The sequence below is a fragment of the Microcaecilia unicolor genome, chromosome 7, assembly GCF_901765095.1.
Source record: "Microcaecilia unicolor chromosome 7, aMicUni1.1, whole genome shotgun sequence".
NCBI classification, from domain to species: Eukaryota; Metazoa; Chordata; class Amphibia; order Gymnophiona; family Siphonopidae; genus Microcaecilia; species Microcaecilia unicolor.
The window spans coordinates 52,157,186-52,402,865 of NC_044037.1; the positions used below are offsets into that span (position 1 = coordinate 52,157,186).

Consider the following 245,680-nt stretch of genomic DNA (forward strand, 5'->3'; position numbering starts at 1 on the left):
AAGCTGAGCTAGCGGCTGCTGCACAACAACACCAACACATGCCATTCAAATTAAATGGGCTGTGTCAGCATTAGTGCACTACCAGCAGCTAGCATGGCTAAGTAAACAGGGGAGTAAGTCTGCGTTATCCAATTAGCACACACTAATCAGAATGCACTAGCTGGATGGCACAGGAATGCCCACTCACCACCCATGACATAGCCCCTCTACAAAAATATATTTTTGAAATATTATTATTAAGATTTTTTTTCAGTAGTAGCTCAAGGTGAGTTACATTCAGGTACTCTGGATAGTTAATGCACACTTACCCCCAGATTTTATATATGGTGCCCAAAGTTGCATGCACAAATTTGGATGGGCTTCTGAGATGCGTGTGCAAATAAAATGAAAAATGAACTCTAAACTACCGATAATTAGGTAGTAACAACCAATTATTGATGTTAATTGGCACTCATTAAAATTGTCATATGCACCTGGATGCAAGCTATTCTATAAGGTTCAGCAGGTAACTCCCATGGCACGTGTCTCAAAAGGGGGCGGGGGCTATGGGCATGTCAGGGCATTCTGAAAAGTTGGACGCAGAATTACAGAATACTGCCTCACTGTGCCTAATGGGCACTGGCATTTATACCAGGTTTTAGCAGGTGTAAATCCAGCACCCAAAAGTTAGGTGCGGGATCCACACTAAATGCTATTCTATATAAGATATGTGCCTTTTATAGAATAGCACTTAGCACTGAATTTTTTCAGTGCCTAAGATTCAGCATCATTTACTGTGGAAACAGGCAAAATACTGTTACCCTGCACTAACACAATGTTAAGGGCTTAGTACTCTTTAATAAAAGGACACCTAAATTAGGTCATATCTAATACTTGTACAGTAAACTGTTACAGGGGCATTCAAGATTTATGCGCTTAGTTTTTTACAAAGGCATGTAGGCACCTATGTGTCCTTATAAAATAGGTGCCTTCCTGCTCTGTTAATCTAGGAGCTTTTTATACAACGATCTCTAATTGAATAAAGTTTAAAAATAAAATTTTAAAAAGGCATATAACATATAAACACTTGAATTTACATCTATTTTTGTTTGTATTTACAGATTTTGACTTAACATACCATATTCTCTCTAATTGTCCTCCTTCCCTCCCCCCAACGCATTCAAATGAATCTGTCTGATCTGAGTTTCCGTCCTCTCTTTCTCTACTTATTTAACATAAATAATGAAAAAGCATGGCTAGAATATAATAAATAACAACAAGGTATTGTTTCATTCATTTATTTGAATAATGAAAAATTGTTGAAAACTTTAGACTATTGGCTGTCTTGTGTTGCCAATTCCAGGTTTCCTAAAAAAGTTGAAGTGCTTCCAATAATAGCACAGGCAATTATTAGAGAGAATACAGTATGCATTTATCCTCCAATTCTATAAATGGCACCCAAAGTTAGGCACACAGATAGACCCAGTGATGCACATAGCATAATTAACTAATTGGCACTAAATTGGAATATAAATGGTGATAAATTATTGGCATTTACAAGCACTAATTGATGCTAATTTGCAGTTGAGTACCTAACAGACTTACACCCTTCTATAATTTGCGCATCTATATTATCTTGCATGCCTCCCGGGGGGGGGGGGGGGCGGTGCCAGAGTTTTCTCTCTCCTGCTCCTGTCAGGATGCAATCACCAGGGTCCCATCAGGAGCAGGAGAGAGACAGAGACCCCGGCACTGGGCCCCCCCCCCCCCCTTGGAAACCAGGCCCAGGGAATTTCTCTCCCCCTTCTCGGCAGCCCTGATAACAGCACTTAACAAGCAATAATGAGTACTAATTGGCACTGATTAGAATTTAGGCACACAACTCACTAAGGCCCAGATGCATTAAAGACGTCGGTAATTCCCGTTCCCTACCGATTCCATAGCTCACTTGCATTCTCTATTCCTTCGGTACCTGAGTCGGAGAATCGGGACGTCCCTTTAGATTAGGCTCCTCTTCCTGGTCTCTTCAGCCAATCAAAGCGAGCTTAGCTGGCTGTTGTCAGCGAAACGCGCTCTGATTGGCTGAAGAGACCAGGAAGAGGAGCCTAATCTAAAGGGATGTCCTGATTCTCTGGCAACCTGGAAAATATAAAAGTTTTGCTGTGGAGGGGCGGCGAAGACAAAATAGAAGGGGGGAAAAAACACCAGCACCGGCAGAGCTAAAAAAAATGCTAAAAAAAAGACGTCTCTCAGAAGCGCAGGGAGAGTACGTCCTTAAAGGACGCCCCTCACATGCGCTCCCTGCTTTTTTTTTTCTTTTTTACCTTTTTTGGGGGCCCTTTTCCTTTCCGATTCCCTCACAGAAGCCCTAACGAGAGGTCAGACATCTCGTTAGGGTTCCTACGGTAAGGGAATCGGAAAAACGGTAGTGCACCTCATTATAATGGGCTGCAACGGTAGTGCAGCTCATTATAATAGCTTTTCAATCATTTGCATTCCGTTTTCATTGCCTGCTACCGTGGCAGGGAAAATGCCCTTAGTGCATGCCCGGGGTGAACTACTTGCGTTTTAAACTGGCTGGAACCAGTTTAAAACGCAAGTTGTGGGCTCGTTAGGTTTTGTGCATCTGGGCCATAATGTATTCTGTAATGATGTGCGTCAGACTTCTACGTATGCAGGCAAACAAGGGTGCGATTATGGGCAGGGAAATGGGCGTTCATGGGCATTCCAAAATATACGCAACTAGTTATAGAATATTGCCCAGTGCACCTAAATCTACACGCTGCCATGTTTTTGTTGGTGTAAATGGATGCACATAGATTTAGGCACTGAAATATCAACTAAGTGTATTCTATAATCAGTGCCTAGATTATAGAATACCCTTACTTGGCACTGATTTCAGTACCGATTTTTATGGGGGTGGGATTCTATATATGGTGCAAAGAACAGACAATCAAAAAACTCCAAACTGGCCAAAATACGACCACCAGACTCATATTTGGAAAAACTAAATATGAAAGTGCAAAACCCCTAAGAGAGAAACTTCACTGGCTCCCACTTAAGGAACGCATTGCGTTCAAGATCTGCACGATTGTACACAAAATCATTCACGCAGATGCCCCAATCTACATGCTAAACCTCATAGACCTACCTCCCAGAAACGCCAAAAGATCATCCCGCAAATTTCTCAACCTGCACTACCCCAGCTGCAAAGGACTTAAATACAAGCTGCAAAGGACTTAAATAAATGAGCAATCAGTTATGGAATGCATTACCTACAGACTTGAAAGCAATCAACGAAACAACTATCTTTCGAAAATCTCTGAAGACATTCTTCTTCAACAAGGCCTACAATGAGAACCTATAGCCTCACTAAGTCACCTCACCAACCCACTCAATTATGAACGCCCACCTTCTATAACTACCCTAATCAATCTCTTCCTTCTTCTTTCTTCCCTTCCTTAATCGTTACACATTACTAACTGTATTGGCTATCCTGAAATGACAATATTAACAAATCTATGTAAGCCACACTGAGCCTGCAAATAGGTGGGGGAATGTGGGATACAAATGCAATAAATAATAATAAAAATCCACATGGAAAACATTTCCTCCTAAGCGTATTTACAAGTGTCAACTAGATTTAGGCATGGCATATAGAATACGCTTAGTTGATATCCTAGCGCCTAAAACTATGCGCGTCCATTTACACCAACAAAAATATGGTTATAGAATATGGTCCAGTGTGCCTAAATCTACGCACTGGGATTTACACCATGTTTTCATTGGTGTAAATGGACAAACATAGGGATTATCAACTAAGCATATTCTACATACCGCACTTAAATCTAGGTAAAACTTATAGAATACACTTAGGTGGAAATGTTTTCCACGCAGATTTTTTAGGCACCATATATAGAATTCACCTCCCCAATACATGCATTTTTCTGTATAAACTCTACAGAAACATGGTCCATGTAGAATGGAAGCATTTGTGCATGGAATTGGTGGTGTCCCAGTGGAGGTGGCAGGGTGCAAAGTCAGTACCAGAATTCATAAAATTATGAAACAGGCACAAAGGTTAGTTTATGTTACAAAAGGTACCACTTCTGGCTGCATTTCCTACTAACAGTTGTTTTAAACTATGTAAATTGGAAGCCATATAGCTTTACGATGAATAAAGATAGCTGAAGAGGGAGAAAAACTGCTTTGTGCAGAAATCTGCTTTCTGGCTGAACTATTTAGAAATATTCAAGCCAAGACCAAAGGATGTTTTTTTCTTTGCTTTTTGGCTGAGATTGAGAACTTGTGTACTATGGCATGAAACAAAGAAAAATGACGGCTATAAAGACCATATGGCCTATCCAGTCTGCCCATCCACACCATCTATTCTCCCTTTCACTCCCTTAGAGGTCCTACGTACTTGTCCCAAGCTTTCTTGAATTCAGACACGATTTTTGTCTCCACCACCTCCACCAGGAGGCCATTCCAAGAATTCAACAACCCTTTCCATGAAGAAGTATTTCATCAGGTTACTCCTGAATCTGTCCTCTTTCACCTTCAACCTATGACCTGTTCCAGAGCCTCATTTCAATTGAAAGAGACTCTCCTCCTGTGCATTTATGCCATGGAGCGATTTAAACTTCTCTATCATATCTCCCCCTCCCATCTTTCCTCCAGAGTATACATATTGAAATCTTTAAGTCTGTCCCCATATGCTTTATGATGAAGACCATTGACCATTTTAGTACCAACCAGTGGAACTATCTTCCGCAAATCTCTGAAGACATTTCTCTTCAACAAAGCCTACAATGAGAACCTTTAGCCACACTAATCCACCTCACCAACCCAATCAGATAAGAAAGCCCACTTCGATAATCACCCTAATCACTCCCTCCCATCTTCTTTCTGCCCTTACTTAATCTCTGCACAAAACTAAATGTATCTGTTATCCTGTAATGACAATGTTACAAAACTATGTAAGCCACATTGAGCCTGCAAATAGGTGGGGGAATGTGGGATACAAATGCAATAAATAAATAAACTGACTCCATCCTGTTTATATATTTTTAAAGGCGCTGTCTCCAGAATTGTACACCACTAAAACCAACTGTGAATACTCCTACGTTTGGGCCTTGACCAGATCAGGAAGATTAAGGGCCCTGTTTATTAAGTCATGCTAAAGGAACATATGGGCAACTCTAGCATTTAGCACATGCTAATTTTAGCAAGTGCTAAAAACGCTAGTGCACCTTAGTAAACAGTGCCCTAAATCTTTGAGGGGGGGGGGGGGGAAGAGTTCCCTTTTGTTTGGGCACCAAGACTTGGTCAAATAAGTAAATGAACTCTTGGTAGTCATATATGGTAGACCTATTCAAACCATGTCAGACTGCCGCTACAGTCACAAAATAGGGTTGCTATGCTACCCCAGGTCAACTGAATAGGCTGAGCCTGTCCTGGTTTTGCCTAATTCATCTGTGGGTTTTTAGCTCTGATATTCTCCAGGAAAATTTCCCAGAAACCTCATGCATGCAACAGGCTAAAACCAGGCTAAGATCAGTCTACTTGGCTACAATGCTAATTATATACTGTAGAGGTGCCAACACACACAAATGACATAAAAGTTCATATTCGTAAAGCATGTTAAAAGTCTGTTTTACTTATATGGTATTTATAACAATAAGGGAACTGCAGAGTCCAAGATGGCCACCGAGGGAATTGGACGTGTGCGAGAGCTCCTGCAATTTGTTGCTAAAAATTTGTGATGCTGAGAAGATGCGGATGGGTCGCTGCACAGCCTCCCAGCAACAGAACCTACTGGTTCATTCCGGGCCAATTGAATCATTCCTGCCGCGAACTCCGGATCCTGAATTGTCGGTGAGCGGCCCGCTTGCTCAGTCTGGGGCAGTTGGAGGCCCCGGGCAGAACTATGGGCTGGAAGTTACCCTTAGCCCCGATGCTAGAGCCCCTCCCCCACAGCCGTATGAAAGCAGCTTCCCAATGGAGGCGTCCTCAGTCTTGGGAGTGGATCGAACCCCTGGTACAGAAAGATGGGAGGTGGATTATGATCAAGAGGGAGACTTGAGGAGTTTACAAACTCCTCTATCTACTGCGGAGACGGCATTTACAATGCCGGGAAAGTTTGGAGCCACGAATCGAGAAGGAGAAACTATAGTATAATATGCTGAGGTACCGACCACTCAAATCACTACCTTATTCACTAAACCTCCAGAGGTGACTCTGGACAATTTATGGTTGTTAATAGCCGACTTAGGGAAAGTATTGTGCCCTCAGGTACAAAAAATAAATCAAGATATGGTAGTATTACCAGGGAAGATAAAAGAAACAGAGGACGTTTTAAAATCTGTGAATCAACACATTTTAAAGCAAGAAAAAGACTTTCAGCAAATGCAATTATTGCAAAGTAATATGGTTAAAGACTTAACGAATCTCAGGAGGAAGATGGAAATTACTGAAAATTACTCCAGAAGTAATAACTTATGCTTTATAAATTTTCCTCAACGAATGACTGTCTCTCCCCGAGAAATGTTAAAAAACTATATTAAGGAAATTTGGGGGGTTGGGGATGAAAATATCCCCCGCCTTCTCTCAGGTTTATTATCTTCCCACCAAGGGTGATAAAAATCAACAAGCTCAGAACAATCAGGTATTAGATGTCTCTGCGTTGTTGGAAACATCAGACACAGAGCAAGTAACAGCAGCTACCTTAGTGGCTACAGTCGCTTTGATACCAGATAAAATTTGGATTTTGAGGATGTTTTTCAAAAATAAAGACAAAGCCATTAAGGGTTTAAAAATTCAAATTTATCCGGATGTTTCAAGGGAAACACAAAAAAGACGTCAGCAATTTCTTCAAATGAAACCAGCAGTGCTTCAGTTAGGGGCTACTTTTTTCCTTAAATATCCATGTAAATGTGTGATCAGATACCATTCAGAGAAATTTGCGTATTATGAACCTTCTCAACTCGCTGCTTTTGTAACATGTAAACGAAATGCTGGAGATTGAATTATCCAGCATTAGCTCTTGTTAAGAAATATAGGATTTGTGCACAGCTGAACAACTTAATCAGTAATTCCTTGATCTCCATGGTTTAGGGATTTTGGACTCGAAATGTGGACTTTAGTGAGGTTAATAGAATAATAATTACCTACATTATTTTTTTTTTTGTATTAATACTATAACTTAACTGAACTTTTCTGTACAAGTATATCTTTTTGCTTGTTTACTAATAGAAACCAATAAAAATAAACAAAAAAACAAGGGGAACCCATTGTCCTTTCACTTCTCCATTCAAATTTGAGCTACAACCACAGTCTTTCACAGACCTCTCAAATTCCTCAAGTAGACACAAGTATATCCACAAGACATTTTTTATTCAGGAAGACTTCCACCCACTATTGGCAATCCAGAGATGTACAGGATATGGCTTGGATTTGATTCATGTTTTATTTGGATCCCTCATATACTCTGTGGAGATAGCATTTATGTATATCAAAGGGTTTTTTGCCTATGACGGAAAACATACCCAACATTTACATACGCAAAAACTCCACCTTTGTTATTAACCTATAACTATTGGGTTGGAGGTTGGGCTTGAATCAGAGGCTTTTTCCCTTATCCTTTCAAATAATACGAATGCACCTAACAGAGTTATAGTTGTTGTGTTCTTTTGAGAGTTTTCTTTTGCCAATTACCTTGAGAGTTATATTTATATGACAGGATATGGCTTGTAAACACAAAACCACCTTTACTGCGCTCCATGCACTGTAGTGCTGATGATCAAAACTCCGGCACTGCATGGAACAGCATCAGAGTTTACTCCCATAGCAACATCCAAAACTAACTCCCTCATGATCAACACTACTAGTATGCAAATGATATGTGAATGCCCAGGACGCTGGCTGCCAAAGTCAGCCCTGCGGGTTCAGTAGACCCCTGGACCCCCCAATGGGTAAGGCTCCGGATGTCCACCGAACCCCTCACAAATGCAGACATCTGGTGGTCCAAAAGATTTTTGAAATTCAGTTCTACATTGATCTCCAGCCTATTGTCAGTATCAGTTTTATGGCTATACATTTAATTATACTAATAAAGTGAAAACGGCAGTCAAAACATGTATTGTTAGACCAATAAAAAGGTAAAATTTTGTTTATATATATTAACCTTTATTTCTGTGCACCAAAATGGTCTAACATTATCAGAGGAAAGCAATGTGTCAAATTATTATTCTCTGTATAGCACATACTGGATATATATACAGGCAGCCCTTGTTCCTCGGAGCTTACAATCTAGTTAAATAAATGTTAATGAACAGAGGGAGATTCTAATTCAGCTGGAAACCCAAAGGAGAAGAAAGAAAATTGCAGAGCCCAAAACAAAAGATTTAAAAAAAAAACCCTGGCTGCAAGATTTCCTCCTCGTCTTCATTCCCTTCTTACAGGATACCTAGCACTAGTACCTGTGTTTAGATGTGATGTGACTATAAGCAGGCAGCTACTCACACTATGATGTAAACTAAAGAATTGTCCTTTTCTTCCCAAGATGCTGTATTAAATACTAGGTACATAAAGAAAGTTTGTAGAGGTTTTAGAGCCATCTGGTGGTACACAATAAAAGTACAAGCATTTTCAAAGTATCAGAACTGTATTCACACCCTATTTGCAGGATCAACTAAACCACAGAGACTGAATCATTTGGTTTGAACAGAACTTCCTTCAAACATTCTACGGCAGGGGTGCCCGACCTCAGCCCTCTCCCTGTCAGGCTTTCCCCAATGAATATGCATGAGATCTATTTGCATACAATGGAGGCAGTACATGCAAACAGATCTCATGCATACTCACCGTGGAAATTCTGAACATCCAACTGGGTGGTAGCCCTCACTGATCAAGGATGGACTTATCCTTAATAAGCAATGACAACACAATGATGCAGTTCTACAAGACGACTGCAGTTCTACAAGACGACTATCTCCTCACTGTTTGGTTTCCCTGATCTTTTCCATGAAGTGTCGGTCCTTCTCATTTGACTTTTCATATATATGGGTGGGCCATGGATGTATCTCCCAGTTAGTACATAGTTTATAGAATGCTATAAATTACATGCATCACTTGGCACACTTGATAAACTTGGCGATACGCGCATGGCCTTGGGGGCACCTGAACTAGAACTGCCCAGAAAGACTGCAACCTCTATATACAAAGCGATAGTAGCCTGGCACTGAATCAAGCACCCCAGGTTTCTTAGATCTGAGGTGCAAGTCACCTACCAGAGAAGCAGCAGCCACTAATGGCCTGAGCTTCTGAAAAAAAAATTACTTTGGTGTCATACTCAAAAGCACAGTAGAAAGGAGGGCTCTGCCGCTGGTGGGTACGAGCTTCACCACTGAGATGCAGGAACCTTGTAGCAGGAACCTGCAGTCGCATGGCTTACTAACTGCAGTGCGATTCTTTTATTTGTTGTCTTTAAGCCAGCAGTGTTTCATAAAGTTGCTGGTGGGGCAGGAGTTTATACTGCTCAGGATGCCAAGGATTGCAGGTATTTGCTTTGAGAGGAACAATGGCTACAGAGAAGGAAGCACTCAAGCATGCCCAGAGAGCTTCTCGGCTCTACTGGGCTCTGAGAGAGCAAATCTGAACAGGTACCTTCAGGGATGATGTCACTCACGTGTGACTGATTATGACCTGCTTATCCAAGGAGAAACTAAGGAGTCATCTAAGGAAATATTCTTCATCAAAAAGGGTGATGAATATTTGGAACAGATTCCCAGTGGAGGTGGTTAGAGATGAGGCCAGTATTTAAATTCAAGACAGCAGGGGATAAGTACAGAGGAGCTATGAGGGAGTGAGGGATTCCAGAGCTCAGTAGTTGATGTAGATGGGCAGAACTAGATACGCTGTATGTCTTCATTAACCGTCATATTCTTTCTCTGTTTGTCGTCAGCTCAGTGAAAAGTTTACAAAACTGAAAGATCTGGAATCTGGAGCTCTTTCATTGATGAAAAGTACGTTAAATCTATGCCCATTAAGCAGAAGCCACAGTCTGATAAGCTTTACAAACATAATGTACAAATGCATCACCACAATTCTATCCAAAATGGAATGTCAACTACTTGAGTGCTTTGGCTTAGATCAGGAGTGGGCAATCAAGGGCCGCAACCGAGTCAGGTTTTCAGGATTTCCCTGATGAACAGGCATGAGATCTATTTGTATACAATGTAGGCAGTGCATGCAAATAGGTCTCGTGCATATTCCCTTAAGAAAATCCTAAAAACTCAACTGGGTTGTGGCCCTCGAGGACTGAGGATGCCCACCCCTAGCTTAGATGGAAATCACACTCTTAAGAATAGAAGAAATGCCATACTGAGTCTTTCCAACAATGGCCGATCAAAGACCAAAAGTACCCAGTAGGATCCATTCCTTGTTATTTATACCCAGGGATTCCTAAGACTACCTGGTGAGTAATAGTTAATTGACCCTTTCTCCAGGATCTTTTCTAGTCCCTTTTAAACTTTCACTAGTTGCTTTCACTGCATCCTGTGTGCTGAATGAAAACATACTTTCGCCAATTAGTTTTAAATACGCTACCTATTAGCTTCATTGAGTGTTGCTTAGTTTTAATACTATTTGAAAGGGTAAATAACTTTTTCTTATTTACCTGTTCCTCCGCACTCATGACTTAATTTCTTTTACTTAGCTGATCCCTTTTCATGTAGTAGTTCAAGGTGAGTTACGTTCAGGTACACTAGCTATTTTCCCATCCCTGGAGGGCTCACAGTCTAAGTTTGCACTTGAGGTAATGGAAGGTTACATGACTTGCCCAAGGTTAGAAAGAGCATCAGTGTTTTTTCAACCCTGGGCCCCTCAGCTTGCTACTCAAAACTCTAGGCTATTCATATCTCCTCTTAGCTATCCTTTCAGCAAGTGGAAGACCTCTGAGCTCTTTAGCTTGTCTCTACAGGAAAGCTGTTTCATCTCCTTTTTCATTTCATTTCAGTATTTATATACCACTTAGACCTATTTCTGCTACATCTTTTCTTGCAATGAAGCAACCAGAACTATGCAAGATACTATACTCAAGGTGAGGTAGCACCATGGATCTATTCAGGGATATCATGATTTTGTTTTAGATCTATTTTTAGTTTCTAAATGTAAAATTTTGGGAACAGTTTCAATATAATCAGAATATCCTAGTTGCTATCAAATTCCAAGCATTAACAAAATGTTTAACTTACTTTAAAAAAAAAAAAAAAAAACTACTATAAGAGAATCTGAAAAAAAGATGGAAAGTTAAAAAAAATGTGTTTAATTACAGCACAAATTTAATGCTGACAACAGCTTCAGTCATCAAGGTATACATAAATTAGATCTTGCTGTACATAATTTGACTTCTGTATCAATGAAGTAAAATTTTTTTAAAACAAAGAAAAAAGTCGTAGCACAGGTAAAAAAAAAAAAAAAAAATCCATGCAGCACCTTCTTCACAGCGTATCAAAAGCTGAATATTTACAGATTTTTTTTTTTTGTGAGGAAGATAAAAACACTCCCCATTCACCACCACTTTGTCCCAAAATCAGACTTTCAAAATTACAAAACAGCATCATAATCATCATCATCCTCATGCTTCCTCTTCAGTGGGTTGGATTCCATGGAAGAGTTCTGTGATGATACCATATTGGTTGTAATAAGAATGTTTTTTGATCCGATTAATGAAGGATTAATAAGGACATTTTGAACTGTGGGTGTAGATGGTGTTACTGAAAGATGAGAGAAAAAAATCATTAGGTGCCTATTTGGTAAAGACTGTATATTATTATGTTAATGCCTGCAAATTCCAATTAAGGGCTAGATGATTTATTGAAATACAGTACCATCTTAGCATGTGCTATTGCCATTAATAAGCATTTTTAGTAAATAGGTTCCATGCATAAACGGCACCAGCAGTAAACAACATACATTAAAGCACAATAGTAATTTAGGGCTAGATTTACTAAAGTGTACTAAATGCCATTTATTGAGTAAAATGAAACTTCATTTTTCATACAATCATTTTACAGAAATACAGATTCAAAATTCCAAGGAAAACAATTTAACCTTAAAGCACTCAGGGGTCCTTTTACTAAGCTATGGTAACAAATGGCCTTAGCAAGCTCTTATGCGGCCAATTTTTACCACAACCATAAAAATGCCTTTATTATATTTCCAAAAAGAATTTTCAGGTGGTTTAAACAGACCTCAGTTGTGCAACTCAAAACCAATGAGGAGTTTATATAGTTTCAAAAATCAAGCACAGCGTTTGTCATCGGTCTCTTTTTTCTTTTTTTAAGTTTTGAGTTTTGTGACCATTTCCCAAATAATGTCTTCTTAGACTTTAATTCAAACCTTATTAATTTTTAAGTGAAAAGACTTTGCTTTTGTTGACTCAGGGGCAAAACAGTCCAACATGGCACATGTTTTGCATAAGCTATTTCAAGGACACACCCCCATAGTTACTCTGCTCCTTAAACTTGCTAGTTCTGAGAGAGTCGGGGTTTAACATATTGCCATATTTATTGAAGTTTATTATATTTTTGCCATTAGTGCACAGTCATTTTTAAAAAGTACCACGGTAGCTAAATTACCTCGTGACACTGTAGTGCGTCCCATAGTACTCCATGTTTTGCTACATTAGGTGTGTGTTAGTGTCTAATGCAATTTAGTAAAAAGGCCCCTCAGATACTAAAATTCTCAGGCAATTACCTACAAGAATCTTCTATCAACTGGAAGTAATGCTTGCAGTATGGCATAAAAGATAGGTTGAAATTTTATTATAAGTTCATTTTTACTCTCAATCTGTTACTTGGTTCAGGCAAAATTTAATTAAGTCATTCACTGTATTGTATTTGTTAATGATTTTGTTAAAAAAAAAAAAAAAACAACCCTAATTGTCCATTTAACATATTCCTTAGGGCCCAATTCAAAACTCTTTCCAAGTTCTGCATGATTTTCATAAATGCTTTAATTCTACAAAGCAGCCCAAAACTGAATAAGCAATCCAGATCTTTGAATACAACTCTTCAATTTGAGGATGTATCACCCGGGCAAAGATCTAAGCATAGTCTTTATTATTAATCGTGTTTTGGGAGACAAAATCATTAGAACAAAAATGGCACCACACTTTGGAGCTAGTCTCAGGTAAAGTCACAGATTCTGACTAGTCATTTTTCATCAATTACTTTGGAAATCTTGGATTCTCTGCACATGGACACAGGTCACGAAAGTTGGGCCTAAGTGAAAACCAAGCTTTGAAAACCCCATTTTCTGTAAATATGCAGCAGTAAGCTAAGCTAACTTAAGCTCAGCACAACTCTGTTGCACAAAATTAACTGATATTCTCTACTCCTGACTTTCAAAAAGTAATACAGATAATTGAAGACTGTTCAAAGTGAATTTATGGAGGAGAATACAGGTTAAACATTTATTTCCTTTTTGTTCATGCCTAGAAATGAAATTCTAAGATGCAGTAAAAACAGGCGAGAGAAGGACTCAAAACCATAAATTCAGAAGTTTCTTTCCAATCAGCTTTCTCCAATACTAAATATAAAATGTTTATTTATTTCTGGTAAATTAATTTAAAAAAAATAAGGAAGGATGCTGGTAGTACAACTGATAATATATTTATGCTCCAAAACAAGAACTCACCTGACTTTACTGCTGTTGCCTGTGAGGATGGGATCTGTACTGTGAACCTCTGGCCAGTCAATGACACCGGCGTACCAACTTTTGTTGAAACAGACACTGTTTGTGATGGAGTTCCTATAAACAACACAAGAATTTAGTTTGCAAAAATTCACTTTTTATTTAAGGGTCATATTTTGATTTGTTCTTCAACATACTAGCTTGCTTTCTGTCTTAACCCAGAAAGTCTTCTCCCTAACTTTCCTGCCCTCTTTCCCTTTATTTTGGATACTGTTGAATGTCATCGCGTATCAGAAGCCTGCATCATTATTAAATATGACTACACTATGTACACACTGAGTAAAAGTCTTCTTCTTAACGTCATTTTGTAAGACAAAATAAATTTCATCCAAACACTTACATTGCCTAAGAAATCAAAATTGTAATAAGCAAAGAATTAAGGTGAAATTTACATTTTAATTTTCTTTCCTTGAATCCTGTCCAAATGCATGGATTATATTACCTTGACAGAATATGAAGAGACCCAAAACCTTTATAGTGACACCACCACTGTTATAAGAAGAAGTTTAGCTGCACAGTTTCTTAGCACATCAATGTTAATATGAAGGAAACAGAAAGCAAATATTGCTCACTTGTAACAGTGTTTTCCGTAGAGAACAGGACTGAAAAGGCACACTGGTGGGTGATGCCATCCGACAATACCAAAATGGAATTGCTCTCCCAGAGCTCAGACCGAAGTATTAAGTTCAGAACATGCACAGTACTTCCTACACGCAGCAGTCTTCTCAGCTACTCCAAGTTCCAAAGGTCAAAAAACCCAGGGAACTCTGCGAGAGGTGTGCCTTATTAATCCAGCTGCAACCTTGGGCACTAACTGTATGGTATGAGTATGGGGAGAGATGTCAAAGAGGCACTGAAAGAAACAGTAAAATGAAATACCACGTAAAGTGGCAGCTCCAGGAGGGCCAGCAGTAAAAATGCCAATGAACACCAGTATGACAACCAGGAAAAAATTAAAATTAGCACATTGATCCAGTGAAGCCACGTTTCAGCATCTGCCTGCATCAGGAGTAATAAATCTTACTGGACAAAAACCCAGTGCTCTGCTGAGAATCTTCTAAACATGCACTCCAGTCCACGTGGCCCGTAAGTATAAAATAGGACACACAGCATTTAGCACACGCTAATGTTCGTTAGCGCACTAAGCTTTACAGAAAGGGTCCGTAAATGACCCAACTATTAAGAATTTTTTCCCCAGAGGAGTATTAGAGAAATCTCTACATTTTAAAGCTTTTCTCATAGCTGTTTCCACCACTACTGAAAAGCATGATAGTTGGACCTTGTTAAAAACTCCAACCAGTTCCAGGATTTATTTAATATCCAACCTTTTAGAAACAGGATTAATGGAAAGTGGATTCTGCCACATAGAGAACTGTTGGTCATTAAGCGTACTATACACAGGTATGGCTACTTCAGACACCCATTGTCTTAAGAGACATCTATGTTCTTGAGAAAGCCAAAGACATCCGATCTTTGTTTTGTATCCTGTTGGAGAAAAAAAAAAACAACCCTGTAGCTATTTTGCTGATAAACTTTCAAGAGGAAATTGCCTCAGTGGTTGTGGTGGTGCAGGGTCAGATGGAATCACTGTGGAGCCTTCAATTTCATGCTGTGGAGAGGGAAGCTCTTCACAACATTAGATGAAAGTGCAGAGGATGGATAGAGTGAATGAGCAGGCTCATGCTCTGAGTCTGATGTAGACAGTAAGGAAACAATAGGATCTGAGCGTGTGGTTCTCTGAAGAGAGTGAGATGGGTTCTTTATGTCATGGTGGTGAGGAAACCTCAGATGGATTTTTTTTTATTATGCTTTATTCAAATTGCAAAGAAAATACAAACAATTGTACTGCAACAGCAAGTCATGCATTGACACAGAATTGCATCAGTGATTGGTATAGTAGCAATATAGGTAACAGCACAAACTTCCTCCCCCCCCCCCCCCCCCAACTTGCTCAATTAAGGTAAACCGAAGGTATTCAAACAATATAAAGTTCACCGCAGAACAGTACCTCTCCACTGCTGGTACAGCTTCCATATTGCATAAAAGTGACCCATCCGATCATGCTTCAATGCTGTTAGTTTGGACATCAGATATATATACAAGTCTAGTTTTTGCAACACTTGTTCCTTATTAGGAGGCTCTAGCTTCCGCCAGGCAGCCGCCACACCACCAAGCATCAGCAGTTGTCCTTTGGTATCTTCCCAATGTGCTAGATAGTCATTAAGCAGGAAATTTAGAATACTTGGCACACAGTAGTTATGTCATCCCATGAAACATCTGTGCAATCAGCAGCCAATAGGACTGAATTTTGGGACAGAGCCACCAATTGTGTTCAAAAGAGCCTTGAACAGAGCAGCCTCTCCAACAATCTTTCTTCCCCATGCCAAACATCTTATATAATCTGGCTGGGGTATAGTATCACTGGAATAACATTTTATATCCATGTTCAATATAATTAGATGCAATGGTGACTCTCGTTAAGCGCTTATAAATCCTAAGCCACTGTGCAGTTGATAAAGGAGCATTGAGCATTTTCTCCCATTTCTTTTCATATTGTTGGGATATAGGTTGACTAAATAGCAATGCTTGATATAATCTAGAAATCAATCCCGTTCCAACTCCCATATGGAAAATTCTTAACAAACCTTGATCTCCCCGATCCCAGTCAGGAAGTACCCTTCTCTTCATAAAGTCATATAACTGCCCAAAGAAAAAACAAACAATCACCCTCCTTTAATCCGTATCTGTCTTGAAGTACTGGAAAGGGGATCATTGTACCGCTAACCATTAAATTAATTAATTATTTATTTATTTATTGCACTTGTACCCCACATTTTCCCACCTCTTTGCAGGCTCAATGTGGCTTACATTACATTATGAATAGTGGAAATCTATAAGAAAATATACATTTAGTATTGTTTAAGGATCTTGAGTAACATGATAATAGTAATAGATAGTCTAAAGAAAATATACATTTAGTGTTGCTTAAGGATCTTGGGTAACATGATAATAGTTAAGCAGGATAGTAGAGTAACAAACTAATTTCGTGAGTCGAATTTCTAACACCTTACAACTCTGTTTTGCCCATCTGTGAAAGGCGTTAGTATGGGCTGGTGCATCAAATCCAGAAGCATATATTATTGGTGTTGCTAAAAAATATTGTTGTTGCCGGAAAAGCGCCATTCTAATAGAGTACCAAGTGTCTAGAGTGCCTGAAGCTCCAAATGGTGCTCGTGCCACTCTAGTTCTCAAATCTTGCAATGAGAGCCACGGTACGTACTGCAATGGCATTTCCTGAAACAGGTCTTGCTCTAATTGCACCCATCGTTTGTCCGGAAAGGCATGCCACTCAAAGATAGCGACAAGCTGGGCCGCTCTATAGTAAGTCAAAAAATCCGGGACCCCCATCCCTCCCTCTTCTCTAGGTATATGCATACATTGCCTGCACACTTAAGGTGGCCTCCGTTGCCAAATATATTGAAACACTTTCCTCTGCAATTTAATCAAATAAGCTTTAGGGCCAGGCAAGGGGAGGCTGGAAAAGTAGTATAAGAATCTTGGAAGCACACTCATCTTCACTGCAATGATCCTGCCCACCCAAGATAGGCCTAATCCCTCCCAGCGGTCTAATCTTCCATCACCTTATTTAATAATGACGGGTAGTTCAAAGAAAAAATGCAATCCAAGTCAGCTGGTATTAAAACTCCTAAATATTTAATACTGCGGTGTGCCAATCTAAATGAGAATTGGGAACAATCTCAGACTTGGTGGTATTGACAGCAAATCCTGACACCCGACCAAAATTACCCAGTGACTTCATAACTATAGGCAGAGATATATATGAGGGTCCAATAGTGTAAAAAGGATATCATCAGCGTACAATAATATCCTATGATCTTGCTCCCCTACTGGGATCCCTTGTATCCTGACGTTGTCCCTAATCACTTGCGCCAAAGGTTCCATAGCCAACGCAAATACTAATGGGGACAGCGGGCAGCCTTGTCTCGTACCTCGTGAGATTTGAAAGAATTGAGTATAGGCCCCGTTAACACGTAAATAAGCTACTGGGGAGTCGTATATGAGCTCTATCCATCGCATAAAATTCCCTGAGAAGCCAAACTACCGTAGGGTGGCAAACATGTATGCCCATGAAACCAGATCGAATGCTTTTTCAGCATCTATACTGAGGACCACTGCCGGAACCAATCTTTGCCGTGCTGTCCATATCAAATCTAGCAACCGCCGTATATTATCTTTAGGCTGTCACATTGCTATAAATCCAGATTGGTCGCCATGTAGTAGCTTTGGCAAGTAGCATTGCAATCTCGCCACCAGGACCAGAGTCAGTATTTTATAATCCACCCCTAGTAAGTAGATGGGACGATAAGAACTACACTCGACCGGGTCTTTCCCTAGTTTATGTAACAAGGCTACTCCTGCCTGCCTAAACGAAAGTGGTAATTGGGACTCTGTCAACAAAGAATTATAGCAATGAGTAAGTGGCTCTACCAGAATGTGTGCACATTTTTTATAAAAGAAGTTAGAAAAGCCATCTAATCCAGGGGCCTTATATGTTGGGAGGCGCGTTCAGGGGAAGGCAGATTCGGTCAGAGAAAGGGCCGACGAGAGTGAAGTGATAAGCTGAGAAACACAGTGCACAACGCAAGAACGTTAAGAGATAAGTTCATGTTTTGAGTTATTTATTAGTTTAAGCACTATAGTATTGGCTACAGCACACAAAAAAATTTAAGAATGGCCTGATGAAAGAAAGTGCTATACCACTTGGCAAAGAAATGTATTGCCTTGAAGAGTGGTTTTATACTGAGGGCACTCTTGTATAAATAGCAAAGGAAAATGAAAAAAGTATAGAGAAAGAAGCTTTATTATTATTCTTTATTTGGTTGGTAGCCTAATTTATATCACAGCATATTTAGTCTTGGTTCCAGTATTTCATTATAAAAGCTTAGGGCATGCTAATGGACGTTATCGTGCACTAAATGCCACATGGCCCACACTAAATGTGAAGCATTTCGTGCGTGTGCTAATGCCCGTTAGCATGGCCTGGGCCCCTATATTTGCCAAGCACTCTGGGAATAGTGGGATCAGATGGATTCTGAAGCACATGGGTGCCTTTTACTTGAAATGGCAACAGATAGCCCTGTTAAAGAAGAGCTAACCTAACTCTTGAGCTTATTATTGGGGCTCAGTCCATAAAGATTAGCAGAAATTTGCTGGGATGCCTCCAAATGATATAGATTTATATATTCATTATGGAATGCAATGTCAAAGTACATAAAATCAGGAAAAAAAGTCTATTTCAATGCTTCAACATAAAACTTTAGCTACACTATTGGATTTCATGCTTTTAATAGAGAAAAATATAGGTACATAAACTAGCAAATCACTTACCTAGTGTAGGAGTGCTTGGTCTGCTTGTTACAGCACCAACGCTTAAGCGGGGTACAGTTATTCTCCCTGCAGAAGATGAAATCTGAAGGAAGGGAATACACATGAATCTACTACCTCAGATTGCAGAGGTACTTAAACAGTCCTGAAACATATACATAACAATTCATTCTGTATATTCCTGCCCTAGTGTATGCTATGGATTGTCTCTAGCTGTAGATTGTTTGATAACAGCTTTTCCCTGCTAGTCTCATATAGAAAATTGAGTTTCTTGGTAACAGTATCACTCTGGCTGTTCCTGTCTCAGTTCCTTGTTTTAAAGAATAAGGCCAGTCCATTTGGTTCTTGGCCTCAGAAAAATTAAAAATGGATTAATGGTTTACATCTAGTTTAGTTTATATATAAGGCAAAATTGACCCTGATGTAGTGATGGAGACAATGGGTCTTATTCCTCAGAATTTCAATGTTGGTCAATAGCTGGAACAATATATTTTGTTCCATAACGGATGAAGTGGCCCAATTCCCCTCCCAGAAAATCTAGTCAATTCCTCCCTTTGGATCTCTGATGACAGTTTTAAAATGCCAAGGAAAACAATTTAGAGATGATCTGGCTAAGGAGTGAGCACACCGTGGTGGCTACAACCACTGTGAACACACGGAATGGTTTCTGTAAAATAATCAGGCAATTCTGAGTAACTACCACAATATTCATTCCACAAAATATTTTACCATTTCACATCTCTACTAAAAAAAAAGTTCTCCAAGAGCTGTGCTTCTTTATCTAAAGTGTAACTGAACTTAAGCACAAGAACTGAATGGTAATGAGTAACTTTAATGGGTGTCTGAAGTATAATTAATAATCTATGCTACAAATGTGATAACTAGAAATAACAATAGCATTAAATTATAATGTTTCTGTAAAATGTTTACACTTAGGTTACCAAAAATAAATAAAGATCTAGTGCACACAATGGACTCTATGATCCCAAACAGCTCTGCAGTTATTACTATGAGATAAAAGGCTAGAATTCAGCTCCTCTTGCAGGAGATGTGCACTCCCCCTTAACTCCTGACAGATGTCTGTGTCTGCCTGTAGGGGTAAGAGCTGCGGCCATAATGTATTCCATGTATTACAGAGCTTGATTAAAAGAACATAAGTTGCCGTACTGGGACAGACCAAAGGTCCATCAAGTCCAGTATCCTGTTTCCACAGTGGCCAATCCAGGTTACAAGTACCTGGCAAGGTACCAAAATAGAACAATACATTTTATGCTGCTTATCCTAGAAATAAGTAGAGGATTTTCCCCAAGTCCATCTTAATAATGGCTTGTGGACTTTTCTTTTAGAAAGCTATCCAAACCTTTTTTATAAATCCCACTAAGCTAACTGCTTTAACTACAGTGGTGGAAATAAGTATTTGATCCCTTGCTGATTTTGTAAGTTTGCCCACTGACAAAGACATGAGCAGCCCATAATTGAAGGGTAGGTTATTGGTAACAGTGAGAGATAGCACATCACAAATTAAATCCGGAAAATCACATTGTGGAAAGTATATGAATTTATTTGCATTCTGCAGAGGGAAATAAGTATTTAATCCCTCTGGCAAACAAGACCTAATACTTGGTGGCAAAACCCTTGTTGGCAAGCACAGCGGTCAGACGTCTTCTGTAGTTGATGATGAGGTTTGCACACATGTCAGGAGGAATTTTGGTCCACTCCTCTTTGCAGATCATCTCTAAATCATTAAGAGTTCTGGGCTGTCGCTTGGCAACTCGCAGCTTCAGCTCCCTCCATAAGTTTTCAATGGGATTAAGGTCTGGTGACTGGCTAGGCCACTCCATGACCCTAATGTGCTTCTTCCTGAGCCACTCCTTTGTTGCCTTGGCTGAATGTTTTGGGTCATTGTCGTGCTGGAAGACCCAGCCACGACCCATTTTTAAGGCCCTGGCGGAGGGAAGGAGGTTGTCACTCAGAATTGTACGGTACATGGCCCCATCCATTCTCCCATTGATGCGGTGAAGTAGTCCTGTGCCCTTAGCAGAGAAACACCCCCAAAACATAACATTTCCACCTCCATGCTTGACAGTGGGGACGGTGTTCTTTGGGTCATAGGCAGCATTTCTCTTCCTCCAAACACGGCGAGTTGAGTTCATGCCAAAGAGCTCAATTTTTGTCTCATCTGACCACAGCACCTTCTCCCAATCACTCTCGGCATCATCCAGGTGTTCACTGGCAAACTTCAGACGGGCCGTCACATGTGCCTTCCGGAGCAGGGGGACCTTGCGGGCACTGCAGGATTGCAATCCGTTATGTCGTAATGTGTTACCAATGGTTTTCGTGGTGACAGTGGTCCCAGCTGCCTTGAGATCATTGACAAGTTCCCCCCTTGTAGTTGTAGGCTGATTTCTAACCTTCCTCATGATCAAGGATACCCCACGAGGTGAGATTTTGCGTGGAGCCCCAGATCTTTGTCGATTGACAGTCATTTTGTACTTCTTCCATTTTCTTACTATGGCACCAACAGTTGTCTCCTTCTCGCCCAGCGTCTTACTGATGGTTTTGTAGCCCATTCCAGCCTTGTGCAGGTGTATGATCTTGTCCCTGACATCCTTAGACAGCTCCTTGCTCTTGGCCATTTTGTAGAGGTTAGAGTCTGACTGATTCACTGAGTCTGTGGACAGGTGTCTTTCATACAGGTGACCATTGCCGACAGCTGTCTGTCATGCAGGTAACGAGTTGATTTGGAGCATCTACCTGGTCTGTAGGGGCCAGATCTCTTACTGGTTGGTGGGGGATCAAATACTTATTTCCCTCTGCAGAATGCAAATAAATTCATATACTTTCCACAATGTGATTTTCCGGATTTAATTTGTGATGTGCTATCTCTCACTGTTACCAATAACCTACCCTTCAATTATGGGCTGCTCATGTCTTTGTCAGTGGGCAAACTTACAAAATCAGCAAGGGATCAAATACTTATTTCCACCACTGTACATTATCTGGTGATCCCTAGTCCTAGTATTTTGGAAAGAGTAAACAAACAATTCATGTCTACCCGTTTCACTCCACTCATTATTTTATAGACCTCTATCATTTCTCCTCTCAGCCATCTTTTTTCCAAGCTAAAGAGTCCTAACCGCTTTAGCCTTTCCTCACAGGGAAGTTGTTCCATCCCCTTTATCTTTTTCGTTGCCCTTCTCTGTACCTTTTCTAATTCCACTATATGTTTTTTTGAGATGCAGTGACCAGAATTGCACACAGTATTCAAGGTGCGGTCGCACCATGGAGCTCTATGCTCCACAGCCCAGGCATGCCTTTCTGCATAAAAGAGCCTGTGAACCTTTTAGCAATCCGGCTGATGCAGGGCAAAGAAATGTGGGGAATATGAAATAATTCTCAGTCATATCAACCCCAGCCTGCCTGGAGCCTGAATTTGAGGAAAATTCTCCAGAATAATATCAATAAATTCACGTGGTTTCTCAAGCAATAACATATAGGGCACACCTTTTGTGATGCTATCAAACCATCAGAGGAATTGTGCAAATCAAAATGATATAAAAAGGCATCTGTGTGGCAAGAGTTAGGCTATTCACTATCAACTTCTATGATTTCACTTCAGACTTCATCTGATAACTACCAGAACACCTCAGGGTGTCTGATATACCACAACAGTTGAAGGTTAAGTGAGCACTGCCTGTGACAAGACAAACACCTGCTGTTCCAGTCGTTCTCGAGAAGGAAGAGACTTAGATCACCTATGCAGGTTGTGTAAGTCAAGATTTTGTAAACACTATCCGATGGGGGAACAAACAGCAAACATTTTGGCCACAGGGAGTGTGTGTTTATTCCAACTGATATTTAATTTGTGTTTATTCTTGCATTTAAAGAACTTTTATTCGGTAACATTCTAAACATCTATACTTAACTTTTTCAATCTTAGTTATTCCTGTTTTTATATTTCATTCTTGTAAATAAGCCTTTCTTTGTTGTTATCATTAGTTACGTGTATTATATAGTTTATCAGTATATCTAGAGGGAGTTATGAATGAAGACCAGCTAAATAAAACATAATAATGTAAGAGCTGCCATACTGGGACAGACCGAAGATCCATCAAGTCCAGTATCCTGTTTCCAATAGTGTCCAATCCAGGTCACAAGTACCTGACAACATCCCAGAACAGTAAAACAGATTTTATGCTGCTTATCCTAGAAATACTGTCAAAATCTTAATGGCACTCTACTTATAGTGTATAAATAAACTCAACAAAACTCAAATAGTACAGATAAAGTCACTTAATCACTTCATGGATGTGATTAAGTGACTTTATCTCTACTATTTGAGTTTTGTTGCGTTTATTTATACATTATAAGTAGAGTGCCATTAAGATTTTGACAGTATTTCTAGGATAAGCAGCATAAAATCTGCGTTTATTTATCCTAGAAATAAGCAGTGGATTTTCCCAAGTCCATCTTAATAATGGCTTATGGACTTTTCTTTTAGGAAATTATACAAACCTTTTTTAAACCCTGCTAAGCTAACTGCTTTTACCACATTCTCCGGCAATGAATTCTGCTTAATCTTTTTTGAGATACAGTGACCAGAACTGCACACAGTATTTGAGGTGTGGTCGCATCATGCAGTGAGACAATTATAACATTCCTATTTTTGTTCTACGTTCCTTTCCTAATAATTCCTAACATTCTATTTGCTTTCTTGGACACCGCTGCACAGTGAGCAGAGGGTTTCAACATAGCATCAATGATGACACCTAGATCCTTTTCCTGGGCGGTGACTCCTAATGTTGAACCTTGCATCATGTAGATATAGTTTGGGTTCCTCTTTCCTACATGCATCACTTTGCACTTGCTCACATTAAATGTTATCTGTTATTTGGATGCCCAGGCATACTAATTATTCCAGAGTGCTATACAAAATGTTTTATTTGGAAGTCTTATCCTATACTGTCAAGCAGAAGTCAGTGCGATTACTGGTACCCTCAAATGCCCAAAATCGTCATGAGCTACAGAGAAAAAGCATACTAAACCAGAAGCTCCCCATTCTGTCTTGATGACTTACCAGATTGAGTCTTCAAAGGAAATCTGTCTGTCTATTCAGATTTATCTCATGCATATAAATTGTGAATAGATTGAAAATCTGTCTCATACATTTTCACTCTGGACATCTTAAAAACCCAATAGACTATGGGGCTGTTACCACTGCACTAACCAAATGTAGAAATTTAAGTTAGCTAAAGAACGCAAATATGGAAATTAAAAAAAATAAAAAACTGAATATAATTAGAGAAATTGAAATTAAAATATCTTTAGCTAAGATCTAAAATTTCTACCAATTCTCACCTTACTTCAGAGTGTTGCCGTGACATATACCTAGAGAAAGACCCTGCTGTTTTCCATACATACAAAACTGCAAAAAAAATCCAGTATTTCAGGGGAAGCAACACATCACAGCCTAGTACCATGCACATCTTTAAGGCTGTAAAAAATTAAATCATCTATAAAATGTATTCTCAACAAATGTAAAGCTGTTGTGCACGTTATGGCATGCAGAGCTCTGGTTTCTAATGTTCTTACCTTCTTTTGCATGGATCTCAATCTATAGTTTGGAGCTGTTAAACAGTATCTGTCAGGTGGCAACCTTGGACCAGAGTATGGCTTTATCAGAGGCAAGGGAGTTTGGTTTTTTTGTCTTGCAATATCCAACAAAAACTGGGGAAAAAAATTACAATTTCATGACAATCTAAATAGCATACTTTGAATGAAATGAGTTTCTGCACAAGCTTTACGTACGTCCCTTGGAGGAGGAGAGGTGAATGACTGGTCTGTTCGGCACTGGATTGCTAATCTCACATCATCTGCATCCACATTTGACTTCTTAGCATGGCTTGAATAAATTTTTGCATCTTCTAGTATAGTAGTCACATATCCTTTAATCAAAAACAAATACAATACCTTTAAAACAAAACTAGTCTCTTGGTACAGGTTGGCTTGAAATTATTCTATATCTATTTCATGCAACCAGTGTTTTCCAAACTACTATTCTGAAGCATAATACTAAAAAAGACATGTTGCAATGGATGGCAAACCAGCCATATTATTAACACGACAGATCTATCATGGACTAATATTCTAAGCTTCCAGCAGTTGCTTTCCGCATTCCCTGATTAGGCAATTTCAGTGTGTCTCACCTTGTTTTGTGGCTAATAGCGAATGCTACATACCTGTAGAAGGTATTCTCCGAGGACAGCAGGCTGATTGTTCTCACTGATGGGTGACGTCCACGGCAGCCCCTCCAATCGGAAACTTCTCTAGCAAAGTCCTTTGCTAGTCCTCGCGCGCCCGCGCGCACCGCGCATGCGCGGCCGTCTTCCCGCCCGAAACCGGCTCGAACCGGCCAGTCCAGTATGTAGCAAGACAATACAAGGGAAGACACAACTCCAAAGGGGAGGCGGGTGGGTTTGTGAGAACAATCAGCCTGCTGTCCTCGGAGAATACCTTCTACAGGTATGTAGCATTCGCTTTCTCCGAGGACAAGCAGGCTGCTTGTTCTCACTGATGGGGTATCCCTAGCCCCCAGGCTCACTCAAAACAACAACCATGGTCAATTGGGCCTCGCAACGGCGAGGACATAACTGAGACTGACCTAAAAAATTTACCAACTAACTGAGAGTGCAGCCTGGAACAGAACAAACAGGGCCCTCGGGGGGTGGAGTTGGATCCTAAAGCCCAAACAGGTTCTGAAGAACTGACTGCCCGAACCGACTGTCGCGTCGGGTATCCTGCTGCAGGCAGTAATGAGATGTGAATGTGTGGACAGATGACCACGTCGCAGCTTTGCAAATTTCTTCAATGGAGGCTGACTTCAAGTGGGCTACCGACGCAGCCATGGCTCTAACATTATGAGCCGTGATATGACCCTCAAGAGCCAGCCCCGCCTGGGCGTAAGTGAAGGAAATGCAATCTGCTAGCCAATTGGATATGGTGCGTTTCCCTACAGCCACTCCCCTCCTATTGGGATCAAAAGAAACAAACAATTGGGCGGACTGTCTGTGGGGCTGTGTCCGCTCCAGGTAGAAGGCCAATGCTCTCTTGCAGTCCAATGTGTGCAGCTGACGTTCAGCAGGGCAGGAATGAGGACGGGGAAAGAATGTTGGCAAGACAATTGACTGGTTCAGATGGAACTCCGACACGACCTTTGGCAAGAACTTAGGGTGAGTGCGGAGGACTACTCTGTTATGATGAAATTTGGTGTAAGGGGCCTGGGCTACCAGGGCCTGAAGCTCACTGACTCTACGAGCTGAAGTAACTGCCACCAAGAAAATGACCTTCCAGGTCAAGTACTTCAGATGGCAGGAATTCAGTGGCTCAAAAGGAGGTTTCATCAGCTGGGTGAGAACGACATTGAGATCCCATGACACTGTAGGAGGCTTGACAGGGGGCTTTGACAAAAGCAAACCTCTCATGAAGCGAACAACTAAAGGCTGTCCTGAGATCGGCTTACCTTCCACATGGTAATGGTATGCACTGATTGCGCTAAGGTGAACTCTTACAGAGTTGGTCTTAAGACCAGACTCAGACAAGTGCAGAAGGTATTCAAGCAGGGTCTGTGTAGGACAAGAGCGAGGAGCTAGGGCCTTGCTGTCACACCAGACGGCAAACCTCCTCCACAGAAAGAAGTAACTTCTCTTAGTGGAATCTTTCCTGGAAGCAAGCAAGACGCGGGAGACACCCTCTGACAGACCCAAAGAGGCAAAGTCTACGCTCTCAACATCCAGGCCGTGAGAGCCAGGGACCGGAGGCCGGGATGCAGAAGAGCCCCTTCGTTCTGCGTGATGAGAGTCGGAAAACACTCCATCTCCACGGTTCTTCGGAGGATAACTCCAGAAGAAGAGGGAACCAGATCTGACGCGGCCAAAAAGGAGCAATCAGAATCATGGTGCCTCGGTCTTGTTTGAGTTTCAACAAAGTCTTCCCCACCAGAGGAATGGGAGGATAAGCATACAGCAGGCCCTCCCCCCAATCCAGGAGGAAGGCATCCGATGCCAGTCTGCCGGGGGCCTGAAGCCTGGAACAGAACTGAGGGACTTTGTGGTTCACTCGAGATGCGAAGAGATCCACCAAGGGGGTGCCCCACGCTTGGAAGATCTGGCGCACCACTCTGGAGTTGAGCGACCACTCGTGAGGTTGCATAATCCGGCTCAGTCTGTCGGCCAGACTGTTGTTTACGCCTGCCAGATATGTGGCTTGGAGCACCATGCCGAGACGGCGAGCCCAGAGCCACATGCTGACGGCTTCCTGACACAGGGGGCGAGATCCGGTGCCCCCCTGCTTGTTGACATAGTACATGGCAACCTGGTTGTCTGTCTGAATTTGGATAATTTGATGGGACAGCCGATCTCTGAAAGCCTTCAGAGCGTTCCAGATCGCTCGCAACTCCAGGAGATTGATCTGTAGACCGCGTTCCTGGAGGGACCAGCTTCCTTGGGTGTGAAGCCCATCGACATGAGCTCCCCAGCCCAGGAGAGACGCATCCGTTGTCAGCACTTTTTGTGGCTGAGGAATTTGGAAAGGACGTCCCAGAGTCAAATTGGACCAGATTGTCCACCAATACAGGGATTCGAGAAAACTCGTGGACAGGTGGATCACGTCTTCTAGACCCCCAGCAGCCTGATACCACTGGGAGGCTAGGGTCCATTGAGCAGATCTCATGTGAAGACGGGCCATGGGAGTCACATGAACTGTGGAGGCCATGTGGCCCAGCAATCTCAACATCTGCCGAGCTGTGATCTGCTGGGACGCTCGCACCCGCGAGACGAGGGACAACAAGTTGTTGGCCCTCGCCTCTGGGAGATAGGCGCGAGCCGTCCGAGAATCCAGCAGAGCTCCTATGAATTCGAGTTTCTGCACTGGGAGAAGATGGGACTTTGGATAATTTATCACAAACCCCAGTAGCTCCAGGAGGCGAATAGTCATCTGCATGGACTGCAGGGCTCCTGCCTCGGATGTGTTCTTCACCAGCCAATCGTCGAGATATGGGAACACGTGCACCCCCAGCCTGCGAAGTGCCGCTGCTACCACAGCTAGGCACTTTGTGAACACCCTGGGCGCAGAGGCGAGCCCAAAGGGTAGCACACAGTACTGGAAGTGGCGTGTGCCCAACTGAAATCGCAGATACTGTCTGTGAGCTGGCAGTATCGGGATGTGTGTGTAGGCATCCTTCAAGTCCAGAGAGCATAGCCAATCGTTTTGCTGAATCATGGGGAGAAGGGTGCCCAGGGAAAGCATCCTGAACTTTTCTTTTACGAGATATTTGTTCAGGGCCCTTAGGTCTAGGATGGGACGCATCCCCCCTGTTTTCTTTTCCACAAGGAAGTACCTGGAATAGAATCCCAGCCCTTCTTGCCCGGATGGCACGGGCTCGACCGCATTGGCGCTGAGAAGGGCGGAGAGTTCCTCTGCAAGTACCTGCTTGTGCTGGAAGCTGTAAGACTGAGCTCCCGGTGGACAATTTGGAGGTTTTGAGGCCAAATTGAGGGTGTATCCTTGCCGGACTATTTGGAGAACCCACTGATCGGAGGTTATGAGAGGCCACCTTTGGTGAAAAGCTTTCAACCTCCCCCCGACTGGTAGGTCGCCCGGCACTGACACTTGGATGTCGGCTACGCTCTGCTGGAGCCAGTCAAAAGCTCGCCCCTTGCTTTTGCTGGGGAGCCGAGGGGCCTGGCTGAGGCGCACGCTGCTGACGAGAGCGAGCGCGCTGGGGCTTAGCCTGGGCCGCAGGCTGTCGAGAAGGAGGATTGTACCTACGCTTACCAGAAGAGTAGGGAACAGTCTTCCTTCCCCCGAAAAATCTTCTACCTGTAGAGGTAGATGCTGAAGGCTGCCGGCGGGAGAACTTGTCGAATGCGGTGTCCCGCTGGTGGAGAGACTCTACCACCTGTTCGACTTTCTCTCCAAAAATGTTGTCCGCACGGCAAGGCGAGTCCGCAATCCGCTGCTGGAGTCTATTCTCCAGGTCGGCGGCACGCAGCCATGAGAGCCTGCGCATCACCACACCTTGAGCAGCGGCCATGGACGCAACATCAAAGGTGTCATACACCCCTCTGGCCAGGAATTTTCTGCACGCCTTCAGCTGCCTGACCACCACCTGAAAAGGCTTGGCCTGCTCGGGGGGGGAGAGCATCAACCAAGCCCGCCAACTGCCGCACATTGTTCCGCATGTGTATGCTCGTGTAGAGCTGGTAAGACTGGATTTTGGCCACGAGCATAGAGGAATGGTAGGCCTTCCTCCCAAAGGAGTCTAAGGTTCTAGAGTCCTTGCCCGGGGGCGCCGAAGCATGCTCCCTAGAACTCTTAGCCTTCTTTAGGGCCAGATCCACAACTCCAGAATCATGAGGCAACTGGGTGCGCATCAGATCTGGGTCCCCATGGATCCGGTACTGGGACTCGATCTTCTTGGGGATTTTGGGATTAGTTAGAGGTTTTGTCCAGTTCGCAAGCAATGTCTTTTTTAGGACATGGTGCAAGGGAACAGTGGACGCTTCCTTAGGTGGAGAAGGGTAGTCCAGGAGCTCAAACATTTCAGCCCTGGGCTCGTCCTCCACAACCACCGGGAAGGGGATGGCCGTAGACATCTCCCGGACAAAGGAAGCGAAAGACAGACTCTCAGGAGGAGAAAGCTGTCTTTCAGGAGAGGGAGTGGGATCAGAAGGAAGACCCTCAGACTCCTCGTCAGAGAAATATCTGGGGTCTTCTTCTTCCTCCCACGAGGCCTCACCCTCGGTGTCAGACACAAGTTCACGAACCTGTGTCTGCAACCTCGCCCGGCTCGACTCAGTGGAGCCACGTCCACGATGGGGGCGTCGAGAGGTAGACTCCCTGGCCCGCATCGGCGAAGCTCCCTCCGCCGACGTAGTCGGGGAGCCCTCCTGGGAGGTGGCCGCAGCCGGCACCGCACGCGGTACCGACGTCGGGGACCTCACCCCGGGCGAAGGGCCAGCCGGCGCCACGCTCGACGGTACCGGAGGCGCAAGCACCGCCGGTACCGGAGGGGTAGGGCACAACAGCTCTCCCAGAATCTCTGGGAGAACGGCCCGGAGGCTCTCGTTCAGAGCGGCTGCAGAGAAAGGCAAAGAGGTCGATGCAGGCGTCGACGTCAGAACCTGCTTTGGGCGAGGAGGCTGTTCCGGGCTGTCCAGAGTGGAGCGCATCGACACCTCTTGAACAGAGGGTGAGTGGTCCTCTCGGTGCCGATGCCTGCTGGGTGCCGACTCCCTCGGCGACCCAGAGCTCTCGGTGCCGACGCGGGGAGGTGACCGGTGTCGATGCTTCTTCGATTTCTTCCGAAGCATGTCACCGGAGCTCCCCGGCACCGACGAGGACGTAGAATCCAGCCGTCGCTTCCTCGGGGCCGAGGCCGAAGGAGGTCGGTCTCGGGGGGGCTGTACCGCAGGAGCCCTCAGGGTAGGAGGAGACCCACCCGAAGGCTCACCGCCACCAGCAGGGGAATGGACAGCCCTCACCTGCACTCCTGACGATGCACCACCGTCCGACGACATCAGCAGACGAGGTCCCGGTACCACCGACGTCGATGCAGCTATCCGATGTCTCGGCGCCGATGCAGAGGCCCGATGCCTCGATGCACTCGATGCAGGGGCGGCCGAGGAAGATGGTCTGGACGCTGACGACGTCGATGCACTCGAAGATCCCGGTGCCGATGCCGACGAAGAGCCCGAGAACAACACGTTCCACTGGGCTAGTCTCGCTACCTGAGTCCGCCTTTGAAGCAGGGAACACAGACTGCAGTTCTGAGGGCGGTGCTCGGCCCCCAGACACTGAAGACACGACGAGTGTCGATCAGTGAGCGAGATAACCCGGGCGCACTGGGTGCACTTCTTGAAGCCGCTGAAAGGCTTCGATGTCATGGGCGGAAAAATCGCGCCGGCGAAATCAAAGTCCGAAATGACGGAAAAAGAGCACCAAAAAATTTGTAAGGGAGAAAATCTCGACCGAGGCCGAAAAGAGGCCTACCCCGACGACGAAAGAAAACTTATCGGGGCAAAAAGCTGGAAGTACGGGGAGGATTAACACGAAACCCGGGGGGGGGGGGTTTCCGGAGCACTTCCCGACACTTGAAAAGACTTTTCCGAAGAAAAAACACGTCAAAATAAATTTGGACGCGCGAGGTCGACTTTCCGGGGCTCGACACGGCGAAAACACGACCGTACCGAGTGCGTACAAAAGAAGACTGGCCGGCTCGAGCCGGTTTCGGGCGGGAAGACGGCCGCGCATGCGCGGTGCGCGCGGGCGCGCGAGGACTAGCAAAGGACTTTGCTAGAGAAGTTTCTGATTGGAGGGGCTGCCGTGGACGTCACCCATCAGTGAGAACAAGCAGCCTGCTTGTCCTCGGAGAAAAAAATGGTTTAATTTGGGGAATGGTTTTACATTATGGACTGAATTCTCTAAATGGTGCCTAACTTTGAGTGCCATATATAGAATGGTGCTTAGCACTGGAATCCAAGATGTACACCAACTGAACCCTGGTGTAAATCCCTGCTCTTTAATCAGGCACGGATTACTCAAATTCTATACCACTGCACACAAATTCTATAAACACCCCCGACTCGCCTATGTCCCTCCGATGGCCATGCCCCCTTTTCAGAGTGGTGCGGAAAACTTTGCACACATATCTTTATAGAATAGTGACTATAAAGATGTGTGTGTAAATCCCAATTAGCACTGATAATTGATTAGCAGCGATCAACTATTGATGCTACTTGGCTCATTAAGCAATTAAATTGCGCATCTAATTTGGGCATGCACAATTTTGAACTCTATATATAAAATTAGGGGGTATATGACCAATGACATTTAGTAGCACTATTTTCTAGTAAGGAGACACTCCAGTGCTTTACTCAAACAAGTGGAATTTGAAAAGACACATAGAGGCATATTTTCAAAGCACTTTGGGAGGCTAAGTTCCATAGGTTTCTATGGAACTTTGGGAGGCTAAGTGCTTTGAAAATATGCCTGATATTCTTGCACACTTTTTCATGCTAATTTCAGAGTGGAAAATTCTATTCCCTAATCCCTCCTGCAACTAAAATTTGACACCGTAAATCTGCCACCAGGCCAAGGAGAAGGATGCTGCTACAGCCCATAGAGACTGGGAGAAGATGATGGGTGGAAAAAGGGAGTTGGGTAGAGAGCAAACGGGAGGAAAAAGTCTTCCCAATGAATAAGCTAGAAAGAAGCACAAGCAGCCAGAAAGGCAACCCCTACTTCTCCAAAAGACCCCAAACTAAATACAGAGTAAACTGTAAGGAGGAAAATCTACTATTCCCTTACCTGTTACAAATTATGGTTGGAACAAATTTTCTAAATAATATTTCACTCAACATCTGTCCATTTATTGTTCCACATGACTGCATATTTATAAACTTTCACATATATGCTTTCACCTAACATCCGCTACGATCCCTGCTTTCATATTCATGGAGGGTGTTCTCCATGAAAATACACAGAACTGTAAACGTAAAACCTTTTCTTTCATTGATCATAGCACTCCTGTTTCGTTAACAAGCAAATAAATCTTTGATCTGTGATCTAAAACACATTTTCTATCCACTAAATAAGAGAATAGGAAATATTTAAGCAGCCGACAAAGCATCCTGGATGCTTTAATCTGCTTCCTTAGCAGTATTGTTGCTTCTTTACACCAAAAATCATTCTGAGTTGTGTAGGTTATACAATACCAGTTCCACGTGTCAAACCAAGTGGGCTTGTTTAACTAAGGCTCCCCCCCCCCCCCCCCCCCCCCAAATTCTGGCTCCACAATAACAAAACTCAGTAAATCAGTCTCTATTTATTATATATAAATCGAAGTATATATGGGTGCTAATTTTCAAAGCACGTAGGCTTACAAAGGTACATAGAAGTGTATTTTCCGAGTACTTAGACTTACAGAGTTACATAGTAACCAATGGAACTTTGTAAGTCTATGTGCTTTGAAATAGAGTGTTGCATGGGGACAGCAATCTAACCCGTCACCGCGGGAATCTAACCCGTCCCCACCGCAAGTAATCTCCTTCATCCCAGCTGCTGCTTGAAGTCTCGGTGGCCATTTTAACAAGCGGTGGCGATGAAAGGATCAGCGGCAGCAGGCAGGAAAGCGTGGGGACCTTTCCTGCCCCAAACAGGGTGATCTGAGATACGGAGGGAAAGCAAAGGACCTGGGTCCATCCCCGCAAGATCCCCGTGGAACTTGGTCCATCCACAAGGGATCTCCGCGGTCCTGGAGGGGATCCCCACAGGATTCCCACGGGTATCCCCGTTCCTGTGCAGCTCTCTACTTTGAAAGTGAGCCCCATGGTAATCGATGGAATTTTAAGTCTATGTGCACTGAAAATAAGCCTCATAGAATGCTACCTTCAAATGCCTTTTTCCCCCTATTGAACCCATTCTATAGGGCTCTTGGAAGTAAGAAATGCCCCTCAAAGTTCACACCCTACACAAGCATTCCATTTACTCAACTGTAGTTTATTTTTCATCAGTATTACTTTAGAAGACATATTTAGAGGAACAGCTCATAAATAATGCCAAATGCCCTCATGTCTCCCTTTTTAACCATTAAGAAACCTAGACAGATCTTTTAGTTATTATACTTCCATATGCCTATCAAAACCAAACCAAATTAGCAGAGTGACACATATACTACTAACAATTTTCCCAAAATAACATTAAGGGCTGGATTCTATATACAGCACCTGAAAAATCCATGCAGAACAAAATATGCCTAGGCATATTCTCTAAAGTACACCAACATTTTATAGAATAGGCTTAAATTTCTGTGCGGTATATATAATACACCAAGCATCTCTCCGCGTGACCAAGTTTGATTGCGGCCATTTACGCCATGTTTTACTTGGCACAAATCACGGTGCCTAAATTAGGCACACAGAAGGTGTATTCTATAACAATGCGCATAGATGTTAGAAACGCCCACACCCCCTTTTCAACTATGACTTAGAATTTACCTGTACCATGTTACAGAATACACTTGAGTTGTGTGTGTAAATCTTAATTAATGCCAATTAATGCTGATAACTGCTTAACATCCAATTGACAGCACTGATTAGCTAGTAAACCAATTAAGTTACAGGCATTGTTATAAAATACGTTTCAATTTCTGTGTGGAAATTAAGGTGCAATATATACAATCCCAGGATAAATGTGGTAAATCTTAAGCTTATGTTTTGATTACTTACTGTATGCAAATTCCAGCATCTGATTTATCACTCTAGGTTCATATTCAGTTATTCCCATATCCTTCAAAATTTGAGCCATGACCTAAGCAATTGTAAAGAGAAATGACATATTTGAACACACAAATTTTCTGTTTTAAAAATCACACATTAATGCGGTGTGAAGACACAGCAAAAGAAAGGGATTTGCTCAACTAGAGATGATAAATCGACTGAACTGTGTCTACACCAATATTAGCTTCCAAATAAACAACCCTGCCAATTTACTGAGTTATATAACAGCCAGTCTGTCCCTCCAATTACTACTGAAAATATCTACACTCAATTAGATTTTGTAAATGTCAAAAAACTATTCACTGTCCTTGATTTATCTTGCTTCCATTTTATCTCACTTAGGGACTTACTAACTGAGAGCATCACCCATTTCATGATCTATAATGCAAATTAAGGACCACAGCAGACACTATCAAGTCCAAAGAATTTTTATTAAAACGAACCCGACGTGGCCACATTTCGCCAAATAGGCTGCATCAGGAATAAAGACTAAAACAGATGACAAAAAAATACATATACAAACTGTTAGAAACACACAGCTCATAACATATACATAAAATCTAAATAAAAAATCTATAAGGAAGGGATTTCATAACAGATGTGTGTATGTATATATATATATATATAATTTAAAGGGGCTCCATAAGAAGCACACATATATACATTAAAGCTACATAAAATAAACTTAAAAACATATACATTCTTTAATGTGTTGCAAACCGTACGAGGAGAGACTTGCTGCTCACCTGAACATGTATACCTTAGAGGAAAGGAGAAACAGGGGTGACATGATACAGATGTTCAAATATTTGAAAGGTATTAATCCACAAATGAACCTTTTCCGGCGATGGGAAGGTGGTAGAACTAGAGGACATGAATTGAGGTTGAAGAGGGGCACACTCAGGAGTAATGTCAGGAAGTATTTTTTCACAGAGAGGGTGGTGGATAAGTGGAATGCCCTCCCACGGGAGGTGGTGGAGATGAAAACGGTAATGGAATTCAAACATGCGTGGGATAAACACAAAGGAATCCTGTTTAGAAGGAATGGTTCCATGGAATCTTAGCGGAGATTGGGTGGCGACACCGGTAACTGGGAAACAAAACGGGAGCTGGACAGACTTCTACGGTCTACGCCCTGATCGTGACTGAATAGATAGGGATGGGCTACAGTGTAAATTATAAGGGGCTTCGACGTTAGCTTCAGAACTTAGTACAAGAACAGTACTGGGCAGACTTCTACGGTTTGTGCCCTGAGAAAGGCAAGGGCAAATCAAACTCAGGTATACATATAAAGTATCACATACCATGTAAAATGAGTTTATCTTGTTAGGCAGACTGGATGGACCGTGCAGGTCTTTATCGGTCGTCATTTACTAAGTTAAATAAAATATTAATAGAAGCACAAAGCCTCATAAATCCATACGTATGTGGGAATCTTCCTAAAAGATATGTATACAAAGGGACTACATAAAAACATGTGGAGTGGAGGAGTGGCCTAGTGGTTAGGTTGGTGGACTTTGGTCCTGGGGAACTGAGGAACTGAGTTCAATTCCCACTTCAGGCACAGGCAGCTCCTTGTGACTCTGGGCAAGTCACTTAACCCTCCATTGCCCCATGTAAGCCGCATTGAGCCTGCCATGAGTGGGAAAGCGCGAGGTACAAATGTAACAAAAAAACGAATACATAAATATATAAATTATATTTCCTGAAAGGGCACCCTTCAGAGAACAAGAATTAGTAATTGTTTTTTGAATTCCATTTTTAATGAAAACGCCTATTTTTTTTAGCATTTTTTTTGTGATTTTTAATTTTTATGCTGCCACTATTTTTTAAGGGCATATGAACCCCTAGCACTTGCTTTATACACAAAATGAATATCTTTAGACCTGTTTTCCTCTTGGAGAGAAGGGCACTTCAGCACTGTATATAATGGGCAGGAAACAAGATGGAGGACTCCTACAAAGACAGAAGAAACAGCTTCTGTGCTATCTGCCATTGAGGAAGTACTGAAGTACGTTTATTCATCTTACTTTGTTTTTTTTTGTATGACAACCCTTTTTAAATACATTCTTATAACTTAACAACCATCCCATCTCATGTATACATTTTTTTACTTACCAGTTTTAATTAGTTTTACTGCCTTTTTATATTGTTTAGGAGCCATCAGCTCTGTTTTTTTACCCCTCTCACTTAAGCAATCTGCTTTAACTTTTGGTTTTATGCCACTTCCCCAGGGCATCTTGGATGCTCAGTTTTACCACTAGGGTAAAGCATAGTGTGTCCCTGGCTAGGTAGGCATTTTTGCTGTTTTTATTTATATGTTGGGTTAATGAGTTATAGTGTTTTGGAAATATTTATGTATTCTTATATTCACACATGCTTTTATGTAGTCCCTTTGTACACATATCTTAATAGAGCCATCAAAACAGTTTTGGTGCTGTAATTAGTCCTAAAACCAGATTCACGAGCATGTAAAACGTGTATCTTTTCAGCATAATCAGAGAGCTGTAGGAAGACGACTTTTTCAAGAACTTTGGACATAATCTGAGTTTAATAGCTAACACCTTTATTGCCAAGGGATCAAAATGAGTGATACACTGATGTCAGCATGAGTCTTTGTACAGTTAGCTTGTGTACAAAACTTGTTTGAATGCAAGGGAGAAAACTGTACACAGAAGCCATGCTATGTACAAAATCTATCATACTTTATTACATAGGCCCCTAAGTGGGTTACTGAGGCAATGTTAAGACAAGATCACAAGTACTGTCAGGGAAGAAGGTTACTGTGTTTTTTAGGCCATGCCTTCCTATGTGACAGCAAAGACACTTTATTATACCACTGGGCAACTGCTTAACTAATATTATTTGACAGGTAGTAGCATTAAGGCTTCTAGCTGAGAACTTACCAAATGAGTTGCAACCCCCAATTGGAGCTGTGAAATTCATATTTGGGAATTGCAAACTGGGTGGACACTATATAGAATATCCCTGTCCTGGCTCCAGCCAGCGAATGTGGTAACAGTAGTTAGCGTATCTGGGTTTTGATAAGTTTATGAAGGAAACGTCCATAGTCTGCTATTGAAACAAACATGGGGAAGCAACTGCTTGCCCTGGAATTTGTAGCATAGAATGCTGCCACAATTTGGGCTTCTGCCAGGTACTTGTGACCTGGCTTGGTCACTGTTGGAAACAGGATATTGGGCTAGAAGGACCATTGGTCTGACCCAGTATGGCTACTTTTGTGTTGTTATGTAAATGGAACTTAAAACTTGAAGAAAAGCTTAACAAGGATTTTGATGCATACATTCATATGGAGCAACATTCTTCTCATTAGCTCCCTTGAAACCATCCTCCCAAAGATAATCTGAAAATAGCAAAAGGCTTATTACTGAAACAATAGGAATAAAGAAGTAAGACTAGGAATGATGTACAGAAATCAGTAGTATGCTTTCCCATCCTTATCCGTGAAATCCAAATAAAGACTATTTCGCCTCCCAGTTCTGCACAGCCCAAATTTACTACTATCCTATCACTCTCTGGCGGCTCTAAGACTTTGCACACCGCAAGGACACCACACTCCTAACCCAGAATAAAAGCGCTTTTAGTGTCAAACACCGTTCTCACACTTTTAGTAGGCTAAAAACATCGGAGCTGCAACTAAAGAGCTTTCTTACTTGGGCATCTTTGGGAGCGCTCTTAGGAGACGCCATCTTAGCCTGTTCCATCACTTCCGTGGACTCAGGGAGGAGGGAGCCTCCCAGACTACTTCCGGTTTTCTGAATCGTTCTGTCTGTAGGAGTGTTGCCAATTACAAAGGTTTCGCATCTAACTGGTCAATCAATAAGGTTTTCAAACCTTAGTCTGGAGTTCCCAAATCCCAAGGAGGTTTGTGTTCCGGCTGCCTTTCTTACTGTATTTCAAGCCTCATTCTAATGCTCCAATAGTCTCGCTCGATACGTTCCAAGCCTCGTTCTGATGCTCCAATGGTGTCTTTCTAGGTGCGTTCCAAGCTTCATTCTGGAGTCACGATCTGGCCATTTCTTTACATGTCAGTAAAAGTTATTTTGATTGAGAACAGAGGAAGGCATGACGTCAAAGGTTTGAAGGCACTTAGGTTTGTCTATGTGTCCCCTTCCCGCGTATGGTGTGCAGCAGTCGTGTACTGTACAGTCAAAACAAAGCAAACAAACCTATGAGCTGCTGTAGTCATGTTGCCGTTCTTTATTGTTGGAAGCATTTTTATTTAATTTTACTTATATTTTCAAACATCCCAGCTTGTGCAACATACTGATATACACAGAGGAAGTATAATAACGGAATAACGTTTCATAGGTAGAGTAGTAACTTGTTATAGATCGTAATCAGTGTGTCATTTGAAGGGGCTGATTATAGGGACACCCTAGCATGTTTTATATTTGTGCAGAGATTTTTCTCTCTCTCATGGTAAAGGGCCACTAAAACAGACATCATGTTATGACAATCAGGTGCTCAACATTCAGAGTTTCTATTTATTTATTTATGGCAGTTATATCCCACATTAAACATGAATTAGGTTGAAACCTGGGAGCTTTTAAATATTTTTTTTCCTGTACGTAGATGGTTTGTGGGAATTTGCTCCTTTTGTTTTGTGCAATGCAGTGATGTATTATATAAAAAAAAAAGCTTAATATTGTTTATTACTACTATTTAAAAGAAAGATATTAAATGAGGGCAGAGCTAACTTCATGCAGAAGTCCAGCGTTAGTCCAAATATGCCAACATTTTCCATTTCTGTGATATATATTTATTTCTTCAAGTAAGTTTTTTTTTTTTCAACAGCATTTTCTCAGCATAACTAAATGGTCTCTTTATTAGTGCTGTTTCCACCAGCTACAATAATGCTGAAGCTGTTTTAGTGATATTCAGTTTTGATTTCATGATATTATATCTACATATGGGATGCTTTCAAATAAATTAAAAAGCTGTCAAATAAGTAAAATTTTTAAAGAATCATTTGTCCTCCACTTTTTAAGGCACTGTCTATCCAACTAGAACAACTTTTGACTTTTTACAGATGGACCATTCATAGCCACTCCTTTATTTCTAGGGGCCCTATTTACTAAGGTGCATTAGTGTTTTAGCACGCACGCACGCTAACCATGTAGGCGCCTATAGGGATATTGTAGGCATGTACATGGTTAACATGCGTTAAAAATGTTAACATGCCTATAACTCTGCTTAGTAAACAAGGCCCTAAGAATCTTTTGCTATTGTTTTGGGTGTACTTGTGACTCCGCCTGCTGGCTTGAACCCATATAATGGGCTAGATAGCCTCCTACCATCTGCTGTTCTCAATCCAACCTCCATGTGACAGCAGCCAGCCACCTCAGAGGCGGCATTTTGGTTGTAATTTTAAATTTTATATATAAAATACAATAAAGGATAATATTTAAAGTCAACATTAAGAAATGTAAATGTGCTCTGGAGTACAATTTCTTATGGTACAACATTAGCAGAATATAAGTACATTCAAAATAAGACCAGATAAATATTTTTTAATTTTGAAATTAAAAAAAAGATTTTTAATATTCCATATAATAATATTAAACCAAATCAATAAAGTTAACATTTTGTAGAATATGTTGACCACTCAGAAAATTGATTTTCTAATTTATCCAGAGCTATTATGGGAATAACATTTAAAGTTTACAGATACTGGATGGGAGGGCAGTTGCAATGAGAAAGGGAGAGATGGTGGATCTAGGGTAATGGGGAAGGGGGAGATATGCTGGATGGGGAGGTCATTCTTGAAGAAAGAGAAAGCTGGAACTGGGGATGGGAGAGAGGGAGAAATGTTGAGTCTGGGGGTGGAAGGGAAGATAAATGCTGAACAATGTGATGTAGGGAGGAAAGAGATGCTACAGCAAGAGGAGAGAGAAGAAGAACAGAAAAGAGAGGGAATAATGTTAGACCATGGGATGGGGGGGGGGGGGAGAGAGAAGAGATGGACCCATGGGGGGGGGCAGGAGGGAAAAGAGATGGGAGAGAAAGATGTTAGGGGATGGAGGGAAAGGGACAGGGCGATGTCAGGCAATGAGATTGGAGTGGGCTACAAGAGTGGAGAGGGGGAGAGGAGATTCTGGAAATGGCAGAACCATGTGGGAGAAATCAAAGGGGGGTGGCAAGAAGAGGAGTGAGAGGTGAATAGTCAGTACAGAGGTTGAAATGTTGTAATGGTGAGTAGATGGAAGGAAATAGAAGGCTGGGAAAGGAGTAAGATGGGAAATGGGAGAGATGGGGACTGAGAGGAGATGGAAAATTGATAGGTAGCTGAACATTAAAAAGGTGTGAGTGAAATTTGAGTGGAGAGAGGCAGGAAATAGCTGAAAGGGAAAACTCAATATGTTACAGACAGGTGTAGTGAGGGAATGGAACAAGAGAGGAGAAAATAAAAATGGACAGCAGACACTGGAAAGAGAATCAGCAGAAGACAGACAAGAAAGCAGAAAAAGAGAAACAGGAACCAAGATGATGGAAAAAACAAAATGTTCAGACAACAAAGGTGGAAAAAAGTGTTTTATTTTGAATTTATTATCCGGAATATGCTAGCTTTAGGATACGTGCATCACAGATGGTTTTTGTATTGAATTCTGTGGTATAGCCAGATGGCTGATTTGGGGGAGGAGCTAGATCCCAAAATGGGTGCGCACCAAATTTTCTCCCCACCTGAATGCAAAATATAAATACTTGAGCTGGCAGGGATCCCCCAATCACCACCAACTGAAGACCTCCTCCTCCAGTCTGGCAGCCAGAAATCTCCAAGTTCTGCAGCTGGAGACAGTATCCCAAAATTGCCACTGCCCCCCCCCCCCCCCCAACATGCATATTTAGATTTCATAATTATGTGAAAGACAAGAAGGTGGGGGGGGGGGGGGGGAGCAACAGCAGCAGCTCTGAAATAATGCTAGACAGAGCTTGGAAAGTTATGGTCACTGGAGGGGAAGGAGGTGGTCATCAGCTGGTGAGGCTTATGGAGCCCCACCAGCCACAGCAAGGGAGATGTTAATTTTTTTTTTTTTTTTTTGGGGGGGGGGTTCTAAATCCCCCCCTTTGTGGTTATGCCACTGATTGTGTTCAGTACAAAATTAAGTGCATTTCTATTTTTATTTCTCCAGTGTTGCAGTACTTACCGAGTTTAACTTCTTGCGGTTCCCAGTTCCATTTTGGTGTTCATATTTCTAATCTGTGAGCCCTTGTTCTGTATTTGGTGAAGGTCTGTATGTTTTGTGTGTGGAAAAAGTCATTTAAGGTTGTTTTAAGTGTGGTAGTAACGATGGGTGGGGAAATCGAGGGAGGGGGCAAAAAGAAAAGGGGATTGGGGGCCCCCTTAATTTCTACCCTGGGCCCCAGCTTGTCTAATACCAGCCTTGGACACATCTCCTCCTTCTTGGGGACACTGGTTGAGAACCACTGCTCTAGAATACAAGCATAGCTTTACTGAAAGACAATTGTTATGGTTGTTGTGTGGTTTGAAAGTTCAAGGCTTTAGAGCAAAGAAGATTGCTTTATATATTTACCCCCAGATTCTATATATGGCACCCATACTTGGGCGCCGCTCAAGATGTGCACCCAATTAAATTGGCTAAGGAGCCAATTAGTGCCAGTAATTTGGCACACAATTTGCTATACGCTTTTCTAGGGCTGGCGACAGCAGTAACTATTGAAGGTAGGAAGCAGAAATAAAGGACCATTTATAGGGAATTCAAGAACCTCTCAGGCTCTCTGCTCTCCCCAGCTTACAAACACATGGTTATTAAGGAAAGGTTATTGTTTCTATACCAATTTTTTTTGTGACTCGTTGGTTGAGAACCACTGGACTAAAAGCAAAAAGAAATAATAGTTAAGTTCTAATATGTTCTTGTGTGCCTGACTCAATCCTACTTCTTGTTGGTGGATTATGATGTCTGAAAACCTTTTTTTTTAAAAAACCCACACACACACTGACACATGGCTGTCAATGTAACAGTAAAATGTTCCATTATAAACATTAGTAAGCTATATTATTAATACTATGTAAGGTTTGAGTTTTCCAAACCCTCAAAACAGGAGAAAAATATTACATACTGTGGGCTTGGTAAGGGTTCAGAAGTTAAGATTATGTCATTGTGCATTGATATAGAAAATGATGAATTACTGATAAAATGTTTATTTTTCATGCTCCACAAGGGACAGTAAAGATAAAACTATCCCATATTCTTCACGGGAGTCGTGACAAATGTCAGAATTTTACACATGACTAATTATCTCCTATGGCACAAAGGGCACATTATCTTCATGTTCTAGCTGTTAATCGAAGGTTAAAAGATTGCAAATGATGCAGAAGTTCTCTCGTGTAATTAACATATGTATATCAGTTAGTGAAACCCTGGAAAATGATGGGGCCACATAAAATGGATTTTTTTGCTGCATTTAACACTTAGGAGCCTTTAAATACTGCATGTATCTGTGCCAAAAATCAATAAGCTGCTATCATTAATACCAGTTTTATTAACCTGTAAGCATCAGCACTGAAGTAAGAAATGTTTCTTGCAGAAGTTCATACAAAAACATTCTGAAGCAGGACAACGATGAAGTTTTAGACACAATGTTAGTGTTTATTACTGAAATACATTTTTTTTGGTCATTTGGTGTTTTTTTTTAAAGCAGTTTTTCTCCTGTCAGCTTTCGACACTGCCACAGTTAAATCGCTGTAGCCATTTAATGGCTGTAAACTCTGCTTGATGCATGGGACTTAAATCTCACAACTGCTTTCAATCAACAAACATGAAATCAATTGGAGTATTTATCATGTGACGAGAAATGGGTTCCTTTTTAAATTACAGTCAGACTGGAAATTATACAGACTATGAAGAGGATTTTCTCTTTACAAACACATCTTTATTTGACCTTCAAGTACTGATTCCTGTTACCATCATTTGTATTATTCTTTTCATCTTGGGCATCACCGGGAATTTCATAACCATCTTAATTTTTAAGAGACATAAAGAGATGAGAACTACGGTTAACATGTATTTATCCAGCATGGCATTATCAGATATATTTATTTTCCTCGGCCTCCCTGCTGACCTGTACAGAATTTGGAAATATAAGCCTTACATATTTGGAGATTTTCTTTGCAAATTTTTCTGTTACATGAGTGAAACCTATACTTACTGCACCATTCTACATATCACTACCTTGAGTGTTGAGCGCTATCTTGCTGTGTGCTTTCCTTTGAGAGCCAGAATAATTATCACAAAAGGGAGAGTGAAAGGGGTAATCATATTATTATGGCTATTTGCCCTGATTACTGCCATACCGACACTGTTTCTTTTTGGAGTTGAACACCGAGCAGGAAGTTCTCCAGAGGAAACAATGGAGTGCAAGTTTATGGAGCACTCTGCCCACACAGGTCTTCTCAAAATAATGATATGTGTTTCGACCATTTATTTTTTCCTACCAATGTTCTGCTTGGCACTCTTATATGGGCTTATATGTAGAAAGCTCTGGATGACCAGAAGTGGAATGAGAAAAACAACTACCTTAGCCAGAGAAAAGTATCACAAGCCAACCATTAAGATGCTAGGTAAGTTTTGGTACAAGTAATATTTTATTATGCATGAATTTCCCTATGACATTAAGTTTTATAGTTGAGGAGAATTAAACAAAAACACACAGGACCTGGAGAATGGAATGTTGACTGGTAATGGAAGAATGAAGGACAAAACCAGATGAGAAACTTGCATTTAAAAAGGCAGAAACACAAGGCAGTACATGAAGCTTGAGCTGTGAGTACTTAAGTATTGCCATACTGGGACAGACCAAAGGTCCATCAAACCCAGCATCCTGTTTCCAATAGTGGCCAATCCAGGTCACAAATACCTGGCAAAATCCCCAAAAGTACAAAAACATTTTATGCTGTTTATCCCAGAAATAAGCAGTGGAGTTTCCCCAAGCCCATTTTAATAATGGTCTATTGACTTTTCCTTTAGGAAACTATCCAAACCTTTTTTAAACCCTGTTAAGCTAACCACCTTTACCACATTCTCTGGCAACAAATTCCAGAGTTTAATTACATGCCTGAAGAAACATTTTCTGACTCATTTTAAATTTACTACTTTGTAGCTTCCTCGAATGCCCCCTAGTCCTAGTATTTTTGGAAAGAGTAAACAGACACTTCAGGTCTACCCTTTCCATTCATTATTTTATAGACCTCTATCATATCTCCCCTCAGCCATCTTTTCTTCAAGCTGAAGAGCCCTAGGCACTTTAGCCTTTCCTCATAAGAAAGTCGTCCCATCCCCTTTATCATTTTCATCGCCCTTCTCTGCACCTTTTCTAATTCCACTATGATATGCGGCGACAAGAATTGAACACAATATCTGAGGTGCGGTCGCACCATGGAGCGATACAAAGGCATTATAATGCCCTCATTTTTGTTTTCCATTCCTTTCCTAATAATACCTAACATTCTACTTGCTTTCTTAGCGGCCGCAGCACAATGAGCAGAAGGTTCCAACGTATCATCGACGACACCTAGATCCCTTTCTTGGCCGGTGACTCCTAAAGTGGAGCCTTGCATTACATAGCTATAATTCGGGTTCCTCTTTCCCACATGCATCACATTGCACTTGCTCACATTAAACTTCATCTGCCATTTAGACGCCCAGTCTCGTAAGGTCCTCTTGTAATTTTTCACAATCTTCTCGCGATTTAACAACTTTAATTACCTCACTAGTTACTCCTATCCCCAGCTTTCAGTTTCCTGTTCCAATCTAGCCCTTCCCCCCCTTTATTAAATTTTATTTAAACTCCTATATCCTGCATTAGAAGAACCACAACAGGTCCTACCTAAAGCCATATACAGAATATAAAACAATATAGAATATACAAATAAATGTAACAATGCAAGCAACACAAATATGACCATATTTTAAAACTATAATGTACAAATAGGATAAAAAAATAAAATAAAAATCAACTCGACCAAAAATATTCCCCAAAAAGAATGCTCTCCCTCATCTATACTACCCAATCAGCCCTTACATACGTCAACATACCTTCCAACCCCATGCTAACAAACCCTTCCAAACGTTTTTTCTACATGCCTTTGCATATAAACACCTCCACTAATTTAAATTTAACCCCAATAAAAAACCATTACAGTACAGCAATCATATTAATATACAGCCAGAATGGATTACAGTGATGAAAAAAGTAATGTCTTTATCTTTCTCTCAGAAAGCAGAAACCTATTCCAGCCTAATATTTTCTAAGAGGCAATTTTACAAAGTGGGAGCTACCACCATAAAAAAGCCTAAGCTTGTGCCAAAACATTTCCTACCTCCACAACCCACAGAATGAACATAACATCTTAGATTGTTTTTCAAAGATAGAGGTCTTAGCATTAAATGTAAGGGTCAAGACCTTAAATTTATTTTGTGCCTGAATTGGAAGCCAGCGTAAAGAATGGTGGCAAAGCTGAGGTACATCTAGGACACTTGGGGGAGGGGGAATTCTTCAAGGTGTGGCAAAGATCACCTTTTACCGCACCTTGATTCACTACTGAAATGAGCAACCTGTGGGATCTCAGTACTGTAGGATGCACAATCCTGTTTTAAAAGAATAACACTGCTGGCGAGTCACCTCACCAGCAGTGTTATTCTTTTGGCTTAGGTGCATCGGCTTGCAAAGCTGCAGACCGATGCTCCTGGGCTGACAGAGCAGGGTTCCCCCCACCCCACCCGGGATGAGGCCCTGTCCACCCCTCACCCCTGTCCAAGATTCTAGCCCCCCACACTCTCCCAGATGCTACCTTTGAAAGCACTGATAATTTTACAGGGATTCCTCTCAGACTAGCAAATTCCATGACAAGAGCCAGATTTTGTAAACTTTATCATGCTCACAAAATCACAGACCAGAATCTCTGCTTATCATCACGCATACATCAAATTTTATAGCCAAGGACACAGTGATTACCTCTTCCTGTGGTAATGTGGGCATGTGAAATTGGTGTACACTGGGCTTTTTTTTTTTTTAATGTGGCTGGGAAAAAAAGGCTTTTTTTTTTTTTTAAATGGGGGCAGTAAATGGCTGGGAAGAGAGAGTGTGTTTTAAGGCTGTGAAATGTATTTTCCTGCATTAATTATGTCCAGAAGTGTATTTCTACTACTTGGCCAGCAGGTGGTGTTTCTTTGATGTAAAGCTGTTACAGAGAAAATGAACGTGCATTTCTTTAATTTTAGCACACAAACAGGAAGCAAGCAGTATATTTTTGAAACTGTCTTGTTTTGGGCTCTGCTTGGCCCAGGAGCTCATTTTCATTTGAAATGTACTGGCTTTTGTTCCAGTCTTAGCCAGGAAGAAGAGAGAGACCGATCTCTTTGCTAAGGCCCTGTAAACAGTTACATTTTAGAAAGTAAACAGGTACGTTTTAGAAAGTAAACAAATGTTTAGTTAGTGTTATAATTGATCCATATTTCAGTTACCTGTTATTGTTTGCTGATTGCACATTTTTTTGTACACTGTTCAATTTTTAAAACAATATTTAGTTTATTGCATTTCTGTCTAGACCGATAAAGAATCCTGGTGATTTGCGTGTTGGATCTGTGAATACTTTCTGGGAACTTTAGGACCACTGGGGAGTGTGGCTCCAGTAACCTAGAAATCACTGGGGTAATTTGAGAGCGCGAGACTTGCCCAGAGGTGGTTGTGACCCAGTCAGTGGGAGGAGGGTGCTAGTGTAGAGCATGAGCAGCAGGTGCATGCAGACCTGAGCTGTGCTGGGAATAGACCCTCTAAGTGGCTGCGGGGTAATCCCAGGCGGGTGGCTAGGCGTTTCATGACAATGGCCATGCGCTAGAATTAAAAGTAGAACACGGCTATTTACTGCCTGCGCCCTTACCGCCACCCATTGACCTACTGGTAAGGGCTCACACGTGGTACTCATGCAACATGCAACAATGTGGCTGCGCTGCCGATTACCATCGGGAACACCCTTTGCAGTAGAAAACAGAAAAATATTTTCTATCACTGGAAAGTTATTGCCAGGTGGGCGCACTATCCGGGCAGTAGTGTCAATTTGGCGCACGGTAGCCCTACCGCCGCTTGGTAAAAGGGCCCCTGTAACATGTATTCATACATTCCCTATAAATATACTTCGTGAGATAGTGATCAGAAAAACTGGTGCATGGAGAGAGTCTCTGATGCATGTCTAGGACAGTGAGGCCAGCTGAAAAGTGAGAAGACACTGCCAAACACCCTTGGGGGCTGGTCAACTAGCGCTCCAAAGCTGCTGAAGTGTAAAGCAACAGCACAGCAAGTGAAAGGGCAATCTGACCTAATTCAAAGATTAATGAACTAAAATACTAAGAAATGCATTATGCCACGAGACGGATTTACATACAGTGAAAGCAGTGCATGCAAATCTCTCGCATGGATACTCATTATGGATATCGTGAAAACCTGACCTCCAGGACCAGGTTTGGGAACCACTGCGTAATAGCACTGGCGGCAAACACAGAAAATAGAGGTGCTATAATAAATGGATATAATTAACTTTCACCAAGTCATGTGAAAAACCAACATAATGTATGTGTCTGTGAGAAAGGGATGGGAAGGACATGAAGTATGCATGGAAGATTTCAAAAAATTATATTACTTGGATGCACAATTAGTATCAACACATCCATTTGCTGTCTTGCTAAACCTGGCAACCTGACATGCAATTCATTTATTTGTTCTCAGGTCTCTAGTGCTAAGATTTGGTACATCTAACAAAAGAATGATTTTTAGACTATTTGGGTTCCATACATCTCTTGAGTATCTTATATAGCAGCCACTCAATCCAGTTGTTATACTACATAGGAACAGATTTAAAGATGTACAATTTTCAAATAATATTTTTTTTCTTTTTAGCTGTTGTAGTTATGGCCTTTGTGTTCTGCTGGCTGCCTTTCCACATTGGCCGAATCTTGTTTGCTTGGACTGGAATAGGACAGCACACATTGTACCAGGTATCACAATACCTCAACCTCGTTTCAATGCTCCTTTTCTATCTCAGTGCATCTATTAACCCTATCCTTTATAACATCATGTCACAAAAGTACAGATCAGCAATGAGTAAGATCCTATACCATAGCCAAGCTCTCAAATCCAGAAATGTCACCAGAAGTGAGCCAAATTCTACAGAAGGAACAGATGTTATTTCTTCCATGTAAAGATACAAACAATGCCCACTAATTGTAATATTTTATCAGTAATTCAATATTCGTATGAAGTGCACAGCTTATATAATTACTGTATATTGTTTTTTCTATATATTATTTTTTTCTTCAGACAGTCAGAGGTAGACTCAAAGTCACTTGTAAATCACCATAATATTATTCTTCTATGGTGACAGAGTTCTAACCTTTTTCGTCATAGGTCTCAAATATTCAGATATTCAAAGTATTCATAATTTTCAAAATGTTTTTTATATTTTCCAGTCTTTCAAAGTCTTTAAGTATATATATCCACAAGGGAATGAAATAAATTTCTTTTACTTAGCTTTTAAAGATGCAAGGTGGGGCGACACGTGTTTCGCCAGCAAGGCTTTTTCAAGGTATGGCCCTTTATGTCTCAAAACACAAGTATCCACTGTTCAGAAGCCCCAACCAACAACAGCATTGAAGAATAATGTTATGGTGATTTACAAGTGACTTTCAGTCTACCTCTGACGGTCTGAAGAAAAAACAATATATAGAAAAAACAATATACAGTAATTTCTTCCATGCCGCAGTAGAAAATATTTTTCTATTTTCTACCACGAGGGGCATTCCCTGTGGTAATCGGCAGCGCAGCCACGTTGGCGCGTGCTGCATGGTTACCACACGGGCAGCACGTAAGCCCTTACCGCTAGGTCAATGGCTGGCGGTAAGAGATCAGGCTGTAAATAGGCGCGCACTAGTTTTAATTTTTGCGCACACCCATTTCCCAGCCCATTAAAAAGTGGCCTTTTCCTGGTAGCGATAAAAAGTGGCGCAGCACGCGCCCAAAAGACACGCCCACAATACCACAGGCCACTTTTTACAGTGGCTTTGTAAAAGGACACCAGAGGAAAAGAGGAAACTATAATTTGACCACAACACTTACTGGAGATGTACCCAAGTTTTATTGAACCAGGCTCTGTTCTGTGTCTGTCCTGCATAGTAAGTCAAGATCTTCAACTTCACAATTAAATATAACTGGAAAAAATTAAGAGATGTTGTAAAGCTGAATTACAAGAATACTTATTCATAGTGAACACGCATTAAGCTGAAATGTTTCTTGCTTGTCTGAAGTCTATATAAAGGCAATACTACCACCACAAAGGGCAAGGAGAGATGTAAACATAACATGTGGCAAAAGTCATGACTTCAATTTTAATAGCAGCAATAATAAAAACTGAACAGCAAGAAAGAAACAGGATCGGCTGAGAATAATGTGACTGCTTGACATTTTGAAAATGTATTTTGGGATTCTGTGAGCACAAAATAAAGTAGCATTATCTTGGAAAGTCACATTGACATGACTACTAGTAAAAATGTCATCTTGTTTTATGTTTATTTGGACTTTATATCACTGTCAATATCATCAAAGTTTACAATCATAAAAGAAAAATGAATTTACAACAATCAGTATGACAACAATTATTTACAAAAAGAAATAATCTGAATGACAACTATACCATAATATAATGACAAATAATATAACAAGTTAACTATTAAAATGGCACTTAAAACACAATAAACCATAAAAGAACTAAAGTTAAAGAAAAAAAAACCCACAAATAGAGAGAAAGGAACAAAGTCAAGGAATGAAAGAAAAGATCAGAGGGAGAAAAAAAAAAGAGGGATAAAGAAACCCAAAAAGAAACTAAATAAAGAAAAACTAAAAAAAAAAAAAAAAAGAAAAGGCAGCTCAAATCTTCATGAACTCTCTCAGATGGCTAATCTTCATACTGTATATGAATTATTTATTAGCCCCAAGAGACTCCGAGGTTGACATAGCAAAGCAGTTCTTTAATGAGAGACCTAACACAGGCCGTGTTTCGGCATAAACGCCTGCGTCAGGGGTCAATTATTAAAATCCACTCGGTCAATAAACACTATCCAATACACTGAAAGCTGATTAGTCAACAGGTCACCTCATTAACGTTGCTTCTCAGATGCCAACTCAGCAAACCCCTTCGCACAGTCAGCATGGTGGTTTAGAAGTTGGCATATACTAATTTGTGCATTAAGCCACAAATTCTATATATCGTGCCTTAATTTCTGCTCTGAAATTGAAGCGTATTTTACAACAATGTGCCTAACTTAATTGGTTAACTAGCTAATCGGCACTATTAATTTGATGTTAACAAGCAATTATCAGCACTAATTGGCATTAAGATTTATGCGCACAACTCACTGTGGGAGGATATGACGTATAAAAAATCCGGCCAGAAAACATTTTTGCCTAAGCATATAAGTGGCACCTAGATTTAGGTGTGGTATATAAAATGTGCTTAGTTGATATCCCAGCGCCTAAACCTATGCGCATCCATTCACTAATGAAAACATAGTGTAAATCTTTAGGCGCACTGGGCCATATTCTATAACTATGCGTGTAAATTTTGGAATGCCCACAAAATGCCCATTTCCCCGCCCATAACCATGCCCCTTTTGGCTGCATATCTTAGAAGTTAGGCGCATTGCGTTATAGAATACATTTAGCAAGTTGTGCATGTAAGTTCTAATTATTGGCAATTAGTGCTCATTATTGCTTGTTAAATACTGTTATCAATTTTGATTGGCTTGTCAATTAAGTTGCACTCATTGTTACAGAATGCGCTTGGATTTCAGCTTGGATCTCTAGGCATGCTATACAAAATTCAGTGGTAAGTGTATACTGTAACATGGTGTGCGTGAATTCCAAAGTCGCACAGTTGAAAAGTGGGCGTAGTGATGGGCGGGTCATAGGCATTTCTAAAATCTATGCATATTATAGAATACACCCGCTCTGGAGATTCTATATATGGTGCCTAAATAAATCATCGCTGAAATCAGTGGTAAGCGTATTCTATAATTGGCACCTAGATTTAGGCGCCGATTATAGAATACGCTTAGTTGATATTTCAGCGCCTAAAATTGCGCGCATCCATTTACACCAACTAAAACATGGCGTAAATCTCGGCACGTAGATTTAGGTGCACTGGGCCATTTTATATAACTAGGCGCTTAAATTTCGGAACGTCCATGAAACGCCCATTTTCCCATCCATAACCACTCCAATTTTTGCCTGTGTGCGTTAGAATTCTGGCGCACATTGTTACAGAATACACTTAGCAAGTTGTGCGCCTAAATTTTAATCAGTGCCAATTAGTGATCATGATTGCTTAAGTGCTGATATCAGCTTGATAAGCCAATTAAGTTACATGGAGTGTTATAGATCTAAGCGCATTATATAGAATCTGGGGGTCTGTGCCTAATTTAGGCATCGGGATTTACACCAAGTAAAACGTGGCCTACATGGATGCAAATTTGGTTGCGTGGAGAGACAGACGCTCAGCGCATTCTACATACTACGCGGAAATTTAAGCCTATTCTATTCAATTTAGGCATACTTTAGAGAATACGCCTAGTCATATTTTTTTACCATGCAGATTTTTCTGGCGCCATATAGAATCTGACTCTAAGTGCTTTTTGCGTTAGGGGAATGGAACTGGGGGGGAGGGGGGCACGGACACAAAATGGGCGTGAATAGCATATTGAAGTTGCACTTTTAGTGTAGGATCATTAAGGGCCTTTTTTACAAAGGTATGGCAAGCCCACTGTGGGCTTTCTGCATTCCAATTCACACCACCGCAGGACCCTGCCCCTCCACGCACCATTTCTGGCGCTCAAAAATAACTTCTTTCTTTTTTTTTTTTAGCGCTGGGTGCTTACCTAGTGGTAATCAGGAAGCACCACATGCCCCCTAAATAGGTGGCAGTTAAGGGCTCCCCTGAGAAATGGTTGCACAGCAAGTGGTTAACTTGCCGCATGGCCATTACCTTAAAAAAAAAAAAAAGGCCTTTTGCCCGCTGCGGTAAAAGAGGGCCTTAGCGCACGACAAACCAGCATGCCGACGCTATCACAGAGATCCTTTTACCACAGTTTGGTCAAGGACCCCTTAGTGCCTCCATAACAGAAGACACTAAATATCTGTACTAATTGTGAGCAATGTTAATGCAAGGTAATGTACATTCCAATGCGGTCATTGGAGAGGAAGTGTTGGGCACACCACCACCAATTAGCACATAGCTTTTGCACTTATAGCATGATAACCTTTGGTGTTAAGGCGTGTTAAATATAAAAACTTTGCACATTTTAGTAAAAAGGGCCTCTATATGTTATATACTACTGCTAAAATATTTTCTTAGTTATAGCATGTAACAATTTTTCTCCTAAAAGTGATAAATAATGCTCATAAGTGAATTTGGATATTTATGAACTTTTTATTGGTCATATTAAATATATTATCTATTTAATAGTTACAATTTAGTAATACATATGCATAGCAGTTTTAACATGTTTATGAAATACCTCAACAAAATAACAAGAAAGACAGGAAAATAAATTTCTAGTACATTACCACTTCTAAAGTACACCATTCTGGAATGTAAAAGACAATAATATCCTAGCGAACTACGATATCCAGTAAAATTCATGGTAAAATGTCAATTATTCTGTCATAACTACAAAAGCTATTTATCCAGGTTTTTGTTTTTTTAAGGAACAGTAATGATTGGATTAATATGCATTCAAAGACCCTAACTTATAGAACAGGGCATACTACTGCCAAATAAAACCATTTTGAATGTTTTTGTAGTATTTCTCTGATTTTTATTTTTTTTACTAAAAATGATACCCTTTGAAATCCTTTGCCAATGAAAATATTAGCCAATGACAATTCTTTGCTTTATAAAACAAACTAAAGCAAAATTATCTAAGAAAGAAAGTAGGGCGTAAACATTTCTGCGTATTAAAGACACTAATATCAGTATAAACAATTTTCGGCATTGGAAAAGGGTTTCACTATAACAATGGTTAAGTTCACCTACAAGTAGAACAAATACATTCAACATACAGTTTTCCAACTTGATCAAAATAAATACAATACAAAAAAAAGAGTACATTTTTGAAATGGTTAATCTTAGATTGCACCATGAACCTACTTTTAAGAAAGTTAAGTAATGCTATAACATAATTCAGAGAAATGTCTCCATTTACTGCAATACAATATATAATAATGGACCACGAAGAAACATTTGAATAAAGACACAGGAAAGAGGACTTAGTAAGGGGAGGCAAAAATCTGTGTTTATTCTGTCACTCTTGCTGTGACTTATCTCTTAACCTTGGTGGTAGGCAACTACCACTGAGTTATGAATTTCTCTCAGGAAATGTAAGCTGGTAGTTGAAATCTGTTTTCAACTTTGACTTCTATCAAATATATATAAAGTGGAAAATTCTAGAAACTTAAGGGAGCTCAGTGGAATACAAATAGCCAGTGGAAAGGGAATGTGGTTCTACTATCTACCAACTGACTTTCTTGTGGTATCTTTACCACTGAGAGTATATAATTAACTTAATTTTCAGCATAAAACAGCCATATTAGCAATTTCTTTAAATAAAAATATTGCTTTGTTTTACTGTTTGAAATACCTGAACTGTGTAGCTAAAGCAACGTATATTAATAGACATTCTCTAGAATGTGGAATTGTAATACCTTTGCTGAAAATGAATACTTAGTAAATAGTACAGCAATTATAATTTCTTTTTATTTGTAAAGCAACATTTTCTTACAAATAAAGCTCTGAACTTGCCATTTGATGCTATAAAAATACTTCAGATGAAGAAAACTTGTAAGGACTCTTATATTTGCAGGATATATTTGACAATCAACAGATACATGGTATGTTTGCATTAATTGGTTCCTCATATTAACCAATAAACTTGTGTTTCAACATTCATAACAAACTCTCAAACATAAAGTGAAGGAATGTAAATCTTTTTTTAATATATTTTCAATGATTCATTTAAAATAACATTTTTTAAATGTTACATAAAAATAAGTTCTCTCTTGTGCAATAGTGGCATTAGATATTACATTAACGGGGCATCTATAAAAAAACATACAGTTTTTATTTTTATTGTCACGGACTGTATAAAACATTTGCTCAGTTTGAGCCAAATAGTGATACATTTATAATAAATGCACTCTTTCTCTCCTTAAATACATACATCTGTACTTAGAAAGTGCTGCAAATGTTTTCTTTAGAACACAGAAAACTACTGCTGACACCAGTCACAGAGTGATTGTAGACTGGGCCATAACTGGTTACGAATTACAAAAAACAGTTATTAAATTTACAGTATGGAAGATGATGAGTCTTGCAGTGCTGCATATGCATCTCCATAAATTGTATAATTCTAAAAATGCTGATCTTTTCTACCATGATAATACCAGTATTACATACTGAGAGAATGGAATGCCAAATTATTTTTCAATGTTTTGTTTTGTTTTTTTACTCTTCTACAGTAAATACATTTCTCATCTGTGTGCCAGAAATTATTCTGCAGTACTTTATTGTTCTAGGTTCCCTTGAAGTATTGCTCCTGATTTCAGTTCTGTTTCATATATGTTAACTTTTTTTTTTTATATAGCCTTAGTTCTGAACTGGCCAAACAGCACAAGCTGGAGAGTTGAATGTGATATAAAGCAGTTTTAGAAGTTCTGATGTTTTATCCTGATGCAGAAGACGCAAGAATACTTCTATTTTGTTTTTGTTAAAGGCAGAGTTATTTTGTGTTAAGTTCTGAGAAGGATTTTTACTAACACAGCCTTACTGCAATCAGCACTTAAATTTGGAAACACGTGTATATTTTATACAATATTTCCAAATCTACTTGTAATTAAAATAATTATCCTCCATAAATAGTCAGAATAAATTCCTTAGAAAAAGGCTGCATATAAAATGTTTGTAAAAGGTTTACTTGATTACAAAGTACTGAATGATAAAGGCAAACAGAACACCTACTGCTGCAAATCCTACAAGAATTAAAAAAGCAAACTGTTCATCGGTTAGATTTTTCTTCCTGGCTTTTGCAATTTCTTTTGTGGGGTCATTACTTTGTACCATTAGTTCTTGCCTTTGAGATGTGAATAAAGTACTGGGACTATAAGGGCCAAAGAGTTCCTGCAGCCCAGCAGAATCTTGGTACTGACGACCAGCACAAACCCTGAACCGATATTCACAGTTTATTTGAAAGTTTGTAAAACGGAATGAAGTTTCTGGTCCTTTATATACCTAAACAAAAAAAGGGGGGGGGGGAGGGGAATTATTTACAGTGACCTGCAATGCCATTTACTTACAAGTAAAAGTAACATAAGAACAGTAGAAATAGCCTTAGCCATGCCATGAACTATAGTAAGCTAAAGGACTAAACCTAGACACTGAAATATCTCTTCAAAAACAAATCTGAACTTCAGATGTCATAGGCATACAATATTTATTTACTGAATCCATTTAGGACTTGATTTTATCAGAGGTTGAAAAAGGCGCCTATTTGAAGCCGGTTTTATAAAAGCAACTGGGGCTCAGTTTCAAAGCATTTAGCCTTCCAAAGTTCCATAGGTTTCTATGGAACTTTGAAAGGCTAAGTGCTTTGAAAATATGCCTCTATATATAGTCACCTATGTGCCTTTATAACAGGCTTCCAGATCTAGCCCAGTAGTGTGGAAATACGCACATTTATCAAAATTGTGTCCCTGCTCCACTCTACTTACGTCCCCAGGAATGTCTACATGTGGCACATATATAAGTATATGCCATCTTGTCGGTGCATATAATTATAAGAATACACATCACTATGGGGCCCTAAGCCGAGTAGGTGCCTATGCGCACACAATGCGCAGCAATTTGGAACTACCGCCTGGCTACTGCGTGGCACGGGTGGTAATTCCATTTTTTATGCGCATCGGACACATGGCACTAACCGGGTGGTAATCGGCAGTGTACGTGCATAGACGATTACCACTCGATTAACGTGTGAGCCTTTACCGCTAAGTGAATGGGTGGCAATAAGGTCTCAGAGCCAAAATGGATGCGCACCAATTTTTATTTTGCCACACGTCCATTTTCGGCCAAAAAAGAAAAAAAAAGGTATTTTTTTACAGGCGCGCTGAAAAATGGATCTGCACACGTCCAAAACACGTGCCTATACTAGCACAGGCCCGTTTTTCAGCACACCTTAGTAAAAGCACCCCTATATAATTTTATAAATAAATTACCCACTATTCCAGAAATCTTTAAAAGCCTTTTTATTCAAAATGTTCCTACACAGGTTGCAAATCAACTCTCTAAAAATGAAATAATCTTTATAACAATGTTTTTGCTACAAAATGTTCTAAATGAATTTAAATAACTGTTCACTTTTTTTCTATGTTTATTTGTAATGTAACTTCTCACATATATATAAGCCACATTGAACTGATACTACTTTTCAGCAAATGTGGGATATAAATACCAATAAATAAAAGGCCTTTTCTGTATATATAACAGACTTCCATGCATAAAAAAACCAACCAAAAAAAAAGCAAACATAAGTTACTTACCTGTAAGTTAGTTTCTCCATGGACAATAGGGTACAAGTCCTAACATCATGGGTAGCATCACTGACAAAGATCTTGCAGGAAGCTTCTCCATCTCAGAATACACCAGAAGCTTTTGAGTGGCTCTATCGTGCGTGCGCACCACCTCCCGCAACTCAGTGAACAGAATACAACTCCTTGGGGAGGTGGGCAAGTACATAAAGCCTTGTATCCTGCTGTCCACAGAGAACATCTACTACAGTTAAGTAACATGTTTTTCTCTGAGAACCACCAGCAGCACAGCAAGTCCTCACATCATGGGATTACCTAGCTACAGACTGCCTTCAACAGAAAAATGGAGAAACAAAAGGTGCTGCAACAGGTAGACACCAACGTATCTTTTGTGGGAAAGAGATATTTTTGTATTTGTCTTTTTTTTTTTTTTAATGCAGCCTGGAACAGAAAGAAAATGGGCTTAGAGAGGATAGAGTTTTATTTTAATCCACAAAGGCTAACTGGCCAAACCCAAAGCTGTATAGAAAGATTTTGTAGAAAACATATGTCCCTGAAAAAAACCCAGCAAAGTTGGTCCAGGAAGCAGCAACAACCAATGATGCATGTGTAATATTTTATTGAAGGAAGACCCACTTGGCTAATTTTGACAATAGTCTTCATCAGGCATGGTCCTGCTCCCTTTCTCATTAGGGGGCTAACATAAAAATTAGTGCATAGCTTCAAGTTTATTAAAAATTTACTATCCCACCCAACAGGACAACCACCTGAGCGGTGTACAGTCTAAAAAGAGAAAGAGGGAAAATACTAACTTATATAGCACCACATTAACAGCTAACAAGTAAATAGGCCCCAAAAGTAGTAAACTTAAAGCACATGTAGGGAAATGACAATCAAAGAAAAATATCAATATAAAATGCATAAAGTCATCAAGGCGGCACAAAGTGACCCAATATTATCTTGAATGGTTAACTTACCTGGTCTACCTCTTTCCCACTGATGAGCTGAAGAATGTAAACTATTGAATCTCCTTTCATTGGCTGTAAAGAATCCCATGTGACCTCACAAAGGTTAAGTCCAAGCTGATGCACTTTAGGTGCTGAAAAATGTCAAGGTTGTAAAATGTCTTAATGTAAACAGTTTGATTTTTTGCTGCCATAGCCTAGATCAATTACAGCAAAGATACATTAAATAAAATCCACTAGGAAAATAGATCTCCTACCTTGATGAACATCTGAACGGTTGAAAAATAACTTCTAAACTACAGCAGGGGTTCTCAAACCAGTCCTCGGGACGCACCTAGCCAGTCAGTTTTTCAGGCTACCCATAATGAATATGCATGGGATACATTTGCATCTACTAACTCCAATGTATGCTAATTTATCTCATGCGGCTTCATTGTGGGTATCCTGAATGATAACATACCCAGACTGGCTAGGTATGTTCCACGGACTGAGTTTAGAACCCCTCAACTATGAGTGTGCCTAATATTTAGAGGACCACAGTTATACCAGCCGTAGTGCTGGCATAAGTGTGGGTGCCTAAATGTGGCAAGGTCGCCCATGTGTATACCTCCCTTGCAAAGATGACCTGAAAGTTACACAGGTATTTGCAGAATATTACTTAGGCGCCCTGGTGGCACTTTTGCAGGTAAGTGCATTCTTGATATTTATGCACAAAGGGGACATAACTGTGGGTACCTAGGTTATTTAGGACCCATTATGGCAGGGTTCTGGAAGAAGTTAGGGTGCATGGACCTCCCCAGCACTACTCCTCACCTTCCTCCTAGGCCAAGACTGTTTCTTCAATGACTGGGCTAGGCGAGCTGTGAGAGACTATTCAATAGCTGAAAATTTCTCAAGTAGCTGTAAATGACAACTCATGGTACAGGATCCCAGATGCTGTTATTATTGAGCTGTTATTATTTAACTGGAAGCCCATAGAGGCAGAAAGAAATACCCTCCCCCCCCCCCCCACCCAAAAAAAAAAAAAGAAAATTATACCAGTTCTTTTTGCTTAAAATGTAAATATTATTGTAAGTTAGCTGAAACCATAGGAGCCAGCTTTTCAAAATTATTGGGGGTGCTAAGCCCAAGGGAAATAACCCCTTCCTGGACACATACAAGGAATTTTCTCAATATTGGGGGTGCTCAAGCACCCACAGCACCCACAGAGTCGGCTCCTATGGCTGAAACTAGTTATAAAATGTTTGTATTATAAAGCTATTATTGATTGCAGTCGACTCTGAAATCAATAAATAGCAGCATTTGCATCTTTGCAGTTTATTTCTTTCTGAGGAATAAATGAGCTTGCATGTCAATGAGAATGACACCAAACACTCACCTTTAAGAGATGCTGGAGGAGATTTGGTTGTAGCAAAAGTGTAAACGTCAGAAAATTGTCCTTCACCAGCATCATTGTAAGCTTGTATTTTAAAGTTGTACACAGAAGATTCATTTAATCTTTGCACCTTGTAGGTGTGACATGGTCCATTATAGATGGTAACAAATCTACAAAGTAAAATAATCAGATTTACTGATAGTCCTTCACTTCTCTACATGCCACTTCTACATATGAATGCAGAGACTATACATTTCACACAAATCATACTAAATTTTTTAAACTCCTTAAACTGAAAATTTGGGCAAAATTTAGGGTCATTTACTTATTTAAACAAACATTTGTAGGCCACATATCATGGCATCTGTGCGGCAACAACAATAAAAAAGGTAAAAGCGAATGCTACATACCTGTAGAAGGTATTCTCCGAGGACAGCAGGCTGATTGTTCTCACTGATGGGTGACGTCCACGGCAGCCCCTCCAATCGGAAACTTCTCTAGCAAAGTCCTTTGCTAGTCCTCGCGCGCCCATGCACACCGCGCATGCGCGGCCGTCTTCCCGCCCGAAACCGGCTCGAGCCGGCCAGTCCAGTATGTAGCAAGACAATACAAGGGAAGACACAACTCCAAAGGGGAGGCGGGCGGGTTTGTGAGAACAATCAGCCTGCTGTCCTCGGAGAATACCTTCTACAGGTATGTAGCATTCGCTTTCTCCGAGGACAAGCAGGCTGCTTGTTCTCACTGATGGGGTATCCCTAGCCCCCAGGCTCACTCAAAACAACAACCATGGTCAATTGGGCCTCGCAACGGCGAGGACATAACTGAGATTGACCTAAAAAATTTACCAACTAACTGAGAGTGCAGCCTGGAACAGAACAAACAGGGCCCTCGGGGGGTGGAGTTGGATCCTAAAGCCCAAACAGGTACTGAAGAACTGACTGCCCGAACCGACTGTCGCGTCGGGTATCCTGCTGCAGGCAGTAATGAGATGTGAATGTGTGGACAGATGACCACGTCGCAGCTTTGCAAATTTCTTCAATGGAGGCTGACTTCAAGTGGGCTACCGACGCAGCCATGGCTCTAACATTATGAGCCGTGACATGACCCTCAAGAGCCAGCCCCGCCTGGGCGTAAGTGAAGGAAATGCAATCTGCTAGCCAATTGGATATGGTGCGTATCCCTACAGCCACACCCCTCCTATTGGGATCAAAAGAAACAAACAATTGGGCGGACTGTCTGTGGGGCTGTGTCCGCTCCAGGTAGAAGGCCAATGCTCTCTTGCAGTCCAATGTGTGCAGCTGACGTTCAGCAGGGCAGGAATGAGGACGGGGAAAGAATGTTGGCAAGACAATTGACTGGTTCAGATGGAACTCCGACACGACCTTTGGCAAGAACTTAGGGTGAGTGCGGAGGACTACTCTGTTATGATGAAATTTGGTGTAAGGGGCCTGGGCTACCAGGGCCTGAAGCTCACTGACTCTATGAGCTGAAGTAACTGCCACCAAGAAAATGACCTTCCAGGTCAAGTACTTCAGATGGCAGGAATTCAGTGGCTCAAAAGGAGGTTTCATCAGCTGGGTGAGAACGACATTGAGATCCCATGACACTGTAGAAGGCTTGACAGGGGGCTTTGACAAAAGCAAACCTCTCATGAAGCGAACAACTAAAGGCTGTCCTGAGATCGGCTTACCTTCCACATGGTAATGGTATGCACTGATTGCGCTAAGGTGAACTCTTACAGAGTTGGTCTTGAGACCAGACTCAGACAAGTGCAGAAGGTATTCAAGCAGGGTCTGTGTAGGACAAGAGCGAGGAGCTAGGGCCTTGCTGTCACACCAGACGGCAAACCTCCTCCACAGAAAGAAGTAACTCCTCTTAGTGGAATCTTTCCTGGAAGCAAGCAAGACGCGGGAGACACCCTCTGACAGACCCAAAGAGGCAAAGTCTACGCTCTCAACATCCAGGCCGTGAGAGCCAGGGACCGGAGGCTGGGATGCAGAAGAGCCCCTTCGTCCTGCGTGATGAGGGTCGGAAAACACTCCAATCTCCACGGTTCTTCGGAGGATAACTCCAGAAGAAGAGGGAACCAGATCTGACGCGGCCAAAAAGGAGCAATCAGAATCATGGTGCCTCGGTCTTGTTTGAGTTTCAACAAAGTCTTCCCCACCAGAGGAATAGGAGGATAAGCATACAGCAGGCCCTCCCCCCAATCCAGGAGGAAGGCATCCGATGCCAGTCTGCCGGGGCCTGAAGCCTGGAACAGAACTGAGGGACTTTGTGGTTCACTCGAGATGCGAAGAGATCCACCAAGGGGGTGCCCCACTCTTGGAAGATCTGGCGCACCACTCTGGAGTTGAGCGACCACTCGTGAGGTTGCATAATCTGGCTCAGTCTGTCGGCCAGACTGTTGTTTACGCCTGCCAGATATGTGGCTTGGAGCACCATGCCGAGACGGCGAGCCCAGAGCCACATGCTGACGGCTTCCTGACACAGGGGGCGAGATCCGGTGCCCCCCTGCTTGTTGACATAGTACATGGCAACCTGGTTGCCTGTCTGAATTTGGATAATTTGATGGGACAGCCAATCTCTGAAAGCCTTCAGAGCGTTCCAGATCGCCCGCAACTCCAGGAGATTGATCTGTAGACCGCATTCCTGGAGGGACCAGCTTCCTTGGGTGTGAAGCCCATCGACATGAGCTCCCCATCCCAGGAGAGACGCATCCGTTGTCAGCACTTTTTGTGGCTGAGGAATTTGGAAAGGACGTCCCAGAGTCAAATTGGACCAGATTGTCCACCAATACAGGGATTCGAGAAAACTCGTGGACAGGTGGATCACGTCTTCTAGACCCCCAGCAGCCTGATACCACTGAGAGGCTAGGGTCCATTGAGCAGATCTCATGTGAAGACGGGCCATGGGAGTCACATGAACTGTGGAGGCCATGTGGCCCAGCAATCTCAACATCTGCCGAGCTGTGATCTGCTGGGACGCTCGCACCCGCGAGACGAGGGACAACAAGTTGTTGGCCCTCGTCTCTGGGAGATAGGCGCGAGCCGTCCGAGAATCAAGCAGGGCTCCTATGAATTCGAGTTTCTGTACTGGGAGAAGATGGGACTTTGGATAATTTATCACAAACCCCAGTAGCTCCAGGAGGCGAATAGTCATCTGCATGGACTGCAGGGCTCCTGCCTCGGATGTGTTCTTCACCAGCCAATCGTCGAGATATGGGAACACGTGCACCCCCAGCCTGCGAAGTGCCGCTGCTACTACAGCTAGGCACTTTGTGAACACCCTGGGCGCAGAGGCGAGCCCAAAGGGTAGCACACAGTACTGGAAGTGGCGTGTGCCCAACTGAAATCGCAGATACTGTCTGTGAGCTGGCAGTATCGGGATGTGTGTGTAGGCATCCTTCAAGTCCAGAGAGCATAGCCAATCGTTTTGCTGAATCATGGGGAGAAGGGTGCCCAGGGAAAGCATCCTGAACTTTTCTTTTACGAGATATTTGTTCAGGGCCCTTAGGTCTAGGATGGGATGCATCCCCCCTGTTTTCTTTTCCACAAGGAAGTACCTGGAATAGAATCCCAGCCCTTCTTGCCCGGATGGCACGGGCTCGACCGCATTGGCGCTGAGAAGGGCGGAGAGTTCCTCTGCAAGTACCTGCTTGTGCTGGAATCTGTAGGATTGAGCTCCCGGTGGACAATTTGGAGGTTTTGAGGTCAAATTGAGGGTGTATCCTTGCCGGACTATTTGCAGAACCCACTGATCGGAGGTTATGAGAGGCCACCTTTGGTGAAAAGCTTTCAACCTCCCCCCGACCGGCAGGTCGCCCGGCACTGACACTTGGATGTCGGCTATGCTCTGCTGGAGCCAGTCAAAAGCTCGCCCCTTGCTTTTGCTGGGGAGCCGCGGGGCCTTGCTGAGGCGCACGCTGCTGACGAGAGCGAGCGCGCTGGGGCTTAGCCTGGGCCGCAGGCTGTCGAGAAGGAGGGTTGTACCTACGCTTGCCAGAAGAGTAAGGAACAGTCCTCCTTCCCCAAAAAAATCTTCTACCTGTAGAGGTAGATGCTGAAGGCTGCCGGCGGGAGAACTTGTCGAATGCGGTATCCCGCTGGTGGAGATGCTCTACCACCTGCTCGACTTTCTCTCCAAAAATATTGTCCGCACGGCAAGGCGAGTCCGCAATCCGCTGCTGGAGTCTATTTTCCAGGTCGGAGGCACGCAGCCATGAGAGCGCCTGCGCATCACCACACCTTGAGCAGCGGCCCTGGACGCAACATCAAAGGTGTCATACACCCCTCTGGCCAGGAATTTTCTGCACGCCTTCAGCTGCCTGACCACCTCCTGAAAAGGCTTGGCTTGCTCATGGGGGAGAGCATCAACCAAGCCCGCCAACTGCCGCACATTGTTCCGCATGTGTATGCTCGTGTAGAGCTGGTAAGACTGGATTTTGGCCACGAGCATAGAGGAATGGTAGGCCTTCCTCCCAAAGGAGTCTAAGGTTCTAGAGTCTTTGCCCGGGGGCGCCGAAGCATGCTCCCTAGAACTCTTAGCCTTCTTTAGGGCCAGATCCACAACTCCAGAGTCGTGAGGCAACTGAGTGCGCATCAGCTCTGGGTCCCCATGGATCCGGTACTGGGACTCGATCTTCTTGGGGATGTGGGGATTACTTAGTGGCTTGGTCCAGTTCGCAAGCAATGTCTTTTTCAGGACATGGTGCAAGGGAACAGTGGACGCTTCCTTAGGTGGAGAAGGATAGTCCAGGAGCTCAAACATTTCATCCCTGGGCTCGTCCTCCACAACCACCGGGAAGGGGATGGCCGTAGACATCTCCCGGACAAAGGAAGCAAAAGACAGACTCTCGGGAGGAGAAAGCTGTCTTTCAGGAGAGGGAGTGGGATCGGAAGGAAGACCCTCAGACTCCTCGTCAGAGAAATATCTGGGGTCTTCTTCTTCTTCCCACGAGGCCTCACCCTCGGTGTCAGACACAAGTTCACGGACCTGTGTCTGCAACCTCGCCCGGCTCGACTCCGTGGATCCACGTCCACGATGGGGGCGTCGAGAGGTAGACTCCCTTGCCCGCATCGGCGAAGCTCCCTCCGCCGACGTAGTCGGGGAGCCCTCCTGGGAGGTGGCCGCAGTCGGCACCGCACGCGGTACCGACGTCGGGGACCTCACCCTGGGCGATGGGCCAGCCGGCGCCACGCTCGACGGTACCGGAGGCGCAAGCACCGCCGGTACCGGAGGGATAGGGCGCAACAGCTCTCCCAGAATCTCTGGGAGAACGGCCCGGAGGCTCTCGTTCAGAGCGGCTGCAGAGAAAGGCAGGGAGGTCGATGCAGGCGTCGACGTCAGAACCTGTTCCGGGCGTGGAGGCTGGTCCGGGCTGTCCAGAGTGGAGCGCATCGACACCTCCTGAACAGAGGGTGAGCGGTCCTCTCGGTGCCGATGCCTGCTGGGTGCCGACTCCCTCGGCGACCCAGAGCTCTCGGTGCCAACGCGGGGAGGAGACCGGTGTCGATGCTTCTTCGACTTCTTCCGAAGCATGTCACCGGAGCTCCCCGGCACCGACGAGGAGGACGTAGAATCCATCCGTCGCTTCCTCAGGGCCGAGGTCGAAGCAGGTCGATCCCGGGGGGGCTGTACCGCAGGAGCCCTCAGGGTAGGGGGAGACCCACCCGAAGGCTCACCGCCACCAGCAGGGGAATGGACAGCCCTCACCTGCACTCCACCCGATGCACCACCGTCCGACGACATCAGGAGACGAGGTCCCGGTACCACCGACGTCGATGCAGCTATCCGATGTCTCGGCGCCGATGCAGAGGGCCGATGCCTCGATGCACTCGATGCACTGGCGGCCAAGGATGAAGGTCTGGACGCTGATGACGTCGATGCACACGATGACCCCGGTGCCGATGCCGACGAAGAGCCCGAGAACAAAACGTTCCACTGGGCCAATCTTGCTACCTGAGTCCGCCTTTGTAACAGGGAACACAGACTACAGTTCTGAGGACGGTGCTCGGCCCCCAGACACTGAAGACACGAAGAGTGCCTATCAGTGAGCGAGATTACCCGGGCGCACTGGGTTCACTTCTTGAAGCCGCTGGAAGGCTTCGATGTCATGGGCGGAAAAATCACGCCGGCGAAATCAAAATCCGAAATGACGAATTTGGAGCACCAAAACTTTAAGGGAGAAAAATCTCGACCGAGGCCGAAAAGAGGCCTACCCCGACGACAAAAGAAAACTTACCGGGGCAAAAACTGGAAACACGGGAAGGGGCAAACGAAACCCAAGGGGGTTTCCGGAGCACTTCCCAAACAAATTTAGAACTTTTCCGAAGAAAAAAACACGTCTATTTTAAACGGACGCGCGAGGTCGACTCTCCGGGGCTCGACACGACAAAAACACAGCCGTACCGAGTGCGGACGAAAGAAGACTGGCCGGCTCGAGCCGGTTTCGGGCGGGAAGACGGCCGCGCATGTGCGGTGCGCATGGGCGCGCGAGGACTAGCAAAGGACTTTGCTAGAGAAGTTTCCGATTGGAGGGGCTGCCGTGGACGTCACCCATCAGTGAGAACAAGCAGCCTGCTTGTCCTCGGAGAACAACATTTAAAACACCAAGTAAAAAACATGGCTTTTAAAGTGCTTCTTAAAAGCCACCATGTCAGTCAAAACTCTCAAAGAAATAGGTAAGTTATTCCACTCTGACCACCAGCAAAAAAAAAAAACACAATTCCTTGTCTCCACTAAACGAATTTGTTGAGCCAGAGGAATCATCCGTGTATTCTCAAATCTGAGCATTCATGCCTCACCAGTTTTTTCTCTTTTGTGGTAAATATCTAGCAGGTGCAAAACACTCCTGTAGTTGATTTAATGAACACTAAATGCTTAACTAAGAGCTCTTTCTTTTTAGTTATCACAAATGCCTGCTTATATACTGCTAATTTCAACTGACAGGGCTCTGGGGCATCATTAGTCAGAGACTTCCTCCATGCCAACTCCACTTTAAGTAGGCCACATTTACCACCCTTATCCTGGTTTCTTGCTCACAATATACTCAGAAAATAGAGCAATCTTTTCAACAGCCTTAACTAAAAATGTATTCCAGAGGTCCAGAGCGCCCTGTAAATGAAGGGAAAGAAATACCAGCTAGCACAGGCAGCCAACTTTCTCCTAAAGCAGTTATGATTATATGGCCCTCCCTCTTCTTGGCAAGCTGCAAGGGCTCATCCATCACCACAATTACAGTAAAGCACAAGCTGTAATGGTAAGATCGTGGTACAGAATAAAGGAGTTATGCAGTTCTTTATAATAGCTGCAGAAAAAGCTCTGTGTTTAAATAAAATTATCATGAAGCATGAACACAAAAATCCAAACTATTTCATCGACAGGCTGCATCAAGGGTTATTGTTTGCATGTAACAAGGAAATCAAACTCTGTGTGGATCCAACCACGAGGTGACCCTCCTGCCTAAAGGTGACAACATGTAGAAAAGGTTGATTATTCCTGTGTCGATCCAGTGAAGACTATACGGTATTTATGATTGCTTGATGCATGTAAACAATAATCCTTGATGCAGCCTGTCGGTAAAACATGTCAGGTATTTGTGTTAATGCATCATGATAATAATTTCTATTTATACACAGAGCTCTGTTGGTTTTTCTTAACATATTTTTTGTTTGCTTGTTTTTATTTTTGTTTTTAAAGTTTTTGCTATTGTGTTCATTATTTCTTGGCTATTCTATTTGTGATACACTTGCCTCTGTTTTCACCTATTACCTTGATCATCAACACCTTCAAAGAACATATTGCGGCAAAGGACACTGTCAAAGAATTTTAAATGATTGCTTCTTTCCTAACCAGAAGAAACTGCAGTGTAGTGAAGCAAGGGAGTGCTGATAGATTTCTGTATCATCCCTGTCCACATACAATTTGTATAACACTCATGAGAACTCCCCAAAGGCATACACTAGCTCTCACAAAACCAAAATTGCAAACAGATGGAGGAAAATTTGTCCTTAAGATACGAGTTATAACCCAATAGATCAAAGTGTGGAAACAAGCTGACCTACATGCTCACACACCTTGATAGATTTTTAAAAAATTATTAAAAAAAAAAACAAAAACCCTGCAAGACACCTACAGACTGCTGCACCCATGGGCAAATAAGGGGGCATAGTGGTAGACAGCACACAATAAGCATTAGTAAAAGGGGCCCTTAATCAGTTTCTAGCTTCCTTATTGAAATTTACAAGACCGGGGGTGGGAGGGGAATCATCAAGATGAGGTTAAAGAGCCCTTTAACCGCACTCTGATGTACCACCAGATACAGCAACCTGTGGGATCCCAGTACCGCAGGATGCTTCTGGGCTAACACCCTCCCCCCACCCCACACATAAGCAACCTGCCCCCCTCAGCACAAGACCCACCTACCCCTCCACAAGTACAAGCCCCCCTCACCTCTAAGGTAGTCCTTATCCCCCAAAGGACTACCTTGCTTTAATTGGTCGCCTTGGGGAGGAGGGGGGGGGGGGGAGAAGGGGTCGAGGATTGCTAGAGGTTAAAATTTCATATAAAGAAATATTTCCTTATATGGACATACGACCCTAACGGTAGTCGCAAAGACTACAGCTAGCGTCATCATTTTGAAGCCAGATCTGGACTGGGCAAGAATGACTGGGCATCGCTCCTGCCATAAGACCCTCCCCTTCACCAATGACAACAAGGCAGCCCTTTGAGTGGCGAGGGCAACCTTACGGGTGGGAGGCTTGTACTTGTGATGGGTGGGTGGGTCTTATGCCAGGGGGCTTAAGTTGGGGTAGGGGAGGCAGAAGCCAGGGAGAACCCTGCTATGCCGGCCTGATGCTCCCGGACAGTGAAATTACCCTAGTAAAAAGTTGGGGTTATTTTACCATGATTTTTGGGCCCTAACGCAGCTTGCGGTGTACCACAGCAAGTTGTGTTAGGGCATTTGCATAGTAACGAGATGCAAAACATACAACCTAAGGCCCTAATGCTGCCTAATAAATTCTCCTTTAAAGTCAAGGCTGCTGGTGCAATATAGTATATTATCATGAGCATGACACCAGCTGTGTAGAAACTGAAATGCTGTTCTTAAATACACATCTTCACAAGATTAATTAGATGATTTTCAAATCCATTAACTAAACAAAAACAAATAGTATTAGATAAAAGGACATGACTGTTAAATATTAACAAATCATTTTAGGCTCTTAGGACTAATGTTTAAGTAATGTGTTAGAGTTCTCTCACCTGCCAAACTTATCTTCCATTTGCAAGTTGAACTGTGGATAGTTAGTGATTAAAGCTTTACTAGGACCTTCACCCCATTTCAGTTTAAGGCTCTGATGGCCAAAGACCACACATTCAAGGTGAGGGGGATCAGGAGGTAGTGGTTTGGTTTTGGCTTTAATGGAATGACTGAAAGGCCCAGCACCAAGCGAGTTGACTGCCTGTATTCTGATTCTAGAAGAAAAAACAGATACTTGAAGTAATTTAGGTTAGAAGACCCCATAGAACACCTAGAGGCCTATTTACTGAGCTGTGTTATCTGTTAATGTGGCAACTAACACACACTAAGTTAACATAGAAGTCCTTTTTCTAAGCAGCAGTAAAAAAGTGGCCTCGGCACGCCCTTGCATGGGCTTCTCCCACACGCTGAAGACATTTTTTTAACCACAATAGTAAAAAAGGCTTTTTTCTATTCTTTGTATTAATGACCATGCAATAATGTTGCCATTAGCAGGCAACCATTAAAACACGTGAGCAATTACCACTATCCACTTTGTAGGCAGTAAGGGCTCAAATGCTATTCCTTGTGCTAACCAGTTAGTGCTCGGTAATGTAGTTGTGCTGATTAGTGCAGGAATGCCCACTCTCTACCCCCCACATGCCCCCTCAACAAAATAATAAAAAATAGTTTTTAGCATGTGCTGATTTGGCAGTTACTGCAAGATACCTGAATGTGTCCCGTGGTATGCCATTTTAAGCGCACCTTTACAGTTTATTAAAACTTTATATAACGACTAGTAAAAAAGGCCCGTTTTTGACACAAATGAAACGGGCACTAGCAAGGTTTTCCTCGGCTCCCCTGCAGCCACCCATGTCCAGCGACCCTCCTCGCTCCCCTGCCCCCCCTCCAGCCACCCATGTCCAGCGACCCTCCTCTCTCCCCGCCCCCCTCCAGCGACCCTCCTCTGGACATGGATCAGCTGTGAGGCATGTTCCCCCCCCCCCCCCCCCCCCCCCCCCGGGTTCTGAAGTTGGCATCATAATGGCTACGGTGATGTCAGCCTGATCTACGGAGCCTAGCAGACCAACTCGGAATGAGCCACGGTCCCAGGCAGCAAGTCAGAACGTTGGAGGTGAGAATTTTATTATATAGTATAAGGGCAGTGTATAATACAAAAAAACCCAAACACATAGCAACATTTAAAATAGAGAAGAACTACATTATAGATAGGAAAGAGCTAATCAACCCCCCCCCCCCCCCCCCCCCCCATCAGTTACTATGATTCTGTCACCTAAACTCCTGTACTTTCAGGAAGATTAAATGCTTGGGAAAATAAATATGATTAACTGTTTCTTAAATTTAGACAAGAACTCTATTTCTCAAACACTAATAGGCAACTGATTCCATAAAGCGAGTGCCAACCAAAAGAAAGTGGATGTCCAATGTGCCTGGGAAACGGAGGAAATAACTAATCTGTTGTGATATCGACCTGAAAATTCTACTTGGGACATAGGCAATAGTTAAAGAACTCAAATAAGAAGGCATATTAGAGTTAAATGCTTTGGGCCCTGTTTACTAAGCAGCATTATAGGTGCTTTAACATTTTTACCCCGTGTTAACCATGCACGTGCCTACAATATACCTATAGGCAACTACATGGTTAGCGACCGCTAAGTGTAGGCATGCTAAAAACACTAATGCACCTTAGTAAACAGGGCCCTTTATGTGTTAACAAAGTTTTAAACTTATTACGATAAGGAATAGGTAACCAATGAAACTGTGTATATAACGTGATCAAATTTATGAGCATTCCCTAATAAATGCATTGCAATATTTTATACCGTTTACAGTTGTTTAAGGGTAGAAGCAAGTAACCCAGCACATAAGCTGTTTCTATAGTCTAGATGAGAAATTAAAAGAGCAAGAAGCAACGTATGTTGACTATTTACATCTAATACGTGTTTAATAGCTCTCAACTGTCATAACACTCAAAAAAACCCTTTCTAATGCAGGGCCGCTGGGGGGGGGGGGGGGGGGGACAAAATTCACCGGGCCTGGGCCTCCAAGGGGGGCCCGGCGCCGCAGTCCCCTCCACCCGCCCCCTTCCGTCCACCATCAGGCCGGGCCCCCCTGAATTCAAATCATAGCGCCTCACCTCGACCTCGCTCCGTGTGAAAGAAGAGCAGCAGCGGCAGTCTGCAGATCGCCTCTTTCACACGGAGCGAGGTCGAGGTGAGGCGCTATGATCTGAATTCAGGGGAGCCCGGCCCAGTGGTGGACCGGGGGGGGGGGGGGGGCCCGGGCTGCCCCAGGCCCGGCCCAGTCTCTTGGCGGTCCTGTTCTTCCATGCTCATTCTCCTTTCATGACATGCCCCCAGCCCAAAAAATGTTTTCTAATGGCAAAATTAGCGCATCTACTACTACTACTATTTAGCATTTCTATAGCACTACAAGGCGTACGCAGCGCTGCACAAACATAGAAGAAAGACAGTCCCTGCTCAAAGAGCTTACAATCTAATAGACAAAAAATAAAGTAAGCAAATCAAATCAATTAATGTGAACGGGAAGGAAGAGAGGAGGGTAGGTGGAGGCGAGTGGTTACAAGTGGTTACGAGTCAAAAGCAATGTTAAAGAGGTGGGCTTTCAGTCTAGATTTAAAGGTGGCCAAGGATGGGGCAAGACGTAGGGGCTCAGGAAGTTTATTCCAGGCGTAGGGTGCAGCGAGACAGAAGGCGCGAAGGGAACAGATAAGAAGGATTTATCCGTGGAACGGAGTGTACGGGAAGGGGTGTAGGGAAGGACGAGTGTGGAGAGATCCTACATCTGCCCATTTTTGTCACATGAAAGCTCGCATTAGTACTTAACGCAGCTTACTAAAAGGGCTCCTTAATGAACACTATTGTTTAACAGATTAAGGGCCCTGTTTACTAAGCAGCATTATAGGCACGTTAACATTTTTAACACGCGTTAATCATATATGGGCCTACAATATCCCTACAGGCACCTACATGGTTAGCACGCTAAAAACACTAACGCACCTTAGTAAAGAGGGCCCTAAGTCAAATATATAACCAGTTAACATTCACTTTCATAGTATAAACACAGATAATGATTCAAATACCTGTACAGAGTGTCAGGCTGAAGGTTTTCTAGAATACAGCTTGAAACATTATTCATAGACACAAGCTGCTTTTCTCCATATTCTATGTTATATCCAGTAATCTCTGATCCATGGCAGCAAGGTTCCTCCCACTGAATAGCAAGACATGATGATAAGGACATAAAATGACTATCCATAAGCTCTTCTTCAAGAACCTGTAGCACTGAAACTGCAGCTGGCACAGAGGCAGGAGTTGTTACTACGCTAGTATCGCCAAACAAACCAGCTCCAGTCACATTCACAGCCTGAAACAAAGAGAAAGTAGATCATTTTCATTAGATGCCATTTAATTCTTGTTTTTGGGTCTTTATAGTTGAGGAGCCTTTTACTAAACTGCGTAAGCGTCTACGTGCGTCAAAATGGAGTTACCGCCCAGCTACTGCATGGCTCTTGCGGTAATTTCATTTTTGGCTCGCATCCGATAAATCATTTTTATTTTTGGACTCGTGCATTTGACGCGACTAGGTCATTACTGCCCGGTTACCACGTGAGTCTTTATCGCTAGGTCAATGGCTGGCAGTAAGGTCTCAGACCCCAAAAAATGAACGTGCGGCAATTTTGATTTTGCCGCACGTCCATTTTCGGCAAAAATTTTAAAAAGGCGCGCTGAAAAATGGATCGGCATGCACCCAAAACCCGCGCCTACACTACCACAAGCCATTTTTCAGCGCACCTTAATAAAATGACCCCCAAGTTTTTCTTCCATTTATTGCCCACACTGGAAACCCTTGATATATAACATCACACCACTAGCTGCTTAAGAAACCTGCTGCTTGCATATATCTGGTATCTGATAAATGGGTGAAGTCTGTATAAAACCAAGAGTAAACAAAAATAAATTAAAGTGGCACTAAATATAGAACGAAAAAAATATTGCTAAGGAAGATTTATCGCAATGTAATATTTGTATGTACTACTGTTGGGGGTATAGCAATGCATTTTAGTTTACTTTTAGGCGCAGCTAGCTTCCTCCATTCCTAGGTATTCAGCCCAAGGAAATAGCAATGTCTTTACTTTCTGGCAAAAGATAATTGTTTTCCTGACGAATCATATTCTTACCATCCAGGGGCGTAGCCAGATTTCAGCGGGAGGGGGGTCCAGAGCCAGAGGTGAAGGGGCACATTTTAGCCCTCTACCACCACTTTTGACACCCCCCGGCACCGCCGCCAACCCTCCCCCACTACTACCAGGTACCTTTGTTAGCGGGGATCCCCAACCCCCGCAAGCCGAAGTCCCCTTCAGCGCCGGTCTCCAAGAATCCAGATCAGCAACGCGCCGGAGACCGGCGCTGAAGAGGACTTCGTCTGGCGGGGGTTGGGGACCCCTGCCAACAAAGGTACCTGATGGTGGCAGCGGGAGTCGAATGTGGCAGGGGAGGGTCGGCGGGGGGGGGGGGGGGGGGGTGAAAGCAGGGGGGCCACGCCTAAATCTGCAGGGGTCCATGCCTCCGTGGCCCCACCTAGCTACGCCCCTGTTACCATCAGAATAGTCGATGATATTTAATACTCTTCAAGAACTTTCTAAACCACATGATTGTTACCACAGATGTTGTGCGCAAGATTACTTTTTCCTGAGTCAGATTATTTCAGCTGCTGCCACCAGTCCTTTTAAATCTAAGCATTTGTTTTCCAAGTTGTTTTGTTTGATTCAAGAATAATAAATAAGGTGGCCCTTCCGATAAGGCAGTATAACAAATTCAGGGGGGTCTTTTACTTAGGAACGCTGGTGTTTTTAGCGCACATTAAAAATTGGCGCATGCTAAACGCTAATGACGCCCATAGGAACATGCAGAACATCAGGACTCAAGAAGACAGCAGCACAGATCAGCGAACACGCTGGAGACCGGCGCTGAAGGTGGCTTTTACTAAGGTGTGCTAGCATTTTTAGTTCATGAAAGGAATATATGGGCACCACTAACATTTAGCGCCCTAAATATTAGCGCGCACTAAAAACACTAGCACACATTAGTAAAAGAGGCCCAAAATAACTAAAATGAGGGTCATTTTATAACGAAGCACCCAAGAAAAGTAATATTTCAAGCACTTATTTTAAGCCCATTCTATAAAGACAAGTGTCTACTTTTCTTTCTAAAATACTAGTGCAAGTGGCCGATAACATGCCTTAATTTAATGTGCAATCAACGCATGCACTTGCTCACACTACCCATGTTCTGCCCACTTGCATGCCCATAATAAAAGTACGGCCCATAAAAACAATGTGCATTTACACTGGCTGGTATTTTATGAAGACACTTCTGCATATAAATGACAGAAATACCACCATTTATGTGGATTTTTGGCACCTAAAAACCAGGGAGCTTCTTATAAAATTACCCCCTATACGCTATAGATACAAAAAAAACAATAAAAACAGAATACATCCATTTTGTATACCTGTACTCTGCAATAGTAAGTGGTTGCTGGTGTAAGTCCTTTCACTTCATAGCTCAAGCATGGACCAATGTATATTATATGCATAGATCCTTCCATTCTCCCCCATTCCAGTCTATATTCAGTAATTTCAGCACCATTGCACAATGGACTCTAACAAATAGAATTCAGAATTAAAATGTTAGATGGCTCATGATTTATATTTAAATAATAAGTAGAAGTTTTGAAGTTAAGAGGTACAGTGGTTAAACCACAGGGTTGAAGACTTATTCTAACGGGATCCGATCACTTTGAAATGATTTTTCTAGTTTACAGCTGACACCTGACTACGTTACAAAGTTAGCAAACAGACTGGCATAACTTTGGGGTTTAATGCATAAAAGATTAGTTATCACAATTTGGGGTTACTTGCCACATGACTATTAGCCAGACATTTCAATGCCCAGCCAAAAACAAGTTACACCTTTAAAAGCAGGAATGTGTTTTAGGGGTGAGATCAAAAGTTATCCAGATCTATTTAAGTAGGATTGCAAAAATAGCTGTCCAAACTTAAAATAACATACCGTTTACCTCAGTGCTTCCCAACCCAGTCCTCAGGGCACACCTAGCCGGTCAGCTTTTCAGGGCACCCACAATGAATAATCATAAGATAACTTTGATTACCAAGGAAGTAGTGAATGTAAATCTCTCATATGCATAGGAAATAAGCTTACAGATAACCTAATAACTTATCCTGATATCTTTAGGTGGTGGCTGTCCCTCTCAGATATATTCTGTGTCGAAAAGCAGGATATAATCAGCCACAGCTCAGAGTGAGTGTAAAGTTCTGAGCATGCATGGCCTCTTCTGCTCATAGCAGCCCCATAGTCTCTTCAGTTTTGTTTATTTATTTATTATGACATATCTACCCCGCATTTTCCCAAGAAAGCTCAGGTTCAATGTGGCTTACAGAACAAATTAAGAAGAAGCATTACAAGACATTTAATATTAATACAAGGATACAACTATTAAAAAATATATATTCATATTAGCTGAACACAGATCTAAAAAAAAGTGGGCTTTTAAGTAAACTTCTAAACAATATTTACTGTAATCAGCTCAGTGTCTGATATAGTGGGTAAGGAGTTCCAGAGTTTGTTAAGAAAAATTAGCATTATGGATAATTTTGTAGGTGAAGTTTCTACAGCTTGGGAAATATAAGATATTCTTTAGATGATGAGATGGCATTTCGTGATGATAACTGAATGTCCAATACATATAGAGAACATGTTGAAAAAGTATACAAATTTTATTACAAATTATTCAAACACATTTTCACAAACGATTAGTTATCCACACACGGCTGAAGGACGTACGTTATTTGAGCGCTTAACCTTTGGACTCAAGCTTTATTACCTTTGGATTCAAGCATCTCCAAACTGTGTGGATATTTCATTCTTGGATTTTGTGAAAGGACAAGAAGACACAAAATTGTTTTGCGTCTTTGTTTTTAATATGAGGATTTTCCATTCTTATGGGACTATAAGGCAATTAGGTTAGGTTTAACTTTTTATACATATGTCCATTTTTTATTGTGAAATTGGTGTGGGAGTGTGGATAACTAATCATTTTTGATAATGTGTTTGAATAATTTGTAATAAAATTTGTATACTTTTTCAAATGTTCTCTATATGTATTGGATGATCTGTATGAGAGAGCTCTTTAATATTGTTCCTAGTACATATTTTCAGTTTTCATTCTACTGAATGGACATGAAACAACTCACCCCAAAACCACTTTTCTGATAGGATTCCTCTTATCATTTTTCAGTGTTTGCCATCTTCATTTCTTTCATTTTTCCCCCAAAGTTTTTTTTTTGTTTTGTTATTCCAGAGCATAGCATTAGTTTAAGGAATGTTCTGATCAGGTCTTTCAGCTGTTTTGTATAATCCTGTGTGGGATCCTCACTTAGTTTCCTGTAGTATGTATTGTCTAAGAAGGGCACAGACAGCTCTTAGACAATACATACTACAGGAAACTAAGTGAGGATCCCACACAGGATTCTACAAAACAGTTGAAAGACCTGATCAGAACATTTCCTAAACAAGTACAGCCACATCTGAAGAAACTCATACCAAACCAGCCTGTTGTGGGCACATTCTACATACTACCCAAAATTCACAAACCTGGAAACCCTGGCAGACCAATCATATCGGGTATTGGCACGCTCAGGAAAGAAATATCTGGACTCATAGAGGGAATTCTGAAACCTCTCGTGCACAAAACAAACAGCTTCCTAGAAGACACCACAGACTTTCTGAATAAATTGAAAAATATCAGGCAATTACCACCAAGCACCCTTCTGGTCACGATGGATGTAGAATCATTATACAGCAACATTCCCCATACAGATGGCATAGCTGCATGTGAGAAATTCCTAAAAACATCCACACTGGACCATCAATACTCACCAGAAACCATTACAAAACTAATCAAATTTATTTTAACTCACAACTATTTCCGCTTTAACAATGATATCTATCTACAAATAATGGGCACTGCGATGGGCACCAGGACAGCTCCCCAATATGCCAACCTCTTTATGGCTGAGCAGCAAGAGACATTTCTGAATACATACCAGACCAAACCCCTAAAATACTACAGATACATCGATGACATTTTTATGATTTGGAGTGAGGGGGAAGAAACTCTGAAACAATTTTACAATGCCTGGATTCCTTCAATCCATACCATCCTACAATCAGATTCAAAATTGACTACTCCCCAGAAAAAGTCAATTTTTTGGACACCACAGACTCAATCAGCGATGGTTATATACAAACATCCATATACAAGAAACCCACAGACAAATGCAGCTACCTCCACAACTCCAGCTTCCACCCTTCACATACAAAAAGATCCATTATTTACAGCCAAGCCACAAGGTATCACCTTATCTGCTCTGACCCAGGGGACAAAGACAGACACCTCGAAACCCTGACTGTATCCTTTGAACACAAAGAGGCATATTTTCAAAGCACTTTGGGAGGCTAAGTTCCATAGGTTTCTATGGAACTTTGGGAGGCTAAGTGCTTTGAAAATATGCCTCAAAGGCTACAACCCCCCAAATAATCTCCAAGAATATTGCCTCCTCCCTCAAAACACCCAGGGAAAATCTGCTACAGTACAAAGAAAAAAAAAACCCCACAGACAGAATCCCCCTTATAGTGACATACAACCCAGAGCTCGAAAAATTAAGAAAAATCATAAGAGATCTGCAGCCTCTACTCCAGGAGGATGAATTACTGAAAGATATATTTCCATCCCCACCAGTGCTGGCTTTCCGACAGCCACCCAACTTAAAAAACAAGCTAATTAGAAGTAAGCTCCCAACACAGACTCGAAAAGAAAAGAATGGCACACATCCTTGCAATATATCCAGCTGCAAACTATGCCAAAATATCTCACAGGACCCCACAATCATTCACAAAGGAAAAATATACAACATTAAGGAATCTTTCACGTGCTCATCTTCCAAAGTGGTATATATATCATTCAGTGTAAAAAGTGTGATGAAGGCTGCTGCTACATTGGAGAAACAAGTCAGATGCTAAAGAAGAGATTTAATTTACATAGACATATGAAAAATGCCAGTACAAACAAAGATGTCACACCTGTGGGACAGCACTTTACAAAACCAGAACACTGTACCAGTGATTTCATGGTAAGGATCCTGAAAGGGAACTTTAAAACAATACAGGAACGTACGACCTTTGAAGTCAAAATGATTAAATATTTTGACACCCACCAGACAGGACTCAACGAAGATCTGGGTTTTCTAGCCCATTACAAAGCATAAAATTGTATTGCTTTATAAATTGTATTGTTCTCCTGTCTCCTTGACTCTCACCTATCCACCCCCATCCTGTTAGACTGTCACTGAAATGATTTGATGTTTCGTTCATATATACTGTCATCTACCAACATTTGCTTATTTCCGATCTGACGAAGAAGAGCAACCTTCGAAAGCTAATCAAGAAATGTATTAAGTTATGTCCAATAAAAAAGGTATTATCTTATTTTCTTTTCCATGTTTTGTTTTATTTCTATTGATTACCTATCCTATAATGAAATGGTGTTCCTTTCTTTTTATTTTATTTTAATGTACACTACCTTGATATATTCCCGAGAAAAGGTGATTCATTAAATTTTAATAAACCATAACATTTTAGATTAAAGACTGCAAGGTTACAGGGCTCTTGATACCTGTTTGGTGCAGTGTCACTGCTCTGGAACTCAATATAGTAATCTTTCATCATACCATTTAGGAAAAAGGTCAAGAAATGAATGATACTCTTAAAGACCAGTGTACCACCATTCAGCATTATATAAGTTGTTGTCCAAGTAAAAAAACTCCATAAGTTGACTGATAAAATAAACTGATGTGGCCACGTTTCACCAAAAGAGGCTGACGAATCATATCAGGGCTCACAATCTGTTGGAAATTCTCCAATTCATCAATTGGTTGGTTGTGTGACTGCTTGATGCATTAATGTTTAGAAGCACCACAAGTTTTTATGTAATTGAGAATTTCCAAAAGATTTAAGTTCTCTGCTCCTTTGTACAATGGGAGAGCAGTTTCCAGCACTCAGAACAAGGAGAAAGCAGATACTGGTGGGTGACATCACTAACTGTATTGTTATTTGAATGTGTGCTGCCTTCTGAGCTCTTCACCTGCTTCAAGTCCTCTGCTCCTTTGTACATTGGGAGAGCAGTTTCCAGCACTCAGAACAAGGAGAAAGCGGCTTCTGTAAAGCATATACTATATATCTGACAGTGCTGGGGCATATATCTGGTTCACGGACAACTGACTGCTCCCAGTTAAGAAAGCAATGTATATATGAAGCCAACAGATGTGGAAATATCTTGAATGTATTTGAAGACTACTGTAATATTACAGTGTTCCAGTAAAGTTGAGTTTGCATTTCATATAGAAAGAGGAGAGGAGCCCCCATCATCCTAACGAAGGTAGCAAAGTGAAATCATAGTGGGACAGGCCTCAGAAGTGGTGAAGAAAGAGATACAAGAACCCTAGTGGCTAATCAAATTTAGCACATCTCCCCAACCAAAACGGAAAGCAGACCAGACAAAGAAACCACCATACTGCAAAGGGTGGAAAAAGTGCCAAATCAGAGGATAGGACCCTTACTCCTTACGGGACAGGTCTCTACCAAGGTCATAGAGGAAATGGAAGGGAAGACCTGAAAATAGAAGGTCTGACACTTGCAGGATTGTCCAAGTTGCAATTGGAACCTACGACCTTGGACCCACGAGCTCCATGAGCAAAAGTCCACGACTGACTATCCTCGAACTACATCAACACTACAACTTACACTCACCATCATACATTCACACACTAAACGGCACAATTACTAGTTGACTGGATACACCCTTGAGAAAAAGAAGCAGAGCTTAACTGGGTACCATATCATAAACACCCACAAATTCATATACTCTCTTCATCATTCTCATACTTTTACACGCACACTCCTCCTTTACTTCACGAACTTAGTCCAGATAAACCTCACTTCATAAAATACATTACCCCTAACAACACTCCACTCTCCCCCATGAGTTCATTCTTAGAAGTCATTTAACACGCAACAGATCACATAGGATCCCCTGAGAAAGTGCAAAAACGAAAGCACTCGCTATTACACAAAGGACCCAGAATGAACGTAATGAAATTGCTCATAGGAATCTACTCCTTAACATTGCTCCAAATACTGTTAGCCACACCTCTCGATGATTATAACACCATACCAATACTACACAGCCGATTCAGGATTACCAGACACACCAACCTCAACCAAATCGGCAACAGAACTTACAATAGCAAAGCATTGTCCCACAAACAAACTGCACAACCAACACAAAAAGGCTCTAATAAATCCAAATCGACATACAAACAACAACTAATAAAGGTTTCCACTTTCACCATTACAGAAGATCCATACCTTACAATTCAAATAGGTTACATCAATGCTAGATCAACAGTAAACAAAACAGAAATTATAAAAGATTGGATTACACCGGAAACCTTAGATTTACTCTTCATCAGCGAAACCTGGATCCATGACCAAAAAGATCCCATAATACTGGATACCTTTGCCCTCCAGGATACAACATTACACACTGGACCAGAATAGGTAAAAGAGGCGGAGGCATTGCTATAATCTACAGATCCCAATTCACTTAGAAACCACTGCTGAATCAATCACACATCAACTAGAAATTGCCTCAATCAGATTGCAACATAAAAGTGTAGCTGGCAATCTAAATTGCGTCCTATTCTACAGACCACCAGGCACTTGGAGCGAAGCATATATAACCCTAATGGATTTCATATCGGCCACTTGTACATCTAACTCAAACATACTAGTCATTGGGGACATAAACCTTCATTGAGAAGACCCAAACTCAACTGGTGTCCAAGACTGTAAGGAATTCTTCCAACTATGGGATTTCGAATGGCCACATCCGAATGCCACCCACAGAAAAGGCCAAACACTTGACCTGCTAACCCATAAATTCGCAACAGACCAAATCATTAAAGTTATTGACCACAAATGGACGGAAATTCCATTGTCAGATCACTTCAAATTAAATCTGACCCTACATTGGCTGAAGAATGGGCATCTCAAAGCTGATGAAATAAAACCTTACCAAACAAGAGGTAAACTGGACACAACTGCATTTTGGCAATCAATTTGCGACAACAATTGGTCTATTCCATCTGATTCCATCAACTATATTGCAGATTGGGAATCGAGATGTATCACCGTTCTAAATGAATTAGCTCCTTTAAGAACAAAAACCACTCACAAACCAAACAAGACCCCATGGTTCAAAGAAAATGTGAAACAATTAAAATTTAGAACAGGACAACTCGATCGAGCCTGGAGAAAAAACAAAACGATCAAAATCTAAACGCTTGGAAAGAATCACATAGAAAATACAAATATGAAATCAAAAAATCCAAACGGAACTACTATAATGAACAATTAGGTTCTGACTACAAAAACATGAAAAAGTTATACACGCTACTGGATAAATTACTAGACACAAAACCAGTGTCCTCAACAAAATCAGGAATCCCAACAGCAGACGAACTTTCTAACTACTTCAAAGGCAAAATTCAATCTACGCAAAAATATGTCACAGGATTACACCAACCTTGATACCTTCCTTAATGAGCTAGACCCACGCTCAGAAGAATACCCAGCCGACCGAACTTGGACAAATTTCACCCAGATCACACAAGAAGCAATAGCACTAGCAACCAATAAGATCTCTACAGCCTACTGTCAACTGGACTCCTGCCCCAATTATCTAATGAACCCCTCTCCCCCCTCGATTCATCACTGAACTTACCTCCCACCTCAACTTCTTGTTCCAGCATGGCATATTCCCTAAAGACAAAGGTAATATACTACTCACATCATTACCAAAAGACACCAAAAAGAAAACTAATGATATCACCAACTACCGACCTGTGGCATCCATCCCACTTACAACCAAACTGATGGAAAGCATTGTAGCTAAACAACTTACTGAATACATCGACAATTTCTCAATCCTTCATGAATCACAGTCGGGCTTCAGATCTCTCCACAGTATGGAAACCATCCTGGTAACTCTCCTAGCCAAGTTCAAAAAGGAAATCGCATTAGGTAAAAACATACTCCTCTTGCAATTCAACTTGTCAAGCGCATTCGATATAGTTGACCACTATATACTATTAAGAATACTCGACAAGATAGGCATAGGAGGAAATATACTCAAATGGATCAAGGGTTTCATAACCACGAGATCTTATCAAGTAAAAGCAAACTCAAACGTATCACCATCACGGAGTACCAACTGCGGAGTACCCTAGGGCTCACCTCTCTCACCTATACTATTTAATCTGATGATGATCCCCCTTGCTCATGCCCTACACAAGCAAAATCTTAATCCTTTTCTGTATGCGGATGATGTCACCATTTACATACCGTTCAACTCTAATCCAACAGAAATCTCTGTTGCAATAAAGACTAGTTTAAGCTTAATGGATGCCTGGGCATCAGCATTCAAACTCAACAAGAAAAAAACTGCCTTATTCTCTCTTCTCACCACAAAACAAACCTCCCTTCATTCATAAAAACCTAGGAACATACTCTCCCAATATCGGACAAACTGAAGATCCTTGGAATTACTATTGACACCAACCTAACCCTGGAGAGCCAAGCCTCTGCCACCACGAAGAAAATGTTCCATACAATGTGGAAACTCAAACGAATCAAACAATTCTTCCCAAGGGAAACTTTCCGTAACATAATTCAAACAATAGTACTATCACTTGTTGACTACTGTAACGCCGTATATGCGGGATGCAAAGAACAGATCTTAAGGAAACTTCAGACCGCGCAGAACATGGCAGCTAGACTCATTTTCGGAAAGACAAGATTCAAAAGTGCTAAACCCTTACACGATATACTGCAATGGCTACCAATCAAGGAACGAATAGCTTTCAAAATTTGCACTCTGGTCCACAAAATAATCCATGGCCTGGCCCCAACTTACATGACCGCACTTATCGACTTACCAACTAGAAACATCATTGAATCATCAAGAACATTTCTAAACCTGCATTACCCAAACTGTAAAGGACTAAAATACAAATCAACATATGCATCCAGCTCTGGAACGCATTACCTAGAAACATTAGAACTGTGAAAACCCATCTAAAATTCCGAAAAGAACTCAAGACTCACCTCTTCCGGAAAGCCTACCCAGCAGACCCGAACTAATTCATGAACAATGCATCACATCTATCGAACTAAGAAATGAACAATACCCTTTCCACATAATCATATTACTTCATACTGTACGAATTTTACCACTCCAGTTATAATTAAGTGTACTTCTACCCTTATCCTACTCTGTATTGTTCACTAGAAGCTGTAGTCCCATCCCCTGAGACTTATCAGCCTCACTGGGATTACTTCTCTCTATATGCTACTATATATTCGTCCCAGAGTTGTATTCTCTTTTCCGGAACCTTATCAGCTTCCTTGCACCTACTGTTACTCTATTTTCCACTCTGTATATATTCCCGGAGTTGGTACTCTCCTCTCCGGAACCTGTAAGCCACATTGAGCCTACTGCTATGCGGGAAAATGTGGGATACAAATGTAATAAATAAATAAATTACGACCCCTAATGCAGCCTGCTTTGGCAAAACGTAACCCAACATGGCTATCTTATCAATAAACCTGTGGACATTTCTTTTTACTTGGAATTTTTGTATGGTGCTACTTTTTATTTTCCTGTTTGACTTTTTAGCACCAGCCTCTCTTTTGTTTTTGGTGTTCCACCATTTAGCATTTATCTATTCTTGTTTTGTAGCCCATATGGAGGGCAAGTCTTCAACTGGGCACAGGGAGCACCTATTCTATGTCATCTGTCCGCATGGATTTGGTTAAAGAAACTAGTAGCTGGCAGAAATGCACACAAATTTAGGGGCACCAACTTATACCAGATCTAAAGCAGAAATAAACAGGCATGTATAAGTATGGCACATACACATGCAATTTACAGAAACCTGTATGGTGTGCACATAAAAAGGGAGACATGGCCATGCTATGTCCATGTATACGCCATCTTCCATTTACACACTAAGACAGTTGTGCACATATGTTACAGAATATCTCTTATGCTTTTGCGCCTATCCAGCTCATTTTCGAACGTGATCGCCGGCGATCTTCCGACACAAATCGGGAGATAGCCGGCGATCTCCTGATCCCGGCCAAACCGGTATTATCGAAAGCCAATTTTGGCCAGCCCTGACTGCTTTATCGTCGCGGCACCGACCAACCTTCAAGGGGGCGTGTTGGTAGGGTAGTGGAAGCGGGGCGGGGGCGTGGGTACGAGATGGCTGGCTTTGCCTTATAATGGAAAAAAAGTGGCCGGTTCGAACGTGCATTTCGCCGGCTGGACTTGGCCCATTTATTTTTAGGACCAAGTCTCAAAAAAGTGCCCCAATTGACCAGATGACCACCGGAGGGAAGCGGGGATCACCTCCCCTTACTCCCCCAGTGGTCACCAACCCCCTCCCACCCAAACAAAAATAAAATAAAACATTTTTTTGCCAGCCTTAAATGTCATACCCAGCTCCTTGACAGCAGTATGCAGGTCCCTGGAGCAGTATTTAGTGGGTGCAGTGCACTTCAGGCAGGTGGACCCAGGCCCATCCCCCCCCCCCACCTGTTACAGGTGTGGTGATAAATATTGAGCCCTCCAACCCCCCCCCCCAACCCCCCCCCCACTGTATCCACATCTAGGTGCCCCCCTTCACCCCTTCGGGCTATGGTAATGGTGTAGAGTTGTGGCGAGTGAGTTTTGGGGGGGAATTGGGGGGCTCAGCACACAAGATAAGGCAGCTATACTCCTGGCACCTATTTTTTTTTTAATATTTAGAAGTGCCCCCTAGGGTGCCCGGTTGGTGTCCTGGCATGTCAGGGGGACCAGTGCACTAGAAATGCTGGCTCCTCCCACGACCAAATGGCTTGCATTTCGCCGGGTTTGAGATGGCCGGGCCCGGTTTCCATTATGGTTGGAAAAACGAAGTCGGCCATCTCATGTAAACGCGGCGATCTTGCTCTAAACCCGGCGATCGATTTAGCAGGCCCCAACCGTATTTCGAAAATACGGTTTGCTCCGCCCCTTTGCGGAGCCGGCCCCGAAGATGGCCGGCCATCGATTTGGCCGGCGCCATTCGATTATGCCCCTCCACGTAACATAGTAAATGAAGGCACATAAAGACCTGAACGGTCCATCCAGTCTGCCCAACAGTCTCACTCATTATCAAGTCATGATTAAACCAACAAAATCCTTGATCATCGTCTCTTTGGAATTTCTGGGACATAGACCATAAAGTCCACCCAGCCCTGTCCTTAGGTTCCAACTACTGAAGTTACCGCCAAAGCCCACACCAACTTAACCAAATCCATCTTGTCAATTGTGGAGCACAGACTGTAAGTATGCCTGGCACTGTCCTCAAGTTCCAAATTGCTTGAGTTTCCACTGAAGCCCTCTCCAGCCCATCCTAAACCGGATTGCCATATATGGGACCCAGACCGAATAAGCCTGCCCAGCACCGGCCTTAGTTCTTCACAGCCGGAGTCGCCATCTAAGTGCTACTCGACATGCCAACACACATGCAACCATTTGAGGTTTTTTTTTTTTATACCATTCATTTTCTAATTAGAGATCCTGTGTGTTCATCCCACATCTTTTTGAATTATAACATTCTCATTTTTGTTTTCCATTCCTTTCCTAATAATTCCCAACATTCTATTTGCTTTCTTAGCACCCGCTGCACACTGCGCAGAGGGTTTCAACATAGCTTCAACAATGACACCTAGATCCTTTTCTTGGGCAGTGACTCCTAATGTGGAACTTTGCATGACGTAGCTATGGTTTGGGTTCCACTTTCCCACACGGATCACTTTGCACTTGCTCACATTAAACATCTGCCATTTGGATGCCCTGTCTCCCAATCTCATAAGATCCTCTTGCAATTTTTCACAATTCTTTTGCGATTTAGCAGGGTTCCAGGGTATGGCAAATAGTTGGAGAAACTGTAAGAATATGCCTAGATTTCTCCGATGTCAGCAATTTTAGCACACCCTGGGAAACTGTGCCTTGCCCCCCCCCCCCTCCACCCCATCATCCCTTTGCCAACTATCTGCCTCCGGGAAGAGTGAGGAGTGTGTGTGGTGTGTGTGTTGCAATCTCTCTCACTCAACCCTTCCATATACTCTTTACTTCATCTTTCCTTGCCCTCCTCCCTCCTCAATTCTCTCTATCAAAGCTACTCTCTACTTTTACTCCCTTCCTTTCCCCTCACTCTTTTTTTTTTTTACCCCTTCTTCCCTTCTCCTTATTTTACCTATTCTGCACTCTCTCTCTCTCTTCAGCAACCAACACCTGGGAACCTGCCAGTATTGCTGCCATTTCAACGGCTGGCAGAGCTTGTGAATCTCAAAACTGGGGGCTTCACTACCATCATGCACAAAAAAAAAAAAAAATTGTAAAACTTGCTGTGTAGGCTACACACAGCTGTGGGGTGAAAATTATGATGATACAATAAAACCAGTTCTGTGTGCCACATCTTAAGGACCCTAGTTTTATAGGTTTAAATCCAAGTTCAGCAGTTCACTTAAAAGCAATTTATGCACAGGGCATGCCTGAATTCAACATGAAATGTGGCTAAATAGTATCTCTCTTATTTTAGAGCCAATACAGTTCATAAAGAACACCTAATTCAAAAGGAAATACGAAGGACAAGCTGCCAGGGTATAAAAATGTATGATATTATTACAGTATATCATATACAGGGAATGTGAAAAACTACACTTATTACTGAAAATAAACAGTGTGACTTGTACTGCATGAGTGAAGATGTTTAATACTATGAAACACAGATATTATAGTTTGTAGCTTACCTCCCAACTGATGACCACACACGTAGTTGTTTTACAAAATAATACAGGTAAATCACACTGATCAGGAGGACCTGGAGCTGTAGTAATCTCTGACTTAGAGTAAGGCCCACACTAGAAACAAATGAGTGAAAATGCAAATTAGAAACTACTGTGACACTATATTACATCTAGATGACACATTCTACTTACACATTTAAATGAGGTCAAACAGCAAATGGCAACTATTAAAGTGCAGAGCTTACCCCAGCTTTATTTGTTGCTTTTACCCAGAAGCAGTACGCCCTTCCTGGTAGCAGGCTGCTCACAGTGCATTCTAACTCAGAACCTTGATACACAAGACGGTGATCATCTTGCTCAGATTCTGTCATCTCTACAGTATATTCTGTGACCTTGGCACCCCCATCTTCAGGAGGACCACCTATAAAATATCATTAGGAGAGCAATTTTATATCAGATCACCCAGGTTGGGAGGCCTAATAGACATTTTTTTTAAACTTGTCCTTTATTGATTTTGAGGGTATTTTATAAACACACATAGATGCCCATGTCTCTTCATAAAATGCATCACAAAATCTTCAGCAATTGTGGCTACAATGCAGCCATAAACATATACACCTGCTTGGGAACTGCTGTAAATATGTGCAGCACAGGTAGAGGTATAGATAAGTATTTCATAACCTATGAACTTACTTTCCGGCTCCACCCATGCTTTGCCTAAACTCCTCCCCTAAAGGTGCCTACCCTCAGGTCAGGTAAAAGTACACACCTACTTATCACTACTTATATGTGTGGGGTAACTTTGTAAGAGGCCTTTTATATGTGTACAACTGGGTTTATACACAAAAAATCCTGTATGAAATTACTCCTTAAAATTGCACATCTATCTAATATAGTTTCCATGGCTAGCTAGGTGTCTGTCTAGAATGTTGGCCCGAGTGTGTGATGTTAAAATCTCAATGACCAACTAGTGCAAACACTGGATGTCCGCTCACAAGAGAATACCAGCAGGGCAGGTAGGGTCTGCTAACTTCATACAAGCCAGAATCAGTACATGTTCTATGCCGATTCCCTTCTCGCCATCGCCTGGCAGACTGCAACAGAAATACATTTTTTGGGAATCTATAATTTCTAGACATTATCTCACCTAAAGGGAAAAAAATTAATACTGAATATTAAGAAGCTTTAAATTTGGTCAACTGGTTGACTGAATAACTAAGGGAGCAGTTACTTTTTCACATGGATGATAATGGTGTTGGATAATTTTGGTTCTTAAATAAATGATCTAATAATTTTAAAAATATAGTATATGTTTACTCTGGTTCTTTTTGTCTAATATAATATTTTGTTTAAAGATCAGAAACCATTCAGTGTGACATATATGCGATAATAGTCGAAATCTGGGAGGGGGGGGAACATTTTCACATCACTGGAGGTAATTCCTTTTTTGTGAAGAAAATACTTTCAACTGTTCCAAAAATGGGTATTGTGCTAGAGCTTATGCATTAGAAAACTCAAACAGGAAAACCCAATTGCATTGTCCCATATGCTGCTTTTACAAATAAGGCAACGTTTAGATATAACCACCAAAAATTCTGTGTAAGGTAAAATTAAGGAGTACGGTTACTAAGCTGTGGTAAGCAGCTAGTGGGGGTTTTATCACAGACCCAAATCCTGTGCACACTAAGTGAGGAAAATGTGCTATTGATACAGTTCTAAATATTAGGGGGGCAGTTATTAACAGTTGTAAATATTAAAGTGGGTAGTTATTAGGGGGGCATTACAGCCCTGAAGTGTCTTATTTGCCCCGTGACAAAGTGGAGTAGCCGCCTAATGGTTAAAGCAGCAGGCTGAGAACCAGGACAGTCCAGTTCAAATTCCGCTGCAGCTCCTTGTTATCTTATTGCCTCAGGCACAAACTTAGGGTTTCTTTTACAAAGCCACACTAGTGATTCCTGAACGGCAAATGAGAAGCTCATTCAATTCCTACGGAGTTCATTTGCCGCGAAGGAACCACTAGCATGGCTTTGCAAAAGAAGCCTGTGACAAAAGTGGGTTTTGAGCCTGTAAACTGTATTATTTCTTGAAGTGCATTTTTCTAGTTTGGCCAGCAGGTGGTGCATCTTTATGTTGAAAGCTGCTACAGAAAAATGACTGTTCCTTCTTTAGTTAGCACACAGAGGACGTAACCTGCAGTGATGTGGCCAACTACTTTTAAAATTTGCTGTTCTGGGCTCTGATTGGCCCAGGAGCTCAAATTCAGCCAGAATGTACTCACTTTTTCCCCAGTCTCAGATTGGGAGGGAAGAGAGAAAGATCTCTTCACTGAGACCCTGTGAGCGTTATATTCTATAACTTGTGAGCAGCTATACTTCCTGTACTCTACAGGCACTATTCAGGTAGTGAACAAACATTTAGATAGCTTTATAATTGATCCATATTTAGTTACCTGTTATTATGTGCTGTTTTTGTGGAGTGGAACAGGTGGATATGAAGCGTCTGTTCACGCTTTCCAAAAATACTAGGACTAGGGGGCATGCGATTAAACTACAGTGTAGTAAATTTAAAACAAATCGGAGAAAATTTTTCTTCACCCAACGTGTAATTAAACTCTGGAATTCATTGCCAGAAAATGTGGTGAAGGCGGTTAGCTTAGCAGAGTTTAAAAAGGGGTTGGACAGTTTCCTAAAGGACAAGTCCATAAACCGCTACTAAACGGACTTGGAAAAATCCAAAATCCCAGAAATAACATGTATACAATGTTTGTACGTTTGGGAAGCTTGCCAGGTGCCCTTGGCCTGGATTGGCCACTGTCGTGGACAAGATGCTGGGCTCGATGGACCCTTGGTCTTTTCCCAGTATGGCATTACTTATGTACATCTGTTTTTATGGTTCACTGTTCAATATTTTCCTGACAAACTTTTTTTTTTTTTTTTTTAGTATACTGCCACTGCTTTTCTGGACTGATTAAGAATCCTGGTGGTTTGTGTGTTGGGTCTGTGAGTGCTTTCTAGGAACTGTGGGACCACTGGGAGTGTGGCCCAGTAACCTAGAAATCACCGTGGAACACCGTGAGAACGGGAGACTCACCCATATGCAGCTGGGACCCAGTCAGTGGGAGGAGGGTGCTAGTGTAGAGCACAAGCAGCAGGTGTAGGTGGACCTGAGCTGTACTGGGGATAGACCCTTTAAGTGGCTGCAGGGGTTAGTCCCAGGTGGTGCTAGGCGTTTCGTGACAAAGCCCTTAGATTGTGAGCCTTCCAGGGACAGAAAAATCCCTATTGTACTTGAATGTACACCACATCAACATTTTCAGGCTTGCAGGCAAGTATAAAAGAAATTAAATTAAAAAAATAAAATGTGTGTTCAAGGGCAATTAATACACGTTATATTACTATAACACACATTATTATGAGGTACCATGGGATACATAGAAATGAGATGCAAAGCATGCAAAAGGGCTCATTACTATATAAACTGAATAATGTAGTTAGTCACTCCCACTATTTTAGTTGTTTATTTTTGCTCTCTAATGGAGCAACACAAATTAATGCCCAAATTAGGTATTTTTTTTTTAATGGGTTAAATTTAATAGGATAGCATTTTTGACCAACCTCTATAACATTATTCCTTCAAATTCTAATGATTAGGGTGACAAAAAGCTTGAAATCAATCCCAAGTCTGGATTTTGCATGCTTTATCATCATTTACTAAATCAATGGGTTGGCCAAAACAACATTTAACATGAGCTGCTGTGTGGTAAACTAGAGGAAAATTCCATGCTAGATTCCACTGTATTTTAAGTGTTTTTCTTTCTGATTATATTCACTGAAAACTTAACCAATGGAACTTTGGTGTCAATAGTAACACTTCAACCTTACCCCAGCGTAGAGTTAATTCTCTGGGCTTAGCTTTGCTAGCCAAGCGAATAGGCTGACAAGGTCCAGGGATAACAGCTGCTGTCTGAACAGCCAGGTCATCAGAAACCTACCAAAAAATGTGAGGCAAAAAGTTACTTCCATTTCTATTTAACATTTGATATACTCTATTTATCATTCTAATAAGCAATGCCAGATAGTCCATGGTACTGCATGTAATTCTGACCAGTTTTGCTATTCTTGAAGGAAAAAGATAAGGCTTCTAATTCCAGTTGTACTAGCTTACCTGGCTTTGACCTGCAGTACTGCAGCAGTAAACTCTTAGTCTATACCAAGTACCAGGCTTGAGACGATCACACACACATTCCCTTGCTGAACCACTAAATGCGACGTTCCATTTATTACCTGGGCAAAGCAAGAAGATAGTATCATAACAAGTCTATCATGTCCCCGTTCGGGAAAAATTTGGCATATTATAGAAACTCTACATAATTATGGGTCTCATACAAAGCTAACAACTGCTTTTTATAATATGTGATTTCAAGTCACATAAGCAACACTACACATATTAAAACACTCAACTACATAAATACATGCCAGTTCAATATTGAGAAATTTTTAATTAGCTTAGGATGTAAAACACATATTCCTTACCATTTAAGGTTTCAGAAATTTCTAAGACATAAGTGTGAATTTCTGATCCACCATTGTCTTTTGGCGATTCTGCAAAATAAATATGTTTATAGCATTAAAAATATTAGCTCTAATTCAAGTAAAGTTCCTAAGGTGCACATCAAACCAAATTATTTACATGTAGCAGGCATTCTCCATGGACAGAAAGACAGAAGTCCTTCCCAGAAGGTGACATCATCTGACAGAACTGGCACGGGAAAGTTAACACCATCTGTAGCACTTGAAGGGTTTTAGATGCCATACATGTAATGTCACACCAGACCACCTCAGTTCCACATTTAGCTTAATGGCTAAATACAAATCCAAGATGCGATGGGTGACTAACAATCTCTATTCTGTTGTCCACAGAGAACACCTACAGATATGCGAGTCGGTTTTCTCAAAGGACAAGCATGATACTAAGCTCTCACAAGTCGGACTCCCTAGCAACAGGTCATCTTTAACACAAAATGTGGAAAAAAAAAAAAAAAAAACCTCAGACAGCCTAAAGGTAGACAAATATGCTTGTACTGTCTACAGTGGTTACTGCCCATTTTAATGAAGGTAATCTGAAAAACAAGAAAATAGGTCCTGGGGAAATGGAGTTGGATTCTAAACCTCAAAGAAGTTCCACAGGACAGGTTGACCATATGTACTGTTTTGTTGGGACTTCCTTGGCAAAAAATAATGAGATGTGAACATATGGACAGAAATCTATGTTGGAACCTTGCAGAATTCCTCTGTAGAGGCTGACTTTAAGTAGACTACCAATAGTACATGGCTTGGATATTGTGAGCCTTAACATGACCTTTTAGGTTTAGGCTTGCTTGGGCGTAAGGTGATAGTGAAGCCACTTAAATAATGTTTGTTTGGCAGTAGGAATCACAGATTTATGTGGATCAAATGAAAAAAAAAAAAGTTAGGTGATATTTCTAAGGGCATTAGATTGTGCCAACTGAAGGCTAAGGTTCTGTGCAATCAAAAGTGTGATCAAGTTCCAATTAAGATCAATGTTGCAGCCTAATCCTTTTGGGGGTTCTTTCTGATGGTTCCCCTTTCCTTTCAAACCACATATTTTGCAAATAACTAAGCAGGATTTTGTGCCCTTTGACAGATGCAATCTATTAAGACATTTTTGAATATTACAGCACTTCCTACTTTGATGCATGTTTTGGTTCTTACTCAAATAGATTATTGTAATTCCCTAATGGCAAGTCTACCTCATTATGCTTTGCGCAGGATTCAACTTCTTCAAAATACAGCTCTCTTTGGATTGTGACAGGTTTCTGATTATGTAAAACTGCCTTGATATTGTTGGATTAGTATGGTCTATAAAAAAAATTCTCTAAAATGATAAAAGGCCTACACATGGAGTGCACATTTAGTTGCCAGCATGTCCAGCAGGGGCACTGATATTAAAAAGCTGCAAATGGAGAAAAAGAGCCTCTGGCTCTCCCCCCCAATTACATGTTGGAGCAACAAGATGCACTTTGTCTTAGCTGTGTTTAGGTTGGGGAGCAGGCTTCAGGGTGTTGGTGTTGTCATCCTGTGCAAGTCCCCTTTAAATTGGCACTTAAGTGTGCCTCAGGACAAATGTAAAACATGGCTTCCCATTGTGAAATGTAAAGTCCGTATCTATTTCTCTGGCATGCCCAAATCATGTTCCCTTGAATTTCTGCATCCGAAGGTCCCACATGTACAATAGTGGCTTTCCAAAATTCCTACTTGCACATATATGGAATCTAGAGGAGTAAATGCCGCCAATTATATGTCTAAATGCTTCTAAAATGACCTGCACACACACCTGTTTCCTTATAAAATACTAGCTTGGTTGCACCTAGATGTTTATGTTTATTAAAACTACTTGATAAATCACCAAAATGTGGACAAGCCAAGACTAGGCGATGTACAATAAAATATCAAAGAAAACTGAAAAGAACTCCAGTTTTAAAAGTAAAGCAAGCTCTTTCAGAAAGTACAAAGACAAGGGAACACTCGATGAAATTACATAGAAATACTTTTAAAACAAATAGGAGAAATAATTTTTCACTCAAAGAATAGTTAAGCTCTGGAACTTGCTGCCAGAGGATGTGGTAACAGCAGTTAGTGTATCTAGGTTTAAAAAAAGGTTTGGACAAGTTCCTGGAGGCAAAGTCCATAGTCTGTTACTGAGATGGACGTGGGGAGAAGCTACTGCTTGCCCCAGGATTGGTAGCATGGAATGTTGCTACTAATTGGGTTTCTGCCAAGTACTTGTGACCTGGATTGGCCACTGTTGGAAGCAGGATACTGGGTTAGATGGAGTATTGGTCTGACCCAGTATGGCTATTCTTATGTTCTTAAGCATACCAAGACAAAGGGAGAAAGTGAAGGAAAGGAAGTGTAAATTAGTATATTTTATCATCTATGTACATACTTGCAAACTCTGACCATGCTCTACTCCTACTGGCAAAGTGAGCACCGTCATGTAAATGCACATACTTTTTTGCCAGTTGGAATTTTACAACAGGCCATATCACAAATTATAAAATTACTCCCCAAAAGCACATCCTGCAAATAAAGTTGCCAAATTCAGTCACTTTGCACATTTGTAATGACTACTTAATGAAAAAGGTGACAACATAAGTATAATTATCATACATTATAAGCCACATTTTGCATAGGTTGTTGAGTTAGGAATTGAGATGTACAGGTCAGGATATGCTTAACTCCCCCTATATTTTACAAAAAGCTCTGCCAAACAAGGAATCTTTTGTAAAATACCTATATGAAAGTCACTATATATTTGTCAACACAGTCTTTTATGTTGTTTTAATAATCTAGACTTCAGATTTCCGGTGTGTTTATTCTAATTCATAAACTTCACCTCTCCGCTGTATCTTTATCTTGGCAGCGGGAATCCTCATTAGCCTTGATTATTGAATTTTCAATTTTTTAATTTTTTTAAACTTAGCACTTATCTTATGTTCCGGCTTTTACTGGTTAGCTCTACAGTGCGCTTCTGTTTCGTAACTTCTTCATCTGGAGCAATCACTTTAGTATGCCAGTTCTCGTGCCAGTTATGTCGTTTAGCTACCTAGCTTCTCCGTCTTTTTGCTTGTGTGCATGTGACACAAGCAAAAGACGGAGAAGCTAGGTAGCTAAACGACATAACTGGCACGAGAACTGGCATACTAAAGTGATTGCTCCAGATGAAGAAGTTACGAAACAGAAGCGCACTGTAGAGCTAACCAGTAAAAGCCGGAACATAAGATAAGTGCTAAGTTTAAAAAAAATTAAAAAATTGAAAATTCAATAATCAAGGCTAATGAGGATTCCCGCTGCCAAGATAAAGATACAGCGGAGAGGTGAAGTTTATGAATTAGAATAAACACACCGGAAATCTGAAGTCTAGATTATTAAAACAACATAAAAGACTGTGTTGACAAATATATAGTGCTGTAGTAGTATTGATTGTTACAATTTTAGAAAGCACTAGAGTAATCGTGTAATTTACTATATGAAAGTCAGCAAATATGTGTATTTGCCAGGACATCAAGCAGGAGCAGCAAATTTACATGTGCAGAAACAGAGGCACCACTTGAGGCTTTATGCATTGTGTGTGAACTTTGCAACATATTTGTGAACTTGCTGGTGCCTACACACATATTTGGCAGATCTTTAAAAACTGCAAGTACAAGAGCAGCCGGTTAAGGAGTGAAGCAAAATAACTCCTTCTTCAGAGTTTTTGAGGTCTGTTAGACATCATAGGTTTGTGCTACCGCCCCCTGAATCACTGGTGTGATCTCAGGTCCAACGAGGAGGTAGCAGGCACTTGTGCAAAAGATGATGGCAGATGGGAAGTACAAGCACATTTTTTCGTTCCACCTAAGCCAAGTGAAATATCTACATACTATGTATACAACTTAACTTTCTAAAATCGCCATGTACATGTGTTTTCAATTTAAATGCCTTTATTTCCACATGTAGATGCTTCTAAAATGACCTCCTGTGTAGGAAAATATTCCTTAATTTGAGAACAAGTTATTCCACAGCGTTCATACTGTTGTTCACTAAAAAATATATTCAAATAACTGCTTCTAAAAATTAAAAAATTAAAAATAATTCTCTATAATTTAATATATAGCTGCTTAAATTTTTTGTGAAATGAGGAAGGGCCAGCATGGAATGTAACTTACCCCACATGATTTTTACAGCCTGTGCATTAATTTTTCCCTTTACGCTAGGTTTACTTGGAGGTCCGGGTTTATCAGGAGCTGTAGTATATTCTACAACTTCACTGGGGTTACTTTTTCCTTCATTGTTCTGGGCAAAAACCTGTTTTAACAAAGAATATGAAATACTTGATTACTGTTTAGATGGACAAACATTATAACTAAAGCAAAAGGAAACTGTCTTGAAATCATCTTTAATTTACAAATGCGATGAATCCGCCTGTGCTTCAGCTACGTGGGAAACTGCGGCCTCATCAACAGCACAACTGTCTTCAGTCTCCAGGCTCCCAACGCAGCATCCCTGATACTGCTCCGACACTGCTCTCTGCTTAGCACAGTGGGAGCAGCATTTGATCAGCTCTGCAGCCATGCGGGACACTACTGGCTTGACCTGCAAGGAGTAAATCACTCACCTGGTTCTTGAGGAGGGTTACTGCTGCAGGAACATGCTAGTTGCTGCTCACCTCTACCAATCTCTCGCACAGGAACTGAATTTCAGATTCCTGACATGGAGCTTACAAGTGCTCAATCAAATCTGCCAGCAGAGAACACTCCTGCAGACTGCTTTCTGTTTGTTTGTTTTTTTACATGGTGAAGGAGAAAGGAGCAAAGCAAGAGGAGGGAGGAAGGGTGGGAGGGGGACCTGGGTGACCAGGTGTCTCCCCAAAGGCGGCACCATACAGTCGAAAAACCCCAGGCTACACTGAACTAGGCCAGAACAGGAGCCAGCAGCTATGAACCGAGAGCAGAAGGGAAAGCGTCCATCCGCCTGCTGGAAATAGAGAATACTGGCTGAGCAAGGAACATGACGTCCCATATACCATTTCAGTTCAGTGTTCTCTATCTCCACCTGCTGGTAGATGGACACAACCCACAAGTCTCTGGATTCATCTGCTGCTGGTGCTAAGGAGTGTTTTGATGTCTCCCACCACTGATCACTCTTGGCCAACAGAAAAGCCAGTTAAAAGTCAAGTTCAGCTTCCATTCTGGGGCCTATCCTATTCTCAGCCTATACAGCTCCCATCTTCCAGGCTAGGCCTGCCTCCCAAAGCCTCTTATACTAGGCACCTATGCATATCCTGAAAACCCAACCTGTCTGCAGTCCTTGAGAATAGTTCTTGACTACCACTGTAATAAAATATGCAAGCATTCTATCCAGCCACATTTTCAGTGATTTTATATGACATCTTGTGCTTTGCAGCCTAGCAGAATTATTTTTCAGGTTAAAATCAACAGAAAACAAACAAACAAACAAAAAAAAACCCTCTCTGCTTTAAACGTCAACAAAGTTATGAAACCTATTTACATACCCTAAACTTATAGGAAGTACTCCTTCGAAGATTTGTTAAAGTGCAAGTGAGTTCTTCTCCATTTTGTTCAGGTTGAAAACCATAACCCTAAAATACACAGAAAAATGATTTTTTTTTTAGCTGCTGTAAGGACTTATCCTCACATGAATAAATCTGAAATTCATTTTTTTCCATTGTAACAATTGTTGACACATTCCCCCAAATTCCATATATCATGCCTTAATTTCCATGTGGAAATTAGAGTGTATTCAGTGTATTCTATAACAATGCGCATAACTTAATGAGATTTACGCACACAACTTGTTAAGTGTAACGTGTTGCGTGTAAATTTTAAGTTGCATAATTGAAAAGGGGGCATGGTTATGGGTATGGAATGGGCAGGGCAAGGGCTTCTAAAATCTATGTGCATTACAGAATTCATCCACTCTGCGCCTGAAGGGGTGCAAGGTAAAATTATGTATAATCATACCTGATAATTTTCTTTCCATTAATCATAGCTGATCAATCCATAGACTGGTGGGTTGTGTCCATCTACCAGCAGGTGGAGATAGAGAGCAAACTTTTGCCTCCCTATATGTGGTCATGTGCTGCCGGAAACTCCTCAGTATGTCGATATCAAAGCTCCATCCGCAGGACTCAGCACTTAGAGAATTACACCCACGAAGGGACACTCTGCCCAGCTCACCACCGCCGAAACGGGGGAGGGGAATTAACCCAGCTCATCCCCACACAAGTGGGGGAGGGGAATCCGTCCAGCTCATCCCCGCGGAGCGGGGGAGGGACACCACACCCGCCGATGCGGGGGGATCTGGCTTATCCTGCAACCGCGGGAGGAGCTGACTGACCCTAACACCGCCGAAGCGGGAGGGGTACAAAGCTGCCCTACAGCCGCACAAAGCGGGAGGGAGTGCCGGCAGAATTTTAAGTCTCAATCCAGCCCCGTAAAACGGAGGGGAGAGGAATGCAGCAGCTCACTGTAACACAAACTCGTCTTAACTCTTGAAGAATCCAAGTGAAAAAACTTGAACACGAAGTCTTTCTGAAGTAACTGAAGACTAAACTTGAACCTGAAATGCAACCAGAATAAAAACAGTACAGATATCTGGGAGGGGCTATGGATTGATCAGCTATGATTAATGGAAAGAAAATTATCAGGTATGATTATACATAATTTTACCTTCCATATCATCAAGCTGATCAATCCATAGACTGGTGGGATGTACCGAAGCAGTACTCACCCAGGGCGGGACATTGAAATCCCTGACCTCAACACTGAAGCTCCAAACCGGGCCTCTGCCCGTGCAGCCACAGTCAAACGGTAATGCTTGGAGAATGTATGAGCCGAAGCCCAAGTTGCCGCCTTGCATATCTCTTCCAAGGAGACGGATCCGGCCTCTGCCATCGAGGCCGCCTGAGCTCTCGTGGAGTGAGCCTTCAGCTGGATAGGCGGCACCTTCCCCGCGGCCACATAAGCCGCTGCAATGGCTTCCTTGACCCATCTTGCCACTGTAGGCTTAGCAGCCTGCAGACCCTTACGAGGACCTGCAAACAGGACAAACAGATGATCCGATTTCCGGAAATCATTGGTCACTTCCAAGTATCTGATGATGACTCGTCTCACATCCAGATATTTAAGAGCAGAGTACTCCTCTGGGTAGTCCTCCCTACGAAAGGAAGGGAGACAGAGCTGCTGATTCACATGGAAGCGAGAAACAATCTTGGGCAGGAAGGAAGGCACTGTGCGAATAGTCACTCCTGCCTCAGTGAACTGCAGAAAAGGCTCTCGACATGAGAGCGCCTGGAGCTCGGAAACTCTTCTGGCTGAAGTGATAGCCACCAAAAAGACTGCTTTTAACGTCAGGTCTTTCAGAGATGCCCTCGACAAGGGTTCAAAAGGCGGCTTCTTTAATGCTCTTAGTACCAGGTTGAGATTCCACGCAGGCACCACTGAGTGCAGAGGAGGGCGCAGGTGATTAACTCCCTTGAGAAAGCGCACCACATCTGGCTGCGAAGCCAGGGAAGCACCCTTCAGGCGGCCCCTGAAGCAAGCCAGAGCCGCTACCTGGACTTTAAGGGAACTGAGCGACAGGCCTTTCTCCAGACCTTCTTGCAGGAACGCCAACACTGAAGAAATTGGAGCAGTGAAGGGAGAAAGTGAGCCTGCTTCACACCACGCTGCAAAGATACGCCAAACCCTGGCGTAAGCAGTAGAAGTAGAGCGCTTCCTCGCTCTCAGCATAGTGGCGATGACCTTGTCTGAGAAGCCCTTCTTCCTCAGACGCTGCCGCTCAATAGCCAGGCCGTAAGACCAAAGGGGGAGGGATCCTCCATCACCACGGGACCCTGATGTAACAGGCCCTGCTCCACTGACAGCCGCAGAGGATCGTCGACTGAGAGCCTGATCAAGTCCGCATACCAGGGATGCTTTGCCACCCGGTCTAGCACCCTGCCCAACATGGGCCAGGGCGGGAACACATAGAGAAGCTCTTGTGTCGGCCACTGTTGGAGAAGAGCATCTACTCCCAGGGATCGAGGGTCCCGTCCTCTGCTGAAAAAGCGCAGCACTTGGCAATTGGCCGATGACGCCATCAGATCTAGGCTCGGCTGGCCCCAGCGCTTCGTGATGTCCAAGAACGCCTGAGCAGATAGCTGCCACTCTCCGGGCTCCAAGGTATGGCGACTGAGAAAGTCCGCCTTGACATTCATGACTCCGGCAATGTGGGCCGCTGAAAGCTGCTCCAGGTTCACTTCCGCCCACTGGCAAAGATTCATAGCCTCCTTGGCTAGAGGGGCGCTCTTGGTACCTCCCTGGCGGTTGACATAGGCCACAGCCGTGGCATTGTCCGACAGGACCCGTACAGGCTTCAACACCAGTACCGGGATGAACTCCAAAAGTGCCAACCGAATGGCTCTGAGTTCCAGGAGGTTGATAGACCACTTTGCCTCTGCAGGAGACCAGAGCCCCTGCGCTGTCCTTCCCAAGCAGTGGGCTCCCCAGCCCGACAACGAGGCGTCCGTCGTGACGACAATCCACTCTGGGGTCACCAGAGGCATTCCCGCAGACAACTTGTCTGTCTGCATCCACCAGCTCAGCGCCTTGCGCACTGCTGGGTCCAAGGGAAGGCGCACAGCATAATCCTCCGACATCGGAGTCCAGCGCTGCAGCAAAGAGTGTTGAAGCGGTCTCATATGAGCCCTGGCCCAGGGCACAACTTCCATCGTGGCCGTCATAGAGCCCAACAGCTGCACATAGTCCCAAGCCCGAAGGGGAGAGGCTACTAGGAACTGGTCCACCTGAGCCTGAAGTTTGACAATCCGATTGTCTGGCAGGAACACTCTGCCCACTTGGGTGTCGAATCGAACTCCCAGGTACTCCAGGGACTGAGTCGGGCGCAGCTGGCTCTTCTCCCAGTTGATGATCCATCCCAGGGAGCTCAAAAGAGCAACTACCCGGTCCACAGCTTTGCCGCACTCTGCATAAGAGGGGGCTCGGATCAACCAGTCGTCCAGATAAGGATGGACTTGTACCCCTTCCTTTCGTAGGAAGGCCGCGATGACCACCATTACTTTGGAAAAGGTCCGCGGAGCAGTAGCCAACCCGAAAGGGAGGGCTCTGAACTGGAAGTGTCGTCCCAGGACTGCAAAACGCAGAAAGCGTTGATGAGGAGGCCAGATGGGAATATGCAGGTACGCTTCCTTGATGTCCAAGGATGCCAGGAAATCTCCTGCCTTCACTGCCGCTATAACAGAGCGGAGAGTCTCCATTCGAAAGTGCCGCACTTTCAAGGCCCGATTGACCCCTTTGAGGTCGAGGATAGGCCGGACAGAACCTCCTTTCTTTGGTACCACAAAGTAAATGGAGTAACGTCCCTTGCCAAGCTGACTTTCTGGCACCGGAACGACCGCGCCCAGGCGGATCAGATTGTCCAAGGTCTGCTGCACTGCCACAGCTTTGACCGGAGACTTGCAGGGAGAGAGTACAAACCCGTCTTTTAAGGGTCGGCAGAACTCTAGTTTGTAGCCGTCTCTGATGACTTCCAGCACCCACGCGTCTGAAGTTATTGTGGTCCACTCGCCCAGAAACGAGGACAGCCGTCCTCCAATCTGCACTGGGGCGTGGACCAAGACCCCGTCATTGGGTACGAGACCCTGGGGGAGGACCGGAGGGAGCACCTCCGGGACGGCGGTCTCTGCGAAAGGAATGCTGCTTGGGGGAGAAATTCCTCTTGAAGGAAGAGGGGGCAGAGCCCGACTTGCCCGGGCGGTACCGACGGGCTTCCTGCAACCGTCCTCTGGAGGTACCGGGACGAGTACTAGCCCGAGCCCTGACCTCTGGTAATTTCTTGCCCTTAGACGTGCCGAGATCGGTCACGATTTTGTCCAGCTCGACCCCAAAGAGCAGCTTGCCTTTAAAAGGCAACCTAGCCAGGCGGGATTTAGAGGCGTGGTCAGCAGACCAATGTTTCAGCCAAAGCCACCGCCGCGCAGAGATTGTCTGAGCCATGCCTTTCGCTGAGGCCCTCAAGACATCATACAGCAAGTCTGCCAAATAGGCTAAGCCCGATTCCAGGGCCGGCCAATCAGCCCTCAAGGAATGATCCGAGGGGGAAGCCCGCTGCACCATAGTCAGGCACGCCCTGGCCACATAGGAGCCGCAAACTGAGGCCTGCAAACTTAAAGCAGCCGCCTCAAAGGACGACCTTAAGGCCGCCTCCAATCTTCTGTCTTGGGCGTCCTTTAGGGCCGTGCCACCTTCCACCGGCAACGCCGTTTTCTTAGTCACCGCAGTGATTAAAGAATCCACGGTAGGCCACAGATAGGCCTCACGTTCACTCACAGCCAAAGGATAGAGGCGGGACATAGCCCTAGCCACTTTAAGGCTCGCTTCTGGGACATCCCATTGAGCCGAAATTAAGGTGTGCATGGCATCATGCACGTGGAAGGTTCTAGGCGGGCGCTTCGTCCCCAGCATAATGGCAGAGCCAACAGGGGCTGAGGGAGAGACGTCCTCCGGAGAGGAAATCTTCAAAGTGTCCATGGCCTGTAACAACAGGTTGGGCAAATCCTCTGGGCTAAAAAGCCGCGCTGCAGAGGGGTCATCCGCTCCATCCGAGCGGGGATCCGTCTCCTCCAAGGAATCCGCAAAGGACCGTTGGGAGACCTCAGACACGCTGCCCTCATCTACATCGGAGGAGACAAATTCCTCCAAGGCCTGGGAATCAACCCGAGGGCGTTTACCTCTGGGAACCTCAACCTCTTTACCAGACGAGGGAGCAGGGGCAGCGTTGTGCATGAGGAAGGCCTGATGCAGCAGCAAAACAAACTCGGGGGAGAAACCCCCCAGACTGTGCACTTCCGCAGTCTGGGCAACAGCCCTAGACGCACCCTCAACCGGCGCTCGCAATAGCGGGGGAGAGACATGCTGCGCATCCAAAATGGCGTCCGGCGCGAAACTCCGCGAAGGAGCCGTGCGGGAAGAACGGCTCTTAACTTTAGCCGCTTCTGTGCCGTCGCCCAAATTAAGGGCGTTCATGGCATTAATGTCTCCAACCTCAAGGGCGGCCCAAGAAGAAGCCGTCCGAGCCGCGTGGCCGGCCAAGATGGCGGAGGCGAGGAGCGGGGGATGGGCGTTTATGGCGGGAAAAACCGCCACGCCGGAGGAAGGACCGGGACATTCATCGGTCACGAAACTGTCACCCAACAAGGGCGAATCAGGCTTGAAGACCCCTGCATCCCCTCTAGAAGCGCTCAAGCGACCCGGGGAGCGACCCTTTGCGCCCTCGCCCTCCGACGCCATATGCCACGAGGAGAAGAATCGGGGAACCCCCTGCCCGCTATAAAAAGGTAAAAATTACCTGCTGTCCGCTCCGAGTTGTAACGACCTGGTGTCCCAGTGAGTAGCTGCAATAGACGCTTAAATAAACGTCGAAATAAACGCCTTTAAAGACGTTCAAAAATTTTTTTTTTTTTTTTTTTTTTTTAACGGAGCCAGCGGGAGGGGGGAGAAAAGGAGGGACCTGGCACCACCAGGTTTGCACTTGCTCAAAAGAGCCCTCAACCCCAGGCACTCAACAAAACCTAAAAATTAGGCTTGGAGGCCTAGCCAGAGCTGCTGCTGTGTGTGACCACCACCTGCTGAGATAGAGAACATACTGAGGAGTTTCCGGCAGCACATGACCACATATAGGGAGGCAAAAGTTTGCTCTCTATCTCCACCTGCTGGTAGATGGACACAACCCACCAGTCTATGGATTGATCAGCTTGATGATATGGAAGGTGCAATTTTAAGTAAATGGGTTAAAGTTCCTTGTTGACCTTAATATTTACTGTTCCACAAAATTTTAATGGTTAACAGTTTTGTTCACTCTATATTCTGACGGAACTTTGGTCATGTGACTTTATTGTATAAGGATGGGTAGGGGTGAGGGAGAGATTGGCTGGAGAGTGGGAGGGTAAGGAGGGAAATATATAACATCTGTAACAGATTAAAGCAAATGGTTATGTTATTTCCCCTGTTGTGGCAGCTTTACCTTGTGATGGCTGTAATCCAGTTGCAGATATCAATAAAAATTATTAAAAAAAAAAAAAAAAAGACAAACAACAAAAAACATTGCACCTTCAGAACATAATGCTCTTAAAGGTTTATTATATCTCTAGCACAGATGTAAAATAAAAGGTGTATCTTGTTGAACAGCTTTGTAAATCAAGCACAGTATCTTGAACTTTACTTGGTATGCAACTCGCAACCAGTATATGATGTGAGACTCCAAAGACTGGGGCATATGTTGAATCCAGAAAAGAGCTCAGGCCACAAAATTTGCACAAAAGGCAGCCTGGCTCCCATTGCTGATAAACTCTCCCTTCTTCTTCAGCTTTAGGCCAGATCTCTTCCACGACTGTTCCCAGGATGGGGCTCCAGGCCCTATCCTATCCACTACATCCTTATAGGCCTGTTGAGCCCTCACCAACCTGAAGAAGGTCCTGCTGCTCCTCCCCTCACCATATTTGGGGTTGTCCTGGTCCTGCCACCTCACCCCCCTCACCCTGCAGTCAGGCCAAATATTCTAAAAGCTGTCTGCTATCTCATGTATAAGCTATTAACCTTGGACAGAAATACTGGCCAGGGTATTACCTGCTTTCCTACTGCTAGTGCCTGACTGAGAACTCCAAACGGCACCTCCAGCCTGAAGACAGGTGAGTCTCACCACGCAGGACACACAGCCTAGAGATAAGATGGCAGCAGTTTCTGCCAGAAGAAAAGGTACTCCCGATATGACTCCTGACACTTGTGGGCTTGGTCTTGACCCAGAACGAAATCCGCAGTAGTGGAATCCAGCTGCCCCGGCACATCCCAACCACAGGTAGGGCAAAGACTCAGCTGTTAAACTCTGCCCACTGCAGTATCTGACACACACTGACAGGCTGCACTGGGCCATGACAGCCTCTGCCTAGCTTTCCTTGCTACCAAAATGCTGCAAACCTGAGTCTCCCAGGGCTGGTGCTTCCTCTCAAGTATGCTGCTCCTCCCCTCACTATATGGAGTGTTGCCATGATTTGGGTTTCTGCCAGGTACTTGTGACCTGGCTTGGCCACTGTTTAGAAAACAGAATACTGGGCTAGATGGACCACTGGTCTGACCCAGTATGGCTACTCTTATGTTCTTCTGTTGCCTTATGTCTTCTTTTTTTCCTCAATATCTTCAAATTAGCCCGCATAAGGGGAAGCGGGGAGGCGAGAGCAGAGAATAGACACAAAGAGCACAACACACATACCTGTGGGATCCCTCCTTCTAATCACTGCCCTCCATTGGTACAGGTCCCGTGGGATCACAGCAACTGAGTACAAGCCCACCAGGGAAGGCCCATGGACCTGACCCGGTACTAGGCTATGATTTCTAGGCTCAAGTAGGAGAAGGTCTGGAAACCAACCCAAAGAGTTACTATCACGGATAGAGGGTCAAATAATCAGGTCAGGTCATGATCAAAGCCCCAGGCAGCCCAACCACACCACACCAAACTGCAACCATCTGCTGGAAACAGAGAATACAGGTAAGTTTCAGGACTGCACCAATCCTTATAGTGGTGATGTCACTGAAAAAACTCACTGGGTCTACAATGTTCACTTAAGAAAAGCTAAAAAGCATTATGTGGTTCATAGACCCATCTAAAGACTTGTATTCTATTTATCGATACATGATTTGTCCCAGCCCAGTCTGTAGTCAATAGCAGTCCGTCAGCTGAGACCCTATCTGCCTTCTTCATAAAGTTAATACCTTATTAACCTCTTTCCCATCTTTGCCCATCCCCTCCCTGCATGTCCTCTCTGTCAATGTCCTCTCGCTCTGGTTCTGCCACACCTTATTTTTTTAAAAATAAAACTATATCTACTATGTGACCTACCTTTTATGTTCACAACCCCATCAACATGGCTAAAACTACTCACCTTAGGTCTATTGCCTACACTTCTGTCATCAATCTCAGTTTGTCCTCTGGGCAATTTCCTCATCCCTGGGAAAACGCATCGGTTCATCCAATCCTGAAAAAGCCAACTTAGATCCCACTATCCCCAGTCACTATCGCCCGATATCAAATTTTTCATTTATGTCAAAGGTCTTAGAAAAAGTAGTATTCCATCAGCTCTCTTCCTATACAGATAAAATCTTTGCCTTGCATCCTAACCAATCGGGTTTCAGACCCCATCACAGCACTGAAACTGTAAGGGCGATTCTCCACTGAACCTTTTAAAAATTTTAAATCTGCTTTAAAAACTTAGCTATTTAAACATGCTTTTGAGGTATCAAGTTAACCGGCTACTTTTTCCAATTTCTCAGCAGGAAGCCTTCATCCCCCCCCTCCTTTTTCTATACCTTTCCCTCTTTTTTATCTATACTGGTGTGGCTGCTGTACTTTCCTATTAAAAATGGAGTTCTTTTCAAATTTCCTTTGTTTTTAGTCTGCACAAAGCTCTGTATTGTTCTATCAGCTAGAGCGGTTTAGCAAGTTATTATTATTATTATTAGCATTTGTATAGTGCTACCAGACGCACACAGCGCTGAACACCTGATACAAAAAGACAGTCCCTGCTCAAAAGAGCTTACAACCGAAATAATACAGACAGACAAGACAGTTACGGGTGAGGGAGTAATGGGAGCTAAAAAGCAGCAGTGAAAAGGTGGGTTTTCAGCATAGATTTGAAAACAGGTAGAGATAGAGCTAGACCTATAGGTCCAGGAAGTCTATTCCAGGCATAAGGTGCCGCAAGAGAAAAGGAGCGAAGCCTGGAGTTAGCAATGGAGGAGAAGTTACAATAAACTATAAGCTAAACAACTTCCATTTGCAGGTTGGGGAGCACAACTCGTAGGTCTGAACTGGTCTAGCAGAAGGACAAGAAAATAGCTATTCACTTTCAAATGACTCCCATTGATAAAATGGGTAAATTAATCCTTCTACTGATAGATAGGGATTAAATGCATCCCTAGTGATTATCAAGGGCTCTCTAATAACAATCTGGTGGACATTTTAACATAAATCTGAAACTGAATAGTGCCAATTTTCTTTATCCTGGCCTTAAACAAAAACCAAGGGAAAAAGTGAATAGGATTTTAGTCATTTTTAACTTTTGATATTTACCCAAAAATGATTCATCCTAAATTCCTCTTGGTCTTGAGGAACTACAACACTGATACTAATATAAAAGGGAAAACGTGAGTAGAAGTGAGAAAAAATGGAAGAGAAAAAATAAACAAATGGATGAGGGGAGGAAAAAAAATCAAGGAGAAAAACAGGATCTATTAAGGTTAGCTTCTATCCAAAAAAGCTTAATTTTTCCTTTCACAGCTTCCATTTAGCGCTTTGTTGAGCTTCTTTTTACATTCCCCTTTTAAAGGTAAAAGTGGGGAGAAGGTTCTTCTGGAACAATTTTCAGGAAAAAAAAAAGAGTTCAAGAGTTAAATTAATTCAGTGGTTTATAATTTATTTCACATCATATTAAAAACAAATCCAACTTACAGATGATTCATCTTCTATCTCTAAAATGTAGGTGAGGAATTCATTTGAAGACATGCCATTGGGTGGGCTCCACTGTAATGTCATCCAGTTTACCCCAGCTTCAATCAGTTTGGGTGGCTGTGGTGGTGGCGGAACACTTCCTGAGGTGTAATACAGCACTGTCTCACTAAATCCACTGAAAAGTTACATTTAAAGCGATATGTTAAGGTTCAGCTCTCGCTTGTATTGAATAATTTACTTAGTATACAGTATGCAATTTTAAAATTCTAGATATACCTTATTCCAACATCATTTTTAGCAGCTAATCTAAATGAGTATTTTGTAGACGGTGAGAGTTTGGTTAGCTTGTACTGTTTTAGATGCCCAAAGTAGCACTCTTTGAAGATTCCATGTTTCCCCTTAAAAAAAACAAACAGAAAAAAGAAAACAAAAACAAAATGTGGAAATGGTCTTTGAAAAACATAATAAAACAAAATTATTTTAAGACTGAACAGAATGTCCAAAAGTAAATTTTAACTGGTAACGTCTACAATGTGAAAGAAATAAATTGAAAGAGCCACAATGAGTCACCCTCACTGTAGCAACAAAATATAAAACAAATACACAGCTCAGCAAGAACCTCATGCACACAGTACAAACGCATGATGCCACAGCTATAATGGTACAGAATTCATTACTAGTTTTTCCCTATTATCTATTTTTTAACCAATGTGTCCCAGCTTCTGCAATAGCATATTGCAATGTATTAAGGCTCCCAACTGGAATGCATCAACGTTTTGCACTTAAACAAAGTGGAGTCGCATGGGGGGTAATTCTAAAAAGAGTCACCTAGTTGTAAGGTGACGAAGGCACATAAATGATGACATTCTAGTTTATGCATGTAAGTGGCCAAATACATGTGTAAATGAATACCAACTAGTGGAAAAGTACACATCATAATTTGATGGTTTGTACTTCTCTGATGGGCATGTGCATGGGTGAAGTACAGAGGTACATGCATAAACAACTGAATTTTATCATCTATGTGCATATACGTGTGGGTATTTACAATAGCTAATGTACGTGATCGCTCCTTAATGTATGCACCATTAATGTAACGGCTCCTTAAAGTATGTGCCATTTTCAGCCATTTGCATTAGTACTGTAATAAAGAAAAGTAGGTGTCTAATTTTCTTTGTAGAACAGGCTTAAAATAGTGTCTATTGCAAGCTCCCAACATCTTTTCCATGCATATCCCTACTGCCGATTGATCAGCAAACTTAAAATGATTGAGAGTCCTTCTAAATACATTTTGCATATGTCAAATATTATAGCAGTCCAATATACAAAACAGTCCAAATGTACAGGTTAAGGTTTGAAAGGCGACTTTTCAAAAAACTGAGGAAATATATTGATCATTTTTTGAAACCAATGAAATATATTAATTTTATTAAGGACTAAGACTGTCTATTGGACAATAGGATAGTTAGAAATGAATAATATGATATTCCTACTGAAATAAATACAAATTATTCTATGTTGAATTCAAGGCATAGATATGGAGTTAATACATTAAAAAGGGTTATCCTGTGCAACTAAACAGTTCACGTTATTCAGCATACCACATACGGAATACATCAAATCAAAATGTTGGCTATATTTTTAAACTTTTGCTTCAGTCTTCATTTTTTAGCCTAGCAGCTTCCAATTGTTCCTAAGGACATTCAGCCATATTTGTAATGCCGCAGGGATACGTACTGGGATCAGTGCTATTAATATATTTATAAATGACCCGGAAATCGGAATGAATAGCGAGGTGATTAAATTTGCAGAAGACACAAAATTATTCAAAGTTGTCAAAATGCATGCGGCTTGTGAAAAATTGCAGGAAGACCTCAGGAAACTGGAAGACTGGGCATCCAAATGACAGATGAAATTTAATGTGGACAAATGCAAGGTGATGCACATTGGGAAGAACAATCCAAATCATAGTTACCAGATGCTAGGGTCCACCTTAGGAGTCAGCACTCAAGAAAAAGATCTAGGTGTCACTGTAGACAATACGCTGAAATATTCTGTCCAGTGTGTGGCGGCAAGCGAAAAAAGGATGCTAGGAATCATTAGGAGAGGGATCCAAAATAAGACCAAGACTATTACAATGCCTCCGTATTACTCCATGGTGTGAGCTCACCTTGTGTATTACGTTCTATTCTGGTCGCTGTATCTCAAAAAAGATACAGCGGAATTAGAAAAGGTTCAAAGATGAGTGACCAAAATAATAAAGGAGATGGAACTCCTCTCATATGAGGACAGGCTAAATAAGTTAGGACTCTTAAGCTTGGAAAATAAAGAGACAGCTGTGAGGAAATATGACTGAGGTCTACAAAATCCTGAGTGAATCAGAAGTGAATCCTACAAAAGTGAATCAAATTTTCACTATTTCAAAAAGTACAAGACCAAGGGACACTCACTCAAGTTACATGGAAATGCTTTTAAAATAAATAGGAGGAAATATTTTTTCACCTAAAGAATAGTTAAGCTCTGGAACTCATTGTCAGTGGATGTGGTAACTGCTGTTAGTGTATCTGGGATTAAAAAAAGGTTTGAACAAGTTCCTGGAGGAAAAGTCCATAGTCTTGTTATTGAGATGGACATGGGGGAAGCCACTGTATGCCCCAGGATTGGTTGAATTGAATGTTGCTACTAATTGGGTTTCCACTAGGTACTTGTGACCTGCATTGGCCTGAAAAAGGGAAGGCACCAAAAGGCAAAAGTTTGACGTGCTGAGGAAAGATTAAAAAAACAATCTCTCTGCTCTGTGGAAAAAGTTAGACTGCTGGTCCCGTGCCTGAACTTCGGGCGGGAAGGAACCCACACATACACGGTGGGGGCACTGCCTTAAAGTTTTTAAAGTGACAGTGCACTACTGCATTGTCTGCACCAGGCTCCCTGAATGACATCATCCACATGTGAGAATATTATGCCCGCTTGTCCTTGGAGAAGAAGTATCTACAACATTCGACTATTTAACCTTGAGATCAGATTTGGAAATCTGAGATATTAAAGTATCCCAAAATGTTTGTTCAGTCTAATTTTCCTTTGAATCACTACATTAGTTTCTTTGTAATTCTTTTTGCAGTAATACTGGAAGTTTGTATCCATTTTCTTTTTTTTTATATCCATATTTTATAACCATTTTCTTGTTTTTTATATCATGTGATTTAATATTTTTCTTATGTAGATTTCTTTTTAGAGTCATATGTATACATATACAAACTAATGATTAATAATATACAAATACAAAAGGATCCTTTTACAAAGCCATGCTAGCGATTCCAGGGCAGCAAATGCAACGAAGATTATATTTGCTGTGCTGGAATCGCTAGTGCAGGTTTGTAAAAGGAGCCCCCCAAAATTTCTCTCTCCTCCCCAAAATCCTTATATTATACAACCAAAAACATTATACCCACAAGAATACCAGATGACTGGAAGGTAAGTACAGTTTATAGTTTATTTAGACTTTCTATACAGCCTATAATGACACACAAAACTAGGCAGTGTACAATCCTAACATTAAAAAAAAAATCTACAATATCATAAACAAAAGAGAAACAGCCACACAAGAAGACAGAATCAATCATTATTACAACAAAAAGACATTAATAAATAGCACATCTTAAAATTTGGGAAATATGCCTGTGAGAAAGCCCGACATCACACCCCCAGGGCTCAAGGGCCAAATGTCTACTCGAATAACCACGTTTTTACAGCTGTCTTTAATTCCTTAATGGAGGACAGAGAACGTATATTAAGTGGTAAACTGTTCCAAGAAGCAGGGGCGGTAAAGTAACAAGCACTGTGTCGCATATATTCAAAAGTATGCCTGTTTTGGTCCAGGAAGAACTAATCGATAGTCATTTATTGATCAGAAGACAATAAGGAATAGTGAGGACAGCCAAAAAATCTGGAGCACCCAATTTAAACACTATAAAAGTAATAATCTAATATAATAAAACGCACCGCGAACGTTCTGAAGACAACGTTCTGAAGTCACTCAAACACTCCCTGTAGGGTTCGTGGATTCATGGTGTGAAGCCAGCCAGGCTGCCAGCCGTCTCTGCCCCGCCCTCGCGTCAAACGTCATGACGTCGAGGGCGGAAAAAAAAAAAACAAAGCGCAGCGTCAGGGAAGGAGGCCGCGCTCCCGACGTCTCTAGCCTTCCCTTCGCTGTGTTCCGCCTTCTTCTGACGTCAAGGATGACGTCAGAAGAAGGCGGAACACAGCGAAGGGAAGGCTAGACGTCGGGAGCGCCGCCCCCTTCCCTGACGCTGCGCTGCCAGAACCGCCACCGAGGTAAATTTAAAAAGAAAAAAAAAAGGGATGTTGGGGGGAGAGAAGAGGGTGGGCAGTAAAGTTGAACAATGGGAGCGGGAGGGCAGGGGAGAAACGACAGCATGGATGCGAAGGGGGGGGGGGCATGGATGCGAAGGGGGGGGAGAAGAGGGCAGGCCAGGCTGGGACATGGGAGAGAGAGGAGCATGGATGCGAGGGGGGGTCATGGAAGGGAGAGAGGGGAATTGCTGGAAAAGGATGAATGGAGGGGGCAGGGGACAGAGGAGCATGGATGGGCATGGATTGGGATGGCAGGGCTCAGGGAGAGAGGGGAATTGCTGGAAAGGGATGAATGGAGGGGGCAGGGGACAGAGGAGCATGGATGGGCATGGATTGGGAGGGCAGGGCTCAGGGAGAGAGGGGAATTGCTGGAAAGGGATGAATGGAGGGGGCAGGGGACAGAGAAGCATGGATGGGCATGGATTGGGAGGGCAGGGCTCAGGGAGAGAGGGGAATTGCTGGATAGGGATGAATGGAGGGGACAGATGGGCATGGATGGATATGGATTGCAGGACAGGGCTCAGGGAGAGAGGGGAATTGCTGGATAGGGATGAATGGAGGGGGCAGGTGACAGGAGCATGGATTGGGAGGGCAGGGCTCAGGGAGAGAGGGGAATTGCTGGATAGGGATGAATGGAGGGGACAGATGGGCATGGATGGATATGGATTGCAGGGCAGGGCTCAGGGAGAGAGGGGAATTGCTGGATAGGGATGAATGGAGGGGCAGGTGACAGAGGAGCATGGATGGGCATGGATTGGGAGGGCAGGGCTCAGGGAGAGAGGGGAATTGCTGGAAAAGGATGAATGGAGGGGGCAGGGGACAGATGGGCATGGATTGGGAGGGCAAGGCTCACACTCTCTCTCTCATATACAATGTCTTTCTGACTCTCACTCTCACACACTCTGTCTCACACTGTATCACATTCACTCTCTATGTGCCACACAGTCACTCACACACTCGCTTGGTCTCATACACTCACTCTCACAGAGAATCTGTGTCTCACACACACTCTTCTCTCTCGCACACACACACACTCACTCTCTCTCACACTGTGTCTCACATACACACTTGCACACACTCTCATTCTCACACACACACTCTCTCACAAACACACTCACACCCAGACTCACTCTCTCTCTCACACACACACACTCACACTTTCACTCTGACTCTCACACAGTCACTCTCACATACACTCTCCCAAACATACACACTCCGAGGAAAACCTTGCTAGCGCCCGTTTCATTTGTGTCAGAAACGGGCCTTTTTTACTAGTATCTTATAGATGATCCTCTGTCCAACCGTTATTTTTCTTTAAAATAATGTGGTAACTTGATCCGTCTTCTTTGCATGAAACATCACAAAATCATCTACGGAGAAGCCCCCAGTTACATGACAGACTTGATCGACTTACCAATTAGAAATAAATCCGAATAAACACGATCTTATCTAAATCTACACTACCCAAGCTGCAAAGGACTTAAATACAAAACAACTTACGGATCAAGTTTTCCTACATAAGCACACAACTGTGGAATGCATTACCAAAAGCATTGAAAATGACATATGACCACCTACACTTCCAGAAATCACTAAAAACCAACCTGTTTAAAAAGGCATACCCTACTGATCCAACTTAAATGCCTGAGCTCTGCAACACAACCAAACTAAAGCATGTAATGGACATAACACAACTCTTTCGTTCTCCGATTCCCTAATGTGGCTCTGCCACATGAACTTGATGTTACCACAACATCACCCTGTATTTGTTCACACCGGAGCCTGCAAAGGCCTCTCCGGTACTATGTAAGCCACACTGAGCCTACAAAAAGGTGTGAAAATGTGGGATACAAATGTAACAAATAAATAAAATAAACTTTATCGCTATATTCTAGATAGACTGTAATTTCTTGAGCAATGTACAGGGTAAACTGGAGTAGACGATATTACAATAATCAATTTTGGTAATGAGAAGAGAGAGAATAAGGCTGTGAAAAATACTCTTATAACCTTCATCATCTCTTTCCATATTAATCTCAAGAATTTCCATGACATATCTCTCCCTAAACCCCCCCCCCCCCCCCCCCCCCACACACACACATACACACACATTGCAAAGTAGGGTATTAACGTCAACATAAAATAAATTAATAATGAGTGAGGACACCTGTCACACTAAACTCAGTACAATGAGGAAGAAAAGACAAACCTATGACTTACCTGATAATGTAAGATAGGTGCATTACAGATATACAATAACTTATCAAAATGCATGGTTATTCCATAGTAATATTCTTTGTGGGTTTGATAAACACACAGGCTACTGAAACACTCACTCAGAAGTACATTATCACCACCTTGGACCGTTATGTACCAGAAAAATAAAATATGATGCTTCTAGTAATGTCAGACACATTCTTGGAGACATAAAACCTACCTCATCCCATTCCAAAAGAAAGTTAGTTATTTTACAACCATTGTCATTCGAGGCCTAAAATAAAAAATATTTAAGGTAAATGATCCAGCACTGTTAGTTGTTTTCATACACACATGTTGAAATGTAATTAAAAAAAAGATGTAATTTAGCAGTACACTTTAAAACAAAATACATTTTCAATTAGACGAAGCCTGGTTTTCCACCTGTAACAGACGTTTTCTGTAGATAGCAGGATTGATCAGGCATACGAGTGTGTGATGTCGTTTGAATGCCCCATGATGGAACAGTTTTCCCAGAGTTCAAAACTGTGTGAATTTCTGAGCATGCATGTGCATTGTTGTGTGCAATGGTCTCCTCAGTTCCATAGCTCAAGAAATAATGAAACTCTTGGGAGGTAGGATGGACAAGATGCCAGATCAGTCTAAGGAAAACACCTGCCACGGGAGAGAAACAACGCTTTTTCTGTCAACAAGTATAACTGAGTGGCCAATGATCAGAAGCAAACAAGAGCACTAGAGGTCAATAGCGCAGTACTAGCGCCCACGTTTGCTCCCACCAGATGATCAGAGCCAGCGAGCGCATGTAATAATGGCCTTACCAGCTCTGAAGGCTATGCATACAAACAAAGGTCTCCCGCATTCTTCCTTCATGATTAGTGGGCAGCACCAAAGAAGGGAACTGCTACCACTGCAAATCCTACGCCAGCTCAGAGCTGGCGTTAGGGTTTGCCAGCAAAGGAGGAATGAGGGAGACCCACTGAAAAGGCTTGACAGATCCGGGATTTTCTCCTAGACCTGTTAAACCTTAGGCCCCCCTCCCCCACCCCCAAACACAAGACCTAGAGGTCTAGTGGGACCGCTAGCTTCTCTCCCCCCCCCCCCCCCCCCCCCCCAACATTGAACAAAAACGTCCTGGTGGTCCAGTGGAACCGCTTTCTAGCTAGCCCGCCAGTAAGTGGAGGAGTTTATAAGGATTATTTTTCAGCTCCTAAATTAAAAGGAATTTTCAACTGAAAATTTAGGTTTCTAATTTTGGCTTGAAATTGGGCACAGATTTAGTATCCTAGTATATGAGCTTAAATTTAAGAACTCAGATTTTTTTTTTTCAATTATCAGGTCCAACGTGTACAGAAATTTGCAAGTTCAATCATGCATAATACACATTACAATAGTTTGTGAATAACTGCAATAGTGTATCAACATATGAAAATCGATACAGATTGATGAACAAAAAATAAAGGAACAAAAAGCCTAAACTGTGCCTTTCTGAATTCACATCAGATCAAAAAAGTTGTGCCCAATCTGCTTTTTGTTTTCTGAAAGTCACTTTAGCTATAAAGCATCTGGTGAAACTAAAACTGTTGTTCTCAGATAAACCTTACCCAGCAGATGACAAAGACAATTAACACATGTTTAAGCACTATTAGTGCTGTACTTGCTTCTCAACTCCTCAAATTTTGAATAGGGCTGTGGATTAATTGAAATTAATGCATTAGCTGGAGAGACTAAACATGTTAATCATGAGTTAATGGCATTACTGTGTAGGCTGCTCTCGCCCTTCCCTTCTAACATCACTGTATTTGCCTGGGTAACGGGAAGCATCTGCAATGAAAGGCAGGCTTCCTTCAACGGACCCGCGAGCACTCCTGTAGCCACATACTGCTTCTTCTGATGCGACTATCTGTTTCAGCGGCTGCAAGAAGGCTCTTGGGGCCAGTGGAGGCAGACATTGCCTGCAACCCAGGCAAGTACAGCAATGTTAGACCAGCCAATTCAAGATTAACAATTTTGTGAGATTAATCAAGGTTAAAATTCTTAATCATTCTACAGCCTTATTTTTTTTTAACATTTGCTGGTTCTTACCTTCCACTGTAAATTCAGGCTGTTTTTGGTTTTGTTGACAAGTTTAGGTGGTGCCGGGGGGTCTGGTTCACAACATTCTGTAGTAAAATTCACCAGTTCAGAAACAGATCCTTCCAGAGAGCTACAAGTTGCTGAAACTCTGAACAATAGTAAACAATGATTAAGAATTATCAAAAGGATCTCTCTACTAAATTCTTACGCAACATTATTGACAGGATAAATCAATTGTTCCTCAGAAAGAGAGGGCTATATTACATATGAGTCAGATGTATCATTAATATTACAATGAAAAGCTTTGTTTTTAGTTATATTTTTCAACAATTTACTTAAGCATAACATGCAGCACGATTTCAAAAGGCCATAACACTGGGAGAACCAAGTTGCCTACTGCGAAGCCCTTGTTGAAGAGTCCTAGCATGGATTCTGTAGAACCGTGTAGTTATAGGCCTCTCTCTATTATTCCGTTTTGGGGTAAGATTATTGAAAAAGTGGTCTTTAGACAACTTGATGAGTGGATCAAATAAAGAGAAGGATGGATGATAATGCTTGTTATGGCTTGGTATCGTTAGATGTTTTGGGAGCTGTTGATTCCATTGATTTGGATCGGTTACTTGTTAAATTAAAAGATTTAGGGATTGGTGGGCAAGTTTTGCATTGGTTTACCTCTTATTTGACCAGTCGATCTACGGTCATTTGCAGTGGAGTACAATTGTCAGGACTGGTCAATGTAAAATATGGTGTGTCACAGGGTTCTGTACTGTCGGCACTGTTACTTAACATCTATTCAGCACCACTAAGTAAACTAGTGAAGTCATTGGGAATATTCTATCACTTTTATGCTGACAATGTCCAGTTTCCCTTTCCTGTACTATTGTGGGGTATTGATTTGGATGTTCAATTAAGTGATTATATGATGAATGTACAGCTTTGTACAAGACAGAATGGGTTAGTGTTGAATGTTGCAAAAACTGAGGTCGTGCTAATTGGTAGAGGGGAGACACACTGGCCAGAGAAAGTGTGGTTGGGGAATGTGTATCTTCCTGTAAGGAAAGAATCGAAATTGTTGGGGGTTGTGCTAGATTATAGACTCAACATGAGAGCACAAGTGAATAATGTGGTTCAAACAGCCTTTAAACATCTATATATGGTGGTTAAATTGAAACTGACGATACCTAATTATGACTTCATATGTTTATTACAGAGCATGATATTGGTGCGACTGGATTACTGCAATGCCCTATACGCCGGAACATTTTCGATTATAAAAGCATTGCAGATAGTTCAGAAAGGGTGGTTCATGTTCTTACTGGAGTTTCAAAATGTTCTCATGTATCCTCAATATTGTATTGAAACAACTACATTGGTTACCTATGTTGCAAAGGATCCAATTTAAGATGTTAACACTTGTTTCTCAGACTATCTTGCGGCCCCATGTTATTTGAAGGAATCTTTGTTTATCAGACGTGACAAGTATTGAGATCAGAAACAGCTATGAGACTTTCAATGGATGTTGTGAATCAATTACATTATGCTGACACACGGGCTACAGCCTTTGTGTCAACAGCAATTTTGCTATGGAATGCACTTCCAGTCCAACTTCGCCTTTGTGGCAGCTTGACGCAGTTTAAGAAATCCCAAAAGACTCGTTTATTTGTGACAGTATATTTTTGAAGCAGCTTTAGGAGTCATGTGATGTAATGCAGAGATCAATATTCTTTTTTAGTTCGTATGTTACCGTTTGTGATTTCTTTGTTATTTTGATGGTATTTTATTAATTATGTATGTTCATATTTGGAAACCACCTAGTTTACAGGTGGTTTATAAATTTTTTTTAAATACATAAATAAGAATATTTTATATTTTCCTTGTATCATTGCTAACCATGAAATATTTAAACTGACTTTTTTTGTTCAGTTGTAAACTTTATTGTTCATTGTGTCACATAAATGAACATTGTCTGTCAGGTGTGCCACAGCAGAAGAAAGGTTGAGAACCACTGCTATAGCGCAATCATGTTAATGACACTACACATTATACAACCTGGGATCTCGTTTGTCCACAATGAACATGGTATCAAACATCAACACCTCACTAGGATATTAGTACAGTAAAATTAAATATCAATTTCCCATTATAACAAAGCCATTAAAAAATAAGAGTACTGTTGATACTTGATGCTATGGAACTCTGCTATTTGCTTTTCAAATTAATATTAGTATCAAAGTACACATGGCTGTTAAAATAGCTTTGAAGCTGTTTTGTGAATCTGACTGGAATACTTATTTTATGCCTTACTGATTTAAACAAACTAAACAACAACATCCATAGCCAGGGCTTTCCTTAAACACTAGCAGCTACCATAATCATAACCCTCCATAGTTCTGGATGTTTTTACATAAATTTGCAATAGGCTTTCCTTAAACACTAGCAGCTACCATAATCATAACCCTCCATAGTTCTGGATGTTTTTACATAAATTTGCAACAATATATTTATTGATATAAAATAAAAAGCACATTTAATTGCCTAAGATTTTACTGAAAAAAGATATCCTTTGTGTTTTAAGTTTGTTGGGCAAACCATGGTGCTGTCAGACCAGTGCAGAAATCTTCAGGGCGTTCTTGTTTTTAGCAATCTTTACGACATGAAAACAATGTTTGTTATAAAACTCCTAGTAACATTTACCTGACATGGTATTCGGTGGCTGGTCGTAGGTCAGAAAGGTTGAATGTTGTTTCCTCCCCACTTTGAACAAAGAAAAAAAATCTTTTCACTACACTTGCTTAAAACTAATCTCTGATAGATTCTCATGAAATTGTTAATTTTGAACTCTGTTTAAGAAGAATATGATTAACAGTTTGGTCAGGGTGGAAACAATTATGCTATGGATATATATAAAAAAAAACCTTAAGAATTATAGTTAAAGCTATGAAATCTCTGTTAAAAACACTAAAATATCAACAACAGACACTGAACTATCACAACCTTCACTTCCTGCCAGTGCTTTTTTTGTGCTGGTATGATGTACCGGCACCTTTTTTGTACATCCCCTCCCAGACCCAGTCCCCACCTGCCTACCAGCTCCGTGCCGACGACCCTCTTCTCCTGCCACCCGGCACCGTGACCCAGCCTTTTAAAAAATCTACGAAGCGGCGGAGCGGTGCCTCGCGTCTGCCTGTAAAAGAAGAAAAATCGCTTCGCCGGCCGGCCTTCCCTCACTGTGTCCCGCCCTCTGACATAACTTCCTATTTCCGCAAGGGCGGAACACAGTGAGGGAAGGCCGGCCGACGAGGCGATTTTTCTTCTTTTACAGGCAGACGCAAGGCACCGCTCCGCCGCTTCGTAGATTTTTTTAAAGGCTGGGTCGCGGTGCCGGGTGGCAGAAGAGGGTCGTCGGCACGGAGCTGGTAGGCAGGTGGGGACTGGGTCGGGGAGGGGGGCTCAGATGGGTATGGGTGGCTGGAGGGAGGGGGAGCAGGGAAACAAGGAGAATCGCTGGACATGGGTGGAGGGCAGGGGGGACAGGAGGGTCGCTGGACATGGGTGGATGGCAGGGGGAAGAGAGAATCGCTGGACATGGGTGGATGGCAGGGGGGACGGGGGGGTTGCTGGACATGGGTGGAGGGCAGGGGGGACGGGGGTGTTGCTGGACATGGGTGGAGGGCAGGGGGGACAGGAGGGTCGCTGGACGTGGGTGGAGGGCGGGGGAAGATAGAATCGCTGGACATGGGTGGATGGCAGGGGAGGGCAGGGGGACAGGAGGGTCGCTGGACATGGGTGGATGGAGGAGAGGAAAGGGAGAGAGAAGAAATGCTGGACATGGATGGAGGCGAGGGAAGAGTGAGGAAGGAGATGAGATGAAGGAAAAGGAAGAGAGAAAAACTGCACATTGATGTAGAAAATAGGCAGAAGCTGGATCCACTGGACAGTCAAGTCTGCGGAGGACCCAGCTTTTACTTATGGATGTAGGGCAAGAAATGAAGAAGAAAGGGGGAAAGTAAAGAAATAAATGGAAAGGAAGCCCTGGAAACGGAGTTAAGAGGACAGATAGCAGCAGAATCAGATACTGAGCCAACATGATCAGAAAAATAAAGTCACCAGACAACAAAGGTAGAAAAAATCATTTTATTTTCATTTTAGTGTCTGGAATATGTCCAATTTAAGAATTTACATCTGCTGTCTTATTTTGCACTGGGTATAACTGGAGCTGTAACAGCTTACAGAAATTATTTATAATGAAAAAAAATCACGTTATTTTTTCCTCCTATACTAGTATAATATTTTGAATGATGTCTGCTTATATGCGCTATAGCTGGTATAAGGGGTGTGGCAAATATGGGTGTGGCTATAATAGGGGGAGTCATATGTGGTGACTCCGCCCACGAGTACCGGCACCTTTTTCTACAAAAAAAGCACTGCTTCCTGCTATCAAAGACTATCACCAGACTTTTATGTAGTACAGTTACATTCAAGTGCTACAGACAACTTGCCACCTACATACCTGTAGACAGATTTAAATTTCCCATTTGTGCCACTGTTAGAGATAGTCACTTCATATGTAAACGCTGCTGATGAAAAATCAACATGACTATTCCCATTCTGTGAGCTAACCGGAAGGCTCCAGCTTAGAACAGCTGACCTTGCTGTCACGTGAGATAGCTAAAGTAATAAAAAAAACAAATTCAAATGTGTAAGTATATGAATTGTCAAAAGTTGCACATAATCCTAGTTATCTTCATTGATATTATTTGACTTACATTAAAAAATATTCTTCCAAAACGTGTTTTAATTTAATTGCAAATAACATTTTTTCTCTATGCATGAGCTATATCTATGTCTACATCTATAGAGACAGCAAAAGAAAGATACCTATACTCATACAAATACAAGTTGCGATTAATATCAAGGTGATATTATGGTACAGTGAGATACATGTATGGTAAAGACAATTGGGGAGAACTTAGAGAGGAAAGGAAGAGTTAGGATATGTCCGTTACGATCTTTGGTTAAGTTGTGTCGCAGATGTCCAAGTTTTTTATGTTGGGTTGGTGGGGTATGCCCTTCTGAACAATTCTGTTTTTAGTGCTTTCCGGAAATTCATGTGGTCGAGTGTGGTTTTTACTACTTTTGGTAGTGCGTGCCACAATTGTGCGCTCAGGTAGGAAAAGCTGGAAGCATAGGTGGATTTGTATTTGAGTCCTTTGCTGCTTGGGTAATGGAGGTTTAGGTACGATCTTGCTGATTTTATGGTTATATTTTACATATATATATATATATGTATTTAGGTATTCATACATTAAAATAGAAAGGAAACAGAAATGCAGTACTACATAGCAAAGCTGTGGCAAAAGGGGGCCTGTGCTGGCGTTGGTGAGTGTTTCTGAGGAACGCTGAGGCCCCCTTTTACCACAGCGGGTAAAAGGCTGATTCCCCTTTTTTTTAAAGAAATGGCTGTGTGGCAAATGAACCACTTGCTGCACAGCCATTTCAGGGGGGAGCTCTTACTGCCACCCTTTGAGATGGCGGTAAGGACTCCCGCGCTAACCCGGAAGTAACCGGGCAGCATGCGGCACTGCCAGATTACCGCTGGGTACACACCGGCACTACAAACTGAAATTTTTTGCAGCACTGGAAATGGCACACACTGGGGGAGGGAGCTACCACCGGGTTGCAGCGGTAGCTCAGCGGTACTTCCCTTTTAGCGAGCTGTAAGCCCGCAGTGGGCTTACTGCTGCTTTGTAAAAGGGCCCCAGAATGTTTAAAGTACTTTCAGGATACAACGGCACACAGCACATAAGATTCAATTTTGGCAGAAACACAAATAACAATTACAACAGGCAGTAACCTACTCACATGGACATACATTTGCTGTGGTAGGCAGACTCCTCACAAATTAGCATCTGCACCATATATGGTGCTGCAAGCAACACCATTACATAAAAAAAAAGTTTAACATTTTTGGTTTAGTTTACTATACTTACTACAGGTTTATCGATGCTTAAAAGTAGATCTTGTAAAGTTTTCGAGTGTGTGTCTGCTTCTGCAGGGAGAAAATTTAAAAAAAAACCCAAAACAATGTAAAATACTGTTCCCAAATGCATCCACAAGATGGCGTAAGTTTCTTTCACAGACAAGCCATATACTATACAAAGTTCATTCTCCTGTTTACATTGGATAAACCATTTAAAATGACAATCAGACTAGCTAAAACTAACAATACCATACAAATCTCTTTCAGTATGCTGGTAACAGATGTTTTCTAAAGTCAGAAGTTCACTAATTACACATACAGATGCAATCATTCAATGGAAAAGACCATGAACTCATTTTGAAAACCTGTTTGGAAAACCTAAAAGGACCTTCGAGCATGTGCAGAAGTTCCTATGTTCCTGCAGTCATGCAGTATGTTTCAGTTCTCTGAGTGTCTTCCTGAGCAGTGAAGGAGCTGCTGTATGACACTGGCTTTGGTTGTTAGGATAAGACTTTAGTCCCATGGGAACATCTGAGCCAAGATGGGGCTGTTATTTATACATTACTAATGTTGCTATGATTACCAACTATAAATGAATTAGTTTTTTTTTTTTTGGCTTATTGCTGTTGTATATTCTGGGTTGCTAATACAACATAGCAACTACATTTATTCCTATTAAAATTTAGTGTACACCTTCAGGATTTTAATTGAGAGGCTCCAGATCAACTTCCAACTCTAACAGCAAGTGGAAGAGTACATGTAAATAGTAATTCCCATTAAGAAGTGCGATGGGAGGAGTTACAGTGATTTGATAATAGGAAAAAAAAGTGGCTACAAAACCCCCTAATATAGAAGGGGTGGGCAGAGTCCAAGGTCTGAACTGCTGGATTCCCTGAACTGCAGTACCCAAGTCATGAGAACCAAAATCAAGAGAACAATTTAATATGTTATTATAATTTAGTGAACTCTAAGGATTAGAATGTACTGTTTGCACCGGGGTGTTCTAATTTGGTAAATGACCTTCTAACAGCTATCATGCATTATTTGCTGCACAAAAGGCAGGGCAACAGATAATGGGGCTCATTTTCAAAGCCCTCTAAAATACTACCGGTACATCGATGACATTTTTATGATTTGGACAGAGGGTGAAGAAACTCTGAAACAATTTTATTCTGCATTCAATACATACCATCCTACAATCAGATTCAAAATTGACTACTCCCCAGAAAAAGTCAATTTTTTGGACACCACGGTCTCAATCAGTGATGGCTGTATACAAACATCTATATACAAGAAACCCACAGACAGATGTAGCTACCTCCACAACTCCAGCTTCCATCCTTCACATACAAAAAGATCCATCATTTACAGCCAAGCCACAAGATACCACCGTATCTGCTCTGACCCAGGGGACAGAGACAGACACCTTAAAACCCTGACTGAATCCTTCAAACAGAAGGGCTACAACCCCAAAATAATCTCCAAGAATATTGCCTCCTCCCTCAAAACACCCAGGGAGAATCTGCTACAGTACAAAAAGAAAAAATCCAGACAGAATCCCGCTTGTAGTGACATACAATCCAGAGCTGGAAAAACTGAGGAAAATCATAAGAGATCTACAACCTATACTCCAGGAGGATGAATTACTGAAAGAGATATTCCCATCCCCACCAGTACTGGCCTTCCGACAGCCACCCAATTTAAAACACAAGCTAATCAGAAGTAAACTTCCTTCACAGACTGAAAAGGAACAGAAGGGCACACTTCCCTGTAATTTATCCAGTTGCAAACTATGCCAAAATATTTCACAGGACCCCAAAGTCATCCACAAAGGAAAGATATTCAACATAAAGGGATCTTTCACTTGCTCATCTTCCAATGTGGTATATATCATTCAGTGTAAAAAATGTAACGAAGGATGCTACAGTATATTGGAGAAACAGGCCAGATGCTTAAGACAAGATTCAATTTACATAGACATCATATGAACAATACTGGTGCCAGCAGGGTTCCCACGCCTGTTGGTCAACATTTTACAGGACCAGGACACTGTACCAGTGACTTCACAGTGAGAATCCTCAAAGGTAACTTTAAAACCATACAAGAACGTAAGACCTTTGAAGTCAGAATGATTGAATATTTTAACACCCAACAGAAAGGACTTAACAAGGATCTGGGGTTCCTAGCCCATTATAACCATAAAGCTGTATGTCTCTGTTGATCACCCTCCCCTCACCTATCCACACCCACCCTGTTAGAATATCAATGATATGCTTTGATGTCCCCATGCATACTTCCTACCCACCCCCCTCCTCCCACCCTGTCAGACTGTCATAGTAATGCTTGAATGTTTTCACTTATATACACTGTCAGCCAGCACATTTGCTTATTTCCGATCTGAGGAAGAAGGGCAACCTTCGAAAGCTAATCAAGAAATGTATTAAGTTATGTCCAATAAAAAAGGTATCATCTTATTTTCTTTTCCATGTTTTATTTGTTTGATTTCTATTGATAACATTTTCTGTACAAATTTTATAAACAATGAAGTCAAGATGGTGTCAGAGAAAAATCAGGGGGGGGGGGGGCACACTTCTAACTGCTTGGGTCTTTCCTTTGTGAGCTTATTTTCCTATACTGAAACACTGGAGTAAGACAAGAGGACTACTTCTCTCATCTTCTCCCATTCTTCCTCATCAGACCACTATTACAATTTATACGGTCAGTTCTATTCAGGTGTAGCTGTTGTTGGGCCGAGGAAGGACTCCCGACTTGGCCAGTGATGTTTCACTGAGCTTACAAGGACCTGAACATGCAAATTGTTGGGCGGGCCACTGTCTAGGCAGAAAGAGCTCAGAACTGATTCTGGAGATGCAGACCAGACTCCTCAATCGATCCCTGTTGGTGATGAATCATCTTCAGTGTCTATGTTAAACCCAGTACTATCAATGGAGGGGAGCACAGATGTTGTATAGAATTTAAGGACTAGAAGCTCTACGTTCAGCGAAAGGTGACAGTGCTTCTTCTCAGGCTTTTTACTCTTTAGTTTTGGTTCCCTTGCAAGTTCTTGAGAAACCAGAGGTGGTAACAATGAAAGCTTTGTGGATGGCTATCGAGACTGCATAAGGTTTGCTTTTCCTCTGTATCAATTTCATTATCCTTGACTATTCAAACTAGATATTGATGGTAAATTGAACTAGCAATCTTCTAGAACAGATGGCATGGAGAAAACTGTTGGGAGACTTATGCAATGTACAGACTACTATGGTTCAAGATAAATCTTTATTAAGGAAAATTTGGAAATAAGAGAAATCTTAATTTAAGATTTATTAACTTTCTTCAGTTAAATTTTTCATCTGCAAAGGATCCATTTGTTAGTTTTTGATGATAGTCCTTGGCTATCCTGGAACTATGTTGCCTCCTTTCCAAAGGATTTTCTATCTTCCACAGGTTGGCATTCTAGAGGTGGCTCTGCTCCACTGGCCACACTGGAACCTTCACAAGAGGAAGTTATTGGTAGAAGCACATTATTGGTTTCATTTGTATTTCTTCAGGATAAAGAATTGATTTCGAGACTATACTATCGTGCTAGACATACTAATTTTCTATGATCTAAGGTTCAAGTTTTTTTTGGATATTTCAAGGTGGACACAGTCTAAGAGGAAAACATTTCTTGAATTAAGACAGCCTACAGTCTCTCTTGGAGCATCTTTCCAATTAAGATTTTTTTTCGAATCTTCACAACTGAAATTTTATTTTTTTTAAGGGAAAGGTGTCTCTCTCTGAAACTATTATGCTTATTTCAGATCATTAATATAAGTAGTAAGATTGCAATACTCCAATTTATTTTTTACAATTCTGTAGTAAGCCACCTTTTTTTTTGTGTGGCTCTTGATTCCTTCCCTATGATGTAGACAATTGGGTCTCTCTTTTTCCTTTTCCTTATCCCAGGTTCTGGGATGGTAACAATCTTCAAGTAATTTGTTGTGGGTTTTCTTGTCAAAGTAAATTCTTTAAGTGTATATTTCTAAATGCAAATTAAAAAAAAAAAACATCTATGAACAAATGGTCTTCAGAATAAGACCTACTCCTTTGTCTGTAAAGAAAGGGCTAAAAGGAAACTACATAAGAATTCATCTTCAGAACTCCATACTGGAAGTTTCATGAATGCTCAATCACTTTCAATATACACTAGATATGACTTATGAGGCTACACCTCTTCCCAAGTCAACTTCCCTTTGGTGCTTAAGGTTGGCCCTTGGGGCCTCAGAGACTGTTGCAGTGGTCTGGATAAGCTTCCCTCTTAGAGGCCACTTGACTTAGACTCTCTCCAGTCTGCACCAATATTAACCCTAGAGGTATGAAGATTCATTTTGATGACGAGATGTTTAGTATAGAAATGGAAAAAATAGTAGGCAACTTTGCTTCCAGACGGTTCTTAAAAGATTTCTTAGTAAAAGAACTAATGAGTTTCAGCACAAGGATCAACTTTTTTGGGGATATCCCAAGAGAGCCGAAAGCCTTAAGCTAGAATTATATGGAATGAATTAACGGGTGGTAAAGCTTTTCTCCAAACACAGCTATTTCAGTACTCTGAAAACACAATAAGAAATCCTCTTGGTCTAAAAGCAGGAAGTTAAAGAAAATTTCCATCGATAGACCTCCTCCTTCAATGAATCCTTGATGTGATCTCTCATTGGTTCCGCGCTGCAGAACTCCAAAGTTGGAGCTGGGGTATCAAATAATGTCTCAATCTGTCTTCTTAGGCTTTGATGCCAAAGGGGATAATGCTCTCCTCTATAACTCCTTTCTACCAGTAGCTGACATGTTTCATGTTGCTTGGATTACAGTGCTCTTTATGCCAAACTAAATGGATTCCTATTTCTTCCGTTCTTCATGATGAGACAGAAGTTTCATTTTGTGGATTTTTTGTTTTTCAAAACTTCATTTAATAACTGACAAATTCATCATACATAATACAGAATCATAATACCAACTCACATCCTTAGTAAAATTGAGATACTACAGTCCTTATTTTAGAAGCTCTACTCGTGTTTTGGATGTCTGAAAATAGACATCCATATTGTATGGATGTTTAAATCCCAATTTTATAAAGCCAAACTATAGATGTCTCACACTACAGTTTGTCCCTATGGCAAGGAGGCATGGTATAGGCATGTTCTGGGCAGAACCAGGGAGGGGTCAAAATATGGACATCATTATTTAGACCTGGTATGTGGCATTTCCAGGTTTTAGAAAGCTGCTCTTATGAGAAGTGAGGGAGAAAAGAGACAGTGAGGAAATGGTGCCCATGGAGGAGAAGTGGGGGGGGGGGGGGGGGGGGGGGAGGAAAGGGAACAAGACAGATTTGAAAATGAAGAAGAAAAACGGAATAACGTTTGAATATGAAAAATGGATATAGGGCAGGAAGTGAAGGAAAAGAAAAAAAATAGTGACTAGACAGGACGCCCTGGAAACAGAATTTAGAGCACAGAACTGTGCTGTGAGCACAGTGAAACAGAACTACAGACAGGGAACAAGATGATTAAAAAAAAGATTTTATTAACTGAAATGTTAGTTTTGAGACTTCACATCTGCTGTCTGTATTTTGTACTATACAGAAGGACACTGAGGGGACACTTTATGTGATTAAAATTTTTAATTGCACAGTTAATCATGAATAATCGATCATACATAGAAATAAAGGTTGACAATAGTTATTTGTTTTTTTAGTCTGTATCCAAAACTGTGCTTTATGTTTAGAATTAGATGTTAACGAATAGCCTCCAATATTAAAGAATTGGAATTCTTCTAAAACCGTTTTATATTTCAAACATACGCTGAAAAGTGTCATTGTTTTTTTTAGTCTGTATTTTAATAATGTCTTAAATTATTTTAGTAACATCTTTTATCTTCTGTAAATCACCCAGGGATCAAGGGTTGGATGGTATACAAATCTTTTACTTTTTTAGGGATCTTGCAAGGTACTTGGACCTGAATTGGCCACTGTTGGAAACAGGTACTGGGCTTGATGGACCTTTAGTCTGTCCCAGTATGGTAATGCTTATGTTCTTATGAGAAAGCTCAAAGCTGTTAGCAAACAAAAGCGAAACATTTTTTAGAAAGATTTTTCTAACTAGCAGTAGATAATGTATTAAAAAAAAAGAGTCATGGGAGGGAGGAGGTGCCATCTACTATAATAAAACGCACCCTCAACGTTCTGAGGACACTGATGTCACTGCAGGCACTCAAGACACCAGTTCGTAAGTTCATGGTGGTGGTCAGAACACTCACCATGTCTCCATGCCCCGCCCTCGCGTCACACGTGATGACGTCGAGGGCGGAACATGTACACAACCACGCAAATGAACGAACGGGGAGGAGTAGGGAAACACGCTACTCCTCCCCTTCCAACGAATCGCAGCCACCGAGGACGTGCCCATCACCCCGCCCCTTTTGCTCCATCGCCCCGCCCCTTTAACACTAGCACCCCGCCCCCGGTTGCCCCCTCTTCCCCCCCATCACCTTCCCTCCCCCCTGTCACCTCCCCTCCCCTTACGCTACTATCCCTGGTGGTCTAGAGGTACCTATTCACTTGGGGCAGAAAAGAAAGAGCCCCCACTTTCCTGCCGGGAGCGCTGCTGCTAGCTGCCCTGATGCATCCTCTGTGAGTCAGGCTCTCGGTGTTTCAAAATGGCCGCCGAGAGTTGAAGCACCCTCGCGAGACTTCAACTCTCGGTGGCCATTTTGAAACGCCGAGAGCCGGACTCGCACAGGATGCAGCAGGGCAGCAGCGCTACGGCCAGGAAAAAGGGGCTCTTTCTTTCCTGCCCCGAGCGAACAGGTACCTCTACACCATCAGGGATACTAGCGTAAGGGGAGGGGAAGGGAGTCCCGTGCCCGCTAGTGCCCGTTTCATCACAGGCAGAAACGGGCCTTTTTTACTAGTATATATATATATCTGCTAGGCAGATAAACATGCATGTAGACCTTTTCCGTAAGCTGTTGAGTGGAGGTTTGCTGCGGCAGGCCTCTGAAGACAGCTTTCTAAGTCAACATGGGCAATTTAAACCTTTAGTCATACGTGCGCACTACAGGCATATTGCCTAAGGGTCGTGTACTTTTGGAGTCCAGACAAGTTCCTGGAGGAAAAGACCACAGGGGCTTGGCCACTGCTGCAAACAGGATACTGGGCTAGATGGACCACTGGTCTGACCCAGTATGGTTTTTCTTAAGTTCTTATTATTAATCAAAATATTCTAGCTAAAAGTACCACCAGTATAAAGCTTTACCACAGATGGTGCACAAGGAAAAGCAATAAAGCATAGCCACAAGAAAAGCAGATTCATTAACAAGCAGCCTTCTTACTTGTTACCATATATTGAATTTTGAGAGTAAGATGTATTACATTAATCCCCCCTCCCCCAAATAATAAAAAAAAACTAACTTGTCTTATAAATGTATTAATCATCTAGTTAGGTGGAAGTGTCCGTCTAGCTGGTTTTATATCTAAACAAGATCCTAAACTATTTTCTTGTGGAAAAGCTTTTTGCTTCTTTTTGCTGTAAGAATTCATTGTGTGTAAAAACAGCAAAGCTAGATCATGGACATATTCCGTCTTTCAGCATGGTGGGCGATGGACATGCTGGCTTTACAGTATTTTGCAACTGCTGTTGGCACAAAATGAATGCTGTTAGTAGAATCTTCAAGGCAACCTAATTTAGTCTACAATATTATCTAACTACGCATTAGCATTTGACCAGACATTGCATCATCTTGAACATTCAGTGCTTCTGTAAAACAAAGAGTAAATATTTAACACAAACTTCAACATTAATGAGTAATAACAATCAATCTCTCAGTTTTTTTTTTAATTATGAAAAGCAGTTGCTTATCAGCACTAGTCATACAGCAACATGTGTCAACACCACAAATAGCCAATGAACCACACAGTTTAGGAAATGCAAATTATTAGTATATTTAGAAAACCCTAGAATCACTATAGCTTCTCAGGTTTGGCATTCTTTCAGAATTCTGAAAAATATTGTCAACTGCTAAAGAAGCCCTGAACCACTAGAAGGGCTGACAAATAAGAAACCAATGTATTCAAGTACTCAGTTCAATTCCAAATACATAAAATCCATTTTATGGCCTTCCTACTGCAGACATCATATAACAGACCACTATATAATAGGCTTTATTTAGTCTCAATTGAATAGAAATGCTGACAATAAAATGCTTTATTTTTAGTAGTTTTCACCAGTTAATGTGGCAAAATTTACACCTGGTAAGCTTAGTGTTACCAGACCGAGCCAGTCTAGGTTTTACTTCCACAGTTTTCAATGGAAGTAAAACCTGGATCGGCTCAATCTGTCCTCCATAACCTGGAAACACTCAGAAGTGCTGACCTGCCCGGGGTTCCTGCCACTGCCTTTCCAAGAGGAGAAACGCACTTGCCATCCCAGCTGTGGTGCCTTTGTCTACAACAGCTCCCTGACTACTCCTGGATCCAGTGTTTGTGACTGGGTGAGAGTGTTGTCATCTGTCTGGTTGAACTGCTTTCTTAGTGATTGAGGTATCAGGTGTCCTATAAAGCTTTAGGACTAGGGTAGTGTGGGCTCTCTTTATTCCACCTTGACTGGTACTTCCATCATTCTGGGTATTTCTGCATAAGTACAGTGTGTCTGATTAAATTTGCTATTCACTGCCAGCTTTTCTATTTTTCTAATACCTAAGCCTTGTGTCCCTTTCCTCTCAGTGTTTATAATTTGGACTGTTCTGAATTGGGATTGCATGAGTGGGACGTTTGTGATCTAATCTCAGAGTGCTAAAAATACCTTTTTTTTTTTTCATATTTGTACTTCCTTCTCTTTGCCGGCTCTCTAGTGAGCCCCAGTTATTGTGTTTAGTCCCCACAGGTATAATTATCATTTAAGTCTAGACAGCATAGCCAATTTTTTGCCTGAATCATTGGGAAAAGGGTGCCTAGGGAGTCCATCCTAAACTTTTCTCCAGATATTTGTTCAGGATCTTTAGGACTAGGATAGAACTAAATCCCATATTTTGGGGTGTAAGAAGTACCTAGAATAGAATACCTTCCCTTTACCCCTGGTAGAACAGACTCAATTGCATTGGCCTTTAGAAGGGAAGAGTGTTTCTCTGCAAGCACTACCTGATGCTGAGAATGAAGTTTTGATGCATTCAGTAGGCAATTTGGAAGAGGCTGATGGCAATGAAAGGTGTAACCTTCCCAGACTATTTGATGAACCCACCTGTCTAAGGTTACAAGGAGCCTCTATGCTTAGAAAACATTCAGCCTACCTTCGACTGGTAGGCCCATCTGGGATGGGCACTTATGATGGCTATGCTCTGCTGGAGCTAATCAAAACTTGTCCCCTGCTTTGACTGGGGAGCTGGCTGGGACTTTTGGACTCACTGCTGCCAAAGGCGGGAGCAGGGAGCATGAAGCCTGGGATTGTTGGGGAAGTTGAACCAAAGAAGTGAACCTACACTTTTTGAGAGTAGTAGTATCCCTTCTGACTACCACCCACAAACCTCTGAGAAGCAGAGTCTGCAGAAAGAGCGAGCTGAGACAAGGACTTAATAGTATTAGATTTTTTTTCTTGATGAGGTCGGCGACGACCTCCACATTGTCTCCAAAAGATTGTCTCCTCAGCAAAGGATGTCCACTGATTCTAAGTCTAAGACACACAGCCATGAGAATCCATGCATGCCAATTCCTAAAGCAGAAACTCTGGATGCCACATAAAAATCAAAGGTTGCCTGGGCCATCTGCTTTTGACACTCCTTGGCTACTGGCTGGCAGAGCTCTGTGGCCTTCTCTGGAGGCAGAGCGTCCGCAAACTCCACCACACTGTGCACCAAGTTCTTCACGTAAAGGTTCAAGTAGCACTTGTAGGACTGGTTGCTGGATATACTACTACTATATAAGCATCAAGCCCTGATAAACCTTCCTCTCAAAAGACTCCAGAATCTAAGCATCCATATTTGGGGGCACTGAGGCATGGGTCTTCAAACTTAGAGCCCTTTTGAGGGCAGATCTGACCACCATGGAATGGTGAGAAAACTGCTGCTTCAGAAATTTGGGAGCCTTCTGGACTCTGTGCCTTCTTTGGCACAGGCTTCACAGTGAGAGGGGTGTCCCAATTCCTCATCTGTGCTGTCTTAAGGATGCTCTGAATGGACACTCTCACAGACTCACTGGGTGAGTCGGGGATGGGAGAAATCATAATCAAGGACGTCCAACATTTCGTCCCTGGGCTCGTCCTTCACCTCCAAATTAAATGGGATGGATAAACCATCTCCTTCAGAAAGCTGACAATGGGAAGTTTCTCTGGGGGAAATTTCCTCCCTTCCTGGGGCAGAAAGGAGTCTAAAGGCAGGCCAAAGGATCCCTCCTCTGAGAGTTCCTCTGGTGAAGTGCTCTTCATGAGACGTCCGAGTCTGTGCTTGCCTTGGATCATTAGACAGGCTCTGGGCAAGAATGCTGAGGTACAGGTCCCCTCCTGGAATCCAGAGCCGCTTCATTCCCCAATGGGCTGCAGAGGAGCATCAAATCAGACGACATCAGCTCCAATGCCTTGCAGGGCACCAGTGTTAATGAACACCAGGCAGAGCGTGGGTCTCCAAGATGGGCTGGGGTAGCATCACAGCTGACCCCTAAGCCCTTGATACTTCAGCATCATGCTGAGCCAGGATTGCTCCAGCTCCTCTTGTAGCATGATCCAAAACCAGTTCTCAGAAGCAGGCATCAGTAAAGGCAGGGCCAGTGCTAGTGTCGGTAGGGGGTCAGTCTATGAAAATGGACGTGGCACATCAGAGGCTGGGTCATGGCTTTTCAGCACCACTTCAACACAGGGGGGACGTCCCTCTCGGCGCCAAGGCTTCTCAGGTACCAGTGACTCTGGTGTCCTGGAATCCCAGGCACCATGTTTCGAGGAGAACAAATGTCAATGCTTCTTTTGCTTCTACTCAACACGACATTGATATCCCTAAGTGCCCATGTGGATGATGTGGAATTCTCAAGGAACCTATGTCAAGTCCGATGATGCCTGACATCGAGGCAGGGAGAGACCTGCTTGATGCCAATGCATCTCCAGTGTCCGGTGCATCTCCTGATGCCAGTGGGACTGATGTCTCCAAAACCATGACTCAGCTTCTTATCTTTTCTCCTAAACCCATCTCTCCTTTTTCCCCATTCTTTATCTCTATGGATAACACTCTCATCCTCCCTGTTTAATCAGCTTGTAACCTTAGGGTCCTCTCCTTTTCTCTGCACATATCCAACAGACTGCTAAAACCTGTTGTTTCTTTCTCTGTATCACCAAAATTTGTCCCTTTCTTTCTGAGCACACTATCAAGACCCTTATCCACACTCTTATCATCTCATGCTTAGACTACTGCAACTTGCTTCTTACAGGTCTCCCACTAAGCCATCTCTCTCCTCTTCAATCTGTTCAAAATTCTGCTGCATGACTTATATTCTGCCAGTGTCGATACGCTCATATTAGCCCTCTCTGGCTCCCTATGCATTTCTGCATACAAATCAAACTCCTCTTACTGACTTACTGAAGAGCTGTAGAGTGATTGCACTTGTACCTCTCCACTCTCATCTCTCCCTACACTCCTCCCCAGGAACTCTGTTCATTGGGTAAATGTCTTAACTGTACCCTTCTTCTCCACTGCCAATTCCAAGAATCTATTCCTTCTATCTTGCTGCACTGTATGCCTGGAATAAACTTCCTGAGTCAGCAAGTTCCACTTCTGGCCATATTCAAAATTATAAAAGCACTCCTTTTTGAGGCTGCATTTCATTGCTAACTCCTATTCACTTATTCAGCATCCATGTCAATTTTATCATTCCCATCATACGTAATTCACTAATCCCTTATTTACTGTTTGACTGTCTTGATTAAAACTATAAGCTCTGTCGAGTAATGTACAGAACTGCATGCATCTAGTAGCGCTATAGAAATTAGCAGTACTAGTAGTAGATAGACCGGACTTAGGCATACCAAAAAGTTTTTCGCACAAGGTCTCTTTACACTTCTGTGTTGGCAAGTCACTTAACCCTCCATTGCCCCATGTAAGCCTCATTGAGCCTGCCATGAGTGGGAAAGCGCAGGGTACAAATGTAACAAAAAAAAATTTTCTGCATTTGAGGAGCTTATAGCGAGAGGACTTACAATCAGGGTCAAGGCATGGTAGGCAGCAGTTGTGAGGATCAGTCATAGGCACGTTCTTACTGCACCTTGAACACTTCTTCCACTGGGAGGTTTCTATGTCAAAAAGACTAAAACACTAAGGGAATAACAAAGGAGCAATAAAAAGAAAAAAATAGTCCCACGTTACTCACACGCGAAAAGCAGGAAGGACATGAAGAAAGTGTCTTCACAGAAAACATGTGACAGAGGCAAAACGGACGCCTTCTCTGCTCTGCAGATAAAAGATGACTGCAAGTCCTATGAAAGTCAGGCAGGTGGGAAAGCATACGAATATGCATGGTTGGGCCTGCCAAGAGCTTCGAGAAGATCCAGAACACGGGGAAGCACCCGCACTGGGGCTCCATCGGTATTGTCACCCTTCTGTGGTAAGCTGATGTCCTGCTTGTGCTCGGAGAACTGCAACCTCTATGGTTATCTGGCTAAATTATGCAGTATAGAATCGCAGTACAATAGCACACTAATTCATCTGCGAGGATATGTTCACAAAAATGGAAACTGTATATAAGAGGAAGGTATGTTTGCTAACAGATGGATTCAAAAGCATCATTTTATTAGACTGAGGAAGGGTGGTAGGCTAGCCTCCTTCAAAACCCTGTATCATCATAAAAACAGTGGCAAGAAGCCATTTTCCCAAAGTCGCTCAACATTTGCATTTGGCAATTTTTTTCTTATAAATACACTACATGCTTACTCTTTCTGGGGCACATACCTTCCATTTCCGCATCTGCTGGTAAACTGCTTCTTGTTTTACCAAGCTGTCCCTTCCCATATCCATTCTGATTATTTGCACTGGAGGAATTAAGAACTTTATGCGGTGAAGGTGGAGGACTGTTATTAATATTGGATCCACTAACTTGTCTCTCTTTCAATCTTTTCCTCAGATGTTCTTGCATTTTTATAGTCTTTTCATCTCTCAGGATAAAGCTTGTCCTCCCATGAGTCCGGGATTCTTGGAAAAAAAATGTTATGCAAGTGTTATTTGTAATTTGCCACACAGGCACATTCACCAACTAAATAAAAAATGTCCCAAAAGAAAAAAAAAAATGTTGGCATTCCCCCAATCTAATTAAAAAGTCAAAAGGAAGGAAAGAAATAAAACCTTCCTGAGAACTTTTTTGTATTCTGGGAGCTGCTTACTAAAGTGCAGTAACTTTCTGCATTTAAGTGCAAAACTTTAGAGGGTGGAAAGTGCAAAGGCTGTATGCTAACTGTGGGGGCATGGTTGCGAAATGTTCACTCTGCTCCTGCCCTACTGCCACCCCATTTCAAAATGGCAGTTCTGACCCCCTAGCAGTAGTATTGCGGGACTACCAGTAAGGGTCAGACCCGCTACTACCAATTTGAACCCAGGTGGAAACAGAGCAAGAGCAGAGAGAGAGACTGCTCCTGCCCCATCCACTAGACTACCAGGGATATCTTTGGGTAAATGGGAGTGTCAGTAGGGGGTGGGGCTGTGATCAGGTTGAGAGGGGAGTCTTGTCATCATTAAAGGGGTTGCTAGTAGTAGTTTTGTTGTTGTTGTTATTATATTATTAATGCAGCCATGCTACCTTCTTGCTGGTAGCTCATGTGCCCTTAATGCTATCTCCTGAGGTGGAATTAAGGGTACCCGCACTATACGCAGCTCTGACAATCTGCAGAATTACTGCATGCTAGATTTCAGTGATGGCCACGTCCACTCTCTGTCCATAACCTGACCTGATCCAAAGCTGGCACATGACTTTTACCGTGCTGGCTGGTTTTAGTGTGTAGTAGCTGTTAGCACATGCTACCTCCTTCATTAATTGATTTCCGGCCTTAGTGAGCAGCCCCCTTACTAAATATTTTATTCATAGAAATACAAAAATTTCCCTGCAAAAAAAAAAAAAATATATATATATATACACACACATACATATTCACACAAAAAAAAAATACAAAGCAAATGTTACATCACAAAATAATATGCAGAAAACTGTACATAAGTAGCAGTATCATAGAAAATAAACAGGCATATATGGCACAATGTAGCAATAGAAAAGCGCAGATCAAATCTCAAGACATTAACAAATGAGGAAAGCATGTGGAGCAAGTCTCATGGAATTCTTTCCAATCTATCTACATGCGTACAACTATATGCACAGTAATGTTATCTATGTGTATATCTTAGACTTAGAGGTGAAGGGAAAAAATGAATGGTGCAGTACCAAAACATTCTGTTGGTTTAATTTTCTTACTCTTTTCAACCCAAGTGCGATACTATGTGAAGCCTTTATATTTTACTCATGAGATACAGACACAGAGACAGACATAGGTAGAGGGGAAAACATGAATGGTGCAGTACCAAAACATTCTGTTATATAGATAAGAATTCTTTTTCCCTCTTTGGATATAATACTTTAATGAAAAAAATAGTAAATCTACGCAACATGCTACCTCAAACCATCACTGGCATCGAAAACTTCATCGAGTGTCTGGACCCAACCCCCAGTGAATACCCAGCAGACAGACTCTAGACAAGCTTCGCTCCCCTCACTGCTAAAACAGTCAATCAAGCGCTTAATAGGTTCTCTAAGACTCGCTGTAAATTGGATACCTGCCCCAGTTACCTATTAAAATCCACTCCCCACCGCTTCATAGCAGACCTCAACTCCCACTTAAACTACATGCTTCAACATGGTCTCTTCCCTAACGAAAACAGCAACATCCTACTCACCCCAATACCAAAAGATACCAAGAAAAAAAACCACACGATATCACCAACTACCGCCCAGTAGCTTCAATCGCACTGGTAGTCAAAATGATGGAAAGTGTGGCAACCAAACAACTCACTGACTACATAAACAAATTCACAATACTACACGAATCACAATCAAGATTCTGCTCTAACCACAGCATCGAAACAGTACTAATTACCCTCTTAGCCAAATTCAAACAAGAACTTGCAATAGGCAAAAGCGTACTTCTCCTACAATTCGACATGTCTACTGCGTTCGATATGGTGAACCATAATATACTACTAAACATCTTAGAATACTTCGGGATTGGTGGAAGTGTACTTAACTGGATCAAGGGCTTCCTAACGACTAGAACATACCAAGTGAAATCGAAATAGACCATATCATCATCATGGAAAGCAGACTGTGGAGAACCTCAAGGATCGCCACTATCACTGCTCCTATTCAACCTAATGATGACCCCACTAGCCAAGTCCTTATCCAACCAAGGCCTTAACCCTTTCATATACGCTGACGACGTCACATTGTACATCCCCTACAAAAAGGATCTAACAGAAATCACCAAAGAAATCGAACTCAGCTTGAGCATCATGAACTCTGGGGCGAATGCATTTCAGCTGAAACTTAACACAGAGAAAACACACTGTCTCATCCTCTCATCCCAATATAACACAATCAAACCCACCAACATAACTACCCCAGATTACACCCTCCCTATCTCAGACAACCTGAAAATTCTAGGAGTCACAATCGACCGAAATCTCACACTAGAAAGTCAAGTGAAGGCTACAACAAAGAAAATGTTTCACTCAATGTGGAAGCTCAAACGAGTGAAACCTTTTTTCCCCGAGGGAACTATTTCGCAGCTTGGTACAATCCATGGTACTAAGCCATCTAGATTACTGTAATGGACTCTATGCAGGATGTAAAGAACAAATCATAAAAAAAACTCCAAACTGATCAAAACACAGCAGCCAGGCTTATATTCAGAAAAAACAAGATTTGAAAGTGCCAAACCTCTACGAGAAAAATTACACTGGCTCCCAATCAAAAAATGTATTGCATTCAAAATCTGCACCCTGGTTCATAAAATCATCTATGGCAATGCCCCGGGATACGACAGACCTCGTAGACCTACCAACCAGAAACGCAACAAGATCAACACGAACATACCTAAATCTCCACCACCCAAGCTGCAAAGGTCTCAAATACAAATCAACCTATGCATCCAGTTTCTCTTATATAAGCACGCAACTATGGACTGCACTACCAATCACCGTGAAAACAACATATGACCACCTAAACTTCCGGAAACTCCTAAAGACTAACCTGTCCGAAAAGGCATACCCCAACGATCCAACCAAAATGCCTTAAGCCTGCAACACAACAATATAAAAGTTCGTACTGGACACAACCTAACTCTTCCTCTTATGACCCCCAATGTGTTTATCACACCTGATCATTACTTTGTCATAACCTCACTTTGTATTTGTTCATACCGATATTGGCAATTGCCTCTACTGTACTATGTAAGCCACATTGAGCCTGCAAATAGGTGGGAAAATGTGGGATACAAATGTAACAAATAAAATAAATAATTAAATAACGGCAATGGTAACAGTATAGAAAGAAACATGGAAACCTCTACCCTGTAGAAACACATTAATTAATATCACCAGCAACACAGAAACCAAAAAAATGTACATTTATAGATTTCTCCTAGTGAAAAATCCAAACCTACTAACTTGTTTTCATGCTCTTAATTTTTTTAAAATCTTTATTAAATTTCAAAATATACATTCAAGAGAATTCCTGAAGAATTCATATTGGTCATATTGAAATAATGACAGCAACAACGTATATGGTAAAGAAAGTCATTACATATGATCATTACTCTAGTACCCAATATTAAGAGGAGGACAGAAGGGATCAAACAATGTAAGGAAAAGATAACAAATAGTATAAGCAGAAACCTCCCCTAAAGAGCAGATACAAACAACATACTACATAAAGAACATGCTTATTAGGGCTGCTATTCAGAGAGTGCCGAAAAACCAGTTTGTCCCTCTGCCACAGTTTTATTACTTACACAAGTTGAGAAGGATCAAGGAAGATAAATGTCTGCTTATTACATCTTAACACATCTGCAAGAAAATTTTAACAAAAAGGTTGCACCCAATAGCCACCACTCGGGGCCTCATCAAAGAAATTGCTTGCAATGTTTTTGAGTAGCTTTTGCCAAGTCAGGAAAAACTCTTACTTTCAAAGTACAGAAGATAGATTCCTTATGCCTAAAATAAAGATGCTTAATCCAGTCACGATCATAGTCCAATGTCATAGTGTAGATAGGATGACCAGCTCCTCTTTAGATGACTAAAAAAAAAGCAGTCAAATTCAAACTGTCTGGTGAAATAGGGGAAAGTAAGTCAGGCCCATCCACAGTCTCTTTCTTCTTAAAAGGCAGCAAATATAATATTTATTATTATTATTTATTTGCTGCATGTAAATTATTCTATCTTGTCCTGATATCATTATGTTATGTTTTATCTATTTATCCACTTCTTATTCTACAGAATTTTCTTATGCACCTTAAATTGCAACAATTCTGAAATTCTTACTCCGTTAATATGATTGCCATGATATTCTTATGCACCTTATCTGTAATCTATATTCTGATTTTCTTATTCCATCAATGTGATTGTCGTTGTATTATATTGTAAGCCACATTGAACCTGCAAATAGGTGGGAAAATGTGGGATATAACTGCAGCAAATAATAATAATACACCCCTCACCCCAAGTCACTTCACTGGCTTCCGATCAGGTACCGCATACAATTCAAGCTTCTCCTACTAACCTACAAATGCACTCAATTTGCAGCCCCTCACTACCTCTCTACCCTCATCTCCCCTTACGCTCCTACCCATAACCTCCGCTCACAGGACAAATCCCTCCTTCTCAGTACCCTTCTCCACCACCGCCAACTCCAGACTCCGCCCTTTCTGCCTCGCCTCACCCTATGCTTTGAATAAACTCCCTGAGCCCATACGCCAAGACCCCTCCCTACCCATCTTCAAATCCTTGCTCAAAGCCCACCTCTTCAATGTCGCTTTCGGCACCTAACCATTGTACCTCTATCCAGGAAATCTAGACTGCCTCAATCTTGACTGACTGCACTTTTTGTCCTTTAGATTGTAAGCTCCTTTGAGCAGGGACTGTCCTTCTTTGTTAATTGTACAGCGCTGCGCAACCCTGGTAGCGCTTTAGAAATGTTAAATAGTACCGTGTTTCCCCGAAAATAGGACATCCCCCAAAAATAAGACCTAGTAGAGGTCTTGCTGCAATTGTAAAATATAAGGCCTCCCCCAAAAGTAAGACCTAGCAAAGTTTTTTTCTTTTAAAGCAGGGCCGCCGAGAGCCAGACAAGGCCGCCCCCCCCCCCTCCACCCGAGGTCGCCACCCCCCCCCCCCCCTCCCCACCCGCCCTCTGTCGCTCCCGGAAGTTGGAACTAACCTTAAACACCTCCTTTCACCAAGTTCGCACTCGCAGCAAGCAGCAGCAGCAGGGCAGGCCACTCCTTCCTTCCGTGTCCCACCCTCGCCTGACGTAACGTAACAACTCTCGCCAGGCCAGGAACAAAGAGGAAGCTGGCCACTAACACCAAACTGAGGAAAAACCAGCTAAGGGAGAGTCAAACTCCAGACCTAGAACAGAGTCACTTCCCTGCAGAAAAGAAGAGAAAAGCGCAGAGCTAAGAGGCGATAATCCAGATGCACAGCAACAGATCTGCTCAGCAGGAAAGAACTGTGCCCCTTACAGAAAAAGGAAGGAGTGCCAAATGTGCCAGGAGAGAGGCATCTGTGCCAGGCTAAAACTCCCGCCCGAAAGCAAGGGAAGCAAGGAAGAGCTGTGGCAAACTAGTCCTAAAAAAAGGCACATTCCCATAAAAAGACACTGAACTGAGTCCAAGCAAAAGACTGGCAAGAATAGCACTCCCGAGGGTACTCAGAATAGGGATTTGAGCTAGCAGTTGCACACCAAGGGCAACTCGGACCCCTACCAGAAGGAAAGTACCCTGCAGACAAACCAGAGCAGATAGGAGGGATCCATGGGGACGAGAGAACCAGAACCTCCCTAAGGAAGGGAGGAAAAACTGCTGCCAAAACAAGAATCAAATATCAGGGGCGTTTCAAGCAAGATGCCTGAAGCAGCAGAGACCGGAGGGTCTGAAAAAGAACTGTCCAACAGCCGCGTAAGGCTGACAGGAAAGAAAAAATAGCCCTGAACTAAAAAGACCGAGCCTGCAGCTAAACAGAGCCGGTGAGAGACTTCTCCCACTTTGGAAATGGCAGACTAAGACCTCCGAACCGCAAAGGTACAAGTTCCAGCAACGGGGCCGCTCTCTGAACCAGCCACCATCTAGGAGCGTGAAGAGGAGAAAAACAACTGAGTTTCGTGATCCAGACACGAGCCATGCCCCACAAAAAAAAAAAAAATCAAAGCAACTGGTACCAGCTCGGAAGGGTCCAAGATCAAAATCAGACGCCAGCCAGCAAAATTCAAAGAAACTTTGCAAGCGGCCCCCTAGAATACATTGCCAAAGGCGGGAAAATAAATCAGGTACAGGCAAGAGAAAGAAGGAAAAAAAAAAATTTCTTGGGGTTTTTTTTTTTTAACAATCTTCTTCACTAGTGATAGGAATAAATAAAGGTTTACCTCAGAGGCAGAAAAAGAGGGGGAAAAACAAAGTTTCTTCTTCCTTTTTTTTTTTTTTTTGTAAACTACCTTCTTCACTAGTGACAGGAATAAATAAAAGCTTCCCTCAGAGGCAGAAATTCAGATATGTCTACCACCACAGAAGGGAAGAACCCCACAGGGGAGAGAAGTTACTCCATGCCACAATCAACCATCACCCTGCTAGAAAGACAGCCAGGGGAGGTAGGGGAGGGGAGGGAACCAGGGTCACTGGCTATCACCCTACCTAGCAGATGAGGAACTCAGGACCACTAAGTATCATCTAAAACTAGCCCCAACACGGCTACCAGCACACCCCTGGCTCCTCTGTCACCAGAAGAATCTGGGACAGGCGCTACCCAGCCAGCAATCCAGAGCAGTTGCACGATCTGTCCACCATCCACTAGGAGACAGAGAAAATACTGAACATTCCAGGCTCCATGATACCCTTAAGGGGCGGTTTACTTGGAACTATTTTCTCTCTTTCCTTCTGCTGGTAGATGGACACAACCAATTAGTCTGGACTGGTCTGGTATAGATGACAAGCAATTTTTCTTTTCATTTTACTGATACTGTTCCCCAACCACAAGTACAGTTTGTGAAAGAATCACATAATCAATATCATAAAAATAAACCATATCACAGAACAATAAAAATCAAACAACAGAAAACACCTTCCCAAGCTATCACTACATAAACTCTGGCCCTTTGCCCATCCAACATACAGTACTTCTTAAATTTTTCTGCCAATTCGTCAATCTTTTTACCATCACATGGGCTCTATAGTTAATTACTTCCCCTAAATAAGCCATGTCTTTCTTATATTTCATATAAAAATTCTCCTCAATCCTTAATTTGAGGGGCATAGAATTCCATAATTATGGTCCCTTTAACAAGAAGGCCTTATCCCAAAATTTCTTCCTTTGGATTTCTTGTAAAGAAGGAATTATAAAGATCTTAGGGTCCTTCCTGGCTGGTAGCACCTAACTCTTCTGGCCAAATATGTTAGGCCACATCCTCTTAAGTCACCAACGTACATCAAGACAGAAACTGATGAATTAATTCATGGTCCAGTGTCCTTAAGTCTCACTACCCATTAACCTTTAGAACTACAAAAGGAACATGAGGAATACCAAGTTGTCTGTAAATAGTTTTTTAGGCAGGAACAACTTGTGTTGAACAATGCATAGCTCTCCTCTGAAACAGTATACAAGCTTGATCCTTGCCCTTATCATAACTGGATTAATATACAAGGGGAGAAAGCATACAAAGAATGACTCATAAAGGAGTAGTAGTGGCCTGAGAACCAGGTTCGATTCCCACAGCAGCTCCTTGTGACTCTGGGCAAGTCATTTAATCCTCCATTACAAGTACAAAGTAAGCACCTATACAGAACATATAAACCACTTTGATTGTAACCACAGAAAGGTGATATATCAAATCCCATCCCATTTCCTTGATATGCATATATGTGCATGCGTGTGTATGTATCTGTGTTAACTCTTGTGTGTCTCTCTGACTAAAAGAAAGAAGCAGTTTGAATAGAGTGGTTCCCAACCATTACACTGGTTTTGAAAGAATGGTAAAATGAAACCAAGTGTGAAAATAATATTTAACCATCAGATGTCACTGTCAATTTGAAAGACCTGAAAGAATATACTTTATACTTAAACCACAGAGTGAAACTGTACTGGAGTAAGGGGATTGCTATACACCTCTACCACTATGTCTGACGTCGGTACCGGGCAAAATGGTAGAGGCTATTATTAAGAATAAAATTACAGAGCACGTACAAAAACATGGGCTGATGAGACAAAGTCAGCACGGATTTAGTGAAGGGAAGTCTTGCCTCACAAATCTTCTGCATTTTTTTGAGGGGGTGAACAAACATGTGGACAATGGGGAGCCGGTTTATATTGTCTATCTGGATTTTCAGAAGGCATTTGACAAAATGCCTCATGAAAGACTCCAGAGGAAACTGGAAAGTCAAGGGATCGGAGGTAGGGTATTATTATGGATTAAGAGCTGGTTGAAAGATAGGAAGCAGAGAGTAGGATTGGTCAGTATTCTCAATGGAGAAGGGTAGTTAGTGGGGTCCCTCAGGGGTCTGTGCTGGGACCGCTGCTTTTTAACATATTTATAAATGACCAAGAGATGGGAGTAACTAGTGAGGTAATTAAATTTGCAGATGACACTAAGTTATTCAGGGTCGTCAAGTCGCAGGAGGATTGTGAAAGATTATAGGAGGACCTCGCGAGACTGGGGGATTGGGCGTCCAAGTGGCAGATGAAGTTCAATGTTGACAAGTGCAAAGTGATGCATGTGGGACAGAGGAACCCGAATTACAGCTATGTCATGAAAGGTTCCGTGTTAGGAGTCACATCACATCCCTAGAAAGGGATCTGGGAGTCATCGTTGATAAGATGTTGAAAACTTCTGCTCAGTGTACTGCGGCGGCTAAGAAAGCGCACAGAATGTTGAGTATTCTTAGGAAAGGGATGGAAAACAAACACGAGGATGTTATAATGCTGTTGTATTGCTCCATGGTGCGACCGCACCTCAAATATTGTGTTCAATTCTGGTTGCCGCATCTCAAGAAAGATATAAAGGAATTGGAGAAGGTGCAGAGAAGGGCGACGAAAATGATAAAAGGGATGGAATGACTTCCCTATGAAGACAGGCTAAGACGGTTAGGGCTCTTCAGCTTGAGAAAAGGCGGCTGAGGGGCGATATGATAAAAGTCTACAAGATAATGAGTGGAGTAGAGCAGACAGATGTGAAGCATTTGTTTACACTTTCAAACAATAATAGAACCTGGCGGAAATCTCGGGCCCTTGCTGATTTCTTACATTTTACATTCATGCTGACCTCCTTCCAATCTGCTCTTTTACGCGCCAAACAGGATTATTATATCCAACTGACCAACTCTCTTGGCTCTAACCCTCGACTTCTCTTCACCACATTGAACTCTCTCCTCAAGGTGCCCCCTCCCCCAATTCCCCCTTCATTATCTCCTCAGACCCTTGCTGAATTCTTTCACGACAAGGTTCAAAAGATAAACCTTGAATTCTCTACCTCGCCACCTCTCCCTCCACTAGTCCGTTCCCCTCTCTCTCCTTCCCCTCATTCCTTTTCCTCCTTTCCTGAAGTTACTATAGAGGAAACTACACTTCTCCTTTCTTCCTCAAAATGTACCACCTGTTCCTCTGATCCCATTCCCACCCACCTTCTTAATGCCATCTCACCTGCTCTTATTCCTTTTATCTGTCACATTCTCAACCTCTCACTTTCCACTGCAACTGTCCCTACTGCCTTTAAACATGCTGTGGTCACACCTCTCCTTAAGAAGCCTTCACTCGACCCTACTTGTCCCTCTAATTACCGACCCATCTCCCTCCTCCCTATTCTCTCCAAATTACTTGAGAGTGCTGTTCACCACCGCTGCCTTGATTTTCTCTCCTCACATGCTATTCTTGACCCACTACAATCTGGTTTTCGCCCTCTCCACTCAACCGAAACTGCGCTTACTAAAGTCTCCAATGACCTATTACTGGCTAAATCCAGAGGTCTCTATTCCATCCTTATTCTTCTTGATCTTTCCACTGCTTTTGACACTGTCGATCACAGCATACTCCTCGATACCCTGTCCTCACTTGGATTCCAGGGCTCTGTCCTTTCCTGGTTCTCTTCCTAACTCTCCCTCCGCACCTTCAGTGTTCACTCTGGTGGATCCTCTTCTACTTCTATCCCTCTGCCTGTCGGCGTACCTCAGGGTTCTGTTCTTGGTCCCCTCCTCTTTTCTATCTACACTTCTTCCCTTGGTTCATTAATCTCATCCCATGGCTTTTCCTACCATCTCTATGCTGATGACTCCCAAATCTACCTTTCTACCCCTGATATCTCACCTTGCATCCAAACCAAAGTTTCAGTGTGCTTATCTGACATTGCTGTCTGGATGTCTCAACGCCACCTGAAATTAAACATGACCAAAACCGAGCTTCTCATTTTCCCCCCAAGCCCACCTCCCCACTCCCCCCGTTTTCTATTTATGTTGATGGCTCTCTCATTCTCCCTGTCTCCTCAGCTCAAAACCCTGGGGTCATCTTTGACTCTTCTCTCTCCTTCTCTGCTCATATCCAGCAGATCGTCAAGTCCTGTCGTTTCTTTCTTTACAACATCCGTAAAATCCGCCCCTTTCTTTCCGAGCACTCTACCAAAACCCTCATCCACACCCTTGTCACCTCTCGTTTAGACTACTGCAATCTGCTTCTTGCTGGCCTCCCACTTAGTCACCTCTCCCCTCTCCAATCGGTTCAAAACTCTGCTGCCCGTCTCGTCTTCCGCCAGGGTCGCTTTACTCATACTACCCCTCTCCTCAAGTCGCTTCACTGGATCCCTATCTGTTTTCGCATCCTGTTCAAACTTCTCCTACTAACCTATAAATGTACTCACTCTGCGGCTCCCCAGTATCTCTCCACACTCGTCCTTCCCTACACCCCTTCCCGTGCACTCTGTTCCATGGATAAATCCTTCTTATCTGTTCCCTTCTCCACTACCTTTCAAATATGATACAGACGTTCAAATATTTGAAAGGTATTAATCAGCAAACAAATCTTTTCCGGAGATGGGAAGGCGGTAGAACGAGAGGACATGAAATGAGATTGAAGGGGGGCAGACTCAGGAAATATGTCAGGAAGTATTTTTTCACAGAGAGGGTGGTGGATGTTTGGAATGCCCTCCCTCGGGAGGTGGTGGAGATGAAAACGGTAACGGAATTCAAACATGTATGGGATATGCATAAAGGAATCCTGTGCAGAAGGAATGGATCCTCAGAAGCTTAGCCGAAATTGAGTGACGGAGCAGGTGAGGGGAAGAGGGGTTGGTGGTTGGGAGGCGAGGATAGTGGAGGGCAGACTTATACGGTCTGTGCCACAGCCGGTGATGGGAGGCGGGACTGGTGATTGGGAGGCGGGAAATACTGCTGGGCAGACTTGTACGGTCTGTGCCCTGAATAAGGCAGGTACAAATCAAGGTAAGGTATACACATATGAGTTTGTCTTGTTGGGCAGACTGGATGGACCGTGCAGCCTTTTTCTGCCGTCATCTACTATGTTACTATGTTACTGCCAACTGTAGACTTCGCGCCTTCTGTCTCGCTGCACCCTACGCCTGGAATAAACTTCCTGAGCCCCTACGTCTTGCCCCATCCTTGGCCACCTTTAAATATAGACTGAAAGCCCACCTCTTTAACATTGCTTTTGACTCGTAACCACTCGCCTCCACCTACCCTCCTCTCCTCCTTCCTGTACCCATTAATTGATTTGATTTGCTTACATTATTTTTTGTCTATTAGATTGTAAGCTCTTTGAGCAGGGACTGTCTTTCATCTATGTTTGTGCAGCGCTGCGTACGCCTTGTAGCGCTATAGAAATGCTAAATAGTAGTAGTAGTAGTAGTAATAAGATGAAGCTAGAATATGGTAGATTTAAAACAAATAGGAGAAAGTTTTTCTTTACTCAGCGCGTAGTTGGACTCTGGAACTCGTTGCCGGAGAATGTAGTGACAGCAGCTGGCCTTGCGGAGTTTAAGGGGGGTTTGGACAGATTCCTAAAGGAAAAATCCATTGAACATTATTAAATATTTTTTTTTTGGGGGGGGGGGGGGGGGGGTTGCCGTGTTTTTGAAGCCTGGATTGGCTGCTGTCGGAGACAGGATTCTGGGCTTCATGGACCCTTGCTCTTTTCCCAGTATGGCGGTGCTTATGTGCTTATGCTTATGTGACCATACACTAGCATACTACATGGTTCAGTCAACAAGGGCCTTGTTTACTATGCTGCACTGTAGGTGCGCTAACTTTTTAACTGCCATGTGGAAAGTGATGAGGAAAAAGTGGAAATGCTAAACAAATACTCCTGTTCTGTGTTCATTAAAGAAAATCCTTGAGAAGGACCTTGATTGGCTGACAAAAGGTATACAAGGGAATGGAGCAGACATCACACTGTTCATGGAAGAAAGTGTTTATGAACAACTTGAAAAACAAAGTGGACAAAGAAATGGGACTGGACAAATTCCATCCCAGTAGTGTCCTCTTAAAGATTGGTTTAATAAATCCTTGGAGATGGGAAAGGTGTTGCAAGACTGGAGAAGAGCAAATGTGGTCCTTCTTCACAAAAGTTGTAATAGAGAAGAAGTTGGAAACTATAGGACAGTAAGACCCACTTCATTGGTTGCAAAAATAATAGAGACGCTGGTAAAGTATAGTGAACTTCCTGGAATCCAGCAGGTTACAAGATCTGCGGCATCACAGTTTTACCAAGAGAAAATCGCATGAAACGAATCCGACTGATTTCTTTGACTAGATGACCAGAGAAATGGATCGAGGACATGTGATAGATGTACTCTACTTGGATTTCAGCAAAGCCGTTGACATGGTTCCTTATAGGAGGCTCATTAATAGACTTAACAGACTGAACTTAAGACCCAAAGTGGTGAACTGAATTAGAAACTGGTTGACTGACATATGACAGAGGGTGATGATAAATTAAATTGATGCAGAGGAAAGAAAGGTAAGTAGTGGGGGGCCTCAAGGATCAGTACTGGGGTCAATTTTGTTAAATATATTTGTCAGTAACATAGCCGAAGGGTTAAAAGGAAAAGTACATAAGTACATAAGTACATAAGTAGTGCCATACTGGGAAAGACCAAAGGTCCATCTAGCCCAGCATCCTGTCACCGACAGTGGCCAATCCAGGTCAAGGGCACCTGGCACGCTCCCCAAACGTAAAAACATTCCAGACAAGTTATACCTAAAAATGCAGAATTTTTCTAAGTCCATTTAATAGCGGTCTATGGACTTGTCCTTTAGGAATCTATCTAACCCCTTTTTAAACTCCGTCAAGCTAACCGCCCGTACCACGTTCTCCGGCAACGAATTCCAGAGTCTAATTACACGTTGGGTGAAGAAAAATTTTCTCCGATTCGTTTTAAATTTACCACACTGTAGCTTCAACTCATGCCCTCTAGTCCTAGTATTTTTGGATAGCGTGAACAGTCGCTTCACATCCACCCGATCCATTCCACTCATTATTTTATACACTTCTATCATATCTCCCCTCAGCCGTCTCTTCTCCAAGCTGAAAAGCCCTAGCCTTCTCAGCCTCTCTTCATAGGAAAGTCGTCCCATCCCCACTATCATTTTCGTCGCCCTTCGCTGTACCTTTTCCAATTCTACTATATCTTTTTTGAGATACGGAGACCAGTACTGAACACAATACTCCAGGTGCGGTCGCACCATGGAGCGATACAACGGCATTATAACATCCGCACACCTGGACTCCATACCCTTCCTAATAACACCCAACATTCTATTTGCTTTCCTAGCCGCAGCAGCACACTGAGCAGAAGGTTTCAGCGTATCATCGACGACGACACCCAGATCCCTTTCTTGATCCGTAACTCCTAACGCGGAACCTTGCAAGACGTAGCTATAATTCGGGTTCCTCTTACCCACATGCATCACTTTGCACTTGTCAACATTGAACTTCATCTGCCACTTGCACGCCCATTCTCCCAGTCTCGCAAGGTCCTCCTGTAATCGTTCACATTCCTCCTGCGACTTGACGACCCTGAATAATTTTGTGTCATCGGCGAATTTAATTACCTCACTAGTTATTTCCATCTCTAGGTCATTTATAAATACATTAAAAAGCAACGGACCCAGCACAGACCCCTGCGGGACCCCACTAACTACCCTCCTCCACTGAGAATACTGGCCACGCAATCCTACTCTCTGCTTCCTATCTTTCAACCAGTTCTTAATCCATAATAATACCCTACCTCCGATTCCATGGCTCTGCAATTTCTTCAGGAGTCTTTCGTGCGGCACTTTGTCAAACGCCTTCTGAAAATCCAGATATACAATATCAACCGGCTCCCCATTGTCCACATGTTTGCTTACCCCCTCAAAAAAATGCCTTTTTTTGCAGATGACACGAAGATCTGCAACAAAATGGTCACTCCAGGGGGAACAGAAAACATGAGAAGAGACCTACAAACATTAGAAGAATGGTCTCATGTTTGGTAGTTAAATATGATGCGAAGAAGTGCAGAGTGATGAACTTAGGGAGTAGAAACCAAAGGAGCTGCATGTGCTAGGGGGCAAGAGACTGATATGCATAGATGGGGAGAGAGACCTTGAGATGATTGTGTGAGGACCTCAAGGCTGTGATTCGATACAATATTACATGGTGGTGGCTGCAGCGAGAAGACTGCTAGGTTCTATAGAAAGAGGAATAACCAGGAGAAAAAGGGAGGTGTTAACACTCCTGTACAAGCCATCAGCAAGCCCTACTTGGAATACTGTGTTCAGTTCTGGAGGCCGCATCTTGCTAAGAAGACTTGAAGCGTTCCATAGATAAGTGACAAAATTGCATCAGAACTGTGCCAAAAGACATATGAGAAGAGACTTCAATAACTGAGTATGTATAGCCAGAAGAAAGAAGGGTCAGAGGAGATATGATACAGACCTTTAAGTACTTGAAAGGTATTAATCTACAAACAAATCTTTTCCAGAGACGGGAAATGGGTAAAACTAGAGGACATAAATTGAGGCTGCAGGGTCGTAGACCTAACAGTAATATCAGAAAGTAGTTTTCTCAGAGAGGGTGGTGGTACATGCCCACAATGCCCTCCTGGTGGAGACAAAAACAGTGATAGAACTGAAAAATGGGACACAAAGAATCCCTAAATAGAAAGAAGATAGTATCAAAACAAAACTTAACACATCGACAGCTATGAATTCATTTATGATGGGCAAGAGTGGTGCTTAGATGGCAACTTCAGCAGTGGGAAAGCAAGACCAATGCCAGAAAGGCCTCTACAGTCTGTGTCCCGTATATGGCAAGAAAGATCAAGATGGGCTAGTGTAGGCTTCGATGGCAACTCTAATAGTTGGGAAGTACAGCCAGTGCTGGGAAGACTTGATGTCTGAGCCCTGAAAATGGCAAGGACAGATCAGGATCATGTATGCTTATTTTATACCATGTTCATATTGTATGTTATGAGTATCTCAGTGGGGGTGGGGAAAAATCTTAGAGTGCAACATAGCGAGTAAAATGTTAGTAACATTAATGGATTGACGGTTCAATCATGAATTGATAATAAAGATGACTGTTAGGCAGATTGGACGGAGCACGCAGGTTTTTATCTGTCATCATTTACTACGGGGCCCTTACCCAACTGCATGGGAATGACCCATGTAAGGATGCACTAAGGCCATTTTTCCGCATGGGTAGAATGGCCGCTTTTTCTATTTTTTGCAATACTTGCCAGGTGCTAATTTTCCCATTAGCGCGTGAGTCCCTACCACCACCTATATTAGTGCACAGAGCAATGTAGCTATGCTAACCAATTAATGCAGAACACACTAAGCTCTTCCTGGTGTTAAAAACAAAATCCATTTTTAGCGCATGAGACACACGTGTTGACCACAAAATTACTGTGAGGAGCCTGGGTATACACCACAATAGGTCTTTTTTTGTTGCTGATAAGTACGCAAAAATAACTTAAGAAATCCAACAACAGACAGCATAGACAAATAAGATAAAGAGCCTCCTTTCTTTTTATTTAAAAGCAGGGTAGAAATAATCAATTCTTACCTTGTTCTTGATAAATATGTGGGGGTGGGGGTGGTGGCGGTGGCGGTGGTGGATGTTGATGAATAAATTGTGGTGGAATATCTCCTGACCCTGGAACTGGAGGGTACACTGGGTGGGGAAGCAGAGCAGGATGAGGATGCACAAAGTGCGTCACATGTGGTGGAGCAGGATGCATTGAAGGATGAAATTCCGTTGAATGTGGTAACACTAAAACCTTCCTAACTCCATTTTCTTCTACCACCTGCATGTTCAGATAAACATTTAGGTATGACTACCAAAACAAACAAACACTGTATTTGAGAAGCAAAGAAAAGCATTCATAAAATTTGAGGTCTAAATTGAGCAAAACACAGCTTAATGGCCTTCTGTCTAAGAACAAATGGAATATCTGTTCCTGTCAGTTTAAACTGAGCAAATATTGTGGTTTCCATGTTAATTCATCTAATATGTAGAAATAAGGACCTACGAGTGTAGGCGATAGTCCAGTAAAGTAGTAATTGACTAGCTTTGCTAGCTATGCTCCCTGGAATAAAATATGTTTAGAAAATTTAAGCACTTTTGTACCAGGCAAAACTTTTCTCCTTACTTTCCTCATTTTGTTTAAACCATCTACTTTTTGCTCTGCGAGTTCAACAATCTAATATCTCTATAGCAAACTATATGTATCTACACAGTCTCTTAGTTAAGAGGTAAAAAGACTTCAGATCCCCGGTGCCATTCCCTCTCTTTTGAACAGCACCGCTCCGCTTCACCGCTGGTTCTTACAAATACCAGTGCGGTAACAGGCGGGAATCCTCATCAGTCAAAATTTCCTCTATTAGTTGCTATTATGCAGTCAATATATATTCTAAAACGCAAATTTTAGCACTTATCTTTTCTACGGGCGTTTTTCTGGTAGGTTCGCTCTACAGCGAGCTCCTGTTTCACTTCTGCTTCGTTAGGAGCCAAAACTACTACTACTACTATTTAGCATTTCTATAGCGCTACAAGGCGTACGCAGCGCTGCACAAACATAGAAGAGAGACAGTCCCTGCTCAAAGAGCTTACAACTCTATCGATGTTGCCCTGAAAACAAACAATTTTTCTTTAATGTCTAGCTGTGTATCTCCGTCTCATGTATTCACTTCTTCTTTTATGATTTTAGCCGTACCTCTTATGGCGTTCCGCCCGTAGAAAAGATAAATGCTAAAATTTGTAAGAACCAGCGGTGAAGCGGAGCGGTGCTGTTCAAAAGAGAGGGAATGGCACCGGGGATCTGAAGTCTTTTTACCTCTTAACTAAGAGACTGTGTAGATACATATAGTTTGCTATAGAGGTGTTATTTTATTTGACATTGTTTTATTTTGATTTTTTCTCATTTTTTCCCAAGTTTTAAAGGCAATTCTATAAAAGGTACACATAAAATAAATAGCACTTATGCACGCAATTAACACCAGTAATTGGCAGTTGTGTGTGTAAGCACTAGGCTCTATTCTATAAAATGTGTACTTCATTGTCTTAGCATGCAACTGCAATGGGGCGTTAACATGGGTTCAGCATGGATATGTCATATGCCTGTATTTTACTGCACCAATGCCACCTTACACTCGTAATCTATAACAGCGTGGCTTTTTTGTGGCATCTAATTTATGGAGCAAATTAATACAATTGTCACCTTAGTGGGGAGGGGGGGGGGGTTATTATTCTTTCCTTAATTTTTATTTTTTCGCTTCTCTGAATTTTTATTGCTCAGTCTTGTATGCTTCCTTGACTTACATTCCGCTCTTGTCGCTACGCTCACATTAGCCCTCTCTTCAAGTCGCTTCATTGGCCCCCTATGTATTTCTGCATATAGTTCAAACTCCTCTTATTGCATTCACTCTGCAGCTCCTCAGTACCTCTCCACTCTTACCTCTCCCTACACTCTCCCTCCCCTGGAATTCTATTCATTGGGTAAATCTCTCTTATCTGTATCCTCCTCCACTGCCATCTCCAGACTCCGTTCCTTTTATCTTACTGCACCGTAAGCCTGGAATAGACTTCCTGAGCCAGCACGTCAAGTTCCATCTCTGGCTGTATTCAAATCTAGGCAAAAAGCCCACCGTTTTGAGGCTGCTTTTAACTCTTAACTCCTATTCACTTGTTCAGTATCCATGTCTGTTTTATCATTCCAATCATAATCCCTAATCCCTTATTTGTTCTGTCAGTCCCTGCTCGATAGTGCTTACAATCTAATCAAGACAGACAGTCTCTTACATGTTTAGTGTACAGTGCTGTGTACATCTAGTAGCGTTATAGAAATGATAAGTAGTAGTAGTAAGTCACCGAAAAGACAGCACAGTCCACAACATTGTTTTGCAATCTTGTTACTGATGTTAGGTCAAGAAACAACAAAAGGATGGTTTGACCCAGTTGTTTTCCCTTGTTTTCTTTGGCCTTTAAGTCAGTCCAATACAATACAATCACCTACAAATAGTTTGTTGGACCTTATTTCTCCAACATCTAAATTGAAAGACAATTTACAACACAACAAGATGCTGCAAAGAGGCATAAAATCCCATTCTGCATTGTGCATCTAGGTCAGTAAAGGAATGTTCAAACTTTTACCAGAGTATTTTGCAAAAGGCTAACTGAACACAGAATCTTTTGTAACGCATATATAATATCACGCAGAAGTGCATGCGTAACTGCTTGCACATACAGTGGAACAGCGACTTTAAAAAACAAAACACATGCAAAACTAGAACAGCTTTACGCAGGGTATTAGGTGGTGGTGCTTACTGTACTGCCAGACCGCAGCACGAGCATACACTCACTTATGAGGTTTACCTTCTTCACACCACCTCTGCGATGGGTGAAGCGTACCAAATGATTCTCACACAACCGGTTAAGTCAGCAACTTCTCTTTATTTTTTCTTCACTCCAAACAGCAGTCAATAAGCATAAGTGAAAGCAGAGTGCAAGCAGCTACTAATGCTTAGAAAAGAGAAAAAAAGATTAGAATTGGGAAGAACTAGCAGACACCTGGCTCCCCAGAGGTCCATCAGATCCTCCCCAGAAGGGCTAATGTGTTCTCTCATTTTATAGTTTTTTTTCACCCATCTCCCTAGCCCTCCTTCTAATCTGCCTATCTATTCTTTCCACCTATTATCTCTCACCCAGTCTTCATCCCTCCCAAGTTTCAGAATAATCTTTCCTGCTTCTTTGTCCTGTCCAGCTACAATTTGTTGCTCTAAATTCCTAACATTCCAGAGTCAGTTAGCTCCTGGTACCTTCCCTTATATCTCATCTCCATGAAGGCTTCTTTTAAGGCAATTAAGTCCCTTGTGCCTGAAGAGCTTACAATGTCACCTTTTCTGTCACACTCAAACATTCTCATCAGCACTGATATACAGTTCACACACACTGATCCAAGATCCTTGTCCTCAACCATGTCTTTCATATTTAAACTACGTTACAGGTCTGCACAATCCCTCTATTCAGTTCTTTCTTATTTGTCTGCCCAGGCAATTGGCCCACTCTGGCCTACCGTCCCAACAGCAACATTACAAGTATAGCAGCTGCATTATGTAAAACTACACATAAAACGAAGCTAATTAAAGGAGCCATCAAATGTTTGGCTTTTTAAAGTGTTTTTTCACGCACACTGTTCAAATGTCCAAATGTTCACACTTGTATGATTTGGAAAGTTATAAATACTGAAAGTGAAATTTTTTGAAATACATGTGCATTCTCCCAAATTTGGAAACACACATTTTAAAAGCACAACCACACTACATCCCCCAGAAATCTGAACATGCTGTGGCCATACACATGTAAATCGTAACATTGTTACACTATATACCATTTACACATGTAAACTTTCAGTTTACATGTATTTAGTTATTGGGATTTATTAACTGCCTTTATGAAGAGATTCACCAAAGGCAGTGTACAGCAGGTACAGTTTAACATAAAACTTACAATTATTTTAACAGCATAACAATAGTAAAATAGCCAAGTATACACATAAATACAATAAATGAGGTAAACTTGAAAACAGTAAACCCAAACCTTAATAACAGAACTACTGTGAAACAGTATCAAAAATATGCACATTTAACAGCACTGGAATTCAAATACCAGAAATATAATACAATGTTAGCATAATACTAATGATACACCTAATAAACATGGATTAGAACATTCAAGTAATGGATAGGATGCTAATCATTTTCTACAATACAACTTACCATATAGCTGAAGGACCAAGTGCAGATATATGATGGGAATAAGATGTGTGGTACAGAGTTAGTTGTGCCACCTAACCCTTCCAAAATGACCTCCATTATCTATATTTCTAATTATGTTTCCCAATAATATTTCCTTCTTTGCTATTCAAAATTTACTTATGGAAGCCCTAAAGGACATCAAAGCCAGTGTGTCAGGTTCTTCTTAGTGATCCCTGTAAGAGGCATGTGAATAAAATATTTACTTCTAATAGACAAAACAAAAGCAGGAGGAGCATGGCTCATGGAATTCTTTTCAATATGCATTTGTGCTGTTTCTGTGAATCTCTGACCTGGAAGGAAGGGAAAGAAGAGTTTGAACAAAACAATTCCCAAACATTCCTTTGCTTTGGAAAACTGATAACCAAGTGTGATAAATTACTTAACCATTAGATGTTACTGTCAACATATTTGAAAGGATGAAATTTTACAGTTCAACCACAAAAGCACCTCTGTCCCAAGGTGACAGGTATTTATGTTTCTCCATCGCTAGTCAGCAGTATACATAGCAACCAGTAGCAAATTAGCTAAATAGAAAGAGGATGGAAACACAACACGGCTGTTGAAGTGGTATGTTGGACAAGACTAACGGGAACTAAAGCCGAAGCCGGACAGACTTCTACGGTCTGTGTACCACAAACTGCAAAAGACAGGTGAAGCTTCAGTAACTCCAGTGTTGTAGATAATATTGTGAAGGTACAAGGCAGCTCAGGAGGAAGGGAAAGACATCTTGACTGGTAAGTTGAACACTGTCAGTAATATCTGGGAATGATATATTGCTATAACCAAGACTCCATCATGTTTGACTGCCTATATGGTTGGCATGGGGGAGATCTGACAATCAGTGTTTAAGTACGGGTGGCTGGGGCCTGCACAGAGTTGTGGGCGCAGCTCTAGTCATCTTGTTGGGCAGACTGAATGGACTATGTGGTTCTTTATCTGCCATTTACTGTTATTGTATGTTACATGGGTCAGTCACTAATTATTGCCATACAGAGCAAATGAGAAGAAAATATACAATAGTACATTATATCGTATTAACTAGCTAGACATTCAAGACCAAAACAATCTAGCACACCCATGCTTATAACACATCATCACAGAGAACACACAGATATAACACATGTTGGAACCACACAGAGACGGTAGCACACATTTTGATTTTCACAGCTGTTACCAAGGTTAAAAAAAAAAAAAAAAAAAAAAAAAAGGGAATTTGTTGAGTAATTTGCATCCAGCATATGTTCTAATCCATTGTTCTTTGAATGATGCATGCAACCAATTAAAAAAAAATTAATCTATATCTATACACACACATACACACGTGCGCGCTCACGCATACAATGCACAGGTGCTAAACACTTTTGCAAAAAAAGGTATAAATATGTGTTATAGGCATAAAAATATGGTAGGCACCAGGTTTTGCAGTGGAATTAACAAAAAGAAAATGAAATACATTTCTGAATCATTAAGAACCAGACCAGCATTGTGTGCCGGCAAATGGGGGGAAGGCATGGTGGGGGAAGCAGATGGAGCATGCCTCGTAGAATTATTTCCAGTTCCTTAGTATGCACATGTTGTAGTGTTAACTCTATACCAGGTACTTGTGACCTGGGGTGGACACTGTTGGAAACAGGATACTGGGCTTGATGGGCCTTTGGTCTGTCCCAGTATGGCAACACTTATGTTCTTCAGCCTATAACCAGAAAATGTTTCCCTAACTGTTATGTGTTAGGGTATCCGTCCTTCTACAATGTAAAAGATGGAAGTGCTTCTCCCATAGAAATGCATTTGGCCATTTTGAGAAGACTTCAGTCTGGCCTACTCTCAAACTCAATACATCTGACAGGGTTTCAGCTACACTAAAGTTTATCCTGTTTTGTTAAGCTTTCAGAGAGTTATTTTGCTGTTAGACAATTGATTCTTACATTTCTTTCCAATATTATATTGAGTTGGAAATACTAAAAAAGAAGTTTTTTAAAAAGGCAACTGAATTGTGAATATGTGTGAAGGATTTACACACGTACAGTGGCTAAGGCTGAAGTATTGACATGGAGTACTACTGATCCCAATACCTAGGAACTGCCTTGGTTTCACCCAGAGATTGTGATATTTTGTTATCTATTACTGGGTTTCCAGAGAAACACTAGAAAGTTCTGAGTGCTGACTGATTAAGCATGAGGTGGCCTCAGCCTGTGTGGGCCTGAAAGAGGTAGTAGGGACAGATGGGAGCAGACACTATTACCCATGGGTCTCTCTCCTGGTCCATGCACTTCAGTATCTTTATTCCTGTCCTACTGCAGTCCTTTGTGATCTTGGTCAAGTCACTTAAACCTCCATTGCCTCACATACAAACTCAGAAGGCAATTCTATAAACCAAAGACAAGATTTAGATGTTTAGATGCACCCAATGCTGTGAGCTTAGCACCAATTTCTATCCCCCCTTCTTTTAATTGAGATTTCAAGTTAACAACCAAAAGCAACAAACAATGGTTAGCAACATATCTGTTAGCTGAATGTTCTAATACATGCTTATTAATGTACCATTAGTATTATGCTAACATTGTATTATATCTCTGGTATTAAAATTATAAGTTTTATGTTAAACTGTACCTGCTGTACACTGCCTTCGGTGAATCTCTTCATAAAGGTGGTTAATAAATCAATCAATAAATAAAACAAACACAAAAGAACAAAGCAGTAGAAAGTACAACCATAACAAAGAGCAGGAGACACACATGAACATGTTACAGCTTAGAAGCGACTAGAAAAGGCTCTATGGGCTTCCAGATGGCTAGCAGACTATCATAAGCCTGGGTTCTTGCTGCTGCCTGAAACTTGTATCGGCAAAAAAGAGAGTTCCACCAAAATGTACTACTGAGAGACATTGCTTCTTTCCAGCTGGAAAGAGCTAATTAGATGCCAGGAAATTAGAATATCTATGAACTTCGGATTACAAAGAAAGGTTGCAAAGGCAGGATGAAGACAACGGAGCATTACAACGGCCAACAATATTTCAGCATCACATCCCAGGATCTTTTTAATCGTGACCCATATAATCTTTCCATAAAGACTGAACATCCTGGCATTCAAACAGCACATGGTCAACTACCAAAAAGCTTGTGTACAATGCAAACAAGTGTTGGTGTAGCTTATGCCCACTCTCCACAGACACAATGGTGTCCATACTGCTCTATGAGCTATAAAAAAAAAAGAGAGGAGAGCCTGGACATTCCAGTAGCCAGTAGAGGTCTATTGACTGTAGTCCATAACAAAGGCCAGTTCAGCTCTAGTGCAGCATGAGACAACTCTTCTTGCCAAATGTATTGCAAGCTAGAAGGCGGGGCCATAGGTCTTATCTCACCGAATATTGTTTAACAAAATGGACAGAGACTTCCCTTCAGTAAGGGTTAAATAACACCAGTCTCTCATTTTAGCCCATTCTTGTATAAGTACCATATTTAATTGAGCTGGTACTTACACGATGGGTCAGTGGCAACCACTGATAGCTATAACCTCCCAAAGCAGGATATCAGGATCTGAATTCTGCAAAGGATCAAAAAATGACCATTATGGAAGATCTTCAGAAGTCCTCTCTGAGGCTGAGAAAAATCCAAGAACCACAACTGGGAGCCCTGCGATATAACTAGAACTACTACAGTATTCTGAGGGGCAAAGATGCCGCTGCTCACTTCGGGATCAGCCCCTCTCCCCCTGGAGTTGGCCCGTCTCACCAAAAGTTCTATATGCACTGCCCCGAGCTCCCTTTTGTGGCTGCCGTAATGAGAACAATAGTTGGGACACTCAACCAAGGCCTCTGTGAAACACTGCAGTTACTAGCTCATAGCCCACACATCCATGCCACTGTCAGCCCTGAATCACTGAACAGTACTGCTACTTTGACAACACATCGATCCCAGCATAGCAAGCACCCTGCAGAGCTCCCCTATCCACATGGCACCAATACTGAACTGGCAGCAAGGACACAAAGCAAGGAAAGGGAGAGGAAAAGACCTGAGTCAAGAGGAAGAGTGAGAGTGAGGGACCAGAGAAAGGAAGGGATCTGGATCCTCCATGTATTTCCTACAAGGGCCCACGCAGAATATCCAGACCCCCCCCCCCCCACACACACACCTGCCCAGACTCAACAAAGGAACCAATGCTCCAGCCAGGCTCAGTCACTAACACCAATTCCAGAATACTGAACTACTATGACAGTCTACCACCTGCTGGAGATCGAAAATACTGAGCTAATTACACTAACACAGTGCACAAGTTATTGTTCCTGTCTCCATCTGCTGGTAGAGGAGCATAACCCATTTGTTCCAGACTTGTTCCAGACTGGTTTTGTAGATGATTACAAAGGTGTAATTTTATAATAGGGTTTGTAGTATAATAATTTAAGATTACAATAAAAGTTCAAGTAAGGTCCATGGGATGAGGCAGACTAGTCTACAGTAGGGTGGATAACTCACACAGCATCAAGCAATGGTTCTTGATTAAAAGACATCATATTATTTTCTCAACAAAAAGACTGTCACCAAAACATAGTGCACATGAAGGAGTAGCCTAACAGTTAATGCAGTAAGCTGAGATCCTGAGGAACTGGGTTTGATTCCCATTGCAGCTCCTTGTGACCCTGGGCAAGTCACTTGACCCTCCACTGCCCCCAATACAAAAACCACCTAAGATTACGAGCCCACTAGAGACAGAGAAAGTACCTGTATATAATGTGTACAGCATTGCCAATGCCTAGTAGAGCTATAAGTAGTAGCAGTAGTAGTAATTTCATATACTTATAACCCACCTATGGTTACAAAGTTGGAGTTCCTGAAAGATTTGGTGAATCAAGAGAATGACTAACACTTGAGATGCGTTGACATATTTCATAAAATCATGCTTGCCATCTGAGGTCTCCAGCTTTCTAAGGGAAAGAACTTGAAACAGTCTCTGAAGAAAACAAGCGTAAGAAGTATCTTTCGGTAGTGTACCACTGTTGTGATCAATGGTCTCACTTCTGATCACTGTTCAGGTGATGGTAGTATCACCTCTGTGGCTTCTAACAGGCTGGAAGCAGATGCTTCGTGCCTTGAGTTTACAAGGTCCCAGCCTGGTTCTTCCTCCATGGAGTCCCATCCTCTGTGTGGACAGGAGAATCTTGAAGGTGACAGAAATCCAGAATGGGTTCCGCCCTCCCACAGAATGATGTGAATCCTCCCATGGAATGATGTGCTGAGGAAGTGTAGCATAGATGACAGTGACGCCTTCGGATCCCTTCAGGAGATTCTGTGTTCTCTAACAGTTGCTAGACAAGTTCTAAGAACAAGGTGTTTGCATCTGGGCTAGGAGGATGGCCCTGCGGAGCTTCAGTTTCCTCTTACTGGAAAATGGGGACAACTAGACTAAGCCCACTCAGGAGACTATTTTTTAAAATCATTTTTCCATTGGCCTCAAACGTGTGTAAAGGCTTATTAAATTCTGACGAGTGTACACGTATGTGAATTAACATGGTGCTGCATACTTTGCCAGAAGGCATGTACAAAGGCACAATTTAGATGGAACACAAGTAGAGTTTGTAAATATGCTCACAGAGAATAAAGTGTGTGTATTTAAATGATCTAGGTGTGGATATTTACACTTGCTCTTGAGCAGGTATAAAATGACTGTGCCTGCAGTACAGGAATGATTTCTGCCTCTTGAGCTCTAATTTTATAAAGACACGGGCAACTATATGCCTTTATATAATAGCACCTTAATAGGCACCCTCTTAAACTAGGTGACGCCTTATAAAATTACCATCCTAGTGTCCAAATGATCTGCTCCAATGAAGCTGGCTTATTTCAGGCTGTTTTGCTATGTAAATGACCCTTGGAAGAGGGTGTGCCTGAATTGTGAGGTTTCCGCTCTTTAATGGGTCCCTCCATAAGTTTAATCAGGTACAAAAATTAGATTAGGGACAGAGAAAGTACCTTTGTATACTATGTAAACCGCTTTGGCTGTACCACAGAAGTGCAGCATATCAAATGCATTACGTTTCTTATCATGATGTTTGCTTTTGACCAGAAGTTTTAGCTGCTCCAGAGATTTTAGAAAAATCATCTTTGTCCACAACACCACCTCCAAGTTTTTCTTTTTTACCCCGGCTCTTTGCAAGGACAGCTCACACTTGGCAATGGTAGGTTGTTTTTCGCAAGTCAGTGGGTCAGCTTTCTTCCATTCCTTTGTCCTTTGGCACATGGCACTTGTAGATTGAGATTCTCACCAGTGCTGCTGGCGAGGCTGGGGAAGGGGGGGCTAGTTTTGGAGAGGAGAGATTGAACTGCTCTTTTTCTCTTCTGCAGATATCTCAGTAGGGGATCCCTTGGAATCTCACTTTCCTCTGATATTTGACAGGCCCTCCTGGTCTAGTTGAGGAATTTGGCAAGGCTTGCTTCCTGCTTATCATTTCTTCTGTTCTTTGTCTATCTCTGTTTTCTTTTCTAAACTGAGAAGACCACATCCGGAAGATCTGCACACTTGAAAAAAAGACAGACGAATGAGCTTGCATGCTCAGAGGCCTCATAAAAGGGTTTCTTGAACTTTAGAGATAGGGGTCCATCAGGTGCCATCAGGATGGCTTTTCAACATCAATGTGGTTGCATTTACCTATCAATGTAGATGGACATGTCCTCCAATCCACTTCCATGGTGTCATGTTTTTGCCAGCCCTTGCTGTCACTGTAACTTCCGCAGTACATTCAGGCCTGATTGGCCAAACATATAGAGGATCTGAACCTTGATCCACTGTATGCCGTGCTTAATAGTGCTACAGCCTGGCTAGCTTGATCATACTCTTATCAACACTTCTCAAAAAAAAAAAAAAAAAAAAAACCTACAGAATATGACACAAATTAAATGGTTACATGAATATGTACCTGAGACACATAACCAGGTGGCACAAATATTGGAGGCATCGAACCATTTGGTGACATCATAGGAACCTGCGCTGGTCCTGAAGAGAAAGAAATAAATAGTTAATGCATTCAAATGATTAACATAACTAACTGATGTGTCAAGAACAATAAACTCAACACCCTTACAGTACTCCTTGGTCTCTATTCTATCATTCACACACACACACACACACACAAAAGCAAGTTACTCTCAGAATAAAAGAATAATCTATAAAAACAGTTAAAGGATACAAGAAACATGAGAAAATTAAACAATCTGTTTGGTCCCATGAGAAAAAGAATATAGTCCGTAAAATGTTTAAGGGATGCTGAGAACCACGGGCTGAATTAAGCCAAGATATTCAATGCCAGGTCGAGTCTGGGCATCAGCACCAAATATATGTGTCAGCATGATTACCCGAAGTTACCTGGGAACCAGACGATATTCAGATCAGCACCTGGGTAATCTGGCAGATAAAGATAGGACAGTCCTTTTGCTATCCAAACTTTATCCCTTTACTTACCCAGTTAGCAGACTGAATATTGCTGCTAACTGGGTAAATCCCAGTTAGCAGCAATATTCAGTCTGCTAACTGGGTAAGTAAAGGGATAAAGGTGCATGCCCAAGGAACAGGTCTTGCTCCTTGGGCAAGCACCTTGAAGTGAACTCCTTTTGTCTATTGCCTAAGCTTTTTCTTTTCCATTTCTCTATTTACTTTCCTCTTTAGGTCCATGCCACCAGACTCTGTCCTTCATACAACCCCAGGGGCATACCCACAATCTGGACTCCACACTCACCAAGATTCTTCCCCTCTTGTAGGCCTACCACTCGACAGATGGTAAATCTCACCTCGTCTCTCTTCTCACTCTGTATCCCCTTATCCTACTGTATCTCTCTCAGCTGCTTTGCTCAACTGTTGTTCAGTTGGTTCTAAAACTTCCTTGTCTATGACCTTTTTTCTCACTAGACGTCTTGACATTTTTTCTCTTACTGAAACTGAGGGCGAAGAGTCATACTTGTTTCAAAGTCTTCCACCCAGTTTCATTGCCTATCACTCTGCTCAGATCTCAAGGAAAGGAGCAGGTATGGCACTCTGCCTACCCTCCTCCTTTTCAGTAATGGAATTTTTCTAAATTGTTTCAGTACCCTGCGAGATCAGCGCTTAGGATTCTTTCTCCGCTTTCTTTTGTCTTAACTGTTTGTTATTGTCCTCCTGCTGTTTCCTTGGCTGATTGGGAATTATTATTGCAAACTGGCAGACGCTTCATTTTTCTGATCTCTTAATAGTTGATGACTTTAATGTTCATGTTGATTTTTTTTTTTGCATTTGCGTTCTGTTTCTTTTCTTTCTTTCTTGTCCAAACTTGGCCTTAAGCAACTGATTCATTTTCCTACTCAAATGATAGGACATAACTTTGGATCTGGTTATTTCTCAATATACCTCCTCTAGTTCTATATTGGACTTTAAATCCTCACTTTTTCCTTGATCAGATCATCTAACTTTTTCTCATCATTTCTGGACATACTCATGTAGGGACAACAGATGCCCTGCATGTAGCACTATGAACCTTTCTTGTAACAGACTTAGGCCAGTCTCAGTTCCTATGCAGAGGTCTGTTTGCAGATCTCAGGCACACAGCTGATACATCAAGGCCTGAGCAAGGTAAAGTAACTTTCAATAACAACCCTGTTTATAGAGCTGGGGGACTTCGTGGTCAGAAGAAATCAGTTGTTTGGTCCTCCAAAGAAACACTGGAAAACATCAGACTTTGTTTTTCTAGTCAGCATGGCACCAAACCAGAGGAAAGGGTATAAGAAGAACCTCTTCCATGAAGAAAGCTGGCTGTTATCTGGGGATGTTCACGTGACAGCTGCTATCAGCCAGTCCAAGACAGCCACATGATGAAGGCTCGTTAATCTGTGGCATCACCTGCTTGCATGCTCTAGCCAGCTGGGGAGAGCTTAAAGCCCACCTCTTCAATGCTGCGTTCGGCACCTAACTCTTACCGTTCAGTAATCCAGACTGCCCCTTTCGGACTGTCTGTTCACTTGTCTTTTAGATTGTAAGCTCCTTGAGCAGGGACTGTCCCTCTATGTTAAATTGTACAGCGCTGCGTAACCCTAGTAGCGCTTTAGAAATGTTAAGTAGTAGTAGTAGTTACCTGCTGACCAACTGGGACCACCATCCAGAGAAACAGCATCTGTCATCCTAGCTTTGCTGCCTGCTTCCTTCATCAACTCCCTGACTGACTTCAGTTCCTAAGTTTGTGAGTGTGAGAGAGCCTTTTCCATTGGTCTGGTTGCACTTCTCTCTTTTGTTTTATAGTGCCTAGGGTGTTAGGTGTCCTAATAATTCAGGACTAGGTGCAAGTGTGTGTTATCTGCTACACAAGATAATAAGCTTATTGCTGCCAATACTTCTAATAAAACAGTTTTTCTATTTTTCTTATAATATTTGAGCCTTGTGTCCAATTCTTTCAGTGTTATTTAGGACTAAGAATTTGGATCTGTAAAAGGGAAGTTGTGACTCATCCATTCCAGAGTGCTAAATTTCTACTTTCTGTCATTTTATTTTATTTATTTGTTACATTTGTATCCCACATTTTCCCACCTATTTGCAGGTTCAATGTGGCTTACATAATGCCGTAATGGCGATTGCCATTTCCGGAGTGATCTTATTACCTTCCCTCATTGATTGCTCTTTACTTGGGGCCAAGTGATTGTGATTAGTCCCCACACTTGCCTCCTCTTAATAAGTCATTCTACAAGACTTCTACACGGTTTGCTTATATTAATCCCTCATTTTCTATACCTTTTTTTCCTTGTTCCCGGACAATTTTGTTGATACCTCTTGAGAAAAAGTATTCTTCCTAAGTATTAAGCGTCATTTCTCCCCAACTGAATTCATCCTCTAAGAATAAACCATGTCACCATGGGTTTACAATTGCTAAGGCATCATTTGCGCAAGGCTGAACGCCTATGGTGAAAATGCCATTCTCCTGCACCTTTCTTAGCATTTAAATCCACAAGTGGATTCTACAATTACCATCTCAGGGCCAATAACAGAAGTTGTTATCTAAATCTTATTAATGGTAAGAACCCTAATACAAAAAGCTTTTCAGCTTCGTTTCAGATTTCACACACCAGGAGGCCAATACTCACTCTTCTCTTCTTTCTCATGTGGATTTTCTGGCTTCTCACTTTATGAGTGAAGTTGAGACACTGAGGACTTCACTTCCCACATCTACTATTTCTTCATTACAGTCGCTATCATTTGTTTCCAATACACAAGTCTTCTCTTCCTCCTGGTGTTCATTTATTTTACCTTCTTTGATTCATTTAGAGAAAATAGTTAGTCCTTTTCCATCCAGTTGGATTAAACTGTATCATTGTTTGTTACCCCTGATTCTGGATAGGATTATCCAAAGTTTAGTTATAGGATTAGTCCCCCCCCTTCTTCTTGAAAGAGGCTGCAATTATGCCTGTATCACAAAATTCTTTAGATCTACTTCTTCCTGAAACTATAGACCAGTCTCAAATTTGTGTATCATCTCAAAGATAGTAGTAGGGAAGGTTGTTTTCAAGCAACAGTTCTCAATATTCCACCCAAGACAAACAGGTTTCTGGGCCAATCATTCACACAGACTACAGTTACAGACCTCGTTAGCAAACTTCATTCCCATTTAGATGCAGGGAATATTATTCAAACTGTATCCTTAGATTTTTCTGCAGCATTCGATCTAGTGGATCATTCACTTTTAATTGTCCTGTTGAAGGATACTGGCCTCTACGGTATTGCTCTACAATTTTATTTATTTTATTTATTTATTGCATTTGTATCCCACATTATCTCACCTCTTTGCAGGCTCAATGTGGCTTACAATTCGTCGTGGATATTGGAAATAGAAGAGAATATACATTTGGTTTATGGAGGGTTAGGGTTACATGGTGGTGAAGTACATGGTTGTATTACAGCAAAAGACGTTATAAGACAATCCTATATATATTAAAGATTGTACAGTTACATGTGCTGATCTTTGTGATAAGTCTTGTCGAAGAGATAAGTTTTCAGTAGTTTGCGGAAATTGGTCAGTTCATGGACCGTTTTCAAGTTGTGTGGTAGTGCGATCCATAGCTGAGCGCTTATACAGGAGAAGGTAGATGCATGCAACAATTTGTATTTCAGTCCTTTACAATTGGGAGGATGAAGACTGAGGAATGTTCGAGAAGATTTTATTGCGTTCCTGGGTGGTAGTTCTATTAGGTCTGACATGTAGGCTGGGGCGTCTCCATGGATGATCTTGTGGACTAGGGTACAAAGTTTGAACGTGATGCGTTCTTTAAGTGGGAGCCAGTGTAGTTTTTCCCGCAGGGGTGTTGCGCATTCATATCTTGGTTTGCTGAATATTAGTCTGGCTGCTGTGTTCTGGGCTGTCTGGAGTTTTTTTTAAGTATTTGCTCTTTGCAGCCAGCGTATAGTGAATTACAATAGTCCAGATGACTTAGTACTAGTGATTGTACCAGATTGCGGAAGATGGACCTTGGAAAACATGGTTTGATTCTTTTTAGTTTCCACATTGAGTGAAACATCTTTTTGGTTATGTTTATCGCATGATTCTCAAGTGTTAGGTGTCGATCAATGGTGACTCCAAGAATTTTCAGGGTGTCCGAAACCGGTAGGTCTAGGTTAGGTGTGCTGATGGTGGTGAATTTATTCTTATTGTATTGTGAAGCGAGTACAAGGCATTGGGGTTTTTCTGCGTTTAGTTTCAGCTGAAATGCATCTGCCCAGGAGTTCATGATGTGTAGGCTTTGCTTGATTTCATTGGAGATTTCCCTTAGATCTTATTTGAATGGGATGAAGATCGTTACATCGTCAGCATATATATATGTGGGTTTAGGTTCTGATTCGATAGTAATTTGGCCAAGGGTGTCATCATTAGGTTGAATATGGTCGGTGAGAGTGGGGATCCCTGTGGAACACCACATTCAGGTGTCCATGTAGCTGATGTAGCCGAATTTGATGTCACTTGTTAAGAGCGTGTAGTTAGGAACCCCTTAAACCAGTTGAGAACGTTGCCTCCGATGCTGAAGTATTCAAGGATGTGTAATAAAATTCCATGGTCAACCATATCAAATGCGCTTGACATGTCGAATTGTAACAGTAGTATTATTTCCATTTGCAATCAGTTTGAGTTTTGTCATGATTTTGTCATGGTTTTCTTCTCACACTTCATCTTCATCATCTAAAAAAATCCCACAAATGTGGGGTCCCACAGTACTCCAAACTAGCCTCACTTCTGTTTAATACTTTCATAAATCCTTTGGCTATTTTACTTCAAGATTCTAACATAACATCTGGGTTTATTTTATCAATACTGTTAATATCCTCCTCATCTTTCCTACCTCACCAGTGTCTCCTGATATCAGTTCTCTACAATCTTGTCTTCACTTGGTGTCCAGTTGGCTTTCTACTCACAAACTGGTTCTTAATCCCTCTAAAACAGCAGCTTGCTAGATTAAAGGATCTCACTCTAAACCTTTAATCATTCCTTACTGTTTATCAAGCATAACTGTTGGCTTCTTTCATTATCTGGGAGTGATCGTCAATTCCCTGCTGACAATTGAAAGAACAGGTTTCCCAGGTTATCAGATCAGATCTTTAGCTTTGAGAAGCCTCCAGTCCATTTGCAATTTTCTGGATTTCTTTTCTTTGCATACTCTACTTCATGTATTTCTTATTTCTCATATGGATTACTGCAACTCAGTTTACTGTGGTATACCTAAATATCTTCTTTGCCATTTACAAACCCTTCAACAAACAGCTGCTAGTTTCCTCTGCAATGCTCGAAAAAGAGATCATACCTCCCCACTTTTCATCAGGTTACATTGGCTCCCTGTTAATTACTGAAACTGGATCAAAGTCTTTTGCTTGTCTCAAAGTGCTTCATGTAGGAATCCCTCTCTCCTCTGTCATTATCCCTTACATGCCAAATTGCATTCTCAGTTTGCTGGATGCTTGCCATTTATTTCTTCCCTCAGCAAAAAAAGCACATTACGAATCTACCTAAGGTTCTGCCTTCTTTTTTGTTACGCCAAAACTATGGAATGACTTGCCCCTGACAGCCCGTTCAAAGCTTTTGTTTCCTAAATTTAAAACCCCATTAAAAGACACATTTTTTTCCACTAGCGTTTGAGGGTGCAGGGTCAATTAGCGGTTGAGATAGAGCACAGGAATGATGCTATGTGTGTGTATGCTTTTTTTTTTTCTCCTTCCTTTGTTTGAGAATGGTACATTGGATGTGACTGCATTCTGTCCTATCAATAATTGGCGTTCTTTTCCAAATTAACTTATTAAGCGGTTGCTTTGGCCTGTTTTTTACAGAAAAGGCGGCATATCAAAACTTTTAAAAAATACAAACTATCACAGGACTCAGTGGCCCACAAATTCACATGATCCAAAAATAAGAGGTACATTTCTTGCTAGCAACACTTTGCAAATGGCGAGCAGCACAGCGACTGGGCATCTCTATTTAGTACCCTAATAGCATGTGGTAGAAGCTTATTCTATATCAGAATCTAGACATCTATGATCCATTATAGAATACTAGTATAACCCAGTGTCAGATTACCTAACATTTAGGCGCCAGCAGTTAGCCATAGAATTGGCATAAGTGTGGACACCTAAAAGCAGCAGGGATGAATGTAACTTACATTATTCTGTAAGTTATATGCAAGTAAGAAGATCACCTATATCCCCGTCCATGCGTACACCCCCTTGAAAATAAGAATTATTGTTGCATGTTACAGAATAGCACTTTAGGAGCATACTACTATAAATGCTAGATTTGTAAACATTTTCATGTACAATGGCCACATACATGTTGTTCCCCAGTTTATAGAATCGCCCTTATAAGGCTTCAGCAACTATATTAAGTGCTTTTCCTGACCAGATTTTCTAAACAAAAGTTCCTGATTAAAAAAAATAAATTATCTTCTTTTCCAATATCAGAAATGTAATTCAGTGCTAAGCACCATCAATTTTATCTAAGAAATAAGCTTTAGTGGAAAAGTCTTTCTGTACTGGGTCCGTTGCTTTTTAATGTATTTATAAATGACCTAGAGATGGGAATAACTAGTGAGGTAATTAAATTCGCCGATGACACAAAATTATTCAGGGTCGTCAAGTCGCAGGAGGAATGTGAACGATTACAGGAGGACCTTGCGAGACTGGGAGAATGGGCGTGCAAGTGGCAGATGAAGTTCAATGTTGACAAGTGCAAAGTGATGCATGTGGGTAAGAGGAACCCGAATTATAGCTACGTCTTGCAAGGTTCCGCGTTAGGAGTTACGGATCAAGAAAGGGATCTGGGTGTCGTCGTCGATGATACGCTGAAACCTTCTGCTCAGTGTGCTGCTGCGGCTAGGAAAGCGAATAGAATGTTGGGTGTTATTAGGAAGGGTATGGAGTCCAGGTGTGCGGATGTTATAATGCCGTTGTATCGCTCCATGGTGCGACCGCACCTGGAGTATTGTGTTCAGTACTGGTCTCCGTATCTCAAAAAAGATATAGTAGAATTGGAAAAGGTACAGCGAAGGGCGACGAAAATGATAGTGGGGATGGGACGACTTTCCTATGAAGAGAGACTGAGAAGGCTAGGGCTTTTCAGCTTGGAGAAGAGACGGCTGAGGGGAGATATGATAGAAGTGTATAAAATAATGAGTGGAATGGATCGGGTGGATGTGAAGCGACTGTTCACGCTATCCAAAAATACTAGGACTAGAGGGCATGAGTTGAAGCTACAGTGTGGTAAATTTAAAACGAATCGGAGAAAATTTTTCTTCACCCAACGTGTAATTAGACTCTGGAATTCATTGCCGGAGAACGTGGTACGGGCGGTTAGCTTGACGGAGTTTAAAAAGGGGTTAGATAGATTCCTAAAGGACAAGTCCATAGACCGCTATTAAATGGACTGGAAAAATTCCTCATTTTTAGGTATAACTTGTCTGGAATGTTTTTACGTTTGGGGAGCGTGCCAGGTGCCCTTGACCTGGATTGGCCACTGTCGGTGACAGGATGCTGGGCTAGATGGACCTTTGGTCTTTCCCAGTATGGCACTACTTATGTACTTATGTACTTATGTACTTATGCCACTGCAGTCCAGTGATTGCATGAAACAGGACAACAAAATTAGCAATTGACTAATTTTCATAACATACCCTCCTACACTCAACTACTGCCTCCATGCTAGTCACAATTCTATTGCCTTTAAGTCACACCTTTTTGTTGCCTGCAGGCACTCAGCTAAGCCTGAGAAAATCCTCCTGCACAGCGGGTGCTTGTTAATTTTTAGTCTATGCAGATGAAGGCCCTGGCTAGAGCAAACTCCTTGTTCTGTGAGAGCCAGCTAATAATGCACAAACTTGTGCTTAAACACAGCAGACTATCACTCACGTCTCCCAGGACCGGAACCAAAGGGAGGAGGGAGAAAGGGAGGGACCTGGCACCACCAGGTGTCCCTGCTCACACTAGTGAGACCTCAACCCATCCCGAAGGAACGGGCGAGGAGTCCCAAATCCAGAGCTGAAGAGTTATGACCATCCACCTGCTAGATAGAGAGAATACTGAGCTTTGACTGGCTACACATGACCACATATAGAGTCTCAGAAGTTCTCTCTATCTCCACCTGCTGGCAGAGGGACATAACCCACCAGTCTCTGGATTGATCTGTGGGGAGAGTTGGTGAGATCTGAGCTAGGAAATATGAAGAGATAATAAAGGAGGGGTAAGAGGGGTTTATGAATATAAGATGTACCATATTGGGTCAGAACAAAGGTCCATCCATCACAATCTCCTATCTCCAACAGTGGCTAACCCAGAGGCATGTACCCAGGCAGGAAGGGATAGAACGACCATTGTAGCTGTTGATTCAATCATTAGAAATGTAAATAGATGGGTGCTTGGTAGACAGGAGGACTGCTTGGTAACTTCTCTGCCTAGTGTTAGAAAGGATTTTAGCCAATGCTGGGGATAAGCCAACTGTCCTGGTACATATGAGCAGCAGCGACATAGGAACAGTGTGGGAGGAAGGTTCTGAAAGCCAAAGTTAGACTTTATGTAGAAAAAATGAAATCTAGAACATGCTGAGTAGCATTCTCAGAAATGCTCCCTACTGTATGTGCATGACTCAAAAAGCAAGCAGAGCTCTGGAGTCCCAATGCATGGATAAGACAATGGTATATTTGTAAACATAAATCTCACACATACTATGTAGATTGTAAACATACATCTGACACTGTATGTGAATGCTAGAAGTCTGAAAAAAATAAGATGAGACAGTTTGGCAGTAAATGAAGAGAGTTAAATATAATAAGTTTCTTAGAGACCTGGTGTAAGGAGTAGCGATTTGCTCAGGGACAGAAATTTCACCGATCCCATCCCCACAAGTAATTTCCTCCATCCCCACCCATTTCCCATGATTCAAACACCATACCACTATCACCTAGATACCAATAAGAACTGTGAACCAGGCAGATTAAAAACCAACTAAAAAGGTTTACTTTCTGTACAAAATCTTAGTAGCTAGTTAAACTATACAAATAATTTCTCTCTCTGGGCACAATAAAGGAACTTGCTCAGTACTGGGGGTGCTCAGCACCTACAGAGCTGGCTCCTATATAGCTGATGAACCCAGGACTGTTACTTAACTGCATGCATGCAATAACTAATGCAATAACCTATGCAAACCTAGACAATCAGCATCCACACACCACCAGCAGGTCTGCAGCACCTCAGCAACCCAGAGGAAGGGGGGGGGGGGGGGAACCCCGCATACTGCAGGCAGCTCTGCACAAGGCCAGTCGTGTGCTGCAGCATGAGGTTCTCGTGGGGTGGGGACCAGACGTTGGTTTGTGTGGCCCCTCAACTGGAGGGGGGGAGTTGAATTCCCCTGAAGGTCATCCCCTGAGAGATAGCTCAGTTCCACATCCTGAGTCTCTGAACACAGGAGGTATGAATGTTCCATCTTACTTGGCAATGTAATACATCTCTATAATTTGTCTGTTTGGACTTCAAAGTTTTTGTTGGCCAACAAATCTCTGAAAGCTTTTGGAGCATTCCAAATTATCTGTAGCTCAAGGAAATGAATTTTAAGAAATTTTTCACAAGCAGCCCAAAAGGCCTTGAGTGTAAAGCCCATCTACATGAGCTTCACACCCCACCCAGCATGGATGCATTAATGGTCAGTGCAAATGGGAGAAAATTGGAAGAATATTCCTTAGAACAAATTGGACTGGTTTGCTACCAGGACTTTATCTCGTGAGCTCTGAGTAGCCCTGTCACTGAGACATGCTAAGGGAATCACATGCATTACTGATACCATAAGAGCCAGAAATCTCAATATACTCTATATTGATGCCTGCCAACTCATTAGTATCTTCTGCACAATGGACCCCACAATGGTGGGAAAAATTATTTTGGCTGAGCCTCATCTAGTACAGCCCCTATGAATTCCAATTGAAGTGATGGGGTTAGAACGTAAGAATAGACATACTAGGTCTGATCAAACGTCCATCTAGCCCAGTATCCCGTTTCCAACAGTGGCCAATCCAGGTCATAAGTACCTGACAAACCCAAATAATATCAACATTCCATGTTCATCTCAATAACAGACTATGAAATTTTCCTCCAGGAACTTGGCCAAACATTTTTTGTAAACCCAAATACACTAACCGCCATAACCACATCCTCTGGCAACGAGTTCCAGAATTAACTATTTTTTGAGTGAAAGAGTATTTCTTCCTATTTGTTTAAAAGTATTTCCATGGAATTTCATTGAGTGTCCCCTGGTCTTTGTACTTTATGAAAGAGCAAAAAACTGATTCACTTTTACCCATTCTACACCACTCAGGATTTTGTAGATCTCAATCATATTCTCCCCTCAGCCGTTAAGTGGAATTTTGGATAGTTTAGGACAAAATCTTATGATTCCAACACACAAACTGCTTCATTTATTGATCTTTGCATCCCTTCCTGATAACAGCTCTTGACCAGTCAGTCATCTACTTATAAAAACATATGCACCCTCAGTCTGCATAGGTATGCTGCCAACAAAGCTAAGAGTTCCATGAGGACATGTGAGGCTGATGCTTCTCCCCCACTACGCTCACTTTGGATATAAAATAGCTGCTGGCATTGACTCAGATGATCTTTGGAGTCACAACATCACTGAAAAATCTCCAGGCAAACATGAATCAGAAGAATCAGTGTAATCTCTACCTGCATGAACACTGACTTGAGCTATGTGGCAGGCAAGATGCTCCTCACTTCTCTCTGGTTCTTCCTCAAAGATCGTCAACATCAAGATAAAGGTGGGCTCTCAGCAGGTGAGGCCAAATCCTCCTGAGATTTAATAGTGGCCTGATCCAGGGCCCATGGAGATATAGCTGCCTCCAGCATCCAAGTGCTCCTAGTATTGTGCTCCAATAAGGTCCTATAGAGATGCTTCTTTGCCTCCACTCGATTTTCAAAATTAGAAGCCTTCAAAACTGCTGCTGAAAAGACCAAACTCTTTGTCTTCTTCAGATTCTATTGATGCTCAGAGTTGAGGGAGACGAGGCCCCTTTAATGTCTATGCATCCCTAGAATCTGATGTGGCTTAAAGGTCCTTTGGTTCTGATACAAATGAATATGAAATGGACTTCAATGAACTGAAGAGCCTTTCCTTCTGCTCTTCAAGCTACAAAACCTCTTCATGTCATCAAAGGCACAAATGAAACTTGGTGATTTCATGGTATGAGCCCAGGTACCGCGAGTAGCAGTTGGGGGTCATCTGCTCCAGATATGGGTTTTTGCCACAAGTTACTAAGTGCTTTCCCCAAAAATAAAAAGATAACCACTGCAAAATCAAGCAACACAATTTTGTGAAAAGGTGCAAAAGTCGACAAGGGCACCAGGAAAAACCCAGTGAAGACACATGCAAAAAAAATGAGAAAGAAAACTAACTAAACTGATACACTTCACTAAACAGACTAAGAGGAAAAAAGAGAGAGGTGACCCAAGTATACAAACTTATGTACACAACAGTAGTGCACCCTGACCATAAAACACTTAGAAGGAAAATGGTGGGCTACAGTGAGGAGTACCACACTCTTTGTTCACAGCTAGTTGTATGCATACCCACATACACCCACAAAACTTTGGAAGGAACATCGGTTATAGAACTTTGATTCACCCCAGACCTTTTAACTTTTACTACTCTAATTTCAGAGAAGCTGATAGCACCAGCTAAATATTCAGGATGGGTCTAGACTTCTGCAAGCCACATTCTGCAGGTCAACTTGGCCTTACATGGTGCATCTACCTTCTGTTTTTCTCTTGCACTCGGTCTTTCAGCACAGGTCAAAAGCAGACACTTACTGTGATACAGCCAGAAAAATTTGCAGGTTCACTGACAGCAAGGGACCAGTACAACCTTCTAGCCTTTACCTAAAATACGTTTTAGGGCAGCATTTACTAAAAGGGAAATAAACTTAGGTCATTAGCATGCACTTACTAAAAAATAAACCGGCTTATATCCATTAGATTTCAACAAACAAAATATTTGGTTCCTCAGCTCTCTCAAAATTTGATCTTACCGAAGGTTTTATGCTTTAACACTGAACACTATCTTAATTACATCAAGCAGTCATGTTCTAATATATGCTAAACAGGTTATTTAGCATGTAACCATGGTCACAGAGCAAAGGCTGGAAACAAATGCAGAGACTGTTAGGCATGAAATTTAATACTGCTGCCATATGGCAATCACACATATTTGCATGGTAAGATCCAACTACCTTGAATGCACTGAATAAGTCCATCTTCTGTTCTGATCGTAAATGTTTCTCCTGGGTTAACCTGCACCAATATCACCTAAAAATAAAAAAGCCATATATAAATCAAATATACAATATACAGATCTCTCTACATACTAATCACAATAATTTGAATAAAACATTAAAAATAAAAACTGGCAAATTTTGAATTAAAAGACAAAAAGGAAGATACAACTTTAAGAAATGTCTACATCGTATTTGTATTTGTTATATGGAAGGTTTGCAAATGCACTCAATTACTCACCTGGGGAAAATGAATTTTGCTGGCTGGCAAGATAACCCAGGGAGCAGGAAGTGATAGTATCTTTACTGCCAATCAAACCTTCAGGAGCAGGCAGAATATCTGGCCCAACTAGGACCACATAAGGAGGAATCACTGACATGGGCAGTGTAAAAGAGACAGCAGCAGGGTCACAGAAAGAAGTAAGAGGAGGTGGAAAATAGTAACACAGCAAGAAGGTAGAAGAGAGGGGGAGAGGAGGACAATGAGGGGATAAGATTTGATGGCTGGAAAGGGTAGGAGAGGACAGTAAGAGGGCTGAATAGGAGTAAGGTGGAAATGTGTGCACTTTTCTAGGAAGAAATTAACTTATCATATACCATTGCCACCCGGTTCTCAAAGTACTGGGGAAAAAGAGTACAGTGAGAGCATTTCTATTCTTAAGAACCAGTCCTAGGGGAATTTTTGAATATATAGATAGATATACAGACACATTAAAATTATTTAACGCACACCTTTTTCCCAGTAGTAGCTCAAAGTGAGTTATACTCAGGTACACAAGATATTTGTATATTACTAGCACATAAAATCTGAACTGTACAAGAACAAATATTATATATAGTGATAAATTATAATTTTAAAAATATTTTTACTTCTCGATTATGGCTCATTTTCAAACTTAAGTTGTCTTCACTGTTTTTTTTTTTCACCAAGCTAAATTTGGTCCCATCCCATTAAAGTTTCTTAAAGTTATTTTGTCCTAGAAATTATTTATTCTTCCTGATTAATTTCTTTCCAATATCTGTTGGGTTGGAAAGAATAAAATTGTCTATTCAAGGCTTGAGTTGATGGCACCAATAAACAGACTAAGCTAATTACAACTTACAACTATAAATTTTTTTTTGATTCACCCAGTATTTAAAACATTTAAATCTTTACTCAACTGCGACGCAATTCTGTTCCATGGTGCTAGCTAGTGACACTAACAGCTCTCAACTTTTATCTCAACTGAAATTATTCCAAATCATCCTCAACCCTGTTTGTCTGTATTATACAGATCAGAATCAACTAGATTTGCATGCATGCTCTTGCAGTGAATGGCACTGGCATCACATGGAACTTGGGGCCCTGTTTACAAAGGTGCACGCTGTGTAGATGCCCACAATATTCCTATGGGTGCCTACACAGCTGGCATTCGCTAATTGTTAACATGTGCTAAAGAACGCTAGTGCGTCTTTGTCAACAGGGCCCTTGGCTTTACTTATGTTCATATCAAACAGCAACAATGGACACCTAGGTCTAAGATACATATATATGGAAAAACCACATCATTTTCAAAAGGTATTTTTCATATTTGTTCATGTTTTCTGCTAAAAACTCTGACCCCGCTATTCAGTTTGTGCAGCGTGATCTCCCAAGGCAGAATTCTCGTAAACATCGACAGTGAGCGCAGATATGCAGATAGTTTAGGATAGCATTTTGCTGTCCCAACTAATCCAGATACCGGCACTGAATATCTGTATTATTCGGGTAGAGGTGGTCACCAGTATATCCACATATTCAGCTCTGATATCCAGACACTGACCAACTTTTGAGTATAACTTCAAAACCCTTCAACTGGCATTCACAGATTTGCCAAGTCTCCTGCTTTGAGCAGATCATCTCCCACACTCCTGCTGGGGTGCTGCGATAAGAGCTGCAAAACCTCACAGCTCTTTATCTCGAGATTGGTCCGGCGGCAGCAAGAGATGACGTTTTAAGCCAACTCCTGCTGCCCGAGGGGGGAGCTGCTTACTGGTACCAGTCAAGTTCTGTGGTGGGTGAAGCCAAGAGGGCAGGTATTAGGAGTATGACGGAGGGAGTCGAGGGTGTGGCTAAAGTCTCCCTCTCAGTGATCTTGCCCCCATGGCAGCTCTGCATTAAAATGGAACACTGATCATGGAGTTTGAATACGCCACCATCTGATACTATTACTACTACTACTTATCAGTTCTATAGCGCTACTAGACGTACGCAGTGCTGTACACTTGAACATGAAGAGACAGTCCCCGCTCGACAGAGCTTACAATCTAATTAGGACAGACAAACAGGACAAACAAGATATAAGGGAATATTAAAGTGAGGATGATAAAATAAGGGTTCTGAACAAGAGAATAAGGGTTAGGAGTTAAAAGCAGCATCAAAAAGGTGGGCTTTTAGCTTAGATTTGAAGACGACCAGAGATGGAGCTTGACGTATCGGCTCAGGAAGTCTATTCCAGGCATATGGCGCAGCAAGATAAAAGGAACGGAGTCTGGAGTTAGCGGTGGAGGAGAAGGGTTCAGATAAGAGAGATTTACCCAGTGAACGGAGCTGGTGAAATAATCTCTACGCTGTCCCAGACCTGGTGAAAAATTTCTTGTGTTATGCGTGTGTCAAAAGCTACTGTTTCTTTCTCTGCATTGCTGTGGAATATATAATGGCCTCATTACCATACATCTTAATGCAATGTACATTCATGTCTTCTGCATAAATTAACACCTGTGCTCAAGCTCTCTCTGCATTGCTCAGCCATTAAATTGTGCATACACCCTCGGCAATCCTGTGGTTAGGCTTTTAGTGGCTTTCTGCATCAGCCCCTCCGAAAAGCTAAAAAGCAGGCTCACCTGCACACTCTCTTTCTCTCTATGACTTCCAGGCAAGTCACCTAGTAAACTCCTCCTGGGCAAAAACAAGGTAGTCTTTCCTTCCTTAGTACAAACCAACGTTATGTCTTTTCTCTTCCTTCCAGCTATATCTCCCCTTCCTCCATCTCTCTTTAGCCCGGGAGATTTGAAACCAGAGGCCTCTCCTTCTTGACTTTTCATTGGCCAAGTTATTTCATAAGAACATAAGAATAGCCATACTGGGTCAGACCAATGCTCCATCTAGCCCAGTATTCTGCTTCCAACAGTGGCCAATCCAGGTCACAAGTACCTGACAGAAACCTAATTAGTAGCAAGATTCCATGTTACCAATCCCAGGGCAAGTAGTGGGTTCCCCATTTGCTCTTGAAGGCAGGTCAAACAGAACATAGTGCAATCCCGTGAGTCACTGGCCATCTGGGCCAACCATTTGTAGAAGGGCCAGTGTCCAGTAGTCACACAACACTATCCCATCTGCAGACCTCAAGTTTGTGTGTGTGCACTTCATACAGGGCCATAATGAGGATAATTTCAAAAAGCATTTAGAGGGATAAAATGGGCCTATTTGAAAATTGTCCATCCTCACTTTAGGTTAAAGTATGTGATAATGGTTCTTTAAGTTTGTGTGACTACTGGAACTGGTTGTTTTGCTTTTTAGATTTTATTATTATTAGATTTAGTTTGACCTTTTTAATGGTGGCTCGAGGGTTAAGTTTGTACTAGAAGCAATGAAAGTGAAGTGATTTGCCAAGGTCACAAGAAGCATCAACTGAATGAACTGACCACAGCTGCTCTTTGTCGACGGCCTCATCTGCCTAATAGTTAAGTTAGACCTGCTAGTGTTATACCATAAGGGCAATTCTATAATTTAGGTCAGCGTTTCCCAAACTGTGTGCTGCAGCACCCTGGTGCACCGCAGAAAACTCTCAGGGCACTCTACCAAAACCCTCATCCACACCCTTGTCACCTCTCGTTTAGACTACTGCAATCTGCTTCTTGCTGGCCTCCCACTTAGTCACCTCTCCCCTCTCCAGTCGGTTCAAAACTCTGCTGCCCGTCTCATCTTCCGCCAGGGTCGCTTTACTCATACTACCCCTCTCCTCAAGACTCTTCACTGGCTCCCTATCCGTTTTCGCATCCTGTTCAAACTTCTTCTACTAACCTATAAATGTATTCACTCTGCTGCTCCCCAGTATCTCTCCACACTCGTCCTTCCCTACACCCCTTCCCGTGCACTCCGCTCCATGGATAAATCCTTCTTATCTGTTCCCTTCTCCACTACTGCCAACTCCAGACTTCGCGCCTTCTGTCTCGCTGCACCCTACGCCTGGAATAAACTTCCTGAGCCCCTACGTCTTGCCCCATCCTTGGCCACCTTTAAATCTAGACTGAAAGCCCACCTCTTTAACATTGCCTCCACCTACCCTCCTCTCTTCCTTCCCGTTCACATTAATTGATTTGATTTGCTTACTTTATTTATTTTTTGTCTATTAGATTGTAAGCTCTTTGAGCAGGGACTGTCTTTCTTCTATGTTTGTGCAGCGCTGCGTATGCCTTGTAGCGCTATAGAAATGCTAAATAGTAGTAGTAGTAGTAGTAGGGGTGCCGTGGAAAATCCCGACCTTGCTCCTGCCACCATCTGAACCGCTACTGCAGACAACAGTGGCGGCAAAACAACAATTGCTGCAGCAGCCTTCAAGCACGTGCCGTCAGTTCTGCCGGTCCTCTGCCCCTGGAACTGGAAGTTGACATCAGCGGGGGCAGAGGACCGGTAGAGCCAACAGCGCATGCCTGAAGGCTGCTGCGGCCCCGCGCTTGTTTTTTTTTTTTTTGTCACAGCCACTGGGGACGGGGAGCAGACGGCCTTCGGGACTCGCAGAGGCAACTGCCAAGGAGGGTGAATGAAAACGGGATGAAGCCAATAGGTCAGTCTGCGTTTTCCTTCTCATTCAAAACAAAGCAAGCAAACCTATGAGCTGCTACATCCACATCGTCATTCTTTATTGTTGGTAGCATTTTTTATTTAATCTCACTTATAGTTTTAAACATTCTGGCTTGTGCAGCATACAGATGTACAAAGAGGAAGTATAATAACAGAATAACTTTTCATAGGTAGAGTAGTTTGTTATAAATCATAATCAGTGTGTCATTTGGAGGGGCTGGTTATAAGGACACCCTAGCACTTTTATATTTGTGCAGAGAAAAAGATGAGATGGAACTGTGAGCACTAACATATCTGGCAGAAAACTGTTTTACAGTACTGTGAGATTACAGTTCTTTCCACTGCTGCTTTGGCAAGCTGCAGGACCACTGTAAGATCTTGAACCAACATCCGGTTATCATTAGTAATATGAAGATCATGTTTTCAAAATGCCAAAGTCTTGACAAGTGTCGGCAGTTCAAACAACAACTTCAACATACAAGTGTCATCTTCTAATACAACCGGAAGATTGGAGGGTGGCCAATGTAACACCAATTTTTTTTAAAAGGTTCCAGAGGAGATCTGGGAAATTATAGACCGGTGAGTCTGATGTCGGTGCCGGGCAAAATGGTAGAGACTATTATAAAGAACAAAATTACAGAGCATATTCAAAAGCATGGATGAGACAAAGTCAACATGGATTTAGCGAAGGGAAATCTTACCTCACCAATCTATTACATTTCTTTGAAGAGGTGAACAAACATGTGGATAAAGGTGAGCCGGTTGATATTGTGTATCTGGATTTTCTGAAGGTGTTTGACAAAGTACCTCATGAAAGACTCCACAGGAAATTGGAGAGGCATGGGATAGGAGGTAGTGTTCTAATATGGATTAAAAACTGGTTAAAAGAAAGAGGGAGTGGAGGAGTGGCCTAGTGGTTAGGGTAGTGGACTTTGGTCCTGGGGAACTGAGGAACTGAGTTCAATTCCCACCTCAGGCACAGGCAGCTCCTTGTGACTCTGGGCAAGTCACTTAACCCTCCATTGCCCCATGTAAGCCGTATTGAGCCTGCCATGAGTGGGAAAGCACGGGGTACAAATGTAACAAAAACAAAGAGTAGGGTTAAATGGTCAGTATTCACAATGGAAGGAGGGTAGTTAGTGGTGTTCCCTAGGGGTCTGTGCTGGGAAAACTACTTTTTAACATATTTATAAATGACCTAGAGATGGGAGTAACTAGTAAGGTAATTAAATTTGCTGATGACACGAAGTTATTCAAAGTTGTTAAATCGCAGGAAGATTGTGAAAAAATTACAAGAGGACCTTACAAGACTGGGCATCTAAATGGCAGATGATGTTTAATGTGAGCAAGTGCAAAATGATGCATGTGGAAAAGAGGAACCCGAATTATAGCTACGTCATGCAAGGTTCAAAGTTAGGAGTCACCGACCAAGAAAGGGATCTAGGTGTCATCATTGCTGATACGTTGAAACCTGCTGCGGCTAAGAAAGCAAATAGAATGTTAGGTATTATTAGGAAAGGAATGGAAAACAAAAATAAGGACGTTATAATGCCTTTGTATCACTTCATGGTGTGACCGTACCTCAAATACTGTGTTCAATTCTGATCGCCGCATCTCAAAAAAGATATAGTGGAATTAGAAAAGGTGCAAAGAAGGGCGACAAAAATGATAAAGGGGATGGGACAACTTCCCTACAAGGAAAGGCTAAAGCGGTAAGGGCTCTTTAGCTTGGAGAAAAGATGGCTGAGGGGAGATATGATAGAGGTCTATAAAATAATGTGTGGAGTTGAATGGGTAGAAGTGAAGCATCTGTTTAAGCTTTCCAAAAATACTAGGACTAGGAGGCATGCGATAAAGCTACCAAGTAATACATTTAAAACGAATCAGAGAAAATGTTTCTTCACTCAACATGTAATTAAACTCTGGAATTCGTTGCCAGAGAATGTGGTAAAGGCGGTTAGCTTAGCAGAGTTTAAAAGAGGTTTGGACGGTTTCCTAAAGGAAAAGTCCATAGACCGTTATTAAATTGGACTTGGGGAAAATCCACTATTTCTGAGATAAGTAGTATAAAATGTTTTGTACTGTTTTGGGAGCATTCTGAAAAACAAAACAGAGAATACAAGAAACGGCAACAGTTGTAAGAGAGTTATTAAAATAGTAAAAATGAATCAATTGGCATTCACAGTTGTTTAACAGCAGCACTGTTCAGCCGTTTTTCTGAGACATGTAATTCAAATTGTTTAAAGAGGCAAAATGTATTCCACCAGAAGGTATAATTCAGAAACTTTGCTGATTTCCAATTTTTAAAAAATTTGTTGAATACCAACATTGAATAAAATATCTATTAGCTTTGGTGCGCAAGAGGATGAAATGAAACATGGATGTTACGAGCGAAATACATCAATGTCAAAGGTCAGTTGTGAACAGCATGCCATGGCTCAGACCAGAAAGCACAAACAGGAGTGCAGTCAAATATCATGTCTTAAAAAAAAACCAGAAGAGGAAGAGCAGCAGAAAGTAAAAGGTCTATTAATTGAGGATCAAACAACAGACCAACCTAAAGATAAAGTTTTATCATCGAGATCAGTGCACCAATATTTAATAATATTTATCTCTAAATAGTTTATAGAATGTGGATACAGCTTTGCCTTCAATTAGAGCAGAATCACACCACAGTCTAAGAGAAGCAGTATTAGCTAAATTGGACAATACTTCAGAAGCTGTAGAAAGAAGGTTATAGAGGTACTAGTAACGAAGGGCCGTTTCAAATCGCAATGAAATGGGCGCTAGCAAGGCTCCCCTCCGTCCCTTTGTGTCTCCGTGTGTCGCCGGCCCCCCTGCAGCCTCCATGCGAGAGCTACAGTGCAGTACAACGTTGGAGCTGAGAATGTGCTCCGCCCTCAACGTCATAACGTTTGACGCGAGGGCGGGGCCCACAGACTGTGATTTTGTGTGGCTTCAGAGCTTCGAACTTACGAACCTGGCTTCAGTGACTTCAGTGCAAATAGAACGTTGAGGGTGAGTTTTATATATATATATAGATTCCCATTGAGACAATTGATTGCCAAAGTATAGGATACTGAGTAACAAGATCAGCAAAAGGGAGTAATTGACCATGCAAGAGGACTTGATTTAGTGGCCAGATTTTACACTTCTGCCATGTTTTCCAACAAATGTATTTTTTCTTATTCATAAGTTTAGGATTATTCTATATATAAATGTTGGGTTCAGATCATAAAGAAATATCAGTAAGCTTGACTAGCTGATGCAGGGCAGTTGGAGCTGAGGATAAAACCTTATAACATTTTAAGAGCACTAGGAAGTTTCATTGCTACAAGCATAGAAATCGGAATAGGAGAACAAATAGATATCTCTGCTAGGAGCCAGATGGGAGCATCACTTTGAGTAAGGGTTGATCGAATCCAAAAGGCACCATTATTTGGCAAAAGAGGCCAGAAGATAGTAATACAGGTCAGGGAAATTAAAGCATCAATTTACCCGAGAGGCTTTGAGTTTACTAAGAGCAATACAGAGTTTTTTTGTTCCTCCACATAAATTTAGGAAACTTCCAATCAATCCATTTATAGACGGATGGAGAACATAAGGAAAGGAGCATAGAAAGTATATGTAATTTTAGAGATGAGTAGAAATTCGTCTCCACCAAGTAAGGTCAAGAGGTGAGCATTTATCAAGATCTTTTATGACTATATTTTTCATTCTAGTAATATTCAGGTTGAGGATCTGCTCAGGATCTTTACGGATAAGAATGCCCAGATATTTAAATGCTTTATCTGTCTAAATAAATCTCATGTGTTGAAAATCTGACGAGGAGGATAAATCATTCAAAGGGATTATCTCTGATTTCTCCTAATAAACCATATAACCAGAGAATTGAGAGTAGGCAGAAACTAGATCAATAAATGCAGGAAGGGAGTACTGCGGCTTAGTGATAAATAAGATGACATCTTCCATGTAGGCTGTCAATTTGATTTGATGAGATTTAGTTTGAATATCACTGATAAGTGGAGACTGCCTTATCGCCAAAAGGAGAGGCTCTAAGGCAAAGTTAAAAAGGAGTGAAAGCAACCTTGACGTCTGCCATGATATAAGGGGATGTCATTAGATAAAGTATCATTAACAGAACTTTGGAGATTGGATTCCAATAAAGCGAATGCTACATACCTGTAGAAGGTATTCTCCGAGGACAGCAGGCTGATTGTTCTCACTGATGGGTGACGTCCACGGCAGCCCCTCCAATCGGAAACTTCACTAGCAAAGTCCTTTGCTAGCCCTCGCGCGCCCGCGCGCACCGCGCATGCGCGGCCGTCTTCCCGCCCGAAACCGGCTCGAGCCGGCCAGTCCAGTATGTAGCAAGACAATACACTTCAAGGGAAGACACAACTCCAAAGGGGAGGCGGGCGGGTTGGTGAGAACAATCAGCCTGCTGTCCTCGGAGAATACCTTCTACAGGTATGTAGCATTCGCTTTCTCCGAGGACAAGCAGGCTGCTTGTTCTCACTGATGGGGTATCCCTAGCCCCCAGGCTCACTCAAAACAACAACCATGGTCAATTGGGCCTCGCAACGGCGAGGCCATAACTGAGATTGACCTAAAAAATTTACCAACTAACTGAGAGTGTAGCCTGGAACAGAACAAACAGGGCCCTCGGGGGGTGGAGTTGGATCCTAAAGCCCAAACAGGTTCTGAAGAACTGACTGCCCGAACCGACTGTCGCGTCGGGTATCCTGCTGCAGGCAGTAATGGGATGTGAATGTGTGGACAGAAGCCCACGTCGCAGCTTTGCAAATTTCTTCAATGGAGGCTGACTTCAAGTGGGCTACCGACGCAGCCATGGCTCTAACATTATGAGCCGTGACATGACCCTCAAGAGCCAGCCCCGCCTGGGCGTAAGTGAAGGAAATGCAATCTGCTAGCCAATTGGATATGGTGCGTTTCCCTACAGCCACTCCCCTCCTATTGGGATCAAAAGAAACAAACAATTGGGCGGACTGTCTGTGGGGCTGTGTCCGCTCCAGGTAGAAGGCCAATGCTCTCTTGCAGTCCAATGTGTGCAGCTGACGTTCAGCAGGGCAGGAATGAGGACGGGGAAAGAATGTTGGCAAGACAATTGACTGGTTCAGATGGAACTCCGACACGACCTTTGGCAGGAACTTAGGGTGAGTGCGGAGGACTACTCTGTTGTGATGAAATTTAGTGTAAGGGGCCTGGGCTACCAGGGCCTGAAGCTCACTGACTCTACGAGCCGAAGTAACTGCCACCAAGAAAATGACCTTCCAGGTCAAGTACTTCGGATGGCATGAATCCAGTGGCTCAAAAGGAGGTTTCATCAGCTGGGTGAGAACGACATTGAGATCCCATGACACTGTAGGAGGCTTGACAGGGGGCTTTGACAAAAGCAAACCTCTCATGAAGCGAACAACTAAAGGCTGTCCTGAGATCGGCTTACCTTCCACTTGGTAATGGTATGCACTGATTGCACTAAGGTGAACTCTTACGGAGTTGGTCTTCAGACCAGACTCAGACAAGTGCAGAAGGTATTCAAGCAGGGTCTGTGTAGGACAAGAGCGAGGATCTAGGGCCTTGCTGTCACACCAGACGGCAAACCTCCTCCAATGAAAGAAGTAACTTCTCTTGGTGGAGTCTTTCCTGGAAGCAAGCAAGATGCGGGAGACACCCTCTGGCAGACCCAAAGAGGCAAAGTCTACGCCCTCAACATCCAGGCCGTGAGAGCCAGGGACTGGAGGTTGGGATGCAGAAGAGCCCCTTCGTCCTGCGTGATGAGGGTCGGAAAACACTCCAATCTCCACGGTTCTTCGGAGGATAACTCCAGAAGAAGGGGGAACCAGATCTGACGCGGCCAAAAAGGAGCAATCAGAATCATGGTGCCTCGGTCTTGCTTGAGTTTCAACAAAGTCTTCCCCACCAGAGGGATGGGAGGATAAGCATACAGGAGGCCCTCCCCCCAATCCAGGAGGAAGGCATCCGACGCCAGTCTGCCGTGGGCCTGAAGCCTGGAACAGAACTGAGGGACCTTGTGGTTCACTTGAGATGCGAAGAGATCCACCAGGGGGGTGCCCCACGCCTGGAAGATCTGTCGCACTACACGGGAATTGAGCGACCACTCGTGAGGTTGCATAATCCTGCTCAACCTGTCGGCCAGACTGTTGTTTACGCCTGCCAGATATGTGGCTTGGAGCACCATGCCTTGACGGCGAGCCCAGAGCCACATGCTGACGGCTTCCTGACACAGGGGGCGAGATCCGGTGCCCCCCTGCTTGTTGACATAGTACATGGCAACCTGATTGTCTGTCTGAATTTGGATAATTTGGTGGGACAGCCGATCTCTGAAAGCCTTCAGAGCGTTCCAGATCGTTCGCAACTCCAGAAGGTTGATCTGTAGATCGCTTTCTTGGAGGGACCACCTTCCTTGGGTGTGAAGCCCATCGACATGAGCTCCCCATCCCAGGAGAGACGCATCCGTGGTCAGCACTTTTTGTGGCTGAGGAATTTGGAAGGGACGTCCCAGAGTCAAATTGGAGCAAATCGTCCACCAATACAGGGATTCGAGAAAACTCGTGGACAGGTGGATCACGTCCTCTAGACCCCCAGCGGCCTGATACCACTGGGAGGCTAGGGTCCATTGAGCAGATCTCATGTGAAGGCGGGCCATGGGAGTCACATGAACTGTGGAGGCCATGTGGCCCAGCAATCTCAACATCTGCCGAGCTGTGATCTGCTGGGACGCTCGCACCCGCGAGACGAGGGACAACAAGTTGTTGGCCCTCGCCTCTGGGAGATAGGCGCGAGCCGTCCGAGAATCCAGCAGGGCTCCGATGAATTCGAGTTTCTGCACTGGGAGAAGATGGGACTTTGGGTAATTTATCACAAACCCCAGTAGCTCCAGGAGGCGAATAGTCATCTGCATGGACTGCAGGGCTCCTGCCTCGGATGTGTTCTTCACCAGCCAATCGTCGAGATATGGGAACACGTGCACCCCCAGCCTGCGAAGCGCCGCTGCTACCACAGCTAGGCACTTTGTGAACACCCTGGGCGCAGAGGCGAGCCCAAAGGGTAGCACACAGTACTGGAAGTGGCGTGTGCCCAGCTGAAATCGCAGATACTGTCTGTGAGCTGGCAGTATCGGGATGTGTGTGTAGGCATCCTTCAAGTCCAGAGAGCATAGCCAATCGTTTTGCTGAATCATGGGGAGAAGGGTGCCCAGGGAAAGCATCCTGAACTTTTCTTTTACGAGATATTTGTTCAGGGCCCTTAGGTCTAGGATGGGACGCATCCCCCCTGTTTTCTTTTCCACAAGGAAGTACCTGGAATAGAATCCCAGCCCTTCTTGCCCGGATGGCACGGGCTCGACCGCATTGGCGCTGAGAAGGGCGGAGAGTTCCTCTGCAAGTACCTGCTTGTGCTGGAAGCTGTAGGACTGAGCTCCCGGTGGACAATTTGGAGGTTGTGAGGCCAAATTGAGGGTGTATCCTTGCCGGACTATTTGGAGAACCCACTGATCGGAGGTTATGAGAGGCCACCTTTGGTGAAAAGCTTTCAACCTCCCTCCGACAGGCAGGTCGCCCGGCACTGACACTTGGATGTCGGCTATGCTCTGCTGGAGCCAGTCAAAAGCTCGCCCCTTGCTTTTGCTGGGGAGCCGCGGGGCCTTGCTGAGTCGCACGCTGCTGACGAGAGCGAGCGCGCTGGGGCTTAGCCTGGGCCGCAGGCTGTCGGGAAGGAGGATTGTACCTACGCTTGCCAGAAGTATAGGGAACAGTCTTCCTTCCCCCGAAAAATCGTCTACCTGTAGAGGTAGAAGCTGAAGGCTGCCGGCGGGCGAACTTGTCGAATGCGGTGTCCCGCTGGTGGAGAGACTCTACCACCTGTTCGACTTTTTCGCCAAAAATGTTATCCGCACGGCAAGGCGAGTCCGCAATCCGCTGCTGGATTCTATTCTCCAGGTCGGCGGCACGCAGCCATGAGAGCCTGCGCATCACCACACCTTGAGCAGCGGCCCTGGACGCAACATCAAAAGTGTCATAAACTCCTCTGGCCAGGAATTTTCTGCACGCCTTCAGCTGCCTGACCACCTCCTGAAAAGGCTTGGCTTGCTCAGGGGGAAGAGCATCAACCAAGCCCGCCAACTGTCGCACATTGTTCCGCATGTGTATGCTCGTGTAGAGCTGGTAAGACTGGATCTTGGACACGAGCATAGAGGAATGGTAGGCCTTCCTCCCAAAGGAGTCTAAGGTTCTAGCGTCCTTGCCCGGGGGCGCCGAAGCATGTTCCCTAGAACTCTTAGCCTTCTTTAGGGCCAAATCCACAACTCCAGAGTCATGAGGCAACTGAGTGCGCATCAGCTCTGGGTCCCCATGGATCCGGTACTGGGACTCGATCTTCTTGGGAATGTGGGGATTAGTTAATGGCTTGGTCCAGTTCGCAAGCAATGTCTTCTTCAGGACATGGTGCAAGGGAACAGTGGACGCTTCCTTAGGTGGAGAAGGATAGTCCAGGAGCTCAAACATTTCAGCCCTGGGCTCGTCCTCCACAACCACCGGGAAGGGGATGGCCGTAGACATCTCCCGGACAAAGGAGGCAAAAGACAGACTCTCGGGAGGAGAAAGCTGTCTCTCAGGAGAGGGAGTGGGATCAGACGGAAGACCCGCAGACTCCTCGTCAGAGAAATATCTGGGATCTTCCTCTTCCTCCCACGAGGCCTCACCCTCGGTGTCAGACACAAGCTCACGGACCTGTGTCTGCAACCTCGCCCTGCTCGACTCCGTGGAACCCCGTCCACGATGGGGGCGTCGAGAGGTAGACTCCCTCGCCCGCATCGGCGAAGCTCCCTCCGCCGACGTAGTCGGGGAGCCTTCCTGGGAGGTGGCCGCGGTCGGCACCGCACGCGGTACCGACGTCGGGGACCTCAACCTGGGCGATGGGCCAGCCGGCGCCACGCTCGACGGTACCGGTGGCGCAAGCACCGCCGGTACCGGAGGGGTAGGGCGCAACAGCTCTCCCAGAATCTCTGGGAGAACGGCCCGGAGGCTCTCGTTTAGAGTGGCTGCAGAGAAAGGCTGAGAGGTCGATGCAGGCGTCGACGTCAGTACCTGTTCCGGGCGTGGAGGCTGTTCCGGGCTGTCCAGAGCGGAGCGCATCGACACCTCCTGAACAGAGGGTGAGCGGTCCTCTCGGTGCCGATGCCTGCTGGGTGCCGACTCCCTCGGCGACCCAGAGCTCTCGGTGCCGACACGGGGAGGAGACCGGTGTCGATGCTTCTTCGATTTCTTCCGAAGCATGTCACCGGAGCTCCCCGGCACCGACGAGGAGGACGTCGAATCCATCCGTCGCTTCCTCGGGGCCGAGACTGAAGAAGGTCGATCTCGGGGGGGCTGTACCGCAGGAGCCCTCAGGGTAGGAGGAGACCCACCCGAGGGCTCACCGCCACCAGCAGGGGAATGGACAGCCCTCACCTGCACTCCACCCGATGCACCACCGTCCGACGACATCAGCAGACGAGGTCCTGGTACCACCGACGTCGATGCAGCTATCCGATGTCTCGGCGCCGATGCAGAGGCCCGATGCCTCGATGCACTCGATGCAGGGGCGGCCGAGGAAGATGGTCTGGACGCTCACGACGTCGATGCACTCGAAGATCCCGGTGCCGATGCCGACGAAGAGCCCGAGAACAACACGTTCCACTGGGCTAGTCTCGCTACCTGAGTCCGCCTTTGAAGCAGGGAACACAGACTGCAGTTCTGAGGGCGGTGCTCGGCCCCCAGACACTGAAGACACAACGAGTGTCGATCAGTGAGCGAGATAACCCGGGCGCACTGGGTGCACTTCTTGAAGCCGCTGGAAGGCTTCGATGTCATGGGCGGAAAAATCACGCCGGCGAAATCAAAAGCCGAAATGGCGAAATTTGAAGCACCAAATTTAGAGGGAGAAAAAATCTCGACCGAGGCCGAAAAGAGGCCTTCCCCGACGACGAAAGAAAACTTACCGGGGCAAAAAAGCTGGAAGTACGGGGAGGATTTACACGAAACCCGGCGAGAGGTTTCCGGAGCACTTCCCGACTAAGGTAAAGCTTTCCCGAAGGAAAAAAACATGCTCAAAACAAATTGGACGCGCGAGGTCGACTTTCCGGGGCTCGACACGGCGAAAACACGACCGTACCGAGTGCGGACAAAAGAAGACTGGCCGGCTCGAGCCGGTTTCAGGCGGGAAGACGGCCGCGCATGCGCGGTGCACGCGGGCGCGCGAGGGCTAGCAAAGGACTTTGCTAGTGAAGTTTCCGATTGGAGGGGCTGCCGTGGACGTCACCCATCAGTGAGAACAAGCAGCCTGCTTGTCCTCGGAGAAAAAGCTTTAATCCACACAATGAATGTTTGACCAAAGTCACACCATCCGAGAACCTGCAGTACTAAAGGCCATTCAACACGGTCGAAAGCTTTATCAGCATCTAATGCAAGACCCACTTCAGGCTCTGGGATGGTCTTAGCAATATGGTTAACAGCATGAAAAAGTCTTAGGTTATCTCCAATGCATCTATGTTTAATGAAACCTACTTGAGCAGAGTTAATCAATTGACCTGTGATTTTGTTCAGTCTCTCAGTGAGAATTTTGGCAAGGATTTTATAATCCAGGTTTAAAGAGGGAAATGGGCCTATAATTTTGCACTCTACAGGGATCCCATCCTGGTTTAGTGGCAAGTATGATTGTGGCTTCGGTGAACCTCTGTTGTTTCTCAGGGGGAGCTTGTATAAAATTAGGCATGTTAGAAGATGAGGAGCTAACAGAAACCTAAATTTCTTATAAAAATTCTGGAGTAATGCCAACAGGACCAGGAGCTTTGTTTGCAGCAAGTGAAGTGGCTGAAAGCAGTTCTTGTTCAGAAATAGGAGAATCTACATTTTCCTTTGCAGTAAAGTGTAAGATGTACGATAGTAGCTAAAAAATTAAAAATATCCTGAGCACATCCTGTAGCCTCAGATGTAAAAAGAGAAGAATAAACATGTTCAAACAATATAGCTTTATCTTTAGCAGAGTTAATAATTTCTCCCTGATCATTTTGAACAACAGATATATATATATGTTCTTTTCTCCTCTTCCCTTTTAAAAATTTAGCTAATAATTTGTCAACTTTGTTGTTACCAGAATAATGACCAGAAGCTTAAATGAAACGTAACTTTTTGCTTTTCTGGAAACTACTGAATTATACTCACACTTAACTTTAAGAATTTGGTGGTAAATGGATGGATTGGAATCAATCATGTATATAGCTTCTAATCGCTTAATGTTTTGCTCAAGGGCAAAAGTTTGTAAGGTCCCCTCGTACTGATGCCTGTAAGTTTCCCAAATAGTGGACGGGGTCAATTCAGGAGATTCATTCCTAAAGATTCCTTAGTGAATGCTAATATCCTATTAATGGAAACTTCATCATTTAAAATGGCATCGTTAAGCATCCAGGAAGGAGAGGAGTGTGAAAGTGATGAAAAGTGTAGAAAACCTGCAGTATGATCAGATAAATGTATAGGATGTATACTGGATGAAGACAGGACCAAGAAAGGGATTTGGTCGATAATACACTGAAACCTAAAATGATAGCGGGGATGGGACGACTTCCCTATAAAGAAAGACTAAGGAGGCTAGGGCTTTTCAGCTTGGAGAAGAGACAGCTGAGGCGAGACATGATAGAGTTATATAAAATGATGAGTGGAGTGGAACAGGTGGATGTGAAGCGTCTGCTCACGCTTTCCAAAAATACTAGGACTAGGGGGCATGCGATGAAACTACAATGTAGTAAATTTAAACAAATTGGAGAAAACTTTTCTTCACCCAACGCGTAATTAAACTCTGGAATTCGTTGCCGGAGAACGTGGTGAAGGTGGTTAGCTTAGCAGAGTTTAAAAAGGGGTTAGACGGTTTCCTAAAGAACAAATCCATAAACCACTACTAAATGGACTTGGGAAAAATCCACAATTCCGGGAATAACATGTATAGAATGTTTGTACGTTTAGGAAACTCGCCAGGTGCCCTTGGCCTGGATTGGCCGCTGTTGTGGACAGGATGCTGGGCTCGATGGACCCTTGGTCTTTTCCCAGTGTGGCATTACTTATGTACTTATGTAATACAGAGCAAAAAGACTTAGAAATGAGAAAATAATCCAGTCTAGCATAGGAGTTGTGTGAAGGACAGAAGTGTGTAAAATCTTTAGATGAAGGATGTAAGATCCGCCACGCATTACCTAGGTCGGCATTAATAAGTAAGTTTTGGTGTACCAGAAGCATTTTCAATTTAGAGGGTATACAGGAAGAAGACCTATCTAAGTAGATATCAAGAGGTTGGTTAAAATCACCAGAAATTATTAGGAGACCAGATTTATGTTGCAACATAGTCAAACATAAATCTATATATATAAAACTCACCCTCAACGTTCTATTGTCTGACGTCACTGAAGCCAAAGTTCGTAAGTTCAAAGCTCTGAAGCCACGAAAATCACAGTCTCGGGGCCCCGCCCTCATGTCAAACGTTATGACGTTGAGGGCGGAGCAATTCACTCACATCGACGGCGGCCAGGGCAGCGCAATGGGCCACCCACTGACGACGAAGATGCGTTGGCTGGGGGGGCCACATTCACACATCGATGGCGGAAACAGCGGCGCAATGCCGTCACTAACAATGAAGGTGCGTTGGGTGGGGGGCCAGAGGAAAGCCTTGCTAGCGCCCGTTTCATTGGCGCCAGAAACGGGCCTTTTTTTACTAGTTTCTATTAAATTCAGGTGAATCGGTGATGGAAGCATAAACATTTGCAAAAGTATAATCAACAGCATATATAGTTGCACACATTAAAGACCATCTGCCATCAGAATCAGAGAGACTTTAAGTGATTTTTGCATTTAAAAAGTTATTAAATAAAATTGAGACTCCTCTTTTTGTCTTAATTGCAGGAGAGTGAAAAGTACTGTCAAATCCTGGAATATGAAATTTAGGACAATCATATATAAGGAGATGAGTTTTCTGTAAATAAAATAATACCAGGATTTAAAGATTTTAAATAGTTAGAAATTCTCTTCCTCTTAATGGGGTGATTCAACCCATTGACATTAAATGTAATGACATGAAGGTCATACATAAGCTAATACAGAAAAAAAACAAGGGATTGAATGCCAAGAATCTTAGCATATGGGTACCTAAATGTGAAGGAAAACAAAACGTTAGACACTATTAAAAAGCATATGGTTAGCAAGTGCCTCAGTAGAACCACAATAGTAACCCACTGCAACAAGCAGGATTACTTGGAACAAAAATAAGATAAGAGAATACATCCATGTGCAAGATTGGACTGGAGTTCGTGAGAATGCTCTGGGGGGTGTTGTAAAACCGGAAGCCATAAGAAAAATCCAATAAACGAGTTCTCCTTAAAGAGGATACCGTGTAGAAGAAGAAAAGTCCAGTGATAGCTGATGCATCAGAGTCAATAAAGAAGACTTGATAATGCAATCACTGAACTTGAAAGTATGCAGTGTCATATCCAATCACTGTATTAAAACTAGGAGAGAAGCACAATTAAAGTCATTGCATTTTAATCGATTCAAGAACAAGTTTGAGAGTTCCTGAAGATTCCAGGTAAGTACTTGTGAGATTATTGTAGGTAATTTTCATCTTGGCAGGGTGGGTAAGTCCAAATTTGGCTCCAATGTCTTTCAGAGGCTGACGAAGTTTGAGAAATTCTTTTCTCTTTACTTGGTATAAAATAGATGATTTGCAGCTTGTGTTGCATTCAGAATGGCTAAGGCATGTCGATGTATGAGTAATTTGGCAATAATTCGCCTCGGGAACATTGCTGAGGGTAAAAGCCTTGAAGGCACATGATGCGCCCTTTTGATTTCCAACGTAGGAGAAAACTGAAGGTTGGGCAGGCTAGGGAGCCATTCTATTAGAAAGAGGATAGGATCCGATCCTTCTGTGGACTCAGGAAGCCCAAGAATACAAATATTGCATCTTCTGTTCCGATTAGACAAGTCCTCCAAGTCTCTTTGTAATATCTGGATGTCCTGATCATGCTTTGTTATGCAAGTCAGCTTTTCAGTGAAGGATTTCGATTGTGTTTCTCGTGTATCAAGGCGATGACACACTTCTGAAAACTGAGCAGTTGAAGTCTCTGTCTCAGAACAGACAGCCTTAGTAGCAGCAACGTGCTCCGTCATAATAGATTTAAATGCTCTCATTTCTTGCAGAAGTAGTTCTAATCGAGACTCTGAGTTTTCCAACTCCATTTTTTCAAGTGTACTCAGTTCAGGCTTGGGCCTCTTACCAGATGGAGAAGGCGAAGCAGGGATATCCTGCTTTCCACTTCTATTAGCAGCCATAGGACAAGCAGGGAGTAAGTAGTAAAGAAATGCTGTGTCCAAAAGTGGAGAATAAATTGATTTTCTGCCATAAAAAGGCTCTGGATAGAAGAGCACTCACCCCATGCGTCTTTATGGAACACTGGCCAAACTCCGTCCCAACTGAATATAGTTCTAAAATAGTTAAAATTCAAGAAAACTAACATTGATTTCTTAGCTTCTTGTGTACATTATGTGGTTTTGCACAAGACAAGCAGATTTTCTTTTAAACTAGGATTTTGACTATTGCATTACAGATAATTTTAAACAACAAAGAAAAATTATGTTCAGTCAAAAAAAAAAAAAAAAGATACATCATAAATTTCATCACATGGTGCATATAGTAGAGAACCGAGCAAAAATAATAAAGTAGAAAGGAAAACCAGAAGAAACCTCCCCTCCTATTAAAACATCTACTACAACCTAAAATAACACACAGAAAGAATAAGAGTAGACAAATTACAGATAAATTAAACACTTTTAGTCTGACGAAATCTATCCAGCTGCAATGGATCCAAACACACACCGATTCCACTGAAAATTATTTATGATTTATTTATATTCCACCTTATCCAAGGCAGATCAAAATTAACACACACAATAAATTAAACATACTAAACAACATCCAACAGAATTAAAGTATAACAGTTGTGTGATTATTCCCCTCTGCAACAAATCTCCCCATCCCACACCACCCCATGCAAGTAACATACAGGGATCTTTTACTAAAGCTTAACTCGCGTTATCTGCGGCAGGGTCCATAGGAATAAAATGGGCCCTGCTCCAGATACCTTGAGCTAAGCTTTAGTAAAAGACCCTCATAATTATCCCAAATCACAGACAATGTCACAAAATGCCACACCAAGTGGCAAAAGATTGGGAGAAAAAATATCCTTTCAAATGTCGCAAATGATACTGTATTTGCCATCTGCCTCAAACAGAACTGCAACTGGTTCCATGCAACTGGGCTTGCAAAAGAAAATGCACCCTTCCACATCTCTTTGAGATGCACCTTAGCTAGATTAGGAAGTGACAAAAGAAATGCTCCCTTAGACCTCAGTGGCCAGCTAGGCTTATGAACATCGGACAAATAAGTAGCAGCAGTATGCCAAAATACTTTTAAAGTATCAGAAGTAAAAACTTAAATCTCCTTCTAGTTGGCACAGGATGCCAAGAAAACATAGATAAAAAAAAATACACTCACAGTAAGCACCTGTGGTTTCAAAACAAGATCTCTTTTCACTTAAACTAAGCTTTAAAAATCATGACTTACCAGAGTGGCTCTTCCAGTAATGTCATCCTGCATAGCTTCATAAAACCCAGCGATTTCACTATATTGAATCTACCTTTGTTAGATAATATCTTAGGTAATCACCCAGCTAGTTTTTGTTGTCAGTAGTTTCCAGGGGGAAGTGAAGTCTTTGGAGCTGTATATTTTTTAATATTTGTATCTGATCCAGCAAAATCAATAACTCTGACAATTAAACTCATATCATGCTACACCTTCAGTCTCACAAGACAGGCAAGGTGAATAAAGAATAAAGGAATCCTGTTCAGAAGGAAAGGATCCTCAGGAGCTTAACCGAGATTGGATAGCAGAGCCGGTAGTGGGAGGCGGGGCTGGAGGTTGGGAGGCGGGGATAGTGCGGGGCAGACTTATACGGTCTGTGCCAGAGCCAGTGGTGGGAGGCGGGACTGGAGGCTGGGAGGCAGGGATAGCGCTGGGCAGACTTATACGGTCTGTGCCAGAGCCGGTGGTGGGAGGCGGGGATAGTGCTGGGCAGACTTATACGGTCTATGCCAGAGCCGGTGGTTGGGAGGCGTGGCTAGTGCTGGGCAGACTTATACGGTCTGTGCCCTGAAGAGCACAGGTACAAATCAAAGAAGGGTATACACAAAAGTAGCACACATGAGTTGTCTTGTTGGGCAGACTGGATGGACCGTGCAGGTCTTTTTCTGCCGTCATCTACTATGTTACTATGTTACTATGTAATTATTCATACTGTTAATTTTCTTTCCTTGATTCCTGCCAGACCAGTCCAAATGAATGGATTGTGTTCCTTTTGTATATAATGAACCTAACTAGGCCCTGTCAAATACAGGTTCAGAGACCTAAAGCTGTCAACCAGACCTAAAAATCATGTCCTCTGCATAACCCAGAGACTCATGAGCTCTTGTGACAGGCTTGCTGACAGGCTTACAGAAAAGATAACATGAAGCAACTTTCCATGCAAGGTGCTTACGAAAGAATGTAGTTTAGGGGCTTTTTCAGATATAATGAGTGGAACATAGATAAATGATTGCTGGCGAAATGGAACATGCTGATTAGGATGATGTTGCTTTAGCCTTGTCTAATAATCTTGATCAGTGGTCGAAACTAATAATTAGCAACATTGTAGTCGAAACTAATGCTAATGAACTGTAGGAGCTGTATAATTTTAGAAGAGTATAAAAGGTGATAAATGACAGGACAAAATTGGAGAAGTACTCAGAGATTGCACTCCTGTGTAGCTTTGTTGTAATCCATGAGAAAAGAAACATAGTTTGTTTTCTTGCTTGGTAAGTAATAAAAAGAATATTTTCTCATCTCTGTGTGGCCTTCACTTCTTCTCTCCCTAACTGTATGAGTGTGTGGAACATTCTATTGGGTTGGGGAGGACAGAAGATTTAACACTTTCCTAACAGCAGATGGAGATAATGAACCTTTCCAGCGACATCATTGGTAGGTACATGGAGCTGGTGTAGCCTGGAAATCTCCAATAAGCAAATGCCAAAAGCAGAAATTCACAATGATACCTACTGTATCAGCACCTCATCAACTCCTGCAGAGTTTGATTATAACCTATTCGAAAACCTAATTGTTTGTTTTACAACTATAAACAGGAAAAAGAAAGGAACCAATAGAGAGAAAATGGACAGGCTGAGTCTAAATGACACTCCAGAGAGTGAAATCCCAGCTGCTGAATTCTTCTTGGGTGGGACCTGGACTGGTCTGGCACAATTCATGGAAAGAAAATTAACAGGTATGACTAATTTCACTTCTCTTTCAGTCCACAGTAATGAAATGTAGAAGAGCAGTACTTCAGTGGGTAGAAGACAAGGCTCCATGTCGCACCTCCATATGCTCCAAGGTGGCAATTCTACTAGGTGCCACAGTGTAGGCTTGATGTCGTGCATTAAATGCCAAATTCTGTAATGACATCAGAACGCTTATATTCCATTATGGAATACAAGCCTACATTTAGGCATGACCACTTATGTCATGTCAACAGCAGGCGTAAATGGGTGCAGATAAGTGCATCATGGTACGCACGTAATAGTATTCTAATATGCTGGTGCCATGCTCAATGCTCGCCCGTGCTCAGGCCACATGTACACCCTTGTTGCACTTTTGCACCCAAGGAACGTAAGCATTCCCTTACAGAATAGCACCTACTGTTATCTGCGTGCCTAAGTGCCAATTAAGACATCAATTATGCGCACTTTGCACATTTAATTGTATGTGCCCAGTTATACACAGTGTCCAGAAAAAAACAGGAATCCTAACACTTCCAAATAACCTAAAAATATCCTACTGTAGCAGAAACTTCTGCCTGAAATTCAAAACATTTCTGAGTACTTTATTTTTGAACAGGATGGAGGCTCCAGCGCATTGAGTTCGCGAAATAGTTGAGCTCTTAATTAACGAAACCCCAGAATTCATTGAGCTGACAGCTCAGCGACATCGAAGACTTCAAAGTGTCCTCCTTCAACCCTGACACATTCAGAAACACAAATTATGAATTAACTAAGAAAAAAAACCACATTATACTAACGTATTTTCAAAGGTCATACTAAATATTTAAATACTTGCAAAGTATTTTGAAACGATATAAGGTTTCCCTTTATTTCCAGCCACTAATTGCCCTGCAAGTTTGTAGTGCTTCACCAAAGAATGCAGCAGAGACCAGGTCACCGGCATGCAGATCCCCAAAAAAGTAAAACAGACTTTATGCTGCTTATCCTAGAAATAAGCAGTGGATTTTCCCAAATAATGGCTTATGGCCTTTTCTTTTAGGAAACTGTCCAAACCTTTTTTAAACACTGCTAAGGTAACTACGTTTATCACATTCTCTTGAGTTTAATTATACGTTAAGTGATGAAATATTTTCTCCTGTCTTTTCTCTTGTGAATTCCTCTTCCTCCTTTTTCATTACATCCTACTCTTCCAATTATAAGCTGCCCCATTTTTAAGATATTTGACTCCTCTCACTCCTTGCCCCACCACCAGACTATACCATAAAGAGGAAGCAGACCACACTGTGTTGTTACCAACAGTCAACTCTGACTCAAAGGCACATCCGACATGCAATCTGAACTGTTTTTTTTTTTTCAGGCCTATTCCGTTTCTACTGTGACTTTCAGATGATTCAGGAAAAAATAAAGGTGTGTACCAGTAATCCAATTATTTACAACTAAGAATATATAAGAAAAATATAAAAGGAAGGAAAAGCCAACAAATAAATACTTTTAAAGTTCTCCTAAAAAAAAGTAATAGAATATGATCTCAACAATATTCTTACCTGCTGTGAACTATCACCATTAACCATATGAGGTAGAAGTGGTACTTCACTGAGTAAAGTTGTGGCTTCCAGGGGAGGAGGCTGGTCGGCCATCACAGCTGAAATGATCATTCATTGACAGTTTCTCCCACACCCTGAAAAAGAAACACATAATGAAAAGAATAACAACTTTGTAATTATGTTTCCAATACTTGCAAAACCATGTACTTGCACAAACAGAAAAAGTATCCAAATAACACTATGGCTTAAACTTTGTATAGAATATAGAGAAGATAACTTTTTTTTTCTTTTTAATCATCTCTTTTTGACATACACGTTGCATTTTATATATATATACTAGTAAAACAGGCCCGTTTCTGACACAAATGAAACGGGTGCTAGCAAGGTTTTCCTCGGAGTGTGTATGTTTGAGAGAGTATGTGTGAGATTGACTATGTGAGAGAGAGAGAGAATGTACGAGTGTGTGTGTGTGACAGAGAGAGAGTGAGACTGCTGGGTGCGAGTGTGTCTCCTCTGTCCCCCCTCCAGCCACCCAGTGATTCTCCTCTCTCCCCTGCTCCCGCTCCAGCCACCCAGCGATTCTACTTTTTCCCTTGCCCCACACCGATGCTCTTCTCTCCCCTGCCCCCTCCAGTCACCCACCGAGTCTCCTCTGTCCTCTGGCCCCCTCCAGCCACCCAGTGAGTCTCCTCTGTCCCCTGCTCCCCCTCCCTGTTCCCGGCCCCCCTCCAGCAACCCAGCGATTGTCCTCTCTCTCCTGCCCTCCTCCAACCACCCAGCGATTTTCCTATCTCCCCTGCCCCCCTCCAGCCACCCAGTGATTCTCCTGTGTCCCCTGCCCCCCTCCAGTCACCCAGCGATTATCCTCTCTCCACTGCCCCCCCTGCCCCCCTCCAGCCACCCAGCGATTCTCTCTCCCCGCCCCTGCCGCCATGCCCCCCGATGTCATCGCTCACCCCCCCCCCCCGATGTCGCCGCAGCCACTGCACCCCCGTCCACCCCCACCCAGGTCGTTGCCGCCGCCGCCACTCCCCCTCTCCGTCCGCCCACCCACCCAACAAACCTGCCCAAGTCTCCAGCGTCAGAGGCGGCGCCAGCTCCGATTTCTGCCCACTGCTGCTTCTCCTATTCAGCAGCAGCGGTCACTACAAAAACACCTATAGCTGATTTTAGGAAGCAAGATGGCACCGTAGGCAGCCAGCAGTCATTGGCTGTTGGCTCTGAAGCCGCTCCTTCTCTCGCCTCTCACGTCGCTGCGCTCCTCCGGGGTCGTCCTCCAGCGGCAGTGACGTGGAGACGAGAGAAGGAGCTGCTGGCTGCCTGCGGTGCTGTCTTGCTTCCTAAAATCAGCTGTTGGTGTTTTTGTAGTGGCCGCTGCTGGCGCCGCCTCTGACGCTGGAGACTTGTGCAGGTCTGCTGGGTGGGTGGGAGCGGCGACCTGGGGAGGGGAGAGCAGTGGCTGCGGCGACCTCGGGGGGGGGGGAGCGGTGGGGACCTTGGGGTGGGTGGAGGGGTGAGCGGCTGGGGCGGAACCCCGGGGGCGGACTTGCCCCGGGCCTGGCCCAGTCTGCTCCTTCAAAGTTCGAATGTCTCTCACTGGGTTCGTGACGTCAGGAGATGGTTGCGATCCCAGTGAGACACATTCGAACGCTGAAGGAGCAAATTATTATATTAGATAGATCTTGTTAACACTGAACCCTTATTTGGCAGCTTGACCTCCAGCTGTACTACCAAGAGATTACAGCTAGGTGACACTGCTGCCATTTTGAACCTAGGACAGCATCAGGGTAGCAGCATCTGGGGATCACTCCTGCTCCGCCACTAAGCCACTGTGGACACCCCCAATAAAGGAAGAGAGGGCTGCATGCTGATGGAGAAATCTGGTCTTAACCTGCTAATTTGATTTCTTTTAGTCCTGATAGACCAGTCCAGCCAAGTGTGTTCTGCTCCCCAACAGCAGATGGTGGCAGAGAATACTGGGGCCAATACTGAGACCATGAGAGGAAGCTTGGATAAGCCCCCCCCAGGCAAACCCAGAAATTCGATGCCAGGGCCTTATCCGGCAACCGGCATTGAATTTCCAGGCTTTTTTGGTCGCTAAAAACAAATAGTTAAGCCAATATTCATCTGCTGCTCCGCCACTAAGTTATAGCAGCCAAAGATAGACCTGTTATTTACACAGGTCTATCTAGCCGCTAAACTTAAACCGCTCAGCCAATGAATATTGGTGTGGTACAGCCAGTGATCGGAATAGCCGCTAAGCAGCAATATTCAGCCAAGACAGCCAACTGTCTTGCAGTGAATATTTAGCGCTTAGCCAGCTGTAGGCTATTTAACCAGCCAGCAGCCATTCCTGGCTGGTTAAGTAGTTTTAAATATCAGCCGGACTGACTTTTTGTGGCATCACCCCTGTATATAAGGCATGGTCAAGCCCTGAACCTTGTCAGTATACTTGTGACAAAAGCAAGGCTAAACAATGAACTTTTGAACAACAATCAACCAATGAATAGATGCCCCTGATAAGGAGCGGCTATGTACAACTATGGCACCAGGGAGCCCATCAAGATGGCATTGAGTTCTAAGCAGTAAGAGACAACAACCCATAGTCTTCATGGGAAGGGCCTGGACTGGTCTAGCAGATTACAGAAAAGGAAATTAGCAGGTAAGACCAAATTACACTTTCCTTATCATACTGTTAGACCAATCCAGACAAGTGGGAAGAAGACATGACCCCTTCTAGCGCCACTATATGTAAGGCAGAGTCCTCCCATGCCTGTACATGCAATCTATAATGCTTAAAGGATGTCTTCCAGAGCCATCATTTGATCTGGTGGAGTGGACCAAGAAAGCAGGAGACACCGCCTTCTTCTTTAATAGGTAAGCCATTCCAATAACCTCCTTTATCCAGTGGGACAATAAGGCCTTTGAAGCTGCTTCCCCTTGTGTAGGCCTCCATATAAAAAGGCGGTCTGAAATATGAAAATAATTTATCACCTTCAGGTAATGGAGAAAGATTCTACAAACATTCAGAGTGTGCAGGACCTCCAGCCAAGTTGGTTCTTTCAGGAAAGGACCAAGAGATAAACTGCCTCATTGAGATGGAAGACACAATCTTTGGTAAGGACGGAAAGAACCATATGCAACACACCACATTCTCTATGAGGGCACAAGAGGAATCTCTATGGGAGAATGCCTGCAAATCAGGAGACATGTCTAGCTAATGAGATGGCCATCAAAATGGTCACTTTCTGAGATAAATCTTCGCCAAGCTTGAGGAGTTCAAACAGTGGACGAAACAATTCTGGAATATACTACCACGCAACTTGAAAACAATCCACGAACTAACCAACTTCCACAAACTACTGAAAACTCATCTCTTCGATAAAATTTACTGTAAGGAGCAATACACATGAAGTCCACACTCACTATTCCAGAAATACACCAATACATTCTTTGAACTCTCATCCCCCGTAATCTCATCACACTTAAACCTTCACTCACAGAAAATGTTATACCGAATTGTTCTTTTGCTAAGGTTCTATCACCCTACAAATTTCCCGTTGTCTTTCCATTGTTCTTTTTCTTGTCCTATTCCCAACGATACCTTGACTTTGTCTCGCTTAACTTCTTACAATGTAATCCATAACTGATTATAACAAATTGTATTTCCATTATTTACAATGTATTGTAAGCCACACTGAGCCCGCAAATAGGTGGGAAAATGTGGGATACAAATGCAATAAAATAAATAAATAAAAAAAGACTTCCAGAACCACAGGCAAATCCTATTGGAGAACTACTGGTTGGGAAGGAGGATGAATTTGCTCAACTCCCTTTAGAAATTGTACAATGTCTGGGTGAGCTGCCAGCGAAACCTTTTTCACTCATCTCTGGAAACAGGCCACTGCTACCACCTGAACCTTCAGGGAACTGAGCAACAGATCTCACTCTAGATCTTACAAAAAGGTCAAAATACAAATATCTGCATATCACACCATAACGCCCTGGGCTGTACACCAGGGCTCAAACACATACCAAACCTACACATAAACAAATGAAGTACACATATTTTGCACCCTGAGTAGTACTGACACCATAGCTGTGGAACAACACATGGGCATTAACCACCACTTTTCAACTACTAAACTGTAAGTCAAAAGGGCTTGTGTTCTCCATCAAGACCAGTCCTTGATGCAATAGAACAGAGTCATGCTCCTTCACTAACAAGCTCACTAGACTGGTGTACCAAGGTCACCGAGATCAACCACGAAGTATCATGATCACTTAGCTGGATAACTGGGAATCCTGCACAGAACCTAGCCAATCAGTGGCCATGGTGGTAGCATGTACCGAAGTCCCTCCAAAGGCCATGGTTGCAACAGTATAACCAACCCTTGTGATATGACCTCTCTGCTAAGACTGAAGAATCTGCTCACCTTGAAGTGGCAGCTGAATGGCATCAAGGCAAATGCAGGGAGGCCCAAGTGGTCTACTCAGGTATGGCCTGAAGGATAAGCGCTGCGCGCTTGTGGGAAACTCCTGTGGGTCAACAGCCTGAGCTCTTCAGAGTTTAACTCATGAGCCTTACCAACCAACATGGCTTCAAACTCTGCTGCTGCCAAAATGTCTGCCGACTAAACCTGACTACATCTCAAACAAAAATATCTCACCATGGTACTAACGCAGCAGGTTCAACAGCTTGTCATCGGCTCTTAGTAGGCATAGTGGCTGAAACTGAAAAGTGGGGGGGAGGGGGAGGGGGAGAGGGAGGAACAGAATAGGAAAGGGAAATACGGCCCGAGAGACACTGCTCACCACACAGGGCCCTCTCCTTTGAGCAGAGCCCCACAGGGTCCAGCTGCCCTATCACTTCAACCCCCCTCAGGAGCTACCCCATAAACCCCACTGCTGGCATCTAGGAAACTCTCTAACTCTACAAGGGAGTAGGTCCTTAGACTGGCCTTTAGGAGCTTTACAGTGGCCCTTAGCAGGACACCACAGGATTTTGACCACAGCCCAAGTCCCAGGGAGCCAGGCTTGAAATAAATTCTACTACATTAATCCAGACTACAATCATCTGCTGGAGGCAGAGAATACTGGAAATGTTCGAGACTGTATTATAGGGGTAATAACGCCACTGAAAAAGAAAAAGAAATCAGTACTCTCTACTTCTAGTATATGGCTAAAGAGCACACTCAGTTGTCTGAACTGGTCTAGCCATGATGATATAGAAACTTTTTTTTAAGTAGCAGGCTGTGGTAATTTTACACTGACAGATCAGGTGTACTTACCACCTCTTGGGGAAGAAGTGGAAATTGAACATGTGCTGTATGCAGCAGTGATGGCACATGGTAAATTAATGTGCATTAACAGCAATGTCCACATCTATAACCCACACATTTTCCATCTCTTTCCCACCCCCTTACCCAGCAAAAGGTTATCATGCAAATAAGCACACATTAACTGCTTCACATATTAGTAAACTGGCCATCATCTTTTAATCCCTACTGAAGTTGTTCAGAATGCAAGCTGACATCCTTTTACATGCACTTCCACAGCAGAGTATGATATTCCTCCAGTAATCCACATCCCCCACTTTCTAGGTGGTGACATTCATAACAGAGAGAGTATTCCTATGTGGCAAACCTAATAAAATGGAATATAATCCAACCATGTGAACAAGCAAATAAACATGCTGGCATGTGTAAACAGAATGCGATTTTAGCTAGCCACATAATCAAGAGGTCATTTACTAATTAATGTGCGTGATTGCCATAGGACCCATTTTTATGCAATTTGCCCTGCAGCAAATCAGATTTGTTTATTGTCAGTAAATGGCCCTGCAAACATATTAATGTCAAGGGCCCTATTTACTAAGCAGCGTTATAGGCGCATTAATGTTTTTAACGCGAATCAACCATATATGCACATTAACCACGTACATGTCTACAATATCCCTGTAGGCACCTACAGGGTTAGCATGCGTGCTAAAAACACTAATGTACCTTAGTAAACAGGGCCCTAAGTAAGAAAGCTGTGGCCAAAACCAGTGGTACTTCTTTTGCTAAATTAGAAAAATTTCTTACAGCTGGACACAAACAATACCAGTGCTTTCAAAACTCAAGTGGCCTTTTACTAATGTATGTTAAATCAGGTAACACATTACCTATCAAGCACTCAGTTGATGAGATGACTTGATAATTGATATTGATAATATGCTAATTCCGGTATAAATTGCAAAGCATGGAATGAGGCAGGAAATGTGCATGTTAAATGCAATAAAACGGCAATGCCATTTCAATGGATGGTGTTAAGTGCGTCTGCAGTATCAGCAATGCATTTACCCCCAGATTTTATACAGCGCACCTAGAGATCCGCGCCAAAATCCAAGCATATTCTATAACAATGCACATAACATAATTGGCTTAACAAGCTAATCAGCGTTGATAACAGCTCTAAAGCAATAATGGGCACTAATTGGCAATAATTAGAATTTACATGCACAACTCACTAAGCGCATTCTGTAATGCACTGCGCCTAACTTCTAATGCGCACAGCAAAAAGGGGAGTGGTTATAGGCAGAGAAATGGGCATTTTGTGGGTGTTCTGAAATTTACGCACGTAGTTATAGAATATGGCTAAGTGCGCCTAAATCTACCGCCGAGATTTACGCCACATTTTCTTTGGTGTAAATGGCAGTTTTAGGCACTGAGATATCAACTAAGCGTATTCTATATTCCGCAACTAAATCTAGGCGCCGCTGATAGAATACGCTTAGTCGACACTAATTTCCACATTGATTTTTTAGGTGCCATATAATCTTCCCCTTAGTGTGCAATAAATGTATTTTCTCTGGGTTAATTGAATGAGCAGATGATAGGAACACCCCAACCCGGAAGCTTAGCAATTATTGCACAGTAATTGCAAATCTTTAGCATATATTAGTAAAAGGCACACACAATAAGACTGAGTAACTTTCTTTAGGTGGGAGTGGGGAGGGGCTAGCAGTACCTACTTTATCTTTCCACTGCTAGGCTTCTAGCACTATGACCATCCTTTCACAACTACCTAAAAATCTGTATCCTATTTTTCCACCTTTCCTACTCTGGTCACAGTAGCAATAGTCTGAAGTCTGGAGCCAAAGCAAATAAAAATTAAGATCATAAATTTAAAACCTTCAGCCTCAGAAATACAAGCAGTCTATAAGCACTCCTGATCTCCTAAAGTGCAATTCAATAGATAGCATTTGTTTTATCCTGGATGAAAAGAACAATGATATCTAAGCAAATTCTTGTTCTGTTGTTATAGTAAAATATAGTGACATTGACAGCAGACTAAATCTTTACTATGTACTGCTTCTGGAAGTTTCACTGGTTAACTTTGACCTTTTAGGTAGGAAAGGTAGTAGATTAAAAGGTTAACACTTCAAAGCTGGAAGGTCACAAATAAACATTTTTATAAATTTAATGCTTGGAAAAAGACTGTAAAATAGAAATTTTGGGCAACTATAACAAGTGTAACAGATAGCTCCTAAAATAAATCCATCTTGTTAAAATTGCTATTGTGAAGCAGGAATCAAACAAGAAAGGAACTCTGCAAATTTATCACATCAAAACACTCCAGATACATCCCCAACTAGTCTAAATAGTTAAGCTTAAATCCTGAACACTAAAAAGTATGAAACAACCAGACACAGAAAATTTGTCATGGTGTATTACGTTTAGTTGGCATCTTTCTTTTCTGCAGGGATAAGCAAAGGGCTACTGTGGTCAAAAAATGCAGTATGCTCTTATAAAACAACGTCTATCAACTGGGCCAGTGCAAACACTGTACTAAGTCAAGCAATCCTAATTTCTATATTTTTTATTTTTGTTATTTATCTTTGTTACATTTGTACCCCGCGCTTTCCCACTCATGGCAGGCTCAATGCGGCTTACATGGGGCAATGGAGGGTTAAGTGACTTGACCAGAGTCACAAGGAGCTGCCTGTGCCTGAAGTGGGAATTGAACTCAGTTCCTCAGTTCCCCAGGGCCAAAGTCCACCATCCTAACCACTAGGCCACTCCTCCGCTCCTAAATAAATAAATAAATAGAATGCACTTTAGAAAAGAGAAAAATAATTAACCAACCTCACGCTTATTTATCCATTAAAACATGTGTTCTATTGATTACACAAGCTCAGTTACTGTAGGAATCTAAACAAAATCTCAGAAAAATGACAGCTATTTGCAACCCGAAAAACAGGTGGTCAGTCTTTGAGGGGAAAAAAAAAAGCTACTCCAGTTACAGTTTCAATAACTAAAAGTAAACTGAAAAAGAAACTAAACGCACCACTTGTTGCTCAGTCTTTATAGCCTGCATCCTTTTCTTCCATCTGGTTTGCAGTTCTATAGTTCCATTCTCACACTCAACCCACCAGCTGTCTTCAATGACTAACTCCTCTATGGAACCCATCATCACTCCCCACTCATTAGGTCTCAGTAAAACTGGAGGATGTAGTTAAAAAAAAAACACACAGGAAGGGGAGTGGAGCACAAACTTCATTCCTTTTTATACAGTCATGCTGCCAAACATTAGACAAACACATAAGTTTCAATATCTAAGTTTTATAGTTTTTTTTGTTTGCATCAATTTAGTTATATCTAAATCCTTTTCTAAGTAACCTTTCCAGTAATACTGGTTTATAAGTTCAAAAGTATTTTTTCAACTTTCACTTCCACTTCCATCATTTTTTGTTCCAGCATGTTAAATTGCGAACATACCGCACCTTTTACCAAGCTGTGGTAAAAGGGGCAGTGCGGTAGCATTGGTGTATGGATTTGCCGTGTGCTGTAGCCTCCTTTTACCGCAGCGGGTAAAAGGTTTTTTTTGTGTGTGTATGTGGGGGGGGTTTAAAGGAAATGGTCCTGCGGTAAGTAAACCACTTACCACATGGCCATTTCCCAGGCACCATCCATTGAGGTGGTAGTAAGGGCTCCTATCCTCATCCAGGTAAGCACCTGGCACTATAACATAAAAATCCATTTTCTAGTGCCTGAGTTGGCGCGTGGCAGAGGCCGGGACTACCACCAGGCTCCTGTGGTAAGCCCAATTTGCTATGCATCAAAGCAGCAGTAGCCATACTGCCCTTACCGAAATCTACTACCAGTTGCCAAATTGAGTTCAGCATCACCTCAGCAGGCTTCTTCAACAGAAAATCAGGTATTTCTGTTTCAGGTACCTTGAAAATTGAAGAAATCACACCTGGCTCCATTTCAGCCTCCCTCCCACCGCTGATAACATCTATAGGAGCACTTCCATTCCGGGTGCTCGGAGACATCAAAAACCCTGAAACACTGCTAAGCTGAACCACTTCTCGCAGGGGGGGGCCCACTCTAGCTTCTCCCAGCTGAAGCACTACCGCTGCCGTAAGCGGTGAATTACTGCCCTGCAGCGGTGGAGAAGGAGCTCTCCAGTCTGGGCTCTAGGTGGTTTCCAGCACAGGAGACATTGAGGTTACTCCTCCATCTCCCCGAGTCTCAAGGAGGACACTCACCAACTCTATAAGTGTCCCGGCCCTTCTCGCAAAAGAATCAATTGAGCTGACAGAAGGGGGTGAAGGCCTCATGACACAAATGTGCAGCCATCTTACTCCTCTGCTTTGAAATACCCGAAGAAAGCAAATTCAGGAAACAGCAGAGAGGCTCAGTGTGTCAGGTACATGCAGCCACTTGGATCCTCCCCCACTCATAAAAGATTTGTCGAATATAAGAGGTAGATGCAAGGTTTTTGAAAACTATACATGAAGGAACAATCTTCGCTTTTAGAATTTTCCTAGTGTGTCCTTAGTAACACCTAAGGATATGCTGAAGCGATATTTGTTGGAAATCTTGAATGTTCCTGAGGATAATATTCCGCCTTTTTCACAAGTAGCGAATGCTACATACCTGTAGAAGGTATTCTCCGAGGACAGCAGGCTGATTGTTCTCACTGATGGGTGACGTCCACGGCAGCCCCTCCAATCGGAATCTTCTCTAGCAAAGCCCTTTGCTAGCTCTCGCGCGCCCGTGCGCACCACGCATGCGCGGCCGTCTTGCCGCCCGAAACCGGCTCGAGCCGGCCAGTCTCATATGTAGCAAAAGAGATACAAGGGAAGACACAACTCCAAAGGGGAGGCGGGCGGGTTTGTGAGAACAATCAGCCTGCTGTCCTCGGAGAATACCTTCTACAGGTATGTAGCATTCGCTTTCTCCGAGGACAAGCAGGCTGCTTGTTCTCACTGATGGGGTATCCCTAGCCCCCAGGCTCACTCAAAACAACAACCATGGTCAATTGGGCCTCGCAACGGCGAGGACATAACTGAGATTGACCTAAAAAATTTACCAACTAACTGAGAGTGCAGCCTGGAACAGAACAAACAGGGCCCTCGGGGGGTGGAGTTGGATCCTAAAGCCCAAACAGGTTCTGAAGAACTGACTGCCCGAACCGACTGTCGCGTCGGGAATCCTGCTGCAGGCAGTAATGAGATGTGAATGTGTGGACAGATGACCACGTCGCAGCTTTGCAAATTTCTTCAATGGAGGCTGACTTCAAGTGGGCTACCGACGCAGCCATGGCTCTAACATTATGAGCCGTGACATGACCCTCAAGAGCCAGCCCCGCCTGGGCGTAAGTGAAGGAAATGCAATCTGCTAGCCAATTGGATATGGTGCGTTTCCCCACAGCCACTCCCCTCCTATTGGGATCAAAAGAAACAAACAATTGGGCGGACTGTCTGTTGGGCTGTGTCCGCTCCAGATAGAAGGCCAATGCTCTCTTGCAGTCCAATGTGTGCAGCTGACGTTCAGCAGGGCAGGAATGAGGACGGGGAAAGAATGTTGGCAAGACAATTGACTGGTTCAGATGGAACTCCGACACGACCTTTGGCAAGAACTTAGGGTGAGTGCGGAGGACTACTCTGTTATGATGAAATTTGGTGTAAGGGGCCTGGGCTACCAGGGCCTGAAGCTCACTGACTCTACGAGCTGAAGTAACTGCCACCAAGAAAATGACCTTCCAGGTCAAGTACTTCAGATGGCAGGAGTTCAGTGGCTCAAAAGGAGGTTTCATCAGCTGGGTGAGAACGACATTGAGATCCCATGACACTGTAGGAGGCTTGACAGGGGGCTTTGACAAAAGCAAACCTCTCATGAAGCGAACAACTAAAGGCTGTCCCGAGATCGGCTTACCTTCCACATGGTAATGGTATGCACTGATTGCACTAAGGTGAACCCTTACAGAGTTGGTCTTGAGACCAGACTCAGACAAGTGCAGAAGGTATTCAAGCAGGGTCTGTGTAGGACAAGAGCGAGGATCTAGGGCCTTGCTGTCACACCAGACGGCAAACCTCCTCCATAGAAAGAAGTAACTCCTCTTAGTGGAATCTTTCCTGGAAGCAAGCAAGATGCGGGAGACACCCTCTGACAGACCCAAAGAGGCAAAGTCTACGCTCTCAACATCCAGGCCGTGAGAGCCAGGGACCGGAGGCTGGGATGCAGAAGAGCCCCTTCGTCCTGCGTGATGAGGGTCGGAAAACACTCCAATCTCCACGGTTCTTCGGAGGATAACTCCAGAAGAAGCGGGAACCAGATCTGACGCGGCCAAAAAGGAGCAATCAGAATCATGGTGCCTCGGTCTTGCTTGAGTTTCAACAAAGTCTTCCCCACCAGAGGAATGGGAGGATAAGCATACAGCAGGCCCTCCCCCCAATCCAGGAGGAAGGCATCCGATGCCAGTCTGCCGGGGGCCTGAAGCCTGGAACAGAACTGAGGGACTTTGTGGTTCGCTCGAGATGCGAAGAGATCCACCAAGGGGGTGCCCCACACTTGGAAGATCTGGCGCACCACTCGGGAGTTGAGCGACCACTCGTGAGGTTGCATAATCCTGCTCAACCTGTCGGCCAGACTGTTGTTTACGCCTGCCAGATATGTGGCTTGGAGCACCATGCCGTGACGGCGAGCCCAGAGCCACATGCTGACGGCTTCCTGACACAGGGGGCGAGATCCGGTGCCCCCCTGCTTGTTGACATAGTACATGGCAACCTGGTTGTCTGTCTGAATTTGGATAATTTGGTGGGACAGCCGATCTCTGAAAGCCTTCAGAGCGTTCCAGATCGCTCGCAACTCCAGGAGATTGATCTGTAGACCGCGTTCCTGGAGGGACCAGCTTCCTTGGGTGTGAAGCCCATCGACATGGGCTCCCCATCCCAGGAGAGACGCATCCGTGGTCAGCACTTTTTGTGGCTGAGGAATTTGGAAAGGACGTCCCAGAGTCAAATTGGACCAAATCGTCCACCAATACAGGGATTCGAGAAAACTCGTGGACAGGTGGATTACGTCTTCTAGATCCCCAGCAGCCTGGAACCACTGGGAAGCTAGGGTCCATTGAGCAGATCTCATGTGAAGGCGGGCCATGGGAGTCACATGAACTGTGGAGGCCATGTGGCCCAGCAATCTCAACATCTGCCGAGCTGTGATCTGCTGGGACGCTCGCACCCGCGAGACGAGGGACAACAAGTTGTTGGCTCTCGACTCTGGGAGATAGGCGCGAGCCGTCCAAGAATCCAGCAGAGCTCCTATGAATTCGAGTCTCTGCACTGGGCGAAGATGGGACTTTGGGTAATTTATTACAAACCCCAGTAGCTCCAGGAGGCGAATAGTCATCTGCATGGACTGCAGGGCTCCTGCCTCGGATGTGTTCTTCACCAGCCAATCGTCAAGATATGGGAACACGTGCACCCCCAGCCTGCGAAGTGCCGCTGCTACTACAGCTAGGCACTTTGTGAACACCCTGGGCGCAGAGGCGAGCCCAAAGGGCTAGCACACAGTACTGGAAGTGACGTGTGCCCAGCTGAAATCGCAGATACTGTCTGTGAGCTGGCAGTATCGGGATGTGTGTTTAGGCATCCTTCAAGTCCAGAGAGCATAGCCAATCGTTTTGCTGAATCATGGGGAGAAGGGTGCCCAGGGAAAGCATCCTGAACTTTTCTTTTACGAGGTATTTGTTCAGGGCCCTTAGGTCTAGGATGGGACGCATCCCCCCTGTTTTCTTTTCCACAAGGAAGTACCTGGAATAGAATCCCAGCCCTTCTTGCCCGGATGGCACGGGCTCGACCGCATTGGCGCTGAGAAGGGCGGAGAGTTCCTCTGCAAGTACCTGCTTGTGCTGGAAGCTGTAAGACAGAGCTCCCGGTGGACAATTTAGAGGTTTTGAGGCCAAATTGAGGGTGTATCCTTGCCGGACTATTTGCAGAACCCACTGATCGGAGGTTATGAGAGGCCACCTTTGGTGAAAAGCTTTCAACCTCCCCCCGACCGGCAGGTCGCCCGGCACTGACACTTGGATGTCGGCTATGCTCTGCTGGAGCCAGTCAAAAGCTCGCCCCTTGCTTTTGCTGGGGAGCCGCGGGGCCTTGCTGAGGCGCACGCTGCTGACGAGAGCGAGCGCGCTGGGGCTTAGCCTGGGCCGCAGGCTGTCGAGAAGGAGGATTGTACCTACGCTTGCCAGAAGAGTAGGGAACAGCCCTCCTTCCCCCAAAAAATCTTCTACCTGTAGAGGTAGATGCTGAAGGCTGCCGGCGGGAGAACTTGTCGAATGCGGTGTCCCGCTGGTGGAGATGCTCTACCACCTGCTCGACCTTCTCTCCAAAAATATTGTCCGCACGGCAAGGCGAGTCCGCAATCCGCTGCTGGAGTCTATTCTCCAGGTCGGAGGCACGCAGCCATGAGAGCCTGCACATCACCACACCTTGAGCAGCGGCCCTGGACGCAACATCAAAGGTGTCATACACCCCTCTGGCCAGGAATTTTCTGCACGCCTTCAGCTGCCTGACCACCTCCTGAAAAGGCTTGGCTTGCTCAGGGGGGAGAGCATCAACCAAGCCCGCCAACTGCCGCACATTGTTCCGCATGTGTATGCTCGTGTAGAGCTGGTAAGACTGGATTTTGGCCACGAGCATAGAGGAATGGTAGGCCTTCCTCCCAAAGGAGTCTAAGGTTCTAGAGTCTTTGCCCGGGGGCGCCGAAGCATGCTCCCTAGAACTCTTAGCCTTCTTTAGGGCCAGATCCACAACTCCAGAGTCGTGAGGCAACTGAGTGCGCATCAGCTCTGGGTCCCCATGGATCCGGTACTGGGACTCGATCTTCTTGGGGATGTGGGGATTACTTAGTGGCTTGGTCCAGTTCGCAAGCAATGTCTTTTTCAGGACATGGTGCAAGGGAACAGTGGACGCTTCCTTAGGTGGAGAAGGATAGTCCAGGAGCTCAAACATTTCAGCCCTGGGCTCGTCCTCCACAACCACCGGGAAGGAGATGGCCGTAGACATCTCCCGGACAAAGGAGGCGAAAGACAGACTCTCGGGAGGAGAAAGCTGTCTCTCAGGAGAGGGAGTGGGATCAGAAGGAAGACCCTCAGACTCCTCGTCAGAGAAATATCTGGGGTCTTCTTCCTCTTCCCACGAGGCCTCACCCTCGGTGTCAGACACAAGTTCACGGACCTGTGTCTGCAACCTCGCCCGACTCGACTCCGTGGAGCCACGTCCACGATGGGGGCGTCGAGAGGTAGACTCCCTCGCCCGCATCGGCGAAGCTCCCTCCGCCGACGTAGTCGGGGAGCCCTCCTGGGAGGTGGCCGCAGTCGGCACCGGGGACCTCACCCCGGGCGATGGGCCAGCTGGCGCCACGCTCGACTGTACCGGAGGCGCAAGCACCGCCGGTACCGGAGGGGTAGGGGGAGACCCACCCGAAGGCTCACCGCCACCAGCAGGGGAATGGACAGCCCTCACCTGCACTCCTGACGATGCACCACCGTCCGACGACATCAGCAGACGAGGTCCCGGAACCACCGACGCCGATGCAGCTATCCGATGTCTCGGCGCCGATGCAGAGGGCCGATGCCTCGATGCACTGGCGGCCAAGGATGAAGGTCTGGACGCTGATGACGTCGATGCACACGATGACCCCGGTGCCGATGCCGACGAAGAGCCCGAGAACAAAACGTTCCACTGGGCCAATCTCGCTACCTGAGTCCGCCTTTGTAACAGGGAACACAGGCTACAGTTCTGAGGACGGTGCTCGGCCCCCAGACACTGAAGACACGAAGAGTGCCTATCAGTGAGCGAGATTACCCGGGCGCACTGGGTGCACTTCTTGAAGCCGCTGGAAGGCTTCGATGTCATGGGCGGAAAAATCACGCCGGCGAAATCAAAATCCGAAATGACGAATTTGAGCACCAAAAACTTTGAGGGAGAAAAATCTCGACCGAGGCCGAAAAGAGGCCTACCCCGACGACGAAAGAAAACTTACCGGGGCAAAGACTGGAAATACAGGAAGGGGCAAACGAAACCCAAGGGGGTTTGCGGAGCACTTTCCGAACGAATTAAATCTTTTCCGAAGAAAAAACACGTCGATTTTAACAAAGGACGCGCAAGGTCGACTCTCCGGGGCTCGACACGGCAAAAAACACAGCCGTACCGAGTGCGGACGAAAGAAGACTGGCCGGCTCGAGCCGGTTTCGGGCGGGAAGACGGCCGCGCATGCGCGGTGCGCACGGGCGCGCGAGAGCTAGCAAAGGACTTTGCTAGAGAAGATTCCGATTGGAGGGGCTGCCGTGGACGTCACCCATCAGTGAGAACAAGCAGCCTGCTTGTCCTCGGAGAATTATTATTTATCATCTAAACCTTCAGAAATTCATCAGGATATTCATCCTAATGTGTCTAACAGATGTTTCTGCAATATTGGAGTCTTCAGATTCTGCCACCATAGCCAACAAATTAGCTGCAGTGGCATCAACTCCAGATAAAGACTGGCTGTTGAGGGACTGTGTTTTTTAAGAACAGGGGAAAAACCTTTAAGGGTTTTTTAAAAAAAAAGGGAAAATTAGGTTCTTACCTTGGTAATTTTCTTTCCTTTAGTCACAACAGATGAATCCATTAACTGATGGGTTATGTCCGCCTACCAACAGGTGGAGATAGAGACCACTGAATAGTGCTCTATGGATGGCTAGCTCCATCTGCCTTCAGTATTTGAAACTTCCAAAGCAGAGTGTATCCTCAAAGTAGAATAAGGTGAAATTAGGCCTTACCTGCTAATTTTCTTTCCTCTAGACCCTCCAGACCGGTCAAGACGCTTGGGTTATGCATGCCTACCAGCAGAGGGAGACTGAGAAAACTAACTTCAAACTGAGTACATATAACCTGTGCTAGCCCTCTATCTCCAGTATACAGTTAGCAAAGCAGAGAAACACATCCCTGTAACAGTAACTCCGAAACTAATAAAACCCCTGTACCTGGAAAACTAATAGGTAAACACCAACAGTGTGCTTAAACAGATGAAACGCTCAGGCGTCCCACTCTGCAGAACATTACGACCATACTGAATATCAAATGAACAGACATAGCAGAACACGGCTCAAAATACTTCTGATAAGCATTACCCTGGCTGAAAAACCTTTCTTCCTTAATCTGAGCCTCTCAAGAGCCAGGCCGTAAGCGAGAATGGAGCAGGGTCGGCCATCTCGATCGGCCCCTGAACCAATCTCACCCTGGAGCCCAACGGAATGGGATCCTGCACCAATAACCGAACCAGGTCTCCGTACCACGGACGTCGAGGCCAATTGGGCGCAATCAGAACCACTAGACCTGCATGGTGCCCGATCCGCTGCACCACGCGGCCCACCAGCGGCCATGGCGGAAATACATAAAGCAACTGCTGAGTCGGCCACGGGAGCACTAACGCGTCGATGCCCTCGGCCCGAGGATCTCTTCGACGACTGAAGAAGCGAGGGGCCTGAGCGTTGTCGGCCGATGCCATGAGATCCAGCACCGGCCGCCCCCATGCCAACACCAGTCGATTGAACACTGAGGGATGGAGGGACCACTCTCCGGGGTCTAACGTGTGTCTGCTTAGGAAATCCGCGCTCACGTTGTCCACCCCTGCCACGTGGCCCGCCGAGATGCTCTGCAGATGAGCTTCTGCCCAAAACATTAACTCCGCCGCCTCCACAGCTAACGCTTGGCTCTTTGTGAAAAATTCTAACCACCGAGGGGTCCTCCCCCGGCAAAGACAGGTCCCCATCCTGCCCTGCCACCGACCCCTCTTCCTCTTCCAGGGGGCTAAAATCACCCTCCGAGTCTGGAGGAGAAAAGACCTCTACATCTTCAGAGCACTCCACTCGCGGTCTTTTAGCGGTAGCCCCCCCCAACCTTGGACTAAGGGACTCCGCACCCGATGGGCCCGCCTTCCAAGCCTGAAACAAACTCCAAACAAACTCTGGAGGGAACCCCATGCTGCCCGAGGCTTCCCCCCCAGCGGGACTCGAAATCGGGAAAGGCTGCGGTCCCACGACCGTCTCAGCACCCAAAAGACCCGAATCCAAGATGGCGGCGGTTCCCGCCAAAATCGGGACCGCCGTTGAAGCGCCAAACTGAGCCGCACCACCCTCCTGCGCTCCCGCAGAAGGAATCTCCGCTGCTAACACCGGAGGCGCGGGAGATGAGGCCTTGGGCTCTCCACAAAAACGGCAGGGACCGCCAGCCGCTTCAACACCCCGACGCGCGCACAGCCGGCAACGAAGAAACTTCCCCGACATACTCGCGCCTCTTAAACAGCTGATTACTACCGGCGAAGTAAAAATCAAGAAATAACACTCACCGGCGCTGAATCACTGGCCCAGCTCTCCCAGACCGGCTGAACAACTCCGGAAACCCCGGAGTGCAGCTGCTGCAGCTCTCCACACGAGGTGTTTTTTTTTTTTTTTTTTTTTTTTTTTTTTTAACTTTATTTGAGCCCTGCTGCTATAATCTGAATGGCACTCAAGGCTGCAGGATTAACACTGCAGCCGAGGCACAAAGCTGCCCAAAACGGGAGAGCCAGTCGGGGGAGGGACCCGGCCACCCGGGTGTGACACCCCAGAGGGGACAATGGTAGGCCCCACCGGACCTACCAACCCCTTGCACACCACAGAGTTCCAGGCACAGGGATCAACTGATCTTTCACCAACTTCTCCTTAGAAACAACTGAAAATAAACTAGTCTCACAAAATGGACCTAAATCCTGCCAGACCGGACAAGCTGCACAGCTGCATGTCTACCCTCTGCTGAGACTGAGAAAATACTGGAGATAGAGGGCTAGCACAGGTTATATGTACTCAGTTTGAAGTTAGTTTTCTCAGTCTCCCTCTGCTGGTAGGCATGCATAACCCAAGCGTCTTGACCGGTCTGGAGGGTTGCTGAGGAACATGAACTTTCCTCATAGCGAATGAATGCCCCAGAACAGGAGCAATAATCACACAAAGGAGGGACGATCTCAACCTCCTGTAACAGAACAGAAATCCTGAAGACTGTTTTCCAACTTCTCCCAATGAGGGAACATGTCTGCAGGAAACAACTGAACAAATAAAACAGAGTCAGACAGGGAGGGATCATGGATTCATCTGCTGTGACTAAAGGAAAGAAAATTACCAAGGTAAGAACCTAATTTTCCCTTCCTTGTCATCAGCAGCAGATGAATCCATTAACTGATGGGATGTACAAAAGCACTCCATAGTTAGGGTGGGAATATGCCACTCCCCGAGCAAGCACTTGCGCTCCAAACTGTGCGTCCCGCTTCGCTGCAACATCCAGCCAGTAATGGCGGACAAAGGAGAGCTTAGAAGCCCAAGTAGCCACACTACAGATCTCCTGAAGAGAGAGAGTGCTCCTGTTTCAGCCCACGAAGAGGAAATCGATCTCGTGGAATGCGCTTTAAATGCGTCAAGCGGAGACTGCCCTGACAGCAGATACGCAGAAAAAATGACTTCCTTGAACCAACAGGCTATAGTGGCCTTAGACGCCGGAGACCCTCTTCGAGGACCTGACAAGACAAAAAGGTGATCAGAGGTCCTGAAGTGATTTGGCATTTGCAGATACTGCAAGAGAGCCCTGCGAACATCCAGAAGATGTAACTGCCCAAAAGATTCCGGAAACTCCACCCTAGTAAAGGAGGGCAGATAAATGGGCAGGTTTAGGTGAAACGCTGAAACCACCTTAGGCAGGAAGGAAGGCACAGTACGTACCGTTACTCCGGACTCTGAGAATTGCAGAAAAGGGTCTCGACAGGACACAGCCTGGAGCTCAGACACACGTCTCACCGAGGTTATGGCCACCAACAAGACTGTCTTTAGAGTCATATCCTTCTCTGAAGCTCGCCTCAGTGGCTCAAAGGGCGAACACTGGAGAGCCTTCAACACCAGCCCCAGGTTCCAAGCCGGACACAGCAGCCGCACTGGCGGGCGGAACCGAAGTGCCCCTCTTAGAAATCGGGCAATGTCCGGATGAGCGGCCAGTGAAAGGCCAGAGACCTTCCCTCAAAAGCATGCCAGGGAATTGTAGGCCAAGCCTTTTTGTAAACCATCCTGCAAAAACTCCAGTATCAGTGAGACTGTAGCCCTCGTGGGTGTGATCGCCCTTGAAACACACCACACCTCAAACTGGCGCCAGACCCGAGCATAAGCAATGGAAGTGGACTGCTTGCGGGCCTGCAAGAAAGTGGAGATGACTTTGATAGAATAGCCTTTGTCTCTCAATTGCACCCTCTCAAGAGCCATGCCATAAGACCAAAGCAGTAGGGGGATCCTCCATGGTCACCGGACCCTGCATCAACAGGTTTGGTACCAGAGGCAAAGGAAGAGGGGCCTCCACCAGTATCCACCGGAGGTCTGCGTACCACTCCATACTGAGCCAGGCTGCAGGGAGCCACGTTAGTCTGCGTTGATAATCCTGGGTCACTGGAGACCATTGTTGAAGCAGGGCAATCTTCAGACGTCTCAAGTGCACTCTCGCCCATGGCGCCACCTCCAAAGTGGCCGACATCGACCCCAGCAACTGGACAAAGTCCCAAGCTCGCAGGCGAGGCATCCGCAGGAGCAGACGGACCTGATTCTGAAGCTTGCACCGCCTTATTTATAAATTCTTGTATCCCACTGTTATCCAAAAACAAGTTTCGGTTCAAAGTGGCTTACAGTTTACAGTGAAATTACAGTAATATTTTACAGCTGTGACTTAAAGAGATCATTTGTAAGCCTTTGTGGTTAGATATAGAATTTTTTGAAGAGGTATGTTTCCAGTTCTTTTCTGAAGATAGTTATACTTCTTATGGCTTTTGGAATTTAGTTCCACCATTTGGAGCCCGGATAGCCGAATCCTGCTGTGTAGATATCTAGCATCAATCTGAATGATAAACCCATGCACAAGCTTACCACATCAGCCTCAATAAATGAAAAGCCTGTACTTTGTTTGCAAGCATTCCTAGTATTCCATACAGATAACAGAGAATATCCTCTAGACGGTTTCAACTGAACTACATTATCCGCTCTATAAACAGTTAATGTACAATCAAAATTATAATTGTGTACTGTTCTAAAATTACTCCATTTCAAAAATGGATGAAACTGTTTAACCATCCTCAATTTAGTAACCGTTTTCTTTGAAACCCTGGTCACCTAAGGTTCCAATGTAAGCGCAGAATCTATTATCACCAATAGAGGTTATTTACTAAACGGTGGAAAGGATTTTCAATTACTTCACAGTGGGGCTGATGCACTAAAGTGGACTCAGGCCTTGCGCAGGGTTAGTATGGTTTTAGCACACAAGCCTATGCAAAGCCTTGAGCGCACAGCATATTTAAAATCATGGTCATAAGGTTAATTTACAGATGCAGAGAGGTGTACTAAACAATGAAAGCCTGAGCAAAATGCTGGGACTTTAATGCCAAATCATAGCAGACGTAAAGGACCTGCAACTTGGCTTCAGTGATTTGAGGTGAAATGCAGCACTTCACCTCAGATTACTGAACCCCCCCCCCCCCCCCCAGACTCTCGACCCCTGACCCTACAGATAACTCCCAATCCCTTCCCCTCACCTACACCTCCAAAAAGTCTCTAGTGGTCCCCCAAACACAATTAGCAATTATAAAAGAATAAACCTTTTTCTCTCATAGGTAGAGCTAAAGGAGCTGTAAGCTTATTTTATTCATGTTGCTGCTGGTGACCCCTGTAAAAAGGGGTAGGAAGAGTGTATGTTTCATGTGAATGCACAAGGTTTCTTTTATTTTTTTTTTAACCATGAGCCATTTTGTTGCATGATTCAGTTAGCTGCCAGATGTTAGTTTCAAAAGAGTGATTTTTTTTTTTCTAAAAAGGTAAAGTTTCTGAGAGTTGTATGGCTTTGGTTACTTCTTGGATGGAGATTAATGACTACAGCCGAACGCTTTCTCCCCCACCCCCCACCCCCCGCCCATGTAAGACTTTTTCAAATTCCTCCCCCCTCTTTTTTTTGTACAATTGGAGGTTGTAAAGTGTACTAAGCTGCAGTAACCGTTAATGTGCGCTGTCAGTATAGCTTTGAAGTTAGCTGTTAATGCCAAAATTAATTTTTCACCATGTGGAGTCAGTCTACCAAATAAGGGAGTTTTTGATTTTTTTTTTTGGCAGAGTCAGGGTGGGGTCTGCCAAATAAAGCAAAAATTCCCTTATTTAGCACACTCGCTGTTTGTGGTGTGGCTCAGGATGCACTGCAAGGGTTCAGGCACCACCATTTTGAAAGATCATTCCTGCCTTCTGAGTTAAAGGTGTCTTGGGGGGGGGGGGGGGGTTGTATCTGGATTTACTACAAGCAGTTCATATATACAACTTCCTTTTCTTATACTATACACACACATACAAGTGAGGCTGAATAGCTTGCAAATGTTATTAACTAAATATAAAATAAAATGATCTTAGCTTATGAAAAGATACTGTTCTTTAAAGTAGAAGACAAGTGTTTACTACCTATATGAACACACACATTAGAAAAAAAAACACTTAAATGGATAAAGAAACAAATACTGTTTAACTACTCTGGAAACCACTTTAGGTAAAACAGCTGAATTAAATAGGCACTCAAACTCAAAATCCGTTTGGCAGATTCACAGAAAAACCACTGAATGATGTGATCTTAAAAGATAAAGCCAACAGAGTTATATACCCATCTATAGTATATTTACAAAAATATTTACAATCAAAATGTAAAAATAAAGAAATAATTTTGTAACAATAAGGACAGTAATATTACAAGTTTCATTCCCCCTTCTCCTCCCAGAAAGCGCAATACGTGGCAGGGGTTGGCACAACAGAGAGGGGTTTTTTTTGGCTGGGTGGCACTAAACTGTCACCATAGCCTTCCCTATCATCTCATTATCATTGCCCATTCCTCAGTACAATGGTTGTGGAAGGAGCACCAACAATCCATGTACAAAGACATTCACACTGGGCTGGAAACCATGTGAGTACCCAAGCTTCCTGACCTTGTGTGGCTCAAGCTTACAACAGTGAGGCAAGTAGAAAAGTAGTATGGTGAAGCAAATCAATGCAAGATGCAACAGAGAGAGACTGCATGAAGGTTGGGGGGGTGGGGAGTTATGAGAGACAGACTACATGAAAGCTGGGAAGGGAGCTGAGAGAGAGGAGAGTCTGCATGAAAGCTAGAGGGGAGAGAGTTATGAGAGAGAGACAGAGAGACTGCATGAAGGCTGGAGAGAAGGGGAGTTATGACAGAAAGAGATTTTATAAAGGCTAGGGGTTATATGAAAGAGAAAGAGGGATTGGGTGATGGTTGAGGAGAGGAGAAGGTTTCAACCGCAAGCTCCTAACTTTGGGGCTGGCTACTAGATTCAGTGAAAAGTTGTCGAGGTCTGCTCTAAATAAAAAGAGTATGGGATACTACATGTACACTTGTGAATACAGATGAAGTGCTAATAAATCAATAATGATATCTGGAAAACTATCCCTCCCATTTACTAAGCTGCACGGCAATACCGACACAGCCTATTCAAAGTGAATGGGCTATGTCAGTACTACCCTGTTTCCCTGAAAGTAAGACATCCTCCGAAAATAAGACCTTGTAGAGGTTTTCCTGAATTGCTAGATATAAGACCTCCCCCGAAAGTAAGACCTAGCAAATTTTTGTTTGAAAGCAGGGCCGCCGAGAGCCGGACAAGGCCGCCCCCCCCCCCCCCCCCCCCCCCCCCCCCCATCGCTCCCGGAACTAACCTTAAACGCCTCCTTTCACCTTCGCAGCAAGCAGCAGCAGTGCAGATCTTTCCTTCCTTCCGTGCCCCGCCCTCACGGACGTTACGTCAGGTGAGGGCGGGACTTGGAAGGAAGGAGTGGCCTGCCCTACTGCTGCTTGCTGCAAAGGTGAAAGGAAGTGTTTAAGGTTAGTTCCGGGAGCGACGGAGAGCGGGCGGGCCAACCCTGATCCAACCCTGATGTTTCCCCGAAAAATAAGACAGCCCCTGAAAGTAGGACCTAGCGCATTTTTGGGGGCAAAAATTAATATAAGACAGTGTCTTATTTTTGGGGAAACACGGTAGCACGGCTTAGTAAACGGGGGAGGGGGGTATATTAGTTATTGGTACCAATACTACAACGTAAGCTTTGATTCCCCTGCGCTCTTAAGTTTTGTTACTCTTTTTGTATAAGAGTGTGCAGTCTTTCCTGACATGACATTAACACACGATCAGGCAAAAGAATGTTCACTCTACAAAAACAATAACAAAAACAAAACTTCAGAAAACAGGGGAATCAAAGCTTACATTGTTGTATTGGTACCAATAACTAAAAAAAAATTGACAGCACAAAAAAAAAAACCCACACACACACAGAAAATTTCCAGTTTTTTTCTGCTCATTTTTGCCAACATACACACACACGTGTGTGTATAATTATATTTTATATATATTACACACATTCCTGGGGAGCAGGAGAGGATTAAGTAAGTTTGCAATAATTTCCTGAACCCTAACAAATGAGTAGCCCCTCTAAGTTCATTAGGGCTCCTTTTACTAAGGTATGCTAATGATTAGCACGTGCTAAATGCTAAGAAACCCATAGGAATAAAATGCATTTCTTAGCATTTAGCACGAGCCAATCATTAGCACAACTTAATAAAAGGAGCCCTAAGAAGTTATTCCATCTCTCTGATTCTATTTTCATTATTACCACTGCAGTAAGCATTAGGGGATGCAGACTAAACATTTTTGACTAGTTTTCCATGTTTACGAGTTCTTTTTTTAATTATTTTACTTCAGAAGTGTACACTTCAGGAAAGAGTGTCCACTATTTACAATAGTCATTTTGGGGGGATGGGGAGGGGAACGCTTATTTACATCCTGCTACATGTAAGGCTTCTTACAGTTGCAGAGCTATGTCATTGGTTATGGATACAGTATATAATCTTCTACAACTACAAACATTTTAGAAGAAACAGAGAAAATGACAGCAGATCCCATACCAGCGCTACAATTTCTGTAAATCTAGATTGTAACATCAATGGAAAATAAAGTGGCTGTAACAGTATGTTGTATTATTAGCAGACAGTGTGTTTGTTTACTTTTTTCAGGGGGGGGGGCTATTTGTATTTTTATGTTTATTTGTAATTTGTATTTAATGTATATTTTGTCTGTATTTTGTAAACCACTTAGTTTTAAGCGGTATAGACGTTTGGAAAATTTCTTGTCTTCAAAAATTTTCCATGTGTGTCTCATGCGTTCTCGAATTTAGATACTGTCCTCATCGCCAGCATATTTATTGGGCAGCTGTTCCATGCATCTACCACCTTTTCCATACAAAGATATTTTCTTTGATTACTCTTACATCTACCCCTTTTCACCTTTATCCTCTGGCCCACCTGTTCCAGAACTTTCTTTTAACTGAACATGCCTGTCTCGTGTGTTTATACCATGGAGGTCTCCAAAGATCTATCCTATATCCCCCTCCTGCTTTTCTTCCTAAGTATAGACATTATATCAATGTACGCAGTATAGTATGCCATACTTTGTATTGCTATTTGAATATTAAGAGCATATGAATAGCTATATTAGGTCAGACCAACGGTCCATCTAGCCCAGTATCCTGCTTCCAGCAGTGGCCAATCCAAGTCACAAGTACCTGGCAGAAACCCAATTAGTAACAACATTCAATGCTACCAATCCCAGGGCAAGAAGTGGCTTCCCCCATGTCCATCTCACTAACATCTCACTAACAAACTATGGACTTTTCCTCCAGGAATTTGTCCGAACCTTTTTTAAACCCAGATATGCTAACCGCCATTACCGCATCCTCCAGCAACGAGTTCCAGAGCTTAACTGTTCTTTGAGTGAAAAAATATTTCCTTCTATTTGTTTTAAAATTACTTCCATGCGAGTGTCCCCTCATCTTTGTACTTTTTGAAAGAGTGAAAAAAGAAAACAAAAAAAATTTTGATTCACCTCCACCTGCTCCACACCACTCAGGAATCTGTAGGCCTCAATCATATCCCCCTCTCTTTTCCAAGCTCCTGTAATTGTCTAGTGCTTATGTTTGATTTATTCTTGCTGTACACCACTTTGAGGGAATTCCTTCAAAAAGGCGGTAAAGAAATCCTAATAAATAAACAAACATCTTCTGTCCCAAAAAACGTTTAATATATAATGAACACGAGTAGTGTAAGTACTGCACTCTATCAGCATAAGCTGACGTAGTTCTCAAAATGACTAATTATCATAATTCTCACCTCCAACAGGATGTGCTTGGGACCGTGCCTGCCGGAAGTGGTCTGCTAGGCAGGCATGCACTGACCTCAGTGACATCAGTGACAGACAATTTGGCAAAGCAAAACAATCTGAGTGCTGGCCATTAGGACACAGGGTTGATAGGACAGTTTTAAAAGACTGAAGGAACCGAAAGTGTTAAATGGGGGGAGGGGGGGAGTTCTGAAAGACTGAAAGACATGAACATTTGGGAAAGGAAAACAATCTGAATGCTGGCCATTAGGACACAGGGTAGATAGGAGAGTTTTAAAAGACTGAAGGAAATGAAAGTGTTAAACTGGAGAAGGGGGGGGGGGGAGTTGTGAATGACTGAAAGACATGCAAATTTGGGACAGGAAAACAATCTCAATGCTGGCCATTAGCACACAGGGTACATAGGAGAGTTTTAAAAGACTGAAGGAACCAAAAGTGTTCAGGAGGGAGGGCAAGTTCTGAATGAATGAAAGAAATGAAAATTTACGAGAGGAACACAATCTGAATGCCAGGCATTTGTACACAGGGTAGATAGGACACTTTTTTTAAAAAAATGAAGGACGTGAAAGTATTACATCTTGGGGGAGGGGTGAGGAGGAAAGCGGTGGGGTATCCGGATACTGGGCGTTAGGGCCACGGGGGTACATAGACTTTTGAAAGCCTTAAGGAACCCAAAGTGTGGGAAGGAGGAGGAAAAAGAGGGGAGGGAACGGGGTGAGGGGCATTAGGAACAGGGGAGGGGGCCCTGTCACACACTCTCATTCTCACACACACACTATCACACAGACAGTCTCACTCTGTGACACAACCGCACATTCACTCTGGCTCGCTCACTCAAACATACACACTCCCAGGAAAACCTTGCTAGCGCCCGTTTCATTCGATCCAGAAACGGGCCTTTTTTACTAGTGTTTAATACTGCATTGAGAATTAAACTGTGTAAATGTGCCTCAATAGAATATTAACAGCTAGAGTTATTAAAATGCGTCATTAGCAACCTGGTCTTTTATATAAAATGGGACCTGCAGTAAAACCTTATGTTAATAGCAGTAACATGTTTGATATGTTAGCGCATGTTACTAACTCTAGTTTTAAGTTAGTCACTTATGAAAAGGACCATTTGTAGTTTATCACATACAGGTATGCCAGGCAACACTACAAGACTTTTATTACATACGGCCCTTGCCAAGTTGCTAGCTATCAGCAGTTTCAGTCACTCTGCAGAGAAAAAGGAAAACTTGTCACAACAGTACTGAATCCATATCGGAGAGGTGCACTTGTTTATTTATTTTATTCCATTTGATATACTGCCGGTTGCCAGGTGGCATCTAGGCAGTTCACAATAAAAGTTAAGAAGAGCACTAAATTAAAGGGTAAATAAAAACATGGACAAAGAGCAGAAGAAAAGTCATGGAGAGAAAGCTTAACTACAAAACTAGGATTTTAGAAGGCGGGATAGGAGGGCTCAAGTTTAAGGTTGAGAGGCAGCGCATTCCAGAGTTGTGGGTCAATGTAAGCAAAGGAAGTAACTCAAGTAGTGTCCAAGTGTATCACAGAGGGTGGGGGAAGGTGAAGAAGGTGCTGCTGAGAAGAGTGAAGCGAGCGGAGGGAATATGGTAGGAGTATCTTGAGATATACTCTAGGGCTGAAGGAAGAAAACCTTTATATACCAGAAGTAGCAGCTTGTAAGTAATCCGGAAAGAAACGGGAACCCGATGTTCTAACTTGCGCGGGGAGGGGGGGGTGAACGTGATCAAATTTCCAAGTGATATGTAAAAGTTTCACTACAGTAGATTGTATAAGTTGAAAATGTTTTAATGAGGATAGAAGTAAACCAGCAAGGAAGGAGTTACAGTAATCTAGATGGCTAATAACGAGTGAAAGTAAAAGAATACAGATACATGAGGTGGGGAAGTAAGTCCTAACCAACTGGATATGTTATAAAGCAAAGAAGGATAATTGAATGATTTTATTAATATGGTGTTTGAAAGAAAGAGTTGGGTCAAAAATTACCTCCAATACACGAACCTTATCAGTAAATATCCATGTGTGACCTCAAAGAATAGGGGGTGCGGGACAGCACAGTAGGGGTTAGGAAAGTGTAGTACTTCAGTTTTTGAATTGTTCAGTGATAGCTTTTACTTGTCAAGTCAGGTAGCTACTCCTCAAGGCAAGAGTTCAAGGAGGAGGAATCTTTGGAATCTGAAGCATAGGAATGTAGAATTTGGATGTCATCCGCATAACAATACGGACTGCAGCCAGAAGATTGAATAAGTAGGATAAGAGGCAAAAGAAAAAAAAGACTGAATAAGACTGGGGCAAGGACAGAACCTTGAGGCACAACTGAGGTGCAGGGGTATACATCAGAAGACAGGTGACAAGAAACAAGTTGGAAAGAACACTGGTGTAGATAGGAAGTAAACCAGGCTAAAACCGTACTTGAAATACTCAGGGAAGCAAAATGACCCAGAACATCATGGTCTATTATGTCGAAAGTCGACAACAGATCCAAAGATACAAGAACCACAGAGGACTTTTGATCCAATGAAATACTAACTTTTTAAAGAAGGCAGCAAATAGAGTTTCTGTACGGTGTGATGTGCGGAAGCCAATTTGTCTTGGATGGAGCACTAATCCTTGGAACAAAATGGACAAGTTTAAAAATAAAGTAAGGAGCCCTTTTACTGAGTTGTGGTTAAAAAAATGGCCTTAGCGTGCCCTTATGCGAGTCTTTCCTGCAAGCTAAAGGCATTTTTACCACAGCTGGAAAATGGCCAATTTTCTATATTTTGTATTAATTGTCATGCGCTAATCTTGCTGATAGCACACGACCATTAAAAAAAATAATAGAACATGAGCAGTATTGCAGCACCAGGGACAGCTAGCGCAGTTGGATAAAAAAAAAAAGAGGCCCTTATTTTGTAGGCAGTAAGGGCTCACACACTAATCCCTGTGCTAATCAGCATATGGAAATGTAGATGCATTGATTAGCGCAGAAATGCCCACTCTGTCCCTCAGACATGCCCCCTGTCTGCTAAAAAATATTTTTTAGGGCTTGGTTTGCACAAGCAGATCCAAAAATTACTGCAGGATGCCTAAGCGTGTCCTACGGTAAGCCATTTTAAGTTGAGGTAAGCACACGCTAGCACTTACTGCAGCTTAGTAATCAGACCCCAAAGAAAGTAAGATTGCTTCAAGTTTCCAAGAAGTACCTCCACTTTGGCATTAATGCTTTTCAAACTACATAATACAAACATATGGAGAAGCACACAAAATTGAGATATTACCAACTCAATTCTTCACAATATAATACCTCCAATTCTCCTAAAGTCTTTCTTCTCTCTTTTTGTCAAACGTCTCTTCAAGTGACTCCTGACGGGGATCCGTTTCGCTCCACCAGCTTTTTCAAGGGAGGAATCAAGACGTTTCTGAAAAAGACAAAAACTAAGTCAAAGGTCTTTCAACATAAACTTGTTGGTCCCGCTGTAGGAATAAGAAACGAGACTGATAAGTAAGAGTGGTGAGGTCAAGCTGACGAATTTGGTTTACGTTGAAAGACCTTTGACTTAGTTTTTGTTTTTTTCAGGAACGTCTTGATTCCTCCTTTGAAAAAGCTGGTGGAGCGAAATGGGTCCCTGTCAGGAGTCACTTGAAGAAACGTTTGACAAGTACAAGTTAAAGCTAAGTCACATAATTTTTGTTATGCATATAATGTTACCATAATCTGAGTACAACAGGAGGTTTTTTAGGTCTATGATGAGCTCATCCTACAGTGTGCCTTATGACTTACCAATGTGTCTCAGCATCTAGGTTTTTTGAGACCTTTTCCTCCTTAAACAAAAAAAAACTAGATTATCGAGTAAGGTATTCTTTCAACACGTGTGGAAGGTAACTTGCAGTTCCATATTTTTATACGCTAATGTTGCCATTAGCGGGTATCCATTTTCTAAAATTACCATGTGAGCACTTACCACCCTTTCTGTAGGCAGTATGGGCTCACATGTTATTTCTGTGCTAACCAATTAGTGCCTGCTAATGTAAATGTATTGTTTAGCACAGGAACTCCCTCTCGTGCCCCCTGACACATCCCCTAAAATATATATATATATATACATATACACACAAACACACATTTATTTGTTTTAGTGTGCACACATTTGGAAGTGGCAGTTACTGAAGAACACCTGAGCATGTCCTGCAGTGTGCCATTTTAAGCTGCATTAGGCACACATTAATGCCTAACGCAGTTAGAGGGTCTCTTAGATATGTAATAATGGGAGAGCGTTCAGAAAAAGATTTTTTTTTTCAGTTTAATTTGAAGAGATACCATATGTATTTAAAGTGTTGCAGTACAGAAGATGGTTTATTTGGATTTAACTCTCACCTTTTTATTGATAGCTCAAAGGCAAGTGCATTTTAGATATGTTAGCTATTTTCTCTATCCTCAAAGGACTTACAAACTAATGGGGTCTTTTATCTTCATATTATACCTGGTCTTCTATTCTGCCACTACCTTCACAGTTCAGGGCGGATTCCATTAACAAAAGACTAGACCAATATCAGGCTTATTTTCAAAAGGGATCGCCGGCGATCTTCCGACACAAATCGGGAGATCACCGGCTATCTCTTAATTCCGGCCAAATCGGTATTATCGAAAGCCGATTTTGGCCAGCCCCAATTGCTTTTTCGTTGCGGCGCCAGCCAACCTTCAAGGGGGTGTGTTGGGAGGGTAGCGAAGGCGGGAAGGGGGGCGGGGCGTGGTTACAAGATGGCCGGCTTCCCCTTATAATGGGAAAAAAAGGCCAGCTCGAACGAGCATTTCGCCGGCCAGACTTGGTCCATTTATTTTTAGGACCAAGTCCCAAAAAAGTGCCCGAACCCACCAGATGACCACCGGAGGGAAGCGGGGATGACCTCCCCTTACTCCCCCAGTGGTCACCAACCCCCTCCCACACACACAAAAAAAAAAAAAAAAAACATTTTTTGCCAGCCTGTATGCCAGCCTCAAATGTCATACCCAGCTCCCTGACAGCAGTAGGCAGGTCCCTGGAGCAGTTTGTAGTGGGTGCAGTGCACTGTAGACAGGTGGACCCAGGCCCACCCCCCCCCCTACCTGTTACACTTGTGGTGGTAAATGTGAGCCCTCCAAAAAACCTCAAAACCCACTGTACCCACATGTAGGTGCCCCCCTTCACCCCTTAGGGCTATGGTAATGGTATAGAGTTGTGTGGAGTGGGTTTTGGGGGGAATTGGGGGAGTCTCAGCAACCAAGGGAAGGGTGCTATGCACTACCTGGAAGCTAATTGTGTTATTTTTTAAATTTTTTAGAAGTGCCTCCCAGGGTGCCTGGTTGGTGTCCTGGCATGTCAGGGGGGTCAGTGCACTACAAATGCTGGCTCCTCCCATGCCCAAATGCCTTGCATTTGGCTGGGTTTGAGATGGCCGGGTCTGGTTTCCATTATGGCTGAAAATCGAAGCCAGCCATCTCATCCTGCTCTAAAACCCGGCGAGTGATTTGGCCGGCGCCAAGCGTATTTCGAAAATACGCTTGGCCCCGCCTCTTCACGGAGCCGGCCTCGAAGATGGCCGGTGCTGTTCGATTATGACCCTCATATATCCAGGAAATACAACAGAAGACAATCAATAAAGCCAAGCATAGTCAAACTATGATCAATGTATGTTATCTGCTGCAGGGCCCATAGGAATAAAATGGAGCCCCTAACAGTTAGGATTACTAGCAAACACTAATAAGTGAACCTCACTGTATAAAAAATATAACACACACTAAAACATTGCAGATTAATAGTAGTTTGCTACTAAGGTTAAGTTTGTACCAGAAGCAGATCTTTTGCTCACACTGCTACTTTAACAACAAAGTTGAAATAGTGGTCTCTCCTTTTCTTCTCTGACTAAACATCTACGTTTGTGACAAAAAGTAAAAAAAAAATGCCAAGTACTAGGCCCCTTATACAATACAACAGATGTAAACATAGAGCCTCATATTCTGTGGCAGGAAGCTAACAATATATGTCCAACATGACTTGTAAAGAAATCAATTTATGACAAGGCAAGAAAAAAAAAATAAATTTGTAACTTTGATTTCAAGCAAGAAACCTCAAACTATGGCCCATGATGCCCATTTTTCCAGCCAATGGCCAAGGCCAACCAAATAAAAGGTTTTACTTTATTTTCTGATGTGCAACAACAGCAACGACACGAAGCCTGTTGGAGATGCAAGGCTCTATCAACCAAATATGACAATGGTATTACAGCACAACAAACTTGGAGGCCAAAGTAATACAGTGCAGACGGATTAGCACAGAGCTCTATGCATAAAATAGTTCACTAGAGTGATTAGACAACTTGAGTGCAAAGACTCAAAACGACATTTGCGCAGTGCTCATTTAAATCCAGGGGCATAAAAATCCAAAATGATTATGCTACCAAAAGCAGGATTAAGGGGGGGGGGGGGGGGGGCGGGTACCAGGACAATGAAACGATGGGCAGTGTGCTCAACTACAGAACTTCAATGTGCATAAAACCTCCTCCAGGTCCCAATACAATCTCGGTGTAAAACACTGATTCTTACAGAGATACTAAGACACACGCCGAGCACCATCCTTCATACGCGTTGGGGGACTAGGGGTCTGCTATCTCTTCCGTTCTCCCCGGTCTAGCATGATTCCCCTTCTCCTTCCTGACCGCGATCCGGCACCTCCCCCTCAACCACCCTCCTACCATCAAACTCATACCTGAGGCCGCCCACCACCAGTCCCACAACTTTTCTTCTCCGGTACCCGTCCGCAGTAACAACTTCTCTACCAACCTCTGCTAAGTCCCGCCTTGCCGGAAACAGGAAGCTGCATCAGATGATCAGAGTAAGGCAAGATGGTGGAGAATTGATAAAATTGCGTCAGAGGAGGCAGAACTTGCTCTTTGCCCGAGCTAAAGGCTCACTCACACCAAGAAGGGTGAGGAAAAACAGAAGCCGGCATTACGTCACAACGTTGAAGCCAGATATGTCTATCTGTTTCCCCTTCTCCGCGCAGCCGTATCTAGTAGTAGTACTACTACTACTACTTTACTACTATTTAACATTTCTAGAGCGCTACAAAGTGTACGCAGCGCTGTACAAACACAGAAGAAAGACAGTCCCTGCTCAAAGAGCTTACAATCTAATAGACAAAAAGTAAAGCATTTAAATTTAAAATATTTAAGCAGTCAAGTACAAGAGAACAGTCACAGAAGGACTGAAGATGTTGAAGGGTGGTCAGTGTGATTAGGTGTAACTCTGGTTGGAGTAGTGGGAGAAGGTGATAGAAGCAAGAAAACCTATGAGCTGCTGCATCCTCGTTGTCGTTCTTTATTGTTGGTAGCACTTTTATTTAATCTCACATATATCTTCAAACATCTCTTTCTTCTCCCCCCCCCCCCCCATGCAGTATCTCTCCCTCCCCGCTATCCACCATCAAGTCCAACGTCTCTCCCTCCCCTCCACCGCTATGTCCAACATTTCTCCATCTCTTGCTCCTCTCACCTCTCCATGCAGCTACTGTCCCTCCCCTCCATCCCCATATGCAAGATTTCTTCTTTTCTCGCCCCTCTCCACCCCTTTGCTGTATCTCTCCCTTCCTCCTTTCCATCCCATGTCCAACAATTCTCCCTCTCTTGCCCCTTCCCCCTTACAGCATTTTCCCTCCCCCCATCCCCATATGCAAGACTTTTCCCTTCTCACCCCTCTCCTGGATCTCTCCCTTCCTCCCCCTCCACCCCATGTCCAACAATTCTGCCCTCTCCCCCCAGGCGGCATCTCTCCACCCACAGCTCTCCCTCTCGCTTCAATGGGTTCCTGACAGTAGCAGCGATTCCCACATGCTGCCTGCCGCTAACCCAGAAGCCTCCCCTTTGCTGCGTCCCACCCAGACACAAACAGGAAGCTGCAACAGAGGGGGGACAGGACGTGGCAGAGGGGAGGCTTGTAGGTGAGCAGCAGGCAGCTTGTGGGAATCACTGCCACTGCCAGGGATCCGTTGAATTGCGAGTGACACTTATTAAGGGAGGGAGATGCAGCCTGCTCCCCCCATGCTGGTACTGTCAAGGGTGCACTACTGCTGGGTGGGCCTGAGCCTAAACTGGGTGGGCCTTGGCTATGTCCCTGCAATGAGCAACATGCACATAAATGTTAGCGCTTAATTTATAGAATTGTCCTGCATATGTGTCTTTGAGCACATTTGTGAGAAAGTGGACTGTGAATCAAAATAACAACGTTCTTGTTGCATAGATTAATTTTATATCTAAAACTCAAATGGAGCAATATGAAGGATAATGTATAGTTCTATCAAATCCCACAATCTAGTCCTTCCTACTTTTAATAGCTTGTTTGAGTGTTGATGTGTTAATTGAAATTGGAGGAAAAGCCTTATGTGGCGTGAAGTAACTCCTTGTTTCGCAGTATACACTGTCATATATCTAAGGAGTACTCATTCGCATCATTGGCATAAAAACGTCCAGTCAATCAGAATTTGCACTTTGCTATGTAAACATTCTCAATCCAGCTTAAGTCTCACTTCATTTACAGTTCTATGGAGTGTTCAAACTCTATGGGACTTATCTCTTGCAGTTCTACAGCCTGATTCCTTTCCACGGCCAACTGTGGCCAGAGTTTCGGGTCCTGCTTCAGGGTCTGTGGTCGTGGCTGTTTCTTAGCGGCAAACTTTCCTGCTTCTTGAATTAGTATTTTCCTGCATGCAGCAGAAACCAGGTGGCAATCATCATTGTACGCACGTAAACAATTACCGCCACGTGAGGCCTTACCACTAAGACAATGGCTGGTGGTAAGGTCTCAGACCCAAAATGGACGCACGCCAATTTTTATTTTGCTGCATGTCCATTTTCGGCAAAAATTTTAAACAGGCCTTTTTTTACAGGCGAGCTGAAAAATGGATCTGCGTGCTCCCAAAAACATGCACCTACACTAGCACAGCCCATTTCTCGGCGCACCTTAGTAAAAGAACCCCGCCCTGTATTGTACTGGTAGCCAATGAAGTTTTTGCAAAAATGGTGTGATGTGGTCATGTCACTTACAACCTTCTATTTGTCTTGCTGCAGTATTCTGACTCAATTGGAGCCGGTGCAAACCCAATTAATAAGCCATTAACTGGCAATAATTGGATGCCCCTTTTACTGTGGCAACCCAGAACTACCCAATATAGGTGCCAGTGTTAGTTCCACCCCCAGCGCTCACCATTTCTGGCAATAACAGAAATATTTAAAAAATATTTACACAGGAGATTACCTGGCAGTAATAGCGTGGGAGCCCTTACCTGTACCTCAGTGGGTGGCGGTAAGTACTCATCCTGAAATGACCGCACTGCAAGTGCGAACTTACTGCAAGGCCATTTCTTTTTTTGGCTTTTTTACCCGCTGCGGTAAAAGAGGCTGCTGCCACTAGCGCAAGGTCTCTTTTACCACGGATTAGTAAACGAACCCCTAAATTGGCTTTGATTAGAAGTTGCTCACACATATGGTTGCGCGCTATTCTATAAGGATCGGCACCTAATAATGTGTATCTCAAAAGAGGGCTGGCCAGGGGGCATGTGGGGGTGTTCTCAAAAGTTGCACACAGGATTAAAGAATTGGCATTAGCACACCTAACTCAGGTGCCGGCATTTACACCTGGTTTCAGCAGGTGTAAGTCCAGTGCCCAAAAGTTAGGCGCAGAATCCACACCTAAGCACTATCCTTTAAAGTGGTCATGCCCTTTATAGAATCACACTTAGTGCTGATATGTACTTATGTGCCTTTCCTGCCTCAGCACCATGTTAAAGAATTACCCTTTTAATTTGTCTGGTTAGGCTACTAGACATTTGGTGCTCTACGCTGTAATCGAAATGACAAGTAAGAGTGTGACTGTCCTAGGTTTGCCCCCTCACTCATAGGGTAATGAGAAGTTAGGTCTGGGATTGCTTTTATGCAGTCCTAATTAAAAAAGCTAAGTAAACACTTTTTTTCAAGCTGCTGTCGCTGCACCGTATGCGCCTCTGACTGGTCTGTTTACATTTCGCACAGCTCTGTGAACCCTGTGGCATGTGAGGGGGAGGAAAGAAGAACTTATAATTTTCCGTGAGAACTGCAACCAAAAATTGCCCTGCAATGCTACAGGTCCTTGCTGTGTTCTTCCCACCACTGCTGTTGCCCATATGCGAAAAGGATGGCTTATGGGAGCAGTGCAGCAGTCATTATATTTTAAAAGGCAAACGTCTACTCACACTTATATTAAAGACCATCAACTCAACCTTCTGCCTTTAAATTTACCAGTCCAGAAGATTTGTTCATATTGGACTGTCTTTGGGAACCAGCTATTGGTCAGATTATTTTATATTGCATTTTAATTTATGTTGGAAGGAAATACATAAGGTTGAAGCTCAGAGCAAATTACATCATTATCTGATACGAGGTAAAATAGACAAAAAGGAATTCTGGGACAGAGCAGATAACAATACTGAAATCTCAGTTAGGAACAGGAAACTGGACCCTATTGGGCTGGCACAAAATCAGTAATGAGATTCTTGATGAAATTGCCCCTCTAAAACAACAACAAAATCATAGACCCGCAAGATCAGCGTGGTACACAAATGAACTACTTACTTTAAAAAAGAAGCGTAGAATATTAGAGACAAAATTGCATAGAACACACACAGAACAAAATTAGGAAAATTGGAGAAAGGCCATTAAGTCTGTATAAGAAGCATCTTAGACAGTCAAAACAGTAGTATTTTACTTCATTAATGGAGAGGAGAAGTTAAACACAAAGAAGTTATATCATTTGCTTAAGAAAATAATAACTCCATTAGATTTATTAGAAGAGAAAAATTCCACTCCATCTCTTGATGAACTGGCAACATTTAAAAAAACTAACATAGAGAAAATCAGACTCCCTTTAATATGAAAGGAATATGAAAGGAAATCCAGTTTCTTTTGGATATTATTCCAAATGACTGATCACTATCATAATTTTAAAATATTACTGTAGTTGAACAGCATTCAACAACTACAGTAATATTTTTAAATTATGATATTGATCAGTCATATGGAATAATATCCAAAAGAAACTGGATTCCCTTTCATATTCCTGAGACAACTGAATTAGTTTCTCTATTGAAAAACATGCCTCTTCGCATTGAGGGGCATTTGCAATATGATGTCTAAGTCTGACTTTGAACGTTTTGCTCAAAACATCCATAATCCGAATAGCAAATATAGCCACTTTTGAAACAGCAAAATGCCTATCTTTTATTTTTCCAAAATGGCCCTTGCTAGATGTTTTTGTGCTCTGTGCGTTTATCTTTTTTGTCCATTTTCAAATAAAAAAAAACATCCAAGTGAAAAATGCACAAAATCAAGCCATTGGGATGTAGGAGGAGCCAGCATTCTTAGTAGACTGGCCACAAAGACATCCCAGCAGAGCAGTGAGGCACCCTAGGGGGGCACTACAGTGGACGTCACTTAAAAGCTCCCAGGTACACAACTCACTGTTGCTTCTTTATATTGTATAGTGAGCCCTCCAAAACCCATTAAAAAACCTGTACTCGGCGTACCGTGAGGAGGGGAGGAGTCAAGATGGCGCCGATACGCTAAATGCTGTAAACCTGCTCAGAACAATTCGCTGCTGAACTTGATTTTCCCCCCAAAAAATAATGTCCCATAAGCGAAAAGGGTTGGTGAGAGCCTTACCTTCTCAGGCTCTTACGTCCTCCCCGATGCAGCGAACTCTGGACGGATTTGCAATTCGGCGTCCACCAGGTGATTCGGGAGGAGGAAACCCGCTTGACGCCAGTGCAGGGGCTCAGACGTCGCTGGAAGTTGAGACCTCTTTGTCTCCCCCGACTGTTGGTATTCCACTCTGCCCAGCCGCGATTCGGGAAGGGGTTGCTGAACTATAAGCTCCGGAAGTCGGAGGCGGTGTAGCCAGCGGAGAGGGCCCCCTCCTAGAGTTGGAGTCGGCTGTTGAAGGTAAAACGACGCGGGAGATCCCGCCAAGAGTGGTAACGCTTGACATGCTTTGGCAGTCAATGCAAAAAATGCAAGATTTAATAATAAATTCTACTCAAGAGACCAAAAAACTTGCTAATACTGTAGGCCAGCTATCTCAATCTTTGAATAAGCTGAAGCAAGATTTAAAAGATCAGGAAAAACACTCTCAGGAAGAAGCTATAAAAACTAATGAAAAATTTATTGCAGTGATGAAAGATAATATGTCTATGCGTCAAAGGATTGAACAAATAGAAAACTATAATAGGCGATTGAACATGCGAATTCTTAATTTCCCCAAACCAGTAGGAATGTTACCATATGATTTGTTCAAAAAGTTTCTTGTGGAGAACTTAAAATTTTCAGCTCAAAATATTCCGCCGATAAACAAGATTTATTTCTTACCTACAAAAAAAAAAAAAGATCGAGAAGGTGTTTTGGAGGAAGCTGAAGAATTGAATGATATTTCACAGATATTGGAGGACTCTTTGTCCGAGGTGGTAACTAGAGCTACCCTCCTTGTATCCTTTGTATTTGAACAGGACTTTGACGCTGTATTAAAACTTTATTTTAAAAATACACAGCAACAATTTTGTGGACAGAAATTGTGGATATTTCCTGACGTGACTAAAATCACTCAAGAAAGAAGAAAACAGTTTCTGGAAATGAGAGAGGAAACCAGGTCTTTAGGGGCAACTTTCTTACTTGCTTATCCTTGCAAGTGTGTTATAAAATATCTAAATATAAAGTATGTGTTCTTTGTACCAACACAATTGAGAGAATTTATAAATATGAAAAAGCTTGTCAAATGATAAAACCAACATAAAGTATTGTATGGTGGTATTTAGGGCTAGGCCTTTCCTTATATATTTTTCTTCTTTTTATGTTCCCCTGAACAATTTTGACTCCTTCCTCTTTAATTGTGGTCAAAGGAAGATATGGTGAAATATTAATGTTTTTCTTTAGTTAATTTTGTTTCCACTTGAATGTTATGTATTAATCATATCTGTATTTCATGTTGCAAGTATAATGCTTGTAAAATTATGAAAATTTTCAATAAAAAAAACAAACAAACCTGTACTCAACTATATACCAGTGGAGGAGTAGCCTAGTGGTTAGTGCAGTGGACTTTGACCCTGGGAAACTGGGTTCAATTCCCACTGCAGCTCCTTGTGATTGTGGGCAAGTCACTTAACCCTCCATTGCCCCAGGTACAAAATAAGTACATATATATATGTAAACCGCTTTGAATATAGTTGCAAAATACCACAGAAAGGTGGTATATCAAGTCCCATTTCCCTTTCCCTAAATAGCCCTTATGACTGCAGGTGTCATCTGTATGTGGGTGCAGTAGGGTTTTGATGGATTTTGGAGGGTTCACGCTTTCCACCACAAGTGTAACAAATAGAGTGGATTATGAGTCTGGGTCCCCTTCTCTATAGTGCACTGCACTGACCACTAGGCTACTCCAGGGACCTGCTTGCTGCTCCAATAGGACTGACTTTAACAAGTGATACAATCATAGAGGCTGGTGTACTTTTTCTTTTACACATTTTTTGGGGGTGGGAAGGGGTCAGTGACCACTGGGGGAGTAAGGAAGTGATTCATTTAATCCTCCAGTGGTCATCTGGTAATTTAGGGCACTTTTTGGAGACGCAGTCATTATTAAAACAGGTCTAGTTCAAAACGTCTTCGTTTTAATTCTGGACATTTTTGTTTTGTTCCATTATGACTGAAAAACTTCCAGATCTTAGGAATGGCCAAATCCCACCCTTAACATGTTCCCAACACACCCCCTTGAGATCTGGACACACTGCAGATGAACTGCATAGAAAACATCTGGGAAATGGGTTTCGAAAATACTGATTTGGACATTTTGGTGAGAAAAACATCCAAATACTAGTTTTTGCCACTTTGTAGACATTTTTCTCTCCATTGTGTCCTAGCTATCTGTCCTAGTTTCCTACTAAGTTATTGTGTGAGTCCTATTGTCCTTTACCCTGCAAAACTTTTTTGAACAATAAAGATTTTTAAGTTCCATATTTTTGAGTGTCGTCTTTTTTATATATATTTTTTTCAATATTTATTTTTCTGTTTTTGTTTTGTTTTTTTGTGTCATCTTCGCTGTTTTGTCTATTCTAATTTCCTACTAAAGCATGCTTCATGCATTTTTCTAAAGTATCTGCATTTATGCCTGAAAAATGTTTTCACCTGCGGATCTTTCCCAATGGAGGTTGGAAAGATCATTCTTACCCCCTTCCAAAAAATCCTAGTTTGAAACTTGATGATACATCTAACTGTTGCATCCTATTCAGTTGCTGATCAAGTGTATTGTGGCTAAGTAGTTTATTTATTTGGCTTTTGCTCACACCTTTTTCAATAGTACCTCAAGGTGAGTTACATTCAGGTACAATTGATATTTCCCTGTCCCTGGAGGGCTCACAATCTAAGTTTGTACCTGAGGCAATGGAGGGTTAAGTGACTTGCCCAGGATCACAAGGAGCAGCAGTGGGATTTGAACCGGCCACCTCTGGCTGTCAAGACTGGTGCGCTAACCACAAGGCCACGCCTCCACTCCAGTTAACACTCTTTTTGGAAATTGTAGCATTCTCCCTAGTTCTCAGTTGTGATTTAGAAGTAATTTTAGTACGGAAACTGTATTAACTTCATTACTGTTTGATGCCAGGCAGGAAATAAGTATAAGTCGAAGGGTTCTTATCAAGCAGTTTACCTTTAATCTTGTGGATCATGCGATTTTATTGAAACTACTGGATCATAATGGCTTAGGGGGCATGGTGCTTGAATAGTTTAAGATTTAAAAAAAAAAAAACAATAGATCTTACCAAGTTAAAAAGACAAATAATTTTCCTTCTCCTGCAGAGTTCCCCCTTTCACCCATTTTATTTAATGTTGTACCCCCTTGTTTACTAACCGCACTAGCGGCCATGGTACGCTAATGCTGACACAGCCCATTCACTTTGTCGGCATTGTCGCATGGCAGCCACTAGTGCAGCTTAGTAAACAGGGGGGTTAATGTTCCAATTAGCTATACAGTGATCTATGTCAGGTTTTAAAGCTTATATTTTTGCCGATGATGTTACAGTCATTATACCTTTTGTTGAAATATATCAGATATCATATTTCCCAACAAATCAAGAAGGGATTAGACATTCTTACTAGCTGGGCTGAAGTTTTTAAACTGAGATTAAATAATGAAAAAAAACAAATTTTTAGTCATATGGAAATCTTTTAAACCGTATTTGGAAAAAAAATCTTAGGGCCCTGTTTACAAAGGCGCACTAGCGTTTTTAGCGTGCACTAACCATTTACATGTCCACAATATGCTTATGGGGCATCTCGCTTGCTAATTTTTCTTGTGCTAAAAATGGTAGCGCGCCATTGTAAACAGGGCCCTTAAACTATAAACGATACTACATTTGAAAAACAGTTCAAAATTCTTAGTGTACTTTTGAACACCTTACGTTCGAACCACATTCCACATTGATGATTTGCAAGGTATTCTATACAATGAGGAAATTGAAAAGGATTAAGTCTAGTCTTAACTTCACTGTTTTTAGGCTTATTGCTCAAATGTTACTATTATCTTGGGACATTCGGGTGTGGCTCTTGCCAATGGTGCCACACTACTATTGAAGGATCTATGTGGCGATATTCACCAGATGCACGACCAATTTGTTCTAGATCTGATACCAATTGTTTGTCTAAAAATGTGGTCTATGCTATAATTTGTCCCTGTCAAAAAATCTATGTGGGTCGGTCGAGTAGACCCATTAAATGAAGACTGAATGAGCATAAATCTAGAATTAAGAATGAGATCTTGACAGCGCCTTTGGTCCAACACTGGTTGGAATATAAACACAACTGATAGATATCAAATGGAGAATTATAGAGCATGTTCAAGTAGGGCGGGAGGGTGGAAACATTGATCAGTTGTTAAATTATAGAGAGCAACGCTGGATTTTTTTTCACTGCATACTTTACATCCTGACGGCCTCAACTCCGAGATCGATTGGTGGTCGCTGGTTTAATTCTGATTGGCTGATGATGTAGGTTGAACTACCTATCATTGCCCTGTAGTTTGTAGTCAGCTGTAGCTTATTTAAACTCTAAGTCTGCGCTGAGACGCCGCGGCCATTTTGTTCTCTCTGCAGACAGGCGTGAATATGTAATGTAACGGTATGTAAGCCTATATTTCTAAATATGTGGTGGATATGATATGGGATTTTTTTGTATTAAAACTTTTTTGAATAATAATTCTGCTTTTCTACAGAAAGCCTCTTCCCTGAGGAAGTTTTGCGAAACCTGGCCATGTCGGCGGAGGTTCTCCTGTGAATTGAATTGCTGCCATTTTTGAAGTGCTGAGCTATTTTGCACATTGCACATTGAGATATTTTATAAAGATTAAGATTTAAATTCCAATTTGCTAAACAATATGAATTATGTTTATATAAAAAGACTTTAGAGGGTGATCTAATGAAGATTTTGCACCACAACCATTTTCTTTGAACTATCTAAGAAAGGAACTGATTGTTCCCTATGGTGTGAGCTGCTATTACATCTGATGATCCCAAGAAAAAATATGAATATTTTTCTCTTTTTCTGTTGTATTATAGGATGAAAAGTCAGATGAATTATTGATGTTTGGGGCATTCTATACTACAGTTGTTTAAATCAGTCCCCACATACATATCTATATTCAAATTTGGTCTATTTATTAGAATTCACACCTAAAATTAGGCATGATTCCAGGGCATAAGAGCTATTCTATAAACCGTGCCTAACTTTAAGCGCAGCTTATAGAACAGCGTTTTTCAGCACTGATTTTTGTGATGCCATATATAGAATCTAGCCTTTAAAGCCTGATTCATCAATTGGCACTTTTACTTCTCTTGTCTTGCTTCTCTGCTTTATAGTAGAAATAGTCCGTTTTCTTCAAGTTGAGGCTACTCAGCAGGCATTAGTTACAGAAAAAAACTTGCTTCCCCTCTCCAAAACCCTTTCCAACAGCAGCCAATCCAAGTGTTTATATTCATCAGTTCATGTCTTCCCTCCATCATTTGAAAATTCTGGTATTATCTCTCCCATACTATAGAAATATCAAAATGGTTCACCTGGAAAATGTTTTCTTCAATCTGAGTTCAGTTCAGATGTGGTGCCCGTCTTGGGGTGATGTAGGAAGCTGTGAAGCTCTATTCACAAGACAGGCACAGGATGCCTGACCTCTCCAGACACTCTTTTTCCTTAAATATTTGGGCACAATTGTCATCCTTACTCTATTCACTCTTCATATGAGGGCTCTTTAATCTGTTTTTGCCATCCACAGAAGATCTTTTCTTTACGTCCTCTTCCTTTTTCTAATTTGAGGAATTTCTAGCAACTTTCCCAATGGTGTACTCATACAAGCAGGAACAAATAGTACCCACTTACCTATCTTTGAAAATTGGTGTAAAGTCCATGGGTAAAAAGTACCCCCATTCTTTGATCCAATGCAGTCAGAATCCCCCCCCCCCCCCCCCCCCCCCACAAACGATTGCAATGAGTTGGAAATATTGTAGTTGAGGGTGTAATACTGATATGCTGCCACTAGGTGTCAAGGAAGTGCTATGATGAAAATAACTAGCAATGAACAGTCTGAGCTTGTATATAAACACACCTAATTATTTTCTTTTTTTAAATTTTGGGGACTTCAGCATGGAGATCAAGTGACTAATAAACTTCAGTGGCATATTTGAGCACCCAAAATTGTCACTGGTCCTTATATATTACGTTTTAATGATTTCATACCATAGATGATAGTGTTCATATTTGAAAAAAGCTTTCGTCTGAAGTCCTTCAAGACTACTATATTTAAATGATATCTCTTGCTTTATAATAGCCAACTTGGCTTAATGAATGGAGTCGGCTGTGGAGGGTTCTTCTATCTGACATGCAACATGTTTTGCCGAATAGCAGCTGTTTTAATGACGTGCTTCACAAGTTTAACTGCCTGCCATACGTGCCGACAAAAATCTTCACTGTCATCTTCACTGTCTTAGCAAGTGCGGGGCCCTATGCAGACCAATTTGATGGGGCCCTGCCCCCATCTTTGCTCCGCCCCCACCCTAGCTCCACCCCCACCCTAGCTCCAGGGCCGGCCACCCCTCCCTCCGAGCTCCCGGGCCGCTCCCTCCGAACTCCAAGGCCCCCTCCCCCCCAGCTCCAAGGCCTCCCTCCCTCCCAGTCATTTTTAACACCCCCCTCCAAAATCCAGTACTAGGTATGCCGAGAATACAAAACACTCAGGACCTATAGAGCAATTCTACCATACCATAAGCAGTCATTTCTACGAATCACACAAAGAAAAGGAAAACATCTTAAAACACTACAGTGAGCACTAGAACATCAATTCACCTATTGTAAAATGAAACCAGACAGAATAGTACAGATCGTCGATCCTGCACAGTCAATGCCAACTGAAAGCCATGTCTTTTTCATAAACACAGATACACACTAATCCAGTGGCATTCCTAGGGGGGCTGACACCTGGGGCGGATCGCCGATGCGCCCCGCCCCCCTGGGTGCAGCGCCCCCCGGAACAGCGTGACGCCCCCCCCTGGCGAAAGAACTCCCGATCCCCCCGCGAAAGAACCCCCCCGGGTGCATGCCGCTGGGGGGGGGGGGGGGTGCCGCGCGCCTGCTGGCTCTTCATTTTCATGCTCCCTCTGCCCTTTTCACTGTCTTCCTTCCATCCAGCATCTGTCTTCGGTCTCTCTCTGCCATCCAGTGTCTGCCTTCTCTGCTGTTCCCTCCATCCAATGTCTGCCCTCTCTCCCTGCCCCTTCCATCCACATCTGCCCTCTATCTCTGCCCCTTCCATGATCCATCCACCATCTGCTCCTGTCTTCCCTCTCTCTCTCCCCCATCCATTCACTGTCTGCCCTTTCTATCCCTTCCATCCACTGTCTGCCCTTTCTCTCTGCCCCTTCAATCCACCATTTGCCCTCCCTCTCCCATCCATCCAGGGTTTGCCCTCCCTCTTGCTCCCCTATCCAGGATCTGCCCCTCTCTCTGCCCCCTTTTTTCAGCCCCCAGTTCCAGCCCCACTATCCCACCAGTCCCCCATTTCAGCCTCAGCCCTTTTCTCCCACCAGTCCCGAGCTTCAGCCCCCCAGCCACTTCTCCCTGTCCCCTTTTCAGCCCCCAGTCCCCAGTTTCAGCCCCTGCCCCTTTTTAGCCTCCAGTCCCAGTACTAGCCCCCTTATCCCACCTACCCTCCTTTTCAGCCCCCAGTTCCAGCCCCCTTCATCCACATGCCTTGTATTAGAGCCCCCCCTTTTCAGAACCATTCTCCCACCTGACCCACGCATGCCCCATTTTCCCACCAGCCCCAGGCATGGCCCCCATTTTCCCATATTGCCCCTTCTCAGACCCCAGTGCCAGTCCCCTTCGCCCATCCAAGAATCCCCTCCCCAGTCCCCTTCTCCCATCCAAGAACCCCAGTCCCCTCCCCATCCGTCCCCTTCAACCATCCAAGAACCCCCTCCACACCCCCTTCTCCCATCTGTGAACCCCCTCCCCACCTCAGTCCCCTTCTCCCATCCAAGAACCCCAGTCCCCTCCCCACCCGTCCCCTTCTCCCATCTGAGAATCCCCTCCCCAACCCCAGTCCCCTTCAACCATCCAAGAACCCCCTCCTCACCCTCTTCTCCCATCCTTGAACCCCCTCCCCACCTCAGTCCCCTTCTCCCATCCAAGAACCCCAGTCCCCTCCCCACCCGTTCCCGTCTCCCATCCGAGAATCCCCTTCCCAACCCCAGTCCCCTTCAACCATCCAAGAACCCCCTCCCCACCCCCTTCTCCCATCCATGAACCCCTCCCCATCTCAGTCTCCTTCCCATTTGAGAACCCCCTCCCCACCCCACCCTTCCCCCACCTGAGAACCCACACCCCACACCCTTCTCTCATCTGAGTCCCTCCCCCACCCCGACCCACCTACCAGCTTCGTTCTCCTGCTGCCCACCACCCTCACTGCCTTTAAAAAAACAATTTTGCAGCGCCGGAGTGACAGGCAGCGCCTCGCGTCTGCCCTGCTACTAAAAATCTCTTCGGCATTGTTCGGACCTTCCCACATTGAGTACCGCCCGCCCTCGTGGTAATTGGAAGTTACCTCAGAGGAGGGCGGGACTCAATGTGGGAAGGCCCAACGACATTGAAGAGATTTTTAGTAGCAGGGCAGACGCGAGGTGCTGCCTGTCACTCCGGCGCTTCAAAATTGTTTTTTTTAAGGCAGAACAGGGTGGGAGCAGCGGGAACGGACTCGGAGCAACCCCCCAACATACCCGCTGACATCTGGGGTGGACCGCCCCCACCACGCCACCGTCGTGCACCGTTGGGAGGGAGGGAGGACTGGAGCTCGGGCGGTCGAGGGGGGCGACCTGAGGCGCGCCGCACGAGACCCCTTGAGTCCGAGGCCCTATGCGGCTGCCTCGGTTGCCTCGCCTTAAGACCGGCCCTGTCGGCACGTATGGCATGCAGTTAAAGTTGGGGTGCACATACTTGAAACAGATTTAGGTGTGATATATAGAATGCACTTACTGAAACTTGGTACAAAAGGATATATCAGTAGCTTGTCTTGGTTCATAGTAAGTAGAAAAGTAAGACAGGAACACCCAGAAATGCCAAAAGAGAGATCCAATTCAGAGCTCACAGTCCAAACAGAATCTACGCACACCACAAACCAAGGGTTTCTTTCTTCTTTTCTCTCTAGTTTTTGAGACCCTCTTATTTCCTGATTGGTACCCATATATCCAAGTTACAGACTAATAGAAGACACGCTCTTCTTTGACAAATTGAGCCCTTGCAATCTCCTTTGAAGCTGCAATTCTGAAGAAATTTCCTCTAGGCCATCCTTCACTTGACTCTGACTAGGCCTATATTTACTACTACTACTACTTATAATTTCTATACTGCTATTAGATGTATGCAGTGCTGTATGCATTATATGGAAGTACTTTCTCCATCCCTCGTGGGCTCACAATGTAAGGTGTTTTTTGTATCTGGGGCAATGGAGAGTTAAGTGAGTTGCCTAGGATCTCAAGGAGTTGCAATGAGAATTTAGCCCGGTTCCCTAGGTTCTCAGCTCACTGCACTAACCATTAGGCTTCTCCTCCACTCTGATAATCTCTCAGGGCAGATAAGGAACATGGAACTAACTCTCTTCTCCACATAAAATAGATCAACTTCTGGTTCGTCTCATTTTTGGCAGTCAATGCAACACCCAAGAAATCTACCACTTACTAGAGGCCTTGGTGCCCTTACCTTTTGGCCAAG

The 245,680-nt window shown here is 43.1% G+C and overlaps 3 protein-coding genes across 4 annotated transcripts; 1 reads left to right on the forward strand and 2 right to left on the reverse strand.

The window, feature by feature from the left end:
• Positions 1-11,524: 11,524 nt before the first annotated feature.
• TAF9B (TATA-box binding protein associated factor 9b) lies at positions 11,525-38,391 on the reverse strand. Its single transcript, XM_030210045.1, has 7 exons — positions 38,153-38,391; positions 34,428-34,509; positions 24,952-25,088; positions 24,736-24,870; positions 19,147-19,228; positions 13,681-13,794; positions 11,525-11,756 (listed from the first exon to the last, which is right to left on the reverse strand). The coding sequence occupies exons 1-7, from the start codon at positions 38,201-38,203 to the stop codon at positions 11,587-11,589; spliced, it is 771 nt and encodes a 256-aa protein (XP_030065905.1). The 5' UTR covers positions 38,204-38,391; the 3' UTR covers positions 11,525-11,586.
• Positions 38,392-43,316: 4,925 nt separating this feature from the next.
• Positions 43,317-48,715, forward strand: LOC115474988 (growth hormone secretagogue receptor type 1-like). Its single transcript, XM_030210730.1, has 2 exons — positions 43,317-44,082; positions 48,414-48,715. The coding sequence occupies exons 1-2, from the start codon at positions 43,317-43,319 to the stop codon at positions 48,713-48,715; spliced, it is 1,068 nt and encodes a 355-aa protein (XP_030066590.1).
• A 6,461-nt stretch (positions 48,716-55,176) lies between these two features.
• LOC115473827 (fibronectin type-III domain-containing protein 3A-like) lies at positions 55,177-231,156 on the reverse strand. 2 transcript variants are annotated; one of them, XM_030208946.1, is made up of 26 exons: positions 231,073-231,156; positions 198,729-198,862; positions 174,895-174,970; positions 162,039-162,115; positions 150,879-151,119; positions 134,481-134,720; positions 121,540-121,598; positions 120,060-120,217; positions 118,244-118,303; positions 115,559-115,697; positions 113,697-113,750; positions 107,165-107,286; positions 106,889-107,063; positions 96,882-96,968; positions 95,536-95,674; positions 91,340-91,408; positions 90,972-91,090; positions 90,689-90,794; positions 87,053-87,228; positions 86,811-86,921; positions 74,284-74,433; positions 71,852-72,135; positions 68,751-68,963; positions 59,487-59,653; positions 58,121-58,242; positions 55,177-55,848 (listed from the first exon to the last, which is right to left on the reverse strand). In XM_030208946.1, exons 2-26 carry the CDS (start codon positions 198,837-198,839, stop codon positions 55,531-55,533), a joined length of 3,573 nt encoding a protein of 1,190 aa, XP_030064806.1. In that variant the 5' UTR covers positions 198,840-198,862; positions 231,073-231,156; the 3' UTR covers positions 55,177-55,530. The 2 variants fall into 2 exon arrangements, with proteins under 2 accessions (XP_030064806.1, XP_030064808.1); XM_030208948.1 differs by lacking the exon at positions 231,073-231,156 and adding an exon at positions 230,910-230,938.
• Positions 231,157-245,680: the final 14,524 nt, after the last annotated feature.

What these genes read in the sequence shown, in the direction of transcription:
- LOC115473827 (XM_030208946.1), bottom strand. Translation starts at nt 198,839, where the DNA reads ATGATCATTTCAGCTGTGATGGCCGACCAGCCTCCTCCCCTGGAAGCC. An exon ending in ATGGTGATAGTTCACAGCAG is followed by an intron (nt 174,971 to 198,728) that starts GTAAGAATATTG and finishes TTTTATTTTTAG; the next exon opens with GTGATATTGGTGCAGGTTAA. An exon ending in ATGGAAGATAAGTTTGGCAG is followed by an intron (nt 59,654 to 68,750) that starts GTGAGAGAACTC and finishes TTTACTTTGTAG; the next exon opens with ATTTGTTACCATCTATAATG.
- LOC115474988 (XM_030210730.1), top strand. Translation starts at nt 43,317, where the DNA reads ATGGGTTCCTTTTTAAATTACAGTCAGACTGGAAATTATACAGACTAT. An exon ending in GCCAACCATTAAGATGCTAG is followed by an intron (nt 44,083 to 48,413) that starts GTAAGTTTTGGT and finishes TTTTCTTTTTAG; the next exon opens with CTGTTGTAGTTATGGCCTTT.
- TAF9B (XM_030210045.1), bottom strand. Translation starts at nt 38,203, where the DNA reads ATGGAACAGGCTAAGATGGCGTCTCCTAAGAGCGCTCCCAAAGATGCC. An exon ending in TGAGATCCATGCAAAAGAAG is followed by an intron (nt 19,229 to 24,735) that starts GTAAGAACATTA and finishes CCCTTCCTTCAG; the next exon opens with ATTTCATCTTCTGCAGGGAG. An exon ending in ACCAAGCACTCCTACACTAG is followed by an intron (nt 13,795 to 19,146) that starts GTAAGTGATTTG and finishes TGTTGTTTATAG; the next exon opens with GAACTCCATCACAAACAGTG.